We start from the raw sequence: 227,118 nt of genomic DNA, 5'->3' as shown, positions 1-227,118 counted from the left end.
CTGTGCACATGTTTGATTGCAAAATGGCTTTCAGCCATGGCACGACATCACTCCAAAACACTAGGTAACTGTAACTTGTTGGATCCTGTCTCGTTCAATTTGAAAAGGTAGATCATCCTTTGGATTTTTCAAGCATTTTCCATGCCTTTTACGAAGGGAAAATTTTCTGCCATACATTGAACCAGAAAACAAAAACCCGGAGAGGCTTGGAAGGAAGCCACGTTTGAGGTGGCCCTAGTAAAAGGAGACAAAATCCGTATCATAGGATGACGTTCTCCTCAAACCGCACCATGGTCCTGATTTGAGGACCACCTGGCACCGACGCATGAAATGGTAAAACAAAACAAGCCATCTTTTTTACTCTCCAAGTTCTAACTTCTGACTGCAGCTGAGACAAGAAATTCCTGGTTAGGAAAGGAAAATCATGTTAGGCTTATAGTTCTCGTCAATTTCGGATTGACCCAGATTTTGGATTGCAACATTTACTTCAGAGTTAAAAAGTCTTCAGGAACCACTTTTCTTCACGAGTCAGACTTGGCAGAAAACCTCCACCCTTAACTGAAAAACTCAAAATTCAAGTAGATGACACATATCTTGGTTTTGATTTCAATTAGTGATTTTCAGTACTCGTGGCATAATAGGTTGCTTCTTCTAATTGTCCTTGGTTTTATTAATAATTTTTTTATTCTTTATGTTTTTCTTCGGTCGGAGGATAACTTGAACTTTGATATCATGCATATTAATAAGGCAACTAATCTAATCTTTCCTATGATCTTCGGGATATGAGCATATATCATCGATCCTTTTTTATGTCAATTTTTAAAAAAATCTGATAATGAAAATTAGGCCTTCTTGGCTGCTTGTCATATTTTATGGTCCTAAGTCTTGCTTTGATGGTAAAAAATTAATATAAGGTAGGTGAATGATTATTTAAAATTATAAAAGAAGGCCATAGGTAACGCTGGTCAAGCAAAAATGAAAAGTGGGCGATGGAACAGGAAGCATTGATACTTACACCGATATTTCTCCACAAGCGCGAGGCATGGAGCAGGAAGCTCACCTTCACGGAACCGACTCCCCAACTGCTTCCAAAGAAAGATTAAAAAAAAGAGGGGGTAAGCAGCTGCATTAGGAAAACTGTATAATCAATAATGCGAGCTTCTAGATGATTAGATGAATCCATTCCGGCGGGCGGGAGAGGCAGAAAATCAAGTCAAATTGGGCCAGGCCAATGAGGGGCATGTGGGCCACCACACAGGGCACAAAAGTCAGTTGCTTTAGTCTCCGTTTCTGACTGGTGACTGGATCGGGCTATGGTTTATAGGCTATGGGCGTCCACTAGCATTAACTCGCCACTACCCTTACTGCCCCATTAAAATAATTGAAGAAAGTTATGTTGGCCAACCTCTTTTGTCCTCTCCCCTTACAATAATCAAGACTTTAGAGCACCGGCTTTGTATTTTATTAGACATTTTATGATTAGCGTTTGAATTTGGGGCTTTGCTGTTTTGTCAAATCCTCAATTTACGACCACCTTATCTAAATCCAAATCTTTGTTTGGGTCCGGAAAATAGGAATTTTTTTTTTTAACATTATCCTTTTTTACTTTTATAATTCATATTTGTTTGATAATATTTTAAAATCAATCCTTAAAAAAATATATAGAAATAGCTAGTTTTTAACTTTTTATAATAAAATTATTTTTATAAACTCAAATATAAAAAATAATTTTAGTTATTTATTAAAGGAAGTTATATGTATTTTTTGGAAGAAAATTAGATTTAAGCTCGTGAAAATACCTAAAGCACATAGGTTTTTTCCCAAAAAAAAAAACAAAACAAAAAAGAATTGGGGACTTAGTGGCATGGCTCCACTTTGAAGTCGATCTCTCATCTTTTCGACTTTATGCACAAGGAGTAGATATTGTGTAACATCTCAAATTTATTCTTAAAAAAAATGTTTTAAAAACAATTCTTTAAAAAATAACATTTAATATTTTTTGAATTAAAAAACTTTTTTTTTATGTTTTAAAAAACAAAAAATTATTTTCGAATTTAAACAAAACCTACATTTTTTTTTCTTCTTTTAACTATTCTATAATGAAGTACGGAATTCCCTACAAGTAGTTCATCAACTTTAGAATCTTTGGTAGCCTTTTTTTGAATCCTTTACTCATTTTGTTTGCAAATTTACTAGTCAAACAAATGAAGTGAGTCAGACATGGGACACCCACTCTGAACCCAAATTTGTACTCACATGAGAGCCATCTAATGTTAGAATCCAGTACGTACTAGAAATAATTTAATGAGATTAAAGCTAGATAGTGTTGATTTTGGACACGTCTAGTTGATTTATGAAAGGCTCAGAATCAATCAGATTGGATGAGTAACATCGTGCACAGTGTATGGTAGACGCGTCATTCAGAATTTGTCCTCTACTCTTCCCTTCATTACGGTGATGATGATAATGATGGCATTACTCTTGCAATTATATGAGACATATTGAACATGGATTTCAAAAGCCAAAAGCACAAGGGACAGCAAAATATGAAGAAAAAGTGCCAACCCGCATAACTTTTCTTCTATTAATCCAGCCATCAGATCCAGAAAAGATTCCATTCCAATTTCCATTTCCTCATCTATATATTTATCCTAGTTAAAAGGCCTGCAATGTTAGATTCAGTGAGAAAGCTGAATGAATGAATGATCCCACCTTAGTGGGAAGGTCTGAAAATATTATCTTTGTTTATATTAAACTATTTCGTATAAATCTGTCCTTCTAAAGAGAGACATAATTGCTCATAATCCACTCAAGGATCACTCGAGAAGCTTCATGTTCTGCAGTCTAATAACATCCTACTGGCAGCCATTGACTAGGTCTTGGTCTTTTTTATAGAGTCCCAAAAATTCAAGGCACGTTATATTGTTCATACAAACAATAATAAACAAATCTCTAGTGCAGAATGTGTAACAACTCATAATTGAATGGTCCAAGGCCGATCACCTATCACCCCCACTTTATCAGTATCTCTGACCATTGTAAGTAAATCATTACTGTTTTTCAGACTCAATGTCATAAAATGGTCACATCTTAAATGCTGCTTTGACCCTCCAACCTCTGAATTCCATTAGGATGTTCTTGATTCGGGAATTTACTTTTAGTTTTTACTGCCAGTCTCATTAGCTCATGTTAATGTCAAGAAAGGGCCTTTACAATGATTCATGAAGCAGATCGACTCGTGTAGTGAGGTGTGGCGCAATATGAGCCCATGTAAAAAATGCTGAGAAATTCAAAACATGGATGGAGGTTCAAACCCATCAATTACGGCTTTAGTGGTTCAAAGATTTGGTCATTTGACCACTCACTAATATGTTCTCTTGTATGACTTCATACTCTTTATTATCACCTTCTATCATTTCACCATTTTCTTACATTATCATCTCTAAATCACTCCCACCTGTCACAACTTTTACCGACACTTTCATAAAAAAAATGACCCAGTTATAATGTTGGACTGACACCTATCATCGGACTCATCATTACGTGTATAATTTGATCACATTACCTTTTATCTAACTTGGATCTCACTATGTTGTTTGTATCTTGATTTTTTTTTCTTTTCAGCTACTTTAGTGTCATTTATTTGTAACTTCGATCTCACATATTTGTAAATTTCATCGTACATTTTTAATGCCAAAGATTACAAGTTTGGAACCTGCCAAATCGATACCCTAGAATTTTCCTATGGAAAGAACCCAACTCGGCTTATTTTACCAGAGTGGGTTTTGGCTCAGCCCAAGCATGGCTGCTTTAGATTATTGAACGGGCAGAGTTTGGGCTAATTGCGCCGGCCCACTCTCTCACCGCAATCAGCGCAGTGGCATTAATCCAGTCCGGACAGTCACTGCGATTAAAAAGTTTGAATGAATGGACCGAATTCAAGAAGGCTGGTAGTGGGCCAATGGCAATTACAGGCCCAGTCTCTCTTTGGTCTGTTATCTGTTCACACAATAATGGACTATCGTTAACACCGAACTGAGAGCTTCCAGCCCATCCTGGACCTTCTGGGCCTAAAAAAATAACGTACAATATATATACACATAATTTGAAAATTTTATATATCTCGTTATTACCATTTTGCAAAATAAAACTTTCTAAAAATATATTAAAATTTTAAAATTATGATATTCAAAGAAAATTAAAAAAAAATATTAACATAGGAAAAATGAATTATATCTTAAACGTTATTCACACAAATAATATTAAGATACTAATTTCATACAAAATTGCAAAAAAAAAAAAGAAGGATATGAAAAAGGAAATAAGATAAGTATGAAAAAGTGATAAGTTTTAAGCATTGCTTAAATATCTCATTAAAATATTTAATTCAAAAATATTCGAATATTCAAATCTTCATATCAGATTTTCACATCTTCAATAAAAAATAAGCTCTCATGCCCTAATCGTATTTGTACAAAAGAGAAGTTTTCTGCCCTCGTGCCCTCATGCCCTCATGCCCTCATGCCTCATAATAATTTTAATTATAATTATCGACAAATTAATTAATTGTCATTTGAATACATTTTCTATTTTTTAATTTTTAAAAACAAAGACTATTAGTAACTTCCACAATTTTCCTATAAAAGTCAAAAAGTATGAATTTATTTGTTAAAAATTATTTTAAAATCTAAGATATTAAAATTATTTTTAAGGAATGAGGAATGAAAATTAATATTTTATTTTCATTTATATTCTGGGAATGAATTTAGTAATTCTAATTTTATATTTAGATACTCTAGACTGCCTGCAACTGAAAACATGAAGACTGGGTGGGCAAGCAATTGGTCCCTCAAATTCTTGCCAATCTTCCGTGGCGTTCATTTGAAGAAAATCTACAGCCTATCGCACTCCCATGAGTCTTGGAAACATGCACAAAATCAATTCATAATAAACAGCTAAGAACCTCTTCCCCTGTCTTGGAGCTACACGTTTACATCCCACCTCATGAAACCAACCCAGGTTCAAAAGTCTATGTACAGGCTGATGAAGATCCAATGAAGAGTGATCCACTGCACCTCCCTGGCAGCTCACGTTGGACGGCAATATTTGGGACATGGTGGGTGTGGTATCACCCATGAGATCACCCTCATCGTCAATACAAGGCGTGGAGGAATGGGGATGGTGCTATTCTTATTCTAGTATTTTCTTATGGTGTGAGCTGACCAGTACTTTTAACATGACACTATAATGTGGAAAGCTGCTTGCCTGCGCTAAGCCATCAACATCATTTCCCTTGTTACAAATGTAGGCATTTCCTTATTTCTGTGTCCTACGTGAAACAGAAGTTGGCGTCATCCCCATATCAAAAGTGCAGTGCGTGCCCGGATTCTATATATAGGTTTTATGTCCATGTGGCCCTTGCTGGACCATTTGTCGGTTGGAGGCTCCACTGTGGCCACACACACAGTCGATGTGGAGCAGTGTGGAGTCGTCCACCGGAAGAAGAAAATAGTATTTGCCGTTTAGGAAAGTGAACTGGAGCGGCGGCGGCGGCCTGATAAATGGAATGTTGCCATGATTTCAATAATGCAATTAGGTACCCCCTCTGCCACATATTGAGACTAAAGCGACATTAAAGTCGTAGTGGGTATACTTGTAGGAGAAGTATGTGCACTAAAAGCTTTTACACCGCCCCTAAAGAAAGATGCATTTGAAAACTTTGGGGGATAGCATAAAGGTGCGTTAATTGGAAAATAAGGATGAATTAAGAAAATCTAAAAAAAAAAAGGCTTCATGAAAATTATATTTTAAAACAAATAATCTCTAAATTATGCATTAGAATAGTAATTTAGACATATTTCTAAAACTAAAAGCTAATCTCCAACCAATTTACGAATTTACTGTAACCGTCTACAAGATAAGCTAACAAACACACTTGATTAGACTTGAGGTATGCAATTATCACATCACTCATGATCACTTTAACTTCTACATCAAACATATCACTAAGATACTAATATTTATTGTTTTTGTCAAAGTAATAATATTAATAACTAAAAATATCATTGTAATTAACAAGCTTTTACATCAAACATATATAATTACATTGTTTTTACTTAAAAATAACAAAGTCACATAATGTACTTTTTAAAAACATTATTTATTAAAAATAAAACAATTTTAATAATTTAAATTTTTAATTAAACAAAAATGTACTTTTTTTTTTACATATTTAATAAAAAACATTAGTTTTTTTTTCTATTTATGACAATTGTGAATTTATATTAAAAAATTTAATGCAAAACACTTTTTTAATTTTAATTTTACCTACCTTAATATATTGCTTTTAAAATTAAATAATCTTAAATAATGATTATTACCAATTTTTTGTTGAATGAAGTTAAAGTTATGTTAATATTTTTTATATTACTTTTCTATTTTAATTTTAAAGAAAACAAAATTAATATTATTTTTATATTATTTTTTTGTTTTTTGTTTTTATTTTGAAGAAAACAAAAACACATGTGGATAGCGTTTTTTTATTTTTATTTTTAAAAAATTTAGGTTTAATATTCTATAAAAGAATTTAAAAATAAAATATAAAAAATGAGATCCATAATATGAAAATTATAAATAAAAAAATATTATCTATCTATATATATATTTGAAATCCATATTATTTAAAATATTAGTATTTAATTAATTATTTATTAGTTTATTAATTATTATAGGTGAATATATATTTATATTAAAAACTAATTTTATTTTAATGTATTAATTACACATAATGTTAAATAAAAATTTAATAAAGATAATAAAAAGAATAATGAATAAATGATTTGTAATTTTAAAAAATAAAATTTGTTTTTTTAATTAAGTAAAATTTCAAAAATAGAAAGAAAAAAAAGAAGAAAGAATTATTTTCAAAAATGAAAATCAAAATTTAGAAATGGAAAGGGCTAGGATCGACTTCGAAAGGAAAACAATAGGAAAGGAAGGAGGGTGGGAAACAACATGCACAAAATTGAAAATTGTTCTTCTAGATTATTTTTTCAATACGTACTCTCCATCAAACCCTTTTTTTTAGATTATTAATTCATCCATATTTGGGAAGGATGGATGAGCTCAAACAGGAGAAATGAAACGGAGAATGTAGGATTTGATTAGACCATCGGGTGTTGGCAGTTGAAGCGTACCACTCCAGGACAGGGCGCAATATATCTCACCAAAGATTGCCCTGACTGGCAGATGGAAATTTCAAGTTTGGTCAAGAGCCCAATTTCCCACTTTTGATAAGTCTTATCATTTCCCATAAAACAAGGGGTTCCCAGGTCTCTGTTGGATATACGGTTGTTGGACTCTTCGTAAATTCGTAAAGTGGCGAGGGGAAAGCGCTAGCTATCTGGACCCCCCACTTTCACAGCCCAGCCTGACACTATGCCTCTCTGAAACCGCCACCTTGCTTGCTCTCTCCTCTCACCGCCTTCTCCTTTTCCCCTTCCCTTCCCCCGCAAGGCCGCAACTCGCCCTATACAATAGATGGCGGTCCCTGGGGGGCATCGGCAGCGAGGCAGGCCTCGAGCTCTGATCGGGGAACCAGTCCGACCCAGGGTTCCACTGAGGCGGTTGCTGAGAGTGGCATCGGTGGCCTGTGGAATACAGTTTGGTTGGGCTCTGCAGCTCTCCCTTCTCACGCCCTACGTGCAAGAGCTCGGAATTCCTCACGCCTGGTCCAGTATCATATGGCTTTGCGGTCCCCTCTCGGGTCTGCTGGTCCAGCCCCTCGTCGGACACCTCAGTGATCGCTGTAACAGCCGCTTTGGCCGCCGGAGGCCTTTCATCGTCGCCGGAGCTACGTCGATTGTCGTCGCCGTTCTGATAATCGGATTCTCGGCTGACATCGGGGGTTTGCTTGGTGACGGTGCCGACCGGAGGCCGAGGGCGGTGGCTACCTTTGTGGTAGGGTTTTGGTTATTGGATGTGGCTAATAACGTGACTCAAGGACCTTGTAGAGCTCTGCTAGCAGATCTGACCGGTAATGCATTCCTGTTTTTCATCGGCTGAATTTATGACTTCATTATTTCTGCTTACCAATTAACCATGAAAACCTAATTAAGATCTGATGTGCAAAACGAAACCCTGCTTAACCTTGGGCGCATCCATTTATTCTTTATCCATTCCAAATCAAAATTCGACCTTTTATTTTTAGCATCTTTTAAGGAAAGAGCCATGGGTGATGGTAGTTTATTTTATTTTATTTATATTTGAAGGATAATTATCAATCTATCACCAGGTACTCGGACACCATGATGCCATCTCTTTTTTAGTTCAGTGGACAATAATGTCCCCATGAAATTGGGTATATTAAATTGGCCCCCTGTATTTTATTTATTTATTTTTTCTTGTTAATATGCAGAGACCACTATTAAGGCTTTTGAAATTCCCTTGCTAAGAGCTTAACACTATTACAGTCACAGATCTTTGTGCTGCTAGTTGCCCCATTAGACCTACGCCGCAAAAGCTGATATCATTGGAGTTTTATTTCAAATAAGGGTGTACTAGGTTTTTTTTTTTTTTTTGATAAATTACTGAAACAAGTCTTTTTTTTCTATTGAAACAGAATTTTGGTGATGATGGGGTTTTGGACATTTTTGTATGTGATACTGTCAGCAAACTCAAGCTTAGGTTAGTTTAACTTCCCTATAATCTTGACATAATTGTTCTATTTGGAAGGAATTAGTGTTATTCTTCCTCTCTTTAGGTCCTCTCTGCTTGTTGAGAATTCTTCTCACCTTTAGGCACTGCCTTCTAAGGATAAGGCTTCTCTCTGGTTGAGTCTGTTAAACTACCAATTATATATTTTCTCTGCTGAAATGAAAGAGAATGGGGATTTTGTCAGGTTAGAATTAAAGATGATCAATATTCATTAACTGATGGTTTCATTTAGTTGATTGATCATACTGAAATATTAATGTCATATGTCAATCACTTAGCTTTGATCGTTGATTAATATCTTTGGATGGCAAAAAAAAAACCTTTGAGAATGCTTCAGTGGGTTCTAAACTATTGATCGAGGAATGTCAAACTGGTATTGTTTTTAGATGTTGACCTAAAGAGATTTTATTGGATTCTCAATTAGATTAGACGGGGCTCTAATTTGATGTGACTATGCCATTTAAGGTTTTGATGTGATTATGACTTATAATGGTAGCTTTGTATATGGCCTACCCTGCCTATGTACTTCAGTGTGCATTCAAATAGGGATCTTAATATATTTATTTTGCTTCTTATCCAAAATAAAAAACGACTCATATGGCAGCACTAGTGATAGTAGTAGGGTTGATTTGTGGGATTTTGATGTACTGTTGATTTTAATTCTGTATTGTGAAAATTTATGATAGGGAAGGAGGTAGTTATGTTGTGATATGGTGGTTGTTTTGGGGTAGACAAATGAGTGATTAAAAGTCAGAGATGGAACTTATTTCCTATAGCTAATTATATTACTTAACTATTGGTTTGGGTTTTTTTTATCCTTATCATCCTTAGCAAAGTTATGGGGATGTGGATATTGGGAAAATTCTTATCTTTGTGTCTAACAAAGATACCATGGCCGTTGCAATTGTGGGGTTGTATCCAATCAAATTGAACCAAAAAGAAAAATTAGTGGTATTTGAGCTTACACAGGCAATGGTTTCCTGAATACAAAAGTGTAGAAGTATGGTTTTTCTAAATGATGATCATTAATACTATTACAATAGTTTTGAGATTATTGTGTTATTGTCTAGTCTTTTGGATATGTAGATGCTTTTCTCTATATTGTGGTATTTATAAATAGTTGAAATCAAGTTTTATTATAATTTCTTTTTCAAATGTTACCAAATTATCTGCCACCTCTAAAGTCATTGTTGCTTCCAAAAAGCTAGTGATATACATGATTGTGCATCAAGTTGCAAATTATTATTATAAATGTTTTCCATATCAATATGATTTTTAAGAGCATCCTCTAATTGAGGTCCCTTCCTTTAAGAGGACCCTGCATCTTTCCTACTCAAGATCCTTCTCTCCATCATGGAAGAAGCTCCCATGACACATGGTAGACACTTCCAACACTATTTTAAGGAAGCTAGTGCTCTTGCACAAAGCTTTGCTTGGTAAATGGATTTGGAGGTTTGCTTGTGATAAAGATAATCTTTGGAAACAAGTGATAATGGCGAAATACGGGCAAGAAGGTCATGGTTGGAGAACTAAGAGGGCTTATGGGGCGTTCGGAGTAGGGGTGTGGAAGGAAATTTTGAAAGAAACTGATTGGTGTTGGGATAACATGGTGTTCATGGCTGGGAAGGGAAGCAAAATCAGTTTTTGGACTGATGTTTGGTGCATTGGTACAGCGCTGTCCCAAACTTTCCCTCATCTATCTGCTATGGCTTCCCATAGGAATGCTACTCTGGAGGAGATGTGGGATCAGAATTTCGGTCAAGGGGGTTGGAATCTGAGGGATTTTAATGATTGAGAGTTGGATATGATAGGGGATTTGCTCTATGCTCTGAGGGGTTGCAAGCCCTCTATGGAGGAAGATTCAGTCTGTTGGAAGGGAGGAAGAAATGGAAAGTTTAGGGTCAAAGAAGTGTACAGATTGTTGGCCAATCCCAATGATATTGTAGTTCTGTCAAGTTGCATTTGAGTGGCTACAGTTCCAACCAAGGTTGCATTCTTTGCTTGGGAGGCTACGTGGGGGAGGGTGCTCACTCTTGATAGGCTCCAGAAAAGAGGATGACAGCTTCCTAATTATTTTTATCTGTGTGGGTGTGAAGAAGAAACTGTAAATCATATACTTATTCACTGTATAGTGGTTAGAGTTTTGTGGAATATTATCCTTGGGTTATTAGGTGTGCAGTGGGTCTTTCCAGAAACTGTAAAGGAGGTTTTAACTATCTGGAGGGGCCCTTTTGTGGGGAAGAAAATGAAAAAGATATGGAAATCCATACCGTTGTGTATTTTTTGGACGGTTTGGAAGGAGAGAAATAGACTAGCTTTTAGGAGGGGAGTTTTAGATTTTCAAAAGCTTAAGAATTCTTTTGTCTGTAATTTATGGCGCTAGGCTAGATTGTATATTGGAGAGGCACGTCTATCCCTTATAGGGTTCTTGGAGTGGTTAGCATCCAATTAAGGGGTGGTGAGGCTCTATTGGTTTTCTTTTTGTTTTGAGAGGTGCTAGTTGCTTTGTATACCCCCTATATGCTTTGTAGCTTCTCGCCTCTGTTTTAATACAATTTGCTTTACTTATCAAAAAAAAAAAAAGTATCTCTGTTGTTGTACTATGTTTTTCTAATTCATCTTTGGAAATCAGGATGACTATGATAAAAAAGGTTGAATATTTTATATTCAAAATGAATGAATTTGCATGATATTAAGCCTTCTCTATGAAGTGAGAGGCTATTGTTCTTCTTTAACGCTATGAAGTGAGAGGCTCTGGGGGAAATGAAGACATTGGTGGAAAGGGGCTCCTCTAAATAGTCAAGTAGGCTTTAATTACTACCTCAGGCTCTTGTAGGTTAATTTGTACTGTCAGATAGGTTTGAGAGGCTTGTTTCTTGGATGAACGTCACCTTTAACAGGGCTCCATGATCTACTGATGAAGGGGCTGATTTTTAGGTGAGTAGGTAGGAGTTCAGTAGGCATTTTACCCTCCATGTGTCTAGCTTTTAAACAGGTTTTGCATTTTTGTATTCTGGTCTTTCCCTTTTTTGTAGTTTCCTTTGGTGAAGAAGTTCTTATTCTTGAAGTTTGCTTGATCTCTTTCCACAGAAATAAAGGGAAAGAAAGAAAAGAAAAAAATATGTATTCTCGTTTGTCAAATCAGGCTTTTGTTATTGATTGCATTTGTTGAAGTTAACTGATGTTTATATTTTTTTATTTCCAAGACTATTTTGGTGTTGTAAATTATTGCAATTTGTATAGCCAGGTAAATTTTATTTATTTATTGGGTGAAATAGATCCAGAAATCCATCATCAGCGTATTATTTTTGGACAGTATTTGTTTGCAGAGATTACTCTCTGTACATACCTTATTATTTAGTTTTCCCAGCATATAGTTGCTAAATGCTTGTCACTGAGCTCAGTTAATGGGTGATTTATTTAGGAACAAGCGCCAGTTTATCGATTCATGTATTAATTTATAAATCTAAACAGACAAATAAATCACAGGACCCAGCACTGTGCATAGTCATTATTTCCATAAAGCAGAACATCAGGAGATATAGCACTGTGTAAGGTCATAGATCTGTAGCAAAGATGACAGCGTGGGCAAAGCTTTAATTTTGTTCTTCTCTGTTCTCTTGGCTTGATTAGTTGAAATTAATTATGCATCTATTTTATTTCTCTCTTTTATCAAACACCAGTTAGGCCAAATGCTGACACTTTATTGTGCACATGCTCTTTATGGGAGCAACAAACTTACAAAAATCAGCAATATATTGACAATTGTCTTCCGGTGCTTTTCTTTCATGTTAGAAAAGGATCATCGAAGGACAAGAGTGGCCAACGCATATTTCTCACTATTCATTGCTGTCGGCAATGTCCTTGGCTTTGCTACCGGATCCTACAGTGGTTGGTTCAGGATTTTCTGGTTCACGAGCACCTCTTCATGTAATGCTGATTGTGCCAATCTTAAGTCTGCCTTTTTACTAGACATTATTTTTATTGCTATCACCACATATATAAGCATAACAGCAGCCCAGGAATTGCCTCTAAGTTCCAGCAGTCGATCCACTCACATTTCAGAAGAAATGGCAGAGTCAACCCATGCTCAAGAAGCTTTTCTTTGGGAACTATTTGGGACTCTTAGATATCTCTCAGGGTCTATTTGGATAATCCTGTTTGTAACTGCTTTGACTTGGATTGGATGGTTTCCTTTTCTTCTTTTTGATACTGATTGGATGGGTCGAGAAATTTATGGTGGCAAACCAAATGAAGGGCAGAATTATAATACTGGAGTTAGAATGGGTGCATTCGGTCTGATGTTGAATTCAGTTGTTCTTGGAATAACTTCAGTGCTCATGGAGAAGCTCTGCAGGAAGTGGGGGGCTGGTTTTGTTTGGGGGCTATCAAATATTCTCATGTCTCTTTGCTTTCTATTAATGCTCATACTTTCTGCTGTGGTGAAACATATGGATTTTCTAGGCCATGATCTACCCCCAAGTGGTGTTGTGATTGCTGCACTGATTGTTTTTTCAATCCTTGGTATTCCATTGGCAGTAAGTTTATCCATTCTCCTTCAGAAAGGAATGAAAATATCTCTTATTCATTTGTTAGGCTGCTCCTTTTTTTATTTATTTATCAGATAGGCTCCTCCTAATATTATCTCAGTTATCTATTTGTCTATCAAAAAATACAAATAAAAAATTCAGGTTTGATAACACTATGGTTTCCCATGGTGTTTACATTAACAAATTTAACTGGCCTAGGCTCACAAGACCACCATTGACTTGATATCCAAGGTGATCCTCTTATCTGAAACCACTGATTGTATCATTCCCTAAATATTTAGTACTCTTCCTTTTGGGAAGTCAAGAAAAATATGAATTTCTAAGGGAAAAAAAAAGGGTTTCTAGGCTGAATAATGGTGATAACCATTTCCACCCATCATCTAATAGTGTCAATCCAAAATACATTGTGGCTTGACCTTACTGTACAAAAGTCCAATAGAGTTGGTAGTGCAGATGTCCTGATCCATTGATTCCTTCAGTGGTTTTCTGTTGCTCACTGATTAACATTATCTAAAATATATTGCAGATCACATATAGTGTTCCATATGCCTTGATATCCACACGAATTGAGTCCCTGGGACTAGGTCAAGGTGGGTACTTTTAAATTACATTAGCCATAAATTAATCTTTTGTTAATCTTTGTGGTATGGCTGTATGACTGCTTGTGTTGATGCTTGAACCTTTCAGGGTTATCAATGGGTGTTCTGAATTTGGCAATTGTAATTCCCCAGGTATGAGTCTTACATTCTCTTTTGTATCAAGGAGAAAATTTATTGATGTTTTTCTTTTTCCCTTTTTCTTGGGTGTGGATTACTAGCTAATAAGGCATTGTAAACCTTAGAACCTACATCCGCCTTCTTCTTGTTAAGTACCTTCAATATATTTCCTCTGTAATCGCCTAATCCATAAAAAGGAGGGGGGAAAAAAGACGCTAAAAAGGTACCAACTTATTTGTCTCAGAAATAATGACAATTTTTTAGAAGTTAATGGTTAATAACTTGATAGCAATCCAAGTGCTTTAGTGTATTAGTAGTGAACATGAATAAATCAACTTCAGTTTCGTTAACTTGCATCTTAAAAGGGAGCATTCAACCAGGACTTCAAGGATACATCCTTAAAAGTCATGTGGCACATGCACATCAATTAGCAGGTTGGGTTCTTTGATCATGTGTAGGATGCACGGGAAGATGGACCTCATGTATTAGTTATATATTTTAGAATAACATGCTAGAGGAGACGGAGCCCATGTATGTAAGTAATCATGCACAAGTAATATTACTACTACTACTACTACTACTACTACTACTACTAATAATAATAATAATAACAACCACCCTGCATCATACCCAATACAAGTTTTCGTAAAATAATAATAATAATAATAATAATAATAATACCCAATATGAGTTTTCATAAAATCATAGTGTCTCATGTTCAACAAATGAGCCCCCATCTAAAGAAGTGTTTGCAGCAATTTCTTTTAGCTCCCTCTGAATTTTTTATTCCCTCAAAAGGTCCTATGACACTTTCTAGATTCACCTTATTGAGCAAAGGTTATGGTGAAAGGACAAACAATGGCTATTGGTGCCTGTTGTATACATCTGCATCATACCCAATACGAGTTTTCATAAAATCATAGTGTTTCTCATATTCAACAAATGAGCTCCCATCTAAAGAAGTGTTTGCAGCAATTTCTTTTAGCTCCCTCTGAATTTTTTATTCCCTCAAAGGTCCTATGACACTTTCTAGATTCACCTTATTGAGCAAAGGTTGTGGTGAAAGGACAAACAATGGCTATTGGTGCCTGTTGTATACATCTGCATCATACCCAATACGAGTTTTCATAAAATCATAGTGTGTCTCATATTCAACAAATGAGCTCCCATCTAAAGAAGTGTTTGCAGCAATTTCTTTTAGCTCCCTCTGAATTTTTTATTCCCTCAAAGGTCCTATGACACTTTCTAGATTCACCTTATCGAGCAAAGGTTGTGGTGAAAGGACAAACAATGGCTATTGGTGCCTACTGTATACATTATGCGTACTTTGGTTCACCCTTTGCTTATGCACTATATATTCATTTTGGCCTAGGAAAAAAAAAAGGGTGAAAGAACAAACAATTGGAATTTCATTCAATGGAATATTTCTTCTTCAATACATCTACAAAACCATTAATTTTCCTTTTACTTCGAATTTGTGCATGTTAGCACACTCTTGCAAAAAAAATAAAATCACTTATTATTTGTCTAGCAGCATTTTTTCTAAGCATTTTTCTTGAATGCATTAGGGAAAAAATGGAGAGGTAGGAAAAACATAAAAATGGTCTGTGGCCCTTCAACCAGTGCATTATTGTGCGTTCTAAATTTATGGTTTTCTTTGGCACCCTGTTAAAAATGCATTAAATCTGGACATGAAATCATGTTTGGAAAATTTCTAAATCGAAGGACAGTATCCTTCCAAGAGATATTTCAGTGTTGTTTTTTATCATGGGAAAGTGGATTATCTGTTAGTTTGTTGAATAAATTTCTGAACCTTTCGTCATGCTGTTGTGTTCCATGTTGTTGAGCTTATTTATCAATTTATTTTTCCGCAATAAACACATTGAATGAGCTCCATAATGCCACATGTATACATGATAAAAATCTTGTGAATCTTTTCATGCTTTTATTCACTTGTGTGATGATCGATCCTTTGTGTTTGAGAACAGGTTATTGTGTCCCTAGGAAGTGGACCATGGGATCAACTTTTTGGTGGTGGCAACTCGCCATCCTTGGCTGTGGCGGCAGTTGCAGCATTTGCCAGTGGACTTGTAGCCATCTTGGCTATTCCTCGATCTAGTGCTGATAAATCCAGGGTCCACACATGAGGTATTATATTGTACCAATTTTTGCATTTCTATTTGTCAATATGGGTGTTAAAATGTTAACAAGTACCAAGAATTTGTAAATAGATATTGCTATTTCCATTGATGTTAATAAAGTTGATTCCTCCAGAGTTTTCTTTGTCTAATGATGATTATAGTGATGTGATTTGATGTGATTATTATTACTACTATTGTTACTGTTATTCTTACTGCTGTGCTACTACTACCATTGTTGTTATTTTATTTATCATATCTACTATTATTGTTGCCTAAAATATGTATATATATCAAATCTACTACTATTATTGTTGCTATCTTATAGATCAAATCTTTTTTGGCTAAACGGATTACCTTTTAGCTGTGCAACAGCTCAATTACTAAATATACAACCCATATGTGGAAACATAGGCAGGTTTTTTTGTAGCAAGAAGCAGTAGCAGTAGCAGTAACCTCAACAACCTCAATAGTAGTGTGAGTATGAACAGTAAAACTTTTTCAGAGAATTTATTTTATTTTTTATTTTTTGTAAAAAGGAAAGAATGATAGATTCCATGTAGAAGATTGAGAATCAATCTGAGCTGAAGGCATGGGGCCTCCACTTAGAATGCAGATGGCCATAACTAAACAACGATGGAAAAGCAAGCTACCCTGGAAGGCAATTATGCAAAGGAAACCCAAAATATTGTGTGAAACAAGTTATCTTGAGTCAGTGGAGAATTTCTTTGATGAAAAACATCCGCATCCTCTAGAAATGTTGCTTTATTGTTAAATCTCCATAGAAAAGCAGCCTGGCCTGCAGATTCCAGGGTTACTCTTACCAACCAAGATAAATCAATGGTGATTAGGATATATTCCTCATGAAAACACCATTTTTGTGTGAAGTTGATTTCCAATATGAGGGTGCAATCACGATGTCATGGAATCTCATGCAGTTTGTGTGGAATTGGTGAATGAATATGGTGAATTGTGCTTGGTGCCGAATAATTAATATGTGACTTCTGCTGATTGAAACCCTGATTATGCGCTGGATTTTTTCAAAAGTATGATTGATTTTTATGGAGGGTTCCATGATCATTGTTCTTTTTTCTCTTTTCTTGCTTGCATCTGAACCTTGGAATAAATTCCTGTGTTCATTGCACTTATCAGTATCTATGAAAGTCTGTCTTGCCTTCAACGGCCCCCATGCAATGCCTGCCAGTGAGGCCTCAGAAACATTTGAATGTCTCTTCTGTACCATTTTTGTTTGAGCTTCTACAATTATAAAATCATGGACAGGCTACAAACCCTAGTGGCCAATCCCATTTTACACAGCGAAAACTAGCATATTAACATTGTTGTCACGAGTCATTTTGTCTTATTGAAAGCTGCATCATAAATGCTGCATGTGCATGCATAATAATACTCTTTGCATGCATGTATGCATGTGTGTGTACTGTGTATTCCACAGAAATCTAAATCTAGGATGCGATGACATGCAAAAGAGAGGAGTCATGCCCTTTCCTCGCCTGCAAGCTTGTCCAAACAGTCATGGCAATGATTTGTTCTCCCAAAATTTAAACATGAATCTTTTTCTCTCACAGAGAATCTGTGGATATGTCATATGTGCCATTTCCTGGAGACCTATAGAGCATAGGTTTCCCCTCTCTCCCCATTTTTTATTCTTTTGTTAAGTGTTGGATCCTTGTAGATAGTCACTATTGCAGAGGCATTATCTTCATCGAAATTTAAAAATAAAATAAAAAAGAAGTCACTTGCACGTGGAACTTGCATTTTTTTATTCAACAAAGGATGTCATATTTGCGGGACCAGATTGAAAAGGAATTTAGAAAACACTTGTGATTTTAGAGTAATAGTTGAAAATTTTTATATTATAAATAAGTAGAGAAAATTGGTTTTCATATTTGAATTGCTAGATAAAAAATTTGTTCTTAAAATCAATTAAGATTCTTAAAAATTGTTCTGAAAATGTTGCCAAATACACCCTATATTTTCTGATAAAAATGAAATATCATCCATCTTTGATCTTTTTAATTCGTCCAGTTCCTTTGCTGTAAACCGGACGCATCCGGCCTGGGTGAACCTCACCGCCTCGCTACGAGGATGAGAAATGGGAAGTGCAGTTTTTCAAAATTATCATTTCAAAAAAAAAAAAAAAAAAAGGAAAAGAAAAGAGAAGGAACCTCTTGTTTACATGATAGCTATAAACGAAGAATATGGAAAGAGATGGGAATGTGATTTTTGAGTGTATTATTCTTTGGAGTTGGTAGTGTTGCATGACACATAGCTCTCATCTACAGAAACCAACTGAGCTGGAGCCTGGAGACACATGGAATCTGACACGGGGGGTGGGGGAAAATAATTTGTTATATAGGGAAACTATTAAAAATGTTGAAGCAGGGAGGGGAGGGCGGTGACAAATGGGAAGAAAATAAAAATAGCTGGGGAGTGGAGGGTTTGGGTTGGGTCATGCATAGAGAGCATGATAGGGCTGCTGCTTCTGTTGCCTGAGAGACACAGGCAATGAGACAAAGGCCCCCACCCCTAGTCATAGAGAGACACACACACACTCATCCTGAAGCCTTGTTGTGAGAAAAGGGATACAAATTAAACGGTTGCAATTGGAGCACGTAGTTGTCTCTGTGTCTCCTTTCAACCATCTGCCTCTTCTCCATGCAGCCATCTACTGTCATCCCCATTACCGCCTTTGTGGTCCCATCCCTGATACTACACCTCTCCCCTCCTCCCTCCCAACATTACCCACCAAAGATAAATCCTTCCTTTTTTTTTTTTTCTCTCTTTTTTTCAGGGCAAAAATATTAATAATAATAAAATCACGAGATTTGACACTTAGGCCACTACAAAGGATCCACTCAAATAAATAAATAAACCCACTTCCCTGCTCATATTGTTATGCCCAACACATAGATGATTTGATGCCCAATCATAAATGGGACAGATTTTATGCCCCATTTCAAAGTGTCAAAGCTTGGTCGTTTCTTAAGCCACCAACTCCACTCCATTAATTGGGTGCTTGAGGGAGGATCTAAATATTGGGGCCCTGTGTGATTATCAGGACCTAAGACAGCCCATATTAAGGCCCACTCCATGAAAGGATGGTGAAAACCAGAGTAAAAATGACAAAAAGTGATTAGACCATAATGTTAAAGGATCTTAATAAATCCCATAATGGACTTCAAATTAGAGCCATCCTTTTATTCAACTTCACAATTAAAGGAGGGGAACTCCACCAGAAAGAAAGTTGTATCATGAAATTTGGCCATGATGCTCCGAATAAGTGAAGGAGAGAGAGGCAAAGACAGATAGGGATGGGGACGGGGACCTAAAACACAGTTTTCCACAATCAAATTGAGCAAGTAGCAAAGCTTTTGGGTATCAAAATCCGTTGCAGACTCCGACTGGGTTTCATCACATGGGTTGTGCGGGAATGGAACATGCACGGCTGCCTTAGAACATGCCAACATTTGCATTGTCCACAAAGTCTTTGGCCCATTTAAAATATGCCAATATGCCCCGTCATATCACAACTAGATAGACAATCCTTCCACTCGGCATTCCAAGATAACCCTTTAGTCTTTTCTTTTTCCATTTTTTTTTTCTCTAGGTAGAAAAAAAACCACTCTCCACCGCCATGTGGCTTAAAAAACCATCTCTTCCGCGACACCTAAGCCGAAAAGGTTAAATTAAACTAGAGCAACCCCAACCCCCACCCCCCTCCACCACCATAAGCTACATGCCAAAAAGAACACCCACTCTATTCATTAAACCAATTTGTGTGGATAAAAACCAGTTTGGCGGTTAAATACCAATATCTATAGCTATCATCTATCTGGGATTTCACCATCCTTTTTATGAGATAAGATCACTTTGTAGTGGGATGACCCTGGGCTCACCCAAGACCTTAAGAAGGAGAATCGAAAATGAAGAAAACAATCGCAGAGATAAAAAAGAGGGGTCTAAAAGGATTAGGGGTGGTCTGGCCCCCCAACATTCAAGCAATAGCCGCTTTTTCACAGCAGTGGGAACCCAGCAGTGGGTCCCAATCCTCCTCACTATATATACACCCATACTCTCAATCCCTCTTCCCCATTCGAAACCCAAAACACTAACAAAGCGCACTACCACAAACAGGGTCTCTTTGTTTCTTCTTCCCTTCTTATTAACCAGCTCTCCCTCATTTGTTTTAACATCTCTCGCCTACTTTTCTTCCCACACAAAGTTAGATATGTGTAACCCCAAGCCCTCTTCTCCATCCTCATTCCTTTCTCCTATGAAAGCCCATTTCATGAGTCTCAACAAAACCATGGATCTTCACACTGATGATGAAGAAGAACAGCAACTCCATAGGTGGCCAACTCCTTCCGAGGTAAAAAAGAAAAAAGAAAAGATGGAAAGAGGAGGAAAAAAAAAGAGAGAGAGAGAGTAGATAACATCAAACAACCACCATTCGCATGAACACGACTAAAGTTTACTGATAGATATGCAATGAGTTTTAAGACAGTAATATTATGTTCAACAAACTCTCATGTACTGCATGTGCTCACTTTGTTTGCATTCAGGCCCTGGAAGAAATCAAAGCCATAGGCAAAATCTCTGGCCCAACTGCTGTCACTGGTCTACTCTTATATTCAAGGGCAATGATCTCCATGCTTTTCCTGGGCTATCTAGGTGAGCTTGAGCTTGCGGGTGGGTCACTCTCCATCGGCTTCGCAAACATCACCGGCTACTCTGTCATCTCTGGGCTGGCCATGGGAATGGAACCCATTTGTGGACAAGCTTATGGCGCAAAGCAATGGAAGCTTCTTGGCTTAACTTTGCAAAGGACAGTGCTTCTCCTCCTCTCCACCTCCATCCCCATCTCCTTCATGTGGCTCAACATGAAGAGAATCCTCTCCTGGTGCGGACAAGATGAAGAAATCTCATCCATGGCTCATACTTTTATTATTTTTTCTATTCCAGATCTCTTCTTCCTTTCAATACTCCACCCGCTTCGGATATATCTCAGGACTCAAAGCATCACATTACCGTTGACTTACTGCTCAGCCATCTCTGTTCTACTCCACGTCCCGCTGAATTTCCTTCTAGTAGTCCACTTTAAGTTGGGTATTGCAGGAGTGGCCATAGCCATGGTATGGACTAACCTCAATCTCTTCCTCTTACTGATTTCCTTTATATTCTTCTCCGGGGTATACAAGGGCTCATGGGTTGCCCCCAGCATAGACTGCCTCCGCGGGTGGTCGTCTTTACTTGCGCTTGCCGTGCCAACTTGTATCTCAGTTTGCCTCGAGTGGTGGTGGTATGAATTCATGATAATGTTGTGTGGACTTTTAGCCAATCCAAAAGCAACCATTGCTTCAATGGGAATCCTAATCCAAACAACCTCTCTAGTCTATGTCTTCCCATCGGCTCTAAGCCTTGGAGTTTCCACTAGAGTTGGGAACGAGCTGGGTGCCAACCGGCCAGCCAAAGCCCGCATTTGCATGATTGTTTCTCTCTTTTGCGCAGTGGCTTTGGGCCTTGCAGCCATGTTGTTCACGACTTTAATGAGGCACCAATGGGGCCGGTTTTTTACGAACGATGCGGAAGTCCTAGAGCTCACTGCCGTGGCATTACCCATAGCCGGCCTATGTGAGCTGGGGAACTGCCCACAAACTACTGGTTGTGGCGTTTTGAGAGGAAGTGCAAGGCCTACTGAAGGAGCAAACATCAATTTGGGGTCCTTTTACTTGGTGGGCATGCCAGTTGCTATCATCATGGGGTTTGTTGCCAAAATGGGGTTTGCCGGCCTCTGGCTGGGCTTGCTTGCAGCACAGACCTCTTGTGCCTTTCTTATGCTTTACGTGCTCTGTCGAACAGATTGGGTGGTTCAAGTTAAGAGAGCCAGGGACCTTACTCAAACTTCTTCAACTCTTGCTATTCCTTCCTTACCAGTATCATCAGCTTCTGCTTCTGCTTCAGATTCCATCACTAGAGGCCCCAAAAGGACTGATCTTGAGGAGGTCTTGTGCATCACTGATGATTTTGTTAAGTCAGCTTCACTTGAAACAGACCCTCTCATACCTCCTCGCATTGTACATTAATCAGAGAGTTTATCCCCCCATTTTTTTTCTCCAATTGAAGAGCTGTTATGGACATCATTCATTAAAATTCCACTGGCAGTGGTACTACTGTCAACTGTGGAAGAGAGTTTTCCCCCCACTTCGCTACCTCCACCTTTTTTTCCGTTTTTTCTTTTCTTCTTTTTTATTTTGATTTTGATTTTTTACATTTTCTCCTTTAACATCATGTTGTCTGTATAATATTGTCGAATAGAATATATAATAAATACTAATATTAGTTCCCCATACTGGCATTGAAGAGAGGGAGTGGAAAAGAGAGAAAAATGTTAAGCTGTCGGTTGTTTAAGAGGCGTGGGAGAAAGGATCTGCCTAACTTTTTTGTTGTTCCCTTCTATAAAAGGCTACAACATGGACTGCCTAAAATGGAAAATTAGCATAATACCTCATGAACTCTGCCAAACCACCGTCCATCTCCATTCATTCATTCATTATTATTTTGCACTTCTTTTCCAACCCTTTGCTTTGTTCCTTCTCTCTTTTTTTTTTTTTTAAATTCTACATCTAAGGCAGCCTTCTCCTTAAAAGGAAACTGTGCCAGCCTTTTTTCCTTTGCAGTGGGTTTATATTTACTAAGAAATGCTGTTTTACCAGTGATAAATGGCAGATAGATTACTAATTAAAGGTGCCCACAAAGCTTAAGTTTAATTTGTCCTCCAACCAAGTACACTAGGTTATATCATGAAAGGATAATAACATGTTGGAAAGTAAATGTGCCCACAAAGCTTCTAGCTAACAAAAAACAAATTGAAACCTTAACACACAGAAAAAAGAGAGACAGAGAGAGAGAGAGAGGGCCTGTGTACAAACAAAGCAGTAAAGAATAAAAATAATTGGTAGTGTAGAGAGAAGTATCTGTTGAAGAGGGTCTTGATGGGTGTGGGGGTCCCCTGCTTCTAACTGAAGAAACAAAATCCAGCTATTATTGCTTCTGTCTACTTCTCAGATGACAAAAATGAGAGCAGTGCCTCTGCCCAGCAGTTTCCCAGCCCCCCACCCCACCTCTCTTTCACCCCATGGCTCCACCACCCCCCTGCCTCCATCACACATCAAACCCAAACACCACCCACCACCCCATGACCCACCCTCCCTCCCAAGACATATCGGGTTTTTGAGTAAAATTTCTGTATTGACATCACTGTTTTGACAATATGATTCTCCAAAATATGCACAAATATTCCTGAATCATGCAATCAAATATTTTGTAAGATCACAGTCCTGACAATCATACTGTTGGTACATGGGCGTTTATACCAATCAAGTGCTTTCAATGACAATAACTTTGATATTACCCATGGCCCTGAATACGAACCTATACACGTGAACACACCCACATTAGAGAGAAAGAACAACATGAGGTCCACGTCATTTGCTGTCTTTGAATGATACACCTAAGGCCATTTCATTTTCCTTTTTCTTCTTTCCCTTTAATTTATTCTCGGCTACTGCTATAAACCGCCTCTCGCCTCACATTCCCTTATCTCCTTTTTATCACTTCATTTATATATATTTCCACCCCTATTTACCCATCTTAGTATTTTTCCAGATTCATATGCTTGTGGTCAAGGACCTGTCTTCACATTATGTGGAATAGCTATGGAATTTTCTAGGTTTTTCTCAACTCACGCCTTTATCTCATTCCCATTCCCATTCCCATTCCCATTCTCTCATCTATTCTATATATATATATATATATATATACCCACGATAGAAATGAAATCCAAGCAATTTGATGATGGAGTATTTATCCTTACCTCTGAGGATGAAGAAGATATTTCATGGGATGAAACATAAATATGGATGAAATAATTGCAAAAAAAAGGAGGTTGGGTAGCACTAAAGGCACTGCAAAAGGTGGTACGCTGTGTATAGAAGCCAAAAAAAAGAAATGATCAGAAGTTGCAAAGTCACGTTGTCAACACTGTAGATCTTGGGGACAGTTGTCATAAGTGGAGTCCACCAATGCAAATTAATGATCAATAATACTAAGAAGATACAGCCATGGATGCTTCTGCTTGGAAACATTCCATCAAAGGACAGTGTATATCACATTTTGTGTACTAGTGAGCTAAGAGTTGAGGATATGTGATGGGCATCATGCAGATTAAACCTTGTGTAATAAATAGGAGAGAGAGTTGAACGTTGAATCTCTGTTTCCTGCTGCTTACACTGATTGTTCTTCCTCCATCACAGTGGTACTCAACTGCTCAAACTGCTGAATTCTGATGCCCCCAGTTCTGGATAAATGTGGCACTGCCAGTGTCCCACCATACAGGACAATTCTTCTCCTTCCCAATTACTCTTGTACCTTTTCTTCCCCACCCCCTTTTTTTTAAAAAAAAACCTTTCTCTTTTTCTTTAATGGGTCATGCATTATAAAGTGTTATTTTGCTTTCCTGCACATCTGGTTGAAAGAGGTTCCTTGTAATACAATCATGCTAGAAATTCCTAAAGTAATTCATATTTTCTTTCTAAGCACCACCCCGATTTTTTTATTTTTAACATTAGTTGATACTTGCCGTAGAGAAATTCTTACATTTATTAAAAAATAAAATAAAATACAATACAGAATCACATATAGCCTCTCCCTCTCTTCTGTGACATGAGAAGAAAGGAGGAAGATGATGTTCCCCATATATCGAGGAGACAGAAGAGAAAAGGAAGACGTGTACTGAAGACAGAGCATTGCTGGGTGTCCCATAATTTGAAAAGAGACTTTTTCACTAAATTTTACATATTTACGTGAGCGACCATGGTACTTTTATTTGTGCTGTTTCTATTTTCCATGGAGTGAGGTGAAGTCAGAATCTACAAACTTTGATTTCCCATAAATAGTCAAAATATGCAAAGATCGTGGTTTCCCAGAAATGAGAAATCCATTGAAAATGGCATTCATTCTTCTCAAGGGAGCTTCCATATTGGATATATCAATCAAAAACATCGTTGTCCAGCTGGAAATTGGAATCGAATAACCAAAGGCCGCGTGTCTCTACAAACGAATTTTTATCTTATATTCTATTAGTGGCGTCGAAAACTTGACACGTCTGGCATCTGTAACAAGACTTTTCTCAACTCGGTACTCCAATGGCATCCTTTAGTTTCCCACAAAAACTAATTTAATAGACTAAAGAATAAAGAAGAGGAAGAAAAAATGAGACCGTCCAATCGGTGGATTGATGCACCAAAGAATTCGAGAAAAGGTGACCGAAAAGCAGCGCAACAAAGATGAAAAAGACCCTTAAAAAAGCTCCTTAGGAGTTGTATGTTGTAATTGTTTAAGGCTCATGCCAGAGACACAACCTAAAACTGGCAATGGTATTTGTGCTCCTTTTCCAGTAGATGTCTTTTCAAGTGTCACCCATTTCTTCAAAGGATGTGTAAGTGGCCCTTATCCCTCTCGCCCAAAGCCAGAAAATATGAAAAAGCAAATCAAAGAAACCCTCCTAGTTGAGTGCATGAAGGCTTTGGCCACTACATGCTTACCATAACTAGTGCGAGGACCTTCCCCTCTAGGAAACAAACCCGTGTCAAACCCAACTCATACCGATTCCCCTACTTGCCGAAAGGCATGCTTTTAAGGCTCAAAAACTCAAAAAAGGGGGTATGACATGGATCCACCCCCTCTCTTCCCCAAAGATTAAACTTGATGGATGCCCCTCACCAGCCCAAAGCTTCATCTATAGCCTGAAAATTATTGTCGACCTACTCGCATAGTGTGCCAGGGATGGATAATTGTCCCCAGACATCTCTACCTCGTAGATGCATGCATGTTTTCTAATTCTTTTCCGCCCAATGCATCTTTCCAGGTCAAGTCATGATCTAGGGATGATGGTTGTAGACTTTTTTTTTTCATGTGTCGCATATGGAACGGGTGTGGTCTACTGCCAGTGAGCCTCTCCGAAGAAGCCGCTGGCATCTTGGACTTACAAAGCTTGAACAGTGGTAGACCATGGTGAAAAGAGAAATAGAGGGGAATAGAGGGGGAAAAAAAATAATTTACAGCAATTAAATCATGGTGGCTGTACGGAGATGGAAAATGGAGAAGTGGTCATATCACACTTTTGGCAAAAGCAAAAGGCGGTGATATGGGACACGGCCTCATTGCACCAGGGCTAGGATGCCGTGCTGACCATAGAGTAATAGAAAATGACGCTGAATTCAAATGGATCATGTACCATTCAAAGATGCCAATCGTGTGGCATTTAAGATAGCAGTCACATGAAAGTGCAGTCCCGTGTGGCTTTCCAGGGGTCCCTGGCTTATAGCATGGTGCCAATGTGGACCATTGCGACTGGCACATGCACTAAGGGACGGACACCTTCTGTGTCACCTAGTGAGGTATGGGTACCACAACTACAGGGAACAATTGTTGTCCTTGGTAGACCAGGACTCAGGAGGTGAGAGTTTTGTGGCAACCGCAACCGGGTTTGGAGGAATTAATTGGGTAAGCCTGGTCACTATAGAAGCCTATGCCTAATGCCTAAAGCCTAATGGAGTGGTGGTGTTGTTTTCAGTTTCCATAGCTGACTTCAATACCCCATTCTTGGCCCACTTCAGTGTTTTCTCTCTCACTCACTCTGTGAACATATTTCTTTAATACCTTGGACATGTCTATGATAACAACTCCACATAATAATAGAGGATGAGCCCCGCCTTTGCCACTACCACAAGGGTGGCTTGTTTTATTTATTTGGTTGGAAAGAAGGATGAGACAACAGTATGCAAAACACGTGGATGATAAACTTAAAAATAGCTTGCCGCTTGCTGGACCTGGACTATCTTTAATCATAATTCTATTGCACGTATCTTTGTTTTTCTATTTTAGTGGGTTGACGTTATTTTGTTTTGCTATGTGGTGTTTGACCCATTACCTCAGTTTGGTGGTTTGACCATCAGGCCTGGTTGGAGTTCAACTGGATTCCTCCTTACTCAAATTGACAAAGCAACTAAAGGGAGAAAGAAGTGGGGGAAGGAGGAGTCCAAGAAGCTATGAACTCTAGGGAATTAGAGAAAAGATTCGAAGCTTGCTTGGGTTACATTACTTTTTCTGGTGGGGTTTGCAAAGGTCAAACTCCACGACCAATATGGAAGTTGCTTCAGCTGGATTATGATGAATACTCTAGTGTGCGAGTCAACCACTGGTCAGATGCTCAAATTCACTGACAATGACAGAAAGATTGAGGCATGAGCATCAACATCAGAGAAATTGGATACCAGCACCACTCCACTCATTCCTAGACTTAAGTCTTAACAAATCGATCTCTGTATGCTTAGAAGCCAAGAATACATAGATACCCATACTTCGTGTGCAGGAGCCACAATGATGGAGACCCTAAGAACATAAGATTTTCACAACTACAAAATATTAATAAAATGAGGGGAAGAATGATATTAGGTATCGTGGGTACTTCCAAAGGTGGAAACCCCACATACATATAAAAAGATCACCTTTTCTTTCTTTTGAGTAACCTACAGGAATCAACACTAAACACGGAAATCCCTACGTCTGAATAAATTAATAGTTCATAACTGGTCAATATATTGCCAGTATCAAAACTTGTTTTTCATTTTACAGGGGATTTACAAAGGCTTAAGTAAATTCAGGCATTTGCTCGAGCAACAATGAAAAGCATACTAAAACTAACATAAATTGTTAATTAACCCATATTATGCACGAAGACCAAAGTACTCTTTCAGGCTATCTACTATAGTTATTTGATAACCAAAGTAATACTTTCATGAGAATGCAAGTCACAAGTTCAAGTCTAGGGCCAAGTAGTACTTCATTAGCATTAACTAGGTATAACAAATGAGGAAAAACATTTCATCACACAAGGATTAACATATTTGTTTCATTAAGAACTTATCTTCTTCATAAGGTGCTTGTATTTTCTCAAAACTGGTCCTGGTATTCTATTTCAAACTTCTTAGCCCTCAACATCATAGGGCTTAAAACATATTTTCTTCACAAGGATAGGAAATCCACTGATATGTGAGAGCATTCTTAGTTCTAGAATTATGTGTACTGTGAGCTCAAACAATTGAGCCAAAACAAGCCATGCAGTAACATTTGGATGCCTGCATGCATACAACATGCACAAACACCTAGTTTGCAGAACTGAAAGAGACCTGTGATGACCTCCTTAGAACAGGAATCATGACCAACTAAGGCCCAAGGGAATGGACAAACCTTACCTATTCCCTGGAAGAAATAGGCATCCTGTAATGGCATGCTGGCTGTTAGATACATGATCAGAGTAGCTTATCAATTGAATGATTATGTACGAACATGACTTATCAAAAGTTAAAGAAAATCCTTTCACAACAGCAATCATTTCATTGCAACTGAACCAAGCATGTCTATGAGAAGATTTTTGCCAAGATAAGGATAAAATTAAATGAAGGAATAATTAATGTCTCATTTGGATACAATTCTTATTTTTTGTTTTTAAAAATAGGAAGTAGGCTTACCTTGTATCCTTAAAAATTACTTCCAAAAATTTAAAAATTTGAGGTAGTAAAAATTTTTTAACACCTCCATTTTTTTAAACTATTTTTAAAAATCACTACCTGTTTAATATAAACCTTTAAAAGTTTTTGTATTTTATATAGAAGTTATTACTATTTTCTGTTTTTAAAAATAGAAAACATGGAAATATATCCAAACAGACACTAAGTTAACATAAAGCTCCAAATCAATGCATGATAGGAAGACTGTACACTAGAGTTGCTTAATATATATGCCCAAGAAATCTAACAAGAATTCTCATCCTCATGGAGCATGTACCGTGTATTTTGCCCATTCTTACAAAATTAGTTTTAAATTAAGATTGTTAACAACTCCAAAGGACCCAGCCTAATGGTTCAAATCTACATACAGTGACTCAACTAGTTAACCCAGAGTGTAAATCCTCTAAATATTGAATAAAAGCAATAATTTCTGCCTACCAAGTTTGCAGTCATGATCTCCAGGTTTTTATCCATGTAACATAAAATAAAATCTTTAGCAAAGTTGATGGATAATGATGTAACATACTACCAGCTGCAACTTCACAACTACTCATTCTTGGTTTCTCCATCATTAATTTCTGCAAGCTCTTCCATTTCATCCATGTCATCAATGGGAATATCTTCGTTGTAATCCTCTGCTTCATTTTAACCAATTAAGGACCATAAATTATATAAACAATACTTCATCCTATAGAAACATTCTAAAATATTGTTTAAAAAGAATAAAATAAAATGAAATTTTCAGGCTTATTCACAAGAATAGAATTTAATTTATGATAACGATCACACAAGTTACAGCATAATACAGGGCTGAGAGAGAGAGAGAGAGAACTCTTTTAGAGATAAATTTAATTTATCAAGAGCATAGGTATAAAATTAACTTTAATCTAGTTTTCCAAATATTTTTATATGTAGACATAAATTCCTTTATTTATAGGCATATTCATACAACATTTTTGCAGAAAAGTTCTACAATTTTTTTTTTTTTTTGATCCGTAAGTAATATGTGTATTGCAAAAGGAGGCGCTAAAGAAGTGACTCAAATAGATACAGTGTAGAAACAACTCACCCCCTTACAAAAGAACCCAAGCCACTGAGACAGCACAAAAAACCCTCTCCCTTAACGCATACACACCCATTCAATAAAATCTATTAAGGTCGAAGGACCATTTTTTATCCACAATTTGGTTTCCGACCAAAGTAAATCACAAAAGAAATTTTCAGCTTTTGGATGGACAGCACACCGTCCTCAAAAGCAATTGAATTCCTAGCCTTCCAAATAACCCAAAACAAGCATAACGGCCCCAAAAGCCACGCCACCTTCCTCTTTTTGCCCACAAAGGAGCCTCTCCAACCTATGAGAGTTTCCTTAACCAAACGTGGAAATACCCAAGAAACTCCAAAAAAAGAGAGGAGCAAAGTCCACACCTCCCTTGTTCTTTCACAATAAAGGAGCAGGTGGTCAATCGACTCCCCACACTTTTGGCAAAGAAAACACCTATTTGCCAAAACCCAACCCCTCTTTTGCAAACGATCCAATGTCAAAACTCTACCCCACGAAGCCTCCCACGCAAAGAAGCTAATCTTGGGCTGAGCACATGACCTCCAAATAATCTTTGAAGGGAACAAAGAAAAAGATACCGGCTGCGGTGCCTTATACAAGGACTTTACCGAAAAAACCCCATCCTTTGATTTCACCCATCTCACTCTGTCCTCCTTATCCACCCTCACCCTCTTCCCTTCCAAATAACAAAGTAATCTTCCCACTTCTTCCATCTCCCAATCATTAAACGGCCTATTGAAAGTAGGAGTCCAACTTCCCCTCCTATCCCCCTAGGTTGTCCAAACTTCATTTACCCAAGCCTCTTTTAACGTTGCTAAGGCAAAAAGTGAAGGGAAAGTCTCGCTTAAAGGGCTGGAACCACACCACTTATCTTTCCAAAACCTCACATTCTTACCATCCCCCACCTCAAAACCAAAAAAAGGGATTACAAGTTGTCCCACCTTATTTATAGCTTTCCACAAACCAACTCCATATGCCTCCCTAATCTCACAAGATCTCCATCCTCCAATTTCCTCCCCGTACTTCCTTCTGATCACCTGATTCCAAAGGGCCTTTTTTTCGTTTGCAAAGCGCCATGCCCATTTGCCCAAAGAGAGCCTTATTGAACAAACCAAGGCTCTTAACCCCCAAACCTCCTTTACTTTTGTCCACACACAATCGGCCACCTAACTAAGTGATGTTTTTGCTCAAGAGAGCCACCTTCCCACAGAAAATCCCTTTGTATCTTTTCCAACCTCATCCTAACCGCCCTAGGTAAATGGAAGATTGACATAAAATAGATTGGTAGGTTGGACAGAGTACTCCGAATTAAAGTAATCATTCCTCCTTTTGAGATGTATTGTCGCTTCCACATAGCCAATCTCTTTCTGAATCTTTCCTCTATTCCATCCCATACACCAATAGATTCGAAAGGGGCACCCAAAGGCATTCCTAGGTAGGTGGAGGGCAAAATTCCCACTTTATATCCAAATTCATCCGCCAACTCTCCCACATTTTCAACTCTGCCAACTGGGATCAATTCACTTTTTTCCATATTCACTTTTAACCCTGACAAAGCCTCAAACCACATTAACAGCCAGTACAAGTGTGTCAACTGATCCTCTTTAGCTTCACAAAACACCAACGTGTCATCAACAAACAATAAATGTGTAATCTGAACCCCTTCACCCCTTCTTCCTCGAACCATACAAGGCGTCAAAAAACCTGCAGCAACTGCTCTTTTCATCAAACAGCTAAAAGCCTCCATCACTATTACGAATAAATAAGGCGAGAGGGGTCTCTTTGCCTTATGCCCTTTGAGCCCTGGAAAAAACCCGTTGGACTACCATTCACCAAGACTGAAAAACTGACAGTGGATAAACACCACTTTATCCAACTACACCACCTTCCTCCAAATCCCATTTTCCCTAATACCGCCAACATAAATGACCAATCCACATGGTCATAGGCTTTCTCGATATCTAATTTGTACAAAATTGCCCCTCTATTACTTTTCAGAATGGAGTCTATTGCCTCATTTGCGATCAGAACTGCGTCCATAATCTGCCGCCCCTCCACAAAAGCATTTTGAGACAAAGATATCACTTTGGCTAACACTCCTTTTAACTTGTTAGCCAACACCTTAGCTAACCATTTGTAAAGCCCTCCCACCAAACTTATTGGCCTAAAGTCCTTCAAGTCCTCAACCCCCCCTTTCTTAGTAATCAAAACTAAGAAGGTTGCATTCAGGCTTTTGACAAATTTCCCCGTCTCATGAAACTGTTTGAACAAATTCATAACTTCCTCCTTCACAAAATCCCACGAAAACTGCCAAAAGGCCATTGAGAAGTCATCCGACCCTGGTGCTTTTTCTCCGCAATAGTCTGCCAACGTTTCAAAAACCTCCTCCTCTGAAAAGGGCTTCTCCAGCCTCTCCACATCCCTCACTTCCAACCTTTCAAAAATTAACCCATCTATACTACGCTTCCAGTCACCAGGATCTATCAATAGCTCTTGAAAATTTCTACCAACCTCCTCTTTGATTTCACTTTCCTCAGTTAAACACCTCTCATTCACCTTTATTCTATTCAGTTGATTCCTCCTACTGTGAGCATTTGCCATTTTATGAAAAAACTTGGTGTTTTTGTCCCCCTCTTTCAGCCAGATTTCCCTAGACTTTTGCCTCCATGACACTTCTTCCAATAAGGCTCACTTCTTATATAACTCTCTTGCCTCCTCCTAGCCTCTTCTTCTTCCATTGACAGAGAACGACCCCTCTCTTCCTTATCCCAGTAATCTATTAAAATCCACGTTTTCTGCTTCTCGCAATCAATCTGACCAAAAACCTCTTTATTCCAGTTTCTTAACAACGGTTTTAAAGCCTTCAATTTTTCAGTCAAGATGAAACTAGCCGATCCGCTCACTTGAATCCCCTCCCACCACTGTCTTAGCACTTCTTTAAAGCCCTCACTTTTCAGCCCCATATTCTCAAATCTAAAAGGTATGGGTCCTCTCCTCATTCCTCCCTCATCCAGAAGAATCGGGGCATGATAAAAAACCGGCCTAGCCAGAACAGTTTGGACCGCCCCCTGGAAATGAGCTTCCCACTCCTCATAAATAAGGAATTGATCAATTCTTGACTTTGATCGATTATTGAGACCTCCACACCACGTGAACACCCCCCCTTGAAGAGGCAAGTCCCTTAAATCTAACTCCTCGATCACCTCTGAAAATCTCCTCATCGCCTAGGACAATCGGCCTCCTCTGCTCCTCTCAGAGGGGAATCTAATCATGTTGAAATCTCCTGCTATGCACCATGGTTCATTCCATAACTCTCTAATTGCCCCTAGCTCACCCTAAAATTCTTCTCTCTCGACTTTCACTGTGGGCCCATAAACTCCTGAGAAACACCAATAGAAACCATCCTCACAGTTCTTAAATCGGCAAGAAACAGTAAATTTGCCCACCTCCATCTCCTCTAATTGCAACACCCTGTTATCCCAAAACACCAAAACCCCCTAGCCGCCCCCTTGGAATTTAAAACCTCCCACTCCAAGCATCTTCCAACCCCGAGGCTTTTGACCAAACCATTCAACATCTCTTGGATTTTTGTTTCCTGGAGACACACTAAGTCAACCTTCTGTGATTTAATCACACCCTTTATTAATTTTCTTTTTTCCTTATCGTTTAACCCTCTTACATTCCAAGATAGAATTCTTAACTTCATCTAACAGCCTCTTGATGGCCCCGATCCCCTTCTATTCCACCATAATTCACCGACCACTCAAGTTTCTTTAACTCCCGATCAAATTTCGAAAGTCTCTGACTTTTCCTCTTTTTTCCAGTGACCCTCTCAGAACAATCCCTTCTTTCCCTTATTCTATTGAGGAGTTTCAAGATCTCTCTTTCAAAGCCCTCCGCAGGCATTCCCAAGCACTGACAAAATCTTGCTAGGAAACTATACCTCCAAGACTCCTCGTCATCATATTCTTTCTCAGCCCTGTCGTCCTTTCCCTCTTCCAACAAAAAATAAATACCCTCTCCCATCTGATCGTCCCTTTTTTCCGCCGGACACACTCTCAACGGAGTAAAGTTTAACGTCCCTTCACCACGACGTCAATACCACACCTCTCCTCCATCACAATCACAACTCCCCCCCCCGAGAAAGTAGATGAAGAAGAGACCCTTCCCTCCCAAAAGTAAACTGCAGAAGGCTTAAGAGTGGAATACCTGGCATTTTCCTCCATCAGCCACTCGTCTGCAAAAGAAACCCTTCCATTCTCACTTCTCTCCGCTGCTACAAACATCTTGCCAGGCAAGAGTTGTTCTTCGAACCAGTTCACTGAGTGCGACCGACCTAAAGAAGCCCTAGCTTCTTTTAAATGTCTTTCCTTTGTGGGCCTAAAAAAAGGGCAAGCCCACAAAGCTTCAATGGGCCGACCCTCTAAAAAACCCAAACTGGGCCTGCCTTCCACCCCACCTGGCCCAAAACATGGAGGGCTTGAATGGCCATCACTGTAGGCCCGCTCCGACCCTCCGCTGGACTGCCCCTTTTCCCAGCAGTCCCGCGGCCCACTTAGCTTCTCCCTCTCTCTTAAAGCCCAATTTAGATGGATTTGAGAGACTTTAAGAGTGGGCTTACACTGATAAGGCCTATTAACCCCTTCACTTAAGCCCATCTCTCTTCTCCATTTACCACCATTCTTCTTCCCCAAAGCTGAAAAAGCTTTAGCTGTACCAGACGTCCCGTCTCCATCAAGCTTTTCTTCTCCCCTAACTTTTCTGACTAAATCTGCCCCCACAACCTCTGCAACATGCCAAATTTCCTTTCCTTTGCTACTGCTACTCTCCGCGCGTGAGCCCACTTCCCTTTCTTGCCTTCTCCTTCTCATCCCTCTTCTTCTTCATCATCGACACCACCTTAGATAACCATGGCAGCCTCTCCCACCACAGTTGTAATGCATAGCAGTAATCATCACCGCTAAATGCAAAGTTCCTGGAAAAAAATTCCCCCTATTCTTCACCAAAATTCTGGCCCACTGGAGCTGAGAGCAGTTCCTTTTTTCTCCATCCACCTCAACAAAAGCCTCCATGTCTCCTATTCTCTTAAAAATTTCTTCACTCCAGCAATGAAGCGGGAGTCCCACCACTCTTACCCAAACATCTTTTGTTTGGCTTCCTACCTTTAAGCATCCTGCCTCCACGCTCCATCTCTCTAAATGCAACACTTCGTCTTTAAATCGTCGCGTCCCCCTCTTTAGTGTTCTCTCTGCCTCTTCTTCATCTTCGAACTCCAGCATCATGAGAAGTCCTCCCATACTCAGCACTTTCAATCCTTTTCTTATGTTCCAACTGTGCTCACCCCATTTTCTAACCGACTGCAACTCCGACTCCCCCACTGACCCGGTACCCCATCTTCCAACAAGGCACCTGCCCAGTCCCTCCTCCCTATTCCTCAATCATCTCCCTCCAACTTGAAGCCATAAAGCATCTCCTTGCCTTCCAACCGGCTCCTTGGTCACATCCACAAAAGACTTCTTCTCACCCTCCACTTTCTTTCCATGGCAACTTTCTTCATTTTTTTTTCTATTATCACCCCTTTTGACTTTGACTCACCTCGTAGGGCTACTTCCAGCTTTACTTCCTCTTGCGTTACTACCCCTAAATCCTGAAGTTTCTCAGCAAAACAAGCCCAACCTCCTGGCAAAACCTCTTAGACTCCACATCAATAACAGAACAGAGAATGTATCTCCCCGCCCCATTTTCGCGTCTTTCCACTTTAAACTTTCTACCCTCTTCCTCCCACACTTTAGCTAAACTTCCTTTCCTTTCCTCCCTACAACATTCTTCAAGACCTTCCAGAAACTTTCTCAAACTTGTCACCCCAAATCTGATCTAGGAGGATAAACCTCTACTCCTTTCCACAATGGTGCCTTGTATCTTCCCTCTGACTTCCTCTACTGAAACCTCAAACGTCTTTGACTCAATCGCAAACCACCTCTTTCCCCCTCTCATCTCACGATACTATGACCTTGGTAAAATATAAACTTTTTAGAAAAGTTATACAATTTATAAGCCATTTTTACAGTTTAATTTTCTAACCTCGATTGGGCAAGGTTATTCAAGCCCTTGCTCCAAGTAAAGGACCCCCCATTGCCAATTTTCATTATTCCACTATATTGGACTTTTGCATAGATTGTTCAACATTGCCAAATTTGATCGGGTTCCTCCTAGAGGCATAGCAGAGATATTAAGAATTTCTTTGATGGAAACCTTCCAAAAGGGAAGATTCTTTGGTAGATGGCTCCTTTATCTTTGACTTAGTTTATTTGGTTAGAAAGGAATGCAAGGATTTTTTAGGGTAAATGAAGATTGGTGGATGTAATTTGGGACTCGATTTTCATTTTCTCTTCCCTATGAGCCTTAGTCACCAAGCCTTTTGTGGATATTCCATTGTATTAATGCTAGATTGGAAGAGTGCTTGCTACTCAAATCAATACGAAGCAGGAGGCAATGGTTGATTGGTTAGCCTCCAATAAGTTCAGTAAAATTAAACCGACGGATGTTCAATGGATAACCCTAGATAGATGGGTATTGGAGGTGTGATTAGAGACCATTCTGGTACAATATTGAGAGCTTCCTCTAAGCATGTTGAAATGGAGTTAGCCATAAGGACAGAGATATTGGAGTTATTGGAGGGTTTGATGCAAGCAAAAGTTATATCTCTATCCAATCTAATTGTAGAGGGAGATTCTGCCACTGTAATATCCTGGGTGAATTATAAGGAAAGGGATTTATGGAAGTTTGACAACTGGATGCGTAAAGTCATAGATACTACAAATGAATTAGGCTATTCTTTATCTTGGATTCCTTGTACAACTAACCAAGTCACAAATCAATTAGCCAAACAAGGAGCAAAGCATATGGCCTCCTCTATTGGAAATTTCCTTCCCCACCGAGTGTCAATTGTTTTTCCTCTTATATGTGTGCGGATTTTTTATGAGGGGCTAATTTTTGTGGTTCTATTTCTTGGTTACTTTCTACCATCTTTTGTACATCTTTGAAGGATTGCTTATCCTTCTTGCATTTATCAATTGAGTGATGAATGAAAATGCTTGTTTCTGATTAAAAAAAGAAAAAAAGAAAAGCAATGTCCTACCAAAATAAAATGTCCAAAAGAAAAGAAAATTAAAACTTAAAGACAAAATTAAAGCAGTTGGCCTACTTCAACTACCACTGATAAAGAATGAGAAAATATACCTCTAGAAATCAATGACATTGGACTGTGGGTTGGATCTCTTGATTCTAATGTGTTATCCAGAAGATAGGGAAGTTCTAAAAATTGCAACAAAAGCTCCGTTTGAGGGTTCCGATGATAACCTACCAAAGAAAAAAAAATATAGTCAAAGCATCAATATATATTTTTCACATCACTTGTTCCTTAAACCATGGTTGGAGAATAGTACATTAAACAAAAAGTAACAATATCCATGAACCTTAAAAAAATTAGCATGCATGCTGCAAAACCAGATCTAGAAAAATTTATTTCTTTCTTTTTGAATGGCAGAGTGGAAGGCAGAATGATATCACAACTTTGATATTTATCCAACTTGATATCACATATTCAGACTTAGGCCACAAATTTCTTAGGTACTACTGAAGAACAATAGAAAATTAATCTAAATCAGTCAGCACTCCAATTCAAGAATATTAACTAAGAAGGAAGCCACAACTACTATCCAACAGATAATGTGCACCACTGGCTTCTTGCCTGGATGGTATCTAATGAATGATATCAAGTGGTAATCATTAGCCCAATCCCCATTTAGTATAAAAAAAAACAATAGGCCACACAAATGCACATCTATCAAGCTGCTGAGGACAAGAAATTATATTTCTATATTATAAAACATAAACACATACTAAAAAGATAAGTTCTAATGCCTAAAGAAACATAAGTCTTTTATGTCTAGACCTTTTCTGCAGTAGAAATCTTTAGGCATTTGGACAGAATATATAGGAATTTCTTGTTTTTCATATACACTGACTGCATTTCTGACCTCATGAAAAGGGATGTCAGACCAACTTCGTAGAATTCCATTTATTACAATTTTTTTAAAAAAAACTAGAGAAGAAAGAAAGATGTGATTACTTTTTTATTTTTGTGAATGGTTTGAAGCCAATTTAATTTGCACCAAGTCAGGGACTGACCATATTGTAGGATCCTAAATTTATGATCTCACTTAGAGAACTTCTAATTTAATTTCTTATTTCAGAGGGTAAAAAAAAACCCCAATCTCATGGAGACAAATCAAGGTACAAACCACATTAAAAGTGAAATCTGATATCTCAAAACCCTTACCAGAAAAGCAACTATTGGAGGCAGATTGAGAGGGATCATAGCATGGAACCGTTTGAACAAATTCAAAAGGTTTGGCCCCCCTTGTTAGTAGCCTACTCCTTACCCAATCACGACAATCTTGCATGTCAACCTGTGCACCCCTACATTCCAAAGCATAAAAGTTAACAGGCTATCTCTTATATAAAAACAGGACCACAATGAAAATGTGATTTGAGTAATAATAATCTGAAATAATGCATATAGAGAAGATACACAGACCCCAAATTTGCACGATGGATGGTTAAAGGAAAGATAGAGTTGAACTTCCGTGTTATTGCCAACCATTCTTCATCATACTGAATCTCATAAGGTCCTGGCACTGTTTCTATTTCAACAATCTAAAACTCGCTCAGTACCACCAATTGAGGCATTTAATTTCCAGCAATGACTACATTAAAAGCCCTTAAAACATAAATGAAAATAACAAGGGCTACCTGCAAAAATTTGCGACCTGGAAGGCACTTATCAAGTGCAAGAAATTTAGTCACTTGACCAACCTCCCCATGTTGAACAAGAGCAGCAAATTTGCAGTGTAGGTGAGCTGAAAACCAGTAGGAAGGTTTCAGTTTTTCCAGCAGTTCTGCAGCAGCCTTGCTTCCCAAAGTTCTTTCCTGGATCTGAAATAGCAAATGTTTTTTGTTTTTTATTATTTTTAATAATAAAAAACAAATTCCTTGAAATGAATTAGCAAGTATAATGAAGGACAAGATATCATCTGAAATATACAAAATCTTATCACAGATGGACCCAAAAAAAAAGGTCTAAACTACTCCAAAAGAGAAGCAAAGAAGTTGCACAGCTAAGAAGGAAAATGGATAGTGACTGCAAGAGATCCCATAACTCTGGGAGGTAACAGATCCCCTACAAAAGTAGTCAACTTCTAGGCTCCTTGCTTTGCTAAAAGATTTGCAATAAGATAGCTCTGTACAAAGCCCAAGGAAAAGAATGTTCCAAATCCATAGCAATATTGATAAATGGTAAAGCCACCTAACATACTTCCACAAACCTCTTTCCTTATTAGCCACCCCATGAAATGAACTATCATAATCTCCCTTGACCACGAAGATTGGAGCGACTCAAACTCGTAGCCTGCACTACACCTTCCAAAAGTTGTAGTATCTCTGCCTTGATGACCAAACCTTATCCAACAGTCAGAAAAAGCTTTTAATATCATCCCACCATAATCCCAAGTATTCCGCAAATACCTAGCTATTTTGGGCTCCCCAATGAACACTTATCAAAGTTATAACAGAAACTATAGGAGGCAGTTTCCACACAGGATGTATCTCCCTGACTATCCTTCTAGAATTACAAGCAAGGTTCCAATCTTCTAAAAGAAAGCTCAAAGGAGCAAAACCTTAAAGACTCTAGTGGCAAAAGCCCAAAAGGAAAAGAAAGAAGTGTACCCAATCCCTAACAATCTCTTCTTCAAGGCAACCTTCTGATCCAAGCCACAATAGGTAAAGTACAACTTCATATCAAAAAGGCGCACAACAAAAAAGCCAAACTAGAATATCTTGAAAAGCTCATGCCGTCTCTTTCACACTTATACTTATCTCCAATTGGTCTTGATTCGAGAGCTTGGTCTCTATCTTCTTCAAGTTTATTTACATTAAAGTCGTTCTTTTCAGTACCATCCAACCATATTGATCCAACTCCATCATTCCCTATTGATTTTGTTTGGAAATTACAAGCTTCATTTAAGGTCAAATTCTTTGCTTGGTTAATAGCACTCGAGAAGGTAAACACCAATGACATGCTACAACTGAGAAGATCCTACAAAGCTCTCAATCTTGATGCTTGTTTGTCGTGTATGGAGAATGGTGAAACAGTAAATCATATCTTCTTACATTGTCCATTGAGTTTAGGGCTTTGGTATATACTATTTAGTTTGGCTCATATGGATTAGGTTCCTCCTAAGAGTATATGTGACATGATAATTATTTCATATAAAGGATTGGGAAGTACCAATAGAGGCACGGTGTTGTGGCAGTTTACTTGTCTTGCTCTAATGTGGGTTGTGTGACTAGAAAGAAATGCTAGGATTTTTTAGGACAAGGTAAGAACTTCAGAGGGTCTTTGGGACATAATTCATTTCTTAGCCTCCTTTTAGGTCTCTTTCATTACAACTTTTAAGGGTGTTCCCCTTAATTTGATCCAATTGGATTGAATGTTAATGTGTAGTTCTAACAGTGTGGCTTAGTAAGGATAGATTATTTTTGTATATTCTCACATGGGACATAGCTTGTGGAACCTCATAGTTGTATAGATTCTTGAACTTGAAGGTTCTTACTTTCTTTTCATGTTCTTTTTGGAGGATCTCTCATCCTTCTTTGTACTTATTTTTACTTATCTTAATATATCATATTGTTGTTTCTCATCATAAAAATAAAAAAATAAAAAACTAGAATAGCTATTCAATGTGAACTTAATACTAGAGAAAGAGGGCAATATCACATGTTTGGAATAATGAATATAGAGAAAGATAGCATTGTAAGTGAGATCAACAAGTTAGATGGGCAATATACCCAAAACCATGTAATATAGGGATTGCCAATCCCATACCCTAATTATTTCTCTACATTGCTGCCCCAACAGCACCATTGACATTGATGCCACTTGTTCTTCCCAAATCCATCAGCTTACCTAGAACCAATTGATGTCAAGAAGCTCAGACTGAATTTAGTGAAGTTGTGACAATCAATCTAATAAGACAGTTAAACCATACAAGTTCACAAAAGCAACAATGATGGAATTTCAAGAGTGAGATTTTGGAAGGACAAATGGTGCAGGAACAATACCCTTTATGATTATTTTCCTTCTTTATATGCTTTAGTGGATTCAAAAGATGCATGGGTAGCAGACTATTAGGATTCTTTGGGGGAAGAGGAGGGATGGAATCCCCGGTTCTCTAGACCTTTCAATGATTGGGAGGTGGAGGCGGTGGAGAGGTACCTTTTGACTTTACAAGGAAAGAGGCTAGTCATTGACTTGGAGGATAGGGTGCTTTGGAAAGAGACTAAGGACATGCATTTTTCTGCTAAATCCCTTAATAGTGCTCTTGAACCTAGAAGTGCAGTCTCGTTTCCATTGAACATCATTTGCAGCCCTTGTGTTCCTAAGGTGGGTTTCTTTGCTTGGGAAGCATCGTGGGAGAAGGTTCTAACTTTGGATCAACTCAAAAGGAGGGGGTGACCACCCATAGCTAATAGATGTTTCCTTTGTTGTGCTGAAGAAGAGCCGATTAATCACATTCTTATCCATCATTCCAAGGCTAGGGTTTTGTGAGAGCTTGTTTTTGCGCTTTTTGGTGTGATGCGGGTCCTTCCACTTTCGGCTAGATCCCTCATAGGTTGTCATGGATCCTTTGTGGGCAAGAAGCGTACAAAGGCTTGGATGACAACTCATCTTTGTTTATTTTGGTCGGTCTGAAAGGAAAGAAACATGATAGCTTTTGAAAATGAGGACTCTCGATTCAAATGAAGAAATATTTTTTTGCATGTAATCTTTGGTTTTGGTCTAAGTCATGTATATTAATCAACTTTTTTGATTGATTGGGTTCTAGATGAGGGCTGATGAGTTTTTTGTATCCCTTCTTCTTTTTGTTCTTACCTTTAAGCGCCTCTTGTATACTCCCCGTATGTTTTGGGTTGCCCTTTAGGTGACCTTTTCTCTTAATATATTTTTTCTATGTGATCATCTATCAAAATCCCATATCTAACATCAATCAAATCTGTCAAGACTTTATAACTACATAATTATAATAAACACATCAATGAATATACTAGCATTTGAACTAAAACAATATAGAAATTCATCTTAATGAGAGAATATATTAAAGCCTTAGTAGGATCCATGAAGAGCATGCTAGGTAAACTTGTAAATTAATGCATTGCCTTAATACACTTTTAATTACCTCTTTCTCAAAAAAAGGTTTGTATCGAACAAGTTCCTTCCAGTTCCCATGGTCAGTGATGCCACAAGGCCAATCATGTGAAAGAAAGATATCAATCGGTTCTTCAACTTGCATAAGTTTATGGACATCATATTCACGAACATGATATACAGACCGGATATCCCTTTCATTATAAGGTGGTCGCTCATAGTGTCCTGCTCATAAAACACCTATTTTGATTTGATACCAAGGATCATTGCCACACAAAACAAATATAGTTTAATTAACTCAACAGTAAGCATATTAGCAAGCCTCTATATAGGTAGCAAAACTCAGCCTTTTAACTTCTATTGATTTGTTCTAATGAAATGTTTCTATTGAAGAATATCTTGTCCTTTAATTTAGGAAATTATCGTACAACAATGATAAGTCAAACTTTTTATTTATCAAGAGTGTTCCTAATTTATAAGGATGGTTAGAGTTAGTTTTCAATGATAGAGTTAGTTTCCAATTTAAATTTTGAATTTCCCAAACAAGGCTATGTAATTTGATAGATATATACCATACGTTCTCTTCTTGAATTAATAAGATGGTGCTAGAATTTTCTATAAAAGAAACAAAAAAGCTCATAACCGAAAGATGATACAAAATGCAATCCACTACACCCACATAGTGATGCTCAAATGAGCATATTAATAGCTTAAAAGTAAATATATGATTGAATTGATTAACAAGAAAATAATAATTAACCAACCTAAATGATAATGACGTTCATTATAAATTCCAGAGAGCCCTCCAATACGAATATTTCCAAACTTGACTACTCCAGCAAACCCCAAGAAGTATATGTTAGGCGCTGCCCATCCTCCATAGTACCTAAAAATGCGGCCAACACATTGTAACAATGTACATACGTCAACCATCTAGAATAAAATATCACAAAGTAACCACTAGACATTTTGAAACCTAAATTTTATACCTTAGCCATTACATATATTATGCACTCTATTTTATCTATAAAGAACAAGAGAAAACCCCCAATGTCTAATAAACGGATAAAATATTTTAAGCATACAACATTAAAGAAAGACTAAATTATTAGGTGGAAGTTTCAACATTGAAAGCTCCAAGAAAACTAGCAAAGAAAATATTTTTTCATTATTACTGGAAAAGGATTCCTCATCAACAACTCCTCAATTTCTATTAGTGGTCCCAAACACTCTTTCTTGACAGACTAGACGAAAAAACCGAAAACTTAATGCAAGGCTTATGTGACAACGGAGCATAAGAAGGAATTGGAGGGCATATGCGAGGAACAATATAACAAAAAGCATTGCATTGAAGCACATAAGATGCAGAAGGAAAAAGATATCTGGTGATAAACTCAAACATAATAAGTCATTCTCATCCATTCAATCGAATTTTTTAGCATACCAATGCCTAAAAAGGAATTTTGATTGAGAAAATGAAGGGAGGTATATTAAGTATGGATAAAAAAAAAAATACATGAGAAGGATGAGGAATCCTCCCCACAATTACAAAAAATTGAAAAATAATTGAATTCCTCCATTGTAGAAGGACATCTATACAGGATGGAGTAGACCACATAAGAATATACATAGATATCAAACCCGAACTAAGCTCCTCTCATTGTTGACCAAATCCTTTTGATCTACACACCAAATGCCAATTGAGCTGAATAACATTGAGAGGAATGTCTTTGAAAGTGTTTGTACAAACTAGCAAAGAGTAGAATTGCTAGAGAGTGCCAATAAGGATGAGTATACACTACTTCACAGCACAATTAATGCAGGTTTAAAACATCAATAACAAAACATAGCCATGCATCTATACAGGATGGAGTAGACCACATAAGAATATACATAGATATCAAACCCGAACTAAGCTCCTCTCATTGTTGACCAAATCCTTTTGATCTACACACCAAATGCCAATTGAGCTGAATAACATTGAGAGGAATGTCTTTGAAAGTGTTTGTACAAACTAGCAAAGAGTAGAATTGCTAGAGAGTGCCAATAAGGATGAGTATACACTACTTCACAGCACAATTAATGCAGGTTTAAAACATCAATAACAAAACATAGCCATGGATGCAGAGCAACTAAATTGGGTTAGCGGATCTGGCCTATCTACTTCCTTGAAAAAAAATACTCATTTGTTTTTGTAGCTTTGTAACATCTCATGCAATTTAGTTAATTTAAGGCAATCTAATTTAATTAAAACACAACGAGATCAGAAAATTCGGCACCCACTGAAGCAATAATATTCAGGCCCCATCGATACGCTCTACTTAATCTTTGCCTATCAAAATAAAACAATGATAACTCCAAGCACCTGTCACAGAATAAAGTACGTAGTTCAAAGGTAGTCATCTACAGCAGTTCAATGGTGTCATTACTTACCAGAACCACACCCATCAAATGTAAAGTACCAACATTTTTACCAAAATGCAGTATAGGCAAGAGAGAAAATTACACATCCAAGATATAATCTATAACAAACAAACCATATTGACCCATGCTCCTAGGAAACATTTGTTTCAAGGAAAAAGAAAAAGAAAGGGTTAATCTCCTGTGTACTTTGGTTGCGCCCTATTTCTGTTAGATGCTTTATTTAAGTTATTCCATTCTCCCAGTATAAGAAAATGAAAGTATGAAGTTACTCACAATTCCCACAGGTAATTGGATGCTTCATGATTCCCACCAATGAATATAGTTGGAAATGGGGCAACTTCTTGTCCTGAGTAATACTTCCAGAAAGAGTTCATGCTCTTGTATTTTGGTGGCACATTTAGACTCTCCAAATCCTTTTTGTTCCTAACAGCCTGTTTCCATCAAGAAATCAACTCAGTATGCAATTTTTACCATATATTTGGGCAATACAATGTCAGGGACCCAAAGCCAGCAATTTTTTTTTTGATAAGTATTTGTATTACGAAGAGGCGCTAAAATAGTGGCCAAGACGTACAAGAAAGATACACTCACCGTCTTTCAGCTGAAACAAAAGTCTGTCCAAAAGGATGTACAAAAAACAACCCTTCCCAAAGCCAGCAATAAGTCACTTTGTCCACTATAAAATTTATATACTATTATCAAGATGACTCTTCGCAGCTGTTGAATCAACAACTTTCATCAATGATTTTTCAATACCAAAATTGAGTCTCTGTGCTGCTATTACAGTTATTCTGATAGGAAAATTAAACAATCTTAATTTTACAGGTGTTTTTTTGGACATTCAAATGAAATTGAATGAGTGGCTTCCTTGTATTTTGAATAGCATTTGAAGTTACCCATCCATCACAACTAATACGCCCCCCAAAGAAAAAGGGAACCAGCACAACCGAGTTCATAAACTCAGTTTCAGGAACTCCTAATGATTAACACAATAATTATATCCATGACTTGTATTGTGGCGAAAATTCTTTGGAATGGCCCTATTTTCAATTATAAATGTGCACAGGATAATTTACATGGAAATTGATCGAGGAAATTCTTCACACGTTCAAATGAAGAATAAAGAACGATTATTCTTTCAAATTTCAAAATGAATTCGCTAAGTTGCAACATGGAATCCAATTCTTAATGAGCGAATCAAATATGAGACAATAGTAGAAGCTATACGTACCTGAAAGTCACCGCAGCAAATGAGAAGATCGATTTTGGTGTTCTCAACCTCCTCCAGATACCGGAGAGTTGAGTACACATTATCTAGGTCACCGTGCATGCACCCTTCCACTGCAATCTTCACCATGTACGCATACATAAACACATGTATTTAAAATAAAGTGCATCAATTGAATAAGCAAGAGGAAAATCCGGGAAAACTGATTTGAGGAAGCTCGTGAAACTTACTCTCATGTTGGCGGAGATCGGTTTGAGAGGGTTCAAAGCAACTTCGATTGCAGAAAGGAGAAAAACTGGACTCGATTATGGTTCCGATCACCGAGGGCCCACTGCGGTCTAGGGCTCCTCGAAACGGACTTGTTATTATTAATGTAGCGCAGTGTCCCAATTGCCACTAATCTTTGGGCTAGCCCCGATGCTGTAGTGTTATTAACAGACTATAAAAACAATTTTTTAAGTCAAAAAAATAAATCTTATTTTTTAAAATATTTTTTATTTTGATAGTATAAAAAAAATTATTAAATTAGTTTATATTAATATCAATTAAATTTAATTAAAGTCTTAATAAAAATTTTAAAAAAACATTTTTAAACCAATAAATAATTAAAAATAAATGTTTTTTTGTATAACATGAATTCCAGTATGATAATAAAATCATAAATTTTATTTTGTTATTAAAAAACTAGTACTACTTCAATATATATATATCATTAACAAAGGCTTTTTTTTTTTTGTAAAAATTAATAATAATGTTTTAAAAAAATATTAAATAATAATATTCTACTTAAAATACATTATAAAACAAATAAATTAATATAAATCTTTTTTGTTATATTTGGTTCTTAGTGAGTATTCAAAAAAAATATATATATTTTTTTTATGTTTGGTTTTATTATAAAAAATAAGAAATAAAGTAAAACATTATTAAAATTGTTCAAAAATTTGTATATATTTTAAATTATTTAATTTTTATATAAAAAAAATTAATAAAGTAAAAAAAATGTTTGAAATAATTTACAAAAATAATTTTTTTTTTCTTATATTTTCTTTAAGTTATGTTTGGTTTCTAGAAAATTGAAGGGAAAATATAAAAATAAAATAAAGAGGAAATATAGAAGGAAAAAAACGTAAAAAAAAAATGTTTAAATTTAATAAATTATTTTTATTATATTTACACGATAAAGTATTTTTAGGCCCGGCTCATTAATTTTTGTTATTAAATTGGTCAAATATTTAACCATGGATTGTTCCAACTTTTATTGTTATGTGTAAAAGACAAACCATCAAAGTTCTATTATTGGATTGTCGGATAGCGACTGGTGGGTGTACTCAAATCTTTGAGAATGGCTGCTGCTGCGAGAGTGATGGGGTAGCAGGAGCTCTCTACCATGCCAACACGTGAACTTCGTCGTTTCTTCTCAAACCATTCTCCATCACACACAAAGCTATTCGTCTGAATCGCAATCTCAATGCAGCGCCCAGGAGGCTTTTCGTTTGCAGAGCTCAGTACGAGCCCGAGTATCAGATCCAAGTGGAAGGCGAGCCTGGAACCGTCGATTCCAGGGCTTTTTTTCGTTGACCAATATGGGAGAAAGGTTTTCATCGATTGTTATATTCTCATCCGTTAGCATTTTAGTTTTAGTGTATGGGAGCCAAACAATTTGTGTGCTGAATTATTTCAAATTCTGGATTTCTTTGAATGATTTTGTTCGTGGGTATTCCTCCAAGTTAAAATCATATGCGAATATAACAAGTTCTGTTGATGATTTGGTTGTTGATGACTTAAACTCCAATGGGCATATCAAAATTATACAAGTTAACCCATTTGTGTTTGTAATTCATTAATCATCAGCATCTTAATTAGTAACTGTAAGATCCTTTTGGAACATCTATTTTATCGAGTTCCTAAAAGAACTCCCTACAATCTGATTGCTAAAACACCTATATCATTTTAAAGTAGAAGAGGGCCAGGGCTTAAATTATTGGTAGAAACAAGTGTTCGTTCTCTCACTTTTTGCAGGTTTCCCCTTGGCATGATGTCCCATTGAGCCTAGGTTATGAAACCTTCCATTTTATTGTTGAGATACCCAAAGAATCAAGTGCGAAAATGGAGGTCGCTACTGACGAGCCACACACTCCTATAAAGCAGGACACAAGGAGGAAAACTTCGTTTCTATCCATAAGTTTACTATCCATAAGCTTTGCTCTCTTCTAAATTTTTGTGTCATGGGGTTTTTTCGACACATTTGCCACTGCACATAATTACTTATCACCATATATCTTGGCAAAGAAACCTAAGTTTGGGTTTAAGGAAGAATTGAGCTATGAACATTAATGGTTTATGTTCATATATGAACTTCTTGTACGCACTGGTCACTGGATCTTATATGCAGATCTTCTGGGTAAAATTCATCCAGACGAATGTATCCTAATGATTTTTTTTTTTTTTGATAAGTAAAAGAGAAAAACTGTATTGAAAAAGCTGCCAAAACAGCAGCTCAAAGTATACAAAGAAGAAACACCCCCCGCTCCCCAGCTGGAACAAATCAGCTGCCAAGAATGGAGGTGTAAAAAGAACCCCACCCTCAACAAGATCCCACTCAATCAATGAAATCAACTAAACTGTATTGAATGTATCCTAATGATATAGATTAGCATTGTCTTTTCTTCCATCCATATGTTATCAAATAAAAAACAAGGGCCTCCACACACCACTTTTGCCCCATGGTGTTATTGTAAAACACACATCTATTTTCATCTAATATGTTCATCTTCCATTTTATTCATAAAAATAATTAAATTAGCGAACAAAATCCCAAATCATCTCTATTGAATGTCCAGATATGACATAAATTGGAATTATGGTCTGCTTCCTCAAACTTGGGAAGACCCATCATTTGCAAACTCTGAGGTTGGAGGGGCATTTGGAGATAATGATCCAGGTCTTTCAGTGATTCCTTTGGTTTATTCCTTTGAACTTTGACCCAGTCAATATAATTGTTCTTTCTTTCATCTCTTTAAATTTAGTCGATGTTGTGGAGATTGGTGAAAGACGGGGAAAGACTGGCGGCATCCTCAAGGTCAAGCCACTAGCAGCTTTAGCTATGATTGATGAGGGCGAGCTAGATTGGAAAATTGTTGCAATTTCACTGGATGATCCAAGAGCCTCACTCCTCAATGACGTTGATGATGTTGAAAAACACTTCCCGGTAGTTTTCTTATCTTGTGATGCATCTGCTGATTTCTCTGCATATTCTATATGCTATATTCTGCTGGAAAATGTTGTTAGCATAAAAAGTTGGTAAAGATCATGGCTTCAGAAGTTCTTGCATGGCATCGATGTTTAACTCTATGGAACATAACGCAGTTTTTCCGCATTAATCACTATTCTTATACCGTCCATTCCAAAGACAATAAGGACAGCTTATTTAAGCTCATGAATAGAAGTTTTAGGACAGATGCACTTTTGTTGCAACTTAATGTCCTTGTTCTTCTGTTTAGTTTTTTTTCCCTTGCTGCTGTTGTTGTTATTATTTTTTTGATAAGCAAGAGAGTGTATTAATGAATGCAAAACATGCATAAAAGTACATGGATCATATACAAAGTGCACCAAAGAAAGAAGCAAAAAAAGGGGAGATGTAAAAATACTCCCTTCCTCAACAAAGACCCAACCAATCTATGAAGTCCACCAAAGGCTGCCTCCGCCTATGTATACCTTAACCCACATAGAGAAATTTTTAAGGTAGATGTTTTTATTTTTTATTTTTTTTTACTTCTCACTCTGTTAAGAGAAAGCAATGGGAAGTTTGTCACCAATCAAGTTGCCTCGACTGTTTTATATGATTATTTACTAAACACATACAAATATGTCTAGTTATAATTTGAGTTTCTTACTGCCCCTCCTATTTTACTAGCTTGCTGACTTGAACTTCTAAGCTTATATTATTTAGATGAAGTCTGTGCTATTAGATGTAAGTAGCCGGGGTATATACCCCGTGCATATTAGCTCTTATATGGGAAGTGGGATTTAGAGCTTCATTCTATCACTTTAATTCCAAAGTTTAACTAGGAGTACCACCACCTTTTGAGACCATCAGACCAGTACCTGAGGCTACAGTTTCTGGGAATGAATCCTACCAACAAAGTTCTTCCTCCCATGGAATCAGGTTTAACAAGGCTGGATACTTTGTTGATATTTAGAGGATGGATGATTGATGGATTTTTGTCGTTTATCTTATCAAAACAAAATTTATAACTTAATTTAACTATGTTGAGATAACTTTTGCCCAATCAAAAGGGGTTTTTAGCAAAAGCTATAGTAGTATAGCAACTTTAGGTGTCATTCACTAGGATGGTGAAGATGTTTGACAATCAAGAGGGATAAAATTGAAATGGTGATAAAAGAAAATGAGATGGTGGAAAAGTTTGAGATGGAAATTAAGAAAATCTGATTGCAATTGAAGGATTATAGAGAAAAAATCTATTAATGAAAAATTATTTCTTGGGTTCTAGAATCACTAGGAATCGATTTCTATGGTGAAAAGATTAACAAGATTTATTATTCATCTAGTTAGGATGAAGCCTTAAAAATCTCACCTAAACTGATATTTGATTTAGCTTTAAATCTAGATCCAATTTTTTTTTTTCTCAAATTAGGTGATTTAATCAATTAATCCAAAAGTGCAATTCAATTCATATGTATTTCATTCATCTTAAATCATCTTCCAATGATTCATACAATGCAACTATTTAATTTCATTAAATCTAGCTGTAAGAATTTAATGAATTTACTTAGTTTGCATTGTAATAGTTAATTAAGACAATTTGAAGAGAAAACAAATTTCAATTAATTTGAAATTTCAACCTATCAAAAAATTTCAAAACTACAATGAGGAATCTAGTGAGAAAATGAGAGAATTTTTTTTTTTTGATAGGAAACGACAAAGGCATATATTGATAAAAAGGAAAGTACAAGAGAAGAATGAGGAATCCTCCCACCCAAGAAAAACAAAACTACAATGAAACAAATGCGAGAAAATACAAAGTAGATACAGACAACTGCTATAAGTTAGGCCAACCCAATGGAGTTGCACGCCGTTAACCAATCAAGGTGTATCACATTAAGGGGAATCCCCTTAAAAACCTTAGAACAAGAAGCCCAAAGAGAAGTAAAGAAATGAATCATGTCCCAAAGGTTCTCTGAATTCCTTGTTTTATCCTCAAAAATCCTTGCATTTCTTTCCCGCCACACCACCCATAATAAAGCGATGCACGCAGCTTGCCATAATACAATCCCTCTCTTAGAAGATCCAAAACCATTAAAATTGGTAGATAGCATGTCAAAGATGCTCCTAGGAGGGACCCAATCTATCTTTGTTAACTGAAATAATCTGTACCACAACCCCATCGTCAGAGGGCAATGAAGAAAAAGATGATCTACTGTTTCTCCCTGCTTCATGCACAACATGCAAATGTCAGGACTAAGTGCTTTGTAGGGTCTTCTCAACTGTAGCATGTCGTTAGTATTTACCTTCTTGTGAGCCACTAACCAGACAAAGGACTTGATTTTGAAAGGGACTTGAGAATTCCAAACTAACTTGGTAGGGAAAACTGAAGGCAAACCAGAAATTTGGGATAAGGCAAGAAAGAAAGATTTGATTGTGAAAAGTCTTGAAGAAGATAAAGACCAAGATCTCTTATTTGAAACCGAAGGTGATAAATGTATATGATCAAGAGACCGCATGAGACTTTCTAAATCTTCTATCTCGAAATCGGAAAGGTTACGACGGAAGTTAAAGTTCCAAGAGAAGGGGCGAGTGGATCTGAGAATTGAAGAAATAGGAATGTTTTTATCCATGACTACTCTAAGTAGTCTTGGATAACGGACCCCTATAGGTTGATCCCCCCACCACAAGTCTTCCCAGAACCGAATTCTTTCGCCATCTCCTACCATGAACCAAGTAAACTTGGAAAAATCTTGGAAAACTTGTGCAATAGCCTTCCAAGGACAACGATGTGACCATCTAACAACAATGTTGGCGTCCCAACCATTAGAGTGTGATCCATAAATGCTTAAAATGACCTGATGCCACAACGCTGAACCCTCCCTGGGATACCTCCACAACCATTTCCCTAAGAGAGTGGAATTCCGTAAGGAAATCCTTCTGAGGCCCAAACCCCCTTTCATCTTCGGATTACACACTACATCCCAACTAACTAAATGAGAGAAAATGAAAGAAAATGAAATTTTCTAGTAAGAGAGATGGAGAAAAAAAAATCTTTAAAATAGCTTTAAATCCAAAAGTGCAAAAAGTTCTTAATGAGAGTGTCAAATTCCTATTTATAGGCCAAGGTCAAGTGGATACTTGACAACATTTTATTAGTCTTCTAGAATCTTCCAAATTCAAGAATCTTGAATTTGACACCAAAAATAACATTTTTGCACGAGATCTAGCCATTTCACATGAGCACCAGCAGTTTCACATGGTGGTGCAAGATTTCAAGTTGGTTGGCAGCAACAAGTTGGAATGCTTCTCTGGACCAATTTGCAACTACATGCGAACTTTCACATGAGTATGTCAACTCATTCCTTAATCTACTGCATATTTTCTCCTCTGGCCCAATTCACATGGTCGTGCCAAATTTTGCATGAACATCTTACATTGCCAGTTTTGCTTTTTAGTTCTTCTTTGACGTTTCTTCAAACTTCTTCCTTTAATACCAAGTTAGCTACCTCCAATCAATTCAAATCCCGATCCAAACCAGTTTACATTGCTAGGAAGATGGATCAAATACTCTCAAATCTCACACTTTAGGAATTTCAGCTTTTCACCTTTCGAAATTTCTATATTCCAACAAGTTAAACCACCATTTTCTGGTACATAAAGGTCAGCAGACTTGACTAGGGGAAGCGAGTCAATTGTGTTTTGAAGCTCCTCCGGGGATCAACTATTAGGACATAAACTTCTGATTTTAGTTGGAACCCAGAAATTCCAAATCCTCTGAAGAAATACTGCTATATAAGATTATGGGGTCTTAGTATGTTGCTATGTGCATGTGTGTAGAAATCTGATTGGCTGGACAATAAGTATGAAAATTCTCTTTTCTTGTGAAGAACTCTTATCTCAATGAAGTTCCTGTGAAGTAAAAGCCTGCCAGCTGGAAGTTGTTTATGCACAACTGACAGGAGTTAAATTTGGTAAATGCTCAACCTACATTCAGGGCATAATTTTAAATTGATTTGTATGCCTTTTAAGGTTGACCTTGCATTGGCACTGCATATTCTGATTGGTCAATTTGTTGTTGGCTAGCATCAAAATATAACCTTGTCGTTTGTTTTCTATCATTTTATTATATGGCAACACTTTATTCAACAAATTCACCAACTATATTACATTGGCTTCTCACATTATCACTAAAAATAGGAGGGCTTTTTTAGTGTGCTCAGAAAAAAATTAGTTATAAAAGGTTGCCTTGATGAGGGCCATGCATATCTGCAGCCTGTGATTTAACATTTGGAAGTAACTGGCAATTTTTCCAGGGAACTCTCACTGCAATCAGGGACTGGTTTAGAGATTACAAGATCCCCGATGGAAAACCTCCTAACAAGTTTGAGTGGCATGCACGAGCTTCACCGTTCATTCTTTTAGACCCTGAAAGCGGCTTGCTATTGCAACTGGTTTGTTTCATTTGCTTCCCCCGCCCTGCTGATGCTTGATTCTGTAGACAAATGTTTTTGCCATACTGCCATGAACCGTGCTGGCTTATTCAGGTTCTGTGTTCAAATGAAAAGGCAGAGTGGATTATTTCATGATTCCTGAAGAAATGATTAAAATAAAATCAATTGTTGAAATCCAAATGATACCGTTTTAAATGAACATGAAATAAGCAAATGGATTTTTTTAGATTGAGTGCTGCTTTAAAGAAAACCACCAAAAGAAGGTCTCATACAGAAATCTAAAACAAATTTCCATACCATGGGCAGATTGTAAATGTCACATGTTGCCATCCTACTAATCACCTTTTATCTACAGTTCCATGAATAAATGGATTGGCACAACTGTGCTTATCTACACCATCCAATTTGTCAGCATGTAGATTAATAGCTTGAATCACCATTATTCTGTTTGCTCCATGTATAATATAAAATGTAATGATTTCTTTCCAGCATCATTATCTTTTACATCTGATTTTAAGTACTCCAGCTGGAGATCTTTCGCTGGTGTAATTTACACAGTCGAACTTAGGTTGTTGCTGCTCAATGTTCAATGCGGAAATGAGTTATTTTTTAACCTGCGGGAAAGAAGTACCACAAATTTGTATTAATTTGTGGTTATTTCTATAAAATTAAAATTCTCCTATTCTAGAAACTATATAAAACATATTGTACTGATATGACTCTATTGAAGAACAGTGCATCTCTTGGTCTTGGATTAATCCTTATGGCTGGGTTTTGATTTGGATATCATGTGTTTGTGTGCTAGTACTGTTACAGAGTTTGGGGCTAGGTCCAGATGCCCCCTTGACAGTATTGCTTTCTTCTGAAAGTAATTCTTTGAGGTGATCAACCCTTTCTCAGTTTTATCTTTATCTGTTAACGGGTTTGACTTAAATCCAACCTTGGGAAGACTATGAAGTTGGTCCTTTGAATTCCCCACATTACCTCTAGCTTTGATAAAATTCTTAATGTATGAAATGCCTGTACCATACCCCCAATGTTTTATCATCCACTTCTATTTTGGTGGCTAGTGAGCAATTGACAAGAAAAGTAAGCTGGGATTTATTGCCCTCGAATCTCAACCGGTCCTAAGAAAGTGAAAAAAAAAAAAAAAAAACCCACATGTACAAGAACAGCAGAATTGATAATGGTAATTAGGAAGACCAGCAGCTCAGTTCAAGGGCTCTGTGAAATCTCCCTGCCAAGGGTTCTGAAGTTGGGGAACCATGTAGCTGTAGTTGTTTGAGGGCAGCTTCTGATCCTTGTAGCAAGCAGGTGCTGGAGATACAATTCCCAGATACAATCTTAGCATGGAAAGCTGTCTTGGCGAAGGCTTGAGAAGCAGGATTTACTGATTTAGAGTGGCGCGGAAGTATGATCATTGCTGCTGTTGGCGCCATCTTTAGGTTCTATTGATCAGATAAGAGAAGATTTTCTTAGTGAGCAGGTGAAAGAAAACTCAGAGAACACATATGGAATGACGGAGAGAGGATGATTCATAGAAAACTTATGGACTATTGAAGAAAACCGTGGGAGGGTTTTCTGTGGGACTCTGGGTTTTACAATTCCCACAGACTACAGCTGGGCGGTAGTTTTTCTGGGTTTGTTTCTGCAGTTTGGTTAGGCGTGGACTGCTCCACATCCCAATACCTCATGTGTGATGTGTTGGGTACCTCTGGTTTGACTCCTTTCCAGGGGAAAGAAAAATACTTAGCTTGCTTTGCTGATTTGCTTCATGGTGCAAACTTTCACACGACTCAAAAGAGTATCTCTGTTATTTTCTATAATAACTTAACAAATAGTTTGTGCGATTTCAACTCTCCTAGGGGTTAAAGTAGGCCCCGGTAAAGATTAAAAACCACAACGGCTTTAATTTGAAAACGACTCTAGTTACTAGCTTCAATAATATTATCATATTTTGTTTCCATTATTTTATAGATTTTAATGTATCCCCAAGCTAATACAGTTGTTTACTGTAGACCATCTAATTGAGTTGGACTAATGATATGAGTTGAGTGAGTGCTCATACCCTCTCATGGTAGATTTTAGTGCTTCTTGTGGATAACCTCTAGAGAAGAGCAAAGCAGAAAAAGGCATGCCAAGTTGGCATGGCATCTTTAAAAAATGATTCACCAGTTAATTAAGCCAAACCAAAAATTGAAATGCTGACATGGCTGTGATGAATTTAAAACGTGTTCATATAATCAAGAGGAGTTTATAAAAACATTTTTCTTGTATCTAACATGGCATATCACACTGGAACATGGATCTTATTCCACTGCTTAATAAAATCCAATGGAGTATACAGAGCTTTTCAAAGTTTAAAAAGGAAAAAAAAAATCCAAATTGGGTCTCCCTATGGGAAGGGAGATGCAGTATAGCAGATGCTATTCAGCTAATTTATACAAAACCGGAAGTTCAAACCTGAACTGCTAAAGGAATCTGTGACAGTGTTTTAAGTTTCAGTCTCTCAATTTCACATCTTCCCTTTTTTGCTTGTCAGAGAGCTTCAACTACAAATCCAAGAGAATGATCTGTTACCAAGAGGTTTCATCAGATCATCCCTTCCATTGGACTGATAAATGGGTTTGAAGGATCCTCCAGCATCATCAACCAATATATCTCCTAACCTTCCTGTCGTATTACTCCACCCAACAGCTCTCTGCAAGATCAATTGCTTGTCTTGCAATATCTGCTTGTCTTCTCCTGATACACACGGATATAGGCAGCAATTAACAACCACAAAAAAAACTCGCGCAATGCTTTATTCTTTTACTTCGACCTCGAAAAGAGGAGATGAAAGACGAAAAGGAATATGATGATGTATAATTTGCTGAGCATATAATTATGCTGGAATGCCATGGTCGGAGGGAGTAAGCAACTTATCCATCATGACTCCATGAGTGGATCAATTTAGTCGTGTGCAATAAACTTGCTGCAGAAGAGCCATAGGCCCATAGCTCTTTGATTATTGGAACATGACATCAGCCAGATTCTTTGAAACCACACAATCTAACTCCACTAAACTTAAAAACGTGAGACACAAAATCCACTAGCTAATTTAAGGTCCATTAAAATATTATCAATGTGCACATGATTGTGACCCGGATCCAGTGCCCCCAAGAGTCATTACTGCTGAGAATTAATCTTAAAAGTGGGCCATATTGAGTAAGAATCTAACACCTAAGTGGTAGATAGATTCACGGCAGTGATATCAAAATCATGCGGATGATGGATGAAAAATTACCACATCCAAGATATTGGCATTCCTGAATCAACTGGATGTTGGTACTGAGTGGGAAGAAAAAGGGCACCTGCTCTTCTATCCTGTCTCTCGTCAATTGGATGTTGGTGCGGAGCAAAAAGAACAGATGAAAAAGGGTCCCTGCTCATCTGCACTCTCATCAAGGATGTTGATGTGGAGTGGGGAAAAAGGAAAGGCCCTGACCACAATGCTTAAGAAGTGTGAGCTAATAATAGAATTGAAGCAATGATTATTAACAAACACAGTTCATGCGTAAACCCCATCAACCAAGCCAGTTTTACTAGTTAAAAAAAGCTAAAATTCACTTGTATGTCTGCATTCAAAGCATTAAATCATAGATATCTCTGGTGGGTTTTTCAGAGATGAAGTTCAACTAGAACAGATGATCGGAATTGTAAAAACATTGCTGGCATACCAGATTAACAATCATGTTAAATATCAGCTAAGTTCTTTGGATTCACCAAATTATGATCCAATATTGAACACAACAGTGAGAATTTGCTTTGCCTGACAGAAAATGAAGTCAATAAATTAGAAAGAATGATGAGGAAAAGAAAAAGGACAAGCCTGGCCAAGATCCCACCATGATGGTAACTCCAACTTGTCTTCTTGGGATCATATCCCGTTTCAATTTGCCATTGCATCCCATCTTTTGCAGGGTAGCTTATTGTTAAAGGTATTCCGTATTTCTCCCGACAGCACCTCCCAGCATGATTCAATGTGATCCATAACAGCCATTGATTGCTTGAGAGTTGCAAGAGAAGATAAAATAGGAACACAGGTACCTAAAGCAAACCATCAGAAATCCATCCTTGCAGGACTGACATCTGTATAAAATCAAATACCCATTCTGGGATTGAATCAGGAATAAAATTAAAGCTTATTTACTGTGGTGTTAAAATCTGTTTTATACTGGTATATGCCATTTAGTTGCCGGAAGTCAAACCAGAAGTAAGTTTGCATGTCACAATTCAAGGCATGCAAGTGCTTCACTTCCCTATAAATTCCTCTCCTTCTAGTCATGTTTGAGCAAAGCCAGACCACATCTCAATGCCATAAAGACAAGAGCTAGCATTTCTGTTGGATACCCAGAAATACCCTGAGAGATGAATTCATGCAATTACAAAATATGTAAGATTTAGTTTTCAGCGGTTACAAACTTGCGACAAAGCATGACTCTATTCAATGAAAAAAAAAAAACAAAATAGATGACTAATTTGATACTTATTATTTAATAATTTAAGTTGATTTTAAGTTTAATTATACTTAAATTATTAATTTAAAATTTATTACTTAATTTTTATTTTAAATATTAAAATTATTTAATAATATTAACTTAAAATTTATTTTAAATCATCACATTAATATATTTATCTTGATAAATTATAATTAAGTAAAAATGTTCCAATAACAATGAAGGTTACGGAATAGTAAAAAGATTGTCCAGGTGATTATTATGAATGAGAATAAAAAAATATATAAAATAAAATATGAATTTAAAAATAAATTAATTATTTTTATTTATTACTTAAAATTATTTTTAATCTCAAATTATATTATTAAATTATTATATCAAATATATTTAATCTATTTAATAACTTAAATTAAATTATAATTAATTTTAAGTTTTTAAATTAGTTAACTAAGGCCCGGAATGGTTGGAATGCCAAAATAGGATAATTGTGTTTTGCACCCGTTGGACCCACAAATTAACGTTTTGTACATATAAGTTCATCATTTAAGCGTAAAACTAAAAGAAAATGTGAAAATTAAGAATAAAGATATAAATTTTTTTTTCCAGAAATAACATTTGTTTACTATAAAAAGTAGACAAACATTAATTTAAATTTTATTCCTTTTATAAATCTTAATAAATTTTAATATAATTCAGATATTTGGAAAAAATACACCATTTTCCAAAAATATAAAATAAATTATTATTATTATTATTATTATTTAAAAATCAAACATCTTGAAAAATACATATTTTTAAAATTACGTATATAAAAAATATGTAATATTTATTTTTTAAAAATAATATATTTTTTGAAAATTTTAATTTTTAAAAAATAATAAAATTATAAAATAATTATTAAAAAAATATTTAACATCAATAGAAAATGCTTTTAAAGGATCTATTGATCTCTCGAATTTTATACCTCGGCTTATACGGACCCCAGATTAATTTTTGAGTCTACGTGAATCCAAAAACACAATTGTCCCTTACATAATTCCGACGAAGTACTCTGCATCGGCGGCGAAGAGAAGTGACATCAACGTTAAAATCCGGCAGTGGATTGTCGACGTGGATGGACATTTCATCATCCATTTGCTTCGGGTTCCTTCGCCTCTGTCAAAATGGCTACGCATGGTCGTTCCCACTGCCAACTGGAAGAGTAATGATAGGTGTTGTTTGTTGACAGGTCGTACGATCCAGGCCAGCCAGGAATCGAGCATCATGCAGATGCACCCAATAGCAAGTCTAGTTGTCTGGCTTGACTTGGTGGCAACTGGCAAGGTCAAAATCTAATTTAGAAGTAATGCACATAATCAAATATAAGAAAATATTTTCTATTGAATTAAAACAGTTCCATTTATTCCCATTAAAAGGTTGCGAAAAAGCCTACCGTGGAGATTCACATGCGAATACAACAACTTGGTGAAATAAAATATAAATTATAGATATTTTGTGAAATTATTATTTAAAATAGTTATTTTATTTTTTAAAAATTCAATTTTTTTTATTATTTATAAAAACTAAGAATTTAATTTTTAAATATATATTAAAAATCATAGTTTCGACTTTCAACTTTCAAGATATACTTTCTAAATTTGAAATAAATCATAATATGAATTCTAATAAATTTTTTGAAAAAACAAACAAAAAAAGAAGGGAAAAACTACGGAGATCCGAGATCTGTACACCATCCACAACAGCCCACCGCGTGTCCCGTGTCTACCGGCGCACTCTAGTCACAACTCCTAACTCGCAACTCACAACTCACAAGACCCACAACCTGCTCTCCCAAACCCCGCCGCCCCTCTTATCTCTCGTAACTTTGCGGAGTCAATTCTTCTGCCTTTTCGATCTTCAGAGTAGATCGCCTGGATTTTGTTTAGGATCCACTAGAATTGGATTCTATCCAAGGGTTTTGTCTCAGTTTCTTCTACGTTGATTAATCTTGGGCGTCCATTTGATGGTTTCAGAAATTTGATGACAGTATGTAGTGGAATATACGGAGTTTCTCTATGATCTCTGATCAGGTTGATGGCGTCAATTAGAAGAACTCAATCGCCTGCCTATCATGACCGTCCGTATCAGAACGGTGGGACTTCGTTTTCGGTGTCATCTCCTTCACAGAAGCTTCTGTCCAACGGTAAATGCTCGTCGCCGTTGCCATTTTTCTCTTCATACGGTGTCGGCATCCGGAGATTCGTCGCCGGAGCTTTTCTTCAGAAGTACTCTCGCAAAGTTTGGCGGCGATCGGCTTATAGGTGTTTGGTGTTCTTTTTGCTCGGTTTCTTGTTAGGTATGTCGCCATTCGGCGAAGTAGAAGATATTAAAAGTCAGGATTTCTCGTTCGAGATCAAGCCGTCGCCGGTGAATGTGAAATTGGATCCGGAGAGTGTTGTTAAGCGCGAGGATTTTGTCTTGGATACTGTGAACTTAGGGGTGGAGCGGCAATCGAAGACGAAAGAGAGATTCAATTTTATACCTAAAAAGCAGATAATTGTGGTGACGCCGACCTATAACAGAGCGCTTCAGGCGTTTTACTTGAATAGATTGGGACAGGTGCTTAGGCTGGTGCCTCCGCCAATTTTGTGGATGGTAGTGGAGATGAATGTGGCCTCCATGGAGACTGCTGAGATATTGAGGAAGACGGGGGTTATGTATAGGCATATTGTGTGCACTAAGAATTCTACCAACGTAAAGGACAGGGGAGTTCACCAAAGGAACGCAGCTCTCGAGCACATTGAGCACCATAAGCTTGATGGGATTGTATATTTTGCAGATGATGATAATATCTATTCCCTTGAGTTGTTTAAGGGTTTGAGAGAGATCAGGTATTTTAAGCTTTAATTTGAGTTGATTTGATTTATTAGAGTTTCTATGATATGCTTTTATTTTCATCACAAGTATAACATATTAGTTGGATGTGATGTTTTTTTGTTTGTTGGAATTTGCTTTGTCAAACCTTTGCCTCATCTATGTACCTTATTTATTGAAGTATGGCTTCTTCTGCTCGTATTATCAATATGCTTATCACCCTTGGTCCCTTAGAATTCCGTTTTCTATGTGGTAATCCTTCATTTTCTTCATTATTTGTATTGGATTTGGTTTACTTGATCTGATTCTTTGTTCATATGATATTACTTGTGATCTTGAGGCTCACATAAAAGGCTAAAACTCCAGCTACATTTTGGCTTTCTGCATTTTTAAGTACTGTATTCTCCCTTTGAGTTTTGAAGTTTTCACTTTTGCATTATGGCTTCTGCATTGCACCCAATATACATTAGTATTAGTACTTATATTGTATGTATTCGATTTTATGTTTTACATTTGATTGGTTCTCCCATCTGGATTTTTGTTTTTTGCTAGAATCTTAGTGTCAGATGCTTAGAGAAGGTATTCTATTGTGCTTATCACAAGACTGAATCTTCATAAGAGAAGCTCCTTCATATCCCTACCAGACCATTTTAAAATTGGTCTAAAGTTGTTTTATCTCAAATAAAATGAAGATATACGAGAAGATACTAAATCAGTTCTCAAATCTTTTCAATCCAACTGCTTGAATCTAGTTTTTTCTTAAGTTTGATTAAAATTCCTGGTGTTATCATTATGAATTTTACCATTTTTTCTTGATTGAGTTTCCTCCTATTTCTTGCTAATCCATAATGTTGATCTACTTGTGATTGATAGCCGATTTGGCACATGGCCTGTTGCCATGCTTGCACAAAGCAAAAACAAGGCAATATTAGAAGGTCCTGTCTGCAATGGAAGCCAAGTAATTGGATGGCACACAAATGAGAAAAGTAAGAGACTTCGGAGATTTCATGTTGATATGTCAGGATTTGCATTCAACAGCACCATCTTGTGGGATCCAAAGAAATGGCGACGTCCCACTTCAGCTCCAATTCAACAGTTGGACACAGTGAAGGAGGGTTTCCAAGTATACATCATTTCGTCGCAAATTTTGGTTATGCTTACATAAATGCAGGGTACATTGATATTGTCTTTTCACAGGAAACCACATTTATAGAGCAACTGGTGGAAGATGAAAGTCAAATGGAAGGGACACCTGCTGGTTGTTCAAGGATAATGAACTGGCATCTTCATTTGGAAGCTCGAAATCTTGTTTACCCCAGAGGCTGGCTACTTCAGAAGAACCTAGATGTCGTTCTCCCCATTAAATGATGGAACTTCAACCTGTAATCTTGAAACTTAGAGCTTGAAACAGGTCAGAATTATGAGAAAGCATTGATACACTTTCAACTCGTGCATATTTGTAAGTTTTAAGCTTGATGGTTGGGGAGATGGACCTGTCCAAGAAAATTTAGAAAAAATAAAAATATAAAGATTAAAGTAAAATTAAAAATTAAAAGCTTCTTGCCCACTCAGAAAATGATGATAAGAGAAAAAGACACCAATAGCTCTTTGATTATCTGGGTGGTGATATTTTCAAGATGCTTTGTTTTTTGCTCAGTTTATTCTTTTAATTACACCATTGAAAACAAAATCATGGTATTCTTTTTTAGGAAATTCCCAAATTCTCAATGGATCTACAGTTTTATGTGACTGACAGTATTATACCACTCAATTTCTTTTACCCTTTATGGAGAAAAGTGCCCTTATACCCCTGAATTTTTTTCATGGCAGTTGCTGCTATCATTTTATGTTGGTTGGTACCTCATTCTCAGGCGGATCACAACAACAATTTGCCATCATCATCAGCGGCAGCTGTGCTGGCAAATACCTGATAGGAGCAAACAAATAGAAGATTCATGATTTTTTATTGTATTAGTTTTCCTGCATGATATTCTTTCACAGGAAGAAGATTTGTTTCTCGTTGTAGAGTTGGTGCTTGTTCTACCGGGGTGTTGGTTGTCTCAAAATTTTCTGAAACAATTCAACCCAAACCCCACTCCCCCAAAATGGCAGAATGGGATGAAGCCAGGACCTGGGAAATATAGTGATTCAGATTTCAAAATCGACTTTTAAGTAGAATTTCTGGTTTGGGGATTGTACTTTGCAACTTGGACTTTCATATTTGGAGGGGATTTAACAGTCTTTACATTGTTTATTTCATGCTAAAATTGCCAAGAAAGGTTTGGCGAGGGGCATTGGACAATTTTATATGCGGATCCTTCTATTTTTGTTCTCTCTGGAAATGGTATCATTTTACAGCCATCAGTTGAAGCAATAATACTCTAATTCTGTGCTACCAAAGAACGTCATGGCAAAACAATAGCATTGACTACCATATATCTGTTGAGTTGTGGGAAATCGACTAATACCTGGACATGACTACAAAGTAACAGGAATGAATGTTTGATTCTAATATTAGTTGCTCTTAGAATTGCTTGCTTCCAAGCAGCATGGTCTTCTACTTGTATGCTTCACTTCAATTAACGGAAAGGCGTGGACCAGTGTACTCCGAAGTAGTACATCAATCACATGGTACCCCGTCTTCACCATCATTCTGATAACACCCCCGCTTGCCAAGTCAAGCAAAACAGCCATGCAGCTGCTTTGGGCATGGTCACCTCTTTTTTTTTTTTTTTTTTCCATTTTTTTCCTTCTGTGAATTTTATCGTTCCATCTGTATGTCATTTTCAATGCTTTTTTATTACCTCAACACAAGGGCATTATATATATAAGAACAGTACAAAGGCTCAAGCGCTTAGAGGCGTGGCCTTTTTCACCGGCAATAACTTTTAGTTTGGACAACAGAATTTAATCTTTGCTGCCTAACATGGACCCGTACAAATCACAGTATAGTGTCACATGTTAATGTATGTATTTCATTTTCAATCCACTGTTCATGTAGTAATCCTTTCCATGGATGCATTTTCATTCCACAATCCCACCGACATTCTCGTTCTCCCTCCAACTGGAGGAAACCCATTGTTCTATTAAAAGGTAAAAGAAAAAAAGAAAAAAAGAAGAAAAAAAAACATAAATAACAATGAACAGCTACATGTCAAATCTTGCATTTAGGTGGCCGAAGGAAAATTGGGAACAATTCAGCCTCTTTACAACTAGGGAAGGGGGCACAATTCAACACAGCCCCAATGCAAAGACATCTTGGTATCAACACAGGCTCTATAATCATTTTTCATTTGGGATCAACGTCCAACTGAGTCAAGAGAACGGTCAATGACTTCAACTATGTTTCTTTTTTTACGCTAACCACCCAACAGAATACACCCTTTCACCTGAACAAGGCCTGGAATGATGAACATAAAAAATTAAAATAATAATGAAAGAGAGAACAGAACAAAAAAAATATATAACTATGATACATTCCCTAGTGCAGCTAGAAAGGGGGAAATTTCTGTTGGACCAATTCTTCACCTCAAGCTTATATACATTCCACAAAAACTCATCCAGGTTCCACTGGTGAGTGGACAAATAATCTGCTTGAGTGACTAGGCGCTGTGTGAGCAGTCTTTGAACTTTCTTTTTCAACAGCTTGAACTTTGGTCTTTTTGACAGTCACTACGGTGTTATCAGTCAATTTCTGAACTCAAAAGGCCCAGTTATCAAGTTAGAGTTGCTCCATGAACAGAAGAACTTGTGTCTGATGAATGCAGAGACGATGGAGGGTGTGATTGCTGCATGTGGGGTTCATTTACCAGACCAAGAACTATGAGAATTGATCTGCCAAAATGCAAACTCAATGAGTTCATCAAAAACAAAAGGTGAGGGCCCAATCCTACCAGAGACAAAAAAACTTAAACAATGGAAATTTTCTTGATTCAGCTAGAATAAACAATGGTAATAGCAATTCCACATTGTCAGTTGGTTGAAAGAGCTATGCTTCTTAATGCTAAAAAACACTGAAAATGAAGTGAACACAGCAAAATTAACACCCAAAAGCTAAATGACTTAATTCTTTATATTACTGCAACTGACAGAAAAAAATTTAAGCCTCCTAAAATTAATGTTTATGCCAAATATAACATATAAACTAAAACAGTAAATAAAGACGACTATGTGAATGGATGTTTCTTATCATCATAACCAGATGAATGTATGATAACCATAATAATATCCATATTTGATGAGTTTCATCCTCATCTTTGAACCATAGAAACACATCCCCTTTTCATAAAATGTTCAATGATTTTGCATGGAACTCGTGAAATATATTTAGAACTTCAATCCTCACACTGTGAAACACCCATTTAAATGGAAATTACAAGTTTAATATTCATTGCTTTGTCTTCAATTGATGGAGAGAATATAACCCCAAAATTATACCCAAGAAGGTTTATAACTTAGCCAATTATAATCCTAATCTGTTAACCAATGCCTTCTAAGTAACTTGAATCAAGATTTTTTATTAGAAGCCTGAATTTTACTGTTTCCTATCTGAGAGGTTGTATATAGTCATGGAAACGACACAGCCAATGCTACCTCTAGGACAAAAAGGCCAATGTGTCAACACAACAAGATGCGAAAGATTAGCACAAGGGGATGGCATCTGTTTAGCATACCATATACATTCGAGAGTTCCACAAGATTCCCACTTGTGAGCGAGTGCAACATTAGATTGAAGCTTAAAACTTGTGTTTCTATAGTTGATGTAAATCCTCTTAATTTAAAACTTGAAATAGCATGTTAGAAGTCTATTCAGAATGATTCAGTGAGGCATTTCCCAATCTTTTCAAACAAAACAGTATGTTATAACATCTCCAAAATAATTCATTATAACTGCCGAAATTTCTAAAATTTACTGAATTTAACAATATGACAATAATCTTCACATTAACAAATAATGCAGTAATATGCAGAAAGGACCTCCAAAACTGTACCTAGGCAATGATGATTTTATACTTGGTTGGCTAGCATAAGCAGAAAGAGGACCTCTGAGGTTAGCATGTTTGTTCAGAGCACTTTCAAGCTGTGGAGCTGGTAGCTGCAAGCAGTAAATGACTTAGACAAAGCTGTAAATCGAAATTACAAAGAAGGCAACCAGAAATTTTTCGTACACAAATAGACCATCAATTACCTGTAACAGTACACGGAAAGAATGTGGCTGTGTCTGAGACACACATTTCAAGAACCCGACCCACAACTTTGGCATTCTCCACACCTGCATTCGACACATATATACAAATAATCAGTTGTCCCATAGACGCTGATAACTGACTTATAAACCCATACACACATTTTTTCTTTCTTCTTTATTTTTGGATATACACATTTTTTTTCTATTTTTTGTTCCTTATCAGGACTCAAACTTGCAACCTTCCACATTCCTATCCAATGCCTTACCATTTGAGCCAAGCCTCAAGGGCCATGCAAACATAAAATTCAAAAGAGCTTAAGTTCAACTTGAGTTGGCATACCTGTTTACTCACAAGCTTGGAGAGTATCTCCATTACAAAATCAACCTGAACAGAGCAAGCGTAAGGGTGATGAACTATTGTTTGATCCCTCTTCATAGAATTTGATTATTTCAGAGACTTAAAGACTACAACCAAACACAAGCACAAGGACACATACAAATACAATAAGATGTTTCTAGGAACAGAGTCTTATGTTTACTTCTCTAAACCCATCCAATAAAGCATTTGTGCACTTATGCAGAGGCGGTTACTCTATGCAATACAAATATGTTGAGAAAAGCCCACAACTTACTCTTAGCATCACATACACGGTCCAACTCATAAGGACAATTCTGAAAAAAAAAAAAATTCCTTTTACATAATCAAATCACAATGGTAAGGGCAATGTAAAAGTTGCAAGTTTCGGATGGAAAAGTTTATAGGTTCAGAACAGGCTATACATCATATTCATCACATGCATAGTGAGACTAGTGCTCTCAAAGACTTTCTCTCTGGAGTGTGCTTATGCGGTGTATAAATAATTATTGTTTAATGATACGCAAGGTCTTTACCAAAAGGCTTTTGCTATTTCTGTACTGGAAACACAATTCTTCCTCATTATCAGTCTAATAGTTTTACATGAGAAATATTTTTTAATAGCTCATTAGTTATTGTAGCCTATTTGGGGTTTCTCTTTTTTCAGGGATGGGGCCTTTTCCCCTGTGCTTGAATTTTTTTTATTTATTATTATTATTTTTTTTATCAGACTGTGCTTGAATTTATGTTATTATCTATTAATAGATGATAAGGCGTTCATCCTAAAACCCTACCATCAGTGGTGGGTTTTTTGGAACAAGGTATATCGTGTCTAGTAAAAATGCATACTAGAGAAGTTCCCTTTGCAACGAGATGGGCATGCAGGCATAACCCATAAAAGATATCCTAATACAATCATTGCTCAAGTATCCATTTTATTTCTTTTTTTTCTATTTCAGTTATCACTGGAATAGCATACCACTGGGTAATATGGTTAGCGTCAATAGTTAGGCTTTGCTTGTTTTTTCAGTTACATTTTAGGGTCCTGCATTCTAATCGGTATAACCTGACTGTTCTTGCAAATTTCATGTATTGCTTATACTTTAACCATACCTACTCAACAAAAACAGAATCCAATCTAATGCTACAAATTTTCATCGAATAAGAAGCCATCAAACCAATATGCAGCATGAACTTGCTATGGCTATCAGATATAAGAAAATTATGAATGACAAATAAACAACTCTTTACCAGGGTAGGATAAGCATCAATTGCCTGAATTACTGTTCTCATGAAGAGTAGAGGCAACGGAGTATGATCAACCTGAAAATTGGATAGGTTACTACAAGCAAGATATTAATTTTAAGTCCAATAATTTCAGAATTGCAAATGGACAACTTTCACATACCATCTGGTTCAAGGCCTTTGCCAAAACCTGTGGTGTGAAAACCGTACGTTGCTCAAAACAAGCAGAGCAAGCTTCTGTTATCTGAAATCATGAAACAGCAGCACAAAACGCATTATAATGAATGCAATGCAACAGGAAATCATGACGGTACTGAGACTTGGAAAGCTGTAACCACCTAGAGAAGGCATGCCCATCGCAAATGTGACATAAGGATATCATTTAACAGGGTTTTAATGGACAATATCATACTGGCTAACTCCAAATAGTCAAAATAAGCCTTTGAATAATCAACTTGTTCAAGGTACGAGAATATTCACCACAAAAATTGTCTAACCAATCTAACCTGGAGTCCAGGCTAGGACCACAGAGTGTACTGAATCTGACAGAGACACAAGTCCAACTTGACCAACAGGTAAGGTCGGAGTAAAGCATTTATATTGGAAGAAAACTAATATATATGGATATATATTTTTGATAGGTTACCAGATTGTAGTTCCTGTCTCCTTAGAACTCAAGGATACAGAGGTAAAACCTATAGAACAGATCCTGTTCAAGTAAGGTCATTTGGGAGAAAACTTAATACATGGTTCATAGTATCAGAAATATGCATATATTACACTGAATGGATGTTATAACATATGTAGGATAAAGTTATAAAGTTATAACACTACCAATAATAATAATTAAGTTAAGAAACCCTAGTTTTAACTGGTTTCAAATGTTTCATACCTCATATGATCTTTCCTATATTTACTTATCTATTTCTGGACTTTATCCTTCTCTGACAATTTCACAGTTATTACTGATGTTCTATAATTTGTAAAACATGCTCTAAGATTATTAAAGAACCATATGCATATTGAAATAAAAAAAGGATGTCACATTTCACCCAACCTAACTCGTGTTTGGGTTGACCAACAGCACCTCTAATGGAGTTGGTTTAGCAAGCAAGCTACTCAATCAGAACCCTGTGGTTGGTCTTGGGATCTACAGCCTGATGTAAGCTGCCTGAATTTCCATCCTAACCTGGATTATTTTTCATATTCATCAATTAACACAAACATTTTAGACATTTGATAGCTGTAAACTAGGACAGAAATAAAGCATTGGGATGAACTCTTCTTTGGGATACTCATTTCGGTCAACCGGCTGTAGAAGCTTTTACTCGAGGGGGTGCTCCTGGACCAGTGAATATCTCTTATTCTGGTGTTTATCAGTGGTGGTATACAATCGGTTTGTTTATCAGTGGTGGTATACAATTGGTTTGTTTATCATTGGTGGTATACAATCGGTTTACGCACTAATGGTAATCATTCTATCAGATCAAATGCTGGCCACATAACTCCTATACAGTGAACCAGATTTGGAAGGTAGCAGCCACACAGTGAGTAGATATGGGACCCTGACAAAACTAAAATTTCATCAACCAAAAAAAAACAAAAACATCTTTTCAAAGATAGAAGATATGCCTTTTTGAGTGCAATGCCATCTTTCTCAGGACTAATGTCATGGATAGCAACCAACACTTCTGCAGGTGTCAATGCTGGACCTGTATGAGCTGAACCCTGCCATCAAACACATGAACTCTTAGCAATTTTTGTTGACTTCAAAAACTGCCAACTAAATATCTTATCTCATCTAGCATTGAAAATCACACATATCCATGCTAGAAATCATCAAGAACTTAATGCAATGCATATTCTAAAAGACAATTGAAAGAAAACAGTGGGTGATATTCTGGTGGACTATATTGCTTTAGGAGTATGACCGATCAACAACAATAGTTTTCATGGCTCCTATGTGTATGTTCAATATGTGGCAGTGGAGAATCGAAGATCAACTTGCTTTTGCTTCTGCCTTATGCTGATCAATGAGACAATTTCCTTTCATTCTGTCACATGCTTATTAAAATTTTCAATCCAACAAGATAGTTTACCCTCTATGATCACCAAACAAATACATCTGATATGCTGGCAATAGAGAATTCAAAAGTGAATGAGCTTTTGCCTCTGCTCCACAATCAACTAGGGATAGCAATTCTTCAAAATTTATTCATTCCATCACTTGTTCAGTGAAATCTCAAACCCAACATGAATAGGCGTTATTAACATGTTTGCCTTCTAATAAAAATGTTAACAGAACTATATTTTTTCCTTGAGCATGGCAAAGATAGCAGAAGCATAAAAAGCCATTATAAAAAGTTCACAAACAAATGGCAGGGTTCTTAACACAATGCAAGTTGAGAAACAAATGTCAGGCTTCCTAAGACAATGCATCCAAACAGATAAAAGTAGAAGCATTAGTAGCCTTGTTACTCATTGAAAAAGAATGAGACGAGATAATAGTCTTATTACAAGTTATACACGTTTATATCTGGAGCCAATGATTTATACCTGTAGTATATTGGCAAGTGCATCCTGAAATTTGTCCAATGGAAGGTCAATGAGCCGAGGAAAAATAGGTAAAACCTGAGATCGCAATTAAAATCCACACACATAAGAAGATATCTATGTGAAGTTAATGACAATAAAATTTAACCACACAGCTATTTCACAATAGCTATGAAAATTTATAACCATGACCTGAGATTGTTTGAGAAGTAAAATGAGACAAATAGAACATAAATTAACCTGCAATGCCATCATCTTGTGGATCAACATTAACTCAAACAATTTTCCATTTAACTAGGATAGGAGTCTTCACTTTTGTTCTAATCCAAGTTGCATTAATAATGTCAGTATTTAAGAATGATCTGCTTTCTTCTTTTCCCTCTATTGAAAGATTCCTCATTCTTCATTAGTATTTTGATGATATTGTTAAGGCTTATGTCTAAAAAAGCTTGATAAACAATGTTGGCCCATTTCCTAACAACTGTAACTTTTATGTCAATTGATAGCTTAACATGGCATTAGAGCCCTATCCTAGTATTTCCTTTTTCTTTTTTCTTTTTTCCTTTTTTTTTTATCAGAAACAAACAAATGTCATAATTGAGAATAAATAAAACATGAGAAGGATGAGAAATCATTCCCATGATATACAAACCTGCTAAAAAAGATCTAAGTAAACCTCCACTATATATGGAGGGCTATACAAAGGTACAAAAAGCCTATACAAGTATAACAACTCCTGACCCTATAGACCCAACTCTAAGGTGTACATATCAAAAGCCAACTAAGCTGAATTACACTCAAAGGATAAGGTTTAAAAACATTTGCACAATAAAACAAAAAAAAAAACATAGAAATGAAACAAATCCCACATCATCTCTAGTGTCTTCCAAGTATCCTAAAAAATCTCAGCGTTTCTCTTTCTCCGCACAATCCACAACAAAGAGAGACACACGATCCTCCAAAGAGTCTTACCTCTAATAGAGTTCTCAAAACACTTGAAAGAAATCACCAACATATTGCAAAGATTGTCTAATTGAACCCACTCCATCCTAGCCTGTGAAAATATCCTATGTGACAATCCCAAAGTAAACGGACAATGTAAGAAAAAATGATCAATCACTTCTCTACTCCTCCTACATAAGATGCACCAATCAAGGCTAAGGGCTTTGAAAAACCTTCTTAACTATAACATATCATTGGTATTTACCTTCTTATGTGTCACTACTAAGCAAAGGCCATGACCTTAGAGGGGACTCTTGATTTCCATAAAAAAGTAACTGGATAGAAACGAATGGAATCTAAGAAATTGGATAAGGCTAGAAGAAAAGATTTTACTGAGAATATACTCCTGAACAAGACGACACCCAAGCTTTTGCATCAAGAACAAAAGGAGTCAAAAGAAGATGGGAAAGTAAGGACATTAATCTTTCAAGATCCTCAATCTCCATATTAGTTAGATTGTGGCAGAAAATAAGATCCCAAGACAAAGAAGTGCCACTATCCTAGTATTTCTTGAGCCCACATGTGTAGGGTTGGATTCACTAATTTTTTTTTTTTGTAATGGTGGTAATGTTTTCAAAATAGACAGAAGTGTTCGATTGGACACAAATATACTTCTTTTATGATTTTAGGAATTTTGGTCCTTATTATTTGAATTGTTTTGGTGGATACTTTTGGTTCAAATTGGTTCCACATGTTCCACTTGGGTCAAGTGATGATTGAAATATTGGTTTATACCATTTGGAAGTCTATTTTTGGTTTATTGTCGGATCCTATATTGTTTGGGTTAGGAGATGATTGGACTGTTGCTTCATACCATGTGGAAGACTATTATTGTTTGTTTGTAGCTAGTTCATGCGACTTAAGTGGGTTTGCACACTTAGGGTAGAAGATGACTAGCTTCTTGTTCATTTGAATAGATATTTTATATTTTATATTTTATTTTTGTAATGTTTAGAATTTGAGTTCAATTTTTTCGCAAGGTGTATTTGGATCTTCAAGCTTTGAAATTTCTTTTGGGTGATGATAAATTATACCTACACAAGGATGACGAAACACTAAAATTAGTTAGCATTAATAATCTTGCTTGGCTCATGCTTTTAAAATCTTCTACATGGTATCAAAGAAAAATTTTACATGAGATCATTTGTTTAAAGTTTTCATTTCCCATCTTTATTAAGCCCATATGCAAGCCCAAAAAGAAAGTCACTCACATAGTGGGATGTTAGGAACAAGCCTAAAGAAGCTTGATATATATATTTTTTTTTGATAAGCAAGCACAATTCATTAAAGAGGCTAAAAAACCCCAATGTATACAGGGCGTATACCAGGCAACAAAGGCCCAAAACAAGCAAAAAAACCAAAAAACAAACCACCCCTCAACTGGAGGCCAACCACTCCAGGAAATCTAAAAGGAAGAGCGGCTCCTCTTCCATGTACAATTTAGCCCAACCCCACATATTACATACAAAAGAATATTTAAACCTCTGAATTGCTAAGCGCCCCCCCCCCCCCCCCTCCCCCTAAAGGCTAATCTATTCCTTTCCTTCCACACCATCCAAAAATGAATAACGGAATGGCATTCCGGAATTTTTTCCTTTTTTTCCCACATAACCAACCCCACCCCCCCCCCCCCCCCCCCCAACTAAATAAAACCTCATTTACAGTATTAGGGAACACCCACTTGACCCTAACTAAACCCAACACAAAGTCCCAAAGAACTCTAGCCATTGTACAATGTATAAGTAAGTGATCCACACTTTCCGCTTCGCAAGCACACAAAAAACACCTATTCGGGAGCTGCCATCCTCTCTTTTGGAGCCTATCAAGAGTCAAGATCTTTCCCCAAGTCGCTTCCCACGCAAAAAACATGATTTTAATCTTGATATATATTGTTTACCTATTACCTAACAATTTAATCTTTTAAGTCAGTCGAAAAAGATTGCTTACAAGGTGGAGTGTTAAGGCTAAGGCTAAAGAAGCTTGATATACATTGTTCACCTATCACCTAACAATTTAAGCTTTTAGGTTAATTGGTATTTAACATATAACATTTATTTTCCCAATAAATTTATATTCCAAATATTCCCTCAACCAAGCAACATCTCCACCATTCCTACCCCACCTCCACTCCCAACATAGCAAGGTGATGGAGTTAGACTTCCTAAGTTTTGGAGGTGCAAACAGTGGGTGATCTTGGTGTGAAAGAGTGATAGAATCATGAATCTAGTCTCTTTTGTGATTTTTTTTTTTATGATGGTTGTGTTCTCACCTCCAGAGCTTTGCACATTTGGTCCAATGTAGCAGAAATTATATAGAAAATTGTTGTTTTCCCATTAAATATTTCTAAGCAAGAAGAAAATTATGGGTACTTTTTCAGAAGACAACTATAAGCACACTAAATGGCTTGCTTTTCCTTAAAGTAGTAAATATAAGTCCAAGGATGAAAACGTCCGTTTTGACAAATATTTTGATAACTTGATTTTATGGATATATAAGGGAAAATATTGGTTGATATTTTGACACAAAATATCAATGAGACAAAAATTAATCGAAACTCATGAAAATAATGAAAAACCTCAAAAAATGATAAATAATAATAATAATACATATATTATAATTGATATATGAAGAAATTGATATATAAATGATATAATTTATAATGTTTTATAATAATGTGTGGTATTTGAAAGTTCATTTAATACTAAAATGATAATTTATCTATTTTATAATACATATATATATAATTATTATATTTATATTTAATTCATGATTTTTATCCTTTCAATAATAAAATAAATGGAATTTTAGAATAAATAATTAAAATTAATATATTTATTAAAATTTATTTTAATATTTTATTTTTTCAAATATATATAAAACTAGGTGTAAATATAGAATGTGTAAAATTAATACCACTTTAAAGAAGTAAAGGCATGCTGCTTTTTAAACCTGGAAAACCAGGTTCAAGTCCACATGCCGCTCATTCTACTTATTTGACCATGCTTTGACCTACGCCGCTCATTTGACCATACTTTGACTGGTCGAAAAATTGGGAAAATGCTGATAAATCACTGAAAAATCGGCTGAAACACAAAGAAATCGTGATAAAATGTGAAAAAATCCTGAAATATTGAGACATGGAAGTATCTCTCTGGAAATTTTGTTGACATCCACTGAAAATATCGGGGATATATCAACAATATATCTTTGATTTTTTCAACCATGAATACAACTAGTATTGTGTGTAAGAAAGATAGTGATCACTTTCCTACCTTGAAAAAATGGTAATTAAATAAGCCAGAGAAAAAATGAGCATGAAGTTAATATTGAGGAAAAAAAAAAAAGAAACAAATTGGAATGATAATCTCAAAGTCAGCAATAAATAAAGCCCATGAAGGAAATGGAACACTGGGTTAGTCACAAACTGACCCAAAGTTAAAGACAAGGATATATAGAAGGATTCATTCTATACACTAGAATAATAAAAGGATATAGGTTTGATTTATTTATTTTTTCATTAGTAGGGTTTTGTTTTCTGGTGCCTCTTGTATAAGCCATGGATGCATAGGGTGTGCCCACTTTTGTTAGGGGTCTTCAATATGAATCTTCGTTTGATTATTAAGAGAGAAAAAAAATCTATGCAGTAGAATAACGTAATAACCTATTTATTGAAATCATCTTCAACATCCATGGGAAGATCCAAGGATCAAAGATTATTGAATAATATGTATATAAAAGCACCACCTGATGAAGGGGGAATGGGGAAAGCTACAGGCCCAAAACCAAAGATTATTAAATAATATGTATATAAAACCTTTTTTCTGTCCGCATGGAGATGAGAGAAAACATAAACTGATAAACAAATTTATATTTTTTAATGATCTCCTCTTGCTGACTTTGTCCAGAGGTCGATCAGACTACAGGGATCTTTGTTTTGCATGCCCATTTTTTTCCCTAAAAATGTTCTACCCTTCATTTTTCTTGTAAAAAATTATTGTTTTTGGAAGAATAGTTTCTTTCCCACCAGAAAAAACAAAACAAAACAAAACAAAACACAAAAGAGTATCCAATTTCATGTAGCTCTCTAGACACTCTGATAATAATAAATCAACTACGCTGGCAAATCACATCCTTAATTTTTGTATATTTTGATGTTAAGAACATATGCAACCATATAACTGATGGATGTCTTATGCAGAGACAGGAAGGAAAAGTTTCATGTTAGTGTATGTTTAGTAATTCGTTTGCTCCCTAATCTTAGAAATTTGGACATGGTTAACTAATTTAATTTCCATTTTTCTCCTCCCATACCCTTGGCAAAATTGAAGTGTGTAATTAAAGTAGCATGTCTAACTTAATGGAATAGAAATTTGGTTAATCCTTCTGTTGGACTTGGGTACCATATAGATCAATCAGCATGCAAGAAACAATCTCATAACCAACCCCCTTTTCATGTCATCTCCAACAAGAGCGCTTCGCATACTTTGAAGTATCCATGTAACAGAGATCGATGAGAAAGAAAAGATGAAAATTGTGACAAATACCTCATTTCTTGACAGCAAGGACAGCATTGGGATAAGAATTGTGGCGTCCTGCAAGAATATAATAGCCAAGTAAGAACCAAGATGGAAAAGATCAAATATTGATAAAAATCAAAAACTATGAAAGCCTTAAGTTAATAGAACAACCTTTAATTTAGTTTCATACAAATGCTTAACAATTGCAATCAGGTGTGGGGTTGGCGTCTTCTCTTCAGTTAATATTTTCAGCACCTTGTAGTGGATACATCATTATACAGGTCATTCGAAAAAATCAAACTGAGTGTGAAGGCAAAATAGTTTCCAAGTAGAAATGCATTCCAATGGTAAAAAAAATAGAAAATGAACCTACCTGTGTCAGCAGATTTTCACTTCCTTCTGGTGGATCTGATATTATACTGAGCAATTCGGGATATAATGGCCCTAGAGCCCCTATAATAATTGGGATATGACGATGGATTGCCTGCATCATGTCAAAAAGTAAAATGAAAAGAAAAGATGAAGTAGGGTTCCAGGTGCCAGAAGTAGTCTCTTCTGAGCTTGTAGAGATTAAACACCCCATGTGATGGGGCATCTCTGAATTTGACACTGAAATTCACCTATCTCTATTTTTTTGATAGGAAAATAATGAAATTCACCTATCTCTATACACATCATAAAGCATTTCTATTGTCCAAACAAATGGCTGTCTTTGATAAAGAAAGAAGTTTACAGAAAAGGACAAAGAAGAAACCGATTTGCAGGGATACAAATTTAAGAATGGGAAAATGTTAATAGCTTAAAGTAGCTAGGTTACCAAGAGAATCCATCCCATGATCATGGCAGCTTGATGCATTAACTAAACTAGACAATCTTAAACCACAATGGAGGAACAAAGCTACCAGCGACACCAAATAGTCTATAACCCTGATAATGCTCTGACCTAAACTCTGCAACCCACAAACAAAGATGGCCCAAGTTGGAAGATTCCACTCCAGTTTTGATTGTGTTAATTGTAAAACTAACTAGGATGAAATATAATTTAAGTTATATATGTATACATATATGTATGTGTAGGTGTGTGTGAAACACCACTGCATATGATGGATGCCTATAGCTGTCTAGTCTCCAGTTTAGACTTACCTGAAGACTCAACCCAAAACCAACTCGACTTTGGGACTGTTACTTAGATGTAAATCTGGAACCAGCTCAATCATATAGGGAAAAAGCCCAGGCAGACTAAGGTTGGACAGGGAAGCTGCCCTCAGTTTGAACCAGCCTAAGTTGCACTCTTAGTATTTGGCACATAAAGGAGGTCCATGTCACAGAATCAATCAAAGAAAGAAATTGTGAGGCTGTGATACTTCAGTCGCCATCTCAGCTTTTGTGCACAAGATAATTAACCTAAATAAGAAGGGACTGATGCTCACACATTCAGGCTCACCCACACTTTCTATCAACAATTAACTTATGAAAAACATAGTAAACAATAAATAAACCTGCTTAACAGCCTTAGGAGCACGCCCATAAATATTGAATACAAGTTGAAGAAGATTAGGTTTCTGCAAGGAAAGAGTAAACGTGTCAGCAAAATCACCAAACAACAATACAGAACACATACACACACAACATAAAAAAAAAAAAAAATCATAATCCTCCAAGTTAATAATAATTGGTTAAACATGTCCAAACCTTTGTACATAAAGCAAAAAACAAAGAAATAAGGCGTTGAGCTTGATGAAATTCCACTGTCGAGATGTTCTGAACAGATTGTGAACCCTTCATGGGGTCATTTTCAGATGTTCCAGGCTCAGAAATTTGAGAACCACTAACTGATGTCTCCAGGCTTCCAGTCTGAACAGAATTACGAGAGAGAGAGAGAGAGAGAATTAGTATGACATAATTAAGAGGAAATTGAAGGATTAGTAAAGCCAAATATCAATTAAAGTTTAAGGACACTGAAATATCAAAATCAAATTTTAAGGCCTGCAGGGTCCAGGCAGAAAGAAAGGTGGATTGTATGAGTGATTCAGTTTACTCCAAATGACAATTGTTGTGTAACAAAATCTAAGCAGATGCCAAGATGCATGAACAGAAAGGAGGTGCACCTATTGATTCATATCCTAGCACAAACAAGGTGCAATTAGAGAGGCATCCAGACATGCAATTAGCCACAGGGGCAAAGCATCTGTCTTTCATGCAATTTTTAACTTAAGGTGAAGCTTTAGGCATTGTTAAACGAGATCATGGGTACGTACATAAGTTTTCAATGAGTCATGTGCATGCTTTAAAATTGGAATCCCATTTTGACTCAAAGCCCGCAGCCAAATCAGAATACCAAAAGACTGTACATTTAAAAGTGATATGAGTGATCCTACCCATCACTGTTAAAGGTTCTTGTGGTGGAGTCCTTGAACTTTGTACTCCGGATCTGTGGTTAGGGTTTTGCTTGATTTTTGGTTTTGTGTCTGTATTCCTCTTGAAGGATAACTTGTCCTTCTTGTATTTTTCTTCATGATTCAAAAAATTGTTGTTTCTGACAAAAGATGAAGTATCTATTTCTATGTATGCATCCTATCAGTGTTCTGCCAATGCATCTTATATTATTTCTGCAACATGCAATGAAAAGCATGCTTACAAACTGAGATCAAAAGCTGTCAATAATTTTGGAGAACCCAATGGTTAGAACTACAAGAAATAGTGGAAGCTTGAGATAGGACAACCTTAGGATGGTTCTCTACAATCAAATAGGTGGACTAGGACTTCAATCTTTTACCATTTAAGGAGAAGAACAAGAATAAATTTATAGCAATGGAAAAAAACAATAAAAGGCAGGAAAATATATATATATATATATATATATATATATATATAAGAAGAAAGATAGGAAACTTTAGAATCCCATTAAGACCTTGTTGCAGAGTTAATTAGAAGAAAACAATTGAAACTTGTAAATTATGCAAAAAAACTTTTATTCATCATCAATCATTAATCCTGTTTTACAACAATCCAGTTTTTAGGCTTTAGAAAAGCCTAAAAACTGAATAAAACTGAAAAAGTAAGCCTAACTTATACAATAACTTGAGACTCTTATTCTTTTTGAATTAGAAACTTACTTTGTAAAAAAAAATTATATTAGAGGTTTCTAATAAAAAGGATTTCTAGATTCTAAAGACTCAAATAAAAACTATAAACAAAGAGATAGATTTAGATAATGGAATGTTCAGAAACTTCCTTTGAGAAGAATTTTAAAACTTACTCAATTCTACATAAAACCCAAATACTAAATATTAACTAATTATGACATGAGAACCTAAAAAAAGGCAAAATTACCTAAATATCCTTGATAGAGTAACTTAGGATTTCCTTATTTCCTTTCATGCCTTTCTTCAGTAAATTAGGAGATTCATCCCCACCAATTCTATATCTTAATAGTCATTATCATGAACATTACATAAAACTTGGATAACAAATAGCTATCCTAATACTATCAAAAGAGGAAAGTGAATGCAAACTTGTAACAAGAAGCTACGAAATTTCTAAAAGTGAACCTAATTGATCTATTGAAGGAAAACAAAATGCTGTGCTCCTCATGGTCTATCATCCTGCACCTTGAATCCACGAGTACAAGTAATTTCAAATCATAGAGTATAACTCTTAACACTTGAGTCCAGTCCTAAAAGGGACAATAGTGCATTCTCTAGTTTCATAATCCACCACTTTGAGATGCACACATATAACAGCATGTTTTGATTCACAGGGAAAAATATTGACTCTCATGAGTAAATATCCTATCATATATAAAATGAAATAATTAATTAAACTTAAAAGAAAATGCAATATAAGAATATAAGAAGTGTATTGTACTCACCTAAGCCCTACAATTATGGGTCAAACTCCAAAGGTTGGTATGCCAACAATATAGTCAGGTGGTTGCAACGTTACCAGTGGAAAGTCATTTCACAAATCTTCAATCTTTTGTCATACTCGTTTTTTTTGCTGGTGATGGTACAAAGATTCCATTGTTGGGAAAATTTGCAGTAAGGGTATCAACTACTTTGCATTCAATTTCCAAACCTCTTCAAAATTAAGAGTTAAGAGGCTTTCCTCTATTTTATCCATTTTAGATTCTTTTTCTTCCTCTTTGAATTGGAACTTCTAGTTTTTATTGCAATGACATTGATCCAGAAATTGAAGAACTTGAACTTCTCATGTCATCTTTTATCCTTCTATAATTATCACTAAGTGAGAGGTTGGTCATCAACTTTCTCAGGCTTATTTTCTCTTGAGCCTTTCTTTTCAATTCTTTTTAAGCCCTCGCTTTCAATCCCTTTCTTACAAATAATTTCACCAAAGTCCTATCTTAGGTTAAGGTTTTTTGCATGACTAGTGGAAAATAGGAGAGTTAACACTAATGATTTGTTACAAGTAAGAACAACTTTCAAGTACCCCATCAGATTACCAAGATGGGAACATCCATGTATATCCACCATTATAATCCCACAATTTAATATGAAAAAAAGGAAGAAATCGGAGGGATTGCCAAAAAAACAAAACAAAAAGAATATTCAGTACCTCCGCTTCTAATCTTTGATCACTGGAACCAGATTGTGAGAGCTCTGGATCTGAAATATGCTGATTAACAGCTGACAACAACATATCTGTTGCATATTGCTGAATATTTTCTGATATATAGCTAAGAAGATAAAGTTTGTTTGCCACCTTTCCAACACAAAACAAAAACAAAAACCGATGCATTATTAACAAATAGATGACATGATATACAATTTTAGCTTCTCCAGAGAGAAGCTTAACATTTGCCTCAACCATAAAATGCTGCTAATGAGTTGTAATATCTCATACCAGTCGGATGGCTTTTGTTCGAATGTCATCTTGTGAATGAACAGCACACTGCCATCAGGAAATGCATGCATGATTTAGAAACACAAGAAAGCAAGAAGCAGAATAAATAAGTGTGGGTAGCCACACACAAGCTCTTCCCCCACCTCACACACACACACCCAACATTACCATCATTTGTTCAAGGACCTCCCAACATTACGTATAAAATCAAAGGCAAATATATAATCAAGATTTTTTAGGTGTCAGTTGCAGTGATCCTAGCAATGCAACCCATAATAATTGGTAAAACTATGAGGTTGGTCTCAACAGATATAAAACTCACATAAGAAATCATTTTTCACTTACAGACTATTGTTTGCTCACATGGGGCCAATATGTCCACATATCAGCCAAGACTTGAAGACCTTTTGCATAATCTAGACTATTACAGCGGATTGGGGACCTTCTAAATGAATGAGATGATTAAATAGTTTTTAATTTAAAGAAAGTATTCATCTAAGTAATAAACTTCATTTTCGGCCAATTCATTGACAACTGAAATACAAGCAAAGATACATACCATTTGTTGACTTTGAGCGGGGGTGCATTTCAGGACCTTTAAGGAGAAGTAAAATTGGCTTTCTCAAAGTCTAAAGGTTACAGGAATCTTATTAGGGTGGAGGCTCTTGCCCTTTTTTGAGGCCTTAAAGAGGTAGGTAGTTTGAGAAGGTCAGGAAAGTGGAAGAGAACTCTTCTGCAATTTCAGCTAAAACTTCAAGTTTTGGAAGTCAAGTCTATGTGGCAAGAGAGATAAAAGACTTCCTCCAAGGATGAACATCCTTTGTAGTGGGTTCGGTTCTGTTTTTTGAAAATGAAGAGGCCAATTGTTAGGTCAAAATGTTCAATGTCAAAACTGGAAGAATTCAGAAGGAATTGGACCCTCATGTAGTGTAGCCTTGTAGGTGCAAGCAAGAGGGTCTTTACTTGGGAGCAAGGTGGGCTACCTCCCATCTTCTTTTTGGACTTACTGTACGATGTTCCTTTTGAATCTAGAGCAATACAGAGTCCAAAGGTTGAGAAGATTGCGAATTAGTTCATGGATGAGACAACATTTGTCTAAGAATGGTAGATTTACTCTAATTCATAGAATCCTTCCATGTTTTCTAGTTTATATTCTTGTCTCCTTTGTGTTATAGGGACAAGAGAGGTTAGCACTTCAATTACTAGGGTTCCGTATGGCAAAGCCTATGGAGACCTATTTGGAGAGTTGGGAAGTTTCCAAGCTGGACTTGCTCTCATATGAACAATGGTCGGTAGGACTAAACTTTGGTCTGATGTCTGATGTTGGGAGGCTAGCCTAAAAATGCAAATCAATCAGGAAGTGTGAGTAGCTGAAAAAGTACTCCTTTTTTTTTTTTTTTGATAGGTAAATTTTAAAAAAGTATTCATTTTGATTCTTTTATCAGACTATTCCAAATCTTTGAAAGACCTCTTCTTTCCTTCCACCATGTCCAAAACAAGCATCCAAGAGCAGCCCTCCAAGCTTTTTTCCCCTTTTTCTTCTCACAAAAAATCCATGCAAAATTAAAAGATGATCTCTTACTGTAGAACGCATCACCCAAGCAACACCAAAAAGAGAGAAAACCAAATGTCATAGGATATTAGCTTTAAAGCAATGGAGGAACAGATGATCAACTGATTCTTCCTCATATTTTTTCACATGAATGACGATCAGGCATTTTCCATCCCCTCCTTTTAAGCTGGTCAATCATTAAAATTCTCCCTGAAGTTACATCCCATGCAAAGACACTCACACAAAGACACACAGTTTCACAAGTACCCACAGATTCCAAACCATACTAGTGAGGAAAGGCCCTTTTCTTTCTTGAACTAGGAATGGTAGAAAGATTTCACCAAAAACACACCACTCTTGGACTCATTCCTTCCTCACTCCCAATTAAGCAATTTTACAGGGTTTTTAGAAAGGTTATTACTCCTTCAATTTCATAATCATGAAGATGCCTCAACAAGCGGGGGCTCCACCAAGTCCCCTCTCCTCCTTGCTCCCACACCTCTACTGCCCAAGAATCTTTATCATCGGCTAGAGAGAATAGAGATAGAAAGGATCCTTCCAAAGATGAGTCATCATACAATCTACGTCTCTATAACTTGACCCTTCTTCCATTGCCAAGAATAAAGAGCACTAACGAAGGGCTCCCACCCATTTCTAATACCCTTCCACACACCCACCCCATGACCATTCCTTTTCTTCTTCCTCGAATTTTTGTGCAATAACAACTTTCCAAAGGGACTTGCTTTCATATGTGAATCTCCAACATCACATGCAAAATAGCGCCTTGTTAAGAGGAGAGATTCCTAATACCAAGACCTCCATTTTTTTATCCAAGCAAACTATGGACCAATTAACCAAATGAGGCTTTTTCAGTGGCCCAATCACATCCCAAAGGAAATTCCCATGGATCTACTCCAATCTCATGCTCAACTTTTTAGGGATTATGAACAAGGACATGAAATAGATAGGAAGCCTTGACAATGTACTTTTAATCAATGATTAAAAAATTGGGATTTTTCGCCGAAATATCGGCGAAAAATCGCTTATCGGCGATGGCCAATACAAAATCGACCATCCATAATCGGTCTGGCGATTTTTCACCAAAAAATCGATAAAACATCAGTGAAATCGCCAATATATCAGCATTTTGCCTATTTTTTGGGAAGTTTCCCAATATTTTCGATCAGTCAACAATTGACTGACACAACCCTCCCGCTCGCTCCGCACGCGTCCTACCCTCTCTCCACGAAATTTCAAATTTGTTTCGCTGGCTACAGCAGGGATATTCGAACCCAAGCCAAAAGGCTCGGGTTCAAGCCTAGTTGCCATTGGATCAGGTTTCCATTTGTTTATATATGGTGATAAAAAATTTGTTAAAGTTCATTATTAAAAAATAAATAAATAAATTTTAATTATTTTATTTTAAATTTTAATTAATTAATTAATAAATGTATAAAAACCATCATTATAATTTTCTTAACAAATATTTTTTAATATCATTTATATGATAATTAAATATTAAAAAGTCATATATGTATCATCATTTATTTTACATTATTGAATGGATTTGAATTAATAAATTATAGCTTTAATATTAAATGTATCATCATTTATCTCATTAATCCTATTTTAAAAAATTACTATCACTTAACTTTTAAATTTTTTATATTTATCCTTTTAATTTTATTTAATTTTGAATGTTTTTATTTTAAAATATTAAAAATATAAATTTATTCATTAATATAAAATATTAAAAAATAATAATGAAGATCTAATATTTTATAAATTAAAATTAATTTCATTAGATAAATAATAAATTATTAATATCGATATATCCTTGCTTACCAATATTTTTCTCTTTAATCATACCTATGTCAATTACATTTAAAAAATAACTTTAAATTTATTTATTTTATCAATTTTTTTAGTTTCTCCAAGTATTTTCATGAATTTTGAATAATTTTTGTCTTATCGACATTTTTATCAAAATATCCACCGATATTTCTCCGATATTTCCAATATACCTGTAAAATCCAAGTACCAATATATCCATATTTACCGATATTTTAAACCATGCTTTTAATTAGGGTAAGCTTCTTTCATTTGGAAAGATACTATCTTTTTCACATGGCAAGCCTTTACTGAAATTTTTCTTCCAAACCATCCCACATTGCTTTGAAAGGGACTCCTAAAGGAAAACCTAGATATGTAGAGGGAAGATGCTCCACCTTACATCCCATAGTAACAACCAAGGCCTCTACATCATCAACACCTCCAACTGGAATTAACGCACTTTTCTCCAAATTGATTTTCAAATTAGACATTGCCTCAAACCACATAAAAGACCAGCTCAAATATGACTGTAAGAGCCTGTAAAATTATAACCCAACCACAACTCCTCATGAGATACTTTAAACCTTTAATTTTCAATCAAATGTTCTCAAATCTGAAAGGGGTCTTACCACTCCTCAAACCATTCCTAATCCTCTAAGACCAAAAAGCAGTCAAGTCTCGACAAAGACTGGTTAGATTATATATATATATCAAAAACAAAAATGTTTCACTAGGATGGTAAAATTGAGAAGGATGAGAAATCCTTCCCTAAATCTAACCACCACACAAGGTGAAAGACTCACCAACCAGGGGGAGATCCCGCACATTCACCTCTTCAATGATCTCTGAGAAGCGTCTCATATCTGAAGATTATCTCAGGCAGTTTATTCTTTCCCCCAAAACCTGACAGAGTTAAAGTCACCTCCTAAACACTAGGGATCATCCCAAAGCCCTCTTATAACTCCCAACTTATCCTAAAAATTTTCCCTGTCCACCACTTGAATAGGACCGTACACACCTGAAAAATCCAAGTGAAACTGTCTTCACAGTTCCTAAACTGACAAGAAATAGAGAAAACACCAACTTCCATGTAAACCAGGTTGAGCACCCTATTGTCTCAGAAAACAAAAATACATCCTGCTAATCCTCTGGCTCCACAGCTCCCTAATCTAGAAATCCAACCATACCCAAACTTCTCACCAATTTTAGAATTCAATTGTTGAAGCTAAGGGTCTCCAAAAAGCAAGGGGCCCGTTGCCCGCTTTAGGCCCGGCCCGGCCCGGCCCGACGGGCTAAAGCCCGGCACAAGCCCGTGGGCCCGAGCCCGTTTCTGGGCGGGCCGGCCCGTAGGCCCGCCCCTTTAAAACTACCCTTTAAACTACCCTTTAAAAGATAGTTTCATCATCTCATGAAAGCAGCAGGAAAACCACCCTTTAAAACTGGAATTTTTATAAAAAAAATTCCTTTATTTGTATCCCACATGGCATATGCTGATGTATTTAGCATTTTCTTTTCCCTAAATACAGACTGCCCATAAAGATTCATCTCATACGATGCATTATTACTTGTCATGAAAGCACATAATGAGTAAAGTCTCCAGCATGAAGTTGATTTATGGCAAACTTTTACCAAAGGCAGGCAGAATAAATAAAACAGAGGTTTGTGAAATATACGAGTATCCAAGGATGTGATGTCATACCTTGATGTTATTAACGACTTGGGGATTAGAAATGATGGGGTAGTTACTATAGCTGCCACGCTGGAACCTATTGTTCCACCAGCGGGGCACAAGTATATCAGTGGCGTTAGGTATGTCGGGACCAAACATGTCCCTGAGTACCCCCAGCCCGCCAGCCCGCGGGCTCATAGGCCGGGCCGCGGGCCTAGCATTTTAGCATGGCCCGGCCCGGCCCGGCCCGAGCTGGCCCGCGGGCCTCCTATTTACGGCCCGGCCCGCCCGTTGGAGACCCTTAGTTGAAGCTTTGTTTCTTACAGACACATAAGATTGGCCCTATGATATCTAATAAGAGCCACAATAAATGAAAAAAATATAAAATATAAAATATATAAAAAAACATCCTTTGTTTCTCCTTTGTCATTGGCCCTCTCACAGCCCAACATAAAATCCTTAATGGCATGGACAGTCAGAAACAAGTTCCCCGCTACTTATCCAACACCTCCTCTCTTTTCAGTTTGATTTGTAAAATTTTCATATGCCATTTTTAACCCATGTTATTAATTAACACAATGACACAAGAAACCTAGTTATATATCAAGCCTAATATTGCTTCTTCTGACAAGTGATTGCATCATACTTCTTCCAGAAATTATCAGCCTCCAAATAGTGTTCCACGTGTTAAATAAGGAGCATGAATGAAAACATAATACAAGGGATCTGTAAGTAGATTTTAATCTTGTAAGAAAATACCAAATTACCTTCAAAGCAATATTCAAGCAAGCTTGCCTATTAAGTGGGCGGCCCAAAATCAAACTCCATACTGCACCAAGGCCCTGAGTGACACGCTCCCTGTCGCGAAGAACTTTTCCATGCTGATCAGTAACATCAGAAGAGCAGAGATCATCTAACAATTTCAGGGCAGAATCGGGCAAAAGAGGAACTTCACCGAGCAGTTTACTAAAAGACTTGTCTGAAGCAGGTAATTTTTCCAGCAGAGATTTTACCTACATTGGAAGAGTGAAAACATATCTAGTACTCATAGAAATAAAATAAGGTTCACCCAACTAAAATGTGCCTACCACTGCAAGAAGAAATTTTTCATATACAACAGCAGCAAATGAAGAGTGTTCAACTGAATCTGAGATCATGAGCGCATGCAGGTGGTACAGGATGTGCAGTACAAGTTCATGCCCCTAGCAAAACAACAGCATATATGATTAGTCAAATCAATAGTTCATTAAAAGAAATGGCACTATAATATGCCAAAGTTCAGCCAAAAGAAAATGACACTTAATTTGTCAAAGTTCAACCAAAAGGATTTATCTAAGGCTTCACTTCTAACAATTATATTGATTCCAGAGGGTCATCCAGCCAGAGAAATAGCACCAGGAAAAAAAATCACTAACTATCATATTAATTTCAAATGAACCCAGTTTTAGGAATAAAGAAATGAGTATGGTACATGTTGACATAGAAGCATCATAGAACCAAATTTCATTAATCAAAGGTTGACAACAAACAAAAAAGTATTTGTGTCTCTAGATCGAAGGCACATCATCATTGAAGGCCAATCTATTTCTCGCCTTTCAAACCGTCCAAAAGATGTATAGAGGAGCTACTCTCCACACCTTACACTTTTTGCCCACAAAAGAACCATGCCAACTAAGGAGAGTCTCTAACTGAAGAAGGTATCACCCATGACACCCCAATCAATGTAAAGAACAAAAAACCATGTTTTCGTCATCACCGCACACTTTATTCCCATGCAGCCGCCCCAAGAAGCATTCTGCCTCCTCCACCTCCCAATCATTAAAGGATCTTAAGAAACAAGGGTTTCATCCCCCTTGAACCCCCTTAGCCAAGGGGTTCCAAATATCCACGACCCACGCCTCCTTATCAATAGTTAAGCAAGGACACACTCAAAGGAGAATCCCCAACCACCTATCCCTCCAAAATCTCACCCTCCGTCCATTACCAACAGAAAAGGAAATCCTAGTACCCACAATGTCCCAATCCATCCTTATCCCTTTCCATAACCCAACACCATACGCCTCTCTCACTTCCCGAGAACACCAACCCCCTCTCTCTTGCTCATACTTCCCTCTAATTACTTGATTCTACAAAGTCTCTCTCTCATTCACAAACTGCTAATTCCATTTACAAAGAAAAGCCTTATTGAGAGTGGAAAGGCTCCTTCTTGTCCATGGGAAAGAGCCTTATCCCATCAAAGCTCCTTCTTGTTCCCTGAGTAGTCTGAGGTTCAGTCCATGTAGCTGGGATTAAGTCTTTGTTGAGTTGAAATCAGTCTATGCCATTGTGCAGATTGAACAGTAAATCTCACTCATCTAACATGTGCTTTCAGATGTATTCACATTATCAACAAATATGAAAAGGTTTAAATGCCAGAGGAAATGGGCAATCTGAGATGATTCTGCAGCATTGTGAGGAAGAAGTTCGAGTTGCCCATTAATAGAGAAAAATAAAGGGCTGGGACACAGATCACATACTGCAGCAGATAAGGGACCATAATATTGAAACAAGAGTGAGCTGACTGGTCTCTTCTGAAGCAGGCAAGCCATCTGAATCAAGATTCAAGCTCACAAAAAATTTAGTATATACAGCAGAAATTGGATATTCAACATATCCATCAACAGCTTTGGCAGGTCTGCAGAAGCAGTGATTTTTGGAAGAGGCAAAATCCAAGTTAGCATTATCCTAGAGGGATGTGAAACATGGGACAGTTTAGCTTCAAGTTCATTTTCAGATCCTCGTTGGCTTAGTCATTCCCTAAAGACATGTTTTGCAGCTTGCAAAAGTAAAGGAGTTTCAGGTGAAGTGGTGAAAACAATAGGAATTCAAAATCATACACCATTACAGTGACATTGAGTTCTTTGTTTAGAATGGTGTACAAGAAACCAATCCCAGGAACCAATTGGAGTGTGACTACAAGAAAACTGGTTCTGATTGTAGGTTTCAAGGTAGTGGAGGCCATAATCCCTTTTCTTCAATGAGAGCAGTCCCTTTTTGAGGAATCTGATTATCTTTTTCCATATCGCGCAGCATGCATGAGGTCCATGCTCCTAGGTGAGACACGATTCATCCACATTGGTCGGTCACCATTGTGAATAATTTCACGGTTTTCACCTACCATCTGAACATCCAAAAGGGGTAGATAGACTCTTCACCTCAGGAATTCACATATATTCCCTAAGCTTAAAGATAGTTGGGTTAAGCTCCTCAAAACCAGAGGAACCCAAAGCTCATTGATCATTTTAGGGCCACACCTGAAGGTTGAAGTTGCGGCTGGTAATCAAATTCCCAGGATAATGAAAAGATAGAGGATTTCGTTCAGCATGCTCAGGTCTGAACCAGCTCACCGATGACAACTCTGGCACTCGAGAGTTGAACCAACTCAGCTTGCTATTCTCAAAAAACATGAGACATATAACAGTGAAGGGAGCAGGAAGGTTAATCAAATGGCTAACACAGCCCTTTTTGTGCCGCACTAGCACAGGAATATGGTGCACAGCCCAACAACCCAGATTTGTGAAAATTCTTTGTCAATCATCTAAAGCCAGCACCAGACACCTATGTTGGCTGTGAATCTCCTAATGTCACTTCAACAAGCACACATATGTCCTTTTAAGGCTTCTGAACCTCCTCTTTCAAAGCAACAGGGGTTCTCCATTAACAATTTTAATTTGCCTTTTGGATTGCATTAAGCTGACTACTGAATGGGGAAGGAAGCTGATAACAGCAGTCCTTTCCTCCCTCCCTTGCCTCAACCTGTGAATTTACTCTACATTCTGCAAAGTCCATTTAGGGTGATTCTAGAAAGGTTAAAAATGCTTCCTAATACTAAGAAACACTTTCGGTGCAAAAATTAGATGTTTGATGCAAACTTTTAAAAATCTAAAAAATCACTACCAAGTGATTCTTGAACTAGCACTTGATAGGTGCTTCTTAAAAAAATAACTTTTTTATTATGTAACATCTTATAAAAAACATTACTAAAAGTATTTTTTTGGTTTATATCCAAACGCTAACTAATTCTACATAGAAATGTTTCTGATAGCAGTGCTACTGACAGAATGATACAACATAAAAACACTTTTACCAAATAGCCCTCCATTTAATTTGCAAGACTTGATTTTTTGGTGGTGTCTTCTTCTAGATGCAGACATGTGCCACATAGAACTCTTATAATTTTGATGAATTGTATCCCCATGCGTCCAAAATGTGGTACCCACCATCTGCCTAATTTAAATTTGTTTAGTTCGGTAGTGACTTGTCAGAGTTTGGAGATTGACAATTAATTTAGTAGTGATTTGGGAACACCATAATTTTGGTGTCTACTATATCATGTTTAACAGAACTTTTATCCACCGAAAAACTGCATAGCAATTATTGAAAATTCCAGTAACAAACAGAAGAGATAGAAAGGAAGGGGAAAAAAGATGTTATTACCTTTTGGCCCTGGTAATCCAAAAGAACATGTTTTTGCAGCATCACAACCACATCCTCATCACCATCAATCTTCAAGAAAGCATTAAGGATATCAGTATGCCAGTGCAATGCTTTTTAGAGAGCATATAAAGAAGAACTAAATGATAATCCTACCATCCAAGCCTTGATTAACCACTGGGGAAATTAATATAATCTATACTACTAGCTTAATGCCATGTTCTGCAAAATACTTGAGTTGCAGTTAAGTGATAGAAGGCCATACAGACCCAACTCATTCATCTAGCTACTTATAGAGGGACAGCTCCTCATTCAGTAGTCAAAATATAATCCAGACAAAAGTTTTGTTGCAAAAGAGAAAAAGGCTGCAGCCGAAGTATGCGCAAGGTAACTAAGAGAAGAGGAGGCAAAAGAATTTAAGACATTACAATTCAACAGAGAAAAAAAAAAAAAAATTTAAAATACAAAGTTTGATGTGGAGTCCATTGAATAGAGAATAACACTTGAAACATCAACAGCACCCGTGCCACATCAAGTGGGATTGCTTGGATTCATGTTAGTAGCTAGTCTTTACTTGAGTCCTATTGAGATTTTTAGAAGTCTTTTTTACTGGAATTTACTTACTATGAGAAATCCATATTTTTAGACTTTCAATTGCATAGAATTTTCCATTTTCCATGACTTCCTATTGAGTTCCAGCTGAAGCAATGGAATGATGAATTTCAGAAAAGCTAGCTGCATTTATTATTTGACTGGGTGGTTTATACATGAAAAATAGAATAGAGAAAAGTGCAAAAAATCAATCGGGGACTGATGGAAATTTCTCATTATAAGAAATTTTTTTACTCCTAAAAATTTCTATTTTCTAAAAGTTTTTATTTTATTTTAATTTGTAATCTAATTCCTTTAGAAGTGTTATTTATGTTTTAGCTTCATTATTAGAAAAGTTTTGAATTATGAGATCTAGGGAAAAAAAATCAGTCCATCAGACTATCACATAGGTTATATTTATCTTCCAATGCTTATAAATATGGTTGATTGTTATAAAATGGAAATATTAACTTTTGCACACTTTGCAGTTCCTAAAGGGAACTTCCTTATTTTCTTTTCTACATGAAATTTCCAGAAGCCTTATTGTAATCTAAGGTTACTTCTAATGGTGAAATTACCTTATTTTTTTCCCCCAGCTAAGATTCTTAGAAATCTTTAGTGAGATAAGGTTTTTCTATTTCTTTCTTCTGTTTCTTTTTCTTGCACTTTACTTTCTTTGCTGGCCCCATACACTGTTATTCAAATTCCCACCTTAAATTCTAAGAGGAGAAGCTCTATCCCCATCATTAGTTGAGCAAAGGTAGCTGCCTCAAGGTTGTCCTACATCGATACTGCTCCAGAAATATCACTCAACAGAACCACCAACAACAGACCCCCACCCCCCAACCCTCCCTTCTTTTGTAGGTATTGATCCAAAGAGACTCCACTCTCTTATTACCAATTTCTACAAAGCCCAAATTAGAACCATCATCTTACTCTCCAGATAACCTTGCCTTCACTTTCCATTCCATCTTTCTTATGTACTTTCATTCATTTTTAATACAATTCTGTTTCTGATAAAATAAAATAAAAATACACATTGGTAGAGATCATCCTCAAAAGCTCCCTTTGACGACAGAGAACCAGAAACAATTGAGACAGATTAACTGCCCCATGTCTGCATCAACAACTGCTGCAGACTTAGACTACAATACAAATAGCATGTTTCTGAATATACATATTCTGTCTAATTAAATTAAATCTCATCACAAAAAACAAAATATTTAAATCTTCATTCTTCATTTGAACGAAAAATATGCAACAGCTTTGCATCATCAATGGGTTCTAGTAGTAGTAGTAAACTTTTATTACTGAATTTATATGGAAATGAATGGCAACAACCCCAAAGAGAAGGATAAGTTTAACTTAAAAAATGGTCAGTCAATTAAAGATGGTTTCTTCCTACCTGAGCAACCAATCGAGCAAGTAATGCCATGCGTGTATGGCTACAATCTGTTTCCCGTGAATACACGTACGAATTGATAATCCGTTCAAGTGCCAACTTTTTCAATCTAATTTTCTGATCTTCAGTCAGCTCAACATATGGTGGAGGCAAAGGTAAATCAATGCTGGTCTCTTCAGACACATAAGTATTTGACCGTGCTGGAGAATGTTGATCAGTTTCTATCAAAGGCGATGTATCAGCTCCATCTGCCACTGCAATATCCAATGACTCTGGTGCAGCCGAGTCTTCATCAATTGTGCGAGCAGGAGAAAGGGCAGCATCTGAAGTAGCACCAATCTCTGGAATATGGTCAACTTCCTTGGCTCCATCCAGAAGCTCCTCTCTGGAAATTGGTTGATCAGTTTCAGAAATCAATGCATTTTTTAAAATTTTATCATCACCTTCAGTTTTGGACACCAAAGATGTGGAAGTATTTTCTACACTTGTGACAAGAGGAAGTGAAGGCGGCTTGCTCAAAGAAATAGAACCATCAAACTCAGCTTGAATAGTTCCAGTATCCTCCACCATATGTACAGATTGTAGTCCAACCGGCACTCCAACACGCCGTGGATCCAGCCGACGAGGATCCTGAAAATTTTTCTAGTGACATTTTGGACCAAGCACACAAAGATCCTAAGTTTATAACATACAGAAATTAATTAAATTAACACACACAATAATGGTAATTACAGACTGTAAGTTTACCCTCCGTGGATCGCGCTTAGAATCTGGAGGGAGATTAATGACAGTAGACATGTCAGAATGTGCCATGCTTGTTGCAGCTGCTGTAGAAAAAGGCACTTGTGCTGGGAGAACTGAAGACTGCATTGTAATTGTTGGAGCAGCAGGAGCTGGACTGCTTGAAGAACCAGTTTGTCCAGACACTGGCAAGTTCCCAAATCCTATTGGTGATGACAGGACCTTAGAGAACTGCTTCATATTTGTTACGATAATATCTGCCAACAGATCAGGGTGGATTTGGGATATAAGGATTTCAAGTGATTCAGCACCTCTTTCTCCTTCTGCAACTAGAGCACAAATCATGGCAATCATTTGTTCAACAGGAGTCAAATCATTATCCAACAGAGGCACCTTCGGAGAGACACCATTAGCAGAAGCACAGTCCTGCCCAGAATCACTCATTTGAACATGTGAAGCTGAGTGCATGTTGTGACCATAACGAATTCGTTTGGAAGTCATCCCATGACCATTAGTTGGCTCTTCATTATCCTGATGCATAGACCTCTTCCTAAACAGATCTCCAGGAACAGACAGCTGACTTGATGGCGGATCATCCTTATTGTCAGAAATTGGAATTATGTGAGGCAACTAAAGTTCATTAAAATAATGGAAATAGCATTATTATAATTATTGATAAGCTGCACTTCCAAAGGGTACTTACCCTGCCCAACCGAGCATCACGTGAAGCACGCTCATTATTCTTCATCATTTTATCAACTTGCCGAATAACTTGATCAGCTGCATCCCCAGCATTCATTGAACGTAGTGCTCTAAGCAATCTATCTCTTGACTGAAAATGAAATAAGACTTGTTAGGCATATGATGACCAGATATGAAATAAGCCTGGAGAAAAAAAATCATAAATGTTTGCCTATAAAAAAAACAAAATCATAAATATTTGTTGGAGCTTCTCAGCTCAAAGACATTTTGCTCCTTAAAAGTGATAACCTGTCATCAAAATGTCTGTAGTTGTACAGCTTTCTTTTTTTTGCCTCTTCTGGCTTCTTTCACATCTATCAAACTATTTATGCAAGTAAAGAAAATGATCCACCCAACTAAAAGGAAGGATCATCAAGGAAAAACTGCTTTTTTGACCAGCTTCCTCAAGCAAATAATGGCATGAGAAAAAACTGCAACCTTATTAAGGAATTAAGATGGTGATATAAATAATCAACCAAACAGAAGGTAGAAACACCATTGAGATAATTTAATAACAATTTTCTTTTATTTAATAACATGGAAACCCACTAGCTCCACTTTCCAAGACAATAATAATAACAAAATTTAACTATGATGTTGCAATATGGACAGAAATTGCAATGTCCAATCCATACTACTGCAACTGCTAATTCAGAATATTTAAGAAACACAAAATGTCACCTGTTAAATTATTAGTTCTAGTGACCCAGAAAGAAATAAACAAGAAACTTCGCATTTGAAGACCATGCCTAAGCAACAAATGTTTATTAAATTTTCCTTCCAATGGATTTTTCACTGATTTATCAAAATTAAGAATCATTCCAGCAATGATTGAGGAAACCTTCCTACAAATTGCAGATTGACGGCGAACTATCTAATTTGAAGTTCAGCCAGCCAAGACGAAGCAAGAAAACAGAAGCAGCATAAAGTTTTTTTTTATATATAGATAGATAGATAGATAGATAGATAGATAGATAAATATATTAAAGAGCAACAATTTTTACCTCCATTATAGTTGGACAAGTACACCTTAGGAATCCTAAAAAGGCAGTCCTCAGGGAATACTGGACGCTAGCAGAATGACCTTTCACCATCTCAATGCTTGAATCAAAATCAAGCAATGCAGAAAGAACCGTGTTGTAGTGGTGAGGCCTCTTCCTTGCTATGGCCGCAAGACTGTCAAATTAATTGAATTGCAGGTTAAAAAAGGAATAAAAGTGAAACTAACATTACAAGAAGTAGACTAGAAAGAGCTAAATGACAACACGACATATTAAAAAAAAATTGAAAATAGACCAAATTTAAATTAAATAAAAAAAATAAAAACCTTTAAAAGTCAATCTTATAACACTAGGAACCAAATTTCACTAAACATCTCCAACAGCTAAAAATATACATGTAAAATGTAATAAGACCCACAAAAATGTCAGTGACTCAGAAGATGGATTGGCATCTAATATGCTTTACCATTCAGCTATCCCAGAATTTCCTTGTCCTTGTGTTCTTTCAAGTTTTGTTTTTTAGGACACTGTAATTTTTTTCTTAGGAATCATCACCAAGTTTTCTGGTTATTTCAGCACCTTATAGGAGCGGATTCCCAACCCCGGCCTATTTCAGGAAACAAGACCATAGCATTTGAAGAAACAAACCATCCCCAAAAATTGAAAATATAACACAAAATTTCCCAGAAAAAAATGTATATGGAGAGCGATAAGGAAAAACCTATATAGAGAACCTACTAATAAAATGTCACCAGGCACTTTTATATCGAACAAATCGACTTCCAAAAATTTACCAAAATGGAAATGGAGACTTTCTTGGAAGCAAATCATAAGCGGGAAATATAAGGAAGATGACAAGGGGTGGCATTCTCAAGAAGTGAGAGATAGGTACAAGGTTGGATTATGCAAAGCCCAAGAAGAATTGGGAGATTGTTAACAATAGAGTCTCCTTTTCAATAGGTAATGGGAGGAGGGTAAAATTTTGGAAAAATAAATGTTGAGATGAGCCTTTGTTTGTATCTTTCCCCTCCTTATATGCCATAACAGCTTCAAAAAAGGCATGGTTGGTTGATTTTTGGAATCAGTCCAATTAAGGGGGGCTTTGGAATCCTTACTTGTCTAGGCATCTAAACAATTGGGAGATCGAGAATGAGGAGCAATAATTTTGAGCCTCCAAGGAAAAGCAACAGATAGGGGAGGAGAAGATAAAGTGATTTGGTTAGAGGCAAAGAGCGAAAGTCCTAGAGTTAGGAAGATCAATGCCTTTTCTAGTGGGTGTTGTTTGGAATTTGGTTTTGCCTGAGGCAAGTTTCTTTGCTTGGGAGGCTTAACTTGTGGAAAAGTTTTGATCTTGGATCAGCTTTAGAAGAAGTTAGACTTTGGCCAATAGATGTCTCCTTTGTCATATCCAAGAGGAATTGATTGACCACATCCTTTTGCATTATGGCAAGACGTGGGTTTTGTGGTTGCTATTGTTCTCTCTATTTGCAGTGTCTTAGGTGTCATCTTCCTCTGTTAACAGGACCCTTTTACGATGTTGTGGCTCCTTTATTAAGAAGAAATGAAAAAAAAAAATCGTGGAGAACAGCCCCTTTGTGATTTTTTTTAGACAATTTGGAAGGAAAGGGATGGAAGGTTGTTTGAAAAGGAGTTTTCTGACCAAATATTGAAAAGCATTTTTCTTTGTAATTTGTTGTATTGGACCAATTTATATATAGATGAAGGCTCAATGTCCTTAATTAGTTTCATTGATTGGTTGGGTTCTCATTGAGGGAAAGAATAATATTTTGTTGTCTCTCTTCCTTTGCTTGCATCTTTTGGTTGTTGTTATTTACATCCTATGTACTTTTGTGCGCTTGTTTTGGCACTCTTTTTATATAATACTCTATTTACCTATTTAAAAAAACATATATATTTCCTATTGATGATTAAACTGGTCACCACTCAACTACATTACATGGGTTTGAGTATGGGTGTTAAGTGTGGGTGTGTGTCTAGGTTTCTAATCCTTCACATACAATTTTTAAGATATAAGGACTTCACTAAAAAATGATCTAAAATGTTACTTGGATATAACATAATAAAAGGGATCCCCATTTCTAAAACAGAAAAAAAAAAATAATATATATATATATATATATATATTAAAATAGTCAATATCCAAAGCAAAAAAGGAGCATCCACCAAGAATCTCACTATCACACCCTTGTTATGTCATGTTGACATGGGCACATTGGATGAAACTAAAGAGTCTAGATAACACAGCCATAAGACGGTAAAACTACCCTAGAATCAAGTCCATCCACAACAATAGTTTTCTGGTTATGATTTTAAACAAAAACAGAAGAAAATAAAAAGAAACCAAATATATCCAAGAACTTAATGGTGGAATCAGGAAGAAAGTTCTTAAGATGAAGTCATAGATTCGATTCTGAAGAGCAATGAAGGAGCGATGATGTGCAAGCTTGATATAGAAAAGGCGTATGATCATGTGAACTAGTCCTTTTTGCTTTCAGTTTTGGGTATGATGGGATTCGGGGAGAAATGGCTTCGATAGATGCAGTGGTGTATTTCCACAACTAGCTTTTTTGTTTTAGTTAATGGGACTTCTTCAGGTTTTTTCCAAAGTTCTAGGGATTTAAGGCAGGGGGACCCTCTCTCTCCGTGCTTATTTGTGATTGCTATGGAGGCTCTTCGTTGCCTTCTAAGGAAAGCTATCAGTGGGGGTTTTTTGTTAGCTTGCAAGGCGAGGGGTAGAGGTGGTAAAAGGGCTCAGGTGTCTCACTTATTGTTCATTGATGATACTTTGGTTTTCTGTGGGGCTTCTCAAGATCAAGTGACATATTTAAGTTGGATTCTAATGTGGTTTGAGGCCATTTCGGGGTTAAGAATTAATTTGGATAAAAATGAGTTAATCCCGGTGGGTGGTGTGGAAAACACGGAGGCTTTGGCTATAGAAATTGGGTGCAAGGTTGGGAGTCTCCCATCCTCTTACTTGGGATTGCCGTTGGGTGCTCCTCATAGATCCGTGGTTGTTTGGGATGAAGTGGAGGAGAGATTTCAAAAGAAATTGAAAGAGCCAATACATCTCCAAAGAAAGGAGGATCACCTTAATTCAGAGCACTTTGGGCAGCATGCCCATTTATTTCATGTCTATGTTTTCTTTGCCTAGAAAGGTCGAATTGAGAATAGAGCAGATTCAGAGGAATTTTTTATGGGAAGGTAGGGCTCTTGAGCGAAAACCTCATCTTGTACGGTGGGGGGCTTGGCTTGCCCAGACAAAAGCAAAGGAGAGTCGGGGGTAAAGTGACTTTCTACTCTTAATAAAGCGTTTATAAGCAAATGGAGCTAGAGGTTTGCTAATGAGATAGGGCTTTTTGGAATCAAGTGATAAGGGGAAAGTTTGGGGAGGAGCAAGAGGGTTGGTGTTCCAAGGAAGTGAAGGGTGGGTATGGTGTGGGGTTGTGGAAAGCAATAGGAGGGAGTGGCATGTTGTAAATAGTAGGCACTCTTTTGTGGTGGGTAAAGAACGAAGAGTGAAATTTTGGAAAGATAGATGGTGCGGTGATTCACCTATTTGTGTTCCTTTTCCCACTTTATTTGCTTTAACCATCTCCAAGAACGCTTGGGTCAAAGATGTGTAGAGTTCCACTGAGGGAGGGGGGAGTTGGAGCCCACACTTCTCTAAACCTTTCAATGATTGGTAGGTGGATGAGGTGCACAGGTTTTTATTGGGCCTTAATGGGAAGAGAATTCAGTAGGATGTGGAAGATAGGGCCGCTTTGGAGAGACTAAATGTGTGAAGTTTATCGTTAAGTCTCTCTACAAAGCATTAGCTTCAGGCCCTCCAATCTCTTTCCCTTTGACTGTCATTTGGAAAGCCTGCATGCAGCCTAAAGTGAGCTTTTTTGGGTGGGAAGCAACGTGGGGAAAAACTCTTATTTTGGACCAACTTCAGAAGAGAGGATGGGCTCTAGCGAATAGATGCTACCTTTGCCAAATGTACGAAAAATCAATAGATCACATCCTTCTCCATTGTGCCAAGGCAAGGAGCCTTTGGGCGACGTTTTTCTCTCTTTTTGGGATGCAGTGGGTGCTGCCAGCCATAATTAAGGCGACATTTTTGGGCTGGGACAAGTCTTTTGTGGGAAGAAAGAGAAAGGAAGTTTGGAGAGCAGGCCCATTATGTATTTTTTTGGACAGTTTGAAAGGCAAGGAACAAAATTGCATTTGAAGATGATGTGTTGTCAATTCAAAGCCTTAAGAGTTCTTTTGTTTATTTTCTTTGGTCAGAAACGAAATTGTTCATAAAAGATGGTCTTTTGACTTTAGTTGATTTCATTGATTGGGTGGGATCTTGTTGAGGGTGGGGTTCTTTTTGCACCTCTGTTCTTGGCAACAGATTTGTTCCAGCTGGGGAGCAAGGGATGTTTCTTCTTTGTATACTTTGAGCCCTTGTTTTGGCAGCTTTTTCAATACAGTTTTTCTCTTTTACTTATCCAAAAAAAAAAAAAAAAAAAAGTGAAGCATTTCATTGAACAAAGAAAGTGGAAATGGAAGAACCCAAGCCAGGTGGGAGATAAAAGAATCTAGAATCAAATGGTATTCCATTTGAAACTCTAGAAAGCTAAAAGGAACTAGTATGATCTAGAGTAATTTCCATCACAAGATTCAGAGTCTAAAAAAAAAATTGAATGCATGCCTTATTAAAATAAAAATAAATATTAAATAAAATAACTTGAACATACGGAGTAGATGCATTCTGCAATCAATTTGCAAAAATATAGATGGAGAAAGACAAAAAAATTTCACAGGACAAGACTCACAAACAAAAGGTGCAAAAATTTACGTAAGTACTTCAGTTATTTGTATACTAACCCAAGAGCCAAGATGAGGTGGCAAGAGGTTGGAGGTGGAAAGGAGAGGTTCTAGTTTTGATTCCATGTAAAAGGAGGCAAAAACCATCCAAGAAACATTACACAAAAATACAGCCATAATGGCAAGGTGCGCACAATTGAAGCTTTCCCCATAATAGACTCTGATTTTAAAAAATCTAAATGGAGTGAAAAGACTAAAGATAACACTCAAAAAGGAAAAAGCAGATAAGATTTGGGAATAATAAAACAAAGGATATAAAAATGAGTTCATTTGAGGAAGTTAAAAAGAAAAATCAAAAGAATGCACCAATGATGGAACTCAAACAAGAAGGATGAAGAAGAAAAGAAAAGAACAAAAGAACAGGAAGGAAATCTAGGTTGTCCAAAATTTGAAAAGACACTAATGAACCCAATTAAGCTTCTTAATTTAGGTGAAGTAGGAAGAGTGATGTCAACATTGGACATCAGGAGGATACCTTGCTGTCATTGACAAGCATATAAATGGCAAAGTAACTTTATATTTACCTCAAAAAAGATCAGATAGTTGCATTATAGACATTGTTTAATCATCTTACTGGCTCTAGATGCCACTAATTCCCCCAGACAAAAAATAATAATTTTAGCTGTACAGAATGCAGACTCCAAGTAATCCCATGATTTGCAAATTCAAAACTCCAACGGATTTTTTTTAGCTAAAACACGAGATTTTTATAAATTGTGAATCCAAAAAATCATGTTTCTGTCATAATTTTATTTCATTTTTAGAACAGGCAAGTTTTGTTAGGGCTTCAACCCGATTGACATGATATACATCACCATTACCTAACAACTTAAGCTTTTAGATTAAATCGATAGCTTAACATGACAGCGCAAAGCCTTAACTTATAGGAGGTCATAGATTCCAATCTCACAATGTCTATTCCCCTCATTTATCAAGCTTGTGCAAGCCCAAAGAAAGCTGCCAGTGAGACAGAGTGTTAAGCTTCGACTTTAACCAACTTCACAGTCAATGTCATTCTTTTACCTAATAGATTAAATTTCTGAAATAGTTTCAATTGGAAAAAAGATGAAAGTAACTAATGGGGGAAAGCCTTTTAAAGTTTATTCAAGGAAGAAAGGGAAGACCTAAGTAAACTTTAAGTAGGATTAATATTAATTAGAATTGAATTGGGATTGGTATTTGTTGGAGTCTAATTAGGATTAGCTAGTTGAATTATAATATAATTAGAATTTGAGTCGTAATAGGTTATTAGAGTCCTAGTAGACTTTGGATTTCTTAGAGAAGCCTATAAATAGGCTAATCAATGTAAATCAAACGGATGAATTTGATGAATAATATTATACTTTCTTTTATTGCAAGGTTACAACCCTTAATGGTGAGACTCCATTGATTTTTCTTCTAGGTGAGACTCCTAGAAGGCCTTAGTGAGATTCTAAGGTTTTCCATTTTTTCTTCATTGTTTCTTCTTTCTCTCTATTTCTTATCTTATAATTTTCTCTACCATAAAGTTTATTCCTTGTTCCTCTCCTTACACCCTAAAAATAAAACCCTAACCCACCTACCCTTAAGTGTAGGCAATCATCCTAGGGTTGTCCTACATCAATTTTGGTATCAGAGCCAAAGTTCTTGGCTTGAAGGCATATGCAATTAAGGAGCGGAGCAACTTATGCAAGCATGAGTTCCAAAAAAACTTCTAGAAATCAAGATGCCGCTACAATACGCTTGGAGGAAATTTCAACCACACAACAATCCCATCAAGATGCTATAGTACAACTAAATAGCAAACTTGATGAGATCATGAAGTTTTTAGAAAAGAGTCAAGAAAAACGACCAATTGAAGAGGAGATTGCAAGTCATCAATTTAGACAATCGCCAAATCAATCACACGAAGAACAAGACAATTTTATGATGGGGACTCAAAGAAGGGCCAGACTTTTTGAGCTAGATGATGATGTGACTAAAAAGGTACGTCTTGAAGTTTCTGAATTTTATGGAAAACTAAATCCAACAGTTTTTCTTGATTGGATTATGTCAATGGAAGATTACTTTGATTGGTATGCAATGCCCGAAAATAGAAAAGTTCGTTTTGTGAAGGCAAAGTTGAAAGGCGCAGCACGTCTATGGTGGCATAATATTGAGAATCAAGTTCATTGAACTGGCCAACCGCTTATTGACACATGGGACGAGATGAAGTTGAAGATGAAGGAGCACTTTCTCCCAACTGATTATGAACAACTTATGTATACAAAATTGTTTTCCCTTAAACAAGGTACCAAGCCCGTTGAAGAATATACAGAAGAATTTCATGAATTGAGCATTCGAAATCAAGTGCGGGAAAGTGATGCTCAACTTGCAGCCCGCTACAAAGCTGGACTTCGAATGAAGATTCAACTTGAGATGATAGTTGCACACACTTATACCGTAGACGACGTTTATCAACTAGCCCTCAAAATAGAAGAAGGCCTCAAATTTCGGGCTTCCAGGCATCCAAGTTCACAAATTGGGAGCACTTTCTCCAACAGGACAACAAGCAAACCTTTAAGCACATCAAACTTCAGAACTTCTAATCATGTGAATGGTGGGGACAACACTCAACAAACTTCGAATGTGGCTCATAAGAATGGTAATAAGGGTAAAAATTCAATGAGCAATGGAGATAGAAAAGTAGACGCGACTCCTTTATGCTTTAAGTGTGGTGGGCATGGTCATTATGTTGTTGTATGCCCAACCAAAGGTTTACACTTTTGTGTTGAAGAACCAGAATCTGAATTGGAAAGTTACCTAAAGAAATAAGAGACCTACAATGAAGATGAAGTTAGTGAAGAATGTGACTACTATGATGGTATGACGAAAGGACATAGTCTTGTAGTACGACCTTTATTAACCGTTCCAAAAGTAAAAGGAGAAGAATATTGGCGACGTATTAGCATTTTCCAAACACGTATTTCTTGCCAAGGGAGATTATGCACCATGATCATTGATGGAGGTAGCAGTTTGAACATAGCTTCACAAGAACTTGTTGAGAAGCTAAACCTTAAAACAGAGAGACATCCAAATCCATTCAGAGTAGCATGGGTTAATGACACCTCTATCCCGGTAAGTTTTCGTTGTTTAGTAACATTCCTTTTTGGTAAAGACTTTGAAGAGTCTGTATGGTGTGAGGTCTTACCCATTAAAGTAAGTCATATTTTACTTGGAAGACCTTGGCTCTTTGATAGAAGAGTTCAACATGACGGCTATGAAAATACATATGCTCTCATACACAACGGATGTAAGAAGATCCTTCGTCCAATGAAAGAAGTCCCTCCAATTAAGAAGTCAGATGAGAATGCACAACCAAAAAAGGTACTTACTATGTGTCAATTTGAAAATGAGAGCAAGGAAACTAAAGTTATTTTTGCTTTAATGGCTCGGAAAGTGGAAGAATTTAAAGAACAAGATAAGGAATATCCAGCAAACGTACGTAAAATCCTTGATGACTTTTATGACTTGTGGCCTACAAAGTTACCTAATCAACTCCCTCCTATGCATGACGTACAACATGCCATTGATTTGATTCCCGGTGCATCATTACCAAATTTACCAGCCTACAGAATGAATCCAACAGAGCATGTTGAATTGAAAAGGCAAGTTGATGAATTACTTACTAAAGGCTTTATTCGTGAAAGCCTAAGTCCTTGTGAAGTTCCTGCCCTACTAACACCAAAGAAGGATGGATCATGGTGGATGTGTGTGGATAGTCGTGCAATCAACAAAATCACAATCAAGTATCGATTTCCAATTCCAAGACTTGACGACATGCTAGATATGATGGTTGGATCAGTAATCTTCTCGAAGATTGATCTAAGAAGTGGATATCATCAAATACATATTAGACCAGGAGATGAATGGAAGACATCTTTCAAAACTAAGGATGGATTGTATGAGTGGTTAGTCATGCCGTTTGGACTAACCAATGCTCCAAGTACCTTCATGCGGATTATGACGCAGGTATTAAAACCTTTTATTGGACGGTTTGTTGTTGTCTATTTTGATGATATTCTTATCTATAGTCGATCTTGTGAAGATCATGAGGAACACTTGAAGCAAGTAATGCGCACTCTTAGGGCTGAAAAGTTTTACATTAATTTGAAAAAATGTACTTTCATAAGCCCTAGTGTTGTATTTCTTGGCTTTGTTGTGTCTTCTAAGGGTGTTGAAACAGATCCAGAGAAGATCAAAGCTATTGTTGATTGGCCAGTACCAACAAATATCCATGAGGTGCGAAGCTTCCATGGAATGGCTACATTCTATCGACGATTTATTCGAAATTTCAGCTCCATTATGGCCCCAATTACTGAATGCATGAAACCTGGTTTATTTATTTGGACCAAGACGGCCAACAAGGCATTTGAAGAAATCAAATCCAAGATGGTGAACCCTCTTAGCCCACGTCCTGAGATCGAGTATGCTCTTGATGATCAACTTGTGTCTACTCGACAAGGTGGATACCAAAAATTTTTGGTAAAATGGCGAGGCAAACCACACTCTGAGAATACATGGAGTACAACAACGGATTTTCAGAAGCCTAACCCCGATCTTTATGAGTTGTATCAAGCGTCTAACTCATCGGAGCCGAGTTCTTTCAAGCCGGGGAGAATTAATGGGGGAAATCCTTTTAAAGTTTATTCAAGGAAGAAAGGGAAGACCTAAGTAAACTTTAAGTAGGATTAATATTAATTAGAATTGAATTGGGATTGGTATTTGTTGGAGTCTAATTAGGATTAGCTAGTTGAGTTATAATATAATTAGAATTTGAGTCGTAATAGGTTATTAGAGTCCTAGTAGACTTTGGATGTTATAATTAGAATTAGAATCATAATAGGTTATTAGAGTCCTAGTAGACTTTGGATTTCTTAGAGAAGCCTATAAATAGGCTAATCAATGTAAATCAAAGGGATGAATTTGATGAATAATATCATACTTTCTTTTATTGCAAGGTTACAACCCTTAATGGTGAGACTCCATTGATTTTTCTTCTAGGTGAAACTCTTAGAAGGCCTTAGTGAGACTCTAAGGTTTTCCATCTTTTTTTCATTGTTTCTTCTTTCTCTCTATTTCTTATCTTATAATTTTCTCTACCATAAAGTTTATTCCTTGTTCCTCTCCTTACACCCTAAAAATAAAACCCTAGCCCACCTACCCTTGAGTGTAGGCAATCATCCTAGGGTTGTCCTACATCAGTAACATATTAAGGAACATCTAAATGCAAGAATCAATTGAAGGAGGCAAAATAAAATAAAATAAAATTTCTAGCCCATACACTTCATTAACCTTTTTATCTTTGAACTTTCTTTCAAATAACTTGTTAAGGTACCAATTGACCTAAAAGTTTAAGCTGTTAGGAGAATGTGGAGCTGGTTTAGGCTAAAGCCCTAACATCTTCTTTGAACTTGCACATGAGCTCAATAAATGGAAGTAAACAAGTGGTGAGGCTCTAACTCATAACCTCCTGTGAAAAGAAGGCTCTAACACCATGTTAAGTTACCAATTGACAAAAAAGCTTAAGTTGTTAGATAGAGAACCAACAATCCCTATAGAGCTAATTCAGGCTAAGGCCTTAACCAAGATTGGCAGCATTTGAAAAATAAAAATTAGTAAGTTCAAAGAGCAAGTGCTTCAAATAAATTGGTAAATGACTGATAATTAGTTTGGTCCCATGGTGAATGGGTAGTTTACGCATTATCAAGCTTTGACAGAATATATGTTAAAATATTATATCATCCCAGCAGAAGACCAATTGTGGTTAAAAGAAGCATCAATCCTGGAAGCTGTTCTAGAACCGACAAAAAAAAAAAAACCAACAAACAACCAAAGCTTGATTACGAATCCTTGTATGTAAGGCACCTTAATATATACTGGAGATAACCAATGGAAAGGAATGGTAAGATGTTGGTAGGACAACCAAGAAACCAACACAAAAATAGTTTGCAAACAAAGACACAAAGCAAAATGCTAGTAAGACAAAAATTAAGAACTAGAACACTTTATGAGAAAAGTCAGACTGCAAAAAGAGAGCTATAGCAACCACAGCTTTTAGAAAGGAACATGCAATCTATTATCTTCCTTGGTAAAAGAAATAATGCCTAGGCAGCAAGAACAAGAAAACATCAAGTCAGGAAAAACTGGGGAAAATGCCACTCCTCCCAAATCAGTTGTTTTAAGAAGGGAAACTTCACACACATTATACAATTTCTGACATAGAACAAAGCCATAATGAACACACAGAAAGAACAAGTACGTCAACCCTTGAAAAAGTAACAAAATAGGTTATTTCCTACCTTTTTTTTTTTCTTTTGATGAGAAACAACAATGCCATTGATTAATTAGGATTTAAGATGTACAATAGAAGGATGAGGAATCCTCCTACAAACAAAAGCTAAACAAATAGAACCTCCAAAGTGGTAAGTAAACTAAACACCTATGGTATACCATAAACCATATTGTAAATACAAACAACATCTCTAACTAACCCACACCCTTGGAACTAGACACCGATAACCAATCAAGTTGAACCACAATAAGGGGAATGCCCTTAAAAGTTGTGGTGCAATACGCCCAGAAAGAAGCAAGGAAACGAATAGTATCCTAAAGAACTTCTGAAGTCCTTGCCTTATCTTAAAAAATCCTGGCATTTCTTTCCCACCACACAACCCAAATCAAAGCAAGACAAACGGCTTACTATAATACTAGGCCTCTCTTAGAGCTTCCTAATTCCTTGTATGAGATGGTCATCATGTCACAAATACTCCTCGAAGAAGCCTAATCCATCTTAGTCAATCTTAATAATTTGTACCACAACCCTAAATTCGAAGGACAATGTAAAAAGAGATGATCTACCGATTTTCCATGTTTCATATACAACTTACAAACATCAAGATTGAAGGCTTTGTAGGGTTTTCTCAACTATAGCATGTCATTGATGTTTACCTTCTTGTGTGCCACTAACCAAGCAAAGGACTTTACCTTAAAAAGGACTTGAGATTTCCAAACAAAATTAGTAGGGAAAAAGGAATTAGATCAAAATGGTTAGACAAGACCAAACAAAAACATTTTACTGTAAATAAACCCAATGAATATAAAGACCAAGCTCTCACGGGAACGAATCAAGAGAAGTGCAAACAAGTAAAAGAGGGCATAAGTCTTTCTAGATCTTCCATCTCAAAATCAAAAGGTTATGGCTGAAGTTAAAGTTCCAAGAAAAAGGATAAGTAGACCCAAGAATTGATGAAATAGGAAGGTTTTAGGTTCTTTCCTGCATGTAGTAGTTGCTTTGCATGAGGAACCTCCTACTAATAATTAGATTGCCTCCTACTAATAATTAGATTGTTTCAATAATACCCAACAGACACCTAAGGCATTATCCATGTTAATAAAGGTGAAACGAGGAACTTCACTTTGTCATGTGAAGTTGCCCTACCAATTCCATCCCATGGAAGATTCAATAATACCCAAAGACACCTGAGGCATTATCCATGCTAATAAAGGTGAAGAGAGGAACTTCATTTTGTCATGTGAAGTTGCCCTACCAATTCCAACCCATGCAAGACAATTTATTATTTTCTTTCTCCTTAAAAAAATGCCACAAGAACCCCTTTAGACCTCAAAACATTTTTAGACTTCTCCAAGTGGTGCGTAAACACCTTATCTACAAAGAGAGCGTGTAGTACCTATGCATACATTCAAAAGGGATAAAGCTCTATTTTGACAAGGCAAGCAGCCTCACTGGATCTCCAATGGGAGCACCCCAAACTCTAGAAAGATCTGCTAGCCCTCTCCTCCCAATCTAGCCCAAGATATTGACACTGAATCACATTCTACCAGCATATTAGAGACACCCAAGTCAATTGGCTCTTAGACCCCACAGTAACACTAGGATCTCCACCTCAGAGAAGAACCCACACCAATTAGCTTCAAGAAGGCTCTTCAAATTATCCCTCTCATCTCTAATAAGGCAATCATTGCTCATTCAATCTGGATTACCCAAAGCACAACCATCAATATCGAGTTTCAGGGACCTGGATACTCAAATAATCCACTTGACTCGAAACATCAATCCTCCTCTTTGAGAAAAGAGGAAAGATCTCCAATCCAACAACAGAATGCTGAATGCTGAAATGTGTGCTTCAAATTCCCTGGGTGATAGATATCCACAGAGTTGTGAGGAAGCATACAGTTGCATAAATATTTCATCAATTTTCTCCTGTTCAAAAAACTTTTGCATTCCTTTCCAAAATCAAATTATTCAGTCACAATGAAAACCCTTCCAAACCAACAACCTGAAATCACTGACAAGTTTGCAAAACCTCTCTGTCCTACCCATGCAATCTCAGCTAAAGAAAACAATCTTTGACAAACCTTAAAATAATGTGGGAAATGAAGGAAAATGTGATGATAATTAAAAATACCCAATATCATCACCAATTTCCATGTCAAAACACATACATGAACACAAGCTTGGAATCTCCAATTAACAGTGTCTAGATCTTAGTGTAGTCCGCCAGCAAGCTTTAATGAAGTAGCTTCACAGAAGCATATTCACAAGTCACAAATATTTCTACCACATTCACACTTTATTTATAATTCGTAATATTTGAAAAATTACTATTACAATCTACTAAATCAGCATTATAATGTTTTTAAGTTCTTATTCATCCACTAAACCTCATCCATGAGTACACAATTCAATTTACAAAGCACAAATTTTTCAAAACTAAACTATTATATTTGCCCAACTTTTTCAAACTGTATCATGCAATGCTTTGCCCAGAAATCCCAAATTTTGATTTTGACCAATCTTACATATGCAGCACCTGAAAATGCAACATAAACCAGTAGCACACCAGATAAATTTATGAACAACTGATATTCTATTGAATAACAAATTCAGAGAAGACATTACACCTAATAAAATCAATCCCAAGTTAATGAGTACATATTCGATAGGTAAAGAGAAAAGAACCGGGGAAGAAGGCGTTGCAGTTCATTTAACATAAAAATCTAGGAAAAAACCTTTTTGTCCAAAACCACATTCTTTAGAATATCAAATTTAGTCGCATACAACAAAAACTATTCAATTCAAAATAATAACATTAACCAACAAAAGCAACATCACCAAGCATTATTATTGACTTATTTTCTCATTTCTTTCAATAAAAACAAACTACAAAATAAGGTGTTCCTTTTCCTTTTTTCCCCCTTAATCAGAAGCAAGATAATGCATGGCATTGAACTTGATAAGTACAATTAAAGATGAGAAATCCTTCCACCCCCCCACATAACAAAAAAGAAAAAAAGAACAAAAAAAAACCTGGCCAAAAAGGCAAAGCATGCATATACTACAAATGCAAGCAAAACAAATTGAACATCTTATATTAGAACTGAACATAGTACAACCCAAGACCACACTACACATTTCAAGGGGTAAAAAGTCCTCAACAAAGACACCAAGTGTCTCCTTGCTGGGTAAAATAATCAGCATGTTGGGTTAGCCATATGTAGCATCCAAGAGGAAAAACATCTCAAGTCCCTCACAACATCAATAATTTGATGAATCCACCCCCCAATACATTGTATTCATGAACCTCTTTCCCTATTGGACACCCATGAAATGGCCATAGCGAGATCTCCCCCCTCCAGACAGTGGAAAATTCCAAATCTATAGCTTGCAATAAACCCTCTCAAAAAGCTTGAATCCATGTCTCAATAATTATACTTTCTCCATCAAGTAAAATGCTCTTAAGTACCATACGACATTGATCTCCAAACACTCTCCTAATCTCAAGCTATCATGGACTAACCAAGGAACAACAATCAAAATTCAACTTTACAGAGCACACTAGAGGCAGAAACCAAGTAGGATGAGTCTCCTCAGGAAACTCAAAAGAGGTAACTGCAAATGCATATTTGGTGGAGGTCCAGACATAAGTATAAATATGAACCAAGTCGCAAAGAGTATCCATAGATGTCCATCCATCCTCAAAAATCCCAGCATGCCTTTTTCACCAAATAGTCCAAATCACAATAAGACTAGGATACACCACAGAAACAAACATCTCAAAAGACCATCAAAAGTCTCTGAAGGATATAACCATCCTCCTTGTCACACTTCTGAGGGGTACACATCCCAACAAATATGAATAGCTTATGTCAGAATCTCAAAGCCAGTGGGCAATGTTAAAAAGATGGTCAACTGTTTCACCAATAACTAAGAATGCAAAACCACAATTAGGACAAAAGGCTTTAAAAGGCCTTCTTCTGAATCATATCATTGATATTGATTTTCTTATCAATCACAAGCTATGAGAGGCCTTAACTTTAAGAAAGGCTTTTGAGTTTCAAATGAAACTGGCTGGAAGGAAAGGAATCAAATTAACATACATAGACAAAGCTCTGAAAAAGGAACTGACTTTTTAAAACAACTGGGTAATCAAAGACCAAACTTTCATATTTGGAAAGGTAGCAGAAAAATATTGTAGTAAGGACATGAGACATACTGGTTCCTCAAATTCCTGATCAAAAAGGTTGTGGTGAAAATTAAACTCCCATGAAGGAGATGAAGAAAAAAAGGTATTTAGATAGAAGAAACAAAAGAATCTATGATTCTCACAGGCCTAAAACCATTTGGAAATTAACACCAAGAGGTTGCTCGCCCAACCAAATATCTTTCTAAAAACCTTAAGAGGTTGCTCTTAAGGCTTGGCATGGTGAGAGTTGTGGGGAGCTTCCAGTTCTAGTCACTTTGTTCCACAATTTCAAATTTTCTCCAATCCTTTGCAACCTTTGCATGAACTATGTTGTTTCCAACCTTCAATATGACAGTCTCTCCACCAAGAATTAAAAGCATACTTAAAGTTAGGATCCAACAAGCTCATATTTCAAATCCAGAAGAAGCCAGTCCCCACTTAAAATGATTGGAGCCTAGAGCAATAGAACAATGATAAGAGATAAATCAAGATAAGGATTCTTGAATGCTATGGGGGAAACTCACTTTCCAATCCTGTTACAAACAGAGATCACTTTTTTTTTTTTTTTTTTTTTTATCAGAAACAAAGAAAAATATATTAATAGAAGGAAAGATACATGAGAAAGAAAGAAAAAAGAAACAAAAGAAACCACAAGAAGGATGAGAGGTCCTTCCTACACAATCTGAACAACATAAAAACCCCCAACATTAGCTAAAAACAAAGAGAAACCCCCAAACTCAAACTTTTGAAGCGCAAACCTCACTCCAGTTGAGTTGTAACACATTTAGAGGAACTCCTCTAAAAGCTATAGAACAAGAAGCCCAAAGAGAGGAATAGAACAAAATCAAATCCCATAACGTCTCTTCCGATCTCCCCTTATCCTCAAAAATCCTATTGTTTCGCTCTTGCCACACTATCCAAACCAAAGTGAGGCAAGCAACTTGCCAAAGAGTCTTGCCTCTTAAGGAGTTCCCCAAGCCTTTAAAAGCAATAACCAACATGTCCACAAACCTCCTTGGAGGGACCCAAACCAGCCCAACTAGCTTGAACAGCTTGTTCCAGAGTCCAATGGTAACAGGACAATGAAGAAAAAGGTGATCAATCGTCTCCCCATTTCCTTTGCAAAGAATGCACCATTGAGGACAGAGGGACTTGTAAGGTCTTCTCAACTGCAACTTGTCATTGGTGTTCACCTTCCCATGAGCTACTAAGTAAAGGCAGCTTTCCCAAGAGGAGGATCAACCAACTCACAATCCAAACTAAGAGTCTTGAAACAATCATGAGGGGAATTCATTAGCAAAGCACGGAGTTTGACATTTGGTTTCATTTGAAGAATATTTTATACCTTTGAGAATTGTTGTTAACCTTGTCCTAACCATTTATTGTATCCAAATAGATTTTCCATTTTAAACTAGTATACACTAATCCACATTTTCTATCAAATTTTGTACAGAATATTTTGTCCTTCTTAGAAGGGTTTCTCGTCCTTCTTTGCACTTACTATTTCAATGCAATGAAATGGATGTTTTTTATTAAAAAGGAAAATACTAAGTTAATAATAATAACAGTCTTGAACCACCTAGCTTTTTTGAGCCCCTTTTGATAACATTTTTTGATAAATAAAGAATAAAATTGAATTTCAAAAGAGCCGCCAAAAAAGCGACTCAAGGTATACAAGGAATAAACCCACCATCACTACCAAGGCTCAAATAGGAGAAAAATACCCAAAAAAAATAGAGCCTCAACAAGTGCCCAACTATTCAAAAAACTTACTAAAGTCAAAGGACAATCATCTATAAACAGCTTAGACTTTGACCAAAGAAAGCAAACAAAATCCATTTTCAGCCTTTGGGAAGAAAACACCTTGTTGTCGAATTCTTTGCCTTCCAAAACATCCAAAACAAACATAAAAGGCTTGCACTCCAAACCTTCTTACGTTTTTTGCCCACAAAAGAACCATGTCACCCCAACAAAGTCTCTCTAACTGATAAAAAAAACCCAAGACACCCCAAAAAGCGTAAAAAGCAACTCCCATAAAACCCTTGTTGTTTCACAATGGAGAAGTAAGTGATTATGGATTCTTCATACAAAAGACAAAAGTAACACCTATTTGCTAAAGACCATCCTTGGCTTTGAACTTGATCCAAAGTGAAACCCTTACCCCATGCTGCCTCCCAAGCATAAGGGCTAACTCTAGGTTGGACCTAGGAAAGCAAAATCCCTTTTATTGGAAAAGACCCCCAATTGTTTGGTTCCAAAGTGTTGTAAAGGGATTTAATTGTAAACTTGTCATTCTTTGTCATTGACCAAAGCAAAGAATCTTCCACATCCCAACACACTCTCTTTCCATGCAAACAAGCCAAGAATCTCTCCACACAATCCACCTCCCAATCATTAAAAGGTCTAAAGAAACAAGGATTCCATCCCCCCTCCCTGAATAATGCCAAACATACTCCACTCACACATCCTTAGAAATGGCTAAAGCAAATAAAGAATGAAAGACACAATCAACAAATTATCCTCACACCACTTATCTTTCCCAAAAAGCACCCTCCACCCATTACCCACAAAAAAAGGAACACTTATTTCTTACAAAATCTCAATTCTTCCTTATCGTTTTCCACAACCCAACCCCATACCCCTCTCTCACCTCCTGAGTGACCCACCCCCCCTCTTTCTTCTCCATACTTTTCAACGATAACATGATACCAAAATGCCCTTCTCTTACTCACAAAATGGCCAACTCCACTTGCAAAGAAGAGCCTTTTTAAGAATTAAAAGACTTTTAACATCCAAACCCCCTTTCCTCTTGCCACAACAAACAACAGCCACTTAACAAGATAAGGTTTATGCTCTAACACCCCACCTCCCCACAAAAAGTTCCTCTGAATTTGTTCTAGTCTTAATCGAATAGCCCTTAGTATACAAAACAAAGACAAATAATATATGAGCAAGCTAAATAAAGCACTTTGAATTAAAGTAATTCCTCCTTCTTTGAGAATATATTGTTGTTTCGACATTGACAACCTCTTGCAAAACCTCTCTTCTACTCCATCTCAAGATACAATAGACTTAAACAAAGCACCCAAAGGAGACCCAAATAAGAGGATGGGAGACTACCCACCTTGCAGCCAAGCTCAACAATTAGGTCATCTAAATTCTCCACCTTCTTCATAAGAATTAACTCACTTTTCTCCAGATTAATCCTTAACCCTAAAATCACCTCAAACCACATGAGCAACTAACATAAATAAGTTATTTAATCCTACCCTCTAGAGTAGCCTAATAGGTCAAGGCGAACACTGGGAAGTGTGGTCCCAATAAGTAGCACATAGTTCCGGGTTTGAATCCTGTCATACCCTGAATTTACCCAATTGCGAGGTGGTCAGCACCCCAAGGATTGGATCACCATGGAGAGTCTTAAGGGCTTGGTCATGGAAGATTCCTCGGTTATCAAAAAAAATAAATAAATAAGTTACCTGATCCTGAGAAGTCTTATAGAAAACAAGAGTATCAATACACCATCTTGAATATAATAATCCAAGGAGGATGCTAACTCAACCCATAACTCCTTTCTTAAATTATAAGCATTAGGGTTATAAACAAAAAACAACTAAAAAACGCCTTCACTATTTAATGAAAGGTTGACCAACAGTACAAGAGCCTATAACCAACCAGAAAAACTAAGAAGCCTAGGTCCCACATAATGTGAATACCTCCCAAAGCCCCACAAGATGAAATTTACATACATTTCCTATTCTTTTTTCTTTCATTTTTCTTTTTGGTGATAAGTTGTGGTCATTTCCTATTCTTAGCAACCACACACAAACTACTATGCAATTTTCTATCACATAGTTCTTTTTTTTTTCTGGTCTCCTAAAGCATAACCACCTTAGGAGCTTCATTACACAAAAATTCCTTAAGCGCCTATCTCTTCCTTTGGGACCCCAAACCTCGAAAATTCTAACTAATCTTCATGAAAAACCAATGAAGATCCAAACAATCAAAAACAAAGATCCTTAAGACTCTAATTCATCAATTTTATTTTTTTTATAGATGAAAAGCAATAGTAGTGGAAAGCACCAAAGTACACACAATATAAACAACAGCCTTCAAAAAGCACCCAAAAAAAGGGCAGAAAAACAAAAAATTCTCCCTCCCTCAAACCAAACTCATCCAATCAATCAAGTCAAATAAGGACAACGATCTTTCTCCTATAAACAACTAGGACCAAGAAAACAAATCATACATAGAAATAGAACTTTTAGTCTATGATCAAAGAGCTCTACATTCTCAAACGATCTTCTAATTCATCATACTTCATATAGAGGATTCTAATAAGTTGAAAAATAATGAAGGGGAAAAGAAGAGCAATAGCAACACCATAAACACCTCTTCCCTAACTCCAAACAAGTGCCCACATCCTCCCCCGCCGCCCCCCCCCCCCCCCCCCCCCCTCTTTGTCCTCGTCCACAAAAGAAAAATAAATTAAATTAAAACCAACAACATGATCACACTAAAATAGTTATTCTTATAATATTTTCAAAAGTTCATGTAAATAATCTAGAAGAGTACAAATACCTATGCTATCTCTATAATGTTCAAAACCAACCTAAATAGAGGATTTTTATTCCTTTTCTATTTTGTACCATCATGGAATGGATAAAACAAACAACTAATTACATGGCGACCTACAGTTGCACTTTGCATGGAAGCTTTGGAATGTAGTTCCTTCTATGTAAATAGAATTTCATTGTAACATTTCTTAATTTGGATAAAAATTCACATTTCCCTAATTCTTTTTTGCAGTTTTAACAATTTTTTACCACTTTCACTTCTCTATTGTGATAATAGTTTAGATTTTAATGCACACGCTTGTTTGTTCAAGGTTTCTTGGAGTTGAATTGTAAGAACTATCAGTTCTACGAATTTCCATTTCCCCTTGTATAGCTATATCCAACAAATCCCATTACATTAAGCCGCTACATATTCCATGGCAATGATATTCAAAATCCTGGTCCCACGGCAATGATATTCAAAATCCTGGTCCTCAATTTAAAGGCATTTAGAGGATTGTTGCAGGTGAACAGAAAAGCCCCAGCAGAAGTAAATTGATAACTCTCAGAATCATTTGGACATGCTCAACATTACTCTCAAAGCAATGACTTTGGATGACAAACATTTGGTTAAAGATTTGCAGTCAGTTCAGCAACTTTCTTTATGCACATATAAATTGCTTGATATATACAAAGAAAGGCATTGGTCAAGTTTTCTATTAGTGACCATGGCCGACACCACACATGATATGCTTTACTGTTAAAGAAAAGAATTTATAGATCATAATTTTGAGATGGGGATTCTTATTTTCCACCTCAACTCATTTGTCATAATAATATTTTTCTTTTCTTTAGACAGAAAATATAAGATCATAACATTAATCAACCTAAATGATGAAGGAACTCAACAAAAGATGATGTTTTTCAAAAATTTAGGGGAGCCAAAGATCTAAAAGGGAAGAGTCACAGAGCCTGTCAACTAAAAAGATAATACTGACAATAGTAGACAAATAAATAATCAACTGAACGCCACCAAAAAAAAAAAAAATCAACAAAACATGAAACTGAACACCATAACAAAAAGAAGCAGAGCACGATCCACAAGTGATTACAAAATTAAGGAAAAAATTATTATTAAATATGTTAAATGTGTGCCAGCAGTTATAAAAATATTAATACATTTTCAAATAGCACCTCGCACATTATTAGCTGTATGCACACAGCTGGAGATGAACAATGCTAAATGGTCTCTCAAACAGTTTACAAAACATAAACTGCAGCACTTGACCACCAAATTTCTCTCAGCACATGTAGTGACCATTTTATCCATCGATTAACAATCCTATCATTGGCCAGTGGTGTTGACATCAGCTAACTCCATGATACTCAAACAAGGTGCAGTCTAACATTGTCTAGCCCTGTGATTCCCATTATCTGAACCCCCAATGCAGCAGTATCCAATGCCATTTAACTCCAAATTAGAGAGCTGATCAGCATGCTGTAATAATACCACAAACAAGCAGTAGAATTTGTACTACAACCTGCTTCCAAGCTTCAGTAATCCCTCCAAAATTTTCCAAAGATGGTAAAAAGGAAAAAAAAACTGAGGGGAAAATGCAGTTTACTGCCCACATAAAATTTAAGGCCTTCATTAACCTGAAGATATTTAATAGCAGGTGAAGGCATAATAATATCATGTAGAAAGCAATCAAATACTCCTCACACATTTAAGTACTTCAATTACTACTGACCGGTTCATTTCCTGCAGAGCACCAAGCAGGATGATAACTACAACATTTCAAATCCAACAAGGAAACTATGCATTCTAGTCCAGGAAATATTTAGGAAAGAGGTATTATTAGGGCTATAAACTCTGCACAGTGAATCACATAAAAAAGAACTGTATATGGGCAAATCAGAATTCAAGACTTTTCAGCATGGTTTTTCTTATAAAAGAACCTATGCATGAAATCATACAGACATCCAAGCATGCAATGACCAATTACACCTAAGCATAACTGCATATGGAACACACATTTGCACATGCATATCCCACAAGACAGAAATAAAACTCACATACGAATTTTCTTATATAAAAACTTTGCATGTGATGTAACGATCTTGACTGACCTAGACTGGCCAAAGATAGTGAAATTCATAGACGAAATATGCATCTTGGCGCCACACGCCCCGTATTTTTTTAAATTAACTTGTTTCATTCTTAGCAATATATCTAATATTGATCAAAACATGATAAAAAGTGGTGGTCAACCATTGTTGCTATCAAGTTGACTCTCCATTGCTTAGACACCTATAGCAAATAAGACATTAAGCAGTTCCTCCCAAAAATGGTGTTTACTTCATCCTACATGGCACTTTACAGAAAATTAAACCTTGCAGTTAAGCAGCAAATATCCACATTCATGGCCCCTCCACAACTCATAACCTAGGTCAACTTCATCCAACAGAGGGCATCACCATAAAACCTAACAACTACCAGATGCTAGCACCCATACTGAACATCACTGTTTGTACCATGCTGATAAACAAGATAGAAATACCTAATTTAAACAGTCAAGATTGAGAAAAGCTAAAAATAAGGAAACGCCAACAGAACACCCCCAAAGTACTCAAAAATAAGCTAGGAATGAGAGGTTCCTGAAAAAATGAAAGCTGTCATATCTGACTTTTGCACACAACACTCCTAAAAAGAAATGTCTGAGAGTAAATTTTCCAAGGATAAAAGCTGCTCTTCACACTCCCAAAAAGAAATATCCAAGGGATAAAATTTCCAAGAATAACCATCAGCAAAGGATAACAGAAAACTTGGCATAATTAGTATGATATTTTAGGCCACATGATAAGATGGACTCAGTCAGCAGGCTAGTATAAGATTTTAGGCAAAACAAAAAAATGGAAACCATTTCTATCAACAACAATCACCAAAATATAACCATCACCAACAATACTGCACCGACTAAAACTAGTCAGCAACCCAAATTTGATGGCACAGTTGTAGCTTACTAAACACCACAGGCCATCTACCCTCCAAACCCAACTCAAACGAATGCCCAAGATTCCAGAACCAAGGACATCCCCAAGACTATGCCATGCCAGAACCAGCAAGCTATACGGTGACAGTTAAAAGGCATAATTTCAGTTTATTATTACCGATCAAATTTCTAAACCAACTGAAGGAAGTGCATGGTTAAACATGTGGAGTATCACTAAGTTAGATAACAAATTTTCAAGTACCTGGAAAAAAGTTAGATCGGTTGCCTCTTCTCCATTGGCAGGGAAGAGGATGAAACAAGGTCAACCAAAAATTAGTCAAACCAATGGAGTCAAAATAGCACTTTCTAGCATTTCACCCAACCTTGTCAATCTTTATTTTTCTTCTGACACTAGTTCAATTTCAATGCCAATCGACTTTGCTTGCTTTGTTAAAAAATTTTACGCATGCTTTACAAGATTTAATTTCATAACTAATTTATCATACAAGAAATAACTTATTGTCTATGACCTAGAAAATTGCATAAAGGATCACATAGAAACAGAGAAAAAAATTAAAAACACAACAAAGTATATGAGCAAAGAGATAGATAAAGTGAAAACTCACCAATTGACAACAGTAATTGTCAAACAGCCAGAAAGACTACTAGCCGATTGCAACAACGTTAGTAGAACTCCAATAATCCTATTTGCATCTGACATGAGTGAAGCTGGATCTAGAACTGGGTGACCACCAACCACCCAAGAAATATTAAAAGCCCGTCCACTTCCTGTATGGGACAGCCAAACGACACCTCAAAAACAAAAATAGATAAACAAATAGTAACAAACAAATAAACAGACAAACTTACTTTTCAAAGAGTTCAAAATTCAAAGCCTTGAAATGACCAGCAAAGAAATAACGTCAAAAAGCTAAACAGAATTGTGTAACCTTTCAGGCCCACACAAATGAACAAACAAATTACCTTCTATAGAAGATTTTTCAAAATCATTAGCATCAGATGTAAAATGTAGCACATATGTTTCCAAAAACTTCATCGCCAGTATCTTCACCCCAAAAGGACCAGGCTACATATCAAGTTCAACTTCAGATTAGCCGTAAATTTCAGGTCACAGAAGCTAGGAAATGACAAATATTTTATTTTAATGTTCAATATTTTTTAATATCTAAATGTAACAATTCACTGATAGTTTTACAAATGAGACAAGAATAAGGTGAAAAATAAAGTAGAATATCTGATCATATTTCAGCACAATCCTACATAAACAGCTAAACCACAAACACAATCTAAGAAGTTAAACCAACATATCACAGACCAAATGTGACAGAATGTCCCTAATGAATATTTTTTTGATAAGTAGAACGTCCCTAATGAATATGAGAAGCATATAAAATCTCCTTCAGGGGAAGGAGAAGCTTATAACATGAGTGCATATTAAACTAACTGAAGTGTCAACCAGAGCCGTTAGCATGAGCAACCTGGGGAAAAATCGCACAAAAGTAAAGACAGGAGATGTTTAAACCCCTCTCCTCCCAAACAGACCCAAAACAATAAAAGTGAAAATGTAGACATCAACCACTGAAAATGGAAATAGAGCTTTTGTAAGTGATGTGTCATCAATCGAGACTAGGTTTGGCAATTTATTGTATGCCAAACAACATAAATGAAGTTTGAAAATCTATTAGCAATAACTAACAAATGAAAGAGACAACTAAAGGCGATTCATACCCCCAACGCAATGGCAAGGACCGCATCCTTCAACTTAACCATCCACACCCAAAGCTCTTCAAGCCACCTCTCAACTTTACCATGCCGATGGAACTACAATTTTTCAAAATAAGTATAACATCTTCACATGTGATAAAGAAAAATTACATTGCAAAAACCATGGATTAAGGAGTATGCAAAATGAATTTAGAACAGCGGAAAATTGAAGTGAAACTCGTTATGAAATGCTTAGAATAACCTGTGATGATCATTCTCAAAATTCTTTAAAAGTTGTCTCAAAATGTTCGTCGCGATTTTTCCCAATGGTTAGGCATGGGCAATCTATGGTCTTTAGAATATCATGAATCCAAAACCAACAGCAGGATTTTATAATTTGAAGCAGAAAATGCTCTTAATAACCACAAATGATCCTAAACAGATTTTTAAAATGTGCATAAAATAAAGAACAAAAAAAATAACCATGTATTTTTCCATATAGAGGTAAGATGAGAGAGAGAGTAAAAGAGTGACCTGCAGGGCCAACTCCTCTAGAACACTGCAAAAGAAATTTGTCCCACTAACAATAGATTGCTTTGCAATAATAGAATCGCCATCTCTCAAAAATACTAATAAGACTGATACTAATATAGAAGAATGCTCCATTGCTTTCAAACCAATCTCTTCTATTGCCCTGCCACCACATAGAATGAAATTAGAACAAAAATTAAGAACCACACAATCAGCCCCTGGCAGTTACATGATAAACCAGGTGGTGGCCTTCAAACAAAAATTTGAACTGACATGTAAATATTCAGTCTCAAAAATTCTTAGACACCCAAATAGATAATCAAACCTTATAGAAAAATAGTAAATAACCAAGTCTCGGAAGCTTGAATCAAATTTAAAAAAATAAATAAAGAAAATGTACGCCCAAGCTTTGAAAATGTGCTGAAAAGTGAAGTTCAAACAACTTATGTCTGAAACTACCAAGTGAAACACAAATTGATTAGCACTGGCCTCCATGTTCTCTCTCATTTCTAGGAAAAAGAACTCTGAACTGCATTGTTGATCTATTGAATTCTAGGGTACTATAGGATCAATGGTTTACTCGGTTAACTCAATAACCAGAGCCCATCAGTCCAAGACCATGTGATGAAGTACATGAGCTCATTGATAATCCGAATCATCCGATATCACTGATAAAAAACCAGATGTGATGTTTCTTTCATAATTGGTGCCATGCACAATATGTGGGATGCTATAATAAAGGGGGAACCCCCACGTCTCTAGAAAATTTGAGAAATAAAAATGCATCTTCCACCACTCTGACCCCCAGAGTCTGACCAACAGTCTGCTTATAAATTTCAATACAAAAACAGAAGAATTGTGGTTTTTGGCCTTCTTTAACAAAACAATAATCAATAATCTAAAGGGGACGGAAAAACAATAGTTAATTATCAATCACCGAAGAGAACAGCTTACGAGAATCAGCCGATGATACAGTTGAAGAGAATTGTTCATTCTCCGCATCTTTTCCAAGAAAAAAGAAAAAAGAAAAAGAAAAATGTTTACGACAATCCCATAACACAAGGCAGATGGAAACTTGGGACGAATGGAAATTAGGGTTTGGAACTCACTCTATGAGAGATTTTCGAACTAGGGTTTCGGGAGAAGACTGAAGCTCGACTAAGTAGGGAAAAAGCTCGGCTGCAAATGAGGGGTGGACGGCTAGTAAGATATCTTTGGCCTGTCTAAGAGAAGAGAGCTTTACGGCCAAATCTCCATGGTTGTTGGCAGCGGCGAGGAGAGCCAGTGCTTGGTCTCGGGAAGCTCCGGCCATATCTTGCCCTAGAATCCAATTTTGAATTTCTAGGGTTTTGAAATCAGGGGTGTTGCCAAGGTTTAAATGGCTACTTTCACAAACAAAACAGCGGGCTTGATTCGATTATTTGGTGTGGACACTCGGCATGTCAACTTATGTTAATACATTACACACTCACACGTGCACGGGCTGAGCGGTTGAGGATGAACGGACGGTCCCAGCTGCAATTCATCATAATCCATGGTCTTTTTGGTAATTAAAACGATCAAAAAAAAATTAAAAAATTCAAAAAAAAATCTTCAAATCCTATTTTATAAAAATACGCTTTATCCATGAAAGTATAAAACCAATGCGAAGATTCTTGAAAACCAAGGGGAAAAGGTAGTAAATTCACTGGATTCGCCTCCACCTCTTCTCTTGATTAATTAAAGTCATTATACTTTTCGTTGTTCTTCTTTTATTTGAATTCCTTTAATATAAGTGCTTTACGTGGAATGCACCAAAATGTAATTACCCCTTTTTCTGCGTTATTTTCCATATAAATAATCATCCCCCAAACACACACACCAACTCCATTAATGTCTTTTTCTATTTAACTAGCCTCTTGTTAATCCTCCATCCTAATGCAAACAAAAAATGTCATTTTACTCTTTATTATAAACAATTATTAAAAATTTGTTAGAGATTTCTTTATCATAATATTCAATAGTTAACAAAAAAAATCAACATAAATGGTTATTTTTTTAATAATCATTATTTTTTATTTTTTTATTTGCACGCAAATACCAAAACAATCATCTTTAAAAACATTTCTAATGCAAGCAAAACACTCTAAAAGTGTTTCTACTAGATATGTTCACGTGTTTTCTTTTGCCATTCCATATTTAGATTCAAATTCAAACATGTTATGGATTAATATTACATCTCCAAGTATGTATATATACAACTCAAATTATAACTCGCCTTAACCATTGTTGTCACTTTCTTTAATGTTTTGCCTTCATAGATTTATTACTTAATATATGTGGGACACTCACCATTGTCTATCATGGTTCTCGAACATAGTCTGCCCCGAGGTATATTAGCACAAAAGTCATATAACTTCTTCATCCATTCCAAAGTGCCAAGTGGACACAATCCATCGGGGCACTGTGTATTCCTATCTGACAAGCATTAATTGCAATGGGTATTAAGTGCATTAATGCATTAATTGACACAATTGTTATGAGGTTAAAACGTCAACCTTTAAGGCTTAGCAAGACACGACAGTCATTATGATATGACAATCATTGGTAGTAAAAATAGTAATGCTCAATGGAATGTTCAATCGAGGTACTTAAGAAGATGTTGGGTATAGATAAATAACCATTATTGACCATATAAGGAATGTAGATTATTATTTTTTCCACCAAAATTTTTGTTAAAGTATTTAATATTTGACTTAAGTTTTGGAGGGGTGTGCAAAAAAAAACACATATGAACATTCCTTTGTATAAGTGCAATTGCTATCTACATCATACCAAAGCTAACCGAATACCTTATTTGTTGGCCATGCACCAACAATATCAATGAGAATAATATATTCATTTAATAGTTTTAAAAATTTGTAAATAAATTTTATCAAATAATTTTTACATTTTGAGTAAAAGTTAATCAATAAGTTTTAAAGTCAATAATTTAAATAATATAATTTAAAGTAATTTTAAATTGTTAAGTGTTAATTATTCAAAGTAATAAAATGGATTTGGAATATTTGTTGCGTTTAATTTTTAATTTTTTTAATTTCAAAATTTGTTGCATTAGTTTATTGTTTATTTAATTTATAAATCTGATGGAAAGAAGTCGAGTTCATATCATCCGAAGGAGGGTAACGCTGTCATTTAAAAACTTAAGTTAATTTACAAATATACCCTCCACTTACGGTGTATTGCGGAAGTCTGAAAAGAGAAGGGCGAGAGGGAAATCCAGGGTTAGGGTTTGCAGCAATGGAGGGTTGGGACCCAAACACGAAATCGGCACTGACGCAGATCCCTCTTCTATCCATAAAAGCAGGTCCACGCGACGGAGCAGCATGGACGCAGAGGCTGAAAGAGGAGTACAAGGCATTGATAGCCTACACAGGGATGAACAAGTCCAACGACAACGATTGGTTCAGAATATCGGCGGCCAACTCTGAAGGAACCAGGTGGACCGGCAAGTGCTGGTATGTTCATAACCTCCTCAAATACGAGTTCGACCTGCAATTTGATATCCCTGTCACATATCCCTTAACTGCCCCCGAGATCGAGCTTCCTCAACTCGATGGCAAGACCCATAAGGTTCTTTTATTTTTATTTTTCGTAGCATTGCCTTTTTTGGCAATTAATTTTCGCAGGTTTTTATTTTTTATTTATTTTTTTATTTTGGTGGTTTTGGGTTTCAGATGTACCGAGGAGGGAAAATTTGTTTGACCGTGCATTTCAAGCCTCTCTGGGCCAAGAACTGGTACGTGTTTTCTTTGAAATGTTAATTAAGTTCATGTGTCTATTTCTTGCGATCTTTTGACCCATTTGGCTGAATAAAGGACCGAGGGAAACAAAAGGAGAAAGGAAATTTATAAACTTTATGCTGGTGTTGATTTGGTATCTGTCAGATATATGGTGTCAAGAATTTTTTCTCCTGGCCAATGTGAGATATCATAATCACCTTCATGTAGGCATAATGTTCTCATGAAATTTTAGGGCCATAATTACCTATTCATGGCAAGATGCAAAACAATAAAAAGGAAAATGAAAAGGCTAGATCTAATGTTAACTCAATTATTAAAAGAAACTGAACTTTATAACTGAAAATGGTCTTCACACTTGATCTAATCCAACCCCCACTAAACTAAGAAGTCTATGGGACCATTTCCCATACGACTACATCTCTAATAACATTTTGTAACACCTCGAACTCGGAGGCTAAGGGTTGCATGTTAATTAACACGTTAATCTCAAAGAACCAAAAGGAGAATGACTTTGACAAGCTAAATCAAATAGCAACACGATGCTTTCTAAAATTATTTAGAATAACAATATGGCTAAAATAAAATATCTTCCAACATAATGATTAAGTCTCTAAATTTGAGTTAACATTCTCCCAAAACAAGAATATCAACTAATAGCTAATATTAAGAAATCAAATATCAAATTAGCAATTCCTAAAATCCATAAAATGAGCATGGGCTAGAGAACTAATGCAAAATCCCTTCCTAATCTACACTAATATTGGCTATTATTTGGAGTACCTAAAAAGGTTTAGAAAAGGGTTAGCTGGACAACCCAACAGGGAATAACTTTTTTGATAGGTAAATAAGAAAATATATTAAAAGTGGAAAGAAAAGGTGCACCAAGTACACATGGAGGATACAAAGAGTGCCAAAAAGTAGGCAAAAGGAGAAAACATCAAATTGTTTTTTTGTTTTTTTTTTTTGATAGATGGGAAAACATCAAACCATTACCCAAACCAAAGGGCTTCAAAACCGATATAACCAAGCCCTAATATCCTAAGAATACAAGACTAACAAACCAACCATGAAAAACGAGCAACAAGAGCCTACCTCACCAAAAACCACACCCCTAAGCCACTACCTGACTCGCAAACCCACAAACTCAAGAAAAACAAAGAAACCAATGACTATGAAAACCTAACACAAAAAGAGAAGATGATAAACAACCTTTTCCTCTCCACCTCCTGTCCCCACATTTGACCTATCCTAGGCACTTAGAAATCAAATCCAACCTATACTTCCTACTTCTTCTTCTTTTATCGCTTGACGGATTGTAGTTAACGGAGCAATCCAACTTTCGAAGTTTCATTTCAAACTGAGAAGCAGGGGAAGGCCTTCTCTTACGTCTTGATCTTGCTACTTTATGACCCTTTTGGGCTTCCAATTTTCTCAATAGGGAGTCAACTTCCTTCTTAAAGCCTTCCATAGGCAAACCTAAGTACTTACTGAAGGAGACAAAATTCCTGTAAGCCAAATTTGCGAAGTTTTCCCCGAACACCACATTATTCCCTCCCATCGAGTCTTCCCTTGGGCAATCCTATTGTAAAACAACATTTTCAGTTCGCACTCATGTCAGTGGAAGGAAGAGTTATTGGGAAGTTCAGATCCAAACCCTTTATGGAAAGCAAAAGCAAAGGCCTGAACTCCTCAACCTTGCTTTCAACCAAAGACCCCTCATTCAACTCCCTCCATGGGATAAGGCTATTATCCCTCGCCAACAAAGCACCCCCGTCTTTGAGAGAAAAAGAAGAAGGAGATGGGGCAAGAGACCTTCCTCCCCAAGAACAAAGCAGTACACATACCCAAACCCGCAAAGCCATTCGCTTCAACCAAGAGGGTGATATTAGCAAACGACAAACCAATCCGAGGACATAGAGCCATTGACAAGATGTAGGGATCAGGAGGAAGCATTTGGGTCCTCAAATCTTCACTAGTAAGCATGAGGGGTCTCTTGAGAGAACCATTGGGTCTGCTAGTGCAAGGGCCCTTAGCATAAAAGGCTTGGCCCAAAGCAGGGAAGTCAAAATCCAAAGTGGGTCAACCCAAAGAGCAATGGGCCAAGGCAGTAGGAGGAAGGCTAGGCCTAATGTACTCAAAGCTTGCCGCTTCCTAGCTTGATGGAGACAAAGGGCTTGAACCTCTGCTTGTTGACCCAAAATGGGCAAAAAAAGGTAGGTTCATTGGCCGACACCTCACCAACCCTGCAATCACCAAATCATTGTTGCAAGCAGAGGGCCTTGTACCCTTCAAGGCTAGGTTAACACGCAAAAGCCCTATTGACATTGTTTGACAACGTGCAAGATTCTCAAAGTCTACCCCCACTCTCTTTGCTGCATGTGGCTTACCCTTGCAAGCGTCCCTAACTTCTAGCACCATGCAATCCTCATTCGATGGAGCCGTTGACAAACTTGGTGGAGCCTCTCACCATAACTAAACAATGCAGGTTGAAGACCCTACCTCCACATGTAAGAGCCTAAGCATCCTCTTCTCGTTGGAGCAAACTAGAATTATGCCTTATTGTAAATGTCATTTCTTCTCTATCTCCACATCCACAAGCATAAAACCTTTGCAAACATCAACCACTCTCTTAAAGAACTCCATTCCCCTCAAGCGCGCAAGAAGCCTAATAACTATTGCCCAAGTTTCTTTAGCAAGGGTCCCTTCCTTGAGACAACCCGCTTTTGTGCTCCACCAATCTATTTTCATACTTTTTCCTTTTACAATACAACACCCTAAGCTCCGCAACTCTTTAGAGTCCTTAGCGTTATCAAAAACTAACAAAATCAAAGCACTATCGAGCCACTTTAGATGAAGATTCCCAACCTGACTCTAGTTTCTTCTGACCCATGAACTAAGTGAACCCAAGTCTGGTGCCTCACTAGCACAACCATCCCAACTACCCATAAGACAAAGCTTCAAGCGCTCCAGATTACTCTCTATAACCTCTTGCCCGTACCATTAGTAACTACATCTATGCAAGAAACATCTTTGCATTTCTTCTACACTCATCCTTCTTTGTCCAACAAACTCCTTTGTCAACTGTGAGGAGTTGTTTGCTGGCACATCACCAATGCTCCTTAACTTGCTTGCTAGGGTCTTCCACTCCCCTCTAATACCCCTCCCTTTTAGGAAGATTGAAATCTTTTTCCCTCATATTACAAAACCGAACATTGTAAGAATCTTCATGCGTTATTACTTTGGAGTTCCAACTTAAAAACCCTTCCTCCTTCCTTCCACTCTGATTTAATAGGCAAATTTTCGTAGTCGTCGCAACAAAGTTTAACCCCCTCCAATAGCTAAACAAAGCCTCTCTCACCAAATTTGATCCATGAGGAAAAACCCCGTCCCCTCTTTGCAATTAGGTCAACTACCTTTCCTTTAACCATCTCCTTTGAGATCTCAAAGGATTTCGAATCCACCCCAAACAAACACTTTCCCCCCATTCTTGTAGAGAACTACATTACAGCAAACCCCTTGGGTACAACAACATATATATATGAACCCTGATCAAGTATATGTTATCAAATAAAAAAATGGCGTTATCATGTCATAACATTTGAATCATGTGTACGGGTATCAAAATTTTAAAATATATGTGCTAACTTTAGAGACCTTTTTTTAATAGGTAAACAAGAATAATTCATAATAAAAACCATTTTATACGAATAATCATGAAACTCTGGTGCTAATGGAAAATGTCCAACATAATGGGACTTAAAGAAGTGGCTAGCTTCAAATGTTCCTCGACGTGATGGTCAAAACCGTATTCAATATGATGGTATGCAGTAGGTGAGTAACTATCCTACCGATTAGGTTACATAACAAATTATCACTACTCTCACCAAGGGCAGTAAAGGTCAACAATTTATTCCTTGCTGACTAGAGGTTGGATAACTAGAGTATATGAACTTTAAATAAATGCTGCACTTGTATGGGTAAGAAAAAATATTAAAATATCCCAGTTTCAGAATTCAAAAGTTAGACAAATCTAATTTCAGAATGTTATTTAATGTACTTGATCGCTCTAGAAAAATATTTTAATTAATTATTGGAAAATAAAAATAGTAAAAAAATAAGACTCATACCCTTACTTGAGATTTAAGTGCAACAATGGAGGTGAATGGATGCCTTGGAAATTTCAGAATACCTGAACAGAATTTAGAAAGGTCCTATTAGACAAAGTTATATTTGTCTCTTTATTTAATAACTTGAATTTTACTTGAAGTCTCCTAATAAACCTATCTTGAATTTGATAAAAAAAAAAAAAAAAAAAAACCCTAACTTGAAGGGCTAATGTATTTATCAACTCTAATTGCTACTTTAATATGAATAGAATTTAAAATCTAGTTACCCTTTCAATTTAGGGCTAATTCCCTTACGGGTGTTCATGAATGTTTAAGATAATCATGGATATTCATGAATATTTAAACTTCCAAGCATCTCCCTAAATGTTCCAATAATATTTTAGGCTTATGATTTCATGCCAAATATGTCCCTAGATGTTCTAAGCTAGAATTCCATTATCAAAAGGAATGAAGAATTTTTTTTATTTTTTTTATTTTTTTTTCAAAAGGAAAAGCATTGATATGACTCAAACCCTCACCTTTAAGCCAAACAATATCAAGCCCTACATTGCTAGGTTATGTCCAAAAGTGGCAATTTATACCATCAAGATGAAACCTTAATGGTTCCAAAATGCAGGAAACTAAACCTCTATAGAGCTTGAACTTGGGACCATACAAAACAAGGATTTTGGAGATCACAGTACCACAAAATTGCATGCTTGTGTATGGTGGGTTGATCATTTATATATATATAGATCCCTTCATGCAAATCCTTTGTGTCAAGATTAAAACTAAAATCGAATATTGTAAACCTTGATTTATGTTTTCAACTTTCTCTCTCTATTTTTTTTTCAAGATTTAATCAAATTCCATAAAGGTTCAAAATCTTTTGCTACAAACTAAAATCAAAGATCCTAATCTCAAACTTAGAGAATCCTTGGAGAATCAATGATAAGAATTTACTTACCTTTAAGAGATGAAATTGAGAGAAGAATTCTTGACGGTTTAGATGTGGAAGCCCTAGTATTTCTTCTTGCTCATGTATGACTAATCATAATAGGGATATAATTATCTGGGGCTTCTATTCTATCTATAATTTTATTTATTAATTTTGCAAAAGAAATCTTTTGTTTTATGCGTTTATACCTTTCCCCTATCATTATTTTTTTCATAAATATTTATGAGCAAACGTCCTTCTCCTTGACATTAGATTTGGAGTTTTACATCTTTACCCATTAAGGAATGCCAAGGGTATTTGACTTGGGTCTAGGTAGTGGTAGAGATTTGAATGCCAATGTTGAATATAATGTATTTATAATGTACAATCTTTCTTTCCTTTCTTAATATAGGTCACATATATGGTAGTTAGTTCAACCTAGCCTTGTATATATATTTCTCTATTGTAAGAAGTTAATCATATGAATGAGAATTAAGGTTTTCTCTCTCTCTCTTTCAATATGGTATCAGAGCCAAGGGAGAAAGCTTTATTCTTTCTGGTTTACCCGTGTAAATAATTCCGTGAATCCGTCTAGTGACCGTGTTTCATTCCTGTCACCTTTTCCATCTCCCAAAGCTTTTCGATCAGTTATATCGTGGTCAGAAAACCCTTATCACAGTCAACATTTTTCTGGTGATTTTTTCCGGCGATGTTTTCCGACACCAACCACATCATCAGGAGCGCAAAGAGGAGATCTGCAACTTTTCTCAAAGCATCGGAGCCAAAAACCGATCCACGCGCCGTTTTTCTTCAGAGCCTGAATCCCACACGCCGGCGTGTGAGGGTGCGTGGCCTACTTTTTGGTGCTGAGCTTCTACCAGCAGGCTCGTCCGGCGTCGTCTTGCACTTCTAAGCCTCCGTCAGTCCTCTCCGAACCCTGCTTCTCCATTTTTTTTGGCATTTCAGCCTCCGCGGGTCTTCTTTCAGCCTCCTCCGGCCTCCGATGGCAGCTCCCTTCCTTGGCTAAGACCTGTGTGTGCCTTGGGAAGGCCTCTTCTTCATCTCCAGTCACTTTTCTCCTTTGTTTGGGTCCCGACATACCGGGTTCTTCTTCCACAGCTGTGATCCGACCTCCTTTTAGGGCTCTCTTCGATCCAAACGTGATTCAATCTCAGGTGAAGTGGATATGGCGATTAAAAGTCCTATTTTTACATCCGTCATCTCCAGATCTCCTACTATCACATCGGAAAAATTGATTGATAGTGAGAATTATCTCTCCTGGTCAGCATCCGTGAAACTCTGGTTTATGGGACAAGGTTATGAGGATCATCTTGTTACACCTGAGGATGCTATACCTGATGTTGACAAAGTGCAATGGAAGAAAATCGATGCATAATTATGCAACATATTATGGTAATCTGTTGATCCCAAAATTTTACAGCATCTTCGTGCCTACAAAACCTGCTTTAAATTTTGGACTCAGATTAAAGCAACACCTTTTCAACCACTTTCAAACCAAAGACTTGGGCAAACTCAAGTACTTTCTGGGACTTGAAATAGCTCAATCCAATTCAGGTGTGGTCATGTCACAAAGGAAGTATGCCTTAGACATCTTGGAAGAAACAGCTATGTTAGAATGTAAACCTGTTGACACTCCTATGGATCCAAATGTCAAACTTGTACCAGGACAGGGGGAGCCTCTAAGAGATCCTGGGAGATATCGACGACTTGTAGGCAAACTGAACTACCTCACCATCACTCGGCCAGACATCTCTTTTCCTGTGAGTGTGGTTAGTCAATTTCTACAGTCACCATGTGACAACCATTGGGATGCTGTGATCGATATATTAAAGGAACACCAGGCCAAGGTATGTTGTATGAAGACAAGGGTCATACCCAAATTGTTGGTTACACAGATGCAGACTGAGCTGGTTCACCCTCAGATAGGCGTTCCACCTCAGGGTATTGTGTTTTTATTGGAGGTAACTTAATATCTTGGAAGAGTAAGAAACAAGATGTAGTGGCCAGATAATAAAAAGATGCGAGAGAGAGAGAGCGTGGGCGACCCTGCGAGCGAAGAGGGAGAAGGGGATAGCAGGGCGGAGAATCGAGGGAAGAGGAAGAGAAAAAGCTTCGTGGTGGAATCAAAGGAGTTTGAAATAGTGTCTGAGGAGAAAAATGGTAAGAGCTTTGCCATTATCTCGGAGAGCAAGGGAGGGGTAGTTTCTTGGGTCCGGCTAGGGCCGGCGAGTGTGGGTCTACTCTTAGAAGGGCTGACACAGTGCTTGAAGGACGGAAAAGATGGCAAATGGGAGAAAGGGTGGAAGGAAAAAGGGAGGGTCTACTCTCTGGTAAGAGAGACTAACAGGGCCGGGAGTTTCATCCGCTTGGGGGTGACGGATCAGGAAAAGAGGAGATTTGGGATTTGCATACCAAAAGGGAGAGGGGAAAAGGGAGGATGGGTGTCGTTGTTGGAGTCCCTCTTGTGGGCTGGATTTCGGCGCGAAGGAAAAGCAGTGGAACAAGGGCCAGGGGAGTCGGGCAGGTCATATGCAGAGGTGGCCAGGGGCTTGGGGTTAAGGGATTCCGCAAGGGTTAGAGTAGAGCTGAAGGAGGAGGATATACGGAGCAACGTGAACAGACTGAAGCATTGTCTGATAGGGAAATGGAAACCTAATTCGGCTTGCGAAGAAGATCTATCGAGGCTGGGGTGGACAGCGGCAAGAGCGTGGAGATTGAAAGGAAAGTTAGGGCTGGCCAGACTGGGAAAGGGCTGCGCTTTGATGGAATTTGAGACGGTGGAAGAAGCTAAGTGGGTCCTTGCCGCGGGGGAAAGATCAGTGGGAGGACTCCATTTGGGCTTGGAGATGTGGAGTCCGAGATTTGGATGCGTTGCAGAGGATGAAGAGAGGAAAGATGCGTGGGTAAGGATCATGGGGCTCCCAATCTCGTTGTGGGTGCCGTCGGTTCTGAGGAAAGTGGGGGATGAGTGTGGCGGTTTCGTAGGAATTGATCCTCAAACAGAAAGGAAAGAGGATTTGGAATGGGCAAGGATTAAGGTTAGGATGAACGGAGGCTTCTTGCCGAGTTCGCTGGAGATTGGGGTGGAAGGGGAGATGTACGTTGTATCCCTGTGGTGGGAGATCCTGCCGGCATTGAGAAGAAACCAGGGGGATGGGCGTGAGGATGCTGGACGGGGTGATCGCTTTCCACGCGCGGGTTGGTGCGTGGGAGAGAAGCTGGGCGCTGGAACCAAGGAGCAGCGCCGGTCAGAGGAAGTGACGGGAGAGCAGGTGGGAGGGGAAGGGGGAGAAGTGTTTGAAAAGTGGGCCCATGTCGGGCGGGTGGCCCGACAGAACTCTGGTCCAGCGGGTGATGGGTCAAGCTCCTCTGGATCGGGGCTTGGCCTCGTGGGCTTGAAGCGGGATAGCGGGCCAGTGTTCCAAGGCCCAATGGAAGCAGGTGGGTTAGAGTGTGGGCCGGCTGAGGTTCAAGCCCCTGATGGAATGGCGCTCCTGGCCCATGGGCCTGATGTTTCGGCTGGGGGTCTTCTGGGCCAAAGGCAAGCCAAGCTCATGGGCATAGGCCATGAAGAAAATCTGGGCCTAAAAATGGAAGGGGATTTTATAAAGTGTCGCGAGAAGGAGATCTTTGGAACGCAGATGCCGGCTCCCCTGTGCTCCATGGCAGAGAGAGCGATCGTGGAGGAAGCTCTCAGGTACGGGTCCTCTTTAAATCTTAGGGTTGGGGATTCTTCTCCCTCTTCTTCTTCTCTTTTTGGTCGGACTCCGGCGAGGGAGTATTGCGACCTTTCTGGGGATTTAAGGGTGAGCCGCCAGCAAGAAAACAACATAGAAGATGCAGCTTCAGGGGGGGAGCCAGCGCGAAGAGAGGGCTGTTGGGATTTAGTTGCGATTAATGGCGATGCTCTTGAGGACCAAAACCCGGACTGGATGCCAGCCGTGTCTGGATCCCAGGCCCAAAGGAGTGTGAAGGAGACAGATTGGGAAGAAAGCAGCTTGGCTAAGTTCAGCAAGCTGTTGGGTTTTTCAATAGAGGGATTGGAGAGGGAGATCTTGGATTTCCTGTCTAAAATAAGGAAAAGACGGGAAAGGATACATAGCAAGGGATTATTGGAGAGAACTAAATTTGAGAGGGAGCTCAAAAGGCTGGAATGCTCAGTCAAGTACAAGGGGAAGGAAAAGAAGAATAATTCCATGAAAGATGGAGGGGGCCAATTGCTGTTGGGTTAATGAACCTCAAACTAATGAGCTGGAATGTGAGGGGTGCAAATGACGTCAACAAAAGAAGGATTATTAAGTCTGTAATTAGAAAACAGAGGGTGGATTTGGTGTGTATCCAGGAGACAAAAATTCAGTTAATGACTGATGGGGTGGCGAAAAGCTTAGGGGTAGGGAGATTCTTAGACTGGAGAGCTATTGCAGCTGCTGGTGCAGCCGGAGGTGTTTTGGTTTGTTGGGATAAAAGGTCCTTGGAATTGTTGGAGTGGGAGGAGGGCATTTTTTCAGTTTCTTGCAAATTTAGAACTGTGGAAAATGGGGCAACATGGGTGTTCACGGGTGTGTATGGCCCCTTCAACAAAGAGGATAGGGAGTGTTTCTGGAATGAGCTAGGAGCAGTGAGAGGTCTTTGGGGTGACCCATGGTGTGTTGGGGGTGACTTTAATGCTATTCTCGCGCAAGGAGAAAGAAGCAGGCAAGGGAGGGTGACCTCAGTTATGAGGAGGTTCGCTCAGGTTATGGATGACCTTGAGCTCATTGATCTTCCCCTCCAAGGGGGAATTTTCACGTGGAGTGGGGGGCTTCATAACCAAGCCTGGGCAAGGCTTGACAGATTTCTGGTCTCGTCCAGATGGCTTGACCAGTTCAGCAATGTGACTCAGAAGAGGCTATCTAGGCCTACATCAGACCACTTTCCAATTACAATTGAAGGGGGTGGCAAAAGAAGAGGCCCCTCACCTTTCAGGTTCGAGAACATGTGGCTAAAAGTGGAAGGCTTTAAGGAGCTATTGAGGAGTTGGTGGCAGGGGATATCGGTTAGAGGTAGGGCTAGCTATAAATTGGCAACAAAACTGAAAGGAATTAAACAAAACCTTAAAATCTGGAACAAGGAGGTGTTTGGGAATTTGGAGAGTAATAAACTGGCTGCCTTGCAGCAAGTGGACTATTGGGACCAAGTGGAAAGTGAGAGGAGGTTGTCTGAGGAGGAATTCTCTAGAAAGAAAGAAGCAAAAGAAGGATATGCTAAGTGGGTCATGCTGGAAGAGACTCACTGGCGGCAGCTATCTAGGGAGCTGTGGCTAAGAGAAGGGGACAAAAATACGGGGTATTTTCATAGAATGGCAAATGCGCACCGAAGAAGGAATGCCATGGAAAGAGTTAAAATCAGGGGGGCCTGGCTGTCAGAGGAGAATGCAATTAGGACCGGGATAGTAGACGCCTTTCATCGGCTATTAACGGAAGACTCGGAGTGGAAGGCAGATATAGGGGGTTTAAATCTGAACCAGATTACTCAACAAGAGGCGGACTTCTTGGAGCGGCCTTTCATGGAAGAGGAAGTCCACTCGGCTCTAATGGACATGAATGGGGACAAGGCTCCAGGCCCGGATGGCTTTACGGGAGCTTTTTGGCAATTCAGCTGGGAGTTTGTGAAGGAGGAGGTGTTGGAGATGTTCAAGGAATTCCATGAACATAACAACTTTCTTAAGAGTCTCAATGCCACGTTCTTGGTGCTGATACCCAAAAAAGGAGGAGCGGAGGAGCTGGAGGACTTCAGGCCGATTAGTCTTTTGAGCGGATTATACAAACTATTGGCTAAGGTGTTGGCCAATAGGGTTAAGAAGGTGATGGATAGAGTGATTTCATATGACCAGAACGCGTTTGTAAGGGGAAGGCAGATTTTGGACGCGTCCCTAATCGCAAACGAGGTGATTGACTCATGGAAAAAAGAAGGAAAGAAGGGCCTAATCTGCAAACTAGATATTGAAAAGGCGTACGATAGCGTCAATTGGCAGTTTTTGATGAGGGTAATGGAGAAAATGGGTTTTGGGGCCAAGTGGAGGGAGTGGATATGGAGCTGCATATCGACTGCCAAGTTCTCGGTTTTAGTAAACGGGGAGCCAGCTGGTTTCTTCCCTAGCTCTAAGGGACTCCGGCAAGGCGACCCCCTATCTCCATATTTGTTTATCATGGGGATGGAGGTGCTGAGTGTCCTGATTCGAAGGGCTGTGGAAGGGGGCTGCATCACTGGATGTAGAATCCAGAGGGGTAGGGGGCAGGCTGTTAGCATCTCTCACCTCCTCTTTGCGGATGATGCCATAGTATTTTGCGAGGCTAAGAAAGAAGATATGACCTGTTTGAGTTGGACCTTATGCTGGTTTGAAGCTGCTTCGGGGCTGAGGATTAACTTGGCTAAAAGTGAGATTATTCCGGTGGGGGAGGTGGAGGAGATCCGGGAGATGGCTGTGGAATTGGGATGCAAGGTTGGGCAGCTGCCTTCAACCTATCTGGGGCTGCCCCTGGGTGCGCCAAATAAAGCTAGCTACGTGTGGGATGGGGTGGAGGAACGGATGAGGTGGAAACTAGCCTTGTGGAAGCGGCAATATCTCTCTAAGGGTGGTAGAATCACCCTTATAAAGAGTACATTGGCTAGCATGCCACTATACCAGCTGTCCCTATTCCGTATGCCTAAGACAGTGGCGAGAAGACTAGAAAATTTGCAAAGAGACTTCTTGTGGGGAGGGGGAAGTTTGGAGAGGAAAGCTCACCTTGTCAGTTGGGAGAGGGTGTGTGTGAGCAAGGAGAAGGGGGGGCTTGGCTTGAGGAAACTAGTATTCTTGAACAAAGCCCTCCTTGGAAAATGGGTTTGGAGGTTTGCTCATGCTAAGGAGGAAATGTGGAAACGTGTTCTTGTGGCTAAGTATGGACAAGAGGAATTTGGGTGGAGAACTAAAAAAGCAAATGGGGCTTTTGGTGTTGGGCTTTGGAAGGATATTATGAAAGAAGCAGATTGGTGTTGGAACAATATGGCTTTTAAGGTTGGAAAAGGCACCAAAATCAGTTTTTGGAATGACACTTGGTGTGGGGATGTGGGGCTGGCCAGGAGATTCCCTAATCTCTTTAATGTGGCTGCACAAAAAAGTGCCACTGTGGGGGAGTTATGGGACCAGACTGCTGGCCAAGGAGGCTGGAACCTTAGGTTTATTAGAAGGTTCAATGATTGGGAGCTGACCCGGGTTGACGAATTGCTACAAATCTTAAGGAGTCAAAGAATATCCTTGGAGGAAGACTTGGCTGTATGGAAGGGGGGAAAAAATGGGAAGTATGAAGTCAAGGATGCGTATGGGCTGGTGACCAGCCATAGCATCCCTATGTTTCCCAAAAAAGAAGTTTGGGTGGAGAATGTTCCTTCCAAGTTAGCGTTTTTTGCTTGGGAAGCGACTTGGGGAAGGGTTCTTACTATTGATAGGCTTCAAAAGAGAGGATGGCAGATGCCTAACAGGTGTTACCTTTGTGGTAGTGAGGAGGAAAATGTAAATCATCTTCTTATTCAGTGTACAGTGGCTGGAGTGTTGTGGGGGATGGTTCTTAGCCTGTTTGGAGCCCAGTGGGTTTTTCCAGAAACTGTTAAGGAGGTGATTATCAGCTGGAAGGGCTCTTTTGTGGGCAAAAAGAGGAAGAGAATTTGGAGATCCATACCGTTATTTATTTTTTGGACGGTGTGGAAAGAAAGGAATAGACTAGCATTTAGGGGGGGGAGCTTGCTATACAGAAAATTAAATATTCTTTTGTTTGTAATTTGTGGGGGTGGGCTAAGTTGTATAATGGTGCGGAGTCCCGCTCCCTTATAGGTTTCCTGGAGTGGCTAGCCTCCAGTTGAGGGTTGGTGGGTTTTTTGTTTGTTTTTTGGTCTTTTGTTGTGAGGCCGTCGTCGCCTCGTATACTCCCTGTGTACCTTGCGGCGTTTGCCTTTGCTAATATATTTGTGTTTACGTATCAAAAAAAAAAAAAAGATGTAGTGGCCAGATCAAGCGCCAAAACTGAGTATCGAACTATGACTTTGGCAACATGTGAACTCATATGGTTGAGGCAACTCCTTCAGGAATTGAGATTTGGAAAAGATGAATAGATAAAGCTAGTTTGTGACAATCAAGCCGCATTACATATTGCATCCAATCTAGTTTTTCATGAAAGGACCAAGTATATTGAAGTTGACTGTCACTTCATTAGAGAGAAGATCGCATCAGTGTGTGTTGCTACAAGTTTTGTTAATTCAAACGATCAACTAGCAGACATCTTCACTAAATCTCTCAGAGGTCCTAAGATTAAATACATTTGTAACAAGCTTGGTGCATATGACATATATGCTCCAGCTTGAGGGGGAGTGTTGAATATAATGTATTTATAGTGTACAATTTTTCTTTCCTTTCTTAATATTTTTTTTTTTTGATAGATAAACAACGATATATATAAAAAGGGCCAAAAAGCCACAAGTATACAGGGGGTATACACAGAAGCCCAAGACAAGAAACATAAAAAAAGTGAGCAACCTCACCAACCCTTAAGTGGTCGCGAGCCACTCCAAAAAGCCTAAGAGAGAAGAGGTCTCCTCTCCGATGTACACCCTAGCCCAACTCCACAGATTACATACAAAAGAATTTTTGATTTTTTGTATAGCTAACGACCCCCCCCCCCCTAAAAGCTAAACTATTCCTTTCTTAATATAAGTCACATATATGGTAGTTAGTTCAACCTAGCCTTGTATATATATTTCTCTATTGTAAGAAGTTTCTCTCTTTCTCTTTCAACAGCCAATACTAGCTTAAAATCTATTATTATAAGCAAAATCCACTAAAGGCATCTAATTCTCCCTATTGCCTCTTAGATCTAAGACACATGCAACATATCTTTCAAAATTTGAGTCTCCCCTTTAGATTAACCATCTATTTGAGTGTGAAATGCAGTACTAAAGCTCAATTGGTCACATTGCATATACATTGCTACACTTTTTTATTAGGTTTTTTTAATTTATATTTGTTATTTGCTTATCAAAAACAAAAGGAGCTCTATTAGGTCTTCAAAGCTTTTTGCAAACTTGTCCAAAATCTAGAAGTAAAGTGAGTATCTCCATCGGAAATGATGGATATAGGTACCCTATTGTCTCAATATTCTTAACATAAACAGAGGCCAATCTATTGAGAGTAAAGGTGGTTTGCATAGATAAGAAGTGGGCTGATATTGCTAGTCTATCAACAATCACCCACACTGCATTGCTACCTCCACATGACCTAGGTAACCCAGAAACAAAATCCATGGTAATATGCTCCAACTTTCATTCAGGGATAGAAAGGAATTGTAATTATCCTCTAGGTTGCTAATGTTCGGCCTTAATTTGTTGACAAACCAAACACTGTGCTACAAATTGGGCAATATCATGCTTTAACCTAGGTCATTGGTCGGACTGTTTCATGTTTCTATTCATCATAGTTCCCCATAATGAATTGCAAATCTAGAATGATAAGTTTCAACCCTCTTACTTGGGAAACCCATTCTCTACTTCTGAACTTTAGAATCCCATCATATGAAAGTATAAAATCGGGGGCAGCTTGGCACCTTTTCTTGTTTCATTCATGATCTGTACCAATTCTAGATCATCTCCCTATAAAGACTTAATCCTGTTAATGAGATTTGGCTGCATACTAAAACTAGCCAACAATGCTCTAGATTCCAGAATTCCAAACTGAGCTTGTAAACCTTTCAAATTAGATAACTGATGGGGTTGCCTCACTCTCAAAGTTTCCAAGGAACTTGGTGACTTCTGACTTAAGGCATTTACAACCACATTGGGCTTGCTGGGATGATACAAAATAGTGCAAATCATAATCCTTGAGGAGCGTAAGCCACCTTTTCCATTTTTTTTTGATAGGTAAATGGAAATTGTATTAATGGAAAAAGAAAGTATACATGATGAATACAAAGCAACCAAAGACCCAAAAAAGTGTGAAGAAGCAAAAACTAGCAATTGTGCTTTATGAAGAGCCTAACCAGTCCACGAAATCTAACAATGACAAAGAATCATCCCTATTGTACATTCTAACCCAATCCAGAAAAAGATACAAAACAGAACTTTTAATTGTTTGGTTCAAGCTTAAGCCACCTTCTTTGTCTCATTTAATTCTTTCTAGGAAGATAAATACTTTAAATTGCTTTGGTTTGTATAGATATCATAGGCCTCATCATATATGTAACGTCTTCAAATCTTAAGAGCAAAGACCACAACTACCAACTCCAAGTCATGAGTGGGATAGTTCTGCTCATAGAGTTTCAATTGCATGCCACCACTTTCCCATGTTGCATCAACACACAACCCAAACTTTGATGAGACGCATCACTATAAACTACATATCCTCCTAAGCATAAAGGAATAGTTAATGCCAGGTTAGACATGAACATATTCTTCAATTTTCAATTATAGGGGATTCTGGTATCCATTGTTTTAGATATACTTACTTCTTGATTTTAGAGAAGCTTGCAGAAAGTTTTGGAGACTCAATTGAGCTTTAGTACTCCATTTCATCCTTAGATAGATGGTCAATTTGAAAAGATGATTCAAATTTTATAGGATATGTTGCGAGCATGTATCGTAGATTTGGGAGCCAATTGGGAGGATCATATTCTTTTAGTGGAGTTCACTTATAATAATAGCTTCAAGCTATTGTTGACATTCAAATCACAACTGCAATCCATAACATAAGCCAAATACCCTTGACATCCTTTTCTAAGTATAGATGTTATACCCTAAATCTAATCGGGGAGAAGAATGTCTTTTCAGGAACATTTATGGAAAAAATGATGGGAAAAAGGTATGAATTGGAATAATACAGAGGACTTCTTTTGCAAAATAACACACAAACACACACACTAGAAACGTTAGATAATTTTAACCCTATTTTGATTAGTCATAAATGAGCAGAAAGAAAGACCTAAGGCTTCCAAATATAAAATGCTTAAGAGTTCTTCCAAGTTCATCTTTTAGAGGTAAGTAAATTCTTATAATTGATTTTCAAAGGATTCTAAGTTTGAGACTTGGATCTTTGATTTTAGTTTATACGAAAATATTTTTGAACCTTAAAGGAATTTGATTTAATCTTGGAAAAAAAATAGAGAGAAATTAGTTGAAACCCAAGACATTGTTGAAAACATAAATCATGGTTTACAATATTGGATTTTAGCTTTAATCTGAATTGACCATGTCACCTTTGGCTTTTGGGTTTTTGAAACCCAATACAAGTCATTCTCATATTGGGTTTTTGAGTGTATCATCTGAATTGACCATGTCACCTTTGGCTTCTGGGTTTGGGGTTTTATAGAATTAGTATAAAATGTTTATGATTATCTTGACTTGGTGTTCCAGCAAATGAAAGTTTCGCCTATTACTAGGCCTTTCATGGCAAAGGATTGAGCTCCTGATGTAAAATACTCCAACACTTTTTGATATGTTTCAAATTCTCAGTGGCTAGTCACTGAGAATTTTGCCTGGTTATCACACATAAAGGACCATGGCTGAAATTTTGCACAGAGAGGAAGCCAAGAGTGCTAAACATGTCTTAGAAAGGAAGGACTTTTGTTGTTGTTTTATTTATTTCTATATATATATATTTTTTTGACTTTTTTTTAGCTTCCTGTCATTTCCTTTTTTAAAATCAAATGGAGCTTTAGGGTTCATTTCAAAAGTGTAATTAGGCTAGGATAGTTGTGATTTAAAAGTTTCCTCATTTTACAGGTTTGTTTTCCTCTTTATGCTTTGAAATAATTTGCGATATTATTTATTTACTTGTTTGTTTGTTTGTTCTTAAAGAAGGCCTTGGTTAAGGTTTTGAGTATTAAGGGCAGAAAACAAGACCAAGAATTGATTTGCATCATCATTGAAATAGTCAAATTACTTTAAGGGTGGAAAACAAGACCAAGAATTGGTTTGCATCATCATTGAACCGGTGAAATTACTTAGCTATGTTTTTAGGCAAGTTTTGCAAAATAATGGTTAGTAATGAAGAGGAAGCCATGTTCCATCATTTTGATAGAGTTGGAATACATTGTTTTGTTCCTACAATGACAACAAATGAGGGTGTTTACAATACAATTTTGAGGATCTATGATCTAAAATGCCAAGGGGGGAAGCATGAAAGATTTTTTATTTTTTCCTGCCAGAGAACCATATAATCATCTCATATTTAGTTTACTCTATTATCTTCCGTCACCATGCATGCATGGCATCTGCTTGCAACATGCTTTATTTTTATTTCTAGAAGCATTTATTTTCTTGTCCTCTCCTCCTGAGATTGATATTGGTTTTCATTTCAACAGCCCTAGATTTGGCATAGCTCATGCGCTTTGTTTGGGTCTTGCACCATGGCTCGCAGCGGAAATTCCGATACTCGTGGATTCTGGAATGATTAAGCACAAAGATGACTCGGCTTCATCCAGCGAGTCTTAGCAATTGTTTGTATTGTTAAGGCTGTAAAAGTATTGGTCATCAAAGCTTGGTGAAAGAAAATAAATGCTGGGGTATGATTATGCAATTTTCGAGATGGTCCCTAAGGTGTACAATTTATCAACAGATATTATAAACTCAAAATCTATATGATTAGAAAATTTCTCTCCAAGTGCTTCTTGCTTTCTTCAAGTCTAATTCAGTCATATCTGATATTATTAGTGTTAACTGCTGGTTCTAATTGGACTTACAAGTTATAGACGCAGGAAAATGACACGGGAAGTCTATAAAAAAAAATTTATTAATTTTTTGTGAAAGTCAAAACGTTTCTAGTCTGTTTGGTAGCGATTTTAAAATACGTTTGTAATCTTTGTAGCACTTAAAAATTTTTATTTTTTAAATATTAAAAAGGATAGAAATATTTTCTAGAATCATTCATCTCTCTAATCTTCTAAATCAGTTGGACTTTATGTTTTTTTACAAGATGTTTTTAATTCAAATTTTAAGCATTAAAATGTTTAGACAGTGTATTTTTGGAAAAAAAAGGAAATTATTATTTAAATTATAATTTTGTCCATAATTTTCTATTTAAGAAAATTTTACATATATATATATATATATATTATCAGTTTTCTAATCTTTTGAAAATTTTCTATTAATATTAAAATTTAATATTTGGTCTTCCAATATTTTCCTCAGTGCCTTCATTAATGACATGTGTGAAACTGTAATTTTTTTTTAGGTTGGACCTACCACACTGAAGCTAATATTAACGTTTATTAAGCATGTTTGTAGATTCAAATGTGGACTAACCACCAAAACATTCATTGAGCTGAAGAAGCTAGGGTCCAACTTTTCCATGGAAACAAACATGTGATGGGATTTTGATAAGCGTTTCTTTTACACCAAACACAACATCCTGATTATTTGCAAAGCAAAGTTGATGCACTAAAACCAAGCAATCCTGTTTCTTGAATACTAAAGAAAAGGAATGGGAGGCGGTGGGAGCGGGGTTGGCAAAAAAGTTGCAGAGCTATCTTGAGATGCACCCTCATTTTGTACTAAAATGAAAATAAGTTCAATTGAAGCCAAAGGATACCCCATTTGGAAACTTCAATCTTCCTAAGCTAGCAAAAGGGCAAGTGGGCAACTTGTATCATCAACAAAGCTCAGCGTTAACTGTTAAGAGTAATGAAAATATATGGAATATGATGGAAGATTCTGATGGCATGTGTCCAAAAGCAGGCAGCGAATAATGAATATCTCCCAGAGATATATATGATGTAGGCTGTAAAATATTGAAAACCGTGGAAGGCCCCATGGCCCCATGGCCCCATATCCTGAAATGTGAGTACGCATCGTCTCCACGACCTTTTGTGAAGAAAGTTGTGGCAACTGGAGACCTGAAATCCTAGGGGGCAATCCCCATCACATATCCTCGCTTGCCCTTCTTCCCACCTTATCCCTTTCCTCAAGGCTCAACAACAAACAACCCACACCTCCAACTCTGACGCTATATTTTGATGATTTTAGTTAACTACACATATTTGTTTCATAATTCCGCCTAATTATTTTTCAAAACTAATAATGATTATAATTACATATTTCAATATATATACATAAAAAAAAGATTAAAATTTATGCATATAAATCTGAGTGATGGCTATTGATTAGAAGCGAGAGAGGGCATTTGGTCGGAGGGATGGCCCAGTGAAGGGGAGTGTGGATAAAACGTGCGTTCCACCCGCCAATCAGAAAACAGAGAAATCACAATCCCTTGCGATTGCCTGATTGGGGCTTGGTCAATATTTTCCACTGCTCCCACCCAACTCCTCCTCCTCACTCCTAATCTTTCTCTTTCTCTCACCCAGAATTAACAACAATTCCATTAACACATTTCACGAGCTCTAAACCTCCATCTCTCTCTCTCTCTCTCTCTCTCCCCCTGATTTCTAGGGTTAGGGTTTTGGGAGCAGTGCAGTGCGCCATGGCTGTGTCCAGCAGTCTCGCTGCCTCATTTACGGGGGCCAAATTGGAGACTCCTCTATTCTTGAATTTGGTCTCATCCTCGAGGTCTTCTTCTCAATATCGCATTTTCTGCAAGCCCGCCCGCATTCGGCAATCCCTAATTCAGAGAGGGGCTTCCTTAAATTCTAGGTGTGAGGTTGCGTCTGACGCCTTGGTTGACACCGATTCCACCAGGTCTTCCAGCGTCTCTGCTCTTGAACAGCTCAAGACCTCTGCTGCTGACAGTGAGTTCTCTTTTCCCTTTTTGTTCTTGTTTCTTTATTTATGGAAGTTAATTTGTGCTTTCGGGTGTTTTTCTTCCTTTTTCTTTTGAATGTGATTGTGACTTGTTAGTTTGTTGGGTTTTCATAACTCTTTTGATGAATTCTAAATCAGTAATTTTCTTTAACTCTGATGGCCTATCTTGCTTTGAATGCGCATGTCTTGTTCTGTTTTGTTAGTTTGAGCTTATTTCTTGGGAGAAATGTTTGACTGGTTTGGTTCATTGTATGAGTTTCTCATAGTTACATCAATTAAGAACATTCTCATTAGCTGATGGGTAGTATTTATTCGAAGGAAAGAAATGATCAAGGCAAAACAGAAAGGAAACAGTGATCATATCATAGTAGTCATTTCCATATTTAATGCACAGATGGTGAATGTAGTGAGCATTATTATCTTTGCAATGCTGCAATTCATATATGTTGGAAGTTTTATGAGTTCCGCAATTGTTCAGCATGAATCTGAAAAGTTGTAATTTGGATCCTGAATCTCAAATTACGAAGTGTCACCCTGTGATTTCTTAGGTAAGTGTTGGTTGTACACACTGCATTTTCATTTCATTACCTTTCTTTTTTTCTACTTTTCCCTTCTCTTTGAAAATTCACATCTTTTGTGGATATTTATGTGTACTTTATGTCCTTTATGCCTGAATATTTGCAATTATCAAAGAACAAATTGTCATATATTTGCTTCAGTGGGTGAAGGACTGTGGCTTCTGTTCTTCAGCAGAGAATTTGTTGCCCTACATTTTAGATTCTGCTTTATAACAAAATTCTGTTCTTTATAAAATATTCAAATAAAATCATAGTTTTACTAAGCTTTGGATTATCCTATGTATTGAATCATGAAACCATGTACCTTACACCAGATTTTATTACACGGTGTTTTTTGCTGCAGAAAGAGCAATGTTCACTTCTTTTTCTACTAGTGATTTTTTCACTCTGTCAGCCCATATCTTCTGAACTTTCTGATATTTTGGACCCTTTTACTGGTTTTTAGCAAATAATATGAGCTAACTTGCTTTTAGCATATAACATGAGATAAATTATTCTTTTCCCTTTTTATGGAGGTTGTCTGATACTCTTCACAAAATATTGGTGATTGTTTCCTGGAGTACTGGTGTTCTTTTTTCTTATTTTATTCTTTGGATACAATCTCATGATTGACGTTTATCAGGGTATACAAAGGAAAGGAGCAGCATTGTGGTCATTGGCCTTAGTATTCATACTACACCTGTTGAAATGCGTGAAAAGCTTGCAATTCCAGAGGCTGAGTGGCCACGAGCCATTGGTGAGCTGTGTAACTTGAATCATATAGAAGAAGCTGCTGTTCTCAGTACCTGCAACAGGATGGAGATATATGTTGTAGCTCTATCCCAGCATCGCGGGGTTAAAGAAGTGACTGAATGGATGTCAAAGGTTCCTACTTTCTCTCCATCTATATTGTGTTTGTTTAGGCTTCCAGTAAGATCCTTTTGTCAACAATTTTTATTATGGGAAAACGATAATTTGTGGTTAATGGGGAAGTTGGAATACATTGACCTTTACTATATAACTTGGGTGCTCTTCAGGATAAGGTAGCGTGTATGCTTAGTGATTGAGATCCAACATGCTATGGCTTCTAGCTTCTAAGATGTAGTTTACTTTGAACATAAGTTGACCTTGGGAACAATAAATTCAAACTGTCCCAGGTGGTTCCTGCTATCCATCCATTTCCCTTTTCTTCATTTAGTTTGACCCAACTTGTCTGCCTACATCATACCTGATCTTTGCTTACTCACCCAGATCACGGGAAGCAACAACATTTTGTAGCATAGTCTGAAACCATCATCATCCAAAAAAAGGATGACTTTTTTTTCTGGGTTAAACTGAAGTTTCAGATGTTCTACAAATGTAAATGTGCTTACAGTTTGCTAAAAATCATTGTGCTTCTGGCAGACTAGTGGGGTTCCTGTTTCAGAGCTTTGTCATCACCGGTTTTTGCTGTATAACAAGGATGCTACACAGCACCTGTTTGAGGTATCTGCTGGGCTAGACTCTCTTGTCCTAGGAGAAGGTCAAATCCTTGCTCAAGTTAAACAGGTTGTAAAAGTTGGGCAAGGTGTTGTTGGCTTCGGGAGGAACATTAGTGGGCTGTTCAAGCATGCAATCACTGTTGGAAAGCGGGTTAGAACTGAGACAAACATTGCTGCTGGTGCAGTTTCTGTAAGCTCAGCTGCTGTGGAACTGGCCCTCATGAAGCTTCCTGAATCCTCACATGCTACCGCCAGAATGTTGGTGATTGGTGCGGGCAAAATGGGGAAGCTTGTAATCAAACACTTGGTGGCAAAAGGATGCACAAAGATGGTCATCGTGAATCGAGGTGAGGAAAGAGTTGCCGCAATCCGAGAGGAGATGAAGGATGTTGAAATAATCTACAGACCTCTTACAGAAATGCTAGCCTGTGCTGCTGAAGCAGATGTGGTTTTCACTAGCACTGCATCAGAAACCCCTTTGTTTTTGAAAGAGCATGTTAAGGATCTCCCTGTTGTTGGTCAGGATGTTAGGGGTTTGAGGCTGTTTGTTGATATCTCTGTTCCTAGAAATGTCAGTGCATGTGTCTCAGACCTTGAAACTGCACGAGTTTACAATGTTGATGACCTGAAGGAGGTTGTGGCTGCTAATAAAGAGGATCGACTCCGAAAAGCAATGGAAGCTCACGCAATTATCACAGAGGAATCGAAACAATTTGAAGCTTGGAGAGATTCGCTGGAAACTGTTCCCACTATCAAGAAATTAAGGGCCTATGCCGAAAGAATCAGAGTCGCAGAGCTGGAGAAATGCTTGTCAAAGATGGGTGATGATATCTCAAAGAAAACAAGGAGAGCTGTGGATGATCTTAGCAGAGGTATAGTGAACAAGCTCTTACATGGTCCGATGCAGCACCTGAGATGTGATGGCAGCGACAGCCGGACCCTGAGTGAGACCCTTGAAAATATGCATGCTCTCAATCGAATGTTCAGCCTTGAGACAGAGATATCTTTGTTGGAACAGAAGATTCGAGCCAAGGTGGAACAAACACAGAAGTAAGCTCCTGTCTCAAATGTCTCCAATAACACATCTTTCACTTCCTCAAATTTGAATAAGGGGAAAACTTCCTCACCTGTCAGTAGTAGTATTATTACTGTTGTAATCTTCATTCAAATAGATAAACAGTAAAGGTCCCTGTGGGGAAAAATTCATTTGTTGGTAGTACCCTTTTGCTTAACTCTCATTCGGGTTTCCTTCACGTCCAAGTGTGTTCTTTGGTTGCCATTCGGCCTCGTTGGATACAAATGAGGATTTATAAGGTGAGCTTAATCCATGTACTGGATGTTGTGTCCCAACTCTATGGTCTGTATCTGGAATTCTATCATTCCATGTAATTAATCTACTGATTATTTCAATTCTGAGATTTACATGCTATTTTGCGAAGCTTTCATTAGGATTTTTTCTTTTTTTAAATTCTGAATGTTGTTTTAAGGTGAAAATTTACAACTCTGAATAGAAAGAACTTTTCTGAAAATCATATGCTCTCAAGTGATTTCCCAGTTTCATCCGCTGCAGACTCAAACAGAAAATCACAGAGCTACTATGCCATTTTGTGGGTGTACTGCCAGCAGAAACTTGAGGTTCTACCTCCGAAGTTTGAGCTGTCAATTTAGCAAGTTTGGATGGTCTTGGCAATTGGTTTGGACTGGGAGTTATGCGCAGCCCATTTTCTGGGACAAGCTTTTAGCTGAATCACCTTGGCCCAAAAATATGCATCGCACTCTGATTTGACAAAAAAAAAAAAAAAAAAAAAACCATATAAACTGCTTGAATCTACGACCACAAAATTATAATACCAGTTCTCTTCATCTATCTAAAAGTAACTTTAAGCTTTCCGAATAGAAAATAAATATTTAAACTGCATATAGAAGGCATTGTATAGGTGGAGCTTTGGGCCATGAACCTTAAAACTAATATAACTTAAACCAAATTGTACTTAAAGAGGCGTAATATTGGTTTGATTCACTATCTAGGAGGGTGATGAATTAAATTTAAAAAAAAAAAAGATTAGTTGGGTTTCAATCATTTTAAATTGAAGAATAAATGGATGGATGAAGATTTCCCATGGTGGAATCAAACCCATTTAAAGACAAAAACCTCAATTAAATAGGATCATGTTTAAAATAGACTAAAAATAGAAGTATTTTTTTTTTAAAAAAAAATTCTTCTTAGGAAGAAGTAAAAGTGACGAACAGGTAAAGTGAAGAGTAAGAGGGAGAGCGAGAGGCTGAAAAGGGAATTTACAGGAAGTGGGTGTTGAGGTACAGAAAAACAGAGAGAAAGGTTGAGAGTGATGGAGGTTGGCTCTTGGCAAGCACCAACAACCTTGAGAGAGGCGAATGGCGGTCCCCACATCTTCACATGATGCCATCTACATCTCTGCAATTCATGCATCTCAATTTCAACGTAGATATCAGCTGGTGTTTGGAGAGCGAAACAACAGGAATTGCCAGATTGGGCAGCAGAGCCAGGACAGTGCGACAGGAACGCGTCGAAGTGGGAGATGCTGATTGATTTTGACTCCTGAGTTTCCCTGGGCCCCTAACCAAACCATCATTGCTGTTGCCTTTTTCTTTCTTTCCTTCTTTTTCTTTTTCCCTTGAATTTTGTTATATGGCGCGAGGTAATCTCACGGTCAGCAATCGGTGTGGGAATAATTGTGTGAGATGAATATTATTTGTCTTTTTGGAAGATTAGCATTTCATCTAATTATTTCAAATGATTTAGTATCATTCGGCTTTCCACCCCCCTTTTTATCTTCTTCATTTCTTGAGATTGGCTTATATCATGGGGCTTTATGGTTGAATTATATGCTCTATTATTTTGATGATGCATTGTATATATTTGAATTTTTGAATTTTTATTAATTGCATTTTAAAAAAGGTTTGAATTCAAATTGAAGAATGACCCTATCTGAAGTAACTCTCTCGTGTTTAATTTACAAATGGAAATATACATACAATATTTTCTCTATTATATGTGTAGAACAATGTCATAATTTATAAATATTGTACAAGTGTTTTGCTTAAGGTTTTTGTTTTAAGAATGTCTTATGAAGACTATTGACTTAATTGTTAAGTAGAATCATAATCTTGTTTGTTTTTTGAGTTTTTTTTTTCAAATATAATTTGAGATTACCTTAGGATACCCTGTCCCCTTCTTTAGCCTTGTTTTTTAAAAAATTGTGTTTTTTTTCCTTTTTTCTTGTGAAAAAGGAGAGATGATTTAAGGTTTCCTAATATGATCACTTGATAATAATGACCGACAAGAATTGTAAATAGAAAATTAAATATGGCAACTAAAGCAAGTAGCGTAGCTCACTAGCTTCTATGACTAGCCCACTTGCCTCAACCTAACTTTAACAAGCCAACTCCATTCAAGGTTTCATTACCCTTCTGTAGCTTAATAATAAACTCGTGATTCTATTGAACCTCTAATTAGCCACATCATTTTAAGTTTGTTTTTCCTTTATTTAGCTTACTATATAGTCTTTTTTCTTCTTGTTAGTGATTTAAGCAAGCTTGGATCAACAAATGAGCCAATAGGCGAAGCTATGACTATTAGAGAAAAATGTCCATGTCTATGAAACAAACAAGCTTAGCCTTTTGTACTTGGGTTTAGATTATGTGTTTCGTGGGAGAAGTGTAAGATTGATTTGTTTAAGTACTTAGGGTAAACAAGTTAGGTAGTCTGCTTCCTCTTTGAGTTAAATATAGGCTTTCAAGTAGTATTTCATATAAGAGTACAAACAAGTAAGTAAACTAGCTAGTCATATTCACAATGACTTAGTACCTATAACTATCTAAGACACTCAAGGCTTGTGTAAATACCGTTGGAACACTTTTTTTAATATGCTATGCATGTTAAAAAGTGAAGATTGGTTACATATCATATCATGGTTATATTCTTGATAAAGGTTTTCACGTGCACCATAAAAAAGGAAAGGCATATGAACATTGATACTCTTTTTTTATCAATGTCATTTAAGAATATTGTTATATGAAAACTTGATAGAATTCCTTACAGTTTTGGATTGTACCTACAGGAGGTATTTAGTGGAACTATAACAAAGTTGTAGCTTAAAAGCTAGAGTGATAAAGGTGTTCAATACGATTTCTCGCATCATTATATAAACTAAACTTTGGTATTATGAATTGAAATATATAGATGATTCTTCTTTCATGAAATCAGTGGAAGGGGAGATTTGAAGAATTCCTCCACGCTTCGCAATATTAGATGTTGTATTTTGGAGGTCAACTCTTCATATTTCTTTTTGAGTGTCTAAGCTATTGGAATAAGATTTGACTATTGGTGGGTTTGTTGGTCCTTGGATGACAATTCTCCCTTCAAGTGGCGTTCACACTCCTCTTACACCGGATGAGGCTACAAAAAGGTGTGTTTGGAGTCTTTGGAAATACCCATTTGGTGGCTAAGTTAGCTTAAGAGGATTTTTTTGGTAGAGTTTCTTCAATGTTCAAATTGCATACCTTTGCTTCTAATATTGAGATGGCTTTTATAGGAGGAAATTTATAACATTCCTCTTACTTTTATGGCTACACCTTTACTGTACATTTAATGCTTAACGTTCAATCATTGATTGTTTGTAACAATTGTTTTTTTTTTTTTTTTTTTTTGTGAATAACGACTACCGAGTTGTACATTGAAGACACATAATGAATTTATTTATGATGGTTAGTTGTTTGGGTAGATAAGGTTGTTCGATAACACTACTTGAGGTGGTTTACTCTTCCAGGTGCCATACTACTCAAGGTTGTTCATTTGAATAGCTCCCCACTTGGGTACCCACATGGTTGATGCTTTGTGCTTCTTGAATTGTTAGTTGATCATAGTAATTGAAGGATTCACCTAGTCCCAAATCTTAATTACACTAGGTTGTAGGTTGCATGACTCTTCCTAAGGTGAAAACCTAATTTCAAATTCAAAAAGCTCTACTTGCTAAATAACAAAACTTCTATTTGATATTAGTATGTTATTTACTAGTATTCCATTTCATACCTTCAATTAAGAGAGTTGATTATGTATTGTTATGTGGCTTGCATTTACTTCTTTCTAGATTGATTCATCTATTGTTGAAATCATGTCTTTTTGTTCTTGCTAGATTCATGAAAAATCTAGTGTTTCCTATGGATGATGCTAATTGAAAAAGCACAATTTCTTCCATGATCAATTCATTTAGGATCAACTCTATTTTGTATTTGAGGCTATATATATATCTTTTCTAGTACAAGTGCTAGTTATAGGAGGTTTGTTTAGGTTTCTCATTTTGAAAATACCTTTTGGCAAGTATTGACTTATCGGGTCAAATTATAATCTTTACTTATTTTTTATCAAGCTATGTTTTAGATATGATTTGAGATTTGGTAGGCCATCACACCATTTTTAAAGTTGCTTGAACTCTTTTTAGGTTATACTTTGATTCAAGTATGTTTACTTACTATTTTATCATCCTTAACATTGCATCAATAATTTTATATTTCCACTCTCTACTCTATGGCATATCGAAGTTTTACCAACTTTTCAAGGAATCATGATTCTTGGTTAGTGTATTTTGTCTTATCATTGCAAGTTATGCTTCACTAAGTGTAGGGGCAATGCGGTGATAAAGTGGTTTCCAAATGAGATGTTAAGGGTCACTTCTTTTTATTCCCCATCTACTATTAATCTAAAATGAGGTCACTCATTTTTATTCCCTATCTATTATTATTATTATTACTAATATAAATGTATGACCTCTTCATAAAACTTTTCTATCGAAAAACCCTTATAAAAAAGATTAATTTCTTTTTATATGAAATAGGTAACATGTATTTTCATTTCCATTATAACATGTATTTTCATAGAAAGGGAGTTTAGCTAAGTGACAACAATCCAACAAGGGAAACATTGATTTGATAATTTCAATCAAATAATTTATGCTATCGAAGGCCATGGCTAACATGACATCAATATTCATTGAGTTTGTAGTTTCCACTGTCCAAGACTCTAACCCCTTTGATTGAATAAAAATTGAACCTTTCTGTACCCTTCCATATTTAACTAGAAAGAATTGACAGGGGTATATACCACATAAATGTGTTGATCATGGGGGAATATGGTTAGATGCTTTCTCATAATTTGAGAAGAGAGAGTGGAGAGAGTATACCACTTTTGCCGAAATGATTATCTTGAGATGTTGAGGGTGTATAATGGTAAAGGGAGAGATAAGATGGTATCTGCATGGACCATGGTCCCCATTATTCCTAAAAAATCAACTCGAGGGGGCTCCACAGTCCACACCCAAATCATAATAAAGGGAGATGAAGGTATTTAAAAAAGGAAACGCCACCATATTATTCTTCTTATCCACCAATTTACAAGTTTGTCACCATCTCCTTGTGAAATACAAATGAAGACTCCTCCCCGCCGAGATTAAAAGAGTGGTTTACCAAGCAAAACTCCCTCCCATATGTACAATATACATCTCTCTCAATTATCATTTCAGGTGTTTGGGATGGGGTCTCACAAAGGCCCGTCCCGACTCCCGTCTCCTACCCACTTGTCTCCATTCGTCGCCCGCCCCACGGATCACTCTATGCATTTTGCTTTTTTCCTTTTTTTCTTTTTTTCTTTTTAAAAATAAACCCATAAAAAGGAAAAATAAAAAGAAAAGGAAAAGGAAAAAGGGGGAGCAGAAGAAAATCAGAATCTAGCGTTTTCGAAGCCGTGCAAGTCGCTCACTTTATTCATCGACTTCCTCATCATGGCTACTTTAGCCAGCTTCTCAGCCGCTCTCCACGCCGATGTCGGCGTAAGCGGCTCCCCATTCTCATCCACCAACGTCACTTCCCTAGTCTCGCTGCTTCTTCTCCTGTGTTGTTGGTCCAGTTGGTGCTGTCGCCTCCAATGTAGCTCCGCCATCTCCGTCTCCAAACCCCGAATGTACTCTTCGGCTGATATGGAGTTGGACTGCATCAACAGAGCTCGAGCCGATGACAGCAAGTGATGCCCGCTCGACATATCACCATGCTCCACCAATCTCCTAGTCTCAGCTATGGCTCGCGTCGTTATGAATAGATTTCTTAGTCTTTCGATCTTGGGCCCAGATCTGATGGTGTGGGGTTGAGGTACAAGGAGTGCCTGTTCATTACCGTACACCATCTCTTGAGTGGCTGAGTCTTTGTAACAGCAGCGTACTGACATCACGTGATGCGTACCCACCGCCGATGCTGGTGCTCTCAGCTCCACCAGCAATTCCCTCTCCTCCTCCGCGTACAGATCCCCCAGTCGAATTGAACCGGCGCTCAGAGCCGTAGGCCGTCCGTTGCACAGATAAACACCCGTTATCTCCGCCCGGGTAGAGCCGCCAACGAAGCTCAGCTGAATGCGTAGATCTTGAACCACCACGCTCAGTAACCCGCCCACGCACTTAGCGAAGGCGTCCTCAGCTGGCTCCTGGCTGTAGCCGCCGCTTTCCCCGAATCCAAACGAATGAACGGGAATCTCTATGTGAGAGAAGCGGGTGCTGGAGACGTGGGCAGGCACATGGCGTTGATTTGGGGCTTTGGAGTGAACCCGATCGTCTTGACCGTCCGATAGTAGCATGATGCTGGCAACGGGGTTTCTCTCCCGTCTATCCTCGAGCACTTTAGTGGCTTTCCTCAGCGCCTCCCCCACGCTAGATCCTTGGCTACATACAAGCCGATCGATGATGCGGCGAGCTGATCGCTGGCCATGAGCCGTCATTCTTCTCAAGGGTAACAATCGCCTAGGACTAGCTGAGAAGGCAACAATGGCAAGACGATCAGAGGGGCCGAGAGAGGAGATAACCAAGCGCATGGCCCTTTTAAGCATTTGGAGCTTGGAGCCGGTCATGCTCGCGCTCACATCGAGAACAGTGACTAAATCAATGGGGGCGCGCCGCGCCGGGTCTAGAAACGGTGCCGTTCTGGCATAGTGATGAGGTGGTGGTGGAGCCTTGATCCTAAGAGCCACGGCGTATGTCTCGTGACTCCGGCCCACTGAAACAACCGCAGCCTCCTGCAGCATCCTTACTTCCACATTCCTCCTCGAATCTCCACTGTTGTTTATCACAGTTTCATCGCATGAGTTCACCGAACATGAAGGATTAGGATTGACAAAGAATCCCTGAAACTCCTCGATCTCCTCTTCATCGTCTCCCCCATTCTCGTCCGCCTCCGGTATCGGAATGAAACGACCACCAGAGGTAGGAGACAGCAAAGGTTCATCGTCGTCATAGGTCCTAAAATCAGCAGCTTTAATTTGCTGCTGTTGTTCGAGCTTGGTTTTGACGTCCCTGATCAAGGATTCCTTCTTCCTTTTATCGTTTTCATTTTGGGACTTGATGATATATCTGTCCGCGATTACCTCGTCTTCTTCTGGCTTTCGGTTCTTATGGATCATGAGTAAAGGCTCGTCTTTCCAGGTGGTGTTGCAGACTGGGCACACGAGGCTTCCTTGCTTTCTAACGTGAGCTGCTATGCAGGAGAAGTGAAAGGCGTGCGAGCACTCTGCTGTGTAAATGGCCGTTCCTTGACCAGTCTTCACGCTTTGCAAGCAGATTCCACAGCTATTCTGGGAAAAGGAAACACAACCAACCAAAAGAAAATATGTCAAGACTTTTTCATCATTTCAACAATCTATCACTCCCTAACCTACTAGCCTATGCTACTCTCTGCCAGCTACTCACCCGAAGCTTGAAACTGTTTCTGAAGATGGATAACTTTAGAGGGGATCTAGGAGAAGACGGGTTCGAGCCCAGTAGCGATCTCGGGGTTTTGGCGGTGCCGGTGGGCGTAGTCGTTTTGGCTTGGAGTTTGGGACTCTCGTCGATGGAAGGTGTTTGAGCCGCTGCCACAGTGGTTCGGCAGCGCAAGCTGGGACTGGAAACAGGTTGAGACTGCAGCCTAGGCGTGGAGGTGTTGCTACCGCTGGAAAACAACCCCAACTTCGTACCGCTTCTAGGGCTGGGACTGGGGCTAGGAGTGGTATGCCGCTGCTTATCCCCATGAGTGGCCTGAGAGTCTCGATGGATGGTAGTGCAAAAGGCTCTTCGCCAACCAGTACCCATATTCAGACACCAGAGAAAAGGCTACCTCTCTCTGTTGTATGTGGATTTTGTAGATGCAGAGAAAAAATGGTTTTGCTTGAGATGGATCTGATGCTGACACAGAAGACAAAAGGGTGGAATCGAGTTAAGCGAGAAGAGCATGGGATCAAATGAAATAAAGAAGAAAAGAAATGAAAAGGCACGAAAGAGACAAAGAAGTAGGATTAAAGATAGAGAAGAAGCAGCAGAGGGAGAGCAGAGGAAGGCAGACCTCCTTTTTCCTCTTTTACTTTCTCTTTCCTTTTCTCGCTCTCAGTCTTTCCCCTTTCTCTTTCCTGGTTTCTTTATAAGCCCCAAAAGATCTCCTTCTCTCTCTGCAACCAAAAAGACTTAGAGATCTACCTCTTCCTTCTCTGGGGCATTTGAGTGAGCTTCTTTCTTAGCTTTCCATATTTATATTCATTGGAAATCGTAATTTCCATATCAACCTTACCTCGTAGCCGCCACGTGCCCAAACCACAATTTGCTTAAGATGATGGGATCTCAAGAATCACAACCGTTGATTTCCACTAATCATAATCCAAGTGATGAGAATAGATGGTAGGGGCGTCTCTTGGTATTTGTACTCGTACACCCTCATAATTCACATATCCATTCACAGTAAAAATAGGCCACTTACGTTCAAAGATGGAATGGTAAACATATATATAGAAAACCGAGAAGTTTGGCTCCAGCTGGCATATCTTACTGCCCCAATTAACTAAAAGGTAACTCTGTCAGTATCCCTTCAAATCCGAATGGATTCACCACCCATTCTACCTGCCTACCTATCTATCTTATCTAGGCCTCTCCTCCTTCCCAATCCGCCCACCACTTCTCAAATTTACCCACATCCACAGATCCACCCATTTTTTTCTTCCCTATTTCTATAGATAGAATAGGATGTTTTGGGAAAAAAATCCTACCAAATCTGCTCCTTTCTTTCCTTTTTCTTCTCCGTTCCCAAACACAAAATGGGATGTTTAGGAGCAAATAGATAAAGAAAGACAGAACGAGAGGGATCTTGGGAAAAAGGCATTTAAATAACAACATGAGATTGAGCAAATGATTGATTCCAATTTGATGTGGTTTGATTTTGAAAACAACACCCCATTACTTTTCAAGGTAGAACTTAAATTCTTTTCAAGCAGGTGAAGTGGTAAAGATCCTTGGGGATTATATTAAACAATATATAAGATTAAAAATGATGTTGATAGGCCTTTGCAAGCTTGTTGGAACAAGATCTCCCTGGAAGGCTTTCCTTTGAAAATCATCAAAAGATGGGAAATTGTGTCTACTACGCTCGTTGGCCTCAACTGGTAGGCTTTGCGCTGGTGCTGGGCTCCAACATCACTGAAAGTCTCGATACTAATTAAAGGAAAAAGGGCTCGCCACTTTTTCCAATACAATCAATCAATCCACAATGATGTTTTGTAGAAGTACGTACGGAATGATGATGATGATCATCTCATCTGTATTCAAATGCCAAAAGTTGTGAAAAGTGGACGCTCCTGCCCATTAGGATTACGATCTCTTTACTGGGAGTGTCTGAGTCCAATATTCAAAGACTGAAATCATGAGATGAGCAAAGCTTTAAAAGCTTTGGAGGGAGATGGTCCAGTCGGAATGGGGAGAATTTGGAGAGGTGGTACCTTCCCAAAGAAGAGAGTGATGTGATGAATAGTCAATTATTCCGACAGTCAAGGTTGGGTATGTCGAAGCTCTTACGCCGGTTCTGCCTCTTGCTGACGTCTCTTTCAAACTCTCTCTACCTCCCTTGGGAACTCCCCGTAACTATCATTTCTAGACTCCACTCTTCTTAATTTTCCCCCCCTGCGTCTTCCGATCATCTGTCTTCCAATCGTATCTCTAACGACTCTTCTTACTCACGTTGTTTCGATTTTAATATCGAATATATATCCAAGATATATTAATAGATATTAAAAAAAATTAAATTTCTAAAATTATAAAAATATTGATAAAAATTTTAAAAATAATATAATAAATTTTAAAATTATTTTATAAAAAATAATATATATATAATATAATTAATCATATTTGATAAAAATATCGTATATCTATAAAAAAAAATATATATAAATTTATTAAATTATATTAAATATATGATATACAAGGATAATATAGTGATATTTGATTATAATATATTTTATTTTAAAATCATAATTTATTTAATTTTAATTGTTTTAAATGATGTAAAATAAATGATGATATATATATAAATTTTTTTAATATTTATATTTTTATATTTAATTAATATATAAATGATATAAAATAATAGTTAAAAAAATTGTAATAATAGATGTTATATTTGTAGTGATTAATTAAATAAAATAAATAAAATAATTTTTTTATGTTTTGTTTTGTGATATTTTTACTATATATTTGATTCTTAATATTTAACAAGTGGCCAATTCACCTCAATGATTGAGGACATGTTTGTTTTGGGTTTGAGTCCCACCGCCAACACAATTTCATATTTTTGATCCAAAATTTCAGTTAAATTTTCATCCATGCTAACAAGTACCCATGAAAGATTCCTTCACATTATTTGAAAAAGAAAAATTTATGTTCCGATCGTGAACTTCTAGAAATTCTTTTCCAGGGGAATATCTTTGTTTGAAAATTTTCCTTCTATACAATTGGCCCTACTGGCGAAATGCCATGTCATTATCAACGTGTCTGGGCATGTGACTCATCATTCATCAATCTATTCCTTAATTTTCATCCATTTTTGTACAGAAGCCTTCCATTCATTAATGGGTTTGTTCCATTGATCGTATTTATACAAGTGAAAATTTAATTGATTTTTTTTTATAAATATTATGGATTAATTGTTTAAAATGATGAAAATATCAAAATTAATTTTTCCCATTTTTGAATTTAAAGAGTAACTCATTTTTTATGTCAATACCTTTTAATATTTTTATTATTTATTTGTGTATTTTTAAAAAATGAATTACTTTTGTAAGAAAAAGATGAAGACATTTTTTTGTCAAAAACTAATATTTTTTAGCTTGAAAAAAAGGTGAGCGGTTAGTTTTTCAAAATAAGAAATATTTCATCCATTTTAATATGAAAGTTAAGAATAATAACTGAATTTTGAATGAAATTAATAATAACAGTGTGGAGGTAAAAAAAATAAAAAAAATGAAGTGAAAACTGTAAATAATAAAAATAATATAAATGAGGCTTAAATGATTTGTTGAAAGGAAAAGGGGAGAAAAATGTTTCCAAAAATACAAAAAAAAAAAAGAAAGAAAAAGGGATAAATGGGAGGAGGTGTTGCGCGTGGACCCCGGATTCTGGAAAGCAGACCATGTGGGGTGTCCAGGTCATCATCATATCGCCATGTCCCTACCTCCACGTCGCATCTGGTCAAAGGTTTTTGACCAACATCTCCTTGTATTCTTTTTATATTTTTCCAAATAAATGGAGCAAATGACCCACTAGAAGATGGGCTTGTTTTTTCTATGAGAAACTTCTATACACATGAGGATACCCCTTTTCCTCCCCCCATCTCCTCCTATCTGGCCCTACCAACAGTTTCTTATTAGCTTACAATCACAACAAACAACTTCATCCTATTTTCGTCAAACCAAAAATAATTATAATCTTTTAATATAATTTATTTCATTTCTTTGGTAATTTAAAAATTCGAAATTAATATTATTAAAAAATTTTAAATAGTCATATGAGTGAGAACTAGTGTATATCCAGAGGATTTTAGGGACCATGAAGAGTGAATTAAACATTTTGGGAAGAGTGAAATCCAAAAGCTATATTACAAATAAGATATTTGAGAAAGGAAGGGGAGAGGAGGGAGGGGGGAGGGGGGAGGTGAGGGGGCCTTGGGAAGCATGAGAAGCAATAATGGACTGGGCTAATGATGGGCCCAGTAGATGACGTCACTGAAAAACTGCCCTTCTGATTGGGTTTGGACCCCCATCTCCCTAGGCTTCCCACCTTCCCACCCTTCAACCACCTATTCCTCATCTTTCTTCTTTCCTAACTTCAATTTTTTTTTTTTTTTTTTTTGGTATTGGATCTCTGCCATTTTTATATTTTAATATTTCATGGGTATTAAAATAATCAAACAAAACAAGGCTAAATGATTGATCCTAGCCTTTTTTTAAAAAACAAAGCCCATGTTAGCATTGGGTGTGCTTTTCAAGTGTACATTCACCTCACTTGCACACCCATTGGATGGTCCGTTGGATTGAAGGGTAAAGGGAGCACATACACATGAGAAACATGCAGGGCATGACAGCCCTTTCTGATTATTTTATGGTTAGAGCTAGGGAAGGAACAAATACACTGATTTTGGCCACCATCCATCTCATCCCATAGTTTAAAGTGGGTGGTGTGGTGGGCTTTGAAAGTTGAAATATTTCAAAGAAATCCCAATGTTATGGCTTTTATAAGTTCACAATATTATACTAATACACTTTTATAATAATGAATGTACTTACAAAGACCAAACCCCACACACCCTTTTGACCAGCCCAAATAGAAAATTTGGCTTTAGGATCAAAGGATCAATCGCCTAGCTGCTTGGCCAAGGACAAATCACAAGCACCTTTTATAAGCTAACCTTCTTTCCTTTTTAACTCCTTTTGACGGTAATATAATATTATTACACTTTTTACACTACCATTCAATTTAGAACAAAGAAGAGATAAAAATGACTTAAAATTTTAGGGGACCATACTAGCATGGTGATCATGACATTAAAAAGGGAGAGAACCCTCTCTTCTTAACGAACCAGATTTGGAATTTAGGAAATGTACAGAGAGCACATGACATAATGGGACAACCCCATATGCTAGAGATCCCCATCACTCTGCAGACTACTCCAAGTTGATTTCTGTTTGTTGTGCAATTGGACTGCTTAAATCTAAGTTGTATCAACCACCCACCTCACCCCACACCATTTGGGTCTTCACCCTTCACCCCTACCAAGTGACTGCCAAAATCATTTACATTAAAATAGCCACTCTAGTCTGTGATCACCATGTGTGATAGAATGCTGCATATGGGGGGTGTGGGTGGTGGGTGGTGGGCAGCACCATGATCCAATCTTCCACTTTATTTGTATAGCTGCAGAGTTTGTACTTAAATAAATGAAAATTACTCATTGTAAATAAATAAGTTTCATTATTTTATAGAGAATTGGGATTGTGGGGATCCAAAATCAAGATTACTGAGATTTGGTTTGTATAAATATAAGATTTGAATGGAGGGAGACATTCCCCTTTCTCCACTGCGTTGGCAGCGGCGTGGCCTTTTCATAAAAACAACCACAAGAAGTTCAAAATTCGATTAAAAATCCTTTTCTTTGTATTATGCAGGGCATTTTCCCGGATTAATCGAAACCAAATAAAGTAGAAATCATAAATGCAAGTGGGAAAAGGAAGGAAGGAAGAGTTGGTTAAGGTTGAGAATGGAGATGAATGAGTTGGTGAAGTCACATGGACGGATGAAAGCATGAAAAAGGGAAAGGGAAAGGGAAATGGTTGACGAAATGATAAAATATAATTGGAAGAAGATATAACTTTAATGAGTTGGAAAACGAAAGTTTTCCTTCCGGCTGGTTGTTAGAGGCATTGCCATTATTAGAGGCACATGTTAGGAGACGATAACCGTAAGAATCATTAACACCCCATGTATTAAAATAATGGCATCATCAAGATCCCCATTATTGTCGTTATTATTAACAAGGTTTCATTATTGTGGGTGCTCCTTTCTAAACCCATGCCCACTTGCCTATTCTACTTTATCAATTCCATTATTCCATTAAATTGGTTTGTTGTTTACACCCAATTTATTATGAATTTAAATCATTCCTTCCTTCACATGTTATGCCTTTCAATATGATGGGTCGAAATTTTGAGAAATTTTTCATTGAATCAAAATCTACTCCAATCATGACAATGTTTTCATCCCGAGCTTTAGAAAACTCCAAGTTTTTAATCCAATTAAGTTCCAAATTAGTTGATCCTGTTAAAAGAAGTGACGACACATGCAAAATGTGTGAAGGTCTCTCACACACACTCATATATATATATATATATATATATAATTGGGGTAGAATGGGAAGCACAAGTTGAATTAGCCCATTTTTTTTTAACTGGGCTACGCTGTATTAATCTTAGTATGACAACTTTGGTTAGGAAGGAAACAAGCAGTTGGGGCACTGAAAATCAGTGACATAAAACTAAAAACGATTCTGGTAATAGAATAGTGGTGGCATCTGCAGTAGAGGCATGGATCTTACAATCACAACCTGTCATGCATTTAAGTTAAGTGAGTTGAGACCCAAATCATTTGGATTTGCAGTGGTCCAATGTGGTTTAGTAGATGGGACCCTCATGCTAACATACTTTTAATCTCTCAATTTATACGAAATGGGGCCTACATTCACCTTTCTTTATTTTATGGCCAACATACTAATTTGACCCGTCACTTGTAGGAAATGACCAAATTATTAAGCATAATCCAAAAGTGATAGAGATGATAGTCATACTATAGGATTGGCATTGCAACAATTGCTTGCAGGGGAGTGGAGGACGGTCTTGAGGAAGATTCCCTGATCAGCAATAGGCCCCAAAAACTTGTACTGGGGAGATGTGACCGCTTGTTGAGTGAGTCCTGGGATGTGGTTGTGAGGTTGACAAGCTAACACGTCTAAGCAACTTGTGTACTACACCTAAACCAACTTGTGGTTCAAAGGCTGTAGGAGATGTGATGATTGATGAGTCTCCATTCCAAGATCCAAAGCCACACAACCTTCTACTGCTAAAAGGGGTAGACACACTTCCATATAACAAGCCCAAAGCCTCCACTCATTATTGTACTGTCTTCGCTATTTATTCCCAATCAAACTGCGGGAGCCATGGGTTCAAGGGCAATTGGGGCCGAACTCTAGCCAAACGAAGGGTAACATGCATGGGCGGAAATGGGTGGGCAGTGTTTTGCAATTATATGGCCCGAAGCCTTGGGTAATTCATCATGGGAAGGAACAAAGATATGTGTAGCGGGTTTTAGATCTTGAGAACGATTGAAAGGGGCTCCAACTTAAAATGTTTGAGACGCCAGGTTCCGAGGTCATCCAGTGGCATGCCTCTGATTGTTGTATAATGTAGGTAACTGAATTTACAGGTGAAATGGTATGTTCCCTGATACAACTGCAAGGGCACATTCCTTTTCCTGATAATCAGTTTCTTTAAAACAAATAGAGCCTTTAAGACACTTCTCCTCCATCTAACTTTGATGATGACCAAGGCACCCACATGTGGTCCATTAGTTTCGCAAAACCTGGGATGAGAAATTTTTAACATGAGATTTGTCGCGCTTAATGACAATGCTCATTTGCAATGGGGACTAGTCTCTTGCACAATAGACAATAGAAACAAAGAGCCATTCACAAAACCGCTTTCTCCAGGAAATCACTTGTCACAAGAAATGTTTCTCCACTTTTTATCACCTTTCTTTATCTTCTATCAATTTTCCATCACTTCACTTCACTTCTTGTATCGCTTTTCCAATAGCAAAGTGCTGCGCGCATTGTGCTCCTAATATCAATGTTCCACGGTCTATTCATATGCTTGGCTCGGTGCAGAATTTTTTTGTGGGGCTTGGCATATATGTGAGAACAGGTCATGTGTAATGTACCCTTTAACGCTTAGAATTTCAAACATGTGACACAGACAACCCATCACCCGCGTTAGGGCGTGACTGATGATGACTTGCATGGTTATGTTCATGTATACTTTTGTGATTTGAACCGCCATTTTCCCCTAAACGGCTAGGCTGATGCTCACTCCTTGGTGTGTCTCTAGCCTAGACTCCGTGTCCATCTCTGCACTCTGCCTGCTTAAGTTCTACAAACTCACCTATTCTTCTAGGGGGATCATCCGGAGAAAATTGTAATTTTGAATCACTTCCTTCTCCATCCAAATGAATGGAGGATGTAAATGGAATAAGCTTGAGTGGGCAATATGACAATGAAGTGCTTTCTGAATCATGAAAAGCCCATAAAATTTTAGAATTTCGCAGTCAGGATGTCTTGCCTGTGTGACCCAAAACAGAGGATGAAAGTTTAGCAGCCATGCTTTTCTGAAATCGCCATTTCTAAAAAGATCCTTAAAAGACCAGAGTTAAAGATCCAAAAGCAAAATCTGATTTCTGCTGTCGGATATGGGAACATTTGCTTTAGCATTTTCTGGTAAAGACAAGATCAACACATTGTTTTTTAGTGCAGATACAAATGCACAAAATGCTTTCAATTCCAAGAGGGTGTTTTATTATTAGCACTGATTGATTGCGCATATTTTTATAATCGTCTTAGTATTTTATTGGCAACGATCACAAAATAAAGTCAAATCCCACATTATGCAAGTATATGGTTGGAATTTAAAAATCATCATCCCACCAAGAATTTCTCTAACCAATCCTCATTTAATGAAATGTTAAATCAAACTAACATCACAAACCACTCCAACTTCCTTCAAAGTATATAGTTTTGTTGGAAAACCAATACCCCCACATGCTGCCCTCTCATCTGTATTTTGTTTTATGGGAGAACTCTATTTCACATTTTCAAGCTAGAAGTATGAGGGAATGATGAGATCAGATGCTTCCTCCTCTATTGTTTAAGTCTCTTTTTCCAACATTAATTTCTTCAGTTGATCCACCAAATGGACTTAAAAAATGTTGAAGTGGATCCCCATTTGGGAGCAGACAATTTTGCACATTGATAGTTCTAAAACTTGTTATCATCTCCTCCACTCCCCAACCAATGCGTTGAACCGACACTACTGCATTTTCCCTTCATGTTGTAGACTTCTTTCCCAGCACCAAATGGGTGTTCTGGCATCCCCTGCTTGCTAGATTGGATGCTGCTTTTCTTGGATTTTGAGAAAAGTAATAGTAGGAGTGGGCATAGATTTGGAGGCAGGCCATGGGCTTTGATCCCAGTGGATGCCTGCAGAGTAAATGTCTGCACACATGCATGGACCTTCCCATATGTAAAACTATGAACCTTTACACTCCAGAATGAATACTGGAACTGATAAACATCAAGTTCAATGTTGAGAGAGGGAAATTTGGAGTGAGATTTCATAAGATAACGGAATCTACATAACAGGCTGCCAAAAGAATTGCGCATGTGTCCTGAATGCATTTATTCGACTTATCCCATCTGATCGGGCCTCTCCCAGAGGTAATTCATGCCATGACAAATTTTAATAGCAGAGTCTCTGATAGAAGGAGGTGAGCATCTATACCAGCAAGTAGCTTAAATCGGTATTGTTTGGCAGATGGAAGTTGGAACTCAGACTGCTTTGGGATTTGGTGGTTGATGGGTCAATTACTAGATGAGAAGATGACAAGGAGAAATAGAAAAAGTCAAACTGAGCAGTAAATTTCAAAAGCCATTGTCCTGACAAAGTAGTCACTTTATCTATCTAGCAAATATAGTATGAAATAATGGAGTCAATTCAAATGATGTGGAAACGAACCACATTAGATGCTGTGTCCTTCTATCAGTCCGGTTGGTTGACTGGACATCTTGTTAAGAGGTCAAATAAAACAAAACACCCATGCATGCATGTGATCCAAATGCAATGTAATTTGGACCACAGCAAGTTGATTTTCATAAGATTAGAATCTGATTAGCTCACTTGGAAAAAGAGAATACGAAAGCTCAAAACATACTTTGCATCAGGAAAGTTAGCTTCCTCGCAATAGCTTTCAATCCACAAGCTACCTAATTAGCAGTTTTGTTTAGAACAGATAAAGAAATTTCTACAGTTCTTGGATAATCTTGAGCTTATGCGTAAAATGGTGAGCCACAAATGCACGGAGTGTCATATGAAGATATCATGCCTGGGCTGGGTCTCTTCCTAAACCCCAACCACACCTGAATATCCACTAATTCACTTGAGTGATTCACTAGTTCTCTTTCTCCAGTTTTTCACACCTTTTTCCATTAACCAACCCAAACATGGACCTGTCCAGTCAAGGTGCCAGGAAGAAGGGGAAAGTCTCATGGCAATGATCAACATCAATCAAGCCTTCATGATAGCTTAGTTGTTTAAAGCTTGTTATCTCTTTCTACCTCCTGACTCCTCCATGTATTTCTCATTTGAGCACTAGTTCCCATTAGTCAAATTCTACATCACTTCATTTGAGCTTGATTCTGGGTTCCATGTGAAGATAGCTTTCCACAAAGCTCTGCTGAAACATCAAAAATCTTAATTAAGGTTTCGTCTCTTTCCTGTTCATAGGCTTAGACGTAAGACTGTAAGAGTGGAGATGCCCAACTCCCACGTTACTACTTAATTAATTTTGTTGGGATTGTAGCTTAATAATCAGGTCTTTTATATATTTTTTTTGCCGACTAAAGTTTTCAGTTTTAAGGTTTAGAACTGATATATCAAGGATTGATCAGCTACTAATATTCGATCATTCAAAGGATGGAGTTGGATTTTGGACAAAGCCATTGTCACTAACAATGCTGGCAAAAGAAAGAGAAAAAACAAAGCGATTCTAAAATAAATGCCCTATACATATTCTATTCATCTCAAACTTACAAGTTACAACACAAAATTGTAGATAAATGATTGTCTAGGCCTCAAAAGGAGAAATAGTTCCCTTCCTTTTTTGAATCTTTGATCCTATCACCACCAGTACTGGAACTAAAGCAGATTGTCGTGCATTCTTTTTTATGTCTAGCCCTTCCCAACTGTCAGAACCAAAAAGCAAAAGAGTTGATCATCCAATTCCAACTTGTTGAACAACTAATCCAGTGGAAGCGGGTGCTTGTCTCCTCCCTCACTCTCCACCGTTTCGCACCGCAAAACTTGGGCCCGAAGGAACATCTAAATTCCAAAACTCACGAAATCTTGGCCCATGACGGCTGGATTAAGCTTACTAATTAAGAGCAGTGCTTTGTCGGCCCACCCAACAGTTGCGCTCATAATTCTTCAACTATTTCCACTTCCGGCCCACACAACCTGTCTCTTTTAAAGCCCTTGAACAGGCTAATTCTACGTATTTCCTAGGAGTTGGTTAGGCCAAATTTCAAAGGGTATATATATAGTAAGTTTTTTTTTTTTAAAAAAAAATTGTTTTACTTTTTTCTTTTCTCCCCCTTTTTCTTCTTTTGCCTCATAATTCAAATGGAGCCTTGGTCGGATAAACTGTTTCTAACAAAATGAATTAACCATCACGTTGCAATCTTATTTAATTGGGGCAATTGTCCTCAAAGTCTTCCAATGATATATAATAGATTTAAAGCATTTGAAAGATACACAATTAGATTCAAAACCTAGAAGTTAGTATATAATTGATTTAAAAGATATTTGATCTATTAACTATCTAATAATATCCAAAATATCCTTAATACATAGATAAGTTTTAAAGAAAAACATATCTACATATATATATATCAAAAAGTAAAAATTTAAAATTTATGGTCAACCATTAGTCTTTTGACTGGAACGACATGACCCCAAGGGCCTCGTGGGTTGGTGCCTTTTATTCATGAGGGCCTAAGGAGTGAGGTAAGGTGGAAATTGAGACTTATTATGAGCGGGCTTGGTGGTGACCGGTGGTACAACATGCATTACTAACACATGCCTGATACAAATTTTGGAATGCTAGTATTTTTGTCTTGAAGAGGAAGCTTTAAAAAACAATTTCCAAGTAGAACTTTGATTTTTTGAAATTTTTATAATTAATGAAAAATCACTATGTCTCTTCAAGTACCTTTCATGTATCTCTAGCGACACTTTGGAAATAGCCTAAAGTAGGTAATCAACGTGGATTGATCTTGGACACGCCAAGATGACAGGATACAAGACCTTGAATATGGGCAAGACACACAGATGAGCTTTGCTAGCACCCACATATGGTGGTGTGTAACCCATAGCCACAGTGACAGCGCGTGTTGACGACACCCCCCAAATAGCTGAGTACAAGGACAAAATGCCTTGTGCAACATGTGGGGACTTGACACAAGGGCACAATGCCTTGTGGAAGGAGGTGGCTGGTCATGGACGCAAGGTCATCACTCATGGCTGCGTTGAAGTGCTGATTTAGATGAGACTTGGTGTTGCAATAAGGTAAGAAAACTCAAACATAGGGGTGCATGGCTAATGTGGGACAAGTGTGGGGCATGACATGTTGGCTCTTGTCACATACAAGGTATGGCAAGGCCTTGCAAGGGGCTATGCCATGGAAGCCTAGACATGGGCAACAACACTAACGTGCTAGGGGCACAAGAATATTGGCTTGATGGGTTGAGGCATACTAATGCATTAGAAAGGGCTGACTTGCAACATGGTGGGTTGGACATAGCTCATGGGTTGACTCCATTAGAGGGGGTGTTTGATTGGTTGCATAGTAGCTCTTAGGAAGAGATGCCATTATTGGGAGCCAAAGTTCAGAGAAGGCATCAGATGGGTGTGTGGTTGTGTGAGGCATGAAGAGGTACCTCAAAGCTTAAGGTATGTGTTCAATTGGGTGGTTACATAACTATCAATTACTAATTTGAATTCAAACTAGTTGGTGTTTGAATTCAAAATAAAACAAAGGAAAGCCAGCCTTTTTGGATATAAAAGGGCTCTCTCATTGTTTCGAAGGATTATGGGGTTTAAGATTGGTGGGATCTCAATTCACTGACTTAGGTAGAAAAATCGAAGTGTTGGGACACTTAAGAAAATTGAGTAATAAAATAATAAAGTCCTTGTATTTGTTATGTGTGCTTTCATCGTTTTTACATGATCATTGTGGGACTAACGTTGGCTAAGTAGGGACTTAGCGCCACACATTTCACATACAAAAAAATATTGTGGGAGATTTTGTGTATGACATCAACCATACCCTTAAGAACCATTATTATGCTCAAGGATGAAACTGGAAAAGTGGTTGAGGCGGAGCAATATATGGAAGTTATTTTGGTGGGAGGGCATTTGCCCGTCGCGAGCACTATCTGGCTCTATCACTGGATCTGCTTCCCCTTATAATTGGTGATAAATGATGGTAATTAATATTGTATAGATTCTCCATTGTGATTGGTTGGGCAAGGCCAAAATCTAAACAAATATGTTGCTACTTTAGCTCTTTTTTGTGTGTGAATTGAGTTTTGATTATCAAGAAAACTAGTTTTTTTGTTTGTTTTTTAATTTATTTTCTTTGATTTTTTTTAAAAAGAAAGATATGAGCAACAAGAGAGTTTTTGTTTCTTAATTTTTTCTAAATAAAAATTGAATATTATGTTTTTTTCAAGCTTTTTTTTTAATAAATATTTTGTGACTGGTTTTACATTCTTAATTAATTAGTTCAACCATGGAAGATAATGCCCACGTGATAGGAGGTAAGAAAAGGGAAAAACAGAAAACAAAGGAAAAAGAAGAAAAAAAAAATCTATTTACATATATTTGTTTTGTGAAAGAATATTCATCCTTATTTAAACAAACTTATTCTAACTTAAGTTAAAAAAAAAAAAGAGAAAGTATTTTTGTTTATATATATTATATCTTATTAAAACATAATTATCCTTTTAATTTCCCCAATAAATGGGGAAAGACAAAATAAATATAATTAGATTTTGTTCTAATTTTAAGATATATATATTATTTGGGTATATGGTCAAACTTGGAATTTAGACACAGATCCAAATTCTTGAATCAATGACACTTTCCACAATGAATGAAGCAGATGGAGTAAGCAGCGTTTTCAGATGATTCGGGATCGTGTCCTACGGAAAGAGACAATGGATTGCCCATATCCTCATGTTTCCATGCGGGTCTATTGCCCCAATCTTCATCGATCTAGATGGGGCCCTAACCCAATAACGTCGCATAACGAAAACAGCTCAGTCTTCCACCGAGGCAATGGGGGAGGGGGGCCCAACATTCGAGTTAATACTCCCCCATAAAGGGAAATTCGTCTACCCATCCTTCTTATCCTCCTGCAAATCTTGTTGAGTTGGGTCGCTCTCAATCCAACTTCATTTGTCCGTCTTACGATTGAAAACGGTTGAAAATTGTCAAGGTTTCGTGTAGATTCAAATATAAACGCATAGGATGCATACCTGGATAGGGCTTCCACATAGGACACGTAGTCTTGGCAGAAAAGGGTGGGAGCAACAGAGCAGGACAATGCGTTTTATGTGCCCGATGACTGCCTGTAACGTCAGTACTGCGCGGAACAAGCACCATTCTGAAGGTCAATATCTGACGTGGTGGTGCCCTCACTCTTCTAAACCCATCCCATCTCATTCTCATACACGGATACACCCATACCCCACTGCCTTTGTACATGTATTTTATTCTGGACACTCACATCAATAATGCAGCCTATCTACAGAGTATCTCCATATTCACATGCTTGGCATGACTCCTCACAGACAAGCGTATCCCAGCAATATCTCAATAATTTAAGTACGATTATTGGATCCCACACCCCTCTTGCCTGGTAAGATAATGTTGTAGCCTAATGTAATTATAGCATCTCAACACTCTTTTCACAAAAACCTGACATTCGAAGGCAAATACCCATTGCCTCGTATAAAAACCATTGCACCAACTGCTGGCAAACCTGAATGCCGGTGGTTGACAGAATTAATGATTCCAAATATATGTTAAATCCCATTAGAGGTCAATAAGGCTGATATAAATTCACCTGGACGCTGGATAGCTTCAATTTGCTTGTTTGATCCAACTGACAGCAGAGTTATTTCAAGTAACACAACTCACACCTTCATAACAACCAATTATTTAGGGGAAGGATAACTTTGAATAGGTCTTTAATTTATCAAACACACATAACAAAGAAGTTTGACAAACAATGCACTTTACAAGCTTAAAGAAGGATAGTGTATAGAAACAAGAACTCGCCAAACACAGATCAAACACTTGCTTTAAGTACTCCCATGTAAGGGTCTTAGGAGTTCTATAATCATCTTAGACTACAGACACAGCTTGGAGAACATGAATTCCCAGAAAATGAAAACATAATAGTAACATGATAAAGGCATCTACCCATGATCTGCTGTCCAGTCTCAGCATCCATTAGTTCCTACACTTCCACCAAAATCTGGCTTTTGCATTTCCACCCTCCCCTAGGCCTGCTGGATGGATGGCAACAACCATGTGTAGAGGCAAGCTAGTTCCTGTTCTTGCATTTCTCCACAGCCCTGGGAGCTGCTCACAAAAACCATAAGGCAAGTGAAAGTGCAGCTTAGAGAAACATATGTAGAAAAACCAAGATAACACTCATTGACAAACCAAGCAACATCTGAATCTGTAGGAACTGAGATACTGATGTGTCATGGCAGCAGAATGAAACATAAGCTTTCCTACAAATGATTCATTTGAAAGATCGCCTACTGTTTGATTTTTGGATAGGAAATGAAAAAAATAAATTAAATTGAATTATAGACTACCATTCACTTCAAAACTTTTAAATACCAAAAAGATACCTAACTTTGTAGAATAGGAAAATGTATGCAGGTGAAGCAGTTATATGATTGCTGCTTTGAATGGAAATGGCTAATCTTTGGATAGAAACTCTTGCCAGATTACAACTTTGACCTTATTCATGTTTCCTACATAATTGAATTTGAATGCAAGATTATTATAAGTTACAGTTCACTGTTACCATAACTTGCATGCCCAAACCAATAGCACCTTACCTTGCCAGCTAAATTCAAAACTATTTCAAGTTATATATTGAAGTTCAATGCTACTAAACTAAAATGTGCATGCCCAATAGTATCTGACCTTTTGTCTTTTTTTTTTTTGATAGGCATGCATGCCAAATAGTATCTGACCTTGCCAACTAAATTCATCGCACCTTTCCATTTTTTTTCTTCAACCCTTCTTCTAAGATCTTCTAGTTCCTAGTGCCCAAACAATGTGGCATTTCTTAAGCTTCTGCATTTTTTCCAACAATTTCCAGAGGTTCTTAAATTTTCCTTGATAATAAAGCAATATTTTCTTCTCACTTATTCTAGATGCATATTCTCTTCATAATATTTTGAGTTTCCACCTATAACCAACTGAAATTGTCCCAATTCTACCTTATCCTTCCCCCACAAGTTCCTTTCTATTTGCACAGTGTATTCCAAGTTTAAGGAGCAGCAGGTTAAATGCTCAGTTGGGGTATAACAAGCAGATTTGTGTTAAGAATTCTCTAACTTTTTGTAATCAATAAAACATGAGTACATAGCCATAAAAGACAAAGCACTATCAAGTTCCATCCAGGGAAATATCAAGGATTGGTCCCCATATGAAGGCAAAACACGAGCATGCAAGAAAGTTTGCAGTTAAGGCAAATTCCTCATGAATGGGATATCGCATTTCTTCTAATAGCATGTGAAGTTTTTTATTGATTAGAGACAGTTAGCTGGAACATAAAATATACAGACCTAGACCAATGGCATCACAACTCTTCATGATCCTCAGCCGCTTGCATGTCTCAATAAACATCCTGCCAAATTTCCAAAAATGAGTGAGACTTCAGACACAACCCACTAAATGGTCAAGGGTATCTTGGAGCACAAACAACGATGTTTTTAACTGTTTGATTATGATGCAAATTGCTGTTAATGGACCATAACCAACATCAAATTTACTGAGTTTCATTGCCAAATAAATGGAAAGACAAGATACAATTACAATGCCCATGTTTTAAAATACTTCAGTATATTGTGCTTATGAGTGGGGAAGTCAGGAAATCAGCAATGATAAATGGTAGAGGATTTTTGCAACATGCTTAAATATTTTCTGCAGAACAATTAGAGATCCTTCTAATGACATTATTGTAAGAAACCTGTCATTGATATATCCATATCCAAACTGTCATTAGCAGCATCAATCTAGTTATTAAAAGTTATAATTGCAGAAAATATAATAATATCACATCAAAAGAACATAAATTTTCATGATTTCACAAATGTAATTCTCCTGCTGATTTGTGCTTGCAGTTCGACATTTAAAATGACGTGCATTGCCATCTGACAGCTGTGTAGTCAAAACAATGTAACTACTTGTAGAAAGTATGCTTTACTTCTGTTGTAATGATCCAGAGTTCCCTCTTATAGACCATATATACACCCAATTCAACAAACACTATGGCTAATGGGTCTATATGATAGTTTGATGCAATTTCAGCCTTTCATGGAATCATTGGTCATCTTAGAGCATTTTTACATACTTTTGTGGCATATTCATATAGGCATATATGGTTGGATCCCTGGGTATTTGTCATGTGCATTTTACATGCACATAATTGCCTTTTCTTAGTTTCTTGTTATCTCTTGTACAATTCTTAAGATTCTTAAACACTAGAGCAAAATTTCCCTCCTGACCACATGTGATCAACCTCTGTATATCCATATTCAAGTAGAGGATTCAGAAGACCCACTACCATATCAACTACAAGCCAATCATATGAACAATGAAATGCGATAAAAAAGAGAAGCAAAAGCAAAGAAAATAGATAAAGCATATCAAAGCTTACTGCCAGGGCACATCACCCACAAGCATCCAGTCACCATCCTTATCCTCATAAGTGAGAACATATTCTGATCCATGTAGTAGATCCTTCAATTTGCTCTCACTCAGCATCTCCCTGCCGGGAGCTCCATGTGATCCATATTGACCTGACATCAAACCAAAAGGGCAGTAACAGGATCCATGAAAAAACTGGGGTTTATCTATAGATTAAAAATCTCAGCTCAACATATGTTATATAGAAAGAAAACAGGTTCATTCACCAAGATCTTTGTATTAAATTGAAACTTCAAAATAACTCACCTATGGTAAAACAGCTGAACATCTTCTCGAGAGCAGAAGACAGTTCCTGATATGCAGAGTAATTTCTCAAGTCTACTTTCCTCAAATAAGGAGCACCATCCATACTGACTTTGACAAATAGAGCACCAGGCCCTGCTTTTCCGTCTACTTCAGTGTTCTTTGAAGTGGTGGCCAGCGTGTTCTTCCTAAAAGATCTTATAGGTGGCCAACCCACAACCTGTGCCCTGCCACGAATTAAAGATCAAAGCCCATTCTCATTGCAAAAACCAGTTTTTTCATGAAACTACTCTTTTCAAGTAATCTGTGCTTACTTGGTAGCAGGTGCACTGCTGTTATTGTTTCCAGTACCAGTATGGTTAGGAGGGGTCTCATTGGTGGCACGAGGTCTCTCCTGCACGATCTTTGGTGATGCCATCTCTTTCATCTTGGCTGGCTGAGACCCTAGGTTCTCCTTGTTTGGGGAAGGCCTAGGTGATAGCATCACATTCACCTCTGAGTTTGCAAGAAATTTCCCCTGTACAACAGATTGAATAGTTTCTGAGTTAAACCCACAAGTAGGAAAATTCCAATTCCCTCAGAAAAAGTAGGGGTTTTCACCTCTGAGAAACCATTCATTGCATCAGCAAACCCTCTTTTGTTTCCTGAAACAACAGTCTTCTGTGATGAAGTGTAAGTAAGATCCTTTGAAGGATGCAGAGGGAAAAGGGGTTTCTCATCAAGCTTAGTGGAGCTCAGCAGGCAAAGCTCTGGTTCTCTTCCAGGAGACAGGGATCCAGGAAGCCCAAGCCTCAGCTCTGTAGCTTTTAGATTCAGACTGCTCTTATTGCCATCTGAATCAGTGGAGATTGCAGAGCTATCCACAGAAGAACATTCAGACAATCCCATGTAATTCCGCTCTTTCAATCCTGAGCTGATCTGGCATACACTTTCCATGGAGGGTGAAGAAGCCAATATTGTGACATTACTCTGGCCTTCCTCCTCCCCAACACCAAGCAGTGGTGGAGACATCACATTAAAAAGAACTCCAATTCCTTTATAACCTGCTTAATTTTGAGATATTCACACTTCCTCAGAAAACCTCAACATAGCAAAATTCCAGCATCTCAATGTTATATTCAGATAGAACTAAATGTCAGTAGAATATGCCCCAAATCCTTTAAACCAAAGGAAAAAAGGAAAAGACCAACACATTCAACAACAGCTGGTCGCCCTTGTTAAGCAAACTATAGTATATATTTAAAAAACTCACTGCATCTAAGCAAAAGATCTCTTGAATCATAAGCAAACCTCCATTTTACACCAGACAACCACACTAAGAGCAAAAAAATTTATAACTCCAAACCTTCTCACAGCAATGTGGATTTAAAGTACTCTGTAACTCACCGGTTTGGGCACCCAGAAGTCCTAAATTTTCCATAATTTAGAATCCGATAAAAAAGCCACTTAACTGTGCTTCCTAACTTTCATTTTCTTTTCTCTCTCTCCATTTTCTTAGCTACCAAACGGAAAGTGAGTAATAAAAACTGCACACTGCGAAGCCTGAGGTCATAGGAATCTTGGTTTCACCCGAAAGGCAAAAACCCTAATTAGTAAAAAGGCCGACCAAATTCTTTGCTGGTCATAACTTTTAGGAACCGGAAATTGCAATTAAAAATAAAAACAAAAATTAATTGTCAATCTCAAGAGAACCTAAATCCCAAAAATTAGGCCAGAAACCTAAATTACGTGCACTGAATAGTTCCAGATGCTTGAAAACAATGAAAAAAATTACCAAACAAAAATAGTAATCAGGAAAGACCAAGCAAAGAATACACAAAAATGTACATATTTATCGTTCGTTCGTGTGGTCGCCGGAAGAAAAAAGACGGGAATAAAGAACAAAGCTCGAGATTTAGAGCTGCGCCTAAACATTTGCTCTCTTTCATTGCAAAGAAACCAACAACAATGAAACAAAAAAAAAAAAATCATATAAGTTTCGCCTCATATTTTCCTCATTTACCTCAGTTTTCTGAGCAACCAAACAGAAGCTAAAAGGACTAGAAAGCGAATCTAACTTGAATAGTGTAAGAGAGCTCATAACAGAGTGGAAATCTCTAAACGAAGGCGAGAACCTGGAGATGAAATCGCTTTATCTGAAGAAATTTGCGGATCAGTGGTACGGAGACACGCGTGAATCGATTACAGCTTACAAGCTTTCGATTTTTCACTGAGAAATTCACACTACAGAGAGAAAAGAGAGAGAAGAGAGAGAAGCTAAGGACCCTCCATTTGGCACAAAGTAACAAAAGCTTATTTGCTGTCCGATGTGAAGCTCTATGCATTAAAAAAAGGAAAAACAAATTATAAACTTTTTTATTTTTTTATTTTTTAAAAAGGTTTATTTCCTGATTGAATTTTGGAACTCGCCCGATGAAACTCCGCCCAGCAGCGGGATGAGGGTGGACACACGCTGGCTGCGGAGATGGCAGAATCAGGACCGTTGATTTTTCCTTGGTGGCAACAGATAAATATAAAATTAATTTTTCCCTCTAAAAAACCGAGACAGTGGTGACCAACGTGAGATACGACGTCGTAATGGTCCCAAAAGTCATCTCAAAATGCAAATAAATTTTCCTTTTGTCATTTAAGGATCCCTCAATTATATCTTTAATATTAATGCGTGAAATTAATGATAGTTGACCGAAAACTTATGAAAGGGATGAGCAGAAGAAACGGAGGGAGTCTGGGAGATGGGAGCAGAAATTTTAGTAGGCGTCCTTTGAATGATGAATGTCTCTTGACTCTGGGTCTGGGGATGTAGAGTGGCAAAATGGTCCTTACATTAAGGGCATCCCATCAATCAAATGTAGGAGTCGTCCAAACCCACTGCCCTTCATCACCCACCTTGTCGTTTTTCAAAGCTTGTCAAGATAGGCCTATAAGGTGTCCTCAACTTTTCGGGCAGTGTTTCCCCCATTACCCCATGAGAACAGGGACATGCCCAAAAGACCATGTTACCCTTGATTACATTACCTTAATAACCCTACTTGATCGCCCAAATATAATCATGGGGAAGGGGGAGGGTCAATCCCAATTCTCAATTTCTCTTACACTAGAACAAAAAAAAAAAAAGCGGGGGCATTAGAGGACAATACCCATGCAAGAAGGCATCAAATATGATGATGAGAAACAAAGAAAAACACCCCTGTTTACCAAAGCTTAACAAGTTTCAACCACCCCACTCATTGCTCTTCTACGAACACTCCAACCCATCCTTTCAAATTACAATAAATTATTACCAATAAAACTTTTAATCAACCATTTAAACAAATAAAATATTAATTTTATCTATAGTAAACTCATATCTTCCATATTAATTTTAAAAATAATATTAATTATATCATTCTAAAATCCAATGGGCTGGGAAACAAATGGGTCCCCCGACTGCTGTCACATGCCACTTGTTACACTGAGTCTGAGATGCCAAATACTGGAAATATTTTCAAAGCCTTGTGCTGCAGATGAAAAGGCCACTTGCTTTATTAATAATGCACATCAGAATGGATTCTTTGATTCCTTTCTTAATTTTTGAGATTGATCCATATTTTTATTTGGGGTGTGTCGTTATAAAACGCTGGTTGTTGATCCACTTGTATTGGATGAGTCCGGATGTGTTCATTCTTATTTACAAATAAAATTAAAAATTAAAGATTTTATTAGTAACGTATGAATTATGATGGAGAATAATAATGATATAGAAAGAAATAATGAGAGGGTAGCGGAGGGAGGAAAAAAAAGATTAGGTGGGAGGGTGGAGTGGAAGTGAGGGAGGAAGCATTGAAGTGGGAGGAGAGGTTTTGGGGGACAGAAGAAAACAGGCGGAAGCGATATGATGGGTTGGGGGACAAGAAAGCGTCTTTTTATATTGTCTTGCCGGCTTCTGAACGCGACATCTAACTTCCTCCGCCACCTCTCCCCACCTCCACCACGCGCTCTTCATTGCCTCTTTCCGACACGCAACCCTGGACGAGGGGATGGGGGGCGTCTGGCACGCGCTTTAGCATGATTGGTAATGAGTGTGTGTTTGTATATGATTTTTTTGACACGAATTTAGAAAAACAGGGGGAGGGGAGGAGGACTTGGTAACCATCATTAACTGCCACCAGCCTCGCACGCTTGGGGCCTTTAGGCATAGATGGGCATGATAGATGCTGCCTCTTCCATTTCCATTTGCCCACCTCATCCTCACGTAATAGTTAATGCCCCTCACCTACGATCCTAAACAAAAATGTATTTAATTATTTATTAAAAATAATTTGAATTCTTCTTTAAACATGATTAATTATCAATTATTGGATATGGATTAGAGAAAAATTCTATAAGACGCTTTTAAGAACGCCTTTAAATTTAAAATAGACCATATCTATGTATTTGATTAGAATTATTATTAAATGGTATTAGAATTAATCTTTACGAAAGCTTATTTAGTTTCATAGGAAGTATTTATTTATTTAATCTTCATGTGATTTGGTAACATCTAAATTAATTTATTTAAAAATAATTACTGAAAATTTTTTTGTTATTTAGAATGAAAAATAGTTTTTAAAATAAAAAAATTATTTAATAAGTTGTTGATTGACAATTTTTTAAACTAAAAAAAAATATTATTTTTAAGAATAAAATTGAGATGTTTTTTAATTTTAAGTAATACTTAAATTAAAACTATAAAAATATTATTATTTTTATATTATACATACAAGAGTATGTTATCTTGAAAATTATTTTTTATTTTTAAATTTTTAAACAATTTTTTTTAGTAATAATTGTTTTAAAAAATTATTGCCAAAAACCATTTTTAAAACGGTTGACGAAAATGGTTTGATCCACAGATTTAAAAAAAAAATATATATATAATGGTAGGAGCACAGATATTGCGGGATGCTGCCAGGGCAGAGGGTCCCGCAAGCAGAGAAGGCGTCCGCTTTTGGCGGTGAGATGAATTGGGCGTGGGGTCACGGTTAGTGGTTTGAATGCCATGATGGGCCTCAGATGTGTGATAGTGGGGGCTTCGTGGGCCTGTAGCAGGTGGATGTGGTAGGGCCTTTTTGACCCAGGAGTCTCTCCAACCTGGAATAGTTTTCATTTCGTCTTCCCAATCAGAAGGGAGCACGTCATAGGAGCCTCATGGCGGGCACATGACCTTCTGAGGTCCATGCGGCCCACATGGGAGAGACAGCCGTCTAAGGTCAATGTCTCCTAAGAAAGCTCACGTGTGAAATATATATTGAAAGCTACCTTGTATGATTTATGGCAGGCAATTACATAATGAATCGGGTTGAAAGTTGAAACTATGGATCAACCTCTTTCACTTCCGTCTTCATCTTATCTTCTTATTTATTCATTTCTCAAGCTTCACTCCAAACTCCGACCCGCCCCCTTCTAACTTGGAGCTTGTATTTTCTCGAGGTTTAACAGAAATTTATGCAATTGGCTAATTTACATTGGATTCTTGGATTGGGTCGTTAATTGAAAGCCCATTATTATTTGTATGGGTGTGTATATGGTTGGGATCTCGCCTAAAATGGTTTGGGCCTACAATCAAAATATAGAGTGCCAGGTATGGTCCGGATGCAGGCTTAGGGGAGTTGGGCTGTCGGTCCAAAAACCTAATGTTATCTTTGTAACCAGGCTGAGATGAGAGATGGAGAAAATTCTGATATACCTATAGACAAATCCGTTTTTTATTTTTAATTTGGGAAAAAGTTTTTAGTTTTAACTTCAACTATGAAAAATATTTTTTGGATATTATTTTTTAAAAAAGGAGATATAATAAGAATGATTCCATGGGGACTGGGCTTCCTTGGGCTTGGGCCTCTTTTGACTTAGGATTGTCTAGGGTTAGTTTTTCTGCTGTTGGCTTTTGAAATCGTTGTAGTTGAAACATGATAGCATTTGATGAAATAAATATTTATGTTATTGTATTTAGGTAAAAATTGGAAAAGCTGTGCAACGTTTACAGGTCCCAGTGGATGCATGATTAACAGCACACAAAATAAGATAAACTTTTTAGAGGAAAACCCAAACGATTTTCCTTGGCAAGCTCATGCAAAGAAGGCTTGACAAAGCACGCTTTACATAGATGTCTACTACACCAATCTTTTAAGAGTCAACCTGCCAATACCATCCATATTCTAGGCAGTGCGGTTCACCTTATGGCTTTGTTCATTGCCATCCGTCCTATCAATTGCATCCCCTGCTTTTGATTTTGCGATTTGTCATAATAGTCGATTCTACTCATGTCACCTACATCATGCGATACTCTCTCAATTATGCCACTTTCATTATCAATGCTAGGAATTATTTTGCTTGTGTCACTTGTCAGGAAAATATATCAACTTGCCATGTGTCTCATATAGTCATATCAAATGTCTTACAACATAAGATGTCATCTCCCTAATGCGCCACACATCCTCGATCTTAAGCTTTCCTTGATGCCAATGCGTCATATCCTCATACCTGTGGCTGTTATATTCTTATCATCCAACAACAATAGTTTCATCTTTCGCCAATACTAAATGTTGTACCATATTAATCTATATATGCCACCCAGTCTATTGATGTATGTATGGGCATAGGGGTGACAATCTCCACATGATAATGACAACGAGACTTGAAAATGACAAAAAAAAAATTAGGGTGAGTTAGGTGTAATTGTATCCTTATCATGATTGTGTCAACTTATATAACATGCCTAATGATCAGATTTTGTTTAAGTTTGATCACTTAATTCATTTGACCAATTTAACTTATTTAATTAATTGTGTCCGAATGACTATTTTATGAACTGACCTATTTATGACTACTTGAACATATACAAATTATTAATTTTATGATAGAAAATGTTATAGAAAGCATAAACATACACAATTGCTGGGTCCCAAAACATCTCACATTTTCTGCTTTTTATATTTTCCCTAAATTATGAGTCAATTTGCTTCATCAAGTGTCTCTTACTCTTTCTCACATTTATACCTCAGTAAACCTTCTTATTTCACTAGGTGTTTCTTGTTCTTTTTAATATCTTTTTCTATCATATATAGTCCCTACAACCATTTTTCTCTCGTAACTTTATACACTACAATTTTGTGATGTGGTATGACTTTCTTGTTTCTTGTATCATATTCTGGGAGAATAATTGACTTTACCTTAACCGAAAGTTCCTTTTTGCAATCCTCTTGTGCACTCTATTCTTCTTTACTCTTCCAGATCTCTTTTAAACATTTTTAACATAAGTTTTTTCAAACATCTTTAAACAAGGTTCTTTTGCACATCTTCAATCAAAGTTCTTTCAAGCATCTTCAACAAAGGTTCTTCCAAATATCTTCAATCAAAGCTCTCCTATACATCTTAAATTAAAGGTTTAATACCACTTGTTGTGCTAGAAGAATTGTTAATATAAATATATTAATGGAAGAACACAAAAATAAAGCAAACTACATGAGGTTTTAATGTAGCTTGATCGATTATGCTTACCTCCATGAATGAGAGATAATATTTCACTATATAAATATATTAATTAAATAGTACAAAAAATTAAGAATTGTAGCACATGAGATCATATATCATGGAGATATTGAAAATTAATTTAATAAAATTTGATTCAAGGTGAAGATTATTATGAAGTGTCTTAAATTCCTAATTGGAACATATTTCTTTTTATAAAAAAAATATTATATAAAATATTTCTTGAATTTATATGTAATTGTAATTAGATGCTTTAATAAGAAATCTAATTACAATCACATATAAACTTAGGAAATTCAAATATAATATTCTTTTTACAAAAAGAAATATATCCTAAGTAGGAAGTTGAGACACTTCCCAACATAAACATTATTAATTCTTTCCTTTCGTGGAATGCATAGCTCGTGCTATGTGCCAACGCCGCATGACATTTTGCATATAGGTTGCACAAAATTCATAACATGACATTTATACTCACATGCTAGTAAGACACGCCCTCACACTTTATTTGTTTGAGACTTCATGTCATACATTGGAAGTGGTATATCCATTGCCACTTATGTTCTATCACTCTTGAAGAAAGTTATTCCCCCCTTTCTCCCTTAGGAGCTTTTTAGGATTTTTCACATTCTTACATAAGAGATATATAAGTGCTACCATTGAATTTTCTTTAATTATAAAAAATATTGAAAACTATTTCCTCACTTGAAAACTCATTCTCAAGACATCATTTTTGAAGGAAAATATCACTATAAATTTTCTTTGAGTCAAACAACTCGTGTGGTTATTGTGCACATATGTGGATGTCATCCCGAAATCACTACCAAACTAATTAATAACATTGATAGCCAATATTTTCAAAACCAGATTGGTCATTAAATTCTAAAAGTTATTAATTCACACTTCACTAATTAAATGGACAATTTTATTAATTATGATATTAGTATGACATTATAAGAATATATTTGATATATTATTAAAATTAAAAATAAGTGAAAATAAATAAAAAAATGTGTAAAGAATTTAAAAGGTGTAATATTGAAAAGATTTCATATTTTATTTTAGATATTAATAGATTAAAAATGATAAAGATAAATTTGAAGTGTCCTAATATTTCTATTTTTATTAAAGAGTGAAGTATGATATTTATCCAATAGTAAAATAAAATTTTATTATTTGTTATATATTTTGTCGACTTATTATTTTAAATGTTACTACATTATTTTACCAATTTTCTTTCTCTCAATTTATTATGTTACAATACAAGGGTGGATAAAAAATAGTTACAACATTTATCAGGAAGTCTTGTGGGTATAAACAAAATTGAAAAAATCAATAAACGGATCCAAACCCATCAAATTTGATAACAGTGGTTTGATTTTTAAAAATAAAAAAAGTTGGTTCAATTTGCAAATTTTGAAAACCAACCTTATTGATTTGGTTTTTAATTTTCTTGCCTCCTAATTTATATATATATATATATATATATTTGATTATATTAAAGTAATTTATTATTTTATATTATGATCAAATTAATTTTAAATACATTCAATATATCTTCAACATCAAATCTAAGTTGATTTGAGTTAATTTTAAAAACAAATTAGACTTAAATTATAATATAAACTCAAATTAATGGATTTAAGTTAAGTCAAAATTGAATCAAACTAACCTTCAAAGGCTTGGTTTAGTTTTCCGTTTTTCATTTTAAATATGGTCGGTTCAGTTCATTTTTTACTCAAAAACTCATTGAATCGACTTCATTTAGAAGTCTTGTTAGAATTCCTTTAAAGATATTAGTTAATTGTGTGCCCCTTTTAAAAAAAAAAAAAAAAAGGCTCAAGAAAGATCTCATACCATGAAAAAATGATACAACAAAATTGTTAAGATTATTAAGTATAAAGTTAAAATCTATCATATCTAAATTTAGCCAACCTTGAAGGCCTTAAAATTGTTGAAATAAATGCTTTAGAAATAGGTTATAATAGAATCTTTAAGCAAAGAGACGGTGATAAGGAAATATTAGTTGGTGTCACTTTAAAAACCTGAAATCAAATCCAACTCAATTACAACATCGTCGAAAAAAGGATTTTAAACATTATTTTATACATTTCAAAATTTCAAAATGATCTTTTAAATAAAAAATTTATATATATATAATTAATAATTAATTTAGATTAAGGGATACATTTTATTGAATAAAAGCATATATAATTAATAATCCCAATGGGCCCTGGTGGCCACCATTCTTCTCCTTCTACCCTCATGCGCTCACATGCTCCGGCATCACCCTAGTGCTTACCCTTGACAAGGCAGGAGCCAATTATGTTCAGAAAACTTGTAACCCTTAACACTTCTCTTCGTTCCTTTGCCATGCTCTTTCCGAAAGGAAAGGTCTTTTTGTTGGGTGATTCCGAAATATACCATTAATTTTCCCCTTATATATGGAGACGAAAGGGAAGCAAATTTCTCATAATATTTTGGGGAGTTGGGGCCTGCCTTTGAAATTTAGTTTGCTACATTAATGGGTTGTGTTACTCTGCATATATGTATATATACATCCCAATTTGAAAGACGGTTTTATTACATTGAAATGTCAAATTTGAACTGTAAACAGCCCTGAGAAAAAACAGGTTGATCGATCCATTCCCTTAGTGGGCTAATACAGTGGTTCTGGGAAGGCGAGCGGCGTCTCCACTTTTACTATGACCCTGGGACAGGGAATTGCTATGAATTTGGGTGCCTCATCGCCGGGCATCAATACTGGCAAGCTTGGACTTTGATTTTGTTTCCACTTCTGAGAAAAGAAAAAAAATTATCCAAATGTACATGAGCAGTGAATATTATTGTAATGGAGCTTAATTAACAGCCATAATTATATGTACAGAACAAGAGAGAGCTAGGTAGAGAGATATACCGTGTGAGGGGGGACAGATTTGGGGGGTGAATGAGGAATTCGGGATTGAGTATTGGAAGTGTGATCCTCAGTAGAGTGACGGAGGCATCGGAACTTATCCCAGTGAAAGCAGAAAGACATGAGGGCGCTCATGCAGAGTAACATGATAAGTAGCAGTGCTAGACCGACAGGAAACCCTATGACTGGCCGCGACAGAGATACTCCCTCATTCTCCATCTACCTTTCCTTTCTAACTCTCTTCTCTGATCATGGGAATATAATTCAGCAAAGATGTAACTGGAGATCCAGCCATACGGGGTGGTTTGTGAGTGAAGGTGGGTGTTGGGTGGTGGTGACATCCATTTATTGGGTTATGGGAGTAGTGTAGGGAAGTGGTTGGACAAACTTCGTGTTATATACGGAAAGAAAAGAGAGGTTCTAGGGTTCTGGGGTCCTACCTTCATGGTGGTGTCATTGTTGCATTGCCCATAATAACAATCTCTGGACAGTGTGATATTCTTCCCATGTACCTTATAAAACTAGAAGTTAAAGCTTGACAAGAAAACCAGCAAATTAAAGCTAAACAAGACAGCTGGGTGCAGGCTGCTGGGTCCACGGACACTGATTACCTTATGGGGCTTGGGTTGGGTGTATTTGGGCTCAGATTTCTTAGCTATAAGGTCAGCACATGAGTTGGTTTTGCTGCAACAAAATGTCAAAAACTGCACCACTAGATTGAAAGCTACAGAGGAATTGGATAGAGATAAATGGTACAGTTAGGCATAGAAACCATCCAACTACCCCCAATAAATGGATGACTTAGCCACTTCGCCTAGTGTGGGTTCGGGAGAGTCCTTGACAGCTTCCCACTAATTCACTTGCCAACCATGTTGAGTTTCCACTCCATCTGGACACCAAAATAATGCCCCCAAGATTTTAGGCGTCAGGCCTCCTACAATGTCCAACCCGGTCATTACTTATATATGATTTTTCTTCTGATGATAAGCAAGTATCAGGTTAGGCGCCGTCATATCATAAGCGAAAGGTTGAGTCCTGATGGGTAAACCAATGTTGAGAACCGATATTCCTACTAAATCATAGGCCATTAGAGAGAAGGGTAGAAAGAGTACTGGTGGCTAAACGTTCCTCTAGGGCTCTCAGATTTGGATGATAAACTGAATGAGAGGATCCTACTATGTGAAGGTAGTAGCAGAAAGCATTAGAGGTTTCAAGTTCTAACCCTGACACATTTAGATGCTGGAATGTGGAGCAAAAAAAGAGGGAAATACAAAATACAAACAAATAAGATCATATGCAAATAATGGAATCTAATGGCCTATTTGGTGGCACCACCACGTGTTTTCCATAGGAAAGAAAAAAAGTATCAATAGGTATTGTGGCACCCAATGAATCTAGATAAAACATACCAAATCAAACAGTGTTGAAAGACAATTTTGTTTGACCGTCAACAGCTATTGTCCAAACTTTACTGTACTCTGATGCTTCCTCCGCCACACCATGACTGAAAGCAGGGGTCTTCCTCACCGTTGCAATCCACTGGCTTAATGACTCCCATAAGCTCAGCTCTCAAGTACTAGCCTCCTTTTACGACCTTTGTTACTCTGCCATGATCACGGTGTTACGCACGGCCACTTATATGGACCTTACCAAACTCAACCCCTGATTCAATGATTAGGCCAAAGAAAAAATTTGACGTGGAATGAAAACAACACAAGTCAGAAGAGCAAGAATACTAAATCACACAAATGACTTTCCTAATTCTCTTAATTGCTTGTGTGTCACAAGGTGAAAGCATTCAATATTATGCAAAATCAAAGCATTTATCCGTTGAATCTCTTTAGGGAAAGCATTTAGGAAGAGCCATTATTAGTAAGTGATATAGCACTACTCCATTTTCGATGTTTTGTGGCCCCTTAGACTGAGTGGGTTAGAAAAAACCAGCAATACAAGCACCAGCAGATAAGCATTGGGCGATGCCTCTTTGTAGAAACAAATAGCATGATCCTGAGAAAGCCGTGGAGAAGACGTGTAGTAGGTCCCTGGATATGGTTGATGGTGTAACATGTAGAAATTTTTACTTGATACTTGGTTTGAATATAGGTTCCAAAATTTAGGTTATGGTCAGCTTCAACACCCAACTTTGGAAATTGCTTCCAATTCCAATCCACTTCGAGCACAAAGTGGGAGGCGTTATCTTCTGAAACCTAACACAAAATGCCTAGTGGAAGAGAGCCAATGAGAAAGTTGTGCCGGAGGTTTTTAAGGCGTGTGAAATCACAACACACATGTTGCTTTCTTATCTCGTACTCTTGTTGCATAATGAAGACGGCACCACAGTCTCCACCACTTTACACTTCGTGCTCTCACCCTAATTTCTTTCCCATACATTTTTTCACTTTCCATCCATCTTCTCTCTGCCCATAATTTTTGCCTAAATAAAATCAAATTAATGCCTAAAACTCTCACTTATGGTCGGTCCATTTTCCCTGTTATATCTGTCTGCGCGCGTGTGTTCTTTCTTTTTCTTTTTATTGCTCGAAGCAGGGAAGATGATGGCAGGGAAGAAAGGGAAAGTGGAGGAGAGAGAATAAAGGGATTAAAGCTAAGGTCTAGTGAGAGTGTGGGCTTTGATAAAACTTGGTTCACCAAGAAGGGCCCAACTCGTGTTTTTAGTGTTGAATTGGGCTCAGGCTTGGGCCCCCTCAGCCAACCGTTTATTATTTTAAGGCAAGGCCCACGTCTCTGCTCAGCTGATTGAATGGGACGTTTCATTCAATTGGAGAAGGCGGGGGAAAGGAAAACGAAAATAAAATATTAGGGCTTTTTAATTGTAATTGCAGGGTTGCGAGAAAGACAGGGAAAAGAGCAGAGAAGAAAAGAAAATTGCGGGTTTTCGTAATGAAATGCAAGCAATGAGAGAGGAAGTTTGTCAATGCTCACATTCTATGAAGGATCAAGAATGGGCATTGCAGAGGGCTTTCGCATTCGCCTCGAAGGTTTTCTTAACTGGTATTTGCCTTTTTGTTCTTGGTTTGTGCCCATGATTTCCAATGACGTACAAATTCAAGAAACAAGTCCAATGATGTTGCCAACACTTTTTTAAGTCGTTATATTATCTTATAGTTGAATGATCTCATTTTAAAAAATTTTTTTTTTTCATTTTGCATTTTTTAATTTGTTCCGTGCTTTGAAAAAAAAAATATATATATCTTTTTATGTGCCTTGGGGGCTTCCTCAAAATATGCTTAGCCCATGCTAATAGTTCAAGACTTTCAAGTAGTATCTAATTTTAACAAAACAAGTGGAGGCAACGAATCTCCTTTAGAAGATTTGTATGTCTTGGAAATTCATGAATTGAGATATTTGGTCTTATGGAAGTTAAGAAATGCAATTGAGAATGTTGGAAGGTTGGCTAAGAAGGTTGAATATTATGGGATTATTTGCCTGCCCAGTGCTATGCTGAAGAAGCTTAACTCAGCAGGGTGTACAAGGCTCATAGGCACCTTTTTGGTATTTCTAATATCTAAGATTGAGTATGATTGGATTTGGCATGAGTCATGACAAATAGACATAGTGTCCCCATAACCCCACCACTATAGAATAAGGTGGAGGAAAATGATAAGTGTACTTTTTTATACAAAAGAAAATTCCAAAAAATATGTAAGTTATAGGAAGCTTCTAACATGGTTATCCACTCCCAAAAGTAACTGCAACATTGAACACTCAATATGAGTTGAATTTGGGCATCCTTCAATTTTTCCCAACATACTTGTGTCAACATGACATGACATGGGTATGGGATCCTTGTTGGACACTCTAATTTTATTTTGGGTGTGGCTATTTGATTTTTTTATTGATATCCTTTTATTCTTTCAACTTTTTTTAAGAATAATTACATTAGAGAAGAAGAAGAGTTAGCTGAAAAGTGAATTTTTTGTAAGAATATTTAGGAATTAGAGGAAAAAAGGGATTAAAGGGAAAAATGAGTGCTTTAAAAAGGATATCTTCACTTCCAATTGATTTTTAATTAAATTTTATTTTACTTTGTTCTATCCCACTACCCAATTTTTTGGATCTTTTTAGCCAAGTCCCTATATCCTAAAATTTGAGTTGTGAAGGATCAAACACTTTGACACATACCTGCATCCGACACTCATACCCCAGCTTATGTAACGTAGCATTTGGGTGAAAAGTTAATCCAAATAGCATTCTTAGGAGTTGGGACTGCTTATGTGTTTCTTAATCAGAAAATATCTCATGCTGTAATTTAATGTTCAATGTTTGTTAGGTATAAAATGGCAGAATGGCAAGGTATAGTTTTTAGTTGTTGGTATCATTTCTTACTGCATCTGCTGATTTGATTCCTCTTAATTTACCCAAGTGCCTGAATTAACTCTATTTAAGCATACTTGAATCTAGTAGAGATTCCTAGTTTTAGACTTGCTATGTATAGGTTAAGTTTCTCCAAGAATTTTTTTTTATTCTGCTTAAGTCTCATTAAGTTGAACTTTGCTTAATGAGAGGGATGATTATGGTGTGGGGTTACAAAAGGCTATAACGAGTGGGTGGGAGAGGTTTAACAAAAGGGTTGGGTTTAAGGTAAGAAATGGTAGGAGGGTGAAATTTTGAAAGGATAAGTGGTGTGGTGATGAGTCCTTGGAGAAGGTCTTTCCTAGGTTGTTTTCTATACCCTCTACAAAAGATGTTTGGTCGATCAATTGTGGGAGCAAAGTGGCAAGGGAGGTTGTTGGAATCCTCTGTTCACAAGACAGAATAATGATTGGGAGTTAGGAGAGGTGGAAGCTCTTTTTAGGAGATTTCAAGGACTTGTGATTAGAAGGGATATAGAGGACACCATGGTTTTGTGGGTTTTAAAGACTGACAAATTTATAGTTAAATCCCTTTATGCTTCCTTAACAAGTTGTAGAGTGAAAATTACGGTTTTCATTCGATGTCGTGTGAAACCCTTAGGTTCCAATGAAAATTAGCATTTTTTGTTTAGGAATCTTCTTTGGGTAAAATTTTGATTTTGGATAAGCTGAAAAGGCAAGGTTAGAGGTTGTTGAGTAGGTCTTGTTTGTGTAAAGGTGGGGAAGAACTAGTGGATCATATCCTCCTTCATTGTTCTAAAGCAGTAATGCTATGACAGATAATTTATGCTCTATTTGGGGTTCAATGGCCAACGTTATCCTCAGTCAAGGACGCCCTTCTAAGCTAGCATGGATCCCTTGTTAGGAAGAAGAGGAAGAAAGTGTGGAGAGCAGCTCTTTTGCGTTTATTTTGGACTATATGGAAGGAGAAAAACAAAAGGGTCTTTGAAAATATCGAAGATATGGATCAAGCAATTAAACAATCTTTTATGTACATTTTTTGGGAATGGGTTAGGCTGCACATAGGAGAGGATTCCTTGTTTATGCTGAATTTTATTAACTGATTGTACTCTTAAGTAAGGGTTTTTTTTTTATCAGATTAAGTAAGGGTTTTTTGTGCTCCCTCTATCTCTTTTAGCTTTTGGCACCTCGTATACCGTGTATACTTTTGTGCACCCTTTTGAAAACTCTTTTAATATAATTATTCTTTACCTATAAAAAAAATAAATCAAAATTAAACTTTGCTTAGTGGCTTTTTGGCTTGGTTATGGGCTCAGCCTCAGGCAAAGTTGGGACTATGTTCTTTTGTTAATTTTTATGATACTAGTTTCACTTCACAACTGCATCATCACAAAATATTTCATTCCAAAAATGCTTGATAACCAATTAAGTATTTTTTGTATGATATGTAATAACTTGTCTTGATTGTAGCTAACAAAGTAACTTTGATAGTTAAGCTATTCAAGGACGAGGCAAGTAGAGTCCTCTGATGAAGCTCACTCCCTGGTTGCAAGCTGTCAGTTCACCTCATATGTGAGCTAAGGTAATTCAGTCCATGGATTCATTTATTTGTTTTAGAAAAGAAAGTTCATTGATTTGCCACCTTGACCTGACCTAGTTAAAAAAGAAATTGTTGGTTCCTCCCCAGATCATCAACCCTTCTTAGCTGAACATTTCCAGAGAATCAATTTTTGTACATTGCGATTTCTTACTTTCCTCTTCCCCTTCCACTCCATACTCTATACACACTTTCACAAGCTAGCTCATGATGAATAGATCAAATAGTGCTATGCCTTTGGATTGCTTAATCTGTTTATGGTAACCTTCATCTTTGAACTCTTGATACATCTCAACAATGTGGCAATTAACGTTGACCAATTTACAGTACTTTTTACTCTTATTGATATAACCATTGAGTCATTATTTGTATCCTCAATGAAGATATAAGAATCAACATAGGGTGCGGATGACCCTAAAGATATATTTGTCTGTATGTATTGCCATTTGGGTGCATCCTCTTTATGGAAATGTCTTAGCATCTTCTTGGATCATGTGTGGAAATGTATTAGCTTCTTCCTATTTTTGGGAGCTTTATGTAGCATTTATGCTGATTAGTTACTTTTTCAAAAACTTGGGTCATCTGTTTGGTCATGTCAAAACGTTCTCAACAATCAGAGCAACAAAAGTGAGGTCAGGATATCGATGCCACTCTCACCTTTCCATTGAAGCAGGAATGGGGAAAAGCATGGTGGGACACAGGAAAGTGATCCAACAATAAGAAGAATGACCAGCATATGTTCTAGTCAGCCAAGGATTTTTGGCTTGCAATGTTTTTGCACACTATAATACATGAAAAAGGTTTAATATTGCCTGCTGGTTGAACAGCCAAGGATTTTAGGAGCATGTTTGATTTCTTTGACGTGATATTGTCCTCTTGGCTTAAGCTGAATTTCTTCATAAACTCATTATGTTTTAGTTTAGAACACTATGTTCTTCCATTGCAACTTGTACTCTCTATATGTTTTATCCTAGAACCTGTTCTCTGGGCTAATGATCCTTACAGAATTGGATTCAGGTGCCTGGAAGCTGTGTACAAATATAATCTCCATTTGGAACTTTCATTTCCACAATTGAACATTGGCATATGTTTCATCAGTTCTGTTAAACCCTCGTCCAGAGTAAAAGGAAGTCATGTTGCTATAAGAAGTGCGGGTCATCATAGGCTAGACGATTCTGTTGTTGGGGCCAAAAGGAATCCTGTCTTGTTCAGATGTCCCACGAGGGATCATCATAATATGTTAAGAAAATCTATAGGAGAGCCAAGAACTCTAGTCAAACAGGCTGCGAAAGTCATCAACAGAGGATATGGAAAAACAAAATCTGAGTTAAACTGTAAGAAGTGCATTCATTTCTGGCTCAGATGCATTGATGGATTCCAACTAGAGCAGTCTGATGTCATGAGCAACTGCAATGTTTTGATTGACAGATGGTCGTCTTGCTGATACAAGATGAAGATTTATCTTACCATTATATTTAACATTCTATTTGATATTTGATGAAGAATGATTGTTTGTAGAAACAGCAAACCCCACTTGTATTTGTCTCAACATTGTTGTGGAGCCTTATATCATATTTTTTGTAAAATATAAATTCATGATTTGCTTTTTCGCAGTCCCATCTGTCTAATCTTGTAGGAGAATAACTTTAGCTATGAGGAGTCATTTAAAATTCGATTTCTAGTGTTCTCTTTATCAACTACAAACAACACAAGCACTTCGTTGCCAAAACAGTTTCTACCTGGATTAAATGTGAACTCTGCTTAGGTAAATAGAATAATTAGGAAAAAGGAATTGCGTAAAATTCCCAATCACAGAAAAATGGTGAATGGGTGAAAATTTTCCTTTTGTTGGGTATGTGACCAAAACAACCTTGAATTAATAAACAATCTCCAATTGATACAGATACCACAAAAATTGGTTGTGAGATGAGAGATGGCCCCAGTGAAATAGAAACCACTTATTCATTCAGTAAGACAAAAATTACTACAGCCTGTCACTTGTAAAGCTCATTGAAAAACTAAAATACAGAGATTTGGCAAGTGAAGCTTCACCCCCGACTTGTTCCTTCTTCTGCCCTTCCCTTCTTTCATTCTACAGACACCTTCCTCCATACCCTGCATTTCTAAATAATGCTTGCTTTAGTTCCTCAGAACTTACCATTGTTCTCTTCTCCAATTCCTGTCACATGATAAAAATTGTTGAAGATAACATTAATTCATCAGTGTGTGACACCAAAAAACAAAATCAGAAAAAATAAAAAATTATGAATATGTACCTCTGAGCAAGAAGCTTGCATTGAGAAATCATTGAAACAACTAATAACACACTGTTGAATCTCAAGTCCTAATGCTTCCAGGGTATTTACTGTAGATAGTAACAATCCTGGCTTCCCTGCACAGCAAATTTCTATCCGGGTATCCATGTTTCTTCTTTCCACATCAAACTGCACATTTGGGGAAACATATAAGAATCGAAAATCTTGTTTGAGTTTCAAGGGGTTTACTGAGTGCTACAGAAACCATACCTTAGGCGAATTTCTGACCATGATTTCATTTGGTTTTAAGTCCTTGAATATGCCCAGCAAGTTCAACTGACTGGAGTCCACTTCATTTTCTTCCTGCAGATTGTTGATTCTCTCTAATAGCTCCTTCATGTAATCTATGGTATCTCCAAGTATAGATGTCCTGTCCATCTGTTAGAAGAGCAATGAACCAGCAAATTATTCCTAGTCCTCCATGTATACAGGCATAGACATTATATTTCTAATTGAGTGGTAGGCAAATTCAAATAACCAAACAACTCAAGATCAGTGATTGATTACCTTGCTAATTTTGGGGACAACAGATCTTAGCATTGAAAGCCGGTCATTCAATCGCTTCCTGCGCCTTCTCTCAGCCATTAGATTCTTGGAAGGTTGCCCTTCCACCTTCTTGGTCCGCTTATTCTTTACCTCGTTACATACGCCCACGTTGAAAACTGGAAATTCAGTGGATTGAATTGGCTCCACTTTACAAGTAGCTTGAAGCCCCATGTTGTGGAGATCGACCCCAGGGTGAACTGCAGGTTCCTCCTCCTCCATCATCGGAAATGGATAATCTTCTTGAGTTGGAAATGGGGGTGTATCTTGCTTTGTGTAGGAGGAATCGGTAACCTGGGGTGTGGAGAATTCATCTCCAAATGGGCTGTACATTTCATTGAATGAGTAACCGAACCCTGGTTCAATAGGTCCGGAGAATGCTTCGAAGGAAGAGTTTGGAAGAAAAGTAACTGGGTTTTCATCAAAACGATAATCAAAACCCCAGCCATGTGAGAAGAACTCATTCATTCCTGTAGGAATGGTTTCCCAAGGGTCTCCTCTTAGAGCGAGTAACTCCTCCAAGAAGCCATGTTCATTCACCTCCATCTTCCTCTCTCTCTCTCTCCCTCTCTCTACAGAAGTTAGAGAATACTAATCCAAGAAGATAGCCTGGATAAGAAGCTGCACAAAGGGCAAGTATATATAGGAACAGGGATAAAAGGGTTGTTCATGATTGCTGTGTATTAAAATATATGATGATGTCGTTTTGATTAGCTCCCTAGAGCCTAAGGCCAAAGACTAAAATGGTATCCGCCCTTTTCATCTCTCTGGGTGTGGACTGTGGTGGGTGATTTCATGTCATTTTCACCGAAATCTGCAATCAAACAAACAATATATTTTAATTTCCCCCCTACTCTGAAAACTTTGACTCATACATCAGTCTGAACGGAAAAGGATGGACTCAGCATCATAGACCCTGTCAGGTTCTTTGTATGAATGATTCCTGCCATTCTAATTCCCACATCTACACTAACTTTGCTGAGTTGGGTCCCATTCCACGTTGCCTCTACATTTTGGCTCACTTCTGAATTTCAAAATGGGTTGCTGTGCCTTTTTTGTTCTGTCCTCACTTTTCTTGCTTCTTATTACTAAATCAGATATTAGTTCCCCACCAATTTTCCTTTCATTTGTTGGTCTCGGAAGTGAGGATTCTCCATGACTCCATCTCATCGCAGAAAATAACAAGAACCCTACAAAAATACGATAGAGAACAAATACATGGGTACGTGCTCAACTGCTTGAATATACAATTAGAATTAAATTATTCCTCAAATTACATTTTGGCTGATGTAGTGAGGTCTTTATGGATGCAAATATATCAAGATACTATAATCATTTGTTTTTTAACGCCCATTTTGGCAGATGCGGTCGACAATAATGGACCGTACATTTGTTGTGTTATATAGTCCATTTTCAATACAGTTCCCAATGTCCCTACTTGATTTACCATGACGACTCTCTCTTTATTATCATTTCTGTTACTGTCTGTAAGACTGTAACACTGGTTTTTATGATCAATTTTCATGGTAGGTAACCTCCAGTCATAAGTATAAAACACTAGTTTCTGGGAAGATGGCGACATACAGCACAGCCCAACTCTAGCTACAGGTTTGACCCTCTCAGCTTTTATGTCACGTTTAACCTATCAAGATAGACACATACACATACATGATCTATTCTTCTCAAGAGGCTGAGACTTCAACCGGTTGATGAAAAAAAAAATGTTTCATAATGCAGTTAAGGCTATAATGCCCTATAAGTCTATAATCCTCATGTGAATGCTAGTATTTGCCGTTCACGGTACCATTAGGAGAAGGGTAGAATGCTAATTAGTAGTGCCAGACAGGGAATTATTCCATAAGGATTAAAAAAGGACTGAGGTTAAGAATACAGAGCATGAAAAGCTGTGATTTGTTAGAAGTGAGTGAGAGGTGAACAGCTACCACTTTCTGAATACCAGTATAAATTGTAATCTGCCTTTTAACTTATGCTGAAGAATATAATTAAAAGAATTATTTGAGTACATGTTGGTTATAAAGTATGTGCCCCCATAAGGCTAGGAAGAATCAGAGCCACATGCTATACGTACAAATATGGAAAGGGGTTAAGCCTACTTACCATTTGAATCCATATATAAATACTTCTTTACCAAGAAAGGTAAACAGAAGTATAATGTAGGTGAAGGTTGGAATTAAAGTAGAAAGTGAAAAGATGGTGAAGGATTTGTGAAATACAAGAGTATTGAGAGCTTGAGGGAGAGAAGAGGGTGGCAATATCGAGGGGAATAATAGATGAGGTGACAGACGAGGGTTCACCCATCCCACGTGAATAACTCACCTGGACAACAAGTGTTTTTGTGGTGGGAGTCCCCCACGTCTCTGCTGTAATTCTCAAAGCAAACCATCACCACCCATCCACCCCATTTTCAATATTTAAATAACCTCTCTCATCACTTTTTTCAAGTCATTCTTAACTTTCATTTCTAAATATTTCTTTTTTTTTTTTTCTTTTTTTGAATTGGGAATTGAAATCAAAGCAAAAACAATCTTTTTTAAAAGTCAATAATTATATTATAAAATCAAAATAAATAAACTAATAATTTTCTTATTTTCCAACTTTTAAAAAAAAAAAATTAAATAAACATAAAAACTTTTATTGAAATAAAGGAAAATATTTGTATAGCCAATTATGTTTGGAAGAGGTATTATTTTGAAAGTATTTACAGGCATTTGGTAGTGGAGTGGAGTTTAATTAGCTAATTTTGAAGGGTGGAGTCATCTATTTTTGATAGATTGAAAGAGTATGAAAATTTTAACCACAATTCTGAAGCTTAGCAAGAATAATTTAGCCGGAGACGTCTACAGAAATTGTGAAATAGGGGTCATTACGTACAGCCTGGCCACTACCCCTGCTTGCCTTTCACCATTTCAATTGGCTGCCATTGTGGTGGATTCCTCTGTTGTCTTGAAATCTTTGATTTTCTCAGAATGGCTCGCGCTCTAAATTAAAAACTAATTTTTTTAAATAACAGGAATTAAAAAAGTAATAATAAAATGGGGATGAAGGCAGCTGTTTCAGAGAATTAATTAGGAGATGGATGGAGGAGGAAGGCAAAGTGGGGATGGGGATGGGGATGGAGATGGAGGGTGGCACTGGTGGTGGTGTGGACAAATGACATGACGGGGGCAGGAGGAGAGAAGAGACAAAGGCGAAATCCGTGGTGAAAATACCGCGGCGGTTTCTCCCTAACCCCCCAACACCACCAGCAGTTTTCCAAAAGTCGCCCATTTCTTTGCCTTTTTTGGTTTAATCGCTCTAACCCTCTAAGCTATTTGCCCATTAAAATATTTCAATACAACCTGTCAGCCCACAATATCGCGTTTAGGGTTTTGGCCCCACTCCAAAACCGCTTTTCTCTCTCTCTCGCTCCCTTATTTTCATTTTGTCCAATATAGATTTGTTTGTTTGTGGAATGAACAGTACTATAATATTACCAACAGCCAGCTCTGTAAGCAGCGTTTCTGTTCAACAGTACAGTGTCCTTTTTTTTTTTTGGCTGCCTTTCTAAAAACACACGAGCAGCCTTCTGTAGACTGTAGATCAGTACTCCTTTCTTTTGCCTTTCTGGGATGGAGCAGGCGACCTGTGTTTGCTTCTGTCCTCATTCCTCCCCATGTGGGTAAGACTTGAGAGCTGATTGAGATTCCAAGTATGGTGTTCACTTGCGTGAAAAGGTTATGTAATCTAGGTTGTTGGCCTCTTGTATTCGTCTTTGAGTTGTTGAAGAGACGTCCCTGAGTGACCTAGCCACACCCACTCACTTCCTTCTCCTGGCCTTTTGTGCCTATAAAACCAGGGTACGTCCCTCCCTACGATTAATACACGAGCTCCTTTACAAAACGTGTGGCCTCGGACTCATCTCCGCATTAAAGAATAAAAAATAAAACAACTAACACGATCCTCCTAATAATGCCAGTGCACCAGATTAAACTCTTGCCTTTTACGTTGTTTTGGTTAAAAACATCGCTTATATCCTTACTATGAAAGGCATTTTACCCTTGCAAATGGATGATGTTAGGCGAAAGTTCCAACTTAGCATCTGAAAAATTCAGAACTAAACCGAAGTGGGGGACCTTTCGTCAGCATTTTACAACCCGATTCTCCTAGTTGCTCACATCTGTAGGTCAAACTTAATGAAAGTTGAGGTGGTGAGACCCCTTCAACTCAATTATTTTTACCCGTCTGCGTATGTAAGGTAGTGGGTTAGCCAACTTGGCCGGACTGTGCATTTTGACCGGGTTCAGCTGTCCATGCAACGTTTTGCCCATGCCTCTATATGTGATACGGTTTTGCGTATTAGAATTTTTTAGGTGTTATTTTTATATATGTAATCCACTAACTCCACGACCTTTATGGGGTGACTGCAGAGTCCTAGTTGCCACTCGTTTTGAGCCAATTGTATAAATTGCCTCTCATGTAGGATAATGAGTTAATATGGATTGCATACCAAGTCAGCCTGAGATACGTGTCTAGCTCAAGAATTGCCATCTGCGTGGGGGCAGATAGACCGACCCATAATATTTAGCTTAACAATTTTCCAACGTGTGGGGGCACGATTCACCGACCAAGAAGGACAGAATCGATGTATGTGAAGGGTTTTGAGACTTATTGAAATGGGGAGGCGCAGTTATTAAGGCGGAAAAAGAAGTGGAATCCAAGGAGATCAAGCTCAGCCCTTGATTTCCTAGTCACAATGAATGACATTGGAATCATCGTAATCTAATCCCACTTGCCGAAGATCCGCTCTAACTGTTTAAATTACGTGGCCTCAATTCGAGTATCATATGATCTCTGGATGATTGGGTATGAGCATATCTGTTATCAAAGACAAAAGTTGTTGATTTTGCAAGGATAAGTGAGTAGGATATGCAAGGAAAAGATAATCCCCACTTGCCACGCAACTGCAACTAGGAAGCCGACGTCTGACAAAGGCCAATGGCGCCAAGCGCCTTCTATTTTGAATTCGCTCAACTAGTTCTTACAAGAAAATTTTGGTTGAATAAACTAGCTGGCTTCAGGGATTGTGGGCATATAATAACATAAGTTTTAGGTAGTGTGTGGATGGAGTACTCTGGCTTGATGAATATGAGACTATTGAACCAGCACATGCCATAAGAGGGACCAAACTTGCATGTTTCAGAATTTATTTACACCATGCATGAAGGGTTGATGTTGCTTAATTGCGTGACAAACGTGACCATGAAACTCAATTATCCTAGCAATGAAAGAAATTTCAGTCAGATCACAATGGGTGTGCACTGCATTTTCCCAACCTAATATCTTGATCCCATTGTGAAAAGACCAGCAAAATCTGTTGTTTTGATTCATTTAGTAAATGCTACTCGAAGGAAAAGTCTCACTGATCCTTTTCAATTGAGGTGATTAATTGACAACGTAAAACTATGGTCCAACGTCAATTCTACAATCTCAAAACTTAATTAGGAATCAACAGCCAAAGACCCCAAGACATTAATATCTCTTGCATTGATCCGTTGTAGTCAGATTGGGTGTCCGGGTTGGCACGGTATCGATTGATGGCCCCAGCAAGGACTAAGGAGCTTCCATGGGCCATGATGGTACCCTTAAGATAGATCAGGTTACATCTACAAATTGATTCCTTGATTATTTGATTGAGCATGACTTATCTCTCCATATTAATCAAATTTAAATCACTTAGTTTATAATTATTGTAGGGATTTCTAGTAGTCAATCTCCATACCCATACATAACAAGGATCTCCCTTCGCTTCTACTATCCTTTTTCTGCAGTCTGCTGCCCCTCCTTCTTGTGGGATGAGCAGGAATGGTCGGTAGAGATCACTCTATAATAATATTGACTATTGACTTGAGAATCTATTGAAGAACTGTACTGCTGGGCTTCTAACCGTTACATGTGCGTCACGACATTCATCTTCTAATATATTGAATTCTCATAGTGGTACATACTTAATTAGAATATAGCTGTATAGTACTGAAATGTATTATTACTTATTAGAGTTAGGACCACTGCATTATGATCTCTTCTACCTTCCGCAAGCAACATAGCAGGCTTTATGCTTTATGCTTTATGATGTACTTTAATTTGTAATGAGTTGTCATCTTCATAATATCTTTCCAAAGCTATAATCTGAGAGGATCTCGGCCATGGTCTCCTCAAAGACGATGCATACCTACAAATATTTTTCATGAAACTCAATCACAGCATACCCATGATCTTCTCAAGGGGCTCTACACCATAGAAAAGTATTCAAAAGTAAGTTTGGATGTTTGGTAATCACACTACACCAAAATCTAATTATGATCTTTTCAAAGATTTGCAAATTCAATTATTGTTAATAATTGGCTTATGTATTTGAACCTTAATCTTCTCAAAGATACAGGTTGCATATAGAGCATACAATCATAGCAGGGAAAAAACCACCATACCATTAACAATTAAGCATAAGTACAAACTCCTCTGTTAGGTCCTCCTAACTTTACAAGATTGTCCAACTTGATTGTCCAAGAGATTGCTACTAAATATAGAATTACACTACTTGTACTCCAATTGGCTCGAGTCCGAGTTCTTTAATAGATGAGAAAGCACCAGAGAGTGATTGAATTTGTTCTTTCTATATACATGGAGGCATCTTTGAGCTTTCACTGATTTTTCAGTCAAATGAGGGTGGGGACCCTCCTAAAAAATAATGAAGAGAAAATCAATCAAGATTTTGGATTGATTAAGGATCCAAACTTCTAGCCGCAGAAATATGATAATGTACACACTCCCACTTGTTCATTCTGTCTCAACTTGTGGACAAAAATGCACTAATATTCAAGTCTATTCAATGGCAAGTTTGATCATTGTGTGTTCCAAGTTGCATTGTCAGATTATTCTTCTTTTAAGATGGGATGATTAGCTGTCTGAAAATTTCTGAAATTCGTTGATTAATGATATTTCATCTAAGTAAACCCCATGGTTTCTTCTGCAGACTAAAACTCGTGGACGAAAAATTCCAAACAGGCGGTGGGCCGTTGAAATTACATTGCAGGATTATTCTTTGTTTTAGGTATATGCTGATTAGCTGTTCCAAGTATTTAGAACAGGTTACCCGAATGGTTGGGAAGTGTTAGCTTGGCTGACAAGAATTGTATCCACCGGAAAAAATATGATTTAGTTTGGTAATGGAGGACAACAAACATGGCGCTAATCATGCATACAACTGATTCTTCAGATCTGCCCGGTGTCGTAGACTGGATGTTCAAACAAAATTTCTTCATTCTAGACATGGAAAACATTATTTAACTACTAGGAAAACAGTATATTCCCATGATCCAAACACTTCTGCCTCTTCTGCTGCATTGCTATTAATTACTCAAGCCTTGCGTATTGACGAGAGGTGGTGAATCATGAATGTCACAGGTGTTATTTCAACAGATTAACCTTAATGTTTATTATCATGCATTATTTTGAGGTTGTAGAAAGGAAGAAAACAACCTGCAAAAGCACTTTTGCAGCATTTGACAAGTCCATATTGTGAACTAAAAGTGTTTAAAACATTGTAGATAGATTATCCATATTGTTCGAACATGGAAAACCACTTGTTTCTTTTTTTCATTGCCCAGCATCTTAATTGCACAAGGATGATCCACCCTAAACTCTGATGAAACTCAATAAGAAATTTGAGTAAACCCTGATAAGTATGAGAACAGACGATGCATAGCCATTCACTGGATGATCCTGACAGACCCTTATGATCAGGTTTGAAGTTTTGGAGATATTTCGAGTGGCCGGGGTTTTGGCAATGGCCTAGAGAACGGATTGATCTTCACTACTTTGGGAAAAGGGTTTAGCAATATTGCGAGGTAACTAGAGAAAAAGTTTTATGCTAGATGAATAGTGCAGTATTGTTGTTGTCTGTCGGCAGTATGTGTTCTTTCATCAAATATTTAGGGATTAATATCTGAATTGTGAATTTTACGTATGATAATACTTAGATTAGAGGTTCAGAAAATGCACTTGCTGGAAATTATAGATGCTGCTAAGTCAAATCCAACAACTTCATGATGATGATTTTGGGCCACCATTCCACCAGGCTTGGGCTTGGCACGGAATCATGTAGCCTTATACCAAAGAAAAGCGTTCATAATTTGGTTTGGACTGGGCCTCAGGATGAGGTTGGTTGGTCCATCTATGCAGATCCTTGTGGATGGCAACATTCTGGTTTAGATTGGGCCTTTGGGATTAACCCCTTCACCGTCACTCTGGTCGGAGCTTGGGTTCGTTTGGTTGTTGACAAACCATGGGAAAAGCAATGAAAACGTGGCATCTCGTGATAGATTCGGTTCAACTGGGTGTTGATGAATCCGAGTGTTTTTTCTCTTTCATTCATCATTGATTTTCGAGAACCACATAGAAGATCTGGGTTTTGTGTGCGTAAACTTGATTCATACCATTAGAAAAACGTAAGCGAGAAGAATGGAGAATCCAAAAGGAACCAAGGAAATGTCTTAAATAAACCAAAGAAAACAAATAAACCAAAATCAAAGTGAGGAAAAGGAAAAAGAAGCATAAGCAAATAGGTGGGCTGGTCGGCAAAAGCACAAGCCAAAACACCAAACAGTGGAAGTAAAAAAAAAAAAAAAAAAAATCTCAATTACTGATCAATATTTTAAACCTATACATTTTTCTTTCTTTTAAGTTTATGATTTTTTTTTCAATCTCTCAATTTTTTAAATTATACATTTTCCTTTCATGTTTCTAATTTTTATTTTGCAAAAGGAAACTTTGTTTTTGAATTTTTTTTTTCTTATTGAATCAACTAGTTGCTAGCATCAAGATTTTTACGGTTTGTTTAACATTGATTTTAGAAAGTGTTTAAAGAAAAAAAAAATCATTAAACATTTGATAAAATTTTGAAAGGTTACTTATAATATTTTTTAAAAAACAATTTATAAGTAATTATTTTAAAAATATTTTTATTAAAAACACTTTCGAACACATTTTTATTCATCACGGAGAATATTAAAGCAAGTTTTCTTCAAATAACCAAAATATTTATTGGGTTTCATTTTTTTTTTCCTTTTATTGACAAATAGACATGTGATAATTGGATTAAAAATCAATGATTTGAGTATTACTATAAGCCTACAAGTAATTTTAGCGTTAGTGGTAATAATTATGGTTAGGTGCTGCTAATTTTAGCGTAGCCTATAATAATAAATTCTTTGGTTATATACCATTCTATTTTGAGAGGGCAGAGATTGAGATGTGTGAGGGTAAAAAGTTGAGATGAGAGACAATAGAATGGATATGTAAATTGAGAATTTAAAAATACACAAGTTTTTATATATATATTTTAATTTATTGAGAGACTTTCTCCTTCTTTTCTTTTGACCTTTTCATATGAATCATTTGATACCAATTTTTATTTTTTATTTTTTATTTTATTTTATTTTATTTTTTACTATTGAAAGAAATTAAAACAATAACTTCTTTTGAGAACCACATTTGCTCTTTTTCAAAAGTGACATTCCTTACTTGTTGGTCTAGGCATTGTTTGAATGTCTTTCCACTAGCAAAGTTGCTTAGTGTAATTTAAGCTAACAGACACCAAAGCATCACTAATAAAATTTGAGCCTAACTGTTTAGGGAGATTGTTTATTTATTACCCTCACTTTATTCTACATAATTGTACCCATAACTTTATTCAATATATATATATATATATATATATATATATATATATATATAGTTGAGGTGCAATAATATCACTTTTAAATATGAAAATGTGATGTCCCACATCTGCATGGAGGGGTGTTTGTGATGTCCCACATCGGATAGGGGAGAATGTTCCTGGCGCTATATATGTAGAGGCTCATCTTAATCAAGTAGACGCGTTTTAAAGCCGTGAGGGTCCCCTTGGGTCCAAAGCGGACAATATCTATATGGTTGGGTATGAGCCATTACAAATGGTATCGGAGCCGATCCCCGACCTCGGTGTGGGGGTTTGTTTGGCTCCGTAAAGGGTGTTTATCTGTTTAGCCAAAACGTCGTGAGGGTCCCCTTGGGTCCAAAGCGGACAATATCTATATAGTTGGGTATGGGCCATTACAAATGGTATCAGAGCCGATCCCCGACTTCGGTGTGGGGGTTTGTTTGGCTCCGTAAAGGGTGTCTGCATGAGGGGTGTTTGTGATGTCTCACATCTGCATGGGGGGGGGGGGGGGCGGGGGGGTTTGTAATGTCCCACATCGGATATGGGAGAATGTTCATGACGCTATATATGTAGAGGCTCATCTTACTTAACCAAGTAGACGACTTTTAAAGCCGTGAAGGCCCCCTTGGGCCCAAAGCGGACAATATCTATATGGTTGGGTGTGAGTCGTTACAAAAAATGAATCATCATCCTGGTTTAAAATAAGATTGTTGGGTATGATGGTGAATACTATGAAAGGTTTGACCAATTCTCGTTAAACATCAATTAATATTTAGATGAGTTAATCAAAACTCGATTTAAGAATTGGTGTCAAAGTAATAAGGTATGATGTTCTTTTAAAAGAGACCTAATTGATTTTTAGATGAAATGATTAGAACTCGATTAAAAAATATATAAGATTTGAAATCATTTTTAAAAGAGAATTAATTTATTATATTATAAAAAAAACCATAAATATGAGATTTGAAATAATTTTATATTTCTTATATCTATTATTCACATTTAAAATTCAAAATCAAATTATTTCAAGTATTTCTCCATTTTCTCTAAATTTTTTTTCACATTTCTATTTATTTGTTTCTCAATGAGCAAAGACGAAATCATTTTCCAACACATTTTCTTATGCTACAAGTAAACCAATTAAAATATCATTATATCAAGTATTTATTGTAAAAATGAATCAAGCAGATAGAAATTTTATAAGCCATTCATCCTCTTATATGAAACAAAATACAAACGGAAAACATCATTGTATATGAAATATTCCACGTAACTTTTATTATGAAAAACAATAGGTGATTAATGGGAATTTGACGGACTTGCCATCGTGTTTCACAAGCAAATTTATTTTTACAAGTAAACATCATTACATGAATGTCAATATTAATATATTACTCATTGAAAAGAGAATTCATTCAAAACGGGGATTTTTAAAAACAATAAAAAAAACTAAAAAAAAAAACATTTGAGTGGTATGATTCTCAATTAAACCGTCTCAATTCGGTACTTGAAAAAAAATAGTTACTAAGATCGAGGATGACAATGGGTGGATTTGAGATTATCACTCTCATTCTGTTTATTTATTTTTATTTTCATCTCCATAAAAAAAAGTAAATAAATAAATAATTATATGTATATATAAAAAAAAATATAAGAAATTCTCGTACTCATCTTATATAATCTTGTTTTCAATTTTTTATTTTTAAAATTTTAAATTTTACTGAAAATAAATATAATTTATAATAAAAAAATATTATAAATATTTATAATATATTTTTATAAAAAATAATATTTTATTTATGTTATAAAAAAAATCAACAAAAATTTTAAATTATATATAATCAAATCGGGGTGGGATGGCAATCGAGCCCATCCCAGTTTTTTTAAAACTTCCAAGCCTACTCCAAATTCATTTATCTTTATTTCAAATATTTGTAGGAAAAATTTGCTTCATTACGATTCTTAATTAAGACTAGGGTGAAGCTTGTGTGAGAGATTTTATTAATATTTTTTTTTAATTTTCAAATCACTAGTAAAGATGGTAAGAATATGCGAAAGTACAGGAAGAGAATTAAGTAGCGTGGGAATATCCGAATATGACGAGGAGATTCTAAGTTGCGTAAGAAAAATTTGACCACTAGTACGGTAGTACCATTACAAGGTGGACGGTGGACGTGTCAGTGGTCCGAACGCAGGGATTCAGCGGAAAGCTGAAATTGTACGAGGATAATTACAAAAAATAATAATAAGGTAATGAGTTTCCCGAGAGGAACTCAAATTAACACACGGCACGTCTGCCCTCGCCATGACGTTTTCTACCCACTTTCCCCCCTCATTAATACCGACTCCCATTTTCAAGCCCGCCACAATCGCTGCGTCACCCTCCTCCTACTCCCCGCTTCTCCCCAAAATTCGTCCCTCTTCCTCTGTTCTTCGTTGTTCCTCCATCTCTGGTACATTTTCTATTGCTACTTTCACTTGATTTCTTTTTCTTCTTTCTTTTGTACTAGGAAAACAGATCAATTTTATAATTTTTTTGGATTACTTGGTTATGATTCGATATGGATGCGTGGCCGTGGCGTAATCTTCCCTTTGGATTGTTCTAGTAGATGCGGGTTGTGTCTGATCTTTCAATGTTGGATTTGATTTGTTGTGGTTTGTGGTGTTTCTGAATCTTGAAGCGTAAAATCTTTGAGATCTTGGTTCGTGAACTATTTGATGATTTTCTTCTTTTTCGAGGGTACTGTGACATATCATTATGATGCATAATTTGGGATTTTACTCCACCACACTGGGTTGATTTTGTTGAATATGGAGTAACCAATAGCCTCAACACCTCGGGTCCACCGGTTAACTAATCTATATATGTGAGACCACAATCGGGTTCCTATTTGAAATACTATTTCCTAGAAAGTTGATCTCTTTCCACCTATCAATATAATAGTTAACTGCCACTCTGTTGTATTGAATTATATTCCATCTTTCCACCTATTCTTGTTTCAAATGCTTAAAAGGCCCCAAACCCTATGAATCATGTCTTGACAGTACCAGGGTTTCTCTCATTGGTTCTAACTTCTAACCTTGTTCACATGTTTTTGTCATCAATTTTGTGGTCTACATTGATTGCTTTTAGGCACAATCCACAAGATGATACCTATCTAGAGAACTTGCTGGGGAAGGCTTTCTACTTTATAGCGTTGCGTAGTGGTTCTCTATGGCACAATTCTGGACACATAGTTATTACACTTTAACTAGATGACTTTTTTGTGATTCCTTATTTACTTAGCACACTCTTATCTGCTCTGCTAGTTGCCTTCTTTTGTAATTTGTACTTTTTGTTGTGGTTCTTGCAGATATGGATGCAACTGTAGGTCAAGGTCTTTACCCTTTGCACCGTTGTAAAACAATTCACTTGGTTAGTGCCAGTATCCCCGTTTTATTTTTCTATCGTGAAAAGAGCTAATGGCCTGTGAAAATGACTCTGCTACTTTGCATTTTAAAAGGCATTTAGGTCTTATTTGATATCGTTTGTACAGGTGAGGCATGCTCAAGGGATTCACAATGTAGAAGGAGAAAAGGATCATAGTGCATACTTATCCCAGGAACTATTTGATGCACATCTTACCCCGCTCGGTTGGCAGCAGGTAATGGCCAGATAAATATGGTCTGAGTTTATGTTCGTCTTGCCTGTAGTTTCAGGAAAAATTTACATTTTCAGTAAGATTTTGTGGAAACTCATAATTTTGCAATAGTTCTTTGGTATGGTTCTGCAATTGCAAATTCTTGGTTTTTTAAATGAAGAGAGCATGTTTAGTTGAGAATCAAATAAGGTCTTTGCCCTGGCCTTTCTTATTTGAGAATTTGACTACATGTTCTCTTTCCAAATCTAAAATGAAAGCTTTAGAATGATTTTGTGGTATTGTAACAGGTAGATAATCTGCACAAGCATGTTCAGGCATGTGGGCTTTTGAAGAAGGTTGAACTAGTTGTTGTTTCCCCTTTGCTGAGGTACTCTTTATGGAGATTCTTGCTCAAACTCTCATGATTTTCAATACACTTTTTCTATGAATTATTTACCAAGCCTTATTTTTCTGACCATCAGTTTTATTCGAAAATTGGAATATGTTCTCTTAGTATGGATCCAGGTCATCTTGTGAATTTTCTTTGTCCATGGAACATCAAGCTAATTTCCATCGAATGATTCTCGTTTACTTAAAACTTTGCACCTTTTATTTGTTTGAAACATTATATTATAGCCTATGGGTTGATAACTCATTGTTGCATTATAGGACCATGCAAACAGCAGCTGGAGTTTTTGGTGGCGAAAGCTACATAGATGGGATAGATGTAACTCCATTAATGGTGGCAAATGTTGGGAACAGTGAACGACCTGCAATTTCAAGTCTAAATCGCCCGCCATTTCTTGCATTAGAGCTTTGTCGAGAACATTTGGTATGTCTTTTGGTATCAATGAAGGGTACCTAAATTTGCACACTGTGGATACAAAGAGGGTTACTATAATCATTCTAAGAACATGCTCTTTATTAACATTATAAAAGCGATTTACGAAGAACTTTAACATGCTGAGATACCTAAAACACCTTGCGAACCTATATCAATGTTGCATAATTGCGTCTGAAACTGATGTATACCTTTCTCAACTTACCAAATTCTTTGGGCCATCATGAAAAAATGTTGGGAGTATACTGGTTAACTTGTCTTCTTGGTGCATTATTGATTGTTCTTTTATTATCATGAACATCCAAGTTTTCCTGAAGTTCAGATTCCTCAGAATTAAACTTTCTGCATTTATAAAACATACAAAAAGAAGTATGAATGCACTTACTGGATTTTACATGTCTATCCTGGCATTCCACGAAGGAACAATTGGAAAATTGTTTTCAGGCTTTTCCTTTTTGGTTAACATTTCAATTTTCTTGTTCCTCTTCGTTTTACTTTCTGCTACAGGGAGTTCACCCATGTGACAAGAGGAGAAGCATTCATGAGTATCGGCCTCTTTTTCCTGCAATTGATTTTTCACTGGTGAGTACGTTTACATAATTGGTTCTTAATTTCCTGTAGCTATTATCTTGGTTGGTAACCGCACTTGAACTGAAAGGGAGTTTTCCTATGGATAATGTTTGGATATTTGTCCAGATAGAAAGTGATGATGATATTTTGTGGACGGCGGATGTTCGAGAGAAGAATGAAGATGTCGCTTCTAGGGGAATGAAGTTTATGAATTGGTATGTGCCTTATGTCTTTTTACAAATATATAAATTTTCCTAACTGCGGCATTGGCTTGAATATCCTCAGAAAATCAGTGTGGCTTGCCCATCTGCAAGTTATTTGTTTAAGCTTCCATGGAAGCTAATTAGTTGAATAAATATATCTATGGAGCTTAATGGCTCAGGTTTCTTATGGCTTCACCAAAAAAATTCTAGTTTCACATGAGGTGATTGAACCCAAGATGCTGATAATGTGGATTCTTCACAGGTTATCCTAACTGGTGTATGCTTTTGTTTTAGGCATCATTGTGCTGTTGCCTCTTGCAAATTGTTCAGTGTGTGGTTTTCACCTTTACTTTGCAAGTATCATGATGACTTTTAATTAGTGGGCGCTCTGTTCTACCTGGAATTTGAAATAGTTTACTTGATTATGACTAATTCTACTGGGCAATCAGTCCTTATTTGTACAGTCAAATGCTAATGATAATGAAGTGGAATTAACTTTTTTAAACAGGACATCTAAATGCATCTTAGTAGCTATATCATGACTAACTCTCTAATCCACATGATTTGTAATTTCCATTGAATGCGATGTGTTTAGTTATTTACTGGCAAGTTTTTTTTTTTTTTTTTTATCCTTCTGCAGGCTTTGCACTCGGAAAGAGAAGGAGATAGCAGTTGTTTCTCATAGTGGGTTCTTGTTTCATGCTTTAAGTGCATTTGGGAATGATTGTAATCCATTAGTGAAGAGTGAGATATGCAAACAGTAAGTGTTTATTGACTTAATCATATTGAATTGTCAACTTAAAATACAAGCTGCTAGAGTTTTCTGATGTTCTGCTCACTAAATGTCCGGGCACAGAGACATTCCTGATTCAGTTTTTCATTCTTCTGAACTAATTGATGTTGTCTGTGATCTGCATATGCAGCTTTGCCAACTGTGAACTTCGTTCAATGGTCATAGTTGATAGGGGGTAAGCATGTCATGGCAAGATCTAGAGAATATGTTCCTTCTAATTCAAAATTGTGCTCATTTGATCTCTCTTCCGTGCAGTATGATAGGGTCAGATTCCTCAACGACTAACTATCCTGGAAAAATCCCCCATGGGCTTGATCTACCAAGTGATGTTGCAAATGACAAGCACCCAAAAGAGAAGGGAGTTCCTAATTAGGCACTATCCCAAGTGGTGAGCAAACGGGAATCTCAGATTGGTATTATGATGCTGAGAAGGATTTACTGAAGTGCATTTACTCAACATTTATTAGCTCTGTTGTGTGATTACTATATTCTTTTTTCTTCTCAAGGGGGATAAAAAATTCAAAGCCCATAAATTAAATTTAGGTGGCAATTCTTTTAGAGACGAAGGTATGGAGATATTCAATCTACTGAATTAGGCAAAATATCTATATGATTAAGTTCATGTTTATGTGTGGCTCATGAACAAATGGTGGCTGGTGTTCATTTATAAGTATCGTGTTCTGAATTTCTAAGTAATGTAAACTTCATCCTGAATAAAATTGCCTAGTTTTCACAGGAAAGGGATTCCTGGTTTTTTTTTTTTTTTTTTTCTTTCGTCTCTCTTCAGGTATAAAGGGTGGGGGAATATATGGGAGTGGTTTGGAACCATGCCCTCTTACCAAAACCCTAACCCATGCCTTCCAATGGTTGGATCAGATTCTGAATTCTGAATTGGTTGAGCTCGAAAAGACACAAGAGTTGAACGCATTGGAAATGCCATCATTGTTTCCAAAGCTGTTAATAATTTAATGTAGGGGACCGTATCTGAGCTCTGTGCCACAACAGGGGCTCTGGGGTAATGAACCTTTTTAGGGGGCAGGGAATAAACTAGGGACTTTACTACTCTTGGCATCTAAGAACCAATCGTAGAATTGACACCAATAGCTTGGTAGCGTAATGGGTTCATCCATCAGATTACCCTTTGGGAGTCTTGGGACAGATACTGGTCATAACACAATAAATGATGGTTGGTAGCTTCAAATTACCTTTTCACAGAAAATCTGCTAGATTGATAAATAGATGATGCAAGGGCATTGAAAGATCATCTTGGTAAAACTCAGTGACCAATCACCCAATTCAGCAACCAAGTTTTTGTTTTGATTTTGATCCTCAGATTTTTAAAGCATGCATAGGTTATCATTTCATAAAAAGATTAAGTAATAACCTAACAATGCCTGATAAAACACAATCGGCAGAGAGGAACTTAAATTGTTGAATCCCTACATGACCCAATCAATGGAGACAATTAAGAGAGCTATGAGATGCCCCCCACCTCTTGGATCTGTGTCCAGTAATCAAGACCCCATAAAAGATAAAAAGATGCCTACCATCAAGATCTTTAAGGTGCCAAATGGTGCCAATGGTGTCAATGGTGTTCAGGAATTGCTTTGCATGATCAGATAATCCTCTTAAACAGGGTGCAATCTAGGAATTACATATGCAACATTAGAAGGATTAGCCACAATCTCACATCTGAAATCAAGGCATTTCAAGATAAATGATAAACCTGGCACAAATTCAATATGAAAAATAATATACCTTTAGTGATATGATACTGTTTGTTACAATTAAAAGCAAAATCATCTATCTCCTACCATTCCCATCCCCCTCACCTGCAGAAAAATTTGGAATTCCAACGTTGAATTCATAAGACAAAAAAACTCATTATAACAATTGGAGACTTACTTCAACACCATAGTGTTTATAGACAAAGCTTCATTTAGTCAACTAAGATGCCCTGACAGCAAAGAGCACCCACCCTACAAAGATAGACAGGAAAACCAACAAAACAGCAACTATCATGGTCAAATCAGCAGATTTTGTAGGCTTCCGATTACTTTCTTCTCTTGTACCGGTTTCTCTTTTTTGTAAGGGATACTCAGAGCTGAATGCTGAATTGAAGGGAACTGCCACATCCAAGAAAGATTTAGTGGCCAGTGTAGGGGCTTCTATTTCTGGCTCCAAAAATGTTGAGGGATCAGTTGGAGCTTCCATGGACATCAGCTCAACACAGTGATCTTTCAGAACCTATGCAGGATGAGCAGCATGAATCAGAAAAGGATGAAGACTATTTATGAACCTTTCTTGTCCTTGTTACAGGTATTTAGCATTTCTTTATTCTTATGGAAGACAAGTTCAATATTTCTAAAATGTGATGTTCATTTAGTTGTTTCAATGCCACGACTAAAGAGAGTCATGCATAGAGTGTAAAATAAAATGGTGCTGGATCTATACCATGTGTTGCTCAAGAGTAAGTGTTATTTTTCCTTCTTAGACGTGTTTTCATTTGCATGCAAAGATTTTCATCTATCAAAACTTTATGAATCACATGATCACTGCAGTTGTTTGATAGTACTTGGACATGAACATGCGCATTTGCAAGTTGATTTGCTCAAATCAATTCATCCATGACTGAAATCTTAAATTAAAAAATCTCCGAAGTGACTTCATTTTAAGTAAAATCAACAAATTCTAAAGAACTACAGAAGGGCTCTTTTTTGTTTAAGAAAACAGGTGCAACTTTCACTAGATCATGCAGCATAATGGTAACTTAGTTGCACATTATCTTAGTGATCATTATTAATTTGGTCGGACATCCCCCCATGCCACCAATACACACATTTGCTGACAACTATTCCATTTCCATTATTAATCTTCTGTGTGTAACAGGAATTTTCTTGAGGTCAGAGTTATTGACTGGCATAAACTAAACTTGTGGCAATAATATTAGTAGTACATTCTTGCAACAGTAAAGAAACCATACAAACATGCAAGGACAACAAAATACAGGAGTCCCAAGAGTTTTTCTTTTACTTCTGATAATAAAAATACAATATAGAAGAAATAATGGATGCGCTAAAGTGCTGCTTGCTTTCTGTTCAATAAAACTACGGAACTATATATGTGCAAGGTTTACAAGAAACAAACCTCAACAGTGTCATATGGTTGTAGGTAGTCGCAGATATATGTACCTGCCAACCAAGGAACAAAAACTCTTCGAGGAAATGAAAGACACTGTTGTTTTCTGTTTTGAAACATATAATGAATCTAGTCAGTGGAAAGCTTGCACATCATGTTTGCTAGTTAGATATATAACAAGGAATGGTGCACATAATTTGTTAGCCATACATAATGTTTCAACTGAATCTTGTCTAATGGAAGAAAGATAAAGCTCAGAGGATATTCAAGATATGCAAGTAGAAGAAGTATGCAATGGAGTCATAACAAAAATTAATGACATCCAGTAAATGAAAACTTCTAACATAATTTACACCCTTTCTGCAGATCAATCACACATCCAATGTAAGGCTCATAAAATGCTGCCATTTCTTGGCTAATTTTAGCAGTAAAAGTGGCAGCCTGTTAAATTAGGAAACAGACCAGGTAACAGTACCCTAGATGGCAAACATAGTAGATAACATGGAAGAAAATGGGACAAATTAACCGTACCAAACACAGAGAAGGCAAAAATGCAATATGTCTCAAGCTACCAACACCGAAATGGGCAAATCCACCATATAATGGCATTTCCTGTTCAATAATAAGACATGATTTGCTGCTGTCAACAGAAGGTATACATTAACTGTCCTATTTCCTGGATCAATGAGGTTAATGGATAGCAAATGTTTGCCTAGACATCTCAGGCACCTTATGCTCCCAGTTCAACAGACAGCAGAAGAATGTAAAACTACAATTTTTTGGCAGCCAAGAACAGTGAAGCAGGTATCGAATGCAATGAATGGAAATTCATAAGCCCATTTTATTGTCAAGGGAAATGCCTACAGAGGTATCCATGCAGCATGGATCTTATAAATTTTGTATATGCAATTCAGAAACTCAAGCAATCCTATGGAGCTGCATTATGGTACTTTTTATTTTTTATTGTTGATAAGCAGGCAAGAAATTTTATAGATAAAGCAACAAAAAACTATACACCAACATACACAAGATGTATACAAGGGGTATTAAAAGGCTATGCCAGAGAGAGATATACAAAAAACTATTTCCTCCCTTCGTCAGCTTCCACCCAATCTACATGCTCAATCAAGGGCATTGAACCTTTTTCTATGTACATGCTAACCCATAACTCTAAACTCTCAAGGAAGAAACATTTTAGCAATAAGCAATTGAATTGACTACTCTTCACTTTTGAATGCTCATTGGTTTCTTTCCTTCCGAATTATCCAAAAAGTGTACAAAGAAGCGGCTCTCCACACCACCTTCTATTTTCTTCACATAAAGGAGTCATGTCATCCTAACAGAGTCTCTCTAACAGTTTAAGGAAGAACCCGCTCAATGTCAGACAACAAGAACAATAGATGCTATAAATACATCATGGAATTTGAAGAGCATTTAGTCATCTCAATGCAAGTAAGACAGATGATGATTTACCAAATTGCCCCTGTAGTCATTTGGAGAAAGAAAAAAGGAATAAAACTGCCCATGCATTGAGATGTAACACACAGGGGACAGGAAACTGCATCAATCGTATCAAGATTAGCTATAGAAGATGAGACTTTAAAGAAATGCTCAACGCAATTTTATAAGCAATTAAAAGTGGCATCTGATGCAACGACTCATTGACATAAAACACCAACTTTCATATATTTTTAAAATATAGTAAATCATGCATATACTAAAGCCAACCTCAATAAGTGCAAGACAAGCTGGGAAACAGGTTTTCCAGTGGATATCTCATCATTTGCTTCTTTGCAACCATCATCAGTTGGACCCACATCTCCATCTGCCTCATCACAGATAATATCGAGCCTACTTTGCAAACTCATAATGATATCCCCCTAACCACAGAAAAGTAACGCATGATTACATGACATCAAAAATATCCACAAGAGATCAACAAGAAAAATACTTCTGGAGACTTATCACTTGTAGTGGGGTTTTGGACTGGTGCAAGTGCAAAGCTAAGAGCTTTAAGCATGGTCATTCAATGGCTACCCAAAGCATGGACATCCATCAGTTAGGCTATTCAGATACTGTAAAAACCTTTGAATTTAAAGCCAACATACCAACAAGGCACACTAGTGAGATTTGCTGTATTAATTTTTACATTAGATTTTCAGTTCCATTCTCCTTCTCGAAATGGATCACAAGTTCTAATACAGGCTTGGTGCATTCTACGCCTAAATGGACCTTATTTCTTAAACCAGGCTGCAGAGTGCAAGCTCTCATTAACTAGATAAAATTCGGCATCGAATTTTTCAAAGAATGTTAATTTAATGGGACTGCTAAATATTTACGCAAGAATTTGTTGGATCTTATTTCTTCAACCAGGCTGCAGAGTGCAAGCTCATAGACTCAATACAATTCAGTAGCAGAACTTTTCAAAGAAAATTAATTTAATGAGGCTGCTAAATATTCAAGCAAGAATACATTTTCAAAATACAATCACAAGTTGTGCTGAAAATGATAACTATTTAATACCTTTATATCAACTAAAGCTTGTGAAATTGGTTCTTTTGGATTCAAGCATGCAAAAGAACACACAGAACCACTAAAGACGAGAATGCCAACAACTTCTTTTTGGCTGCATGCTTTACCAAATATAGATAAATAAATAAATGTTAGAATTAAAATCTTAGGAGCATTCAAATCAAATAAATTAATATGGTTTAGAATTAAAAAAGTGCCAACATACCTTCCACTGATGCATCTTTCATAAAAGGTAGAAGCAATTCAACTTCATGCAAACCATCCGATGAGCATGGTTCATCCCCAACCACCTAAACATGAGTAGAAAACAGGAAAACTCCTCATTCAAAACTGATGTAGATTATATTCCACTAAAAAAATACTATCTATGGAGGAACCATAATATGAGTCTCAAGTCTGCATTGATTAAGATAAGGGTTTCATTAACTTTTGATTTACTATATTACATTTATAACTGCATCTGTTGGACAGGACTTCTGTTACATGCACTTTGAGTACATGTTCTGTCCATCTAGCCCCTACAAACTAGGATGAGCATATGGCATAATTGCTGAAATATTTAAAGCCATGTGTCGCACAGTGGAGGGTGCACCGTCAACAATGGAACTGAAGTTCCAACTTTCATGTTTATAATACTACATCTAACATGGGTACTACAGTTTCAAATGTTTTCCTTCTTTTCTTTTTTTTTCTTTTTTTTTTTTTTAAATAGGCTAAAAGAATATATATTAACGACACCTAAGCAAGGCCACAACAAGGCACAGGCCAAGATGTTTATGTAACAAAGAATAGCATCCTGAAAAACTTCCAGCAACCTAGGACTCATTCCCCTTTGCTTCTGAACACACACCTAAAGGGCACACACTAGAGTAAGTTTGCCCCACAAATATGGCATCCAATACCCACAGATGTGACATCTTCTGTCTTACATGGTAACTCCACAAATTTTGAAATGTGCACATACCATAAACTGGGACTTCTCAATATTAGGAATACATCTGTATTACTCACATTTCTATCAATGAAAGACTCGAGTATACATATATCATCCAGCCAACCCACAGAATGTGGACAACTGGGTCCGCCCATTGCTTTCCATTATTTATCAGATAATTTTTTCAATGCCAATATGATTCTTCCATTCCATTCTATGCTCAAGATTTAATCAAGGCTTCCTCAGTACATGATAAGTGCAGTACATTTATTTTGGAGAAAAACATGGAATGCTGTCAGTCCTCCATTTCAACTACATCCTTCTCATTGTTTCTAATTTCTTGGAATAAGGGTAAGTTGAATACCATTGTTTTCAAGCCTATCTTGGAACCGTATGATACCACCTACGAGAGAGTCCATACCTTGTAACATACAGTCACATAGTAATAAAACAATAGAAATTCTTAAATTCACATTTAGCATCATCATTCTCAGTAATAGGTATCACAAATTCCTTGTATGAAACCATTTAGCCATTACTGCCTGGAAACAAAATCAAGCTAACAGAAGACAAAATGCCTTCTTCACACTGACCACTCTATATAGAAAGACTGAGTACGTCACTTACATGCCAGGCAAATATGATGCGCACACACATTACAGAACTTCCTTTAATCACATGAAGAATTAATTGTCAGCAACTTTCTGAAAATCTCATATCAGTCAGTAATTTAGATGTTCTTAGTATGATTCATGAAATATTTGAAAATAATCAAGGTCCCTTGCAAATATGCAGCAAGCCAATTCAACTCATTTTACAGACAAAGCCAAACTTGAAGCAGAAATTTCATCCAACCAATTTTTTTTTATTATCAGAGAAATTTCATTCAACCAATTGGAGCACTTGCCTTATGAGGGGTTTATTATCTTTATTTTGTCCTGCCATGGACCATTGTGAAGAGAAGAGGGAATCACAGAGTATCCTCACTCCAGTATTCTTGAATATTTCCAAACCTAGATCCAGTCAAAACAATCCGACATGTGTCATGCTTGGTGTCAACCCATGCTTCTTGTTAAACCCATGAACATCAAGCCCACTCGTGTGTCTAGGAAACCCCATGTGCATTATCCAGACCATTGCTGGCGTCTCTAAAAAACTTAAGTGTCCCAAATCCCCTCTTGGCGCTTGTGCTTGTAACATTGCCTTGGTGCTAGGTCCTCTTCTTAACCAATGGTTTGTGTTGCTACGTTGGTCCATGTGTGTGCCAACTATGTTTGATCCTTCCAACTCAAGGCAACCAGGCTCATGTAGTGTGCCATAGCCGCACCCCATGTCATTCCGCCCATGGGTTGCACCACACACATGGCATTGTGCCCATGTGTGTGTACTAGCAAGGGTTACCACCACCCCTTGCTCATGTTCAAAGCCATCATACCGTGTGCCCTTAGTGTGGCCTAGCTTGTGCCATCGTCACCGCCTTTGTGTCAGTTACCCCTTCTCTAAAGAGAATTCTGAGTCATTCCTAAAGTAGCAGGAGGAGACATCATAGGTGCTTAGCCAAGCATAATGAATTTTCTAAAAAAATAGGAAATATGAAAAATAATTTTTCCACTTGGAAACTCCGTCTCAAAGCCTCCTCTTTGAAGGAAAAATACCAACCACCCAAAATTCCACAATTGAATTTTGGTCAAGTCGAGCCACCCACGTGGTGCCTTAGTGCCCCAGCCCACGTGCTGTATGCTGCCCCGCATGCTAGCAATGCATGTTGCACCCTCAAGCCCCCACCAAGCCTTAACATGATTCTTAGCAGCCTCAGTCATCACCTTACCTTGCTTAATAGGCACCCATGGATGCAGGGTACCACCACATGAGGCCTTGGTGGTCAAGGTGCTGACACTATGCCATACCATGCAATATTCTTATGAGTAAAACCTCAGCTGGAAAAGATGCACTTGTAACCCATTATAACATCTCTGAAACTAATAGAAACTAGTGTCTTTTTCAAGTTTAAAAACTTGAATAAGCAGCATCGGCATGAGTAGTCAAAACATTTTTTGCAGATGTTTGAGGAATCAACAGTGCGAGAGTTAATGAAACTCACCAAAAAGCAAACAGAAATATATTTTGGAGAGCAGTATGGCAGAGTACTATCTTACCAAACATCCATCAATCATGGCCTTTGCACCTCTTAGCTCCTTGGCATGAATTGATATCCCATACCGAAGAATATCTGTCAATGTTTTGGCATTTGATGCACTGTCATGATATATGGGCAATCTGAGAAAAAATAGTGTTGCTCATGAGACAGAATGACCTACAATGGTTGTTTGTGCTTCAGAAATATTAAGCAAATTAATTATCAAAGAACCATAAAGAATATTTTATGTTGCCATTATTAATTCCACTAAATTTTAACAATGAATATATAATATATTTTTTTTTTTGATAAGTGAAGAAGAGTATCTGTATTAAAAAGAGATGTTAAAATAGCAGCCCGTGATATACAAAAAAGATACACTTACCCCCTTACAGCTGAAACAAAAAACTGTCCAAAAGGATATACAAGAGACAACCCCTCCCTCAAACAAAGCCCACCCAATCAATGAAATCAATTAATGCCGAAGGACCCTTTTTTATAAACATCTTAGTCTCCGACCATAATAAGTGCACAAAAGAACCTTTTAACCTTTGGATGGACAACACATCATCTTCAAAAGTAATTCTATTTCTTGTCTTCCAAATTGTCTCAAAAATGTATAAGCGGCTTGCTCTCCAAACTTTTTTGTGCTTTTTACCCACAAAAAAAATCATTCCAACTCAAAAGGGTATCCCTAACTAAAGAAGGAAACACCTACAAAACTCCAAAAAGAGTCAAAAACATCTCCCACAAAACCTTTGTCTTTACACAATAAAGAAGTAAGTGATCTATGGATTCCTCATTCGTTTGACAAAGATAACACCTATTTGCTAAAGTCCAACCCCCCTTCTGGATTTGGTCCAAAGTTAAAGTTTTTCCCCATGAGGCCTCCCAAACAAAGAAGCTTACTTTTGGTTGCACACAGGAATTCCAGATGATCTTCATTGGGAAATAAACTGAAGAGTCCGACTTTAAGGTTTTGTAGAGAGACTTTATAGAGAATTTGCAGCTCTTCATTGTCGTCCATTGCACCCTATCCTCCTTTTCCATATTCACTCTCTTCCCACACAGACATAACAAAAGGCTTTCCACCTCATCCACCTCCCAATCATTGAAAGGTCTAGTGAAGCAAGGACTCCAACTCTCCCCACCTTCTGAGACATTCCAAACATCCTTCACCCAAGCCTTTTTGGAAGCAGCTAAAGCAAATAAAGAAGGGAAAGAATCACACAAAGGTGTATCCGCACACCACTTATCCCTTCAAAAACTCACCCTCAAAGAATAAATAAATATTAGTGTATAATTAGAACAGATTCAAACTTCTAATCTTTATGAACTCGAGATGCAAAGCTCAAAGCTCCATTTGGACAAATATTTTATCAATTGCTTAATATATTAAACATGATTTGCCCAAAAAGAGAGAAGAAGGGCCCCTCAAGGAAAAATTATACTTTTAGATAACCTGCATCAGCTTATGACACATTCAGGATAATAAACAAATCAATTTGGTATCCTCAAAGGTGGATAAGATACTGAAGGACTCCTAGTTTTTTAGATATTCAGTTGGATGTATTAGGTTGCATGGAAGAAAAGTGATAGCTTATGCAGTCTGTGCCTTCTTGATCCAATATAAAGCTAATCACAAGATACACATTTTATGTCGTTATCAAAGCTACAAAAGGGGATATTACTCAGAACTATTGGTTTTTTTTTTCTTTTTCTTTTTCTTTTTTTAATAAAAGAGAATCCAGCCTGACAGGAGCATTAACCTCAATTGTCAACAAAGCAAAGCAAACGTGGAGTAACACGGGCCCCTTCCTCTACCCCACACTACTTAAATGTCAGGGAGGCTTGAACTCACCAGTTAATTGCTGGATAGCACTACCACTGAGCTAGACCCAAGGAACATTACTCAGAACTATTGTTAAAAGCACAATAAAAGACTTCAGATATCATATTTCAATTGGTGTAATAAAGTAATTGGAGCCACCCACCCAACAAAAAAAGAGCATAAATATATGTGAATAGATACCTACAGTAGAGACACACATCAAACAGAAGTTTGTAAACAGAGATACAACACAGACAAGAATAACAACCAATCAAAATGTTACCTTATATCAAAGTTGTACATGCACCTAAATGTCTGAATGGAGCTTAAGACCCTTCCCATTTTGAAATCGCAAGGCCGTAGGCTGCTTGACGTGATATTTGAAGCCAACGTGCAATTTCGACATGTCCACCTACACATATTAAATTTTAGCCAGCATGTTGACAGAAGACAGGACAGAATTATTTGGATGGTACAATTCAGAAGAAAAAGGTCTAATTTTCTAGAAAAGAAAAAGTACTTCATTGGACTATAACAAATATGAATAAGCAGTCCCTCATCCCGATCAGTCTCCAGAATGGATGCAGCATCTGCAACTCCTTTTACAGTCTGCAAGAGTCATTAGGTTAATGGTAAATATGTCACTGTTTATACCATAAATATAGGTAGCTAGCTCATATTGAGGCTTTCCCATTAATGATTGTCTGTCTCATATGATCAAGGTCAGCCTAGGTAAGCTTTCTCAGGTAAAAGCTCATAATCAAGAAACCCCTACACTAGAAAAGTCAATAGCACAGGCTCAAGCTTGTTCAAGGCAAGCAGACTAGTTTTTTTTTTGTTTTTTTATTTTATGAGAATTAAAAATGCAAAAATATTTTCCCTCCATTTGGTGATTAAGAGAACTGAGGAAAATTAAATAAATAAATTATTAAATAAATCTTACCTTTGCATTGTATATTGTTTTGGTTTCTTAAGAGAAAAAGACCTCAATTGATTCAGATAGATTTACTGGGACTAATTCTAGGGAGATTTTCATTCACTTCAATCCATGCATATAAATAATCTAAGATCCAAAACTTTAGTTTCTTCTCTTTTGTGTACTTCTGAGCAACCAAAGAAGCATTAATCAATTTTCTTTTGATTTGCCTTGTCATAAGAAATCTTTTAATGGCACATGACAAACTATGGTGCGCTTTGGCCAGTTTAACATTTGTAGAAAGGATGCTGAGGCCCAAAATATTCACAACAAACCCAGATGACTGGACTATACTCCTTGTGCTTGCCATGCTGCATTACAGCCTCTCAATACATGGAAACCATGCAGTTCCAAAACAGTAATAAGATACTACATAGTGAATGCTGTGACCTGTATAAGTGCTTATGCCAGCATTGCAAAAGAACATGACGGGTAGATTAACAGACTTGAAATCTGAACAGTAAAGTCCATCAACAAGAAAACACAGGGAAATTAATGTGATAAAGCTGATCGAAATATGTTGCAGCCAAACATTTAGAAGCTGTGTCACATGCACAAATTCATATGCATAGAAGAGTTTAACATGTGTGCTCATGAGATAGAAGTTGAGTGAAAAATCATAAAATTATGTGTGGGGGAATTTTATAAAAAGGGAGTTGGGGGGAGGATAAAATTTCATCAACCAGTGTTCCTACTGGGCAAAAGTAGGCCAAATGGGACAGGCACAACATATCCAGTATAGTAGCCGTTCATTAATGAATTATCCTAGCCCTGTAATTGATATAAGGAGGATCAGCAGTCCTCACTACTTGCTCCTCATGGACCAACCTAAACTTACAACCATGCAAAACTCTAAACAACATAAGAAGAAAAGAAGTACCTGGCAAAGTATTATCGTTGAATTCTTGAAAGAGCTTTCACTGGCCCATATATAGATACCAATTACCTTCATTCCACCCACTAGCATTCTAGATACCTGAAAACACCAGAATCCCATGACTATACCCTCCAATACCAAGTGATCATTATATGCAGGAAGATGATAAATATCTGAAACTAGAAGTCATGCTAAATATATACAGCCCATTACGTGAGACATCAGTCACATCACAGCTACAATATCATTGAAAACAGTTGAAATTAAAGACAAAAACAAAAAAAAGAGTAGTGATCCATAAAAATAAAATTCATTGATTTTTTTTGTCAGAAACAACAATTTCATTGCATTGCATCCTAAGCACAAAGAAGGATGAGAAATCCTTCCAAAAAGTGTAAATTTCTCTAAACAAAGTATGATAAAACTGGCAGATAAGTGTATTCTAGTTCAACAAGTCTGCACACATCAAAATAATTAGAGCAATGCTAGCTACAATTCACAAAGGTATAAAATCTATTACAAAAAAAACCAAAAGTTCAACTCAACAATGAGGCCAAGAGAAGGAACATCCCAACTTCAAAGATACATTAATAAATAGGCACAACCACCCATCAAATATTTATTATCCTCTTTCTTCCTTGGTCGCCCATCATACAACAATGGATGGCATAGCTGATTTTATATTGCAAATTCTTGGGGTTTTTCATTAAGCTGAAGCTTAGCTTGTCTGGATCACAAATTTAGGATCCAATTTTCCAGCTTTACTTTCTCGAAGATTTGAAATTAGTAAATTCTATTCAAAGTTGAAGTGAGCCAGATTGTGAAATATAAAATCCCAAATCCCGAGTTCTATCCTTGATTTCCCCCCTTTTGTAACCAAATCTCATTAAACGATCAAACCTATTCATTCAAGTTCAACTTCAATATGGCCATAATTCTAGCAGTATAATGCCAAAGGGCAAGCATTACAAGTTCATCATAACGACAGTATTAAAGAGAACTGAAGATGAAAAACCATACCGAACAAACAAATTCACAAGTCTATGCATCAGACTAGATCGTTAACAAAACTGAAATTCGCAATATGAAATATGAAAAAAAAAATAAAAACCTGACGAGCGTGTTCAACAACCCAATCTTGATCGATAAGCAAAGAGGATGAGGAATCATGCAGAGATTTGGTCTTTGGCCCTTTCTTCTTCTTATCGTCTTTGGGGGCCTCAGAGAGGGAACAAGCAGGCTCTCCGGCATCGTTTGGCGGGGTAGGAACCAAGTCAAACACAAAACCACGGTCGATAGTGGAATTCAACTTGCCAATCACAAGACCCACCTGCCCAAACAAAACAAATCCTATTTCACAATCATCAAAGAAAACCAAGTAACAATAACAGAGATGGATGAACCACGGAAAAATGCCTGAGCGGGGATGGCCGATCGGCTGAGACGGTCCTCTGCAAATTTGAGTTGAGTCTCGTCTCCCACTACTGCTTTCACCATTGATTCACTCTCTCATCACCACATTCCAATCTAGACAAGGGTTTCTATCTGTGACTGCGAGTAACAACGTTGACGATTCACCGGACCATATCAGCATTGGCGGTTTTTATTACTTTAATGTTTTTTCTAAATAAAATTAAAAATTAAAAAAAAAAAAAGAAAAACAAAAGAAAAAAGAAAAAAGAAAAAATGTGTACGTTTCTAGTGAACCAACTTGAAAACATTTCAAGCTTTCAACCTTTGAAATGTTTTTTCCCTTTTTTTTTTTTTTTTTCTAAATACCTTGTTTAAATAAGTTGTACTCGTTAACAACCAAAGTTTGAATTAGAGGTAAAATACATCGGTACTATATATTGAAAACATCGAAAAAATATAGATCGATGGGTAAAAATTATTCAAAATTTATGAAAATATTTAAAAATCCTAAAAATATAATAAAATAAACGAAAATATAAATATTAAAGTTATTATGTAAATGTAATTCACATACAATTAATTTTTTTTAATATATTTATATTTATTTATTTTAAATTTTTAAAATATTTTTATTAAAATATGTTTTATTATATTTTAAATAAAAATTTTAATTAATTTATATAAAATATTTTATTTAAAATTTAATTTCTAAAATTTCATTACAAATTTGTTATGATAATTTTTTCTATTAATATTAATTTATTTAAATAATTAAAATCATTAATTATATTTTGTTGAGTAAAATTATATTTTTAATATTTTAAAATAAAAATATTTAAAATTAAAAGGATAAATAAAAAAATTAAGTGTGAAGTGATGGTAATTTTTTAAAATATGATTAATGAAATAAATATGAAAAATAATTAAAAATAACAGTATAATATAAAATAAAATGATAATATAAATTTAAAATAAAAGATAAATTAAAATTTGGATTAAAAAAAACTTTAAAAAAAGTCAGCGATTTTTTTAGACCGCCATTTGCCCACACCCGCGTGGCCTCCATTGCCGATTTTTCATCAATTTTTCACTCCCTAACCGAAATTTCACCTATATATATTGACGATTTTTTCTACATTTTACAGATTTTTCTCCTCAATGACCGATTTTGTTTTGGTCATCGCCAATGACTAATTTTTTATAGATATTTCGACGATAAAAAATGATTTTTCAAACCTTGGTAGCAACTAGCAATAAAACAGTTTGTTAATAATTTTGTATTTTTTTTTATAAAATGTTCTAAAAAATAATTGAAAATATCAACAATAGACTTTTGACAACTAAGAATAATTTGAGAAAAAAAAATGAGAATTATTTTCAAAAAATATTTTTTGAGAAATGTTTTAAAAATTATTGTCAAATAAATCCATATATTCTCATTTCTTGTTTTAGCTATTCAAAATTTTCAAATATGTCTTTTCTCTCATACTTTTTTATTAAAATGTAATTACTCAAACCCAATCTTAGATATTGTCCATATTTCATATTAGATGGAATATAAAGTTTATGACGCTATATAAATATAGACTTTTTAAAACCATATAAACATGTTTTAAAGCTGTAATGACATCTTTAGCTCAAAGCCAATAATATCTACATAGTTAGGTACGAGCCATTATAATTAATATCAAAACCAATCTTTGACTTCAAATTGGATAGAAAAAAAAGTTTACAACATTATATAAGTATAAACTTCTCTTAACTATGTAAACGCATTTTAAAGTCGAAATCCATAATGAATGATATTTATACGATTAGGTGCAAATCCTTACATTAAATATTCAAATTTCATTTTTCTCATATTCCCTTATTTTGTTAATTTTGAATGTGATCATTAAGGACTCTGATTTATGACTTTTAACTCTCTAAATATAATCATTGATTTTTAAGTCTATTGAATTGCTTGTTTATTTTTAAAAATTCTCCAAATTTTCATTTTCTTCTCTTGATAAAAAATTCTAACACCATTATCCTTGTCTTCTCCCCAAAGACTAATTCTTAAGTTATCAATAATCACATCATGAGTTTCTTAAACTATTTTAAAGCTCAAATTATTTACCCTATAAGCATTACTCTTACAAGAGTAACTTGGGAATATCCTTATACCTATGTTTGGTTTCCAAAAATGTGAATGAAAATAAAATACAAAGAAAAAATAAAATAAAATAAAAATTTGATTTAAAATTAATAAATTATTTTTATGCAATACTTTGAATTCACGTTAACTTATTTTAACTTTTTTATATAAAATTTAAATAATTTTAAAACATATAAATTTCTAATTAATTTTAACTATAAGGAATTTTTTTTCTATAGTACAACCAAATATGAGAAGGATATATTACTCATTCAACAATAGGCTTTTCACTTTACCAGACAATTTATAATGTGTCTTCTTTATGTTAGTCTAACTAGCATCTTATTGATTTATAATATGTTGTATTTAGAGTATTTCCTTAAACACTATATTTTTTCTTTTAGCCGTTGTTGGAGAGTTTTAAGAGCGGGGAATTTATGTTAAATTCCTCGACTCTTAGTAGTCAAAATCAACATTATCAAATTATCCCCTCCAACACTCTCAATCATAAAAATTGAGTGACCCTTCTCATTTTGAACTTTTAGAGCAAATGACTTTAAAGTGGTCAAATAGTTTTAACTTTCTTTTCAATGAATGAAGTGAATATGTACTTAGAAAAGTCATTTTAATACTAGGACATACATCTAACTTGCAATGCTTTCTATTCTCATTAGATCCATTATGTTCATATATAACAAATCTAGTGGCCTATAGTTGGAGATTTCATCTATCTTCTTATGTGATTTACTTGTTTTCCTTCAAGGCACTCGGCACTACCTTGTTGTTAGGCTCACCAAGCTTTAGGACCCCTCTAACTACTTTATTAATGACAACCCTTATAAGAGCCTTATAGTTGATATGTCATAATTTCCTATTTCAAAAATACGCACAATCCAATTTATCACTACCATACACCAAGGATCCATTAAGGTAAAGGTTGACTGCATAACAATTATTCGAGTCCTAAAACCTATTAGGATACACTTTTCTTTCTCATATAAGGCATCACATCTATCTTGGGAAGACTTTAACACCTTATTGATAGTTGTAAATTTGATTAATACTAATCAAATTAACTTTCAATCATTTAACATAAAGAATATTGTTAAGCTTATACAACTTAACAATTCCTTATACTTTTTACATATGCTACACTCCTATACCTAGAGGTAAAATTATTATTGTTGTTCTTAAAAGTAATGAAGAATGATTTATCTCGTGTCATGTGCTTCGAATATTTATCATCAAAATACTAATTGTTAGGAGCTTTATCTTCGAGTGTAATGAAGGTTACCCCGCATGTGAGATTGTTTTTCCTAACCCATACTTGCATAACTTTAGGGAAAAAAAAATGCTAGATTGACATTTTTATTTCTACACATACATCCCCTTATACTCAAAATCTGATTCCTAAAGGACCACAAAAGAAAGGAAAAAGAAAATTTGATTCATAAAAGAATTAGATTCGCTTACTATTCACACCCTAAGCCTAAGATCTATCAAATAACTTATTATATTATTTCATCCTATCATGTCCAAACTATGCTATATATATGATAGAGATCCATTAAGGAGCCTTCTTAGTAGAGGATGCGAGCCTAACGTTTCTTAAAACAAAATTTAGTGATAGTAAAAGAAAGAATTATCACATAATCCCTTCCCTTGTTAAAGTATTTTGAAACAAGTTATAAAGTTATAGTGTATTTGGAAGCTTAACGAATGAGGTATGATATCAAATCATACTTCCAAAAAAAAAAAAAAAAAAACCTTCAAGCAAGTTAGATTTAGGACACCATATAAGGCTAGGTTAAGGTGTAATTAAGTGTGGTTCATATTATTTTAAAAACTTCACTTATCAAAAACTAAGTTATGTTAAAAAATATATATACTTTTTTTCAAATGAATTTTTTTTTCTTAAGTGAAAAGTTGGACGAACCTTCAAGAACTCTAAATTCACTATTGGACATTCAGGTGTCTAAGGTTGTTTTCTTATTTTGTAGGTTTTTGTGCACTTGATCGCTCATATATACTTCAAAGCATCCATAACTCACCTCTCATGCTCAATTATGATATGAATTTTACGAGGTTATTGTTTTATCCTAAATTCAAGCTCGAGGCATACTCACAAGAGTCTCGATTGCAATGCATTCAACTTGAACATATCTCATGCATGTTTTAGTGGCATTAAAGTAGATCTCAATCCATGATGTTTATAATAAAATTGTTAACCTTAACTAATGTATGAACTATTTCAAAAAAAATTTCATGTTTTTGGATGAACCATTGTGTTCAATTATGGGAGGTAGCCTTTTGTTAGAAGCCTGAGTTATTTTCCTTTTTTAGTAAAACCTACAAGCAAGGCTTTTCATACTTTGGCCACAATGACTTTCCCTAGTAGAACTAAACTGTGTGAAATAAAGGAAAATATAAATATAAATAGAATTATTTAAAGTTTTTTTTTTAAGCCTTAAAGCATAAAAGTTTATGCCTAACTTATATAATTTTATAAAATATAAATAGAATTATAATATATATTTTATGTTATGTAAATATTAGTTTGTAATCTATGTAGTTATATAAATTAGCTAACATACTGTATTTGACATATATATTGAAAATACTAAACTACATTAACATAATGTCCCACTTGATTTTTAAACAAAATTAGTATTTTAAAGTTTGGCTACTTTATAAGCGAGACCAAAACTAATAAAATTTTGAAAAAATTAGGTTGTTAAAATTTATTGAATGACATTTAATATTTTATAGGTTAGTAAACCGTCTCTATTATAAATATAATAAGTCACTCATGGAGTCGGCTAGTGACCCCTGAAAATATTAAAACAAAAAAATTACACTTCTTGTAATAATAGGAACTTGAATTCGGGTCGATTATTGCCCCCTAGACAATGACAACTCTGGACCATTGAGTTAAGACTCCTATTCGTTTCAAGGTTACCCCCAATTAAATTACTCGTTGGGTCATTATAAAAAGTGATATTGTTATAAATAAAAGATATAACATTATTATATATAGTGAAGAATATTATTGTACATATAAATTATAATACAGTGGCATAACATTTTCAAGAGATGAGCGAGTGATAGGCTGTCACAAAAAAATGCTATCCGTAAAATATCTTCATTCTAACTTTCATGGCTATTTATTTAATTTTTCATTAAATGAATTTAATACTAGATTCACATCACAGCCGTTTTTCTTAGATACATCATGGAAGTCAATAGTAGACCCCACATAAATTTAGAGAATGACATCGTGAAAATGCCCCCCTTTACCAAGTCTTCCCCTCTTCTCACCACCACTCATAGACATATACCATATCAAAATTGGCCCATCCAATTTTTATAATTGAAAAACAATCTTAAAGTATTGTTAAATTTCCGTTAAAATAAAGTGAAAATGAGAAAAAAAAAAATATTAACACAATTTTCTTTTATTTTTATTTATTTTTTCATAAATATTTGCATGATCAAGGCCTTGTTTGAAAACTTTTTGAAAACAAGTTTTGATTTTTCAAAACAAAAAATTATAAAAATATATTTGATAAGTAAAAATTGTTTTTTTTTGTTTTTAAAAACAAAAAAATATGGTTTAATTGTTTTTTTATTGTTTTCGGTTGTTTATGATTATTTTAAAAATAATTATATAAATATGTAAAATAATTAAAAATAAAATACTAAACATTAAAATTATTTTTAAAACACATTTAAAATTATTGAAATTATTTTTAAGTTCCAAATAAATTTTTATTTTACCAAACATTAGAAAAAGTCTTCTTAAAAACTATTTTT

The 227,118-nt window shown here is 36.8% G+C and overlaps 12 protein-coding genes, 1 long non-coding RNA gene, 1 other non-coding gene and 1 pseudogene across 31 annotated transcripts; 8 read left to right on the top strand and 7 right to left on the bottom strand.

Annotated features, from left to right (window-relative positions):
- Positions 1-7,313: 7,313 nt before the first annotated feature.
- LOC117906947 (sucrose transport protein SUC4) lies at positions 7,314-16,271 on the top strand. Its single transcript, XM_034820243.1, has 5 exons — positions 7,314-8,035; positions 12,511-13,253; positions 13,792-13,855; positions 13,953-13,996; positions 15,970-16,271. The coding sequence occupies exons 1-5, from the start codon at positions 7,540-7,542 to the stop codon at positions 16,126-16,128; spliced, it is 1,506 nt and encodes a 501-aa protein (XP_034676134.1). The 5' UTR covers positions 7,314-7,539; the 3' UTR covers positions 16,129-16,271.
- Positions 16,272-20,159: 3,888 nt separating this feature from the next.
- Positions 20,160-22,505, top strand: LOC117906335 (protein DETOXIFICATION 48). The gene is made up of 2 exons (XM_034819322.1): positions 20,160-20,509; positions 20,703-22,505. The coding sequence occupies exons 1-2, from the start codon at positions 20,369-20,371 to the stop codon at positions 22,221-22,223; spliced, it is 1,662 nt and encodes a 553-aa protein (XP_034675213.1). The 5' UTR covers positions 20,160-20,368; the 3' UTR covers positions 22,224-22,505.
- A 6,457-nt stretch (positions 22,506-28,962) lies between these two features.
- On the bottom strand, positions 28,963-46,127 carry LOC117907053 (lariat debranching enzyme). The gene is made up of 10 exons (XM_034820410.1): positions 45,980-46,127; positions 45,753-45,869; positions 44,795-44,952; positions 42,862-42,983; positions 42,129-42,322; positions 38,647-38,829; positions 38,432-38,550; positions 38,174-38,313; positions 37,072-37,191; positions 28,963-29,404 (listed from the first exon to the last, which is right to left on the bottom strand). The coding sequence occupies exons 1-10, from the start codon at positions 45,983-45,985 to the stop codon at positions 29,316-29,318; spliced, it is 1,248 nt and encodes a 415-aa protein (XP_034676301.1). The 5' UTR covers positions 45,986-46,127; the 3' UTR covers positions 28,963-29,315.
- Positions 46,128-47,156: 1,029 nt separating this feature from the next.
- LOC117907312 lies at positions 47,157-53,628 on the top strand (annotated as a pseudogene).
- A 6,052-nt stretch (positions 53,629-59,680) lies between these two features.
- LOC117907038 (probable beta-1,4-xylosyltransferase IRX9H) lies at positions 59,681-63,152 on the top strand. 2 transcript variants are annotated; one of them, XM_034820381.1, is made up of 5 exons: positions 59,681-60,110; positions 60,264-60,798; positions 61,655-61,904; positions 61,979-62,192; positions 62,612-63,152. In XM_034820381.1, exons 1-4 carry the CDS (start codon positions 60,002-60,004, stop codon positions 62,147-62,149), a joined length of 1,065 nt encoding a protein of 354 aa, XP_034676272.1. In that variant the 5' UTR covers positions 59,681-60,001; the 3' UTR covers positions 62,150-62,192; positions 62,612-63,152. The 2 variants fall into 2 exon arrangements, with proteins under 2 accessions (XP_034676272.1, XP_034676271.1); XM_034820380.1 differs by having other exon boundaries at positions 59,681-60,798.
- A 583-nt stretch (positions 63,153-63,735) lies between these two features.
- Positions 63,736-121,126, bottom strand: LOC117907037 (symplekin). 10 transcript variants are annotated; one of them, XR_004649934.1, is made up of 28 exons: positions 120,805-121,124; positions 119,699-119,858; positions 119,189-119,281; positions 118,424-118,526; positions 118,066-118,228; positions 94,511-94,682; positions 93,469-93,597; positions 92,772-93,362; positions 92,028-92,666; positions 90,035-90,103; positions 86,647-86,760; positions 86,326-86,571; positions 80,505-80,552; positions 80,217-80,363; positions 77,334-77,495; positions 77,141-77,203; positions 76,015-76,125; positions 75,813-75,896; positions 75,669-75,716; positions 70,126-70,200; positions 69,202-69,297; positions 67,733-67,813; positions 67,576-67,647; positions 66,310-66,354; positions 65,970-66,053; positions 65,773-65,876; positions 64,310-64,615; positions 63,736-64,181 (listed from the first exon to the last, which is right to left on the bottom strand). XR_004649934.1 is itself a non-coding variant. In XM_034820374.1 (28 exons), the coding sequence occupies exons 3-28, from the start codon at positions 119,828-119,830 to the stop codon at positions 64,498-64,500; spliced, it is 3,789 nt and encodes a 1,262-aa protein (XP_034676265.1). In that variant the 5' UTR covers positions 119,831-119,858; positions 120,650-120,697; positions 120,805-120,896; the 3' UTR covers positions 64,216-64,497. The 10 variants fall into 10 exon arrangements, 9 of the variants coding, with proteins under 9 accessions (XP_034676265.1, XP_034676261.1, XP_034676262.1 ...); XM_034820374.1 differs by lacking the exon at positions 63,736-64,181 and adding an exon at positions 120,650-120,697 and having other exon boundaries at positions 64,216-64,615; positions 120,805-120,896; XM_034820370.1 differs by lacking the exon at positions 63,736-64,181 and having other exon boundaries at positions 64,216-64,615.
- LOC117908027 lies at positions 68,109-68,296 on the bottom strand. The gene has a single exon (XR_004650145.1). It is a non-coding gene; the product is annotated as a small nucleolar RNA U3 (small nucleolar RNA).
- A 1,805-nt stretch (positions 121,127-122,931) lies between the features above and the next one.
- LOC117907039 (ubiquitin-fold modifier-conjugating enzyme 1) lies at positions 122,932-141,202 on the top strand. Its single transcript, XM_034820382.1, has 3 exons — positions 122,932-123,307; positions 123,412-123,473; positions 140,904-141,202. Exons 1-3 carry the CDS (start codon positions 122,975-122,977, stop codon positions 141,031-141,033), a joined length of 525 nt encoding a protein of 174 aa, XP_034676273.1. The 5' UTR covers positions 122,932-122,974; the 3' UTR covers positions 141,034-141,202.
- Positions 141,203-142,768: 1,566 nt separating this feature from the next.
- On the top strand, positions 142,769-146,768 carry LOC117907177 (glutamyl-tRNA reductase 1, chloroplastic-like). Its single transcript, XM_034820619.1, has 3 exons — positions 142,769-143,282; positions 144,496-144,737; positions 145,257-146,768. Exons 1-3 carry the CDS (start codon positions 143,018-143,020, stop codon positions 146,385-146,387), a joined length of 1,638 nt encoding a protein of 545 aa, XP_034676510.1. The 5' UTR covers positions 142,769-143,017; the 3' UTR covers positions 146,388-146,768.
- A 4,944-nt stretch (positions 146,769-151,712) lies between these two features.
- On the bottom strand, positions 151,713-154,889 carry LOC117906911 (E3 ubiquitin-protein ligase WAV3). Its single transcript, XM_034820187.1, has 3 exons — positions 154,727-154,889; positions 154,096-154,569; positions 151,713-153,980 (listed from the first exon to the last, which is right to left on the bottom strand). Exons 2-3 carry the CDS (start codon positions 154,474-154,476, stop codon positions 152,088-152,090), a joined length of 2,274 nt encoding a protein of 757 aa, XP_034676078.1. The 5' UTR covers positions 154,477-154,569; positions 154,727-154,889; the 3' UTR covers positions 151,713-152,087.
- Positions 154,890-169,297: 14,408 nt separating this feature from the next.
- Positions 169,298-174,633, bottom strand: LOC117906505 (auxin-responsive protein IAA9-like). 2 transcript variants are annotated; one of them, XM_034819542.1, is made up of 7 exons: positions 174,452-174,633; positions 172,938-173,380; positions 172,652-172,854; positions 172,341-172,564; positions 172,045-172,186; positions 170,951-171,012; positions 169,298-169,724 (listed from the first exon to the last, which is right to left on the bottom strand). In XM_034819542.1, the coding sequence occupies exons 2-7, from the start codon at positions 173,346-173,348 to the stop codon at positions 169,687-169,689; spliced, it is 1,080 nt and encodes a 359-aa protein (XP_034675433.1). In that variant the 5' UTR covers positions 173,349-173,380; positions 174,452-174,633; the 3' UTR covers positions 169,298-169,686. The 2 variants fall into 2 exon arrangements, with proteins under 2 accessions (XP_034675433.1, XP_034675434.1); XM_034819543.1 differs by lacking the exon at positions 174,452-174,633 and adding an exon at positions 174,340-174,445.
- Positions 174,634-184,879: 10,246 nt separating this feature from the next.
- On the top strand, positions 184,880-190,009 carry LOC117906506. 3 transcript variants are annotated; one of them, XR_004649848.1, is made up of 3 exons: positions 184,880-185,769; positions 188,562-188,673; positions 189,694-190,009. It is a non-coding gene; the product is annotated as an uncharacterized LOC117906506 (long non-coding RNA). The 3 variants fall into 3 exon arrangements; XR_004649847.1 differs by having other exon boundaries at positions 184,896-185,769; positions 188,588-188,673; XR_004649846.1 differs by having other exon boundaries at positions 184,896-185,769; positions 188,583-188,673.
- A 555-nt stretch (positions 190,010-190,564) lies between these two features.
- Positions 190,565-192,187, bottom strand: LOC117906109 (transcription factor bHLH93-like). The gene is made up of 4 exons (XM_034819059.1): positions 191,511-192,187; positions 191,214-191,381; positions 190,965-191,132; positions 190,565-190,867 (listed from the first exon to the last, which is right to left on the bottom strand). The coding sequence occupies exons 1-4, from the start codon at positions 192,090-192,092 to the stop codon at positions 190,781-190,783; spliced, it is 1,005 nt and encodes a 334-aa protein (XP_034674950.1). The 5' UTR covers positions 192,093-192,187; the 3' UTR covers positions 190,565-190,780.
- Positions 192,188-203,608: 11,421 nt separating this feature from the next.
- Positions 203,609-208,070, top strand: LOC117905913 (phosphoglycerate mutase-like protein). 2 transcript variants are annotated; one of them, XM_034818786.1, is made up of 10 exons: positions 203,609-203,756; positions 204,657-204,718; positions 204,840-204,947; positions 205,232-205,311; positions 205,593-205,755; positions 206,272-206,346; positions 206,461-206,549; positions 207,178-207,297; positions 207,461-207,505; positions 207,586-208,070. In XM_034818786.1, the coding sequence occupies exons 1-10, from the start codon at positions 203,609-203,611 to the stop codon at positions 207,701-207,703; spliced, it is 1,008 nt and encodes a 335-aa protein (XP_034674677.1). In that variant the 3' UTR covers positions 207,704-208,070. The 2 variants fall into 2 exon arrangements, with proteins under 2 accessions (XP_034674677.1, XP_034674678.1); XM_034818787.1 differs by lacking the exon at positions 203,609-203,756 and adding an exon at positions 204,412-204,539.
- A 981-nt stretch (positions 208,071-209,051) lies between these two features.
- LOC117905912 (protein odr-4 homolog) lies at positions 209,052-221,340 on the bottom strand. Of its 4 annotated transcripts, none has more exons than XM_034818783.1 (12): positions 221,172-221,340; positions 220,867-221,085; positions 219,759-219,854; positions 218,423-218,511; positions 218,186-218,314; positions 216,091-216,211; positions 213,206-213,290; positions 212,992-213,101; positions 212,197-212,348; positions 211,942-212,026; positions 210,522-210,574; positions 209,485-209,577 (listed from the first exon to the last, which is right to left on the bottom strand). In XM_034818783.1, the coding sequence occupies exons 1-12, from the start codon at positions 221,250-221,252 to the stop codon at positions 209,571-209,573; spliced, it is 1,227 nt and encodes a 408-aa protein (XP_034674674.1). In that variant the 5' UTR covers positions 221,253-221,340; the 3' UTR covers positions 209,485-209,570. The 4 variants fall into 4 exon arrangements, with proteins under 4 accessions (XP_034674672.1, XP_034674676.1, XP_034674674.1 ...); XM_034818782.1 differs by having other exon boundaries at positions 209,491-209,577; positions 210,478-210,574; XM_034818781.1 differs by lacking the exon at positions 211,942-212,026 and having other exon boundaries at positions 209,052-209,577; positions 210,478-210,574; positions 221,172-221,337.
- Positions 221,341-227,118: the final 5,778 nt, after the last annotated feature.

The sequence above is a fragment of the Vitis riparia genome, chromosome 18 (assembly GCF_004353265.1).
Source record: "Vitis riparia cultivar Riparia Gloire de Montpellier isolate 1030 chromosome 18, EGFV_Vit.rip_1.0, whole genome shotgun sequence".
NCBI classification, from domain to species: Eukaryota; Viridiplantae; Streptophyta; class Magnoliopsida; order Vitales; family Vitaceae; genus Vitis; species Vitis riparia.
Note: the sequence above shows the minus strand (reverse complement) of the source record. Positions and strands in the feature narration are given on the sequence as shown.

Coding starts and splice junctions, on each gene's coding strand:
- LOC117906335 (XM_034819322.1), top strand. CDS start 20,369: ATGTGTAACCCCAAGCCCTCTTCTCCATCCTCATTCCTTTCTCCTATG. Junction 20,510..20,702: donor GGTGGCCAACTCCTTCCGAG/GTAAAAAAGAAA, acceptor GTTTGCATTCAG/GCCCTGGAAGAAATCAAAGC.
- LOC117906109 (XM_034819059.1), bottom strand. CDS start 192,092: ATGGAGGTGAATGAACATGGCTTCTTGGAGGAGTTACTCGCTCTAAGA. Junction 191,382..191,510: donor TTGTCCCCAAAATTAGCAAG/GTAATCAATCAC, acceptor CTCTTCTAACAG/ATGGACAGGACATCTATACT. Junction 190,868..190,964: donor TGCAAGCTTCTTGCTCAGAG/GTACATATTCAT, acceptor ATCATGTGACAG/GAATTGGAGAAGAGAACAAT.
- LOC117907039 (XM_034820382.1), top strand. CDS start 122,975: ATGGAGGGTTGGGACCCAAACACGAAATCGGCACTGACGCAGATCCCT. Junction 123,308..123,411: donor TCGATGGCAAGACCCATAAG/GTTCTTTTATTT, acceptor TTTGGGTTTCAG/ATGTACCGAGGAGGGAAAAT. Junction 123,474..140,903: donor CCTCTCTGGGCCAAGAACTG/GTACGTGTTTTC, acceptor TCATTTCAACAG/CCCTAGATTTGGCATAGCTC.
- LOC117906947 (XM_034820243.1), top strand. CDS start 7,540: ATGGCGGTCCCTGGGGGGCATCGGCAGCGAGGCAGGCCTCGAGCTCTG. Junction 13,856..13,952: donor GTCCCTGGGACTAGGTCAAG/GTGGGTACTTTT, acceptor TGAACCTTTCAG/GGTTATCAATGGGTGTTCTG. Junction 13,997..15,969: donor TGGCAATTGTAATTCCCCAG/GTATGAGTCTTA, acceptor GTTTGAGAACAG/GTTATTGTGTCCCTAGGAAG.
- LOC117907037 (XM_034820370.1), bottom strand. CDS start 121,007: ATGGCCGGAGCTTCCCGAGACCAAGCACTGGCTCTCCTCGCCGCTGCC. Junction 94,683..118,065: donor ACAATTACTGTTGTCAATTG/GTGAGTTTTCAC, acceptor TTAATTTGACAG/TCTTGCGGCCATAGCAAGGA. Junction 67,648..67,732: donor CAAAGGCCTTGAACCAGATG/GTATGTGAAAGT, acceptor TCCAATTTTCAG/GTTGATCATACTCCGTTGCC.
- LOC117905912 (XM_034818781.1), bottom strand. CDS start 221,252: ATGGTGAAAGCAGTAGTGGGAGACGAGACTCAACTCAAATTTGCAGAG. Junction 219,855..220,866: donor TTGTTGAACACGCTCGTCAG/GTTTTTATTTTT, acceptor TGGTGTTTTCAG/GTATCTAGAATGCTAGTGGG. Junction 210,575..212,196: donor CTTGTCTTGCACTTATTGAG/GTTGGCTTTAGT, acceptor GTTTCAAAACAG/AAAACAACAGTGTCTTTCAT.
- LOC117907053 (XM_034820410.1), bottom strand. Junction 44,953..45,752: donor TTTGCTGCGGTGACTTTCAG/GTACGTATAGCT, acceptor TGATGGAAACAG/GCTGTTAGGAACAAAAAGGA. Junction 29,405..37,071: donor AATGTCATTGATTTCTAGAG/GTATATTTTCTC, acceptor AAAATGAAGCAG/AGGATTACAACGAAGATATT.
- LOC117906505 (XM_034819542.1), bottom strand. CDS start 173,348: ATGTCTCCACCACTGCTTGGTGTTGGGGAGGAGGAAGGCCAGAGTAAT. Junction 172,565..172,651: donor AGCAGTGCACCTGCTACCAA/GTAAGCACAGAT, acceptor AATTCGTGGCAG/GGCACAGGTTGTGGGTTGGC. Junction 171,013..172,044: donor GTGGGTGATGTGCCCTGGCA/GTAAGCTTTGAT, acceptor GAAATTTGGCAG/GATGTTTATTGAGACATGCA.
- LOC117907038 (XM_034820380.1), top strand. CDS start 60,002: ATGGCGTCAATTAGAAGAACTCAATCGCCTGCCTATCATGACCGTCCG. Junction 60,799..61,654: donor AAGGGTTTGAGAGAGATCAG/GTATTTTAAGCT, acceptor TGTGATTGATAG/CCGATTTGGCACATGGCCTG. Junction 61,905..61,978: donor CAGTGAAGGAGGGTTTCCAA/GTATACATCATT, acceptor GTCTTTTCACAG/GAAACCACATTTATAGAGCA.
- LOC117905913 (XM_034818786.1), top strand. CDS start 203,609: ATGACGTTTTCTACCCACTTTCCCCCCTCATTAATACCGACTCCCATT. Junction 206,347..206,460: donor CTGCAATTGATTTTTCACTG/GTGAGTACGTTT, acceptor ATATTTGTCCAG/ATAGAAAGTGATGATGATAT. Junction 206,550..207,177: donor GGAATGAAGTTTATGAATTG/GTATGTGCCTTA, acceptor ATCCTTCTGCAG/GCTTTGCACTCGGAAAGAGA.
- LOC117907177 (XM_034820619.1), top strand. CDS start 143,018: ATGGCTGTGTCCAGCAGTCTCGCTGCCTCATTTACGGGGGCCAAATTG. Junction 143,283..144,495: donor CAAGACCTCTGCTGCTGACA/GTGAGTTCTCTT, acceptor GACGTTTATCAG/GGTATACAAAGGAAAGGAGC. Junction 144,738..145,256: donor TGACTGAATGGATGTCAAAG/GTTCCTACTTTC, acceptor TGCTTCTGGCAG/ACTAGTGGGGTTCCTGTTTC.
- LOC117906911 (XM_034820187.1), bottom strand. CDS start 154,476: ATGGGTACTGGTTGGCGAAGAGCCTTTTGCACTACCATCCATCGAGAC. Junction 153,981..154,095: donor GAAACAGTTTCAAGCTTCGG/GTGAGTAGCTGG, acceptor TCCTTTTCCCAG/AATAGCTGTGGAATCTGCTT.